Source organism: Marmota monax, unplaced genomic scaffold (assembly GCF_021218885.2).
Source record: "Marmota monax isolate L192 unplaced genomic scaffold, Marmota_monax_Labrador192_F-V1.1 WCK01_AAM20220418_F8-fsc00077, whole genome shotgun sequence".
Lineage (NCBI taxonomy): Eukaryota > Metazoa > Chordata > Mammalia > Rodentia > Sciuridae > Marmota > Marmota monax.
The window spans coordinates 3,422,791-3,699,900 of NW_026694610.1; the positions used below are offsets into that span (position 1 = coordinate 3,422,791).

The following is a 277,110-nucleotide window of genomic DNA, read 5'->3' on the forward strand; positions in this document are numbered from 1 at the left end:
AAGACATACATAGGCTGAAGGTGAAAGGTTGGGAAAAATCATATCACTCATATGGACTTCGGAAACAAGCAGGAGTATCCATACTCATATCAAATAAAATAGATTTCAAGCCAAAGTTAATCAAAAGGGATAAAGAGGGACACTACATACTGCTCAAGGGAACCATACACCAACAAGACATAACAATCATAAATATATATGCCCCAAACAATGGTGCAGCTATGTTCATCAAACAAACTCTTCTCAAGTTCAAGAGTCTAATAGACCACCATACAATAATCATGGGAGACTTCAACACACCTCTATCACCACTGGACAGATCTTCCAAACAAAAGTTGAATAAGGAAACTATAGAACTCAATAACACAATTAATAACCTAGACTTAATTGACATATATAGAATATACCACCCAACATCAAGCAGTTACACTTTTTTCTCAGCAGCACATGGATCCTTCTCAAAAATAGATCATATATTATGTCACAGGGAAACTCTTAGACAATATAAGGGAGTAGAGATAATACCATGCATCCTATCTGATCATAATGGAATGGAACTGAAAATCAACGATAAAAGAAGGAAGGGAAAAGAATACATCACTTGGAGAATGAACAATAGGTTACTGAATGATCAATGGGTTATAGAAGACATCAAGGAAGAAATTAAAAAATTCTTAGAGATTAATGAAAACACAGACACAACATATCGGAATCTATGGGACACATTGAAAGCAGTTCTAAGAGGAAAATTCATTGCTTGGAGTTCATTCCTTAAAAAAAGAAAACACCAACAAATAAATGATCTCATACTTCATCTCAAAATCCTAGAAAAAGAAGAGCAAAACAACAGCAAAAGAAGTAGAAGGCAAGAAATAATTAAAATCAGAGCTGAAATTAATGAAATCGAAACAAAAGAAACAATTGAAAAAATTGACAAAACTAAAAGTTGGTTCTTTGAAAAAATAAACAAAATCGACAGACCCTTAGCCATGCTAGCGAAGAGAAGAAGAGAGAGAACTCAAATTACTAACATACGGGATGAAAGAGGCAATATCACAACAGACACTTCAGAAATACAGAAGATAATCAAAAATTATTTTGAATCCTTATACTCCAATAAATTAGAAGATAGTGAAGGCATAGATAAATTTCTTAAGTCATATGATCTGCCCAGATTGAGTCAGGAGGATATAGACATCCTAAACAGACCAATATCAATTGAGGAAATAGAAGAAACCATCAAAAGACTACCAACTAAGAAAAGCCCAGGACCGGATGGGTATACAGCAGAGTTTTACAAAACCTTTAAAGAGGAACTAATACCAATACTTTTCAAGCTACTTCGGGAAATAGAAAAAGAGGGAGAACTTCCAAATTCATTCTACGAGGCCAACATCACCCTGATACCTAAACCAGACAAAGACACTTCAAAGAAAGAAAACTACAGACCAATATCTCTAATGAACCTAGATGCAAAAATCCTCAATAAAATTCTGGCCACTCGGATACAAAAACTTATCAAAAAAATTGTGCACCATGATCAAGTAGGATTCATCCCTGGGATGCAAGGCTGGTTCAATATACAGAAATCAATAAATGTTATTCACCACATCAATAGACTTAAAAATAAGAATCGTATGATCATCTCGATAGATGCGGAAAAAAGCATTTGACAAAGTACAGCATCCCTTTATGTTCAAAACTCTAGAAAAACTAGGGATAACAGGAACATACCTCAATATTGTAAAAGCAATCTATGCTAAGCCTCAGGCTAGCATCATTCTGAATGGAGAAAAACTGAAGGCATTCCCTCTAAAATCTGGAACAAGACAGGGATGCCCTCTCTCACCACTTCTGTTCAACATAGTTCTCGAAACACTGGCCAGAGCAATTAGACAGACGAAAGAAATTAAAGGCATAAAAATAGGAAAAGAAGAACTTAAATTATCACTATTTGCAGATGACATGATTCTATACCTAGCAGACCCAAAAGGGTCTACAAAGAAACTATTAGAGCTAATAAATGAATTCAGCAAAGTGGCAGGATATAAAATCAACACGCATAAATCAAAGGCATTCCTGTATATCAGCGACAAATCCTCTGAAATGGAAATGAGGACAACCACTCCATTCACAATATCTTCAAAAAAAATAAAATACTTGGGAATCAACCTAACAAAAGAGGTGAAAGACTTATACAATGAAAACTACAGAACCCTAAAGAGAGAAATAGAAGAAGATCTTAGAAGATGGAAAAATAGACCCTGTTCATGGATAGGCAGAACTAACATCATCAAAATGGCGATATTACCAAAAGTTCTCTATAGGTTTAATGCAATGCCAATCAAAATCCCAACGGCATTTCTTGTAGAAATAGAGAAAGCAATCATGAAATTAATATGGAAAAACAAAAGACCCAGAATAGCAAAAACAATGCTAAGCAGGAAGTGTGAATCAGGCGGTATAGCGATACCAGACTTCAAACTATACTACAGAGCAATAGTAACAAAAACAGCATGGTACTGGTACCAAAACAGGCGGGTGGACCAATGGTACAGAATAGAGGACACAGAAACCAATCCACAAAACTACAACTACCTTATATTTGATAAAGGGGCTAAAAGCATGCAATGGAGGAAGGATAGCATCTTCAACAAATGGTGCTGGGAAAACTGGAAATCCATATGCAACAAAATGAAACTGAATCCCTTTCTCTCGCCATGCACAAAAGTGAATTCAAAATGGATCAAGGAGCTTGATATCAAATCAGAGACACGCCGTCTGATAGAAGAAAAAGTTGGCTACGATCTACATACTGTGGGGTCGGGCTCCAAATTCCTCAATAGGACACCCATAGCACAAAAGTTAATAACTAGAATCAACAAATGGGACTTACTCAAACTAAAAAGTTTTTTCTCAGCAAAAGATACAATAAGAGAGGTAAATAGAGAGCCTACATCCTGGGAACAAATCTTTACCCCTCACACTTCAGATAGAGCCCTAATATCCAGAGTATACAAAGAACTCAAAAAATTAGACAATAAGAGAACAAACAACCCAATCAACAAATGGGCCAAGGACCTGAACAGACACTTCTCAGAGGAGGACATACAATCAATCAACAAGTACATGAAAAAATGCTCACCATCTCTAGCAGTCAGAGAAATGCAAATCAAAACCACCCTAAGATACCATCTCACTCCAGTTAGATTGGCAGCCATTATGAAGTCAAACAACAACAAGTGCTGGCGAGGATGTGGGGAAAACGGTACACTTGTACATTGCTGGTGGGACTGCAAATTGGTGCAGCCAATTTGGAAAGCAGTATGGAGATTTCTTGGAAAGCTGGGAATGGAGCCACCATTTGACCCAGCTATTCCCCTTCTCGGTCTATTCCCTAAAGACCTAAAAAGAGCATGCTACAGGGACACTGCTACATCGATGTTCATAGCAGCACAATTCACAATAGCTAGACTGTGGAACCAACCTAGATGCCCTTCAATGGATGAATGGATAAAAAAAAATGTGGCATTTATACACAATGGAGTATTACTCTGCATTAAAAAATGACAAAATCATAGAATTTACAGGGAAATGGATGGCATTAGAGCAGATTATGCTAAGTGAAGCTAGCCAATCCCTAAAAAACAAATGCCAAATGTCTTCTTTGATATAAGGAGAGTAACTAAGAACAGAGAAGGGACGAAGAGCATGAGAAGAAGATTAACATTAAACAGGGATGAGAGGTGGGAGGGAAAGGGAGAGAGAAGGGAAAATGCATGGAAATGGAAGGAGACCCTCAGAGTTATACAAAAGTACATACAAGAGGAAGTGTGGGGAAGGGGAAAAATAATATAAGGGGGACAAACGAATGTCAGTAGAGGGAGCAGAGAGAGAAGAGGGGAGGGGAGGGGAGGGGAGGGGAGGGGGGATAGTAGAGGATAGGAAAGGCAGCAGAATACAACAGACACTAGTACGGCAATATGTAAATCAATGGATGTGTAACTGATGTGATTCTGCAATCTGTATATGGGGTAAAAATGGGAGCTCATAACCCACTTGAATCAAATTGTGAAATATGATATCTCAAGAACTATGTAATGTTTTGAACAGCCAACAATAAAAAATTTAAAAAAAAAAAAAGATCAGTTCATTCATAGGGACAAATGTACCACACTAATGTAAAGTCTTAATAGTAGGAGACAATAGATATGGAGTATATGGGAGCGCTTTGTAGTATCTTCACATTTTTCTGTAAATCGAAAACTAAAAGTTTATTTTAAAAAAGATAAAGCATTATATTCAAGAAAGAAAATACAGTAATAAATGCTACTTAAAATTAAAAAAAAATAAAAAAAATAAAGTTCCAATTAGATGGTTTTTGATAAATCAAGTTTTAAAATATAGATTTCTTCTGAATGTTGGAATAATATTTTAATACAAATAAGGAGGCTAACATGCAGTAGAAAAACAAAGTGGTGCTTTTGTAAATATAACCCTTTCTATGTATAGTTTTTTAAAATTTAAATTTCATAAATCTCATCTACTTTAAGTGAAGCTTATCAGAATAACTATCTTAATAAGAGGAGTGCCCTACTAAAAATAAAAATCATCACAGTAGTAAGAGACTGAGGTCCATGTTTAAGGCTGATTTGTTTTTAAAAAGCTTGGATTTTGACAAAAGTGTCATATTTCTTACTTCTCATTTTAAATTTGTTGACCATACCCAATATGTCTGTGAGAATCAATTAAGGTCTCTTCCAAACATGAACCCATAGATGTCTTAACAACCAAACCATTCTGATAAATGGCAGTAACAATATTTCCAGTGTGCTTTTAAGTTCCAACTTCATTAAATCTGGAAGATCAGAACCAATTTAAGTGAAATAGTATTCCATTTATTTTTAAAAGCCAAGATGCAATTCTAGGGTTCAGACATCAATGGATCCGTCACATTTTCCTCAGTTCAGGTTACACCTATTTCTGTAGTCACTTGAACTACTTCTCAAGAAACACAGAGTAAAGGACAAAGACCAATAAAGTTTATAAGGCCAGGTACACATCTGTAATTCCAGTAACTAGGGAGGCTGAGGCAGGGAGATCCCAAGTTTGTTCCCAGACTCAGCAACTCAGCAAGGCCTTATCTCAAAATAAAATATAAAATGAGCTGGGGATATAGCTCAGTGGTAAAGCTCCACTGGGTTCAATCTTCAGTATCAAAATAAATAAGTAAATGAATAAATAAAACTCATGAGCATACTTCTAAATGTGCCTGCACACGTGCATGCAGACATACACGTACACATACACACACAAATTCATCTCGTACTATTGAGAAACACAGGAATTTCTGGATTGTGGATTTAGGAAGAAATTAGCTGCTTAAATATTATTTCTCTAACACAAAGATATAATAGAGTACTTAGTAATGCTATAATTAAAAAAAGAAGAGTTGCTTCATTCTAGAATGCGAGTTGAATAAAGATTTAACTAGCTTTTCCCATTGTTTATGCTAACAAATCTATTATACACAGATTGACAGGGCAAGTACCATGAAGTCTGCTGAAAATTCCACAGCTTCCTATTTGGATAGAAACTGAGATTAATTTATAGAGGCACAATGTCCAAACTACTGAGCAAGACTGGGCATGTTGGACTATTATCCTCAATTCTTGGATGGTCAGAAAAAATCTACAAGACTTGCACCAGAAAGCAGTCATCCTTTAAAGTTGAACCCCCACCCCCACCAATATTGACATGCGTGGTGTGAGAGCTGAACTGTTCTAGTGGTAGGGCTCATGGTAGAATCCAGTGGAATGGGCTCTTCCTTGCATGGATAGTGTGTGACGGAGAACTTGGAAAAGGATTTCTAGAACCTCTCCAAGGAGGATTCTTTGAAAGTATCGCCTGAGTTTTCTTCACATCCAGAAACTTTGCAGGTTTAATAATTTAAATTAATAGCCAATTAACTAATTAAGAGCTAGTATATTGTTTAAAAAAGAGGATGTGTATTTGGCTTAATTGTAGACAAACCTGCTTCTCCCATTAGCAAGCCCATTGGTTAACAAGATGGGAATTTACTTTAATACTTGTCTCATTTCACAGAGGTTCTTTAAGACTCACAAGTACTGTTGACTTATTTCTTCTTGTGATGTCTTTTGTTTAGTTTTGTGCACTTCAGATAAATACTATCCATAGCTCCTTTACAGTTAATTAAAATTTTAAATAACTCTGTCTTCTACTGAGAAACATATATAATCAAGATTATTTTGTGTAAATCTAAGATTCTTGCTTTTATTTTTAATAACTATGGTCTTGAACAGATTTTTGCATACACATCTTTATGATTTCATCTCCTTCATCATGCAGTCGGCATTTAACAAAAAACAAAACATTCTCTTATTATTTACATTCTTTCTACTTCCTTCCTAAGAATCTAAGTTACTCTGTGTATACTAATTAAAAATTTTTTTATGATAGTTAGGATTCTGTCTTTCATCTTCCTATTACTTAGAACCTGCCATAAAAAAATAAATAAATGACTGTTAGCACAGGAATTCAAAAGACATAAATAAACATTTGACTGAAAAGAATCTATTATATTACATTATACTGTATTAGTTACATATTTTTCCAACCTTTCTAGATTCACTTTTATGTCCTCCACAACTCACAAATTCCAGCAAATTATAATTTCAATAAATGAATGACCAAGTACAAAATGATTAGCAAACTGGGTATGCACTGAAGCAGAAGTTTACCCAAGTTCAATGACCTCATCTCTGTTTCTCCAACTCATTTCTCCTTGTAACATTTCTTCCAAAATATGATTCTGCTTTGCTCCTTCTTGAATTCATGAGATCCACTTACCAGAGAGCAAAGCAACAGTGTCAGCTACTAATCTAGAGTTGGGGGAGAAGGGCAGAGCTTGGTGAAAGGAGTACAGAATCATGAGGATTGTCTATCCAGCAGACATACAGTGTGTGCAGTGTGTGCTGTGCATCTTGAGAAAAGAAGTGCAGATACTTCAACAATAGCCAAAATATGCTATTAAAATATGATTTCATACTCTTTCAAAAATGATCGTAGCTAACTATGTCTGCTCTTTTTTTAAAAAAGGTATTTAAAAATCACCGTGGCTGTCTCTGTATAATAGGAATATTTTTCTACTTCTTTCCACTGTTTATTAAATTATTTAATGTAATCATGGATGCTAACGTTCTTACGTTGAATAGGCTAAATTTTTTATCTTTGCAAAAATGAAGGGAAAAATAATTCTTCCTCTCACTTGCCAAGTTCCAATTTCTACATGGTTTATAACTATAAAAAGTAGAAGAAAACTCCAGATTCTAATATGAATTGAAACACATCTGTGCATCCACAACCAGAAGAAAAGTCCTAAATCTCTAAATTGATACTCTAATTGGCTTTTGCTGGGACCTGAATTCCTTCATATATGGCCAGCTGTTGTGCATACATTAATGGAAGGGAAATTGAAAACTGAATGTTTTATTATGTGTGAGTCAATATATTTCTAAGACTAGATGAGTAAAGATCTCAAAAATCTTAACACCAAAAAACCACAGATAATCCAATCAATAAGTGGCCAAAGGAATTGAACAGGCACTTCACAGAAGAAGAAATATAAATGATCAACAAATGTATTTTAACATATTCAACATCTCTAGCAATTACAGAAATGCAAAGTAAAGCTACACTTCGATTCTATCTCACTCCAGTCAGAATGGCAATTGTCAAGAATACAAGTAATGATAAATGTTGGTGAGGACATAAGGAAAAGGGTACACTCATACTTTGCTGGTGGGACTGCAAATTGGTGCAACCACTATGGAAAGCAGTATGGAGATTCCATAGAAAACTTGGAACAAAACCATCATTAGACCTTCGGCTTATACCCAAAGGACTTAAAATCATCATTCTAGGGTGAGACAGTCACATCAATATTTATAGCAGCTCATTTCATAATAGCTAAGCTATGGAACCAAACTAGGTGCCCTTCAACAGATGAATGAATAAAGAAAATATGATATATATACACAATGGAATAAATCTATAAAAGAATATATATAAAGAAAATATATAAAGAATATATATAAAGAAGAATGACTTTATGACATTTGCTGGAAAATGGATGATTAGAGATTATCATCATTATTATCATGCCAAGTGAAATGACCCAATCCCATAAAACCAAAGGTTGAATGGTCTCTTTGATATGTGGTTGCTAACACACAACAAGGGGGGTGCAGAGGGAAGAATAAAAGTTCAATGGGGTAGACAAAGGGGTAGGGGATAGGAAAGACAGTCAAATTAACTGGTCATCTTTCCTATATAACATAGGAATACACCACCAGTAAAACTCAGCATTATGTAAAACCACAAGAATGGGATTCTAATTAGAATAAGTTATACTCCAATATGTATAGTTTTTCAAAATTCACTCTACTGTCCTGTATATCTGAAAGAACAAATTTTAAAACATTAGAAAAATTTTTAAAAATACTAGAAAGACTTTTTAAAAAATATTTGTTTAGTTATACATGGGCACAATATCTTTATTTTGTTTGTTTATTTTAATGTGGTGCTGAGGATTGAACCCAGGGTCTCACATGGGCAAGGCGAGCACTCTACCGCTAAGCCACAACCCCAGCCCCTAGAAAAACTTTTAATGGGAATCTCACCAGGAAAGATGGGGAAAATTTGTTGTTTCTAACGTTCAAAAACCTAAATAGGAGACTGAACAAATATAATCAAATTTACCATGTCAGCTTCATCACTGAAAGCATTCATGTGAACCTTTCAGTTCTTGATGTGACCAAATTAAAGTCTTTTCTACATTTTAAAGTAAAATGAAACTTTACCTATTTGTGTATATTATATTCAGGAGATATAAAATGGTTAATATGTGAGCCCATGAGTTCTCCAAGCAATACTTGCTATACTTACCTATTATTATTTCTTATCCATTAAAGAGGGTAAAAAACAAGAGCAAACTATTTGATGGAAGGGTAGTCACACAACCTAAATTAAGCAAGCCTCATGCCACAGTACTCTGACAGGGGGGGAAGAGAAACTCAACATAAGCCTAAAATGGGCCCTGTTCAGAGTTTTGAGTGAGAAGCATGAGAAAATGTCTGTGAGACTCTTTTGCTAATCAAAGCATGGGAGGGCTCCTTCCCTTGATGCAGTTTCTTACACCTGCTCCATCCGAAGTGAAGAGGGGACTTCTGTCCATGAATACTCACTCATCACCTTCTAAAACTGACTGGGTTGGCTTGGGGAATCCCTGTCATTCAGTAAACAGTAACAACAAAGACAACACATTTGCCTGTCTTGTCCAATATTTTATCTATCTCCATTAGCTATTATATGCACTAATATTTATTGAATAGTGAAAAAGCATGGCACTAATAATAAAATGGTTCCCACTTATTGAGAATTTATTAAGCACTTGAGACTGTGCCAAGCACTGTATGTGTAATTCCTTAATTACTCCTTGTGTATTTTGATGGGGCAATAGTCTCCTAGAGTTCATTTCTTTTTTTACTTCCTCTTTCCCTCCCTCTGTTCTCCTTCCTCCATTCTACTGATCTTCCTTTTGTTTATTTATATTTTTAATTAGTGCTTTGGCAATATACATAAGGTGAAATTCACTGTGGTATAATCATGTATATATTTAACATAGTTTTGATCATTTTATATTGACCATAGCCTTTCTGAAGAGTGGTAGTCAGAATACTGTATTGTAACACCCAATGAATTAAAATTTAATACTTGTTTCCACATTGAAAAAGAATTTCTTTATAATCATGAAAAGCAAAAGCTACACGTTTTAAAAAATCTTTGTGCAAATTTTTGAAATTCTTTCTTCACAGGATGGTAGACAAAGGACATTTGGGATCACCTGGTCAAAATCCTTGATTTTACAAAGGAAGAAAAATGAGGCAGAGATTAGTAGACCCAATGTCATGCCCTTAATCTGTGACAGAGATGGGTATGAACCCCTCAGATGTGCAGGCTCCAGTGACTTATTTTGTGAAATTCTCTAATACTCCAATCACTATTCTTAGAATTGATAATTATCTAATTATTAGATCTATGGAATAAAAAGAACTTCAGTTATTACACCACTGAAACATTGTTTAGTAAGCAACTTAAGAAGGTGACTGTGACCCAGATCAGTGGGAAGAGTGATAAATGTAATAGCTACACTATACCTCAGATGTCCCAGGAAAGTGTCTCTGTGTTACTTTTAATTTAAAAAAAAATTAAACCACAAGTGTTCATGAGAGATTGTCTTGTGGGTAACTTTCTTCCCAGCCGTTAGTTTGGTCTCAGAAAAAGGTCTGAGATCTGTTTTGTGTCCTCATATGTGTTAGTCAACTTTTCATTGCTATAACAAAAATACCTGCCAAGAACAACTTAGAGGAGGAAAAGTTTATTTGGGGCTCATGGTTTCAGAGATCTCAGTCCATGGTTAGCCGACTCCATTGCTCTGGACCTGAAGTAAGGCAGAATGTCACGACAGAAGGGTTTGATGGAGGAAAGTTGTTGAGACAGTGGAGAGCCAAGAAGCAAAGAAAGCAAGAGTGAGGAGCTAGGGACAAGACATAGACCTCAGTATCCCCAAATGCAAGCCCCAGGGACCTTCATCTTTCAGCCATGCTTACCTGCCTATAACTGCCACTCAGTAGGGCATTTAAATTTTGAACCCATCAAATCCATTAATCCACTTGAGGTTACAGCCTTTGTCACTTCCTAAAGCCCCAACTGTGAACCTTGCTGCAAAGAGGACCATGTTTTCAAAATATGAGCTTTCAGAGGGAGAGTCAATTACAGATCCAAACCATAAAACCAGAAAATATATTCTCTCTGGCCAATTATTTCTTTTCTTTGCTCTCTTTTGTTTGTTTGTTTTTGGTAACAGGGATTGAACCCAGGGGCACTCAACTACTAAGCCACATCCCCAGCCCTTTTTCTGAATATATATTTTATTTAAAGACTGCATCTTGCTAAGTTGATTAGGGCCTCACTAATTTGCTGAGGCTGGCTTTGAACTTGAGATCCTCCTGCCTCAGTCTCCTGAGCAACTGGGATTACAGGTGTGCACTGCCATGCCCAGCTTCTCTCTGGCCGATTTTTTCTACAGTGAGAAGGAAGTCATGGTTGGAGGTCAATGTCAGAAGTCACTTAATGCTAGGGGGATGACACAAGCAATGCTCTACTAAGTGAAGTTCTTCCATGTGTGAATAGATGCATGCTCCAGAATGCCCTGTCACCCAAGGCTACAGGACCAGTTACATAACATCTGCATAATATGCTCACTGAATGGCCATAGTTTGGTTATCTAGTCATAGGAACTATTACTTAGATCTTTAACATCCCCCAAAGGCCCATGTAATAAAGACTTGGTTCTCAGATTGCACTATTGGAAGATGGTGGAACTTTTGGAACGTGGGGCCTGGCAAAGGTGTTTATGTCATTGGTGGTAAGCCTTGAAGGGGATCATGGGATCTCAGCTCCTCCTTACTGGCTTTTGCTTCCAGACCCCAAGATGAGCACTTTTGCTCTACCATACACTACCCCTATGATGTGCTGCCTTGCCATAGGCCCAAAACAACAGGGCCAAGAGACATGGACTGAAACCCCCAAGATTATTAGCCAAAATAAATCTTGCCTCTTTATAAGCTAATTATCTCAGATGTCTCATTATAGTAACAGAAACTGTGCTGACTAGCACAGAAACTTTAGGTGACCCAGAACATAATGGGAAGATGGCAATTTCTTCTTAGAAAGGGAAAATCCACAAGGATGATGACATATTCTTTTAAATGTAGTAAGGCCGGTCATTTTTCACATGATCATCATGAAGCCACATTCTGAAAGCAGTTTTTAATATTTCCTTCTACCTCCAGAAAGGATTATATGGTAGCTGTGTTAGTCAACTTTTTGTCACTGCAAACAAAATACCTAACATAAACAACTTAGAGGAAGAAAGACTTGTTTTGGCCCATTTTAGAGGTTCGGTCCATAGTCGACTGGCTCCATTACTTTGGGCCTGAAGTAAGGCAGAACATCATGGCAGAAGCTGCTCAGCTCATGGCAGCCAGGAAGTAGACAAGAAATGTCTGGGAACAAGATCAACCCTTCCAGGGCATACCTATAGTGATCTACTTCTTTCCACAACGTCCTACCTCCCAATAATTCATTCAAATTATTGATTCATCCAGCATATTAATCTGCTAATGAAGGTAGAGCCCTATGATCCAATCATTTCATAAATACCTCACTGCTGAATATTGCTGCCTTGGGGATCATGAGCCTTTGAGGGTACATTCCAGATCCAAAAATTAAGATTCTCTTAATGAGAATCCACTCTGAATTTTTAAACAAAATGCATGAAGTCCAAATTTATGAATTTCTCAATATTTAGCTCATCCACATCAAGACATTTTTTTCCACATTCAACTCCACTCTCCAGAAGAGAAGCATATGCTGTTTTATGGTTTAGATCTTAAATGTCCCTTGAAGGCCATGTAGCAAAGACTTGGGTAACAACCAGTGGCATTATTTGGAGTTGGTTCAACCTTTATAAGGTTGGGCCTTGGGCTGATGATTTAGCTCAGTTGGTAGAGTGCTTGCCTCGAAAACACAAGGCCATGGGTTTAATCCCCAGCACCACAAACAAGCAAAAAACTCAAAACCTTTATAAGGTGGGAACTTGTGGAAGAAATTTAGGTCACTGAGGTGTGACATTGAACAGGACACTGAGACCTCAGCCCTTTCTCCTCTTCCTCTTGATCTCCTGGACCCCATGAAGAGAGCAGCTTTGCTCCAACATGATGTTCTGCCTTAATACAGGTCTCAAAGCTGTGAGGCCAGCTGACCCTGGACTGAGATCTCTGAAACTGTGAGCCAAAACAAATCTTTCCTCCTTTTAAGTTGATTTCCTCAGGTATTTGTCACAGTGACAGAAATCTGACTAACACAGCTTGAAAGAAGAATTTGAAAATCAAAGAACTACTGACTCACATCCACAGCACTTTTTATTTATTTTTATTTTTATTTTGAGAGGCGGTCTCGGTCTCACTAAGGTGCCCTGCTAAGTTGTTGAGACTGGCTTTAAATTTGTGACCCTCTGCCTCAGCCTCCCAAAATGCTGGGATTACGGGCATGCACAGCTATGCGATCCCATATCTACATTGCTTTTGTAGAAACACAACATTAAGAGAATATCAAGTAATTCCACATTTAAATGGTTGATTCTTTTAACAAGATGAATTTGAGAATGGCTGAGATAGCTCTAAAACATCCCCCTTAAAGGAATATGGAGACACAGTTTTTATCTTTGGCTCTGGTGGAGAAGTCTTCATGTCAGAAGTATTAATGATTCTGACCTCTTGGTTTCTCTTTCTTAAGGCCATAGGGTATTAACCTAGCCTGATGATATAGTGTAAACAGGATGACCCAGACCTGATTCTAGCTTTATTGCTTTTTTTTCCCCCTTACATCAGATAATGTCAGCTTCTTCTATTTTTTAACCCTCACATCAGGTAGGGATTTTAGCAAACAAAATCCAGGCTTACCCAATAGAAAATTCCATGCATTTCCTAAGTTCTGCATCAGGAAGATTTTGTTCGGCACCTTGCTCTTTATTTTGATTTGGACACTCATGGCCAAAGTTTTCCCTGGAGTTGGTCTCATCACTAGTTCATAAGTTTTTAATACACACTTATTGGACCAGAGCTGGGCTAGCTTCAATGTTTCACTAAAGATTTTCTCTTTCCTCTCTCATTAAGTAGCTCTAGAATATCAAAACAAGAGACATTTGGCAGCCAATTTTAGTCAAGCCCACATAAGGGGTTACATAGGGACTCATAAATCTTTAAGAAAGGGAAGTTTTCCTTGTAGTAGTGACTGGATTGTACAATAACAGAACTCACAGGGAGATGGTCTTCATACCAAGGAAGGACCAAGGAAGGGTGGCAACAGGATAAGATGACATAAGATTAGAGGGTGAGCTAAAGAAGATAACAGAAAACTGGCTATCAGTTTGAATCTATTTCCTTTTTTGCTACTGTAATCAGATTACTGTTCAAATATGCTAACCTCAGCTGAAGAACAAATAAAAAAAACAGGTTGAATTCTCTCAAATGCTTCAAAATAGCCATTGTTTTTTTTAAGCTAAATGACTGGTTCTTGCTAGAATTAGCCTTACCTATTGATTTTTACAATCTTCATTTGCTAATTCATTCACTGAGTATTTATATAAATACCAAAATATAAAGTTGGGCATGGTAGGGAAGGCCTGTCATCTCAGCAACTCAGGAGACTGAGGCAGGAGGATCACAATTTCAAAGTCAGTCTCAACAATTTAGTGAAGCCCTTAAGCAATTTAGCAAGATCCTGCCTCAAAATAAAAATAAATAAATAGGGCTGGGGATATTGCTCAGTGGTTAAGCACCTCTGGGTTCAAACCTTTGTAGCAAAAATGTGAAAAATAAAAACCACAAAATATGTCTGACAGTGGACTAGGCGTAATGAAGAAGATCTCTAAAAGACTTTCCAAAAAGAAACTTCAAAAGAGCCCCTATGAACATTTAGAGAGAAATATGGTAACCTTTAAAACAAGTTCACATTTATGTCCCCACCCCTCAGCACATTGCCTAGGTCCTGACAGGTTAGGTGTCAAATTAATTAACACAGAAAAGAGGAGGAGGAGGAGGAGGAGGAGGAGGAGGAGGAGGAGGAGGAGGAGGAGGAGGAGGAGGAGGAGAAGGAAGAGGAGGAGGAGGAGGAAGAGGAGGAGGAGGAGAAGGAGGAGGAGGAGGAAGAGGAGGAGGAGGAGGAGGAGGAGGAGGAGGAGGAGAAAGAGAGGAAAAGATATACATTTTGTGAGTATATTTTGGAAATCAATGCAGAAAATTTGAAATAATTGATGAATGGGTTTTATGTTGAATCTGGACGATACTAAGGGAGAGAATGTTGAGTCTGGGAGAAATGGAGGGGACAAAGGCATGACATCCACACTTGAGAAATGTCCAAGTGTGTCTGGGTTTGGTAAGTGGACAGGTAGAGGATGACAGGGCCCAAAACTGAGACAGATCACAGATGCTTTTACGTGTTTTTTTGAACTTTAAAGTCACTGGCACATCAGGGAATGGAAGCCTTGTCTAGGAAGCAGAATTCGGAAGGAACACCTAAACTGACTTACAGCAGGTAAAGAAAAGAAAAAAAAAATATGTCCATAAAATTTTTGGCATTCCTTCCATCAAAAGACAAAGCCTAATTTCCTCCCTTGAAGATGGGCCAAATTAAATGATTCATTTCTAACAAATAAAATATGGCAGAAGGGTTGGTGTGTGGCTCACGAGGCTAGGTTATGAAAGCATAGAATCTGCCCAGCTGTCTCTCTTGGATCCTTCACATTGGGGGAAAGCTGGCCCCTTCATGTGTGGACACTGAAGCTGCCAATGAAGAGGCTGTGTGAGGAGCAGAATGCACCCTCACCAACAAGCAGAAGCAACCCGCCAGCCACACGAAGGAGCCACCTTGGCAGCACGTCCTCCAGCCTGGGGAGCCTTCAGATGCCTGTGTCCCTGGAGATATCTTCACTCTGCTTTATGGGCAAGCTCCTGAGCCAGAGCCCCATAGTGAACTGACGTCTGTGTCTCTGACGCGCAGAAGCCGTGAGGATCATCAGTTGTGGAGTGATTTGTTATGCAGCATTAGATGATGAGTGCAGATGGTAAGGTCAATTAAAAGGTGGTTGTCACAACCTAGATCCTAAAATACAGTCTTGGCCACGTGAATGGTAAGGAATAAATAAATAAAATATTGTAAGGCACAGTGTTTAGTAATTTGTTGAACAAAGAAGTTGAGAAAAAGAAATAAAGCAGGATGGATACAAGAAAGCGTGAGAATATTCCCCTGGTAGAAATATCAACAGGGAGTGGATAGGAGAAATGGCTTTAGGGGAAAACGTATTTTAATCTCTGCACTGTATAGAACTAGACTATGAAAGAGGTTACAGTGAGAGTGACAGAGCACTGAATTTAGAAGACTGCAAAGCAGTTGGTTCGTTCAGTTACCCATTTAACCAATAAAGCCAAGACAGTCACATAAGGACCTGTGTCCAAAAGGGCTCTGCACTTGGTTTAATGTTCTGCTCTCTTGCCTTTTTGAAACTCTTAGTCGTTCAACAAGAGGCCCTCTCATTTTCATTTTTCACTTGATCCACAGATGGAGTAGCTAATCTGGAGTACACTCTGTCCTCTCCCCATTGATTCTGGAAGAATTTCTTGATGAATGTGGGATTATTGGTTCCTCACATGATTCTAAGATCAGGGAAGGGACCTTGAAGAACAGAATGACTCAGCTATTACCACACTGCATTGTCACTAAATTTAGTGTGTTTCATTATCTGTAACCATTTCTGAGGGGATGAATCACCACAATGACAGTCAGTTTGGCACATAGATTGCCTTTAAATTGCTGAAGAGTGGCATGCCCCAGTCTCGAATGTGGTTCTGCTTTAAGAAGATGGGGGATCCTGTGGTAAAGATGCTGTCACACTCATGAATTTCTGAAGCTAACTGTAATATTGCATAATATCATGTGGTATGTCTTAAATTATACATGTTTACTGAGACTGATACCATCTCGGGCAAATATTGAAGAAATGCCACATTCTCAGTGAGTTCTAGTTCATGACAATAAACTGGATATATTTTTTTTTCTAGAACTTGATGTTAATGAGCAAGAATAAACTATTATGCCACAAAGATAGTTCTTTTATTAGGAGGCAAAGCTTGTGGGAAATAGAATGTAGATATTTAGTTTATTCCAATATTAATCTTTAAGAATCTCTTAATTTTATCATCCACTTACTTCATTCTTTTATTGTCAATGATTATTAGGTAAAGATGTTGAAACCCTATAAATTTATATAGTATAGCACATCTGTAACCATGTTTTATTTCTAGAATACTGCAATTTAATTATTTAATACCTGTAGTTTCAGTTACTGAGCAATTGGAAGAAAACACATAAATACAGGTAGAAGAAAAATAGTAGCAAACAAGCCTCTTTAAGCAGAACTACAAACATTGCTCTTAATAGTATTGTTTTGAGCAGAACCACAACACATGAAATTAAACATTCAGTAGCAAAGAATAATGAAAGGAAATGGGACATTTCAGGGGGATGCTTCTATGTTTGAATAATCAGTTTTTCCAACTAACTAATTGGGACGGCAAAGGGGTTTTTCTCCTGGTTACCAAGTATTATGAATTGCTTCCTAATCTGTTAGAAAGAAAGAACGATTCTATTTTTCTCAAAAAGCTTTCAATGTTGCAATTTCACATAGAACAGGGCATCTTAACCTTGGTCTGGCTTTCCAGAGGTCTGTGGACGGTAAGATTGATAATCTCCCCTGAAGTTAGACACAAAACGTGGTGTGGGTGTGGGTACATGGAGAATAGGTGGTGTTTCTCAGCCTGGAGTGCAGGCCTTCCTTCCTATCTGTCTCATCCCAACCTAGTCCTGAAGGCCCAACTCAAACCTTGCCGCCTCCTAGAAATGTGCCCACTGCACTGCAGTCCCCCCCAAGCCCTGTCCTGGGAAGTCTCCTACATTGTCCAGATGACTATGTCTATATCTGGGGAGGTCCTGAAAGGCTAGTGCCAACAGAACACTACGGCAGGAAGCCTTTGGTGAGTACTCCATGATACTGTTCCTGTTGAGAATGTCTCAGTTTAGTAGAACACTGCCCCTAGAACATTCCACAGATTCCAAAAAACTGTCCTGAATATCTGCCCCCTTCACCTTGCTCTCACCTTCACGTCGACCTCATTAGATTCCATTTCAAGGCCACTCATATTTAATTGGATGTCTCACATTTCTTCAATCCCACTTAAATTCTGCATTTATCTCATCTGCGTTGATAAGGAGTATTCAGATCTGGGTTTGGATAGCAGTATTTTTAGATTCTCATAATATTGTGTGATAAAATTTTTTCCGGGGTTTAAAATATTTCTTGTGACAATGAATAATAATTATTGAATATGCCTTTTACTCCCCAAAGAAGTGGGTATTCACTAGGAGAACATGCTTCACTCTCTTTCAGTTAATTTGTGATTTATAAAGTACTGCAGCTAAATAACGTAAATTAACAGGACTTTCTTTAGAAACCTACAGTCACTGTAGTGCAGGTGTATATGTGTCTGTGTGTCTGTGTATGTGTGTGCACATGAGCATTCTTGGCACCTGTATTTTTGTATTTTGTAAGATATTATATTTTGTAACAGGTTATAGCACTTTTCAGAATCTGCTTTGTATTGGAACTGTTTGCACAATTATTTGTCCTCATCCTTTAAATTGAAGAATCCTGGAGGATGAAGGTTAGAGCTCATTTTTTCTTAGAGTCTAGTACACACCATGTTTTACATATGAAAAGTTCATGATACATTTTAGCTTAATTTGAAAGGGGACATTCATAGTGGGAGAAATGTTAAGAGGTTCCCACTCAAGCACTGCAGGTTTGAGCAAGAAAGCAACGTTGGCACATGCTTCCTTAAACCACCACTTCCAAATGGATAGTGAGTAACAGAGAGGTTGAAGTTGCCCTTCAGCACAACCAGCATTTCTTCCCACTTGGGAAACTTTGCCTTATCTGGCCCACATGGACAGTTTTGAAGCAGAGGAGATTCAGGGTGCTAAAGAGCTGGAGTTTGCTTTCCCTAACCAATGCACAAGCAAGCCTTCCCAAGGGACTCCCTAAAAGAGTATGTCTCTAAACAGTTATGGGCAGACCGTTCTTGGGTAAGGCCAAGAACTGCCTTCTGATCCAGCTTTGCCCTTTGGCTGGTTTCACTACACGAGGGCAGCCTCTCCTCTGCCCAGTGTTCTGCAGGTGCAAGCAACATCTGTGAATCAGTTAAAACCCTGGGTGGGGTAGTTTCATTTTCTTTCAAGCACCTCAGAAACCAGTGTCCCAAAGCAAAGAGGATTAGAGAGTACCTATGACTGGCAAACCTCTGACTGAAGTGCTTCAAGGTGAGGTCTTGGGCCCCCATTCTCCACCCCCACCTCCATAGCACGTGTTCACTATATTATTGGAGGAGTAAATTAAATTTGCTGAAACTTTTAAGAGTCTGTTCTGGTTGTATGGAATTTTCCTCCAAGTGAAAAATGAAGTTCAAGTCTATCTTTTTATTCAAATTGTCTCTGGCAAAGACTCAGGTATTGAACATGTAGTGCCATCTTTTTCTCTGATTTCAAAGGTCATTAATCTCAAAGCACCTTACCAAATATAAAGAATAAAAGTCTAGCCATTTTCAGACTAAAGACAGTAGCCAGTCACTGTGGAATAACCTTTTCTATTCTTACATCTTTTATAAGGCAAATCTATATTATTTAAAGGCTTTATTTTCCTTTTGGAAAAAGACAGTTTTAAAAAATCTACAAGGTTCAAATATCATCTCCTCCTTTTCAGATTCTACCCTGTCCCATTCATATACAGTTGCACAAGTTGTCTCCACGAGTACTGGCTGGTCAGGTAAGTTGTGGGAGTATTGGTTTTTCAGGTTCACATACATAAATGAAATCCTCTCACTGTGTGCTTCCTTATCTCCCATAGATCCATGTGAGCTATTCTATAATTTTAAAGTACTTGACAAATTTCTATCCATTTAGCATCCAGCTAAATTATATTTTGCTCAAGTTTACTGTAAAGATTAACAAAATAACACATCAGCTTAGAATAACTCCTTAGAGGAATTAAGTTGTGGGTGTCTCTTAACATATGCTTAGCTGGAAGAAAAACAAACAAACAAAAAAAGACATCTCAAAACTCTTAGAAACTACCAGGAGATGAAAATTGAAATATATACACTTGGCTCCTCAAGCGCATTCAACAAGGGGGCCCTTGACAAAACTCTGCCAGGAGCTGAGTAGAGTGGGCATTTGTTTGGGGTAGCGGTGGTCGAAGAGAGAGTGGCAACCTCAGCTCTTCTACTGTGTTTTGTCTCTCAATCACCAGGGCATCTCATGCCTCATTTATGTTGCAAATGCCAATATTTAACTGAATGCTTTCCAATTGATAAAGGAGTCAATGCTGTAACAGTCCTTTATTTCACTGTAGGATGAAAGGTGATCTTTCTTACAGAAGAATGTCAAGCACTGGATAACTGGTAAGGAAAAGACGTTTTTCTGGAGATGAGACATTGCTCTACAGAAACTAGGTACTTCTTTGCCCAGATTCCTGGAAATTCCTTGCAGAGTTCAGAGGTGTGTGTCCATGTGGATGTAGTCTTTCCCAAGTCAGTACAAGGAGTGGGCCATAACTGACTTTAAATTCTCTCATAATATATTTCTCTGGGCCTGGCCTTAACTTAGATTGGCTCCTGTACTCAAGAAGGGAGAATGAGAGGAAGAGAAGGAAAAGCAAGATGTAAAGAGGAAAGGAATTTTAAAGGGGAAGGAGGGAGGGACGAAGGGAAGGCGGAAAGCCTGAACTGAGAGAAGTCTTTTTGCTTCAGGCACTGTTAAATGCTTTCTCACAAAAAGAAAAAATTAAGATGCAACCCTATTGGATTATTTCCCGGTGCCTCATTCCCAGTAGGGGGCGGGGCTGGCTCCCTCCCCTCCGTGGCTCCTGTTCCTCCCACAACCCTATGCCACACTGCCTCTCCTCAAAATGCCTGCCAGCTTTTAATTAATGGTGATGGAATAAAACAACTCCCACAAATAAAAGTACAAGTTCAAATGCTTACCTATGATCTGAAGATTGTTCTTTTAAAAATGAATAACAATGTAGAGTGATCTGGCTAATGATAAAGTTTTTAAATGTGCTAGGGTTATCATAAAGAATATTACTGTTGTTCAGCAATTTTATTTAATGTTGGTAACATAATGAGTGTCATTTTTTTTGTTTATTCTAAGGTTTAAAGGGCTTTCTGGTGCCAGAAAAAGGAGATGGGAGTTTTACAAATATGTCTCTGAGATAGTTATTACTATCCCCATTTAACAGATGAGGTAATGACAGCTCAGAGAGATAAGCAATTGCTCAAATAGCTTGGGTCACCAACTTGGGTGGCAAATCAAGATGTTTTTACTTCCCAGTTCACAAAATTAACCTCTACTTAATCTATTAGCTAGTGTTGTGTTTATATATTGTGTTTATACATTAGCGCAATTATTAGCCTGTATTATAATTGTGCCATATAATGTTGAAACCCAGACCATTAAACACAGCAATTAGACATTACATAATTTTACCTTGTGAAGAATTCAGTATACGTCATTTTAATGATAATTATTCCAAATTAAGACTAAATTGTGTTCAAGTCATTTGTAACTAGAGTATCAGAAACCATACACCTCTTCTTCTTCCTGCCACAACATTGGAGTGTATTCTCTTACAATAATAACAAAAACATGGCTAACCATTCATACGTGCTTGATATCATTCTGAACATTCATTTACTGTAGTCTTATTGCTTAGAAGAAGTAGAGGCACCGAGAGTTTAAATAACTTATTAAAGATCCCAAAGCTAGTAATGGACTTGGGATCCCAACCAGAGGCATCTGATTTCAGTGTCTGAGCTTTTAATGAGAACTGCCTATTAGAACAAGCAAAGAACCTACACCTGAACATGCACATGCACACACAGACACACACACACAGGCACACACACACAGGAAAATAAAGGAATATGCAAGGCCACTACTACAACCTAATTTTAAAAAACAGTGTAATGTAAGGCAGGGTGATTGTTCTAGAGTAAAAATTAGGAGACAATAGTATTCAAGTGCAGAACATGATCCTTAAACAAATTCTGGTCTAGGAAAATCACACATATGCTCAGCTCTAAAGGACATTTGGGGACCATTTTAGGAACTTTAAGAAATACTGTATATTGGATCATACTTTTATCTTGATGCTAAATTTCTTGACTGTTATCATGCTGTCATGGTGTTATAATAGCATGCCTGTGTTCTTAGTGCTGTATGCTAATGTATTTAAGGTTGTACTCTTGTAGTGTCTACAACTTTCTATCCAATAATTCAGAAAGAATACACATGCAGAATGAGAGTTAAAGCAACTATGGCAAATATTAAATGGCTGTGTGTGTGTGTGTGTGTGTGTGTGAGAGAGAGAGAGAGAGAGAAGATTTCTTTCTCTCTAAATCTATAAAGCAACCCCTTCTTAGATGTTTTCTTCTTAGGATTTCCCTGGCCCATATTTCCCTTACATGCCAACTTGGATATGATTTTGTGCAAATAACTTGTATTTTAAATCCTAAACAGGCTAATTTCTTCCCTTAGGTTCTAAACTCCTTCCTTCCCTGACCCCGTAGGTCCACAGTTCATTGTCTTACAGTTTATCACCTAAAAACTGTATTTTTCCCATGGCTCATGCTGGGTGAGTCACACCATTTTGACATAGAACAAGCCTGCCAATTGATGCGTTTTGCTCACTAAGGTGCTATGTTCGGAGGTGATGGTAAGAAGGGATAATACATCCCCAGAGACTCACCGTAGGGATGGTCTGCAGTATAATCAGGATTTATGAAATATTTTTGGAGTCCTCATAGATATTGAGGAGACATTTAGTGTAAGATGGACCTGTCTTTGATATCATTATATCGAGGTCCCAGTCGTCCATCTTCTATTGGTTTTTAAGCAACAAGAAAAAAAACAGAAACAAAAACCAAAAAAAATCTCTGAATTTGATATGCCCTGGCTTTATTTGGAACTGCCTCTGCTTCCAAGTACTTCCAGAAAAACCCTGATGAGATTTTGTAAAAATGAAGGGTATTCAGGATCATCTTCTTGGGTATCTGATTAGAGTTCTTTTGTTCTTCAGGCAGAAAAATAATGCCAACTGCAAACTATATTCATGGGTGATGTCGTTTATGAGAACTGATAGAGATTTTTCAACACATAGACACTTTGCTTCTCTAACCAATCAGCAGTAATCAAAAACATAAAAATAAAAAAAATAAAATTTCCTGTTATCTCTAAATTGTAATTTGTGTTTCACTGATAACCACAGTCAATTCTGATTCCTATGTTTAATCACTGGTCTCTTATTTTCTTTGTGTTACTATAAAAGCAATGAAGGAGGAGAGTGGAGGTAATACAGAGGATGAGCCACAGCGAGTGAGCTGGGCTTTCAGAACGTGTGAAGAGGGTGTTGGAAGTGGGATAAACCAGGGGTGGTGTTTGGAAATGCACAGAGCAGCCATAAGGCAGCATGAAGCAGGAAAGCAAGACCAACTATAAAAACCACTCCTCTCTCTGGCAATTACAATCTCCATATGTTCCCCTGGAAACATGGAGCTCTGTCAGTTTAGCTTTTGTTTTTCCATTTGTAATAGTGACTGGGGCACAGAGAGGAAAAAAAAAATATTTTTCTAGCCTAACAAGAGAACAATGCAAGTGAAATAAGAAATGGCAACTGACCAGTGTCTTCAGGATTGACAAAAAAAGAAAACCTCTTCCTTATTCTCAGGAGGAGAATAAGGTGAACTGGAAGATACAGGTGCCACTTAACAGGGAAGTCGAAACTCACCACAAGCAGTTGACAGGTGGGAATGGGAACCCAATGGGGACGGTTACGGTATGGTTTGGAACACCATTTCCCAAAATTCATATGTTGAAACCTAAAACTCAATGTGATGCTATTAAGAGGTAAAACCTTTAGGAAAGTCAATGAGTGATCTACCCTCATGGGTATGATTTATGCCCTTATAAAAGAGGCTCAAGGGAGCTCTCTTGTGCTCTTTGCCACATGAAGAAATAATGTGCCATGCATGGGAAAACCTAACCAGGTGCTGAATCTGTTGTCAACTTGATCCTGGACTCCTCAGTCTCCAAAACAGTGAGAAATAGATTTCTGATGCTTATAATTTACACAGTCTAAGGTATTTTATTATAGCAGCCTAAAGACAAAGACAGGAATAGATAATGTTTTTCAAGAAAAGCTACAAAATCCATTTTAAAATCTCGGCTCAAAATCTTTGAGGCCAAAGAAAGAACTCTATGAGCGACATTTAACTTCCATTCTATCATGGCCTATGTGTCCTGTTTTATAGATAATAGAAGCTATTATATCAGTCGTTGAAACCTGAACTATGGGATTATCTTAAATTGCAATAGAAGCATTAGAAATTTAGCCTTATGGAAAGTATTATTTCCTGGAAGATTTGTGAGGTTGATCAAGATAGTTGTACTCTCAAGAAAGGTGCTTATGAGAAGGGTAAAGAGTCTCATTTCACTAGATGAGACCAGCCAGACTTCACAATAGCAATGTAAAATTCCATGCTAATCAAGTGCCTGTGGCTTTCTGAATTCAGGAAGAAGATAAGCCATCGACTCAGGCAAAGAAGTAATTTTTACTTGGCCTCATAGCATTCAACAGCTTAAGCCAGTTTCAGTGTCGCATGACAGAATGCAGATTGTACAAATCCAGGAAAACAAATCACTTCATCTCAAGTACGGTTGGAGATGGGTCCCCTGAGTCTCCACGGATAGCTCTAAGTTCTGTCTTATCACATAAACAATGGGCAATGCTGTTTGTCTTTCAGTCTGAATACAGCATGATATGTTTCCCTTGGCAGCCATGTCCTCCCTGTTAAAGAAGGCCTGGCACACAGGATTTCTGTGAATCACCTGATCTGCCCTTGCATTATTAGTCAATAGGAGACACCAGATAAGGTAAGGAGGCCAAGAGGGAAGTCACCCCTCCATCCAAGAGATGATCCATTTCTCTAACTGGAAACGCTGGGGTAGACGTCATCTGGGTTCACCCTGTTTCCACCATATGGAGAAAAAGTGAGTCTCATTATTTCTGGCAACAAAGGAAACCTTCAGGGTGGGAGAGGACCCAGGAAGGGCCAGGAGAAGCCACTGGCCATAGGCTGCTTTGACAGGAACCGGTGGAGCACGCTGTGGCTCAGCTACTCTCAGCCCTGACTTCTCTTTCGCCACCAGGGAGCAGTTTGTTAGGTCCACCATATGTTGGACGGAGACAATCTACCTTCCCATTAGTGTTTTTAAAAATTAAAGGAAAAACACAGTGGATAAAATGAGGATTTCTCGGTTTTTGTCTCTCATTTTTCAGTTTTTAAGTCATCAGTGATGGCTTCTTTAGAATGAGAGTGACAAAGATTCAGTGCTTCTCAAGGTACCTCTCTGTCCATCACCTGTCTCCTGTGGCAGAGCACCCCCAAGGACATACCTCACGTCCAGGAAGCCAGTAGACGGATGGCTAAAGTAAAAATAGGCAGGATCCAAAGTACATGTATGTGGCCAAGTGAATCCGTGTTCCCAACTTGAAGAAAGCCAACCGGCTGAAGAGAGCAACAAGCTAACAGTTAGGTAAGGAAAATACATTTGTTCCTCCTCTTTCCTCCTCCCCTCCCCTTCTCTCTCTTCCACTTCTTCCCTCCCTCTTCTCTCTCCTTTGCTTATTCTCTCCACTGAGGAATCATGAACCTGATCTTTGAAGATTAACATATTTAGAATCCCTGGAAGAAAACTGCATCTCGGGAATGTGTTTTTGCTTCCCAGATGGGACATTCTGACCCTCTGATCCCTGTGAACTGGGTTTGTTGTTGTTGTTGTTGTTGTTGTTTTGCTTTCCTACACCTTGTGATGCTGCTGATATGCTCCACTGTGCCTCTGGTCCTGGCTACAAGTGTTTTCCATAACCTCCCCACCCCCAAAGCTTCCTTGCAACATGAGGGTAAAGAAGAAGAGCAGTGAATGAACACTGAAGGAACTTCACACTTTCCTCTCCATACAGCAATGCTTGCTTTGGTTTGGGAAATGACTGCAGGTGAAGGAAGGAGCCTTCATTATATCTTCTAGATTCAGTCATTGAAATTGGCTCACTTAGAAGCATGGACCTAAAGCCCTATTCTCATTGTTCGTGTAGTAAATTTAAGACAAGAAGAGAGTAAATAACAAGCAAGGTAGGGAGGCAGGCTCTTAGCATGTTCTTGCTTCCAATATGGGGGTGGGGGAAGGAGTTAAGCAATAATGAAAACAACGGTCAAGAAAATCTTTTAACAAGATCTCTTAGTGTTAATTTTTTCCTTTTTTTTAGAACTGTGTTGAGACTGGCACAGGCCAGACAAGCCTTAGGAAGCCTGTGTTTCATGCTGAAATGCAGAAATCAAAACAAGCTAAGCTCTGATGCCCAGAATGTGGGTAAGCTGGCAAGTTGATGCTTTGCTGAAGCCGTTTTGTACCAGGCCAGTATCCACCACTTGCAGAACTCCAGATCTTCACGGGTTGGCCACCTGGCTTTTCAGATGTATACAGAAGATTTGGATTCCTTTTGCTCAGAGAGAGGCCTGGCTGGAGGCCTCAGTCTCATAAACCAAATTGCTGATGTCTGACAGCTGTTAGCCTTGCAGAGGAGCCCATGATGTCATGGGCCTGCCTAGCTTAGCCTAGTTTTGTTCCCTGGGGACAGCCTGGGCCTTGATCTTCTAGATTCTAAAATGGATAAATAAATTGATCAGTGATTATCAAGTATCACAACCTGGAGTGAAAAATACATTTTACTTCAGGATCCAGCATAGATATAATTTACGTATTTTAATTTTACTTAAAAATGACAACAGGTATATTAAAAAACTGAAGTGAAATATTTTTAAAACACTATTTACCCTTACCATCTGTAATACAATACACACTGATACCTTTTCTTCTTCTCTCTCTTTAATGCTGATGAGAAGCCGTGAAATTAATTTCAGGACCTGTTATGTAGGTGACAGGCCACAGCTGAAATTCTGTGATCTGGAGCACTAGTTCAGTTAATAATTTAGTAAGGGCTGGGGATGTGGCTCAAGCGGTAGAGCGCTCTCCTGGCATGCGTGCGGCCCGGGTTGGATCCTCAGCACCACATACCAACAAAGATGTTGTGTCCGCCGAGAACTAAAAAATAAATATAGGAAAAAAAAACATAAAAAAAATAATAATAATTTAGTAAACATCAACTTGTGCCAGGCTGTCATGGATTCTTCTAAGTTCAGTGGTAAATTGAACAACAAGTACACGTGCCCTCATGAAGCTTACAAATACGTAAGTAATGAACTAGAGAGTATGTCAGGTGATCATCAGATGTGGATGCCCCACCCATGTTCCTCCTCCCCTGGTGTTTCAGAGTCCAGCATCTGCATCTCTTTGCTTTGGGACTTTTTCCAAAGTCACAGAAGCCTTCTCTGACCACCTTCAGGAGAAGTGTCAGGAGTTCACATTTTACTCCTAAGCAGCCCCCAACCAAAGATGAATGGAAGTCAACGTGTATTTACCCCAGATCCTTCTCCTCTTAGATGGGATAACTGCACAACATCTCCCCAATAACACAAATACCCAAATTCTTAACACAAGGTCTATATCTGTGTTACTCAAACTGTGAAATAAGGTAAGTAGTGCTTGGTGTTCAATAAATAGCAAGAGAGGATAGAGAAGTCATTTTACATAATGAGGTCAGAAAAGACCTCAAAGATAGAAAACAGTGGTATTTGAGGAAAGATCTCAAGGACTATGACCAAAAACCTAATAAGACGAGGAAAACTTTATTTGGGGACTTGTGTTTCAGAGATCCTAGTCTATAGATGACCAGCTCCATAGCTCTGGGCCCAATTTGAGGCAGAACATCGTGGTGGAAGAGTACGGCAGAGGACATTATACCAGGACATTACACCAGGAAGCAGAGAGAGAGCTCCAGTCTCTAAGGACAAAATATATAACCCCAAACGACATCTAGTAACACACTTCCTCCAGCCACACGCTACTTGCCCACAGTTACACCCAGGTAATCCTATCAGGGGATTAATGCTCTGATTAGGTTAAGGTTCTCGTGATCCAATCATTTCACTCTGAACTTTCTTGTGTTGTCTCACATATGAGCTTTTCTGGGATACCTCATATCTAAACCATAACAGGAAGAAAGATCTGTGAATACAGGTGGGTGAGGCAGGTGTCCCAGGCCAAGGAAATATTCAGTGCAAAGGCTCAGAGGTGAGAGTAAGCTAATCAATGCTGATAGACTGAGATTTTTTTTTTTTTGTCCCATCAAATTCATGTATTAAAGTCCTAATCACAAACAGTATGGTATTTGGATGTTAGACCTTTGGGAAGTAATTAAGTGCAAAAGGTGTTATGAAAGTGGAATCCCCATGGTGGCCGGGGGGCGGGGGAGGCAGGGGGAGGTGGAATAAAGGAGATTCTACCTCTCTCCTTCATGTGTGAGCCATCCGACCCCACAGAGAGCCCTCACTTAGAGGCTGTCAGGCTGGCACCCTAACCTCAGACTTCCGGCCTCCAGAATTATGAGAGTGTTTGTTGGTAAAGCTGCCCAGTCTGTGGTATTCTGTAATAGCAGCTAAACTGACTAAGGAAAACCACTGATACAAGCAGGGAACACAGTAGTGGGAGGGGAGATCAGAGCTATCATGATCATGTTTAAGTAGACACTTTAAACTCTTAACATTTTATTTTATGACTAGATGATGATTGAGGGTTACAACACCTGGAAACCTGATTCAAAAATACACCTCATCATTTAAAGCCAGGAAATGTGGTAACAGCAGGCAGAAAATGATGGAGGTACAGTATACACTGTATGAGAACATCGCAGTACCTCTCCCAGCATGCCCCTGTGGTTTTGTTAAGCTAAGCTTTCTGGCGTGGTTTTTCCATTATTAACTAACTCTGATTGTCAGGCTTCAGGAGACCCTGGGACCTTTCATGTTTCCAGTCATCAACTGATCTCAGCCTTTTAGCTGGTGCAGTGCAACAGGGTTTGGGCATTCGTTTCTTTGTATAAAAGATGACTCCACCAGCTCTGAACACCACTGACCCATTCTTAGTCATTTGGGAAAAAACACAGCCATTTCCTTTGGTGGAGTATAAAGCAGCAAAAGCATGAAAGGGGATGAAAAGCATCCTTTAGGTTGTCAAGGACAAAAGAGGAACTACCTTACATTCATTCCTAGGGTCACATTTTAGAGAAGGGAAGTCTTTCTGTGATGCTCTAAACAGAGACCATCTCCACTTGAACTCTTTCACTGATGAAGACTCTTTGCTTTGTCACATGGGAATTTCAGTTCTCAAGCTCCATTGATTAGATTACAACCTTTCCATTATGTTTTGTCTCCTTTGATTTCATTCACCAATGTTTTTCAGTTAAGAGCATACATTTCGTTCACCTCTTTGTTTAAAATTATTCCACTTACTTGTATGCTATTACCAATAGGATGGTTTCCTTGCATTTTCAGAGTATAAAAACATTTCTAGGGGCTGGGGCTGGGGCTCAGAGGGACCTGCCTGGCATGCTTTAGGCACTGGGTTTGATCCTTAGCACCATACAAAATTAAATAAATAAAATAAAGATATTGTGTTCATCTACAACTAAAAAAAAATTAAAAAATCTACCTAGCAATTCTTTAAAAAAAAAAAAAACTTCTAATTTTTCTCATTATTTTAAATCAAGTTCCAAAGAACTTTCCAAGAAACCCAGGAGAAAAATCTCTTCCATATGATAATTCTTTATACAACTGAGCAAAATCAACCTACTTTTATCTTTCCTGAGTCCAGTCATCATCAGGTCAATAGGATATTATATATTTCTAGCACTTGGACATAACTTAGAGGATTCACTTGTCAATGATTGTACTGACCTTAATGATCACTGCATGCCCAATGTTGTTCCAAGCACATTAATGTCAATAACCTCATTTTAAGGACAACATGAAACAGTTTAATAATTTTCCCAAGACATGTAACTGTTAAGTACTGGAAATTATCACCCAGACTGGCTATTCCGACTCAAGAGCCATTATTATTTAAAACTGCTCCACTCTGTCACCTCTCCACCAACAAACCCATGGCTAGTTACTAGAGTCCAAACAAGACTCAGATCTCTGGATCCCAGTCCAGTGCTCTTTCCTCCACATCCTGAGTGTAGATATAATGACCTTGGGAGGAAAGAGAGGAAGGAAAAAATAGGATAGAGAATTCCTAAATCTAGACCCAGTAGAATTGTTGAGCTTTTGCTTCTGTTAGCAAAAGTAAATTTGTCTGTTGTAAATTTAGTCCAAAAAAAAAAAAAAATCAACATTGGCAATGACATAAAGGAAGCCTTGCTCCAGAAAGACTCTGGAACTCTGGCTAATTCCCACACTCTAGGCACCTGTGAAAACAAAGCTCAGCAAAGTCTTCTTGAACCCGGAGGGAAGTGATAGCCTCCAGGCATGGGTCCTCTTCACCTGAGGCTGTTGAGATGGTGAAAATTCACGGGTGAAAGCTTCCTTTGTATAATGTTTTCCTTCTCCCTCAAGGAATTGAGGGGTGGAGTAAGAAGAAAAGGATGGCCTCAGTTCACAGAGCTGATCCTGAAGATTCCATCAAGAATGTGATCTTTCAAGAAGAGCTTAAGAGGCAAAAAATCTCACAGAAAGGAATCAGGATGGAGACAGAGGTGACAGGTGTTAGTAGTGTTGTTCCATAGGAGCAGCCAGACTGATCCGTTCTAAATGCAGGTCTGTTTGTTCATGCCACTCTGCACAATCCTGCAGGGACTTCCCTCTCTTCTTGTAGGACGCTCCCATTCCAGAAAGATGCTGCACAGCTGTTGTTGTTTAGATCTTGAATTTCCCCCCAAAAGGTCCATGCATTGAAGTGTTGGTCTCCAGTTCACAGTAATATTGGAAAGTGGAATCTTGGGTAACTGGGGACTAACAGAGGAAGTTAGGTCGCTGGAGAAATGCCCTTGAAGGGAATATTAGGATCTTAACCCCTTCTTGTTTCTTTCTTTGCTTCCCAGTAACCACTAGGTGAACAAGCCACAGCCACACTCTCACCAGGACATACTGTGCGGCCGCAGGCTCATAGGAACAGAGCCAATCATAATCCATGAAATCTCTGTTACCACGGACCAAAATAAATCTCTGTTCCTCAAAGTGGGTTATCTCAGGTATTTTGTCGGAGTGGAAAGTTGACTAACACAATAATTCTGAGTCAGGGTTCTGCACAAGTTATATCATTACAGAGGCCCATCCTGACCCTCTGGACTTAACTTATACTCTCTTATCCCTTTTCTCTGTTTCACTTCTTAGCACATATAACCACCTGGTATATGGATCATTTTTGTTTGTTTGTTAATAATGTGTCTTTCCACCACTGGAATATAATACTTTGGATGACATCTCAGATTGAGTCTCATTTTTTGTCCTGTGGCAACCCAGCTCCAGGGAACCTGACATTTGCTGATGAATGAAAGACTGAAAAATAAATAAATGAACAAAACTGAGAGGAGAAAAAGAAGAGATGGATAAAGAAGATGGCAATTGATATTCTCCAGCTCTATCCATTTACAGGCAAATGCCATAATTTCATTCTTCTATATGGCTGTGTAATGTTCCATTGTGTATATATAGTAAATTTTCTTTATCCATTCATCTGTTAAAGAGCACCTAGTTTGGTTCCATAGTTTAGCTATTGTGAATTGAGCTGTTATAAACACTGATTACATGACTAGTGTAATTCTACATCATGTACAACCAGAAGAATGAGAAGTTATATTCCATTTATGTATAATGTGTCAAAATGCATTCTATTATCATGTATAGCTAAATAGAAGAAATAGAAAAAAAGAAGATGGCAAACGGATGAATGTTCCTAACCAGTAAGAAAACTTGAAATGAAGTGCGTAATCTGAATATGAATAGGAAGATGAGGCAAGGTGAGAAGAACTGGTAAGTCTTAGGGTTTCAAAAATAGGAACACTAATCTGCAAACTAGTAGGAAAGTATTTTAAAAGCCCTTTCGCTGGTCTTCCCAAACAAGGGATTTCAATAGCATCTACTTATTGAGCCAGACATCTGATCTGCATTAGCTTTAGTACTTGTGATGCCCACATAAGTGATGATTTATTATCTCCACTTTGCCAATGAAGACAGTGGGGGTACAATGTTAAGCCACTTGTTCACAATAGCCAAAAGTTGGACATGACCCAAGTGGCCATTAGTGGATAAATGGACAAACAAAGTGTGGCATATTTATACAATAAAATACTCTTCAGTCTTAAAAAGGAGTAATGATATAATATAATGATATAAAAAAGGAGTAATGATATAACATACTGTGTATATAAACCTTGAGAACAATGTGCTTCGTGATAGAAATCAGACAAAGAAAGTCATGTACTGTATGGTTCCATTTATATGAAAAAACAGAATGAGTAAAACTATAGAAATGGAAGGCAAATTAGTGGTTTTCAGAGTCTGGGGAGAAAAAAGGGAAGTCACTTCTTAATTTTTACAAACAGGGATATTTTTCAAACATCCACTTTAGGAATGATGAAAATGTTTTGGAACTATAGAGCAGGGACAGTTGTACAATACTGTTAATATATTAAATGCCTCTGCATTGTATACTTATAAATGGTTAAATGTTATTTGAATTTTACTTCAATTAAATTAAAAAGCTAAAAAATTTGCTCAGGATCATAGAACTAGTAACTATTAGTGAGAATTTCCTGGGTAGCTCATAAATCCTTGCTTTGATTACTCTGCCCCAGTGTTTTTAAACTTAAAACAAATTCTGAAGTTGACATCCAACTAGGCCCATCTACTAAAGTTCCTAGCACAGCCTAATAGCCCAGTAAATTACGCATTCTGCAATAGACTTATCCACTGATGAGATCAGAGCCCTCATGATCCAGTCATGGCCCATAGGCTCCAACTCTGACTGCTGCTGTCACAGGAACCAAATGTTCAACACAGAAGTTGTTGGGAGACACTTCAGATTCAAACCATGATGACTAGCTACACAAATTCAGCTGCATATTAAAAGATTCATACTCTATCACCAAGTGTGGTTTATCTTTGGGATGCAAGGATGATTGAACATACACAAATGAGACACCACATTAACAGGCTGGAGGATGAAAATCACACAATCAGCTCAACAGTTGCAGAAAAAAAAAGTATTTGAAAAAATTCCACTCCTTTTCATGATTGGAGGAAAAAAAAAAACAGCTCAGTGGGGTACAGCACTTATCCAGCATTTCTGAAACCCTGAGTTCAATTCCCAGCACCAAAAAAAAAAAATTCTTTTAATTTTAATTTTAAAAATGACAGTTAACAAATAAATAATACAAGGAAAGTACCTTTCATTCATAGTTGACTGTAGAAATGTGATGCGTCCAACTTTGCCCTTTTTCCTTAGGACTGCTTAGCTAATCTGGGGCTTTTATTACTCCACATGAACATTAGGATAGTAATTTTTTTATTAATGCAAAAACTGACTTTGGGGTTCTTGATAGGCATAGCATTAAATTGGTGAGGATATAGACAATCTGGGACCCTGTACACAGTTTATAGGTATGCAAAATGATGCACCCTCTATGGAAAACAATGTGGAGATTCCTCAAAAATATCAAAAGTGAAACTACCATATAATCCAGAAATCCCACTAGGAAGTATATTTACAAAAGAAATAAAATCAATATCTCAAAGAGATATTGAAATTTCTTTGTTCATCAGTATTATTCATGATAGCTAAGGTACATAAATAATCTGAATTGCCCTTGACAGACGAATAAAGAAAATGTAGCATATACACAAACATTGGAATACTGTTCAGTCCTTAAAAGGAAGAAAATACTATCACAGGAATGACAACATGGTTGAAACTGGAGGACCTTGTGATAAATTAAATATGCCAGAAACAGGAAGACAAATATTTCCATCTACGTGGAGTTTTCTAAAATAGACTCACAAAAGCAGAAAGCATAAGAACGGTGGTTGCCAAAGGCTGAATGGAGAAGGTAATTTGGGGGAATTTTGTCCAGCAAATATAATGTTTTAATTACGCAAGATGAACAAATTGTAGAAATATGCTGTACAACGCTGTGCTGTATTTAACAATACGGTATTGTATACTTAAAATTTTATTAAGAATGTAGATTGTTAGGTGTTCTCTTTTAAATGTTTTTATTTATTTTAATTAGCTAAACATCACAGTACAATGCATTTATGTACTTTGATATATTATGCATAAATGGGGTATAATTTCTCATTTTTCTGATTGTACATGTTATAGAATTACATCAGTCATGCAGTAATATATGTACGCAAAGTGATAGTATCTGTTTCATTCTGTTATCCTTCCTATCCTTATATCCCCTCCCCTCCCTTTACTCCCCTCTAAGGTAACCAACTCTATTCTTCCCTAATCACCCCATCCCCTACTGCTTCTCCCTTATCACAGGGACACTCCTGGCACAAGACAGAGATGGAGAAAGCAGGTAAGTGTGAGCCAGTTTTCCCCAGGTGCCAATGGGGACTTCAGGAAGAATACTCACTTTATGGTCACCTGGGGTTTACAAACCCTAGCTAAAACAGCACCTCTCAAACTTCTGTGTTCATGTGAATCAACTGGGGATCTTGGCAAAATCCGCTTCTAAGCCAGTAGTTTTGGTGTAGTGTGAGGAGATCTCATTTCTATCATACCCTCAGGCGATGAAGTAGTTTCTGAAACAAATTTTGATTAACAAAAAATGCTCAACCTCTGATCTTGGAACATTGTGTCTGCCAAGGGCTTGGCTAGCTGCTTCAGAGTCTTCTGGGGAAATAGTACATTCAATTCCCCAGGGTCTTCTTCTTTGGTAACACAGATTGAAGGGGCCTGGAGTAGGGCTTGGAATCTGTGTTTTAATGGCTATTCTGTGTGATCCTGATGCATGGTTATGTTTGAGAATCACAGCGTGAAAAAAGAAAATAATATAAATTATTTTTTCCCAAGAAAGAAAGGAATGAAGCTTTACTGATATATAGCATTTGGGATTTACAGTGGTGCCTTCACTCAATTCTTGAATTAGCTCAACACAAGTCCCAAAAGCTACTTGAAGTATCTCCAGAATAGGAGGGAGTCCATCAAACAGATGGTCAATGTCAGGGAGTTCCCACTTGCTGGTTTGCTATTTATGCACCACAGGCCTTCATTGGTGTATTTTATTTTATAAAAGCAAGACTTTTAGAAGATGAAACTTAAAAACATGTTGTAATAAAATAGGGAGTGAGTATGAGAACATTGGCTACCACACAGAAGTTTCCTGTCTACCTCATGGCAAGTAGTAAAAACAGTTGTTGGATTTAAATGTGTTGTCTGTTTTCTTTTACCAAGACATTTTTTCCAGCAGAGCTTGGTAGCACATACTAGTTATCCCATATACTTGGGAAACTGGGGCAGGGGGATCACAAGGTGAAGTGAAGCCTGGGCAAATTAGTAAGACCCTGTCTCAAATTAAAAAGAAAAAAAAAGTTTTTAAAGGGCTGAAGATGCAGCTCAACGGCACAGTACTTGCCTGGCTTATGCAAGGTCATTTGCTTAATTCTCACTACTATAAAAATAAAATTAAATTTTACTTTACATTTTAAAATTGTATCTAATTTTTAAAAATTTTCTACTTTCCTTAATTTGCAGTGCCATAGTTACATATACAACTATAAATAAAAAGATATTTGCATATTTGGGAAGAAATACTCAAAAATAATTTTATTGCTGGAACAATGAGCAAAAAAAAAAAAAACATGGAGATCACTTTTCTAGAATATAACTTTTCAAACTTGAATGTACACATGAACCACTTCTTGTTAAACTACAAAATCTGAGTCTGATTCTGAATTTCTAACAAGCTTCCCTTTGATGACAATTGTAGTAGGTCCAAGGACTACACTTTGAATAGAGAGACTCACAGTACAATCTCCTAAAGAAACCCATGTAGCTATTATAACAATCATTGCATTTTATTCAGCTTGCACAGTTCTTTCTCCCTGGGTTTAGGAGATAGGAGTCCTTATTAGTAAGCCACCCAACTCTGTTGGCACCTTCCCATGCACATCCCCAGGAAAAAATTATTCCCATTTCAATGCCAATAAAGGTTGGATGTCCTTAGCCTCATTGCTTATCTACCAGCATGGGCTTCCTTGGGAAGAAGGAAACACTATCTACTAAGAGTAGTGCCATATATTTACACATTTTATAATTTACCGAATTCATTCACACATGTCAACTGACATCAGCCCCATGATAATCCTTGGAGGAAGAACAGAGTGGGTGTATTATAAACCCACTTAGAAATACTATATGGCAGAAGCAAGCTGAGCAGTTTCAGAATTGGTGTGATCAGGAACAGCTTTAAGAACAAAGCACTATGGAGTCTGGAGATCAAGAATGCACAGTTTCAATAGATAAGGACTGAGGAAAGTATCATTCTAAGAAGGAAAGGTATAGATATTTATTGAGCTATTGCTCAGAAGTCCAATAAAATCATCAGGAGAAAAGATGTTTCAACTTTATTCTGTGGAAAGTAGGTACCATTAAAAATCTTAATTCGGTAACTGAAGTAGATAAATTCACCTAGAAGCATTTGAGTTTGATGCAGACATATCTGGTGAAAGTGAGTCTATTCAGGAATATATTTAAGAGGAAAGAATAAAAATGATGAAGGAATGAACTGAGGCAATAAGAAGTAGAAGGGGAAAAAGTATTTACAGGTCTTTTTTCCTGACTGGATGTAGAATATGACACAGAAAATACTGACAGTTGAAGCCAGAAAAAAAAAAAAAAAGATAAGCTTTTATATCTCAAGGCCTATAAAACTGTGCATGCCCTTTGATCTAACTATGCTTCACCTGCAATTTGATCTAAGCAAATAAATTCTCCAAAGGCAAAGTTCCATTCCACTTTCCAGACCTGTGTTCATTTTCCCATTATGTATAAAAATGTGAAAACCACCTACATGTTCCTAATATGGTATAAGTAAGTAAATTATCTGTGTAATAAGATTATAAAGACATTAAAAGATTAAGGGAAAATTTGAAGAATAAAAAGAACCATGCAGGAAGAACTAATCCCTTAGCAACATCAATTCTTCTAAATTAATAAGTTAAATGTAACATAATGTCAAATAACTATTTTAGTTGGAAAAATTAATTATTAAATTTTATTAAAATAAATACATCACCTTCACCAAGAAAATTTTAAAAGGAAAAAGTGGTTGTGCCAATGTCCTAACCAAAACAGTGCATTTACATAGGCATCTACACTGGCGTCTATATAAGCATCTCAAAGAAACAGAGTGGTGGTGTGCACAACACTTAAGAAGATGGAAATGTAAAGCATGATATGTGACACAAAAAATTATAGATTTTTTTTCAGTGGGGTAACAAGTAATTGATTATGCTCAGAATAAAATTCAACTTCCTACTTTTGTATTTGAAAATAAGTCATAATATAATTAAAGATCTATTATAATAAGAAAAAATACATTGATCAGTATTACATACAAAGAAGCAAGGCAGAAAACCAAGAAGGCTTCATTGAATATAGTGGACAGGTTTGATTAGGAAAAATTAAAACCTTTCCCAGTGAGACAGTCTAACAAAATCAAAGGAAATATGACACACAGAAAAATGCTTGCAATGTACTTAACTCTATCTAATAAATGACCCTAAAATTTTATTTAAACAAACAAATACCCCAGAAGAAAGACAGGCATTGCATTGAATAGCTACAGCATAAGCATGTTTACAGCATGTAAACTTAACCTCAAAAGAAATCTCAGGACTTGGAATTACTATAACAGATGTTGTATTTACTTATCAAACTGGCAAGATAAGATTGATAAAATTCGGTGTTTGTGAACATGGGAGAAAACATGCTTGCTAGGAGTGTATATTAATACACATTTGGGAATAGAAGTAGGAGGTATATATGAAAATTTAAAACATTCCTACCCTATGTCTCAATAATCTCACTTTTAGAACTTTCTCCAAGGGTGTTTTTGGAGTAATTCAGTAGCTATCTATCAAAAATTTAATGGTCACTTCCTTTGATTCAGCAATACCTGTTTAAGCTTCTACCTTAAGGAACATGGAAAGATAATCATAACAGCATTTCTGATGCTAAAATGTCAGAATAATCAAAGATCTAACAAGAGAAGAATGGAAGAATAAATTACTAACAATGAAGCCACTGAAAAGAATGAAGTATATCTCTAGATAGTAAACTAGAATATATATTTGCATTGTTTTAAAAAGACAAGTTTTAAAAGTCATTGCAATTTTAGTTTAAAAATATTTGCACATGCTCATAGAGACATAAGTATATAGACACATGAAAAAGAACAGGTACATACGCTATGTGAATGTTGGTTTCTTCTGGAAATGGGATTGAATTAAAGATGCCTGATTTAGAAGGATTGGTGTTTATGACTATAGATGAAGATGTTTTTTTTTTTTTTTTTTTTCTTAGCAGTGTGAAGATTGTGAGTAATTTTTGGCTCTTTTGGTATTTTTAGCAGTTTTCTATTTTGTTAAAGAAAGAAAAGTCGTCTTCAAAGAAGAAAAATGAAGGACCAAGACAAAACTTTCCCCTTTCAAGCAGGAGGAGAAAGAAGAGAGGATGTGGAAAAAACCATCAGAGAAATGCCACAGAGAGACAGAGAGAAACCCAGGGAGTACCGAGGTCTGAAAGCCAAGGAAGGAGAACTTCCTGAGGAAGGAGTGAAGGGGAGCAGAGTGCTAGGGGAAGGGCCCAGGACGACCTACCCCCAAGATGAGTAGCAGTTTCCAAAGACAGGGCATTAAAGGATTCAAGGGAGCTAACTGTGCTCTTTGTAGAAAGAGAAATCAGCACCCGACCCTGAACCTTTTGGATTAGAAACACTGCAACTGATACTCAGACAAGGCATGTTTTGAACACCCTCAGATAGTGCTGGTGTACTGACTGAAAACCATTAATTAAGGCTTCAAGAGGGAAATAAGTAAGAAAAGCCAATGAGTGTGGAATATTCTCTCACTAAGTTTGACAGATGGAGGAAGGGGTGAATTAAATTGTAAAGCCAACCAAAAGGCCAGCAGGGTTAGTGAAGATGTGAGGAAGTTGTAGACTGAGATGAAAAAGCCCATCAGACAAAAAAAGATAAAATATCAAGGCAGGTAGAGGAAAAGGGAAGGGGGAAAAAGGAACTTAAAGTTTCTAGACTTTCTGTTATATTATTCGCATTTTTATATATGCTGTCACCATTATTATTACTTACTGGATTTTTGAGCCATTTGTTACTATGTTTGACTTACAGTGATTAAGTGAAACCCAGAGAAGACAAATGAATAGCTGAGACTCAAACCAATGCCAATGTTTGGGTTCTTTCCTTGCTTGAGCCATTCAACCAGGCCTTGGAGGCAAGGAGCAGATATGAGATCCAGGGTGAGACTGGAGGAGTCATCTTGGAAACAGGGAGGAACTCAACCACTGAGACAGATGCCGAGATGAGCCAGAAAAGAACACAAGAGGGGGGCTAAGCTTGCCAGTGTGCAGGGAGGGGGGGAATGACAAAACAAGAGTGGGGCCAGAGGAAACAGGATGAGGCTCACAGCTGCCTTCATCTCAGTAACAGGAGACAAGTTAATGCACGTGAGGACAGTGAATGCCATGGCTTAGGAACACTGCCTGTAGGATGCACAACACAGCTGAAAGCCACCCTTGACCTTCTCTCCCAGGGGGATGAGGATTAGTCAACAACTAGCCTGTCACCTGCTGTGAACCACATGTACAGGTACATTGAGTTGACTGCTATGGTGTAGGGACCACAGGGGAAGAACAAGGTCCCTGCCTCTTGATGGCTGACAATCCAGAGTTGTCTAAAGTGATTTTTTTCACTATCTTTTGAAATACTCTGATTATTAAAAAAAAAAAAAAAAAAAAAAAAAACTTATGGTAGGACTGATGATCCTGGGCTTTGCAAAGGTCATATTGAATTAAAGACAGTCCCCAAAGTATGATGACTTTTTTGAGCTTTTTACTTTTTAATGATGCAAAAGCATCTCTGTATAAGTATTCTGTTAAAAGAGGCTTTGTGTTAGGTAATTTTGCCTACTTTGCTAATGTTCTGTGCATGTCTAAGGTCAGCAATACAAAGTTATAATGTTAGGTAGGTTAGGTGTATTAAATGCATTTTTGATACAAGATATTTTCATTTTAGCAATTTGTGGGATAGATTAGTGGGACATGACCTCATCATTCATCCCTAAGCATCTGTATTCTGCCATTGACAATACTGCCCATTGGTTTTGAAAACATGTAGAAGTCATATATCTTCACAGATACTCATGGAAAAGAAAATATACCTCAATCATCAAAGGAAGCAAGTGCAGGTTGTATAAGAGGAAACCAGATGGATTCTATGGTTTAACTTGTACGAGGACAAGTTATTGAACAGGAAACACTAGATTATTATGCTTACACAGGTGCCTCTGGGCTTCCAATCCAAAAGGATCACCAAAGCATCATGGGATTTTTGGTGGCTTCTGAGCCTTGGCAGGTGGCAACTACTGGATGCAATTTGCCAATTATTACAAATTCTCCTCCTCCTCTTCGTTTTCTTCTTCTTCTGAAACTCTATAACTGTTGTTTAAAATATATCCTTAGTAGCCTTCTAAGTTGTGTAACAATCAAATTTCAATATTAATTAATGGCTTCAGCACTAGCTATTTACTCAGGGAAACCTACTTGATTCAGGCAACTGTTATTGTTTGTTTCAGTACTAAGAGGCAAGAGAAAAGTGGCAATGTTTTGCAAAAGAAAAAGTGGAGGTTGCATGTGGCTTTGTTGGTCCCCAAAATAAAATAAAATTCAGAACATACAACCCTATTAGAAACAGAAATTTCTGGCACACAAAGGTGGATTATTTAGACACCCTGATATTCCTGTGTTATTTTGATACAACCGAACATAAACCCAGCACCTTGGAAATTTTGGCTGTGGGTATTAAAGAAAGAAAGAAAGAAAGAAAGCAAAATCTCTTTTAGTCAATGACTTTTTCTTTTGCCCCTTTTCTGGACTCCTTCTTAGGGGAGATGTGATTCAAATCCCTAGAGCCCCAATCAAGTATGGTCAAGCTGCTTCTCTATGTAGCTCAGAAACAAGGAAAGAAATTTGACACCAAGATCTTGGCTGCCAGAGAAACATCATCTTCGAGGTCATTCCACTTATGAAGACATTTATTTTATTTTTTTATTTTTTTTTCTTTCTTTCTGTTTTCCGGGACAGTCTCAATGAAAGATGTGTGGCACTGATCATGCAAAACCGATCTGGGGAGAATCCGTGATTTCTTCTCCACATCTTCTCTGCATTCCGGCTGGCTCCCCCAACTACCTCTGTCACCTTGCAAAATTGGCAATCTCTGGACATTTCGCTTGCTGAAGAAAATCACTGTTTTGCCTCCAGCAAGGAAAATAAATGTTGCAACCTTGACTCCTCCTCTAATGAAGAAAGAGTGAACAAGTGCACTGAGGAGTTGAGCTTCTTCTCACAGAGCCACCCGGCTGGGGACGCTGGAGCCGAGGCTGCAATCCCCAGACGCCCCGTCTTCTGGGCTGGGCTTTCCCCGCCTTCCTTTTCTGTCTTACTCGCTCCTCTCCCGCTTTCTGGATTTTACCCGCTGTCGGTGAAACAGCTGTACACACGATGGATCTCCACGTCTTTGTGCAAGAAGTGCTCCCGGCCTGATAGGACAGACTTCGCTCCCGTGTAAAAGTGAGTAACCAGAAAGGGCTAAGCCAATGCAGGCGGGCGGGAGGGCAGGCGCTGTCCCCGGCCACCGGTGCGAGGCCGCGTGCGGGAGGGAGCGAGCGTGGCGGTAGACGCGGCTGCTAGCAGTGTGCCTGCGAGCTGCCAGAGCCCGCAGCCGCCGGGGAATCCCGAGCTGTGACCGCAGCCAGCCTTGATGTCCCTTCTCAGGGGAACTAAAACACCCTGAGGTGGTTTGCCACCCCACCCCAGCTTTCACAACTGCGCTCGGCACCCTTTAATGTTTTGAAAAAGCACCTGCACCTACAGCCTTGACAGTGAGTCTCGGCGAGGTTGTGGGATTCTCCGAATGTAGATTATTTACGTCAAAGTGAAAAGGGGAAAACAATAAAAATCAAAAATGTTAAAAAAAAAAAAATTAGCTGGAATTAGCAAGGGGCTCAGACCGTGAACTTGAGGAGTCTCCCACCACTGGCCATAATCGCAGCAGCCTCCTGGGTATCTGGTGGGGAAAGTTTAATGTTAACCAGCGCTGACCCAAAGGTGCGGCTGTCCCGCAAAGCTTAGGGGGTAGTGGCAGGTGAGCAGCCCCCAGGCTGTAACCCGGAGGAAGACAGAGGTGAATGTATCCAAGCAGAGGAATTCAAACTTGAGAGGAAGCTGGAAGGACAACCAGCTGGAGGAGAGGGCAGGGAGGAGGGGAGTCAGGCAAACTCAGGTAACCAAGAGCCAGAGTGTTGTGGAAGGAAAAAACAGGAGCTGGAGTTCTGGCTCTGTGAGTAGGAAAACATCCTTTTAGTGACCTCTACCTGCATCCTGGGGAAGCAACCCATCTTTCCCTAATAACAAGCAATTTGGAATTTCCTATGATTGGACTTGAAAATGCTTGCAAAACATTATTGTTAATCTGGAGGGAGCCTTTGGTCTTCATTCATTGAGTTGACTGGCAAATTCCCACCGAGTCTCTTGACCAATGGAGTGTTGCTAGTCCTAGCCCAGCCCTTTGTGCAACCTTGGACAGGGCAGTTACCCTCTGAGTCTGTTTTCTCTGCAAAATCTAGGGAAACTAATCAGTATTTGATTCTATGTATAAATGGGGTAGAAGGGCAGAAGAGTGCAAGAAAGAAGTAGATGAAAATTTTAATTTCAGTGTTTTTTGTTTTTTGTTTTTTTTAAGTGAGGGTCATGGGTCCTATTCTGGGGCTGGGGATAGGGGGCTATTTATTCTATGTGGAATGCATATAGAATTTCACATGCAATTCCTAAGGGTTTGTGGATACCTCTGGACCATGCCGGAAACCCAAGTGAAAAATCCCTTGTCTTTAAGGACCTGCAAAAAGACCACCTGGCTAAGCTCCTGCTGGTAGCTGGGCCCATTTCGGGAGTAACCTGCAGCCTTCTCAGGGGTGTGGAATAGGCCACACTGATGAAAGAGACATCCCTCCTTCCCCATCAGCTTTCTAGACAGTCTGTCAATGACTACTCCAGTTTTTGCTTTTGGGGGACAACTCCTTACAAGTCTTCAAATGACTTTCTTAAGGTGATGGTCCTTATCCCTAGAGCTTTCCTGCCTACAGACAGCACTGGAGAGCCACCTGAAAAGGGTCACTATCCAAGTGTAAGAGCGTTCTTCAGGCCACCTGTCTGGATGACCTGGCTGCATGACAGTGTGGCCAAGGCTTTGTTTGGAAACAAAGTGCAATCCGTTTTCCAATGCATAGAATGACTAGGTAACGATGTTTCTTTGGACTTCTGTATTTTGTCTTAAATGGACTGAGGTATCATCCTGTGGGGACCTCATCTTCTACTGGCAGTGCAGCAAGTTATCACAGAAAGCACACAGTGCTTTGGAGTCTCAAGACTGTGCTTCAAATTGTGGCTCCCACACTTTGGCAAGTCACTAAATTCTGAGTCCACTTTTCCTGTCTGAAAAATGGGGAACAGTACCAGTTTCCTTGTATGTTTATTGGAGAATGGAAATCTATTTGTCAAGCCTGATCCATATTATTATAAACTCCTATTCTTAATATTAACTTGGGGCTATAAGTATGTGTCCACCGGTCCCGTGCTTCTTTAGATCAGCTTACTCTTTCTGCTATGGGGCTGACATTAGCAGAACTCAAAAATGAGTGGAGGGTTCAGACACAGGATCAGCTTTACTGTTTTGACTATACTGTGTCAAGCAGAGCACTATATATTGCCAGCAAATAAAATATGCCCAGACTGGCATGCATCCTCAGCCCTTCTCTAAGTTTTGGCCCATGATCTTGAATACATAACTGAGCCTATAGCTACAAATAGCTAGGCATGGAAACAAGAGAAGTCCTGTGGCCGAATCCATCTCTAAACACACCAGAAACCGTCTCTGTAGAGAGAGAAATGTCTTGATTGTTATTTTTTACTGCTTGGCATTGAGTTAGCTTGAAACTCAGCTCATTCCTCCCCCCCCCCCCCCCGCTTCTCTCCCCACCTCCCTCCTGACTCCTTACCTCTCTCTCTCTCTCTCTGTCTCTCTCTCTTTCTCTCTCTCTCTCTTTCTTTCTCTCTCTCTCTCTCTCTCTCTCTCTCTCTCTCCCCCTCCCTCCCTCCCTCCCTCTCCCCCATCTCCCTCATCCTAATCTTTCAGTAACAAGTGATCAGATGATTAAGAAATGTGGGAAAGGACTATCAGCACCCATAAATTGGCTAAAGCACACAGTGGACAGGCATTTCTGTATGAAAAAAAAAAGACAATATTGATGCCTACTATTCATTGAGCCTTCAAGGTATACTAAGCACTTCCATACATTACCTCCATTAATTCTCATTAGCAACACTTTAGAGTTTGAGCTATGTTGTAAAGCTTTACAGATAAGGAAACTGAGGATCAGAGACACTTACATAATTTTCCCAGTCTGTGTAGATCTGGATCCAAGCCCAGGTCTGTCTGACTTTAACAACCACTCTTTTTCCACTCCCCAGTGCTGCCAAGCTCCCCTGTATCAAAAAGTTGAATCATACCAGGTAGATTTGGATTCTTTTCAAGGTCAAGAATAACCAAATGTGATTTTAAGTTGTATGATTATGTACCTTGCTTGTAGTACTATTAAACAAGTATCAATGACAAAATTATCTGTGGGAAAATAATTTTCTTGACCTTTTCCAAACCCAGCTGGTAGGTTCCAGATAAGCAATACCCAACCTCAGCAGATGATTCTGGTTTTCCTTCCCTGACATTCTGGGCAATTCTGGTAGGTTAAAAAGAGCTCAGGAGTTTTCATTCTTCACCACCTTTAGTATTAGGATACTATTTCCATTTACTTCCTTATTGATTTATTTGACAAATACTTGCCAAGTTCTGTTTTGTGCTGGGCATTTGATGGTACAATGAAAAATAAGAAAGACAGGATCCCAGCTCTTATGGAGTTTCTTTGTAAGAGGAAATGACAAATAACAGGCCACAGAAAGATCATTTTAGATATGTATAGATGTTCTGAAGAAAATGGAAATTGGGTGCTAAAGAGTAAATTGCTTGGGACGACTTTAAATAGGCAGTCTGAGGAGAATTTCATAAGACGTTCACCCTTAAACATGAATTAGAAAAGAAGAAGAGGCTTGCCCTGTGACATTCTTGGGAAAGAGTTGCCTAGCAGAAGAAATCTCAGAAAGACCCTGAAGTGGAGTAAATGAAGCAGTGGAGCCTCAAATCTGAAGATGGGACGTTTAAAAATCAAATTGGGTTTGACACAGAGAGAATTATTGTTTGATCCTTGGCTGTGCTGTACAGTTTATGCCTATTTGCTTTAATCTTCCCAACAATCTGGTGAGTTAGCTTATTTTTGTCTTGATTTTATAGCCAAAGAAACCAAGTCAAATGGAGGTAGATTCACTAGCTCAGGGTTAAAAGGCTGATATTTGAATTGCTTAGTTCATTTTGCTCCAAAGCCCAAAACTTTTTGCCAACACACATGTGGCCTTTAGATAATCCCTTCTGGGAGATAGTGAAAGAGCCAGGAGAAGGAAAATATCAAAATATATTAGATAGTTAAAGGTTGACAATAATTTCTATCTGACGTTTCGAATTCTTGCCGGTGTATCTAAACCTGCACTCTCCAATACAATAGCCACCTGCCCCATGTGGCTACTGAATCCGTGAGATGTGTCTAATTCAAGTTGAGGTGTGCTGTGAGTATAAAATACACCATAGATATTAAAGACCTAGCAAGTACCCCTCCCACAAAACAGTAAACTATCTCTTAATTTTTATTTTTATTTTATGTCAAAACAATAATATTTTAGATATGCTGGTTTAGATAAAATTTATTAAATTAACTTCACTTATTTCCTTTTAATCTGCTTTAACATGGTTCATAAAAATTTTGAGTTATATGTATGACTCATAATGTATTTTCATTGAATAGCACTGGTTTAGACCAATAAGTTGACAAAGATGTGATAAGAATTTTCCTCCTTCTTCCAAACATAGCATTTTCCTTTATTCTTGGTAGACTCTTCAAGCCCGTCCCCAAACTCATTATTTGTTATAATAAGAAAGTAGAAGTTCATTGTCTCCCTTTCCCAATCCTGTCCTGCTGGTGAGCACATGATAATTTGATCCCACTATATCATGTCACAATTATATTTGATGAAAGACACTCTGGTTTCATTTGTTACTAGCTTTACATTAGAATTACCCGGGAAGCTTTAAATCTGTTCCCTCACTCAAGAAAATATTAAGAGACTTTCATGTGTCTTATGACCAAAAGGTCATTGAAAAGCTAGATTAAAAGTTCTACTTTTAAATCACTTCCTAATGCATTATCTTTGTAGTTTTGGGCACTTTGTGAAATCAGACAAAGGGACAACCAAGGTTTCACGATTTCATGCAAAGCTTGTTAAATAAGTTGTCCTGTGTGATGATGGGTGTTTCTCTCTCTCTGTCTTCTTGATTGAAACAGCTTGTACAAGAATCGGTCCCAATTCCAGAAAGGCTGCTAAAGGGGCATCACAGAAGGATTCTTTGGTTTCTTTTATTCACTAACTAACGTGGCCCTCAAATTTGACAATGAGGCAAAGATGTAATTTTGCTTCTCCTGAGTCATTTATTCCAAAGAGACAATAAGTGAAATTCTGGTATTGATGGAAGAGGCCTCTGACCTGGGAGGTCAGAGACCTGGATTCTGTTTTCGTCTTGTAATTTGCATATTACCACCCTCCTTCCCCTAAGGATCCTGCAGCACATTTACAGTTGATGGGATAATGCTACATAAAATGCTAATGGAGAAATGTGCTATAAAATTTAGTCAGGGTTGTTATTGATAACATGAACACTGAACTTCTGTAGATATTTGCCTACAGGGAGGCTTTTCCTCTATGTAGCTAGAGTAAAACACTATGGAAGATGCTCTTTGAGATACACATGGGTATAACATCTGTCCATTTCCACTTCAAATCTAAATCTTTATATCTACATCAACAGCAATGCATATTTTTCAGTGTCCTATAAGCCAAGAAGTCTGTGCCAGACTGCAAGGGGAAATGGAAGAGCAAAGCAAGGTTCTTGCTCTAAATAAAGGGAGCAAGGTGGAAAGTTAGACATAAACATAATATATGTAAGAGAACATTCCTCAGTGTTGTGTGAGTGATACAATTGGAGTTTGGGGAAATGTAGGAAATGAGCTTGTAGTATTTGGTGATGTGCAAAAGAAAGTTGGGCTAGTTCAGGGCTTTAGAGCCTAGCTTTACATTAGAATTACCCGGGAAGCTTTAAATCTACTGATGCCTCAGTCTCATCTCTAGAATTAAAACAGTCCAAGCTGTGTTTTGTTTATCAGTTTGTTTTTGGTTGTTGTTTTTGTTTTAAGTCCCCAGAATATTTTAATATGAAGCCAGAGTTGAAAATCAATGAGCAAAAACTCAGGTTCTCATATCCTAATCATGGGAAATGAGCTTACAGAAGTATTTCTTTAAAAGGGATTAAAATTGACAACAGTGGAATGTAGTCTTTTTGGAAATTATACCTACACATGTATTTATATGTATCCTTTTAAATTCACAGATAATTGCAGGTAGTGATTCTATCTACTTGGTTAATGTGGCCAAAAGTCCTTTTGTAACCAGTCCATTCTGTCCCCTGGGTCCTTTGGGGTTCCATATAGTGAATACCTGTGAAGTGTAGGGCAATTGCTATTTCCCACTTACTTATAGCTACAAGGCTTTGTGTAATCATTATACAGAGCTTTATTATCATGCCCATTAGTGCCCACAGTAGCTATTTCATTACAATCTGTAAATTTCTCTTACCTCTCTAGTTTTGCAAATTGGGAAATAGAGTTTAATTACTTGCTTCCTGGGGCTAGCAGCTAACAGAGGTGAAACAAGAAATCTGAGTTGCTGAATCCCCCTTAACTTATTAGACTCCCAAATTGAGTCTGCCTTGTCTTTTGTTGGAGTCAGAATACATCATCCTATAAACATTATTTCTTACATGAATGAATTTGTGCTTCAGGTCAGTAGATGAGAACAAGTAGTCTATCTAAACTGCCAGGGCTGTGGTCATATTAGCAGCCCAAAGGCAGCCACAGCAATCCCAGGAGCCCCATCACTGCTACATTGAGGCCTTCACTCAAGACAGGTTTGGTCATGCTGACCTGTGCTTCATCGGCTCTCATCTGTAGGAAATGAGCACTCTAGCTGGGTACCTGCTGCTCCCTAGTCCCAGGGCTTGACAGCTATCCTGATTTCTCTTGTCTGAAGTTCCTGCTCTCTGAAAGGAGATTGATTTCTTGTTACACACATGAAAAGAGAGAAGAAAACCTAGGATTTTTTAGTAGCTGCATTTTTTAAAGAATTCTTTCTGGGTTCATTGTGAATGGTGAGACCAGGGGAAGGGGAGTCCTTCTGAAGGATGGTAAAAGAAAGCTAAACTAGCTAAAGAGGTGCTGCAGCCTCTGCAGGACAAGAAGGTAGACCAATTTGTGCCATCTTGGTTTTCTTTTCCTCTGTCTCCAAATCCATTACTGATTGAAGAACAACTTCTAAATGCTTTTCTTAGCTATAGCAAAAAGCAAGACTGGTCCTCAACACTGATTGCACATGATAATCCCTTGAGAGCTTTAAAGTTCATCCACAGACCCACTGAATAAAGATTCTAGGAAATGGGCCTAAGAATTTGTATTTACACTACAGTCCTCTGGGAGATTATGATATACTGTGAAGGAGAAGAACTGCTGCCCTGTTATGATCCAAATCTTACTTACATCCGTTTCTTCTTTGGCCTTGTTTTAGATCACATGACTCAGAGAAGCATCCTCATCATATTTTTTTTTAAGTAGTACTTGATCATGCTATTCTAGAGGAAGCATTATTTTGAGATTTTATACACAGGCTCCATCCTCAGAGTTGCCCTTAATAGACTCATGACTAAAAGTTCTTTTGTGCAATTTGGAAATCAAGTTGCCAGAAGCTCAATAAATATGAGATTGAAAGATAAAAGTTAAGCTTGCCTTCCACTCATTTATTAAATTTCCCAATTGCTATGTTGATTTTTTTTAGTTAATCAAGACTTACTTTCTTGTCTCAGACATTGTAAGGTCAATTAAATCTATTCCTATTCACACCCTATTGAAAATATAATGATAGCAGTAGTCTGGAAACTGTCATTGGGTAGACTTATCAATGTGGGTTGGCCAAGAACTAATTAGGTTGTGTAATACCCTCTCACACCCAGATAATCACTTGGGTTACAGAGGCTGAGCTAAGTGGGTAATAAATTTGGGTTTGAAAAGAGCCAATTCCAAGTTACTCTACATATGGAAAAACTTAGGGTGTGGAGAATGATTCTAGAATCAATAACTCAGGGTCCAGTTAAGTTCCATACTCCAACTCAGAAAGTTATATTAATACCAAAATAGAACAAGGTTTTCATATTAAATATGACAGGAAAATGAGGAGATGAAGAATAATATGCCATTTTTACTTTTCTGGCTTTCTGGGATTGTAGGATTAAGAGAAAATATAGACATTTTTAAGGAGATCACAGGGAGACAGATGACAAAGACCTGCTATTGACCAAGCATCGTGAGCATCAGGATTTTTTTATTTACTCAGCTACTATTTATAAAGGTCCTACTATGTTCCAGGTAACCATTATAAGAGCTGGAGATTTGATAAAGTTTTTGCTTTTTATGGATTTTATATTTCCATGTGAAAATAAAAACAGATGTGCACATTAAAAAACACAAATAAATTCAATTAAATAAGTTAGTGATGAGAAGAAAAATACAACTAAATAGAACAGAGTCTGTTGAGAGCTACTTTAAATAGACTCGAATGAGCTTTCCTGTTAGATGTAACTCTAACACTAACACACAGAGAAAAAGAAGGCATGAGGCAGAGATTGGAAAAGATTTGGCATGTTGAGGAAACAAAAAGGGAGAGCGGTGTGGCTGGACGGTAGAAGGGACATGTGAGACAGGCAGGATAAGACCACGGAAAGCCTGAGGTCATGAGATGGAGTAAAGATCACTGGGAGATTTGGAACAGGGAAGGAACATGTTTTACACTGCATTTTAGAAATCTCACAGGCTTCTGTGTGAAGAATGGGTTGTACACTGGAAGCAGAGGAAGCAGAAGAGGCTGATCAGAGGGACAGGCAGCAGGAGGGAGGATTATGCTAAGGTGACAGTGGTGGATGGAAGAAGCATCGAATTCAGGATAGAATTAGGAGGTAGGGCCAGCGTGGTTTTCAGATGGACAGGGCTGCAAGAAGCAGTAGCAAGTCTAGTCCTATCTGAGATAATTGCTCCCACCCTATCTCTACTTGGACCACTGGTTTTGAACCAAAATGGAACAACATCTACTGCTATTCAGAAACATTAAGAATTTTGGCCTTAACTTTATCTCAGCAGAAGTAAACAAATTCCCATCCAAGGAGAAATTTCTGTTTTCTACTTTTTAGCATAAAAATGTCATCCTATGTCAAGACGGTTCAGATGCGGCTTCTTGTTTTTGATTACTGACTTTCATAAGTGCTAGAACGGTCACATTCACGTTGCTAGTTTCTTTCTTTTCTGAGTATTTTGATACTGACAGATTTACCAAGTTTTTCCTGCTGTCAAACATTTACTGCTTTTTGCAGTCAGTTTTTCCATATAAATCTTAACATCATAATAGCAAGCATTTAATGAGTCCTAACCATATGCAAGAATGTTTTAAGAATTTTATGTTTTAACGTATTCAGTCTTTCCACCACCCTTTATAATAAGTGGGTACTCTTATTATCATTTTATAGATGAGGAAATGAGGGAGGGAGGGAGAGAGAGAGAGAGAGAGAGAGAGAGAGAGAGAGAGAGAGAGAGAGAGAGAGAGAGAGAGAAAGGTTAAGTCATTTGGCCAAGATTACAATGACAAAGCCAGGTTTTGAATTGAATCTGGCTGCAGAGCTCTGGGTTTTTAGCAATAGGTATGCCCCCTCTGATCTAACTCTTTTTTCAACCTTTCCTTTATAAGTGAAGTATAACCTTTATAACCTTAAAGTAGACATCTTTCTCCTGCAAAACCCCTCAAAGTGCCACAAGAAGGCATTTCATCTGGGCATACATGAAACTGGTAAGGAAGATAACATAATTCAGAGGTTGAACAGTTATGGTTTGGATCTTCAAGGTCCTCTGAAAAGCTCATGCGTTAATGAAGGAAATGTCAGAGGTGAAATGACTAGATTATAAGAACAGTAAATGCATCAGTGGATTAATCCATTTGGTAGATTAACCACGTGAAAGGACTACTGTACTGGGTAGTAACTGTAGGCAGGTGGCGTGTGCTGGAGGAAGTGGGTCACTGGGGACATGGTCTGGATTATATTCCCTTCCTTTCTCTTTCTCTCTTATTCTGCTTCCTGGCTGCTATGAGCCAACAGCTTTCCTCTACCACCCTCTTCAACCATGATGCTCTGCCTCAGCCAATGGGGCCAGTTAACCATGGATTGAGACTTTTGAAACTGGGAACACCCCAAAATACACTTTCCCACGTCTAAGTTGTTTTTGTCACGTATCATAGACAGGAAAATCCCACTAACAATGATCCATCCCTTCTCCAGGAGGGTTTCACATTTGATACACTTGCCAACTTCCAAGATGGGAAGATAAACCCCTACCTGGGGAGCTGAGTGGACACATTTGCCAATGCCAGAGAATCTGATACACAGCCTTTTCTACTCCTCATGCCCTTTCTGCCCACTACTCATATTTCCTGTGTTGTCAAACCTATCTGCCCCTTCTCATGGGCCTGAAGAAATTGGTTATCATTCAGCATATTCTAACTCACAAGGCGATCTAAAGCTAGCTTCCAGAAAATTAAAAATCAGAAAGTCGTTGATTTATTTGTTACCACATTATTTTCTTTCAAAACATTGAAGATGTCTCTCCAGAGTTTTATTAATAGACTTGAAATAAACCTCGGGGACACAGTGATTTACTCTGTCTTCTCTGCCTTCCATGGTGTATCTACTTCCAGAAAATTCTTCTGTCAAGTCACTTGGTTTCCCAATCATCAGCATGAAAGTAACAGACCTCCTAGTGATGCTAACAACAATGGATTTAGCAGAATTGAATTTTATACAAAGAAAAACATTAAGATTTTCTTTAACACATTAAGATTTTCTTTAACCTAAATAATGAACTCATCAGTCATGATTGTAAAGGCAGTAATTGTGATGATTCATCTTCTATGCTGTAAGTTTCAGCTTGATAAATATTTTAATTAAATTAGAATACAACATTTTTGTTGCAATAGCTATAGGGTAATTTTCAATTGAGACTGACATGCATTATTGGAAGTGTTGAATTTTATAATCAAATCTTCCATCTCTTCATTCAGCTGTTTGATTTTCAATCAAAGTGTTATTTTAAAATATTATACAATATATGTATATATTTCTCGTGGTTATATTAACTTTCAAATTTGAAACTGCAAAGGAAAAAAATGAACTGTAGATATAATTGCATTAAACTATTCTTTTTTTTTTTTTTTTTTTTTTTTTTTTATATTTATTTTTTTTTTTAGTTCTCGGCAGACACAACATCTTTGTTGGTATGTGGTGCTGGGGATCGAACCCGGGCCGCACGCATGCCAGGCGAGCGCACTACCGCTTGAGCCACATCCCCAGCCCCTAAACTATTCTTTTAATTAAGTTTTGAAAATTGCAGAGGCAACACCAAATGATTAAAGCTTAAGAGCCATTTCACATCCTTCTTCAAATAGCTTCAGAATTCTACAAAGAGTTTAATTTTCAAAAATTCAACTTCAAACCAATAGTGTAAATTCCTTATTTTCTGTTGATTTTTTAACCAACATAAAAAGTAAAATAAGGGTGAGTATATATCAAAAGTAAGTGTATGCTTAGCTAAAACCAAGTCATTCAAAGATCAGAGCAAGGTGATGGCAGTTATGTGATCATAAGAGGGGACTCTATCACCTTATACAGGTTTGACTCAAGTAAGTTTTATTCTTCTTTTAGGAACTTTTCTGATTTTAGTTTTTAAAAGACATCATTTAAATCACAACACTATTTCTATCTGTGGTTTTAAAATTTTTTGTTTACTTTTTACACATGGCTTAAAATTCAATGGGACAAAAATGAAATCATGAAAGAGGCCTCTCACTTTTACAAAAATACATCATGTATATGAACATGGGTCAGATGTCTTCTCACTAATGGAATGTTAGACTCTGTGAAGACAGAGCCTACTGGCCATTGCCAACCACCACACTACTACTAGCATGGACTCTTTTTTAAAAAAAATATTCTTTTAAGTTGTAGTTGGACACAATACCTTTATTTATTCATTTATTTATTTTTATGTGATGCTGAGGATAGAACCCAGCTCGACAGCTCAGTAACCACCTCAGCCCCTAGCATGGACTCTTCATTGATCCCTTTCTTTCTAAACTCCAGTGTGTTATTCAGAGTGACTATTGGAGGATGAGCAGAGATATTTTCAGAGATGGATTTATGTGTCAAGTACAAAGAGGGAGATGAAATTACATGAGATGCCCACATCTGGGTATTAGTGGGGATGTGCTCTCAGTGGTGATACCACAAAAAAATCAGATGCAGTTGTTAAACATCTCATTAAGAATTCTGGGATCTAAGTGCTCACCCTCAATCTTTTTTCAGGGACTTGGGAAGCTTGGCATTCACTAAGGCATCCCAAACTGGCAATGCATGCCCACTTCTAAGAGGCTAGAGGAGTTGAGTTCCTTTGTGCTTTCAGAGTTTCAGGTCATTGAAGATCTTGGAAACCTCCCAGCAGAATAGGATGCATTGATTGGATATTCAGAAGGGTGGGTGGAGTTGAAAATCAGTCTAATAGAGCTAGCTATTGTAAGATTTGGAAAGAGAATGAAAGAAGGCAAACCCTGTGACCTGAAGAAGAATTTTAGGATGTACTCATCCCATCCATGGCATTACCCCATCATCTTTATCTATCAACTATGTCATATGCTTCTTTTTTTTTTTTTTTTTTTTTTTTAATTTTTTATTGTGGGTTATTCAAAACATTACAAATTTCTTGACATATCATATTCCACACTTTGATTCTAGTGGGTTATGAACTCCCACCTTCACCCCATACACAGATTGCAGATTCACATCAGTTACACATCCATTGATTTACATATTGCCATACTAGTGTCTGTTGTGCTCCGCTGCCTTTCCCATCATCCACCCTCCCCCCTCCCCACCTCTCCCCTCCCCTCCCCTCCCCTCCTCTCTCTCTACCCCCTCCACTGTATAACCCTGAGGGTCTCCTTCCATTACCATGCAATTTACCTTCTCTCTCCCTTTCCCTCCCACCTCTCATCCCTGTTAAATGTTAATCTTCTTCTCCTGTTCTTCGTCCCTACTCTGTTCTTAGTTACTTTCCTTATATCAAAGAAGACATTTGGCATTTGTTTTTTAGGGATTGGCTAGCTTCACTTAGCATAATCTGCTCTAATGCCATCCATTTCCCTGTAAATTCTATGATTTTGTCATTTTTTAATGCAGAGTAATACTCCATTGTGTATAAATGCCACATTTTTTTTATCCATTCGTCTATTGAAGGGCATCTAGGTTGGTTCCACAGTCTTGCTATTGTGAACTGTGCTGCTATGAACATCGATGTAGCAGTGTCCCTGTAGCATGCTCTTTTTAGGTCTTTAGGGAATAGACCAAGAAGGGGAATAGCTGGGTCAAATGGTGGCTCCATTCCCAGCTTTCCAAGAACTCTCCATACTGCTTTCCAAATTGGCTGCACCAATCTGCAGTCCCACCAGCAATGTACAAGTGTACCCTTTTCCCCACATCCTCGCCAGCACTTGTTGTTGTTTGACTTCCTAATGGCTGCCAATCTTACTGGAGTGAGATGGTATCTTAGGGTGGTTTTGATTTGCATTTCTCTGACAGCTAGAGATGTTGAGCATTTTTTCATGTACTTGTTGATTGACTGTATGTCCTCCTCTGTGAAGTGTCTGTTCAGGTCCTTGGCCCATTTGTTGATTGGGTTGTTTGTTCTCTTATTGTCTAATTTTTTGAGTTCTTTGTATACTCTGGATATTAGGGCTCTATCTGAAGTGTGAGGAGTAAAGATTTGTTCCCAGGATGTAGGCTCCCTATTTACCTCTCTTATTGTTTCTTTTGCTGAGAAAAAACTTCTTAGTTTGAGTAAGTCCCATTTGTTGATTCTAGTTATTAACTTTTGTGCTATGGGTGTCCTATTGAGGAATTTGGAGCCCGACCCCACTGACTGTAGATCGTAGCCAACTTTTTCTTCTATCAGACGGCGCGTCTCTGATTTGATATCAAGTTCCTTGATCCATTTTGAATTCACTTTTGTGCATGGCGAGAGAAAGGGATTCAGTTTCATTTTGTTGCATATGGATTTCCAGTTTTCCCAGCACCATTTGTTGAAGATGCTATCCTTCCTCCATTGCATGCTTTTAGCCCCTTTATCAAATATAAGATAGTTGTAGTTTTGTGGATTGGTTTCTGTGTCCTCTATTCTGTACCATTGGTCCACACGCCTGTTTTGGTACCAGTACCATGCTGTTTTTGTTACTATTGCTCTGTAGTATAGTTTGAAGTCTGGTATCGCTATACCGCCTGATTCACACTTCTTGCTTAGCATTGTTTTTGCTATTCTGGGTCTTTTATTTTTCCATATGAATTTCATGATTGCTTTCTCTATTTCTACAAGAAATGCCATTGGGATTTTGATTGGCATTGCATTAAACCTATAGAGAACTTTTGGTAATATCGCCATTTTGATGATGTTAGTTCTGCCTATCCATGAACAGGGTATATTTTTCCATCTTCTAAGATCTTCTTCTATTTCTCTCTTTAGGGTTCTGTAGTTTTCATTGTATAAGTCTTTCACCTCTTTTGTTAGGTTGATTCCCAAGTATTTTATTTTTTTTGAAGATATTTTGAATGGAGTGGTTGCCCTCATTTCCATTTCAGAGGATTTGTCGCTGATATACAGGAATGCCTTTGATTTATGCGTGTTGATTTTAAATCCTGCCACTTTGCTGAATTCATTTATTAGCTCTAATAGTTTCTTTGTAGAGCCTTTTGGGTCTGCTAGATATAGAATCATATCATCTGCAAATAGTGATAATTTAATTTCTTCTTTTCCTATTTTTATGCCTTTAATTTCTTTCGTCTGTCTAATTGCTCTGGCCAGTGTTTCGAGAACTATGTTGAAGAGAAGTGGAGAGAGAGGGCATCCCTGTCTTGTTCCAGATTTTAGAGGGAATGCCTTCAGTTTTTCTCCATTCAGAATAATGCTAGCCTGAGGCTTAGCATAGATTGCTTTTACAATATTGAGGTATGTTCCTGTTATCCCTAGTTTTTCTAGAGTTTTGAACATAAAGGGATGCTGTACTTTGTCAAATGCTTTTTCCGCATCTATCGAGATGATCATATGGTTCTTATTTTTAAGTCTATTGATGTGGTGAATAACATTTATTGATTTCCGTATATTGAACCAGCCTTGCATCCCAGGGATGAATCCTACTTGATCATGGTGTACAATTTTTTTGATATGTTTTTGTATCCGATTCGCCAGAATTTTATTGAGGATTTTTGCATCTAGGTTCATTAGAGATATTGGTCTGTAGTTTTCTTTCTTTGAAGTGTCTTTGTCTGGTTTAGGTATCAGGGTGATGTTGGCCTCATAGAATGAATTTGGAAGTTCTCCCTCCTTTTCTATTTCCTGAAGTAGTCATATGCTTCTTGGTCAGCACCACTACAACATTAGCAATCTGGGGCAGGATTGTGACCAATTCTCCTCTGTAAACCAACACCAGAACCTAGAAGTGTCTTTCAAATTTTAATATTCAATAAATGGGTTAAACTTAATGAAAATTTCAAGTCATCACAAATTACAGATGGTTAAAAAACAAATCTTTTTCAACCCAACGAAGTTTGAAACCAACCAGCAATTCATGTAACCTAAAGAAATAGGATTGGTAATTACCTGTTTAGTTCTGGACTCAAAGACTGCAAGGCAGGAAGTTGACTTTTTTGTTGATCTATGCCACAGGCTGCCCAAGGTCATCACACACAATGACCATTATATGTATGTCTCCTCCTCTGAACTGAATGTTCCTAAGAATGTGCCCAAAAAACTGATAAACCATTGAGGCCACTCTAGTTCAAGAAATAATCACCTCTAGCATTTTCACAGCTGTGGTTCCACCTAAAGTAGAGCTGATGAAGCTTATTAGCAATTAAGTGGGGGACACATTTTGAGAGCAAGAGAAGACCTCCGGTTACACCTTGCATGAGCTTCGTCTGGTACCTCTGTGTGATACTACAGTTGTGAAAAGCCTTATTGGTATCTAGCTGAGTTAAAAGTAAGTGTTCCAATTATCAAGAATACAAATAATAATAAATACTGATGAGGATGTGGGGGGAAAAATGCTTATGCACTGTCAGCGGGATCGTAAATTTGTACAAGCACTATGGAATAAGCATGGAGGGTACTCAAAAAACTAGGAATGGAACCACCATATGACCCAGCTCTACCACTCTTTGGTATTTATCAAAAGAATTAAAGCCAGTATACCATAGTGATATATGCATACCCGTGTTCATAGTGCCATTATTAACAATAGCCAAGTCATAGAATCAGCTGACCTGTATGTCACCAGATTAATGGACAAAGAAAATGTAGTATATTTACACAGTGATGTTTTACTCAGCCACAAAGAGGAATGAAACTCTGTCATTTGCAGGAAATTGGATGCAACTGGAGAACATCAGGTTAAGTAATATAAACCAAACTCAGAAAGTCAAAGGTCATATATTTTCTTTCTTATGTAGAAACTAGCATGACAAAAGAAGAAAATACAAGAGGGAAATTTATGAAACTAGGAGACCAGTAGATTGAGGAAAGGGAGCAGGGTGAAGGAGGAGGGAATGGACAGGGGAGGTACTAGGTAAAGAAGCTGACCAAAAACGTTATATGTATCTACAAATATATCATGATGAATCCCACTATTTTGCATGTGCCATTCTTTTAAAAGATAAAATATTAAGCCCTCAATGCAAGAGCCCTTACTATTCTTAAATATTAATGGATCAGTCTCTTCCATGGACCCAGAATTTGCCTTTAGGATGAGATTCTTTTGCATATTCTACAAATGAGAAGATTCACTGGAATCAGGCAGCATAAATCTCAGCTCCTAATTTTTCAGGGTGAAGTTGTGCAGCAAAGTTAGTTTCCTCTACCTGCCTTATTTTCTCATCTCTCCAATGAGATTACTTAACATACATTTTCCAAGGTTGCTGGGAGAATAAGATAAAATACATGGCAAAAAAAAAGAACTCAACGGGAGTCATTTTTATCACCCTCAGCATAGCCTTCATGACTTGGTGGAAGAGATCAACACATGTACAGTCAACCATGGGAACGGGTCAAGTCTGAGCTCAGCACAAATCAATGAACCTCGAAGTTCCTCAAAAACTCTTGACCTCTCAGTTCTGTTCTCCTTCCTTCTTGCATTTCACCAACAAAGAAACACTGCACTGTTTGGCAGTTCTTACCAAAGAATTTAGTTCACTGAACCCAACAACAATATATTTCTTCTTTCTGTTGAGTTTGTTTCAAGACTGTGCCATTAAACGACTGTAAGCCATGGCAAGTTTTCTGAATTTCTTTTGAAACTTAGGCTCCTTCTTTGTAAAAAAAAAAAAAAAAAAATTGGAGAAGTTAGTGTCTACATACTAGGACTTCTTTGAGGGTTGTCTGGGAAGTTCTTCATCTATTGTTGACCCTCAATGAGATTTTCCTTTCTCTTAGACCACATGGATACATCCAGATGACTTGAACAGAAAGGAAAGACCCTGGAATGATAACAAATAGTTTGTTTATTTGGTGCTATGTCCACTCAGTCCCAAATGGCACACTTTCGAGGTCATTGTTCTTGCCAAAAACTTTTCTGGAAAGCTAGACTATGAACCTTTGGAATCCAAATCTGATAAGTATTCAGGAAAACTCTTGAAGAGAGATGAGCTAGATTAACCACATATACCTTCATTTGTCCTACGTCGGATGCCAGCAGGCAAAGCAAAGCGGCTTGGGCAATAGTATCCAATTCCCAGAAATGGAGAGGATAGAAGCACCTGCTCTTCCTCTGGTAAAACCAAGGCAAATGGAAAAGCTCAGAAATACATCAGCACTATTGGCAAGAGGCACAGTAGGAAGGACTGGGAAAAATTATTGCAGGTGAAAGAATGACAGGGAAGAGAGCCTGTCAGACTGGCCTAGACTGGACAAAGGCCTGAGTGGCAAAGGGCTGGGCTGTACTAGCAGGAACTAAGCTCCAGGCACTGAGGATTGAAAACCAACCTAACAAAGCAGATCTGTTCTCATCTGTGACAGATGAAGTGATATGGGTTTTGTGACTCACCAAACCACCTGAAAGGCCCAACAATTACAAAAGAAAGGTGCCTGGCTGCCTTTGGCCACACGGAGGGGCCCTCACACTTGAGTATCTGTGAGCTAATTGCTTGGAGTGGCTGCATCAGCAGAACAGTAAGGTTTTGATGCTTGCTGCTGTTTTCTATTTAATTTTGGTTATGTCCATCTATTTCTAAACTGTGATTAGTGCTGTTAGAAGGAAACCTTCATTTGTGAAAAAAGTATGCAGCAAGAATCCAATAAGTAAAAACTTAGGGGCAACTGCAACAGTATTTCACTGTTAAGATGAGGATCAATAATGCACAGGGAATGTTTTGGAATCTAAGGCATAATCTATATATGATAACTAAGAAGGTTGTGCTCTTTTTTAAATAATAATTATATGTGACTTACAGAAGTCATCAACTGAAACATAAACAATGCTATGTATTCTTGCCAAGTTATCATCAAGACTGTAAACCTAAGGCCTTAGCAAATAAATGCATGTTTAAATGTGAAACATCTTCTTCCAACAATAGGATTTCATGGTGACTTCCTTTATAAAGTGGCCATTGACCGTGACCTTTTCATTGATATTCCTTTGGACACAATAAATTTCAGATAGAATAGGATTATTGTATAATGTGATAGTAACACTGATTATCCAAGCAGCTAGGGTATTATTCAGTTGCAAAGCATTAAGCTTCTTCAAAAATCTTTTCTCTGTGTAAGTAAGTAGGCAGCTGCTCTTGAGACTTCCTTGTTGCAAATGAATTTGTCCATTGAATCGCAACCATTCAATGGGAGCGGAGGAATGACTGTGTTGATAAAAATGAAATGTCTTAATGAATCTCATACTTGGACTTGGCTACAGAGTCAAAGCCCAATACTGGAAGAATTTAATCATGTCATTTCAAAATTTGTCTCATAAGTATTGACTTCTGTGGCCTTCTTTCTTCTTTTTAAAGTGCTGGGGATCAAACCCAAGGCCTTATGCATTCTAGGCAAGCACTCTATCACTGAACTATACCCCCAACTGTGATTTTTCCCCCTCAGTTTTGACAGAAAACTTAAATCTTCTTCTTTTTAGAAAACATGAGTAGATTTCAATAGTGCCAACCCCAAAAGACCAGCTCCCCTCCTAATTGATATCAACCTGCCAAATATTAAGTAGATGCAATTAAGAACTGTCTTCTCCCTTCTCCACCTTTAACAATGGTCTCTAAATTCTGAGCACTGCTATTAGAAGAGGATTTCAGGGATCTGTCTATGAGTGAAAGTTTTTATGGTTCATTATGCAAAGCAGGAACATAAAAGCCCAAATGATGGGATAGGTTCTTAACTCATTCTCTAATATAACTTTCCAGGCAATGTAACTCTTGTGCTCCCCAAAGTCATGTTATAGTATGCAGATAAAAATAGATTTTATTCTGGGAGACATCACTGAGAAAGAGAAAGTCCACCATTTCTGAGGACTGTCATTTAGTTTCTTTGTGGGTAAAGTGTTGCTAATATATTTGGGAGGCAGGAAAGTACAACATTTTTTATGTAAACATAAGAACTCCCAATCTTAATTCAAGCTAAACTTATGACTTCACTTTCTATTTCTGAGATTCATTTCCTAACAATTCCATGATTCTTAGTAGTTGGGGACCCCAGAATTGAAAGACATCAAATAAGAGATAAGTATAGTCAGTACCTGCTTAGTAACTTAGTACTTTGACTTTATTTTCAAACCTCCAAAGACATGATGATCAGACAACTGGTAAACTTGTGTATTTTCAAGTTCTTCATATGAGTATCAGAAATTTCTACTCTGGCCAAAATTGTACACCAAGGGGTGATATCTAGAGAATTTATTTTAAGCTTCTTAACATGGACCTCAAACACTAAGGATGTTCCTAATATGTTCTAGACTAGAGCCAGTACATTTTTCTATAGAGTCAGAGAGCAAATGATTGTTAAGTTTTGTGAGACAGTCAGCCTCTATCAGAGTTCCTCATCTCTGCCATTGTCACACAAAAGCAGTTATACACAATGCACAAATGAATGAGTGTGACTCTGTTCTAATAAAATTTTATTATGAAAAACAGCAGACCAGTTGATCCATGGGCTATTCTAGACTCTCTTAATCTGCTGTTATAGCCTAGATTAATTTATTCCACATTCTAAACTATGAATATGCTTTCAATATTATATTAATACCTGAATCTGAATGTGTTATCATATCATATATAAATTTATCTGAACATTTACTTAACCTATTAAAATTTAGCCAGTGTTAATTAATTGTATCATAAATCTGTTATCATGTGAATTTTTAAAAATTTTTGTTTGCTCTATCTTATTTATAGTCAGTAATGAACACACTTTGAGGTAGCAACTATTTTTAATTATCTATTGGATTATGTAACAGATCATCTCCTTTTTCTTAATTTGTTCTGATGCAAGGAATATTATGTAATTATATTGGGAAATAGTTATTTAGCCTACCCTTATCTATCTTGATATTAAGCATATCCCGTGATAGCTCTTATTTCTAATTTCTAATCTTCATGATGTATCTTTAAGCTCCTCTCACTCCCTCACCTCCTTGGTCATTTTATGTCTTCATCACTGAGATCCTTTAGGTTTCTTTGAATCCTTAAATTATAAAGAAACCAGAAAAGAACACACTGTTCCAGGTTGCTAACATCACCTCTTCCTAACGATGCCCAGATGTACCTTTTGATGAAAGTAAGCCATAAGAAAGAAAGTCAAAGTGTGAACGTGGGAGAGAAATTGAGAAAACCCAGACAATTTGCGAGAGAGCAAACTGAACTACATGAAAGGAAAATATTGACTCTTGCAAAATGTTCTGAGCTGGCTACAAAAGTGTTCCATAATTCTGTTAAGCCTTAGTTTTGACCATAATTAAGCTTTCTCAAGTGCTGAAAAGAGTAAAAACAAACCAACATCCTGCTTTGTGTACGCAGGATCTTGTAGTAATCAAGAGTCAAGATCTTTGGTAAGAGTTTGTCCCTGTTGAGTACCAACCATGCCAAGAGTTTATACAAACCATATTCTTTCTGTGGAATTAATAAATTTAATACATAATTTAATATATTGGATACATAACTCTGGACTGTACTCCATTTGCCCAGACAACTGGGAAGATCTACCTTTGCACTGAATGCTCTCCTCTGCCCTCCAAATCCAGTGGGAAAAGTTGCCCTGAATTTCCTAAAACTAGGTATAGAAAGAAGTGTGTTATCATTGAAAGTCCTGTGCAAAAGTTTAAATTAAAATTTATCAAAGTAAGTCCTCATTGGGAATGACCTATAAAATATGTAAAGCAATGTCTGTTAAACCCTTGACAATGTGCTGAGTCCTAAGATAGTGAGCTGACCTATCTGTGCCCACACAGTGCTTATAATAGAGTGAGGTAGCATATGTCAATCAAATTCAAGTACACGTTTAAATATGATGAAATCACAAAGAAGTGATATATTATTCTCTAAGAGAGCAAGCCTAAGAAAGTTATGACTGATCTAAAGTCAAATGGGAAGAAAAGAATTTCTCAGTAACAGGAAAAACACATGCAAAGTCACAGAGGCAGAGGGAGTCTGCCCAATACAGGGGACTAGAAGAAACAGTATGGCTGACCCAAGTTGAATAAAACATGAGAAGAAGCTAGACAGTGAGAGCTCAGGACACCCGGGAACTGGAGGAGCAATGGGAAGCCTTTAGTGAGTTTTAAGTAGAGGGATAGCATGATCTCACTGTTTTTTTTTTCTTTTTTATAAGAACCACTCAGGCTACTCTTTGAAGAATACTGTGTAAGGTGATATTACATGCCTATGAAATTACTAAGAGGCTAAGGCAGTTGGTAAGAAAGATGAGTAATGCTTTATAACAAACCTAGTATTATGTTTCCTTATAGACAGGAAGGTGTCCCAAGACCATATACCACTGTATAATTAAGATACTTCCTTTCAGGTGCCTGTGGAAACAAATGGTGTTGGATATCCCTTGACTGAATGCCCTATCAAGTTTTAGTACTCAGGAATCCCTGGCACATACTCCTGAGCTAAGGAAAGAGATTTAATTAAACTCTGTTTAGGAGCTCTGAAGACATGATTTGCCTTAATGTCTACTTGGCATTTTATCTCCATGAGTTATTCCCAGCAATAAGCCAAGGGTAGTTGATTAATCCTCCAGGACTAGTCAATTGTTATCAATGTCTCATTTGGTCTTTTGAGGGCTTGTTTTGTTTTTCAGTTATTGGTTTTGCCTACCTCTCTATTCATTTTGCCCCAAGGAAAGAATCTTTAATTTTTTATTGACCAATGAAGTCTAAGGATGTTTGATTTTATTTGGTACTCTAAGGAGATGGAAGAAAGTAATTTTACAGAATATCATGCCTGATGTCCAGCATATTATGGAGTAGATTCCTAAAGTAAGTGGACAGTTAGGAAAATTAATTTTTATGTATGCTCAATATGATATAACATTTTTATTTCATTATAGAAAGGCATAAAGAAATAATCCCATGAACCAGGAAAAAAAATCACTGTTTATGTAGGGCCAAATTTTTTTCTCTCTCCTTTAAAAAAAATTGGAAACATATTTTTCAAACACTTCCTATTAAACTTAATGTTATTTGATGCCAATACTAAATATATGGATATATTTATATAGCAATAAAAAATTGCTGAAAATTGTTTCTAAAGGTTATGTAACATTCCACCATATAAGTATACTGATTTTGCTTAATTTGATAAGTCTAATATTCATTTTCATTTCTTTGATTTCCAGGCACAATGAATCTTCTTACATATTTACCATCCTTTATATTTCTTCTTTTATGAATTTCTTTTTTTTCATGTTAATTACTACCAAGATTTACATTTGGCTCAAAGAGTAACTTTTTAAAAAAATAAACTACCTTTTCAGGATATCTATTCTCTGTAATTTGTATTATAAATATTTTCTCAATTTGATGTTTTTCTTTCAATTCTGCATAAAGTATTTTGTGACAATTAATACATTTTTGTGGCTTTCAGTCTGTTTTAAACTTTGTGATTACTTTTTAGTTATTGGTTAAACAAATGCTTATTGAGTGTCAGGCCCTAAGCAAGATACTAAGTGTGAAGCACAAGACAGTTGCCCTTGCCTGCTGAGAGCTTACTGTTTAATGAGGGAGGAATCAACCGAAATCAGACCATCATGGTATTACAAACTGCAAGAGGGTGTTCAGGGTGGTGTGAGAACCTGATCTAGATGCGGCAGGCAAGGGAAGGTCTCTGGAAGGAAGCGTCTTTCTAACTGAGAATGAGGAGACCCTAGCAATGTGAATTACAGGAAAGGAAACGGTGTGTACTAAGGTGGCTTTCTAGTGACCTAAATGTTAAATGTTGCCTGCATATAGAAGAGGGAGTGCGTGTGGAGGGAGCGGGATGGGAAGGGGCTGGAAGAGCAGTGGTCAACAGTGAACAAGAGGCCATTGGAGAGTCCACGGCAATACAGAAAAGAACAAAGGCTGAAGGGTCTGGAAAAAATGCTAAATAATGCATCCCTTTTCCATTGGCTAAGCAATGCTTCAGTGAATATTCAGTTCTTATTCATACCATATTGTCTAGTCCATAGTAATCTATTTACAATATTGATATACCAATTCTCAGGCCAACACCTCATCGGTTTTGAGTTTTATGAAACTTTCAAATGGGTAAGGCATATATCCTATCATCATTTTTAATTTTCTGCATTGATTTATCTACTAATGCCAATGGATTCTCACCATTACACTCTAGTATGATTTTGAAAAGTATGTATATGTGTGTATGAGTGTGTTGAATATATGTGAATACATATATACGTGAGTACATATTTGTATTTGTGTACATAAGTATATACATACACACAAACACAGAGATGTTTGTGTGTGACTTGCTTGGGAACAGGTTAACTCTACTTTAATCTCACATCAGCCCATCAAGAAGTATTAAACATCTCTCCATTTACCTTAACCTTCTTTTATATCTTTTAAAAATGTTAGAGATTTATTCATGTAGGTACTGTATATTATTAGGGCATACTTATATAGTTTAGAGTTTTTCATTATGAATGAATTTTTTTTCCATAGCTTCTTTCTGGTATTTCTGGATAAATAGTACTACTTATAAGTAGTAGTGTTTGTATATTTACTTTCTAGATAACTAACTTGTTATAATTAATTATGAAAGTTTGTATTTAACTACAGGAGTTTGAATCATGGTATCTATAAATAATGATAATTCTTCCCATTCTAATAATAGCATTTAATTTTAATTTGATGTCTTCCAGCCTTAATGCTAAATTGTAATATCAAATAGTAATAATAGTGAGCATCCTGTCTTAGTATCAATTTCAAGAAGAATATCTCTCACGCACCATTTTTGATGTTTTGTGGACACTAAAAAAATAAACTTTGGAAATGCTTCAAATGCAATCTTCTATCTCAGAAGCTGATCATTCATATTAATAGATAAGAATCTGGGATCTGCAATAAAGAAAAAAGTTCAGCTAACCTTAGCCCATCATTTCTGGAAAGTATTTGATTTCAGAAATATTTTTCTCTCATTTAGAAATTTACAACAGTTATGACAGTAAAAACTATTAATTTGATTTCATTTCTTTCCATTTTTTGAAAAAAATGTGTTTTCTTATCTTTTCTTTTTGATGGTCTTTTGCTATATGAACTATGATCTGGTTTTGTTTTAAATTTTCCTAATAATTTAAAAGGTAGTTATTCTCTCTCTCTCTCTCTCTCTCTCTCTCTCTCTCTCTCTCTCTCTCTCTCTCTCTCTCATTTCTACAAGTGTTTCAAAGCATTTCTCCCCATAGATTTTGTACTCTTCACAAAGTTTCTCTATACATTTCTCTAATCAACTTTGGAATGAATTGGTATCTTTGAATAACCCCATTAAAAATGAGAAATTTAATTCATTTCTTCTTCCTTCCGATCTTTTTCTCTGTATTCATAGGAATACTTAACTTTTCTTACTCATGTTACTATAAGCATATATTTTATTCTACATGACTTCTCTTTGGAGAACCATTTTGTCTGTTTAGTACTATTCTCATTTTATGATATGTTTCTAGGCAGTTTTATGGTTAGTTTCTGCATTTCTTTTTTACTTCTTAATTTATTCTTCTCTCAGGCAGCTGAAGGATAACTTCAAGAACTATCCTAAGTAGAACAAGGAGGTCATATATGTTTCAAATCCCTCAACATACTTGGAATGAATTTCTGTTGCCTTTACACATAAGAACAATTTGTCTGAATATAAATTTCCTGTTTCACCAACTTTCTTGGCTTTTGCATTGAGTCATACCATAGAAAACTCTGAGGATGCCCATAGCTGTGTTTCTTAGTAACCATTTTATCATAGTAACCTGTTTTTAAGTTTCACATAGACTCCATATTTCAAATATTTTGTCACAACATACGTATCTAGGTGTGAGCTCTTTTTACTGATTTTGCTTGGGACTTGCTGAATCATTTATTTCAGTTTGTAGGCTCAGATTTCCCATCACCATGACTGCTGGGACTTTTATTTAAATTTTTAAATAATTCTTCCATTACATTTCCTTTATTTAAAATATGTTTTTAAAATTTGAATGCCTTCTTCATATGGATATAATTTACATCCAATGAAATATAGAGAGTCTAGCTGTGCCATTTGATCAGTTTTGCCAAATGCATATTGTCTGCATAAGCCTCATCCCTACTAGGATACAGAATATTTCCATCACTCCAGAAAAATTTCTTCATGTCCCTTCAGAGGCAATCCCACTACCAGAAGCAACTTTCTATCTGCTTTCTATCACCTTAAATTAGTTTTGTATATTCTGAAAATTGTGTAAGTGATGCATACAATATTATGCATAAGAATTCTTCTACTTCTTTTCACTTCTTTTCCTTTTGTTTTGAGATTTGAACTTGTCATTTCTTGTATTTGTAGTTCATTTCACTTATTGTTGAGTAGTATTCCATTGTATGATTATATTAATAATTTGTTTCTTGAGTCTCCTGTTTGTGACACCTGGAATATTTCCAGTTTGGGGCTATTATGAATAAAGCTGTTATGAATATTTTTATCACGTTTATTTTGGATGCATTTTTTCATTTCTATATCCCACCTAGGGGTGGAACTTTGGAGTCCGAGGTTATGTTTAATTGTGAGAAAACTTCCAACAGTTTGTTTACTAATTCCAAATGCCTACCAGCCATTTCTGAGTTTTAGTGACTGCATTCTGGAAGCATGTGGTGGCATTGCTCTTTCTTTTCAGCTACCCTAGTAGGGGAGTCATGTTAGCTCGTCATCATCACTGGTCTTTTTTTCAAAATCAAAATTGGCACAAATTTAATTCTTCTCCCCATTTTATATATCTACCATATTTTATTCCACTTATTCCTTTCATGGAGTAGCATCTATATTTTGGTGAGTGCCTGATTCACTTCCCATAGTGTCAGTTATATCTCTCACTGTCTTCCACGAACGTATTAAAATGATTATTTTATTTTTGGCTACCCTGTGATTCCTCCTTATTTCATCCAGTACATCATGTTTCCTCCCATCTTTTTATCTCACCAGGCTTACCTGTCCTTTCCCACAGCATTTTCTACATCACCTGAGGATGAGAAACACTTCCTAAAATTGGCTTATGAGATGATGTTTTTAGCTCTCTTGTTCTGTGCATTTTCCACTGTCTGCTAAGTGTTTGTCATGCTTCATCATGCAGGAATGAAAAAATGATCTACTTAGATCCAAAATTTGTGAATACATAGCATGTACAATGTGTTCTTGAACCTAATCCATATGTACAAGGACATAAGTTCTCCAGTTCACAGCTAGAGGACAGAATGACTTGTCCTCATTCAATGTTGGCTTCTAACACAAATGCCCACAGTACAACTTTCTACATTCATATATAATTTTCTCTGCCTCCACTGCCATTTCTCCAGCACACAAAGTAGAGAACTCAAACATTTACTGTCTTTGGGATTCTCTTCTTTGAGGACTCTTCCTTCCTCCCCACCTCTCACCCTTACAGTCTGTACTTTCTAGGTGTGTGCTCCAGGACTCAACCCACCACAGCTCAGTCTTCTAAAATCCAGGCTCATCGTTTCTAAGGATTGAAATTTTTATAAGATATGGAAAGGATTCTCTGGGTTAAAGATGCCTCTGTTACACTGAGGGATAGCTGAACAGTTCAAAACAGGAATGAGCTATCTCCTAACTTCCTTTGAAGAAGCATTTATTTGTGTATTTGTTGTTTGTTTTTTTTCAACAGCAAATGAATTGTTCACTAATAGTTCTGATTCTCAGTTCATTGCCATAGCAATGTTAGTTGTGGCATATCTTCAACATTTCTGGCCACAAACTGACCAATAGGTCTTAGGTTTTGGCATTGTCTGGAGTTTTCCTTCTCTCTCTTCCCACACCCTGTGTCTTCTAAGATAGTAAAAAAAAAAAAAAAAAAAAAAAAGACTTCATTCCAGAAACCTCATAAATGTCTTTTTAGTTCCTTTCCAATTTTAATATTTTTATTATTCAACATATTTTTCTCATGAATGTTGTCTAAATTCGTCATTTAACCAAGTCCACATTTGTATGCACAATTAACCTGTGCTCTACTTTACATACTTAAAGAAATTTGAAAATTTAATGAACACTCTAGCGATGTTTAATATTTTGGTGTGTTATCTTACTTAGGAAACCCTCTTGCATATTATGGGGAAGAAGGGGGCTGGGAATTTAGTAAATCATATTTTTGTTACTTTCATCAAAGGGTGATAACTGTGTGTCTCCAAAAAAATGTGATTCTGTCATCTCTGAGCATCACTTACATTCAAGTCACCTAATCTTTATTGAGGGCCTAGGACATATCAGGCAATGCACTAGAAATTAGAGTGGATAAGGCATGACATTTTGCTAGAATCATTTAAAGTCCTTCTAACTCTACTTTTGTCAGTGAAACTGGTAAGTCCTGTCTTTGGAATTTATTGTTCTAAAAACAGTGCTTTTTTCTTTATTTTTCTTTCTTTCTTTCTTTCTTTCTTTCTTTCTTTCTTTCTTTCTTTTTCTACTTAGTTGTACATGACAGAAGAATGCATTTCAATTCATTGTACACAAATGGAGCACAACATTTCAATTCTCTGGTTGGACACAGTGTAGAGATGCACCATTCATGCAATCATACATGTACCTAGATATGATGTCAATCTCATTCCACCACATTTCCTACCCTTAAAATCCTTCCCCACCCTCCCCTTTGCCCAATCCAAAGTTTCTCCATTCTTTCTATGCCCCTCCCCCATCATAGATCAGCATCCACTAATTAGAGAAAACATTCAGCCATTAGTTTTGGGGGATTGGCTTACTTCTCTTAGAATGATATTTTCCTACTCCACCCATTTACCTGCAATGCCATAATTTTATTCTCTTTTAATGCTGAGTGATATTCCATTGTGTATAAATACCACAGTTTCTTTATCCATTCATCTATTGATGGGCATCTAGGTTGGTTCCACAGTTTAGCTATTATGAACTCAGCTGCTATGTCACTGTAATACGCTGATTCTAAGTCCTCTGGATATAAACTGAGGAGTGGGATAACTGGGTCAAATGGTGGTTCCATTCCAAGTTTTCTAAGGAATCTCCACACTGCTTTCCAAAGTGGTTGCACCAATTTTGACTCTCATACAAATGTATTTTGGTCTCTATCTCTTAGATGTATGTCCTTTATGACTGTTGGGAAAACTGACTCTGAAAGTAGATTGTATTGTTCTATATGGGTAATAAGATTGATTCAGTAAGATCTTTCAATAAACATTCCTTTTAGTGTCATTCCAGATACTAGGGCTAAGTCTTCAGGACAGATCTTAAAACAGTTTATAAGTGCATTCTGTGCTTATGGGAAATCCCAAAGGCCGTTCCCTAAAAGAGAGGACCGCCCCTTTGAGAAGATTAGAAACCTAACTGAATATCTCATCTTCTGACCTGTGTTATAAACTCTTGGTCCAGGATGCTTTACAACCCAGGAGTAAGATGAGAAAGTTAAATTATGATCTTCTTCTAAGCAAAATATTTCACACCATTGTTCTTTGAAATACACATTATCTAAGGACCCTGAAAATATTACCCTATAAAACAAAGATTCTAAAAAATGTCCCTCCCCCTGATAATTTTCCTTAGCACTAATAATAAATATTAGAGCTGTGCCGTTCTCTTTGTTGACAACTATGACCCTCAAAAAAAAAAAAAAAGTCAATTTAACTCTCTCAACCTTGACTTTCAACACCACGGATACAAAACCAAGATTTGAAGGCAGAAAGCTAAACTACCTGCCCAAAACATTTAATGTAGCAGTACTGTGTGTGTTAGTCAGCTTTTCAGTGTTGTGACCAAAATACCCAATAAGAACAACTTAGAGTAGGAAAAGTTTATTTTGGCTCACAGTTTCATAGATTCCTTACATAATCAGTTGGTCCAAGGGTGGAAACATCATTGCAAAAGGTGATGGTAGAAGAAAGCTGCTCATGGTAGCCACAAAGTACAGCAGGGGCACAGGGAAATGTTAAATCCTCCCAGAACACACCCCCAGTTACCCACTTCCTTCAGCAAGATCCCTCCTACCAGTAGCTCATTCAGCTATCAGTGAGGTCAGAGCCCCTGTGATCCCATCATTGCCTAAAAGCCCCCTCTGAATCTTGCTGCATTTGGGACTATGCTTTCAACACAGGAGATTTGGGGGACATTCCAGATACAAACCAAATCCTGTGTTGTGGTAAATCCTTAAAATTCCCATGCTCTTCCACTAGATGAAAAAGTGGAGCTTTGTTATTAGGAAATATACTCACAAAGTTAATTCCACAAACACTTGGCTCAGTTACAGGAATTATTGCTCTATTATTGCTATCTCTGCTTGTATGTCAGGCGAGTTACCAGTAAAGCTGTGTTAGACTAGCACAGAACCTATATCAATGACTCTAGTCATCCATCTTCCATTCTGTAGGTTTCTGCTCCCCTGTACCTTAGTCCACAGATGGACAGGATGGTGATGAGTCCAAAATTCTGGCACAATAAGAGGATGTCTCTATAAGATATGATTTCAGACACAGCATAATGATTCCAACTATCTTTTTCTGACTATGGCAGAGAGCTCAAGAAATCTTGGTTCCCTGTTTCTATTTTTTTTTCTTCTATCTGATAGGTCTTGCTAATTACACACTCAACAAAATGTCCTACTGAGCAAGACACCTGCTGTAGCTGCTATCACCTCTGACATAACAAGATATTGATGGTAACTAAAGAATTTGTTTTAACTGTACTTTGCTAAGATCACAAGTTCTATAACATGAAAATTTGTTCAGTTCTATTTCGCCTCTACAAAAAGATAGCTTGGTCTCCTGAAAGGATCATTCTGAAACATGGAAGCATCTGAGGCAGTATGTCAGCATGGTGGCCCAATAATTGGTGTTCCTTCCAGAGCTGGCTCAGACCCCCTCCTTTCCCTGGTGCCTTTTGGAAGTAGTACCTCTTCAGGACGCTGTTGACCATGAGAAGCCATCAAGGATTTATAATGTGTGTAAGAACATGCTCCATTTTATTGTCAGAGACAGATGCTTCATTAACAAAGGAATTTATATTGACATTTTCAGGGACACATAAAATAATTGCCACTTGAATGTTTTTTCAGGCCTTCAAAGGAGTATAGTGATGTTCTAAGACAGCTTTTGTGATTGCAGTGAGGGTCTCATTGTTAATTTATGCTGTATTATTACTTCATTTTCAGAAGAATGCCCTCGAATGTTTTTCTAAAGTAAAAGGAGACATAATCACCTTTCTTAAGAGGCTTAACAAAGACATATTCATTCAATCTATCAATCATTTGTAAACAGCCATTTCCTACCCAATGCATATGGGCACTGAACTGGGCACAAACATGAAAAAGGTGGCTGTTCTGTACCCTAAGTACACAGCCCAGAAGAGGAATAGGTGTAATATAGTTAGGGAGACTTGTTTTGAATGAGTAGGAAGAGAACAAAGGGGGGATTCTGTGAGAGGAAATAGCCCACAGAAACTTACAGCAGTTTGCAGGTCCCTGACATTTTGGGCAGTTCACATAGTCCACTAGTCAGAACACATAGAGAAGTATGGAAGTGATGACAAGTTAGCTGAAAATGCAGCTTGGGTTCAGATTGTAATGGTCCTGGAACACTGTGCTAAGTGGTCTCATCTGAGACTGGGGGAGTCACTGGTAGTAGAGGACTTGAACTTAGGTCTCCTGATCCAAAGGCCATGGTTTTCTCTGCTATATTGCACTAATCCCTCCAAATGCAGTGTCTACCACACTGAATTTTACCAAATATCTCTTGGCGGGAATGTTTAAATTACCTGTAATAGCAATCTGTAGGTCCTCTTGTTATCATCTCCATTTTAAGGATGAGGAAACTGAACCATAAAGAAGTTAAGGAACTTGGCCAAGATCACACAACTAGCCACATGATCTTAGGCAGTCTGCCCACAGAGTCTGTAGTCCTACCTACAGCACTTTACCCCATATTGACCTAGAGGACTTCATGCATTTTTGTGTATTCTACTAATGCTAGTATTAGTGAAGAAGGTTGCCTTCCAGAATAGATATGCTAAATGACCAAGTTTGAAAAGATGAATATCTATGATGATACAGATTTACTTGTTCATGGCTATTTGATAGCATACATCTGTAACCAAGCAGCTTCACTCCATTAGAGCAAAATGTCCTAGAAAGATCATCCAAGAATATTGATGGATTTGACAAAAAACTTTGAGATGCTCCAAACACTGCATCTGTAGTTACAAGTCAAGACATTGAAGGCTAAAGGCTATGTATCTAAAAGAATATGTGCCTGCGAAATACTGGTTGGTTGATTTTCTATTATGCAGGAAGTGAAGAAGACATTGGAAGATAGGCTCCAGTCAAAAAAGGACAAACAGGTCTTACAAGTGTTTCTTTATATGTGTTGCTATTAGCAACCTCCAAATAGGCCTTAGGTCTAACTTCTTACTTTCCATTTACCAAAGGAGTAAGGTATAATTTTCCTTGGAAGGAAGGGCAAATGTTAAATATACTCAAATATTCTGAGTTCACAAATGTCCTATTGTGTTTTAATGATCTATAGTGTTCACATCCTTTATTAGGAATCAATATTTATTGAAAAGTTCAGTATCAAAAATTGCTTACTAGCACAGAGGAATTATTTGTATTTAAAAATACAAAGAAAAACTTTGGATTACTAGTACTTTGATATAGTGCAACTACTGGGCAAAGCACTGATCTCCATTTTCCCCAGAATAGTTGGAGCAGAAATTGAATAAGTACTAGAGGGTAGTGCTAAATATGGAATAAGAGCATAGTGTCTCTGAGACTGAATCAGAGTGGCCCTGAAGATTCTTCTAGCTCTAAAGTATTATGAAATAATATACAAGCACTGGTCTACACAAAGCTCTTAGTGTATCATAGTCTCTCATTTGGGGGGATGTAGCTCAGCAGTACAGCTCTTGCCTAGCATGGGGTCCTGGGTTCAATCCTCAGTACCACAAAAACAAACAAAAAATAAAAACAACAAAAATGTTTGCATGGTCTCTCATAGGGAAAGGAATATTCAACTTACTTTTAGGAAGTAGTTGTTATCTTCATGCTCATTTGTATGCCTTTGCAATTTTAAAATATGCTGAATATTAAGAAGATGTTGAATCAAACAACTTTTATCATTTTTTATTCATCCTCCTACCATCCTTACAAAGTAGAACAAGTATGCTTATGTTGTAGATAAAAAAACTGGGGCCCAGTGTCTTCCCACATACTTTCTATCGTTGATGCTTTTTGGTAATGGATCTTCTGAGAGTCTTTATTTTATATGTGAATAATTTGTTCCACCTTAATTAGAATGAAATTACCATATGGAAAGAGGCCATGAACCTGCAAATAACCTTCTAAAGAGTAACTTCATCTCTTGCTACCTCAGAATTCATTTCCTTTTTCCAAGAGCCCCCTTCCACACGCGTAGCTCACATTCAAGAAGCATGTGTTAAAATGAGTAGTCAGTCACATTAGGACTTTCTTGGGTCACAGAAAAATGAGAATGCACACTTTACATCTGATAAAGCAACTACCAGTCAAAGTGTCACAATAACAGAGCAAATTTCAGACAATGTGATTCTACTAGTAGAAACATGATAGAAGTAACCAGATAAATGAGCATGGATGATGAGGCTTACCTTCTCTCCATAAATCATAAATTATCTGGGTCAAATGATAATTTCTCAGAAGCATTTGCAAAACTGGGTCCAGCTCTTATTGACGTACAAAGGCATATAAAGCAGACATTGCTGCTGGATTGAAAGGAAAATAGATTCATTTTACTTTGCACTGTCAAGAAGCAGTGATAATGGTGTGCCTGGATCCTGCTAGAAAGCCTAAAAGAAGATTCTAAGACCTCTACTTGGAAATAAATTTAATTGAGAAATCAACGTTTTTTGTGCTTTGGCTTTGTTTATATAAGAAATCTCACTCAAGGGTCAACTACATATTTTTCAGACTTGTGGTTTTGCAAGAGACAGGGACATGTTCTCCCAAGTCAATGATTTCCTTAAGAACTGAGTGTCTTCCTAGGATTGCAAATGTTCCCAAGGCATCTTGGTACACACTAAATCAAGTCAGCCTATTCACTAGGACCTGTCTGTACTCCAAGCAAGCACTGGCTTTACCTCTTCCCATAAAGACTTGTTTGCACGTACTCATCAGTCATTCTTCAGACCATGAACTTAGTTAGGCAAGCTCACATCAGTGCCAGCTACCCTAAGCCCCTTCGCTTTCACTACGGAGATGCACCAACATAGTTGCCCATATTAACTCTTTTTAGGAATTCCACCTTTGCTCCTTATCCAGAAATTAGCACTTCCTCCCTTTCACATTACTCCCTTGCTGCAAAGCAATGCTTGGTCTGCTTATGCTACTTGCATTACAGATTCTCAAGATGGCACCATGAAAATGAGCAGTTTACCTTCTATGGTTGTGCTTTATGCAGTTCCCTGAATCATAAAAGATGAATACAATTTTTGGCCACTCTTGGGAGCTAGAAACTTCTTCAGAAAAATACTTTATTATCAAAGAACAGAAGTAGAACAGATTTCCAGTGGATGGATTTTGCCTGAACCTGTATAGTGCCTTTCCTTTGTGGTATACTTGCAGTAAACTTTTTTGTTTTTTATTCCACACTTACAGTATCTCCAGAAGATAAATATTATTAGCTTCATTTTGTAGAGACTAAGAGACTACAGTAAAACAGTAAAATGACTTATGTATGGACACATGGTTGAGAAGCAGCCAGATCAGGATGATCTGACAGATGCTATGACCAATGCCTTTTCTTCTACTCCATAGCAGTCTTCCCCGTTCCATGGGAATTTAAGTCTGGAAGTAATTCAAATTGAAATAACAGCAATAATAATAAAGTTAATAATTTTGTAGTTTTGCTGTGTTCTAGACACCATGCTAATAAAATCATATGCATTATTGGTTTTAATCTGCATAATTTTGAACACTATCATTATTTTCTCCATTTAATAAAGAACACAGAGCTCAGAGAGCTTAAGTAACTTGCCCAAAGTTACACAACTTTGTAGAGACAGAAATCATGTCCATACCTGTGGGTAAAGCTATAAAATCTGCTAGTGCCAAACAGATAAAACTTGGGAGGAAAAGGCAGGACTCTGTGAAGGAATACTGGGCAAGAAAGATGTAAGATCTGAAGATAAAATACTCTGCACGCCAAAGCTTTAAGTTTTAATCTAATTCTCTTTCCATTCATCTGTGTGGCCCTAGCCCCTGTCTGTTTGCTTCTTATAAAATTGGTCTGCTTCTTTTTGACCTGATATCCCATAGATGAGGATACAGCCATTCTAGGCATTCCCAGGATCTCTCTAGCGTCAAGATCACTCTAAAAAGGCAAGGTACCATTTTTATTTACCATTTTCAGATTGGAAATACAACCCTAGTGTCTTGACACCTATATCAGTTCCTACATACTCTGGGCTCTTATTTAGGTACCACAATCTTTTCTCAGCTGCCAGGCTAGCATACTTAAGAAAAGCTTTATTCTTGGGTAAGATGTGTACACAATTATATTCATTTCCTTGCAGTATAAAACCTCATTATGTGAAATTAGGCTGCCCTTTACAGAGTATATTTTTGAGAACCCATTTACTTATTGCTGGGCAAAGAAATGTCAGTCTTTAAACCAGGTAGATAGAATCTCTGCCCTAAAGGCATTTCTATTCTGAGAAAAACTAGAAATTTACCTCACCCTAGAGCAAACAGAGCTTTCAAAGGGCAGGATCACCTTGTGATCAATATGTAATTGACTTTTTTTTTTTTGGTACCAGGGATTGAACTCAGTGTCACTCACCCACTGAGTCACATCCCCAGCCCTATTTTGTATTTTATTTACAGACAAGATTTCACTGAGCTACTTATGCCTCGCTTTTGCTGAAGGTGTCTTTGAACTCAAGATCCTCCTGCCTCGGTCTCTGAAGCCACTGGGATTACAGGCGTGTGCCACAGCGCTGGGCCATTGATTTGCTTTTGTGTCCAAGCTCATGGCTACCATGAAAGCTACAATTTACTAAGTGCCTCCTTGGTACTTGATGCATGGTACAGCTGTCTTAAATACATGATTTCTAAACCTTGTCGTAGCCTGTGAGGTATTTCTTATCCCTATTTTACAGTGGAAGAAAGTGAGGCTCTGGGAGACATGGCCTGGACCTCAGAGCTAATAGGTTTCCCACTGGTCTTCCTGCCATTCCATGCATCCCTGTTGCCTAAAGAACAAGTCAGTTTCAAACCAATTTCACCCCTATTCCAGTGACACCACTTTTTCCTGGTCAGTCATTGGAGCTGTCCAAGACTTGAAGGGCCATGCTGGCAGGAAAAACACCTTGTATTTTCTAAAACTTACACCCAAACTTTGGCTGGGGCTGTTGTCAACCCCAGTCCCTACTGTTTTTGACAATTCATCAAAGCCTTTGTTCCTCTTACGTTCATTCAGTCCTGAGTTTCTAGTTGGTTATGATGATAGATATAATATTTGGGGAATGTTTGAAGTCTTAGGGTACAAATTTGTACTCAATGGGCAGATAAGGTAGCAACCAAATATTGTGAAAGTTGAAATATATAAGGCATTTATACACATTTATAATTATTTTATTTGTGACTATCAAGATAAGTTATGTGTTTTTTCTATTATTTATTTTATTTAGAGAACTATAAAGGATAAAAGTAAAGCAAAAGAATATATTTCAGATAAATTGAGGTTTTTAATTTTTCTGGTTTTTAAAGCAAAGTTTTATTTAAAACTTTTTAAAAATTTCCCCTAAATTTCACCCCCTTTAAGGTTAATTTATAGCTATAAAATTGTACCTTGAAAACTTTTCTGTCATAACCACAGGAAATAAAAATTTTTATTCCTAGCCTTACACTACCACAAATCAGATCACAGCTGTTCCTTTAAGAAAATGACATTCATCTTTCAACCAGGTATATTGTCTATCTCACAATCATAACCACTTTCCTATCTAAGGTTTCTTAAATTGAAAATATCCACAAAATTACACAGCCACACTCAGGGTTGCAGGAGGAAGCAGATTCTGCATCAAGTCCTGTCTGTTGTTCTGTTGGCAGATCTTGCATTTCTTTATGTTTAAAAAAAGGCCATTAATCTAGAACCTGGATGAGCCTCTGTAACCTTTTGCAAAGTTTGGGGGAAGGTCCACGTTTCTATGCGTTCTTCCTTGTATTCCCTTGTTCCAACACAAGAGCTTCCTGTTAATGGCCCCTTCCTTCCCTGTGGCCCACTTGGAAGAGCCTGAAACCTGGGCTGGGAAGAGAACCAAGAGCACAGGCAGAGGGCACTTGTTCAGCTCTTTTGAGCGTGGCTGTTGGTATTCTGCTAGCAGTTGTCAGAAGCAAATGCTTCATGAAGGGCAGATCAGCTAGCTGTGGGGAGATTTTTGGCTTCTCACTGCAAGCAGATCGTCAGAGTTGTTAAACTTACCTAGAGGGTGTGTGAGAATGTGTGTCTGAGACATCATCAGAGGTGCCCTGAGTACAGTTCAAGGGCCCGATTTTATGGCCCAAACCAAGTAGGTGTTCCATACTGTTTATTGACACAGAAGAGACAGGGAGGGGAAGAAAGAGAGAACAAAGACCAACTGGTGAAATCAAGTAATAAAAACAGAGCAGAAAACTAAAATAAATTGTTCTTTCAGCAACCAAGATATTTTTTTGTTTAGAGGACTAATTCCTCCTACTTATCCCCCCCGCCCCCCCGCCACACACTCACACACACACAAAAGTGCAAGAAATAAAATTAGATTAGGTGACCAATTTACTAAATAGCAGGGACAAGGGAATTTGGGTGAGGAATTCATAGTCTTATGTCTGAGGAAAGTACAGAGAAGATGTTGGAGGTGAGACTCCATAAACTTCCTACAGAAGTACACTTTTGTCCCATGCCAGGGAAACCCACTACAGTTTTCAGCTTCACAGTTTCACTTGGAACTGAGAAATGCTCCATCAAGTCAAGGGCACATTATAATAAAATGTTCTGTTTGTTTATTTTGGCAAGCATAAGATGATTTTACTAAGCGATACTCTGATAGGGCCCTGGGCCAACGCCGTTGGAGCTGGAAAAGCAAGTCTTCCCAGTACAAAGCTTCTCCATCTTCCTGCTATCAGCACTGCATTCAGGGGGCCCTGAGTATCTACAGAAGAATAAACTTTGTCAGCAGCATTGGCAAATCGCTGACATGGAGCTGGGCTGCCCAGAATGCCACTCTGACATTGGGGGGATGAGAAGGGAAGCCGAAGGACGCTGTAGCAGAGAAGGGCTGGATGGAGAGGTGATCCCATCAGCTTCTGCCCTGTACAGCACTCCCTGCTCTATCTTTGGCAGGGCAGGTATCAGAGGCAGGTTTTCCCTCTAAACAGAATGGGTGTGGCCCTTCGGCTTGCTAGTCTCAGTCCTCCCCATGCCACTGCACCCCCTAGGAGTACCCTCAGGGGCGCTGCGGATCCAAGATGGCAAACCCAAGTGGGATGGAAACCCTGAACCTTCCCTTCACAGTACCGTACTCCAGTCTAGCAGATTTACCAGGTGCATCCCCTAACTTCCTAGAGGGAGCCCTAGGAGTTCTCAGCTTCATGCCTCAGTGATTTTAGGGGATGGGATCAGGCTACTGAGTTGGTTAATCTCCAGTTTCCTCATGAAATTTAGGTCTTTGGGTCCTTTTTTCTAGCCTTAACAACTAAACAGGTGGAAAGAGGCAACTGGCGTGAGTGACAGAAGTTGAGTTAATGAGCGGTGGCCCCTATGCAAACCTAATGAGAGTGATATTTGGTTGAATCATTTGATCATTCACCTAAACGAGGAGTCACTCCCAGAGCACAGCAATGCAGAAACACTCCCTTGGGGAAGCCCAGCATATGGGCAGGCTATAAGAGCAGACAAAAAAGGATGAGTTAATCTTATGCTTGATTAATGTTCAAAGACAGAAAAAGATCATAGTTTCCAACATTCCCAGTGAGTCTGTGAGTTCCCTTTCCCATTGCCAATCTACATGGATTGGGCCAGCCTCACGCTCCCATATATGATTTTGGATTCCTCATCATGCTTGATATACTGAGGAAACAAATTCACCTTAGATTAGAAATAAATGTTGGGGTCAGGATAAAGCGGTGCCCAAGGACCTATACTTCCCACCCCTGAAATGGATTAATGTTGTATCTCCCTGAAATTTGTGTCAAAATCCTAATCTGTGGTATAATAAAGACTTTGGGAGGTGATTAAGTCACGTGGACCAGGGCCTCCTAAATGGGATTAGTGTCTTTAAAAAAAGGACCCCTGGAGTTCTCTCATCTCTTTCTGCCATGTGAGGACACAAGAAGAAGTCAACTATCTGCAACTCAGAAGAGTACCCTCTCTAACGCCCTGATTTCAGATGTTCAGCCTCCAGAATTGTGAGAAATAAATTTTGGTTGTTTATATATAAAGTCACCCAGTTTACAGTGCTTTATTATAGAAGACTGAACTCACTGAGGCACCCCCAAGACTACTTCCCTCCAAGGTCTTGATTGGCCTTTAACTCACCAGCTGTAAACACATTACCACGTCTTACTCATGGCTTTGGGCCACTGCCCAGTCCTCAGGCAGGAGCTGCAGGCTTCCCTGCTACACAGTAATACTCATGTGAGAGCCTAGAAGACGGAGGAAAAGGATTTCAGCAGGAACCATATGCCTGAGGAGGCAGAGTCCCCACAGCTAGGGGTTGCTTCTGCTAGAGACTGGTTTCGTGTTCTGCTCTGGTTATGGAGGCCCTAGCCTGCTCCCTGCCCTACATTCATTTGCCTTCTAGTTCCCTGGTGAATGCTGATGCTTTCTCCCAAGCAAGATTCCACCGCCATTGGGCAAAAGAGGCCAGGGCAAAACCAGTTTCGTATTTCAGAATAATTTTGAAAGAGCTTCCAACTAGGCCGGCCATGGGCAACTTCCTTAAAGGAACAACAGGATTTCTCCCAACTGCCATTACAATAGCCTCTTTTGGGGGCCAAATCTATAGAGAACAATTTGGACACTTCTACTCTAAGGAGTGACTTAATCACCTCCCAAAGTCTTTATCATACCACGGATTAGGATTTTGACACAAATTTCAGGGAGATACAAACTGTTGACTTCTATAACTATAGCACACAAAACTATCATGTCTTCTTTGGAAAGCTTGGAGCCCTTCTCTTAGGACTGTGACAGTTTGCCATGCCCTGGGCATGCTCTCATGCTGGGGAGGAGGCCGAAGAGAAAGCTCTGCCTCTCACACTGCCACCTCCACATGCTGCCTTTCTCAGGCAGGATAAACTTCAGGAGGACCAGGGGAGAAGGGACGGGTGACCTCAAAGAAGTGAGCAGCTGGAACAAGTCATTCAAAGATGTGCTGCCATGCATTTACCCAGCATTTACTGAATACCTAACACGTGCTAGGTTTTACTCTGGGTTCTTGTGATATGGAGGTGAATAATGCTGCTGTACAAAGCCTGGGGTGGTGAAAGTTTAGGGCCAGACCCTCAGCTGGGGAATATTCTCTGCTCAGAGCAGATGCAGCCCACTTAGTCCCCACTGAGTGACAAGGGGAGGGGCTGCTCCCCTTGATGGCTTCTCCTGGTGGGGAGAAGAGTTGAGGCATAAGAAGTGAAGGTGCAGGGAGGTTCTTCTCAAAGCAGCCAGGTTTGATAGAATTCCTTCAGGAGTCCCAATTGGCCTCAAAGACCCCAAGATGTGTTTGCTTTTAGAGAAGTCACCTTCCTCTATGAGTGTCCAGATTCTGAGCAGGCAGATGACACAACCAGGAGAATCTTAAAGATAAAAACGGGACTATTTTTCATTACCTTTGCTTTTTCTCCTATTTCCCCCATTTCACTCCCTTTCCTTTCATCACCTCCCTGCCTAGAAAACCAAGTGGTTCCTCACTGGCTGCAGGACTGAGCCTACACTTCTCTGCTTGGGTTTTCCAAGAGTGTGGTTCACTGAAGTCCTGTTGAATATGGTATCAGAATGAATCATTCTCTTGGTCTGTATTTTTTAGAGCCTATAATTTATGTTAATGTACTGTTTTTCCTAGAAACTTGAGATTAGTATTTTCCTTCAAATTTAGTTTTCACCTTTTAAATTGGAGCCTGTTAAACACTAAAGTCCTCTCCCACCCTCTCTACCCCTAGCCAAACCCAGTGGGTACATGTGAGCAAGCATTCCCTGCATCCCAACCTCCATCCCCTGGGACCACCTGAAACCAAAATCCTTTGCATTTTTCAGCAAGGGATAGGATTTCCCTATCCCATAAGTGAGTACTAAAAATCCTTCATTCTTCAATATGCAGGTTAATCATTAACAATGGGCTGTACCTTTCACCAGGTCATAAAGGATGACTGGTTAGAGCGGCAACATTTTCATTGTCATTATACGAAATGCTGGAGAGAATGTTACCTCAGCCCACTTGCCTCCAAGATTCCTAACCAAGATATGGCAGGCTATAGTCAACCATGTAGGTGAGGTGGCAGACAGCAGGAGGACCACAGGTGAGAGAAGTGGGCCACCTTTCCCTTTTCTCTGTCCATTCTGATTCTCTTCTTTTATCTTTTTAATCTGGATACCAACGGATATTTTAATAGCCATTAATTTACCAATGGTAGGCAAATGAGTCTATGGGCTGTTCGGTTTAAACAAGGAATGGGCAGGGGAACAACATGTTAATTTATAAGGCCAATGTGTAGGCTCCTTTAAGACACAGGGAGTTCCAAGGAGAAAGCAAGGGTCAGGCATAGAACCAAAGATCATTGTAATGACGCATTGGTCACATGGCAGACCAGTCCTTCTGGGGAATAAAAGATGCTGGGAGACCATGAGGCCTCATTGGTATGGAGCGAAGAACATCTCCAAATCTTACTAGGAGAGGCTCCAAAGAGCTGCTGGAATCTATGCCAGAGTGAGGTGTGGGTGATTTGGCCTAAATTTTCAAAACAGTTTTGCAGTGGTCTTGAATTTACAGAACAATTAGGCAAGAAGTACAGAAAGCTCACAAAAACCCCACTCTCCCTCCCCTAGTTTCCTTTATTATTAACATGATGGATTCATGCAGTATACTTACGATAATGAACCAATGCTGACATTATTATTAACTTAAGTCTGTGTTTACTTTGGGGTTTAGTCTTTATGTTGTATGGTTCTATGGGTTTTAAAAATGCCTGATGACACATATCCATCATTACAGTCTCACCCTGAATAATTTCATTGTCCTAAAAATCCCATATTTCACCTGTTCCTTCTTGCTTTCCTTCCTCCAAATCCCTAATATCCATGGTCGTTTTACTGTGTATGGTTTTGCCTTTTTATGGAACACCATATAATTGGAATCATACTGAATGTAGCTTTTGCAGATTGACTTCTTTCATTTGGCAATACGCTTTTAAGTTTTCCTCCACATCTTTTTTGTGGCTTGATAGCTTATCCTTTTTAATACTAAGTAATATTTCATTGTATGGATGTACCCTAGTCTGTTTACCCTTTGGGATAGACTTTTCATTTGATTAAGGAGTGTGGCTTGAGAAATGGAAAAACAAAGATGCCTAAACTAGCAGAAGGCAGGGTTCTTGTGGTCAATGCTCAGGGACAGAGTCCAGCCCTTCACCAACTCTTCCAGCCCTTCACCGACTCTTCCAGCCCATCATATCACAGGTAAGCGTCCAGTAATTTTTGGGCCAATTAATCCTCCAAAACCTTCTCTAAAGAGCCAGTTCTTCTAGACACCAGAAGACCCCTATGCCATCTTGGAAGGGGTAGAGCTGCTTGGTTGGCCCTTCCATGCCATAGAAGCTTCCCTGGGGAATACTCTGTTGCTACCCTCTGGTCCTACAGGTAAGATGCTCTGTGGACAGAACCAAAACACTCATCTCTCAATCTAATCACAAGGGAGTAGAATTAATCCAAACAACTCTATGGAACAGAGAGAGCCAGTAGTATTGTTGGGTGCTAAGTGGAAGCTGTGAGGGGATGATAAGCCAACTGTACCTTCTGGATGTTCACATTTGGAAGGAGAGAATATCTGCACAACAACAGCAGTAACCCACATGCAGTGATGTGCGATCCCAGCCTGAGGGTGCAGCTAAGGATCTGGGTGGAAGGGAAGAGCTCTTCAGGGAAATCAATAAGTCACCTAGAAATTGCAGGGCCAATTGAAATAGAATTTATGGGCTGGGGATATAGCTCAGTTAGGAGAGTGCTTGCCTTGCATGCACAATGCCCTGGGTTCACTCCCCAGCACCACCAAAAAAAAAAAAAAAAGAAAAAAGAAAGAATGAAAAGAAAAGAAATAAAATTTACTATGTCAGTGACGCTCCTGCCCCCATGCAAAAGAACTTATCACCCAGACCTGAGTCTTTGTTTAAGGTCACTGCTCAAAATCAGGTTCTCTCCCAGGGCGTGGTGCTGGTCCCTTGATAATCAGATCCCTTTCTCTCCATGTGACAAAAGGGTGAGTCCAATACAATGATAGAACAATTTGCTTTATATCTGTTCACATCTTACAAATGTTTGTGCTCACATGACTTACATAGTCAATGCAAGGGTAGAAAGCACTTGAGAATTTCTTACCTAAGAGAAAGAAGTTGGGGGCTACTTTGCCCCAAAGCCTATTTTATAAGATGGGTCTCATCCAGAGACACTTGTCTTATTCTTTGTCCCTATTTCTGTTTATATAACTAGAGGGGTTGAGGGCCACCACAGATGGTTAATTAGACACAAGGGACAGAGATGGGGGCCATGGGTTGGTCAAGGAGTAGCTGCCTCCTACCTGGAGGCCTCCTGAATAGAAATCTCTACAGAAGGAGGACACGCCTATGGGAAGGAGGATGCGTGGTGATGGTATGTGCTCCAAATGTGCTGGTCTAGAGTTTTTCAAATCACAGGACAGCAGAAATAGCCCAAATGGCTTCCATGGAACCAGATATGCAAGTAGAAGAGAATCAGAACCAGATTCAAGCATAGCATTAGCCTTGGGGACAACTGGTCCCTCCTAATCATCAGTATCTGGCCACTTCTTTGGTACCTGGCCATTCTCTGGGGCATTTCTCATACATATGGGTCACCCAGAGAAGAGAAAAAAAAAAAGAAAAGAGATCTTACTATTAAGTTCCTTGTATCTGGGCTGGAATATAGCTTGGTGGTATAGTCCTTACCTAGCACACAGGAAGTCTTGTGTTTGATCCCCAGCACTGTGTGACTTAGGTGGGGAGAGTCTTTGCGTCTAAAAAATGTCTACTAGAAAAATACAGTGTTTGTGTTTCACAGGAATCTGTTTTCAGGAAGCATCTGCTATTTGGGTGCTAATCAGGGGATGATTTTTATCTCCTTTTCTTGCTTATTTGTTTGCCTTTCTTCATGGGAGAGACTTGTCATGAAAGTTCACGGCAAAGCCCAACATTCAGTAATAGGAGAAAAAGAGAAGAAGGAGCTCTGGGATGTGTTACTCTGTCCTGGGTTGTGACTCATTCACTATGCAAATTCTCTTTCTCCTCCCCTTCACAATTTTTCCTCCCTGACTTTCAGAACCCTCTCTAGACTTAGCTCCTTTTATCTTATTCTATGCACTTTCTTTCCACTCCACCCTGTATTTCTCAGTCATAGACACTGCAGCACATTTAAATATCCACCCATAATGAAAGCAAAACCTGTGCATCGTGTGGGGGTCCTCAGGAAATCAGGAAGTTGGGGAGAAAGAGGGGAATAGCTGAGGATGGCTTTCTGAGACTGACACCACCTCTTTATAAGGAGCTCTGTATCTCTAGGGACATTAAAGGACAAGGATTCATAACAGAGCCCAAAGCTGTGCTCTTACTGTTTAAAATCTTAAACTGTAAGTCATGCAGCCATTCATACATTCTCACCATGTGCGTTGATTGAGCACCAATTACATAACAGAGTAGACCTACACAAAGATGATTGAAATGTAGTCCTTCTTCCCAAGAAGCTGGTAGGAGAGACAGGCCATGGGACCATAATAGTGATAACAAGTGTGATGAAGTCTATGATCCTGAGAGACTGTAGGGCCAGGACCTTCAGAGAGGTCCTGGAACCCAACTGTGCAGATCTGGGAAGAATTCCTCAGGACTAAACATGAAGGTGAAGTTGAGAAGAGGAAGCCTCTGGCTTGGGTGGTCCTGGCAAGAGTCCACTGCAAGAACAAAAACATAGTGTTGATTTGGAAAACTGGCTGGAACTTTAAAATTTGGCGTAGGAAGAAATGAGACATAGGGCAGAAAGGCTGAGCCAGCTTGGGATGGTCTTTGAGGCTGGATAAGAAGGCTGAGACTAAGGAAGATTATGGGACAACTAAAGTCAAGAGAAATATATAATCAGAATTGCACTTGCAGAAGGAAAATTCCAGTTGAGATATGGAGAATTGTTTGGAAGGGATGGGACAGAAGACATGGAGATGCTTGGGAAGATGTTACAATAAAATAGGCTGGAAATGATGCTCCTCAGAAGTCTCCTTCTCCATATCTGGCCACCTTCCTGATGGAGGCTTTCTTGAAACAACTCATTTGCTAATTGAGTCATTTCTGTGCCATCGGTGACTATAATGGTTTCGTTTTATAGCTACTACCATGTAAAATCACCATTGTGTAAATATTTCCTCCTGATAAAAGCTAGCTTCTCACAGTATTTGTCCATCAACAGGCTCAGAGACCCAACTGCCTCATATTTCCTCACAGCCTCTGTTAAGAAGAAGTTTGGTTGTAAGTAGATACAAAATTGTTAAGACACTTGTCCCAGCACAAGAAGTTAGAATGTGATAGGCCCACTAGGGAAAGATCATTGACCATGAAACAGATAAGATGGGGCTCATTCAGAGACACTTGTCTTATTCTTTGTCCCTATTTCTGTTTATATAACTAGAGGGGTGGAGGGCCACCACAGAAGGTTAATTAGACACAAGTGACAGAGATGGGGGCTATGGGTTATATATTTATTTTTTTTGTTTATTTATTTATTTCAGGATTCTGCTCAAATTAACCTGCATTTCAAAGGAAAAGCATTTGGTTGTTTGGGCCCAAGCAGAATTATTTTTAAATATTTAAGAGGGAAAGATGAGACAGCAAACTTCCCGATATGTTAGCTGTGTGATAGTGGGGAAGTAATTGCCCTGTGACTCAGTTTCCACAATTAAAATGGTATAATTACTTTGCCCATCTGTACTATCTGTGGCTACCATAACAAAGTGGTTTTGTCATAAGAAAACCACTATGAACTGAGTGGTTTAAACATAGAAATGCGTTATAGACGTGGAGGCTGCAAAGCTGAAATCCAGGGGTTGGTTCTCTCCTTGGAGCTGTGAGGAAGAATCTGTTCCATGTTTTTCTGGTGGTTGCTGACAATCTTTGGCCTGTTGAAGCATTACCCTTACCTCTACCTTCATTCTCACCTGTTGTTCTTGGTAGTGTGTATCCAAATACAAGTCATAATGGATTAGGATTCACTCTAATGACCTTATCTTGACAATACCTGCAATGACCTTGTTTCTAAATAACCTCTCATTCTGAGATGCTGGCTGTTAAGACTTCAAGTATGAATTTGGGGGCCAGGGGCAAGGAGGCACAATTTAATATAAACACCACCTAATAGACTTCTCAACAAGAATTAAATGAATTAACTCCTATAAATTCCTTAAAATAGTGCCTGGCACTTTAAAAAAATGTTGACTTTTTGTGTGTGGGTTATGATAGATTAGAATGAAAAGCAGCAGCATTGCAATTCAACTGGTGTGTACCAAGGTAGGTTTCAGAGTCATTTAAGACTCATTGGTTTTTGTTTGTTTGTTTGTTTGTTTTTGGATTGTTCAGAGCTTATGCAATACCAAAATAGTATTTTGAATAATCTCTTTGCTAAAAGGTGCAGAGTAAGAATGGGCAGACACATTGAGATCTGAGTTTTCTTCCCTGTTCTCCAAGCTTGTGTACTATACAATGCAACTAGCCCAGGAGTAGTTGGAGTACTGTTATTTGTTTTAGAGGGGAAACCAATACAGGCTCTGTCTTTTTCATGCACCCATAAAAAAAATAGCTTCTCAGTTTCTGTGGCTCTCCCATGGGGGCTGGAACAGGGCTACCACACGGAGCTGGAGACACAGCTTTACTAGAGTGCTTTTTCGATGGGCTGACCCCAGGCAACCTGGAGGAGCCACTGACATGTGTCAGTGTTTGCTTACCTCAGATCACCTTAGAGTCAGCTCTTGTAAAAATAAACCAGCAATGTTGACTTTTTGTGTGTGGATGATTAAACAAATCAGGTGACCCCAAATGAATTCTAGATAGAGAGGACTAATTGGAAATTTCAGCAAACTGATGAAATTGGCAAGAACTGAGCCTGAAGAGCATTCCAGGTACAGCAATCTCTTTTCAAGGAGCCCCTTACAGCCTTTGATGTTTCTGCCAAAGGGCTGCAGTGCAGGAGATGACAAAGACAACGCCTGCTTCTCAAAGGAGGTAGCTGACATAATGGCCAAAGTCAGACCAAGCTGCTCAGGAAAAATGATTGTGGATATAGTTTCAGGTAAGGAATATGCGAGAAAGGGTTACTGTCCACAAAGAGGTTTTGATGGGCCGACTTTACTGCCAACTGACTCCCATCAGAAGTGTGCACTCGCTGACCTCCAAGGCCAGAGCAGTGGAGCGTTCTCCCTCTTCCTTCTGCTGCTGGGATTCCTGTGTCTCCTTTCCCTGGTAAACATGGAGGCTTCTATGTACCTGTAGGAAAACCCTGGGTTGGGAGGCAGGATGTCTGCTACCTCACAGTTGAGGGACCTTGAACTAGTGACTTAAACTTCCTTGTCTGTTTCTTCTATTTCCTCTATTATTCAAGGGGCCTGGCACCATGAAAATCATGGACTTTCCTCCATGAAAGTAGTCTTGGGGATCTAGTTCAATCTACTTTATCAATAAGGAACCTAAGACCCATTCCATTAGTAATAATGACTGCTCAACTCATCTGAAGCAGACATTCTTATACCCATTTTATAGATAAGCAAACTGGCTTGTCCAAGGTCCCCCAGCTGCTGAAATGGAAGATTCAGGACTTCTCTAGTTCAGTACTCTTTCTTCTGCACATTATCTGCCTCCAGTTACTGTCAGATAATTCTGGCCTCATGCCATTATGAGTGTCCTGTTTTAGGCTGGTACTAACCATAGCAGGAGCAAGAATCTTATTCTTAAGGGAAGGAATGTTCCTCATAGGGGTAGGGACCGATGAACAACCCTTATTCCATGCAGCTGCAGAAAGTAACATTCTCCTTCCCAGTGTGAAGTTGGGAATGTGTCAAATGTATCAAAGAGATTTTGAAGCAAGAATATTGTATACATCTGATACTACAAATTAACTGTTTAATCAGGGCTGGAGCAGAATGAGGTTGTGAGGGGTGCCCTTGTGCAGGTTAGGAGGTAACTGCCTCAATATTCCTCAGTGAGGTGTTAGTACTGCTTCCCCCACCCTCTTCCTCTCCATATCATCCTTGACTTAAAAGAACAGGGCATCAGAACACCAATAGAACCAGCACCTCTCAAAGCCTTAGGGAAAAGTTGTTTCTTCTGAGTAAACTGAGGCCTCAATAAGGCATTGATGCCTCCTCTGGGCAAAGAAGAGACACCCTCCAATATCTCTCCATGGTGAGTTCTAGATGGTTTGGCAGCACTGGCCAGTATGAAAGCAAACTTCAAAGAACATTCAGTCCTTAGTATACTGGCAGAGAGCCATGATGTGAGACTACTGGTCCCTGTCACCAGCACCACCAAAGAGAAATGTGAGCCTCAAATCTAACTTTGAATTTTCTAGCCAAAAAACAGTAAAAAAGAAACAGGTGCAATTAATTTTAACGATATATTATATTCATTCCGATACAATCCAAATGTCATTTCAGTGTGTAATAATATAGTTATGGATGAGTTACTCCATGTTTCTTTTTTCACACTGTCTTTGAAATCCAGCATGTATTTCATACTGAAAGCACACCTCAGTGAGGATTGGCCTCATTTCAAATGCTCAGAGCCACATGTGACTCTGGGCTACTGTGAGGGATAGTGCAATGGAATAGATGAGCACACCAAGGCCACATGCATGTTTTAAACTTAGTGGCCTCTGAGGTTCCTTTCAACTTGGCAATTGAAGAGTATGGGAACACTAATGTGGTTGGAAGCTCATTCATCCTGCTCTAGGTCTTCTGAATAGAAACAGATGCAACAAAATATTCCTGACTCTCCTCTCCCCACAAACTTTCAGCAGGCTGGTCTTAAATAGTCCTGGCCAGACTTGAATAACTGTCTACCATCCAGCTGTGCTAGTGCAGTGGTCTAGATTGCCAAGAGACCAAGAAAGACACTCAGAGACAAGATATAAAACTTACTAATAAATGTTCATGGGAAAGAGACTAAGAAAGGTACCAGAGATAGGTTATAAGATATAAAACTTATTGATAAATGTTTATGGGACAGATAGAGTGGCAATGGTCAGACAGATGCTTCACCAGAGGCCCAGTAGTGACAGGATGGAGTGGTGTACCTCTATTTCACAACAGTGCCTCTGCTACCTCACCAGAAACAGCACCTCCTATCCCTCTTCGTACTTTGTCTGGGGGTAGAGGACAGGCTGCTTGGATGAGGAATTCCTTCCCATTGTGCTCTGGTCCACACAAGTCACCACAGGGAGAGAGGTTTCATAAATTAGGTTATAGCATTAGTGGCATCATCAACATTAGCTTGCTTTGGTCCTTGAATTACCAGAATTCCAGAGAACTGTGGGTCTGGAGCAGATATGTATCAGCTTTATACAGTTAACACTAACTTTCCCTAATTCCCAGCATTCATGAGAGAAAGTCAGTGTCTTTCAATATAATATATATCTGGACATCCTGGGCCAAACTTGTTTCCCTAACTTGGCTAGGTTTTGGGAAAGAAGAAGGGGAACTTCTGGGCATAGTATTCTATCGGCCTCCTTTACTTTAAGGATGACACAAGCCACCTCCAGCTCTTAGAAGTGGGTATATAAATTAGAACCTGCCTTCTCCTAGTGCCATGATCTGCCCCTACTCAGAGTTCCAGAGTTAATTATTAACAACGAACAAATTCACTGAGGGATGGAGGTAGGACTTGCCTTAAGGTTCCTGAGTTTCCTAGAAGCACGTGTCTTTGAGGACTTTGTCCCCCCTGGATCCAGGACAGAGTGACACACAAATACTGGGCCTGTAATTTTATTACAAAGGCAAAAGTCTGCAGGAAACCCATCCAGAAGAATTTTCTAGGAAAGTGAACTCTGCTATTGGACATCTCAACCAAACAGATGTTTTGGGAGAATACAATCACGCTGCCTTTGACAAAATTGGAGTAGGCTGACCTGACTTAAAGAGAATTTAATTCATTGTATAAAAATAACTCCAAAGGAGAGTGAAATCTTTGGAGTTATTTACTAGTACCTAGACCTCCAGGAAATTAACCCGCCCTGGCATTGGGAAAGGATGTGGGAATTATTCCTGTCCCTTCTCAGTATATGGATGAGGCATCTGAAATAAGGAAAAGGCCAAGTCTAGCAAGAAAGGCAAATGACCCTAAGAGAGTTGGCTTCCTTGCCAGGGAGAACTGAAAGGGAACAGATGCTTCTCAATGTCCAAGAGTCATTTCTCTAAAGTTCTATTAGTAGATCCTTAAGATTTTATTTATGCAAAACATAACTTTCCATTGTTGATATAATGCAGAGATAAACCTTGCTCTAATTCAGGTCAAAATATCATTTTAAACTAATGATACTTGCTAAGTATTTGCTATTTGTATGGCACTGTGATAAACTGAGGTAAATACTCCATTTTCTCAAGTGTAACAGTTAGATGAGGTGCCTCATGTTTTCTTGTATTATTTGGAAGATTAAGTAAAAAACTGTAAAGTGCTTAGGTTTCCATCAGTCCATGTCACCTACAGCCTCAAGGAGTTACTACTTTGGCCAAGTAGAATCATGACCTATGAGGAAGAGAAGGGGTTAACATACAGGGTTGTTCTGACAGGTGGACACAATAGGTGAGGGTCACAGTAGATACCATTGTACCACACCTAATTCAATCCTTATAGGCCACCAAGACTTCTTGTTTGCTTGTGTGTTTGGTTTTTTACCTTGAAAGTTTAAGGGTTCCTTAGTTGATGAAATTATTTCCTGAGGGATAAGTTTTTAATGAGCCAACTATTGCAAAAATTTATTTATCTCTTTACAGTCATTTAAGAAAAGCAAGGTCTTAGAGATAAGGGCACAAGAGAAAGACCAATCTTCTGATGCCTTAGAATTCAGACCATAAAGTAGAGAAGGACATTTTTCCATCTAGTCTTGTGCATTTTAGAGTGGGTTTTCTATATAAACTAAAATCAAGTATCTTGGAGTTGCTTTATCTCATTTGGGGAAAATACTGTGAAAACCTTTAGGCTCTGAGTGGGCGACTTGGCAAAAGAAAATGGTGAGGTCCTTCAAGGGCCATGTTCCTGGTATTCTCTCAGAATGATCATCCCATAACCCCAAGTCTTTGAAACTCCACTAATTCTTTCTAAACTGAAACCACCAAATGCCCACGCATATGTCTACAGCCCACTCAGGTGAGCTAACACAGGGCCAGAATTCCATCTAAGCTCTCTAACCCTTCACCTGAGTGAAATGAAGGGAAAACACAGAAAACCCTGGGATTCTCCATTTTTTTGTGTCCCAAAGATCCTTGGTTTTGATTAAATGAAATAAAGCGTAAGTGTACCCTTCTTGAGAAAGAGACCCAGGCCCTGGGATCAGGACATACTGGCCCCAGGAGTCATGCGTGGATCTATGTGCCAGATTGGAGGATCCAAGTCTCAAGACCAGGACCTATTAAGTGCCCTCTACCCACTTCTGTGATGTACTTTGAACAAGGGACATTGGCCACTCACAGTGTGTCCAGTGGAGGGCAATAAGGAAACAGACTCATGAGACCTGAGATGTTGAGAATGATTTGGGATATTGCTTCCCCAGACTAAAGCACTGGCTGTTTACCCTTTAAAAATTTTATATGGAGGAAAGAGAAGGAGGAGTCTTCTTTGCTTCAGATGTCAAAAGCAGAAGCAGTGAAAGGACATTAGAGGGAGGTCAGTTTTTCTAGCAATTAGAGCTGTCTTTAGGCAACAGGCCCCCTACAGTGTGGTACCTTTCTTGGCAACTGACATGGTCACAGGTGGCTGAGAAAAAGGTGCCCAGGGCTTGACAAGGATGGTTTTATGATATTTTTAAAGAGAGTGAACAATAAAGGTGAATTTGAGGTCTCTGTTCCATAAATTCTAATTTTACACATTAACCACTTCATGTACAGAAAACCTGAGAAATGGAAAAGCTATGAGTTTGCAATGCATTGTAAAAATTCTTTCAGAGAAGCTAACAAATGACAAAAGGTAGTCAGTGTCCATGGTGTGCCTGAGAGCACAGGCTGTGGAGGCTTAGCCCAGAGGGGTTCAAAGCCTGCCTCTGACCTTATTAGGCTCTGTGAACTCAGACAGGTTACCTAACTTATCTTGACTTCACTTTTGTGATTGGCGATAGATACAACCCCAGTCTGAAATCACTTAGTGCACCTGAAATGTTTGATCTAACCCTGACACATACTGATGATTGTTATGGCAAGAGAATCAGTATTAATTCTTAATACCATGAGAGAATTTAAACAACTCGACATCAGCTTGCACCAAGACGCACATATTTCTTTTGATTGGTTATCAAATGAAAGGGAACAGTTAAATATGGCTTCTTTTCTTGGTAATAATGGACACTTTTTTAAGGATCAATTCAGAAATGATAAATCCTATCTGTGGAGTAAATGACAGCTATTGACATAAAGTGTAAGATAAATTAAGTTCAGTGGGGTGTTTTTGTTTTGTTTCATTCTTGCATTTTCGTAGTGAAGCTCAAAAACAAGGTCCTTGGGATTTTCAGTATTTACTGTGCTATGTCTTGGCTTCTTCATTCCCCAAGAAAAAAAGCAACAACAACAACAAAAAAAAAAATCAAAGAGAGCATTGCTGTCCAATATTGACAACACAGACACATCTGGCTGACAACCTAATTATCCCCTTCCTAAATGTTTTTCTCATCCTAAGTAGCACCTACAGGACAAGGAGAAAAAAGGTGAAAAAGATGTAGGAGGACCACATTTCTCATCCTGGGCACTGCCTATTGGCATTGAGGGACTCAGAGCCATTTGTCCCTCCTTTGGTTCTTTGAATTTCCCAGGCTCTGGACTCCAGGCTCTTTAATAAGCTGGCAGCTAATCAAAAGAAGGAGAGAAAGATACCAAATGTCCCTCTTAGGACATATTATGCAGCTCTTGAGATCCTGCCTGCTTCTTTGTACAAATGAAATAGATCACTGGGGAAACAGCAGAGGCCTCCTGCTGTCCTGCAAAATGTTTTCCAGTCCTGGAGTGACACCACTTTGTGTCTATGTGAAATAAGGAAGCTCTGCCCTAACGCTAAATGATCAATTGCACGTGACACAGGAGCTTATTTTTCACACTCTGAGTCAATGCAGTGAGACCACAGACAACCCCAGATGGTCTCTTTGGAAATTGGATGGTGCCAAGAATGAGAAGCTAAATTGATTCCTTTCATTTGGGATTGTCTATAAAAAACAATATTATTTAAAAACACTCAGAACTGTGTTTCATTAGTGTGCTCCAGGGCATGATTCAGCACTTGAGAAATATGTGCTAATCATCCATATATCCATCACATAGAGCTCTCCCAACTGGTGTATGGATTCTGATCCTCAGATTTTGAATGGGAATGAAATATGAGGTAGAAACTCCAAGCGTGCAATAAAAGTTATTTCTTTTAGTTGCCTTTTTCTGTGTTGCTTCTTTCTCTGTTGTTCTTTTATTATTTCACTGTTTGACACTGGAAGTTAAATCTATTTGCATGGAAATCTATCTGCTATGTAGAAAATTGCATAACTTACTTTACAGAGGAGAAAATGATGCTTAACTTGGCAATAACACTTAGCTTGGAGAGGCATTATTTGGCCAACTAACTATGGGCCTCAGTTTCAGGTCAACAATTGTGAGCTGATCTTTATTTGACCTAGTTCATATAGAGGTAGTGTTTAAACTCAGCAAAATTCTCTTCATAAAAATTACATTTGTCTGGAAGATTTTACATGCTGATCTGTATGAAATTCCACAACAGCCTCTTGGCATGATATCATAGGCCTGCATGTCAGTCTTTCAAGGCTTTAAAATAGCTTTAAGTGCTGTTGAAATAATATCTCCAGAAGAACCTAGATAAACCTGTAAATTCATGTGGACCAAGGAAGGGAGCAACACAGACAACTTCTGCTCAAACCCATAGAGCCTATGTGGTTGCCATAGGTCTCCTTTCTTCCTGAGAGCTTTTCCTGCATAACCAAGATTTAGGCTCTAGTTCTCTTAGAAAAAAAAAAATTATTGTATTGAATTATTTTATCCTCCTCTTCCCTCCTTCTAAAACAAAGAATTGCACTTATCTAGAAATGAGTTCTGATGTTATGAGAACTGGATACCTCAATTTAGTGTAATTAAGTCTATTAGAAGATGAGGGAGGACTCAGAAGAATAACAGTCCAAGTGGCAGTTCTGACTTCATCGGCATTTGCCGAGAAATGTTTCTGAACTCAATGGTTACATTAAAAACCATTCACATAGCACCCAGCACCCCACCCTATAACCTTACTAAAATTAAGAGTGCCAAATCATTCTCTCATTATTCCTTCACCTGATGGAAGATGTGGCTCACCCTTCTATTAGATGAAACTAGAGCCAACCTCTAATACCTAATTAATGTAAAACAATGCTATAATTATTAAGCATGATGTTGATAAGTTTTACCCACTGAGATCATCTTTGTTTAAATAAATGAATTTGTTAGTGGAGTTTCAATACAAAATTTCAATATAAAATTGTCAGCAGATGTTAACTGTTGCTAGATATTTAACTACATGTACCAATAATCTATTAGGGCAAGTTTTTATTCCCACAGAGACGCAACAGGCCATTTTGGGACTTCAGGAAATGTGCTATTTATTCGTCTTTATCAAGGACATAGTAATTTTAACAAAATAAAATTTTTAAGTATCTGCTATGTTTAACTTTCATCAAAAACAGTTTTAATATTGAATTGAGGAGGTAGGGATGCATACCTTTATGAAAACAATTATGTAAATTTATCGAATGGTACATAATAACTGGCAAATGCCATATTTGTGAGAAGTATAAAGGAACTGTGGTATGAAATCACTGTGTGACACCTCCTAGCTAATGTGGTATTCCTTAAGTACTTGAAGTAATGGAAAGATGGTACTATATCTAATTTTCATTGTCCCACTATGCTGAATTGGAAGCTTCATGAGGGAAAAACCCATATCTCATCTACTACTATATCTATTTTATTCATTTAGCCTATAACAAGCAATCAATGTTAACTATGCACATTTAATGGAAGGCTGGACAGCTATTATCAAAACAAGAATTAAAATTAACCTGGAAAATGTATCTTTTCATTTGCTCAACAAATTTCTTAGTCCATTTTCTGTTGTCTTAACAAAATACCTGAGGTGGGGTAATGTGTAAAGAAAGATGTTTACTTAACTCACAGTTTTGGTGACTGAAAGTCTAGGTCTGGACAACCCAGTCAGTTCAGCCTCTGGTGAGGGCTTTCTAGCTGCATCACAACATGGTAGACAGCATCATGGTGGGAGCATGTGCAAGAAGGAGAGCTCACATGATCTTACAGGAAGCAAGAGATTTAGGGGCCAACCTCGCTTGTTTTGTAACATCCTGCTCTCTCCAGGAGAGCACTGGTCCCATAGAACTGTAATAAACCCTTCCAGTGAAGGTATCCCAATGACTAATTACTTCCCACTAGGACCATATGTTAAAAGCTCCATTTCCTCCCAATACCAGCACACTGGAAACCCAGCCTCTAGCACTTGAACTTTTAAGAGACACACTCAAATCTTATACAAACCGTAGCAGCAAACATTTGTAGTTACCACACCATGTGCCAGACACTGTAGACAGTAAGGTACAGAGGTGAAGAAAACCAATTTCTCTGGTGGGTTGGTGTTTTCTCTCTTAAAATTGGAGGTTTTGAGGTCAAGCTAGGCAGACTTGGGTTCGGTGGGGAATGGTTGAGAACAGAAATGACTGGGGGTAGTGAGCAGGGAAGGGTAGAGCTCATTATGTGAGGGAAGCCTTGAGACCTGTGTTTTGAGGGCAGTGAAAATCAGCAAAAGAATTCAAGTTAAGCAAGATTAAAAAGTCACAGAAGAGGTTCCAGAAACTTCAATGACGTCATTATTAAGAGATAGTTCATTACTGATAAAAACTTCAGTCAGGTTGCACACATCAAATTGCAAGGATTTTCAGTCTCAGATCCTTAAGAGAGCTGAGACATATAGTTGTCACAAAGACCTGGATTATATTCATATATTCATGTTTAAATTTTTACTTAATAAGTATATTATCAATAGTGTTTTTAAGTTTTCATAAATGTAATGTTTTCCTTTAAATATGGTATTTCTAAAAAAAAAATTGGCTGCATTGCTAAAATGTGGTTTTGATAAACGCATAGAAAAAAATCTTTCCTAGCAGACTACACTTCCATTTCATAATTTAATGGGATAATGGGATGACTTAGTCATATCAAATTCACCATAGAGCAAACTTTGCCTGTGTTCATCTATTCCATTACATTTTATATAAACTCACACAATGTAATAATTAACACCATTATCTAAACCATCTCTTCCCTCTAATGTTTCCTATGGAACACAGAATGAACTTTTGTATTTCTGTATATGCAGCCAGATTTACTGATGTGTACTCTGGCTACGAGTTAGTTCTTTTATAGGTCATGAACCTTCTTCAGTACCTGTGAACCATGCAAACTACACTTTTCCATCTCTTAATATGAGTTGCTTATGGCACAGAAGAGCCAGGCATATTCAGTCCTAAGGGCAAGTGGGAAGACAAGGTCTCCTGAGTGTCAAAATACCCCCAAATATCATCTTTGCTGAATGCCTAAAGTGCATTTGAATGGTAAAAATTTGATTTCAAAAAGTTAGACTGGTAACAATAAAAAATAACCCAAGTTAGAAATAAGCAAAGGATTTAAATAGACATTTCTCCAAAAAAAAATACAGAAATGCTCAATAAGCACAAGAAAATATGCTCCACAACATTATTATTAGGTAAATGCAAATGAAAACCACCGTGAATCATCTCCACACATTCACTAAGATGTTTTTTAATAAAACAGACAAGACATAATAACCATTGGCAAGTACCTGGAGGAATTATTACCTTTTTACCTTTCTGATATAAATGTAAAATGGAGCAACCATTTAGGAAAACAGTCTGGCAGTTCCTCAAAAAGTTGAACATAAAGACCTAGTAATTTCATTATTAGCTATATACCTCTCCAAATTGATAATAGATATGTTCACATGAATATTTGTAACAGCACTGTTCACACTATCTAAAATGAAAACAACCCAAGTGTGCATCAATGGATAGAGAAACAAAATGTAGAAAGTTATTAGAAAAGAATGAAATATGGAAATGTACTAAAATATAGATGAACCTCAAAAACACTAGGATAAGTTGCCCCGTCCATAGCCCAGTGTGGTAGTGCAATAGGTTGCCAAAAGACCAAAGAAGCCTCTCAGAGATGGAATGTGCCATATAAGATTTATTCAGAAATGCTTACAAGGAAGATTCAGTGGTTACAGGTAGGACAAGTGCTTCACCAGAAAGTCCAGTGGCAGTCCAGCAGCAATGGGCTGGACAGATGCACCTCCCTTTCACACGGTGTCTGATTCTCACAACCCTTTGTCCAGTTGTAGCGGGCTAGCCAAGTACATCCCTCTCCACAATGCTCTGATCTGTACCATTTCCTGCAAGGGGGGTTTAAAATTGTTAAGTTTGGATTTAATGGTGATTTTTGTGAAACAGATTTGTAAGTAATGAAGTGAGTCACTAGGAAATGTAATTGGGAGAAGATTTATAGGTTAAATTGCAGAAGCAACATCAGCTTGACTTGCTTTGTCCCATCCTATGACCAGCACTTTAAGGAACATGTTTGGCAAGCAAGAAAGCCACTCTCTACAGATAATACGAATTTGCCCTAACTCCTAGCATATATGAGAGAAAGCTAGAGTCCTTCAAGTTAATATTTATTTGGGATTGAGAATGTAGCTCAATTATCAGGGAGTTTGAACCCAGCAATCCCCAGCACTACAAAAAGAAAAAATAAAATAAAATAAAAGATAATGTTTATCTGGACATTCTGTCCTAGGCTCACATTGTTCCCTTAACTTGGCTAGGCTGTGGGGAGCAGAGGGGGCACCTCAGGGACCTGGCATTTAACCATTCTTATTTTCTCCAAGGAGGACACATACGTAAGTGAAAGGAACCAATCACAAAGACTGCATATTTCATTAGTGCATTTATATATGTCCAGAAGAGAAACAAACAGAGACAAAGAAGATTAGTGTTTTCCAGGGGCTGAGGGAGAAAGGAATCAAATGGGAGTGATGTTTTCCAGCAAATGAGGGTTTCCTATGGTGGTAGTAACAATGTAACCACATTGATTGTGGTTAATAGATACAGACCTTGTGATACCAAAATGGACTGAATTTTATAACTTTAAAAAGGTGAATTTGGTGGTATATAAATACTCTCTTAATTTAAAAAATAAACAAGGAAAGTTTAAAATGTTTAAGTTTAGATTTAATGGTGATATTTATGAAACAGATTTGTAAGTATTGAAATAAGTCACTGGTTTGGAGAAAAACCAAGGGGGGAAAATGTAATTGGGAGAAGTTATAAGCAAGGAGATGGATGAGTCACAGAAAATTAGAAAGAAATTAGATGATAACAAGAAACAGTGCTGACAGACTGAAGTGAGATTTATTAAAACAGGAAGGTACACTGATGCATTTATGTATCTGTATAGTAATATCATGTATAATGTTATGCATGAAATATTAGTGTATATAATAAATACATATATTTATCATGTATATAATATATATACATATTCACCTTGGAAAAATTCTTGATGAATACACCAGCAAATATTAACAGTACTTGTCCTCATTTCGTGGAATTTCATATGACTTCATTTCTCAATATTTTCTGTGTGCGATGATTATCTCATAGTTGAACAAAAAAGAAGAAAAACCAGTGTGGAAGACTGAGGTTTAGGGATGTGTACCCGATGGTGGGACTGGGAAAGTAAGGGCAGTTTTTAAAGTCTTCTTAATGAGGAAACTCCTAATTAAGAAAGTCAATCTTCACACCGGGGCAGAGTCACATAGACCAAGGGGAGCATCTTTGGCAAAACAGTTTGTCATGACACCAGCTCTAAAATGCCAAGGCTTAGAAAGACTCGCTCTTAGAACTCTGAAGACAAAGGATACAACTGCTTTACCTTTGTTCAACAGGTTCTCCTGAAGACTGAAGCATCTATATCCACACTACATAATTCTCTAGGCACTGGACCTAGATCTACCTACTTCTTACCTATCTATCATCTATCTATTTATTTTCAATTGGGATATGTCTGCAAGGCAGTTGACTCCTAAAAGTAATGAAAGTTAATTTGCAAAGACACAAAATAACTTTAAAACCACCAAGACAGGTTATGAAAACAAAGGCCTGGTCATAAAACTGGAGTTCAGCCCAGACAGATGGTTTTGGGAATGGAGCAGGGGGCAGAGGTTCACTAAAGAACAAAGTGGAAGACAGGGAGTAATGGTGGATGGTACAAGACAGACATGTGTACATTTATGTCTAATATCAGGCTAGAGGATGGTCACAGTACCATTATTTGAAAAAGAACAATATGGAAACACTTCATTGTTTGTCAACAGATATATACAATTTAATTTTGGTGTTTCACCGGAGAAAATTGATAAACCAGAGCCCTATGTGACAACATAGAAAGTAATTTTCTTTAAAAACCTTTTAAAGGAATGCAAATTACTATAATTTCTGTCCTTCACATTTATTTCACAACTTGTTTACAGTAACATCAGTTGGAATGTCTTTGAATTGGATATGACATGCTGTTTTGAAGAGCTAGGAGACAGAGAAGGTTTAGTTGCCAAAAGAGAAACTGGAAAGAATTCAACTTCTGATCTGGAAGGCCACTCTTACTAGAGACCTTGGGGGAGAGAAAGCTTCTGCCTTTTGTTTCTCATTTTTTCTTTAAATAAACTGAGCTCTGGAACTGACTCCCTCTGGAGAATGAGATCAGGACTGAGGATGGAAGAAAAGCAGGTGATCAATGGAAGATAGGCTTGTCTTTACCGGACAGGGGCCCTGCAGAAATCAGGACCCTGTGAGAAGAGCTTGAGGGTGAAATTCCTTAGAAGGTGTGAGTGGAGTGGTCAGATTACAGGAGAATTTAGTATCAGGACAACACATACAGGGTCCTCGGACCCCCATGTGCCTGAAGGGGAAGAGGCAGGAACACTGGCAACAACCCCAGAAGGGAGAGTTCTGTAAAAAGAACCATCACAGGGAAGCAGTGACCTTCTCAGCCTAGGGTGACCTCCAGAAGGCAGTGAGGAGATGAAAACCCCACCTCCCTCCTCCCTCTACTCTCTGGCCAAGGCTCCCCACAAGTAGAGTTTATCATGGAAACCTGAAAGTAAGAGAGCCCACGCCTGCAGTACACACAGTTCAGAGCAGGAAGCAGGGTAGGGGAATGTGAGGAAGGAGAGTAGATGGAGCACATTTAGCTCAGCAGGTTTCCTAACTCCTCAAAGCCCTGTCACAATTACAATCATTGTAGTATAAACTCAGTGTTCACCATGTCTTGCTTTGAGCATTTAAGATTCCTCTGAGATTCAGAGCTCATCTTGAGTCTCAGAGCATGTACGCACTCTGAGACCATATGGCTCATAGCAAACTTCCAGATCGCTAATCAAAGCTGCCAAACATACTCGTGTTAAACAATCTGACTACTGTGGCTGGATAAATCAATCAAAAAAAAAAAAAAAGCAAAATAGCTTGCTTTCAATATTGACATAATTTATTGAATATGTAGTACAGTTTTGGTCTGGTTTGAGAAGCTCTGATACTTCAAAATTCACACTTAAATAAGATCATTTGCATCACAAAAAAAATAATTCCTTACTTGTAAAATAATGAAAGTTCTATAAGAGATAGATCTTTGATCAATTAAAGTCTACTTACAAAAATAAATAGTGGTCCCTTAGATAGGTATTGTAAAGGACTTACAGATCCCAAACCACATCTTTGTCCTACAACCAATCTGACATTGAGCAGGTGTGTGGCACCATGGCCATATCTTAAATTTGTCAAAATATTTCCTGTTCCTGTTGGGAAATATCCATTGTCCTCAAGCTACTAAATTTTCCCCAGTGCTGACTTAGCACCTTCTTCCTAAATTGCCCATCTACCCTGGACCCCATTATCCAACTATGGGAGGATCACTTTCTTCCCATGTGGAATGGACAGATGTATCTGTCGCGAGTGGTCAGTGCTCAGGTCATAGCAATGGCTCAAGTGTTTGAACATCACCTGCGAAGGATTCACTTAGGCGTGGAGAAAAAAAAATAGGCTACTTTTCTAGGAGCTATCAGTTCACATCCTGTATTGGGCATCAGGTGTGCTCCCTCTCTAGATTACGCCTCCTGCATTGTTAGTACTCTACATGTTGAGCAACATCTCTCTGCCCAAGATACAATGAACATTTTTGTAAATTTATCTAGAATATTTCTGAATGCTTCTCTGGAAATGAGTACTGGTACTTTCAAGTTATGCCAGTGTTGCTATCATTATCACTTTTTTTTTTTAATTCTTAGATTCGCTCATGTGATTTTTTGTTGGTTTGTTTGAGATCTTGGAGTTTTCTGCTGTGGTAAATATGTCAAGATTTCTCCAGAGTGTTTTTAGCATCATTTCAAGAATTATTGTTCATCAACTATTAGTTCCATCACTCAACATGTTCTGAGGATAAAAGTGAGATCTTATTTAAATGCAAAACAAGGAAAAGCAATCAGCAAACAAAAACGATCTTCCCTGCCACTAAATTGTAAACCTTCACTAGAGCAGGGACTTTGTGTATTCAATTCTTTTTTATTAATTTCTACAACAGTGCCTGTCACTCAGTATATGTTTAGTTAACGAATTGATTAGATAAGTTAGGCTCAAGCTCTGAACCCATGCTAAATTTGTGCTTACAATAGCTGTTGTAGGGCATGTTAAATTTTGAGGTCATTTTATGTATTTCTGGGTAAAAGGACTTTTATTTCTATTTTTAAGCAAACAAAATGATGCTGCTAAATAAAAATTTCCCAGGAAGAAATGTCCTCTGCTCATGACTGTCCCCATGACCAGATCTGGACCTCACAGCCGCTCTCTTCATTTAAGACATGTGGTTAACCCTTAGTAATGCTGGGAGTTTGGTCTCACCAACACAAACAGTTATTTTTCTCCAATTCAAGTTTTTTGAGTGGCAGGTGCAGTGTAAATCCTGCTGCTTGTGTTGCCTCAGAGAGCACCCATCCTATCATTTCAAATCAGGCGATTTCTTAAATGATGAATTGTGGTATAACAATTATGTCTTCTTGCTAGAACCTCTTTATCAGCCAAAATTTACATTTTTATAAACCTTCATGAAAATACTAATAAGAGTCTATAATGCCATGCCATAGGAAATTAAGTGGCAGCTTTTAAAAGAAATACTACTCCCATCAAAGATACTGAGCCTCATACCAAAAACAGCAAGCAATACACAGGAAACACATGCTGTGGATGAACGTGGAGAGGTGTCTCAGGCTGTTTGCACTTAGGGATGGTAAATGCAGGCTGTGCAAGTAAATCAGCCACTCTGACAGATCATGATATATAGGAGTGGAGGACCTTCCACATCATCTGGCAATTTTGGTTATTCAGTGAATAGTAAGTGGTGTCTAAGAGTCACATAATTTTGAAAGTCTAAGGTAAGAAACAAGGCAGAAGCCAATTCTAGTGGGTGGGATAAATCAATACTAGATTAGATATCTTCCACAATATTTCTTCCTTAAGACCATTACTAAAATTATAGTAACCACACAAATGCCCAAGCCTGCAATAGTCAAAAAAGACACTGTTGGAGTCCCAGGGTCTGTGAAATATGGTGTCTGGGTGTTCAGGAATTTGGTTGGGATCCAGTTCAGACTCTCATAAACGTATGTGTTCAATTTTAATTTACATTATTAGGATAACTGGTGTTCTGTAAGCATTTTATTGAGATTTTTCTGACCCAATCTCAGAAAACAGAAGGAGGTATATATAAATTTATGATATTTTATATTGATCCAACTACTGCACCAAGATACTTATAACATTGAAATTAGTGTATTTTCCATTATTAATAAAGAATGCCGGAATACCCACAAATATCTTTAAAACCAAGGTCCTTCAACAAAGTGCACATGCCTAGATTATGGATAGTAGAGCTAAATTTCAGGTAGAGACTCCAACAAACTATCCATCTGTTTGTTTGCTTGTTTTGGTGATGGGGATTGAACCCAGGGGTACTTAATCAATGAGCCACATCTGTAGCACTTTTTTTACTGTTTTATTTTGAGAAAGAGCCTCACTAAGTTGCTGAGGGTGGCTTTGAATTCATAATTCTCCTGTCTCAGCCTCCTGAGCCACTGGTTTTACAGGCATGAGCCACTGTGCCCTGCTCAATCTATGTTTGACAAACACCAACATCTTGCCTTGAATCATCAATTGCTGTTTGTTCTTGATGGGAAAAAAAGTCTACACAAAACTTATCATAAATCACAGTAATATGAAAATAATGAGCTACAATGCTACTAGAGGAAAGCAATCAGTCATCATTTAATTGAAGAGTTCTTGGTTATGCACTTGGGAAAAAGAATTTGCTCTTTCCTTGTAATCATCTAGAACTTCATGAAGATCCTGATTTTCAGGATTTGAACTGTGAGATCCTGATTCACTTCTTGCTCAGTTAGAATCTGAACAGAGGATGAATTTATATAGGATTAACTTTGAAGTCCTATATCAATATTATCTGTCAACTGAATAAAGGAAAAACCATCACTAGAACTTGTAGTATTATTTCATCAATTTTGTGGTATGTGTAATCCATGATACAGCCACACTGTAAATAAAACAAGACCTTCAACACTCCAAGGACTACTTATTTCTATCATATTTTTCTTTCATGAAGGACAAGGATTGCTTAGCCTTTTCAAAGGTCACTGCTCCTTGTAGAATAAAATATTTTCATTATCATCCAATTCAAAATGTTTTCTAATTTTTATTTTGGTTTCTTCATAGACTTGTGGGTTTATTAAAAGAAGATTGCTTAATTTACAAGCATTTGGGGATTTTCTAGTTTATTTTCTGATACTAATTCCTAATTCAATTCCACTGTAGTCAGAAAGCATATTCAGTTTCAACTCTTTGAAATTTGTTGAAACACATTTTGTGATCTACATGTCACTCTATATCCAATAATATTTCTTGCATTGTTTTACTTTTCTGATATTAGATATAACTATATCAGCTTTCATTTGGCTAGTGTTTGGATAGTGTTATCCTTTTACATATCTTTATTCTCAACTTTGTGGGATCTTTATCATCTTGCAATTGGATATTTAATGCAGTTATATTTAATGTAATTTAAATCCCTTCTTTTAAAATTTTTAATAAATGACAATTTTTAATTATTATACTTTCCTTTTATTACCTTGTTATTTAGGCCTTTGCTACAATTCTCACAGTAGTTACTCAAGTATTATAGCATCATCTTTGCCTTATTACTGTCTAAGCTAATAATTTGATTCCTTCCTGAATAAATCAAGTAGCTGCAATAACTTATTACCATCTCTAATTCCCTGTCATTTATATTATTGCTATGCATTTTAATTCTACATATACAGTTAAAAATCACAAGACATTATAATTACTGTTGTTATTGTTTTAAATTTATCAAGCATTCAACCTTTCTGGTGATCTTTATTCCTTCCCCCATTATCATACTTTTTTTCTGCCTATAGAAGCTCTACTAGTATTTCTTCTAGCTCAGAGCTGCTGGCCATGTATTTTCTCAGTTTTAGTCTAGCACTTCTCTGTGGTTTTCTTATCCCATGGTTATTGCTGTTCCAGACCCAGTCACGTTGGCAGCCCTAGCCCAATATGATTGCCTCAAATCCCAACTGTATTTATTTAATTTCATGTCTGTCCCTGCTCCAAAAATTGTCTCAAGGAGAAAAGAGCAGAGGCCAATACAAGAATCACCTTGTTCCATTTCCCTTTTCTGTGGGCTATTAGATCCCTCCAGTTGCCTTTAAAGAATTGAGAGAGAAGAGCAGTCAGTCTTAAGAGCGGTGTTGTGTGAATAGTGTGCAACAAGTGCTCCATCTTGGCTAGAAGTGGGATTTGTATTTGTAAAGAAAAAGATTTTATAGCGCTGAATTTATCATCATAAGACAACCTTGAATGTTAGGCCATGTAGACTGCCTAGACTTTCTAATTTGCACAAAAGACAGAAAACCCCATTTTTTATCCTATGGTTTGGATTGGAAATATCTCCTAAAGGCCCTGTACTAAAGGCTTGGTCCCCAGCTGATGGTGATATTGGAAGGTGGGGGTGGGACTTAGTTTCGGAAAGTAGGTCCAAAGGAATATGCTTCTAAAGGATTTATTTTGTACCTTCCCCACCCCATTTCTCTCTCTCTCTCTCTCTCTCTCTCTCTCTCTCTCTCTCTCTCTCTCTCTGTGTGTGTGTGTGTGTGTGTGTGTGTCTTTCCTTCTCTGGTTTTTTCTCTTTCTCTGTTTCTTTCTCTCACTTTCTCTGTTTCTTTCTGTCTCTCTCTGTTTCTCTCTCTCTCTCTTTCTCTCTCTGTTTTTTCCTGTTTCTTTCTCTCCCACACTGTTTCTTTCTCTCTCATCCTTTTTTCTTTCACTGTCTCTGTTTCTCTCTTTCTCTCTAGCTATTTCTCTCTCTCTCTCTCTCTCTAGCTATCTCTCTCTCTCTCTCTCTCTCTCTCTCTCTCTCTCTCTCTCTCTCTCTCTCTCTCTCTCTCTCCACATCCCCCTTGCCCCCATCCCTGTTCCTTTCCCTCCCCCTGTCCCTCTCGCTCTCTCCCTTCTGGCTACCACAAGGTGAGCAGCTTAGGTTCACCATGTCCTTCTGCCATGACGCTAATTCACCCCAGGCCCAGAAACAATGGAGCCAACAACCATGAACTGAAACCTCTTAAACTGTGAACCAAAATAAATCTTTCCTCCTTCAAGTTGATTTTCTCAGGCATTTTGTCATAACTGGCCTTAACATATATTTAACAGTATATATTAGGAGCCAAGTTTAGCCACAAACCTCCAGGTAATGCTTAGATTCCTATGACTCTTATTTAAAAACAATGTAATCCACAGATGGAAACAACATAGTCAATTGATAATGAAGTTTTGTTCCAACTGTGAGGATAGTACGAGTTCTACCATACAGCTGTTAACTTTGTGCTTCGCAACTAGTATTCATTACAGGCCTCTTTTAAGAGTCTCTAATTATAAGTCTATCCCCATTTATTATGCCTGCTCATATAAAATATCAAGGCTTTGTCTCATATTTCTCTTCAAGATTAAAAGGAGAATATTGAATGCTAATATTACAAATATCTGCAATCACCATCCAAATGCTCCTACTATGAACATCTGCATTTTCAGGGTTTTGGCAAAATCAAACCAAAGTTTCACCCATTCAATCTGGATAAATCACCTAATTAATTCTTTGGGCCCCAAAATCTAAATGGATGTAACAAAGGAAGAAAGTTAAGATAAATCAAGATTATGTAATTGAGAAAAAAATCAAAGTATTCCCAGGTAAATGTCATGAATTATTTTCCCCAAGAGTATCATTACAGGATCCATTTGTCATATTATACAGGCCATCTTAGCAAAAGTAGAACTGATCGTGGCTGAGCATTTATCCCAATATCACAGAAACTCAAGACAACTATAACACATGCAGACAATGTAGATTTAGCACAGTGAAGCCTGACTATGACACCTTGGACGATAATGCACATTTATTTTGAAGAACTATTCTAAGGCACAAAGGAACCATTGTGGAGGGTTCCATCTTAGTGTCTCAAAAAATCATTTATCCTACCTCAAACCTAGCCTTAGCAATAAGAGCTCTAGATAATTATTAATAATACATGAGAGCTAAAAGATAGCTTTCTAACTATAGATCTATTTGCCTTTAGGGAATATGTGGATATAAACCCTAAAAACAAGCAAATGGTCATGTTGGATGTATTTAAAATATTTATCTGGTAGAACTTGTTCAAGAAGCCTGGCCATTAATACATTCCAGGTTTCTCCTCTCCCAGAATATAATTCCATCTTCATCAGTAGGATGCAGTTCTGCCAAAAGAGTCATGGAGCAGCACTGGCTTAGCCTTCTCCCACCATATTCATAAAGGTTTATAAGGCAAGAAGATGACATTCTACATCACATTCTTCAGCATTTACTCTTACATATTTTGCCATAAGAATTAGCCTCTTCAACAAACCCTGGAGCAAGGTGAGATAACTGAGCCTGACTCATACTAGTTCCAAGGGTCAATGGCTTAACTAGGCATTACATGTTTATGACCTAAGAATATGATCCCATAGGAACAAAGTGCCCAGAATAAGCCCATCAGAAACCCCATCAACAAATACCCAAATTGAAATATGTGCTTCCAGTTTCTAAGAACTAGGAAGAATCTCAACGTAAAATTATTTCCAGAATCATTATTTCCAGAAAAGAGAAACTGCTTGAATGGAGTAACTTGGTTTCTCCTTGACTATACAATGGAAATACAAACCTATTAAAAGGTGGGCATTTGGTAAAGGAAACTGTTAATTAATCAGAGAGAATCCATATTACACAGCTGTGTGGGATACAGGTATTTTTATACTTTTCGAGCTCTCAAGATTTTAGATCCTCTGATGGGGTGCTGAAGTGGTTTGGGCGGGGCAAGCTGATGATTGAAGGAAGAAAGAATGCATGGGAAAGTTAATCAGAGAGTTTTTTGTCCCATTAAAAGACTGTGGTGGAATTCTGCATGAATCGCTTAAGTTTTCACTCTATAAAATTGACTAAGTAGAAAAAAAAATTCAGGAAATGTGGAATTTATAAAAGTTGTATATCCATCCCTTAACTGACATGTGAACATAAGTAAACAAAGGAAACCCCTTAATTTTCTTTTCTAGTAAGTAGTCCACGCACAATCCAGAGACCTACACCAGAAATGTCATCCTTAATTATTCATTTTCTTACTCCTTATATTCATTCCATTAGCAAATACTATTGTTTTTATCTCTAAAATAAATCCCAAATCCCAGCTCTTATGACCAGCTGTGCTGTCACTAATCAAGCCATCATCTCTGAACTGGGATCAGACCTTCAACAGCCTTCTCTGGCAGCTGGATCCCCTGATTTCACCCTTTTTTCCATCCTCTCTCTCTAATACACCTTACATACAGTTGCAAAAATGATCTTCAAAAAAAAAAAAAAAAGACGTATCACTAATTAAAACCTGAGAACTTCTCAATGTACTTTGAGTAAAATCCAAACTTAAGCACCTGACGTCTTCAACCCCTGCCTGATTCCCCAGTCTCATCCCAGCTTCTTTGCTCGTAAACTCTAGCAGTGCTCACCTCTGGGGCACCTCAGCAATCCACGTGCTTTTTTGGTTCAGTATCTTTTGCACTTGCTATTTACTCTTCCTGGAAAGTTTTTCTCCCAGAATCCCAAACAGCTGATTCCTGTCCAGTTATTAGGTATCAGCTTAGGTAGTTAATATTCACAGACTCCTTCCCCATTAAACTGTCCTTGGCTTCACTGGGTATGACAATACCACATTTACTTCCTCTACGGAACTTACCACCATCTATTATGGTCATCTGCAGATGTACTTGTTTCTTGTCTTTGACCCCCACTAGAAAGCATGCTTCACATATCCACAAACTGGTTGTGTAAGTTTTCACTTTGTAATTTATATATTCTTTGAGGAGTAATAGCATACTTGGTACATGAACTTAGGTAGCCAAGAAGGCTTGCACAGTTATTCATATCCCTCTTGAAAAATTATTCCAAGGCAAAAATGCCCTGACTGACAGCTTAAATAGTTCAAAATATATCTAGACCCATCTCTAATCTAAGCTTTAATAAGCAGACTTTCAGCCAGATATTTGAAGCATATAGATTGTCAGAGCCTCCTGCCAAGTGGTCATGGAGTGTGCCTCAATTTACAAGAGCTGCATTTTAAAATGACCAAATCTGTCTATTCATCACAGTATCTCTAGCAGAATTCCTCTACCTAGTAAGCAACCAATAAGTATTCAGTGCATGCATGAATAAATGAATGAATTTCTCAGGAATATTAAGGCCAGAGAAACTTGAAATGTAAAAAGTTAGAAAACCTTACCACTTGAGAAGCATTAGGAAATTAAGATAAGCTGACATTGATATTTTTATGAAAACCTATGACTCAATTTACATATATCATTTCAGGAATACATATGCTTCATTTAGTCAAATACACATTCAGGTGGCATTTAACATCTTTCTGACCTTTTTGCCTTACAAATTTCACTCCAGTAATGCCAACATTGGACAGAACTTGATGAAGGCACAACCCTTGCTCCTTTCTCTCATGTCCTCATACAAGTCCTTCTTTTAAGTAGCCTAGACACATAGTTCATTTCATTGTTATCTCTCATCCCCATCACTCCTCAGTTACTAGTGTTCATCTGGATATGCTGAGTTCTACTGTTCAGAAAAAGCAAATTCCACAACATTCTGGCAGACTTTCCAGAAGGCATTGCTGCCTGGGTGGTGCAAATAACACCAAGCGAGCTCTAATAACAAAGGAAAATCTGGTCCAGTGAGGCCACTAATAGAAAATGTAGGAATGCAAGCTTATTCCAGGTGTCCAGAATATATCAGTCACTGACCTAGTACTCACATGGCAATGACTAAGTTTGATCAAATTATATTATGAGTATGTATGAATATGGCATAATGAATCCCACTATTATATAGAATTGTAATTCACTAATAAAAGATTTTAAATATAGTTAACCATTTCAATTACAAAGTGTCACAGTGGAGCTGTGGCAGAGAAAACACTCAGTACACTTGACACAGGGACACGTAGTCCTACGGCCAGCAGGCTTCTCACTTAGGCAGGTCACTCCCCTGCTGGACCTCCCATTTTTCAGCTGGGGTATGAAATGAACAGGAAAGGCTCATCTCAGATTTCTGCCAAAGCTGACCCTCTTTGGTTTGAAAAATATTGAATTCTGAGATGGCATTGCCAAGCAGACCTCTCACAAGAATTTGGGGTTTTACTAAGAATACTTAGTATTCTCACAAAGTTCCATAAGATGGGAATCAAGTGAATTTCATTTTTATGCTGCTTTTGTATTTCTGCTCATTTTGAAAGGGAAAATTCTTATATAAGCTTCCTCCAAATATGGATGAAAAGTATAAAAATGTATCCTAAAGTCCAGCAAGCTGCTTTGACTAGAAGTGAGGTTGAGTCCTATTAATTTGAGCTACTCAAACTTTGTGAATTGTGGAGCAAATCTTGATTTAAGATAGTTTGTGGTCTAGCAAAAAGATGAAATGAGGTGGAAGCTTACAAAATAGTGAGGCTAAGATAGGTCATATTTTATTCTGTGTCACAGTTAATATTGGAACCAGACTTTCTTTCATGATAATTGTTGACAAACCTTTTGTTACTGGGGAAGATTAAAGGTTGGCAAGACTTGTGACAAATGTTAGAATTAAATGCCCAGGGTTTTTCTTATGTGCAAGACTCACAGAGTAAGTCACTTATATTGGATGACTCAGTGGGTCATTTATTTTGACTGTGCCTCCCATCCACAAAAGAATGGGATTAGGTGATAAATTCAAGCAGCTCAATTTTTTTGTTAAAGCCTTGGAAATGAGTTTAAAAAGAATCGCCTGGCAATTGTCACGTTTTTTTCTTCCTCACAAGACTTTTGGAACAGGATTGGGGTCAACAGTGTTTTCAGTCTCACAAGGAAAAGAATCTATCTCTTGCAAAATTTTCTTCTGTGCAAGTTGGATTTTCCAACATGGATCTGAATTGCCAAGCATGCTGGCCATAGCCAGACTTCATTAGCCAAGTCAGATGTTTATTAGATAATCCATGCCAGTGCTATCCCCTCCAAAAATGGAAAGGAAGTTTATCTAAGGAAGCAAAGAGCCTCCCTGACTAGATCAGATTAAAGCATCCCCTGAGACTGATTCCACAATCAGGTATTCTCAAGAGAAAATACTTGGCAAGCTGGATGCCATTCAGCCAGTTCCTCTGATTTCTTACTTCACTTCGCTTCCGTGGTTATGACCACAGTTTTGGAAAACAAAGACATGTGGTTGGTTTGAGGGATCAGAATGTTTCTTGAGAAGATAACACTGTATTTTTTATACAGAATGATGACCCTTCCCTAGCATTAACCAGTGGGCCCATTTGTAAGCATACCTTTGCTGGAACAAATGATTTCAGAGTTGGGATAAAATTACCAATTCCATAATACAAATAAGGGGAGGAATGTAAGGCCCTGGTGGAGTAACATTGCTCTCTAGGTCACACAGATAGCTAGGCATGAAGCCGAGTAAGAACTAAGGCTGCTCCTTCAGCATATCAACACAATTCTCTGATATCTGGCAAGGAATAGCAATATAATCTATATACAAAAAAACTGGTGCACAAGTTAGTAAATACTTTTAGTTTTGCAAGCTACATGATCTCTCTTATAGCCACCCAGCTCTGTCATTGTAACATAGAAAGCAGCTATAGAAAATATATAAAGAAACAGGCATGGCTATGTCCCAGTAAAATTGAACAATAAAATGTAAATTTCATACAATTTTAATTTCTCACAAAATATTATTCCATTTGGATTCTTTCCAGCTATTTTCAAAACTATGAAAACCATTCTTAGCTCCTGGTAGATGGGACTTGTCCCAGGGCCATAGTTTACCTGCCCCTGGTAGAGAGTGACATGGTTCAGCCATAGAGAACTGATTGTGTGCCCTGGGTAATGCCCAGTCTCTCTGGCCTCATGGAAGCCCCTGCAACCTCACATCTCTCTTTTCCTCTGCCAGGGGGGCTGTCACCTTAGACTGTGAAATTGGTCATGTTGTATTTCATGTCTAAAGTGAGTCATTTAATAAAAGTCACACTAAATATGAATAAAATCCCAAAACTCACTTAGAAAAGTGCTGAGGGAAGATTCCTTCTAACAAATGCAGAACCTACTATAAATGCCAGTGGTTTAGTTCGTGAGCATCAATGGCTTGGATCGCACCTAAAAACAGACAGCAAAAGACACTGGAAATGTTGCTTGTGAGCATGGCTTTATTGGAACACAGAAAATGCCCAAACTCCTTGTTAAGATCCCTGACTGCTTGGATTTGCCTATCAACAAAGGTCTCAAGGAATTTGCCACATTCCTGGAGTCAGTGGGAGCTCTGGCTGTCCATTCCTTGCACAGATCTGGTTTCTTTGCTTATGTCACATAGCAGCCAAGATTCCCTTGAAATTCAAGGGCCTTGTCTCCTGCTGCCACTGTTTATTTGTCAGGAGGATGGAGGTCCCTCTTTTGATGCTAGTTTTTTCCTGAGTCAAGAATAAGCAGATACAGGTCTGTGATTTTTCTGACTTGGATAGGGACAATAGGCCTCAACCAAGGGAAAAACGATTGTGTTTTTGTTCTGCTATGGTTTGAATGTCCCCTCTACAACTCAAGTTAAAATTTGATTGCGACTGTGATGGTACTGGTGAATGGGACCTTTAAGAGGTGACTAGGTCCTAAGGACTCCACCCACATGAATGGATTGAGGCACTTTGGGTAGGAGTAGCTTAGTTATAAAAGCAAACTCTCTCACAAGCCTCTTTTCTTGCCCCTACACTTTGTGGTTCACACATGTCTCTTGCTCTCCCGCCATGTATGAAACAGTGCCTGAGGCCAGCAGCATGCATTTGAACTTCTCACCCCCCACAATTGTTAGTCCAATAAACTTCTTTTCTTCATAAATTCCCCAACCTGTGGTATTCTATTATAGCTGAGAAAATGGACAAAGACATTCTCTTTTTTTTTTATTTTTTCACTGTAAAGACAGCCATGGAGTTTCTTAGGAAGCCAGGAGAAGGTAGAAGGATATCAAAGCCATTAGTTGCTGTAATAGTGACTTTTGGCTAGAGTCACTGTAGAATGAAGAACTACAAATGGGTCAGAGAACTATAATTCAGATCCTTTCCATGAGGTAAAAAGTCCCTGAGTGTCACTAGCTCATATTTCTCTTGCCATGCTCTGGAATATGACTCCTCCTAATTACAATGTCACAGTGTCCCCTATTACAATAGTTAGACTTATCAAGACGTTTTGGTTGCAAGTGACAGCAGCACAACTCAACCTGACCTATGAAGAAATAAACACCTAAGTAAATTAGAACCATTAACAGAAAAGTCTGACGTCTCCAAGAAGTATTATCTCTCTTCCCTTTCCTCTCTCTTATCTCTGCTTTTCTCTGAGTTTACTTCATGCTCTGATAAACCTTGTCCATGCAGAAGGACAGACAGGTTCCAGCCTACCCAGGTTCATAGAGTCCTTGCAGCTCAAAACCTCAAAAAGGAAGAGATTCTTCCTCAGCATCTATCTCAGTAAAAAGAACATAGCTGTCCCTGCCTCAGTCATATGCTCACTCTTGGACTTCTCAGAGAGGCCAGAGGGACAGGATACCCTGACTGACCAGCATGGGTCACATATTATCCCCTTGGAGGTGAGGTAAGTCCTTAGATTGACATTCTCACTAGATCATGTGGAGTGAGCAAGAGGAAGAATGTGGAACAGAGACACACTAAGAGCTATGCACTATACAAGTAAGTTATCTTTTGTGTTTAATAAGAACGTGGCTTTCACAAACAGCAAAACAAATCAGAAGCCACCCTGTGAATCATCAGTTACCTCCAGACACTCCTTTATTCCTTCTTTCTTCCTTTCACTGGGGTATGAGCTGAAGTAATACAAATAAAATAGATCCTATTCTGCTTTCGATACACTCATGATCCAGTTCAGGGGGATAATGCAACATGAATAGAATAAATTGCAGTAGCAGTCACTATGGTCTGGAGGGCCCCCTAAAGTTCATGTGTTAGAAATCCAGTCCCCAATAGCACACTGTTGAGAGGTAAGACCTTTAAGAGATTATTAGAATTCTCATAAATGGGTAAATGCTGATTTCATGAGAGTGGGCTTGTTATAAAACCAAGGTCATCCTCCTCTTACTCTCTTGCGTTTCTGCCTTTGTCTTCACCATAAAGTGACACAGCAAGGAGGCCTTTTCCAGAAGTGGGTCCCTTGGCCTTGTGGTTTCCAGCCTCCAGAACCGTAAGAAATAAAGCTCTGTTCTTTATAAATTACCCCGTCTCAGACAGTCTGTTACAGCAGCACAAAACCAAGACAAGTGTGATATGAGCTCAGAATGCTGGCGATTCATTCTTCCATTGGTTAGTGAGGACAGACATAAGAGAATTCATCCTCCTATGCCCTTGTGATAATTTACAGAGTGCAAAGACTTTAATGCCAGCACTGACTTCACAGTCTCACAAAAAGATGCCGTAGCTCAGACAAAAGAACCATCATCTTCAGCACAGTCACTGGTTCTCTGAATGCAGGAACCTTGTAAATAGTTGGCTTGTACAGGTTTTTCATACAATGATGAAAACAGAGCAAGAAAGGAATGAATTTTTAATTAGTGTGTTAATGGAAAATTAATATCTTCTTCATCTGGAAGAAAGTATTAGATAGAACATATTAAAAAGTATGTTTTTTTTTCTTTTTTCATATTTTTATCAGCGTATTATAATTATACATAACAGTGGGATTTGATGTTGTCTGTTTATAAAAACACCCACAATATAGTTTGGTCAATATCATTCCCCAATATCTCCCCTTCCCCTTCCCTCCTCCCTTCCCCTGGTCCCTCACCTCTATTCTACTGGTCTCCCTTCTATTTTTATGAGATTCCCCCCATTAAGGTGACTGTTAAAAACTACCAAAAATGACCCAAAGCAGTATTGAAATATGAACAGAGGTCTTTTTGAAAAAGCAAACTAATTCTTAAGAAAATAGGGAATAAAATCATCAAGATTTCTCCCCTGGGTTCTTCCTTCAATGTTTCCAGGTTTTTCTGTGGTTTTAAAAGGGAGAAAATACTGTGCGTATTGAGAGTCCAGGCCTGGGGGTCTTGGAACTTCAGGTTTCCATGAGTAAAATGAAGTATTGGATAAGTCCTGTCCAGTGAGAACTTGCTGTGATCCTGTGTGTACCTTGCTGACCCATACTTTGGGCTTACAATGGATGTGGCCTGTGGAAGCCCTAAAAGCTCTAGAGCTCTACTCTGTTAAGGAAAGAGAGCAATAAGTCCACCCTGAGAGCTGTCGCATCAACCAAGAAATAGTTGTCCAGGCTGGATGTGGTGGCCTCTGCACCTCAATTCCCATAGAGTGTCCCGAGGTCCCCACAAGTGCATAGAAAGATGAAAGAAATAATGTGTTTGACATAATGAGAAAGGCTGAGCCTAAGACATCTCCATTATTACTTCTTTTACAACAAAAACTTCAAGCGATGTATCATTGTCACTGGATAAGAGTTGCGTTGTTTTTGCAAATTGAGTATGTCTGTCAACACTGTGAATATGGAGACTACATTTTAGTTTAGATTTTTCTCTCCAGCCAGAGCACATAGCAGTTTCTCAATATGTACATGTAGAATGGGTGAATGAATGAATGCTATCCCCAGAACACAGACAGGAAAATAAAGATTTAGAAAATGGCAAGGAATGTTGATTCTGCTATCTCACATAATAATCAAATCTGAGATGGAAGGACTGGTTCACCTATGAAATAAACTAATGCCCCTTCCAGAGAAGATTTGTGATTTTAAACAAGTTAAAGTTTAGTGCAAAAGAATGTGATTAAAAAGGAAAATTTTGAAGGAGATTCACAGCTTGGTGTTGATATATTCAGGGACAGAACCAGCAGGCAGGGTGTTTATTGAACTAGTTCTTGGAACCTAAGATTGACTTTGAATTAGGACCCAGTGAAGGGCAATGAAACATCCTGAAAGAAAGAGGATCATCAGCCTACTTGAGGATGATTTGATGAGAAATAGTTCTGCATAGGCTAGGATATTTGAAGAAAGAGTATTGTAGATAGCAAGAATAGCAAGTACAAAAGCCCTGTGGTAGAGATATGTCTAATATATTCCAGAAGCATCCAGGAGAAGAGCCACTGGAGTGGCAAAAGTGTGTGTAGCAGGAGTCAGGTGATTTTGCAGATTCTGGCAGGTAGAGTCAAGAGTCTTATAGTTCATTATAATAACTTTTTTAAAAAAGTTTAGTTGTAAATAGACACAATGAAATTTATTTATTTATTTATTTATTTATTTATTTATTTATTTATGTGGTGCTGAGGATTGAACTCAGGGCCTCACACATGTTAGGCAAGCATTCTACCACTGAGCCACAACCCCAGCCCTTCATTTGAATAACTTTGACTTTTACTTTGAATGAAATGAGAAGTCATTGGCAAATCTTTTTTTTTTTTTTTTAGTTTTCAAATTTATTTTTAGTTGACACAAAAAATACCATGTATTTATTGTATATATGAATTGCAAAATAACTAACTAGTAAACATACATATTACCTCACGTTTATCAGTTTTACTGTGAGAATACTTTAAATCTATTTTTTACCATCTTTCAAGAATAAAGTATATTTACTATAGTTACCATGTTGTATGAAAGATTGCTTAAAAGTGTTCCACCTACATAAATGAAACCTTTTAACCTTTGATAAACATCTGCCCAACCACCCCAGCCCCTGGTACCCACTACTCTATTCTGTACTTTTATAAGATGAAATTTTTAAATTCCACCTAAGAATGATATTATGGAAGAATTGGTCTCTTTGTACTTGTTCATTTCCCATAACATAACAGAATACCCTCCAGATTCATTCATGTTATCACATATGACAGGATTTCCTTATTTTATGGCTGAATAATATTCTATTGTGTGTGTGTATGTGTTGGGGTGTGTGTGTATATATATATTTTTTTTTCCTTTCATCCATGGATGGACACTTAGGTTGATTCTGCTTTTTGGCTATTATAAATAATGTTGCAATAAACATAGGAGTTCCATTATCCATCTCCTATAATAATTTGAGATCCTTTGGATATATATTTCGTAGTTGAATTGCTGGATCATATGGTAGTTCTAGTTTTAAAAAATTTTAAATGTGTTTAGTTGTAGATGGACACAATACCTTTATTTTATTTATCTGTTTTTATGTGGTGCTGAGGATTGAATTCAGTGTCTCACACATGCTAGGCAAGTGCTCTACCACTGAGCTACAACCCCAGCTCCTATTTTTAATTTTTTTAAGGACCCCCTACACTGTTTTCCATTATGGCTCTACTAACTTATATTTTCACCAGTGATGTGCAGATGTCCCCTTTCCCCATATTCTTGGCAACACTTGTTAATCTTTTCTCTTTTTAGTAATAACTTTTCTAACGTGTGAGGCAACCTCTGGTTGTGGTTTAAATTTGAATTTCCCTGATAATAGTGATGTTGAGCATATTTTCATATGCCTGTTAGCCATTTGTATGTCTTCTTTTAAGAAATGTATATTCAGATCATTTGTCCATTTTTCAGTTGAGTTACTTCCTTTGTTTCTGCTCCTTATATATTTTGGATATTAATACCTTTTCAGATGTTTGGTTTGCATATATTTTCTCCCATTCTTTAGGTTGATTCTTCAATCTATTGGTTGTTTCCTTTGCATGTAGAAATTTAATTTGATATAATACTATTTCTCTAATTCTGCTTTTGTTCACTGTCAGGTTTTGAACAGAAATGTGATATGCTCTAACTTGTGTTTTAAACGAATCATACTGACTGTTACCTTGGAAATACTTAGACAGCACCTGGCAAAAGAGAGACAGGGAAAACAAGAAGCTAATGCAGTCATCCAGATAATGATAATCCCTTAGACCAGTTAAGGAAGCAAGAGAAAGTTGCATTTTTTATCTCATTTAAAGTTAACAGGATTTACTAGTGGGTTAGACATGGAATGGGGAGGCAGGTCAAGGATGATTACAAGGCATTTTGTCCTGGGCTACCAGAGAGATGAGGCAACATTTTTATTTTACTTTGATCTTCAATAACTTAGAAGTGAACCTAATTATAAACTGCATTATAAGCTACAGTCAAAATGAGCACCTGAATGATAGCAAAAGAAGATGTTACTAAATGAGAAACACAAACTTTGATTTTTCTGCCCATATAAGCAACATGCAAAGATGTATGTATGCTTATATTATTCAGTATCATGATATTTGCAACTGGAAAGAACTATTTGCAAAATCATGAATTTGTTCATTTGAATTTCATTTTACTAATGAATTCGAAGGATATTTGCAAGCCATGTCTTTGTTCAAAAGATCAGCACCTAAAATTCTTGAGGTACAGTAGATAATCCCTGGTCCTGGATTCAAGTCCTGGGAATGGCCCTTCCTAGTTTCAGAATCTCCAGCAACTCTTAGGTTTTTTTGAGCCATTCTTCCTCCATCTTAAAATGAGGACAATGGTGACTCATTTCATCAATTCTGAGAGCATCTAAATCCCAGGTACAAGAACCAGTGGCCTTCATTTGAAATGGGAGTTTAGTTTAAAAATTGTTTGGTCTTACCTGCATTATAATTCATACCTTGTTCATGTTCTTCCTGACTATGAGTAGGTGATTTTATATTTTTAGCTGTGGCTTATGTGAGTGAAAGGTGAAACCAGTTAACTCAATTGGTTGTTTTCTGAAATTAATGAGGTGGGTGCTCTTGTTATGTGCATGCACAAATTAGTTTTGCTCTGTTTCCTGGCCACATGCTCACCTCAGTGTCACAAATGAGTGAAACTGGTTACAACATGAATCAGGCAAGAGGATGCAAATCTATTACTGTGCCTGAGAAAACAGCATCCCTGCTGGCATCCAGTAATAATTTTAATATATAAAGGACATGACTTCAGATCATTTATGATCAAGGCAAAGAATAAGTAAGTAAGTAAAAAATAAGAAAGGCTGGGAGACTAAACAACTACAGGTAATGAAATAGTTGAGAGATCTTTTTTATAGCCTCTAAGAGTTTCTATACCTTACATTATTTGAGCTTCCAGTGCAAAGTCTCAGAGTCTTTGCTTCCTCAAATGTAAATATTTGGTGGAAGAAGTCTTTCAGTTTCAGAGTTCTATAATTCTATGAGTCTTTTACCTGGGAACTGTTCCTTCCATTTAGTGTAGGAAATATATCCACATATATTTTATTTAATCCTAAATTTTGGAATTCAACTTTGGTGGTTTGTTAATATTTAAGGATGCCAACATATTCTCTGGGATATGAGAAAATTGTTACCAAACCAATTATAGGAATCATCTAGTCTGTGTGATTGATTATGAAATTTGTCAGGTGAGCACTTTGGAAGTGAGGAACCTCAGTATCAACAGGATTTTCCACACATAAAGCAAGCTAGGATGACAGGTGAGATTTGGATACTGCTTCAGTTTGAGAATCATCCTTGTCCTAGAGGACAGCCCTGGGACAAGACAACTGACTTTCTATAGTTTTGCAAAAACAATGTGTGTGAGTGTATGTGTGTTACACATTCACACATGTGCATTCACATGCTCCCCACATTTGGGGAGCAGCTGGCAGAGATGGACAAGAAAGGGGAAAGCCAATCACAAAACAGCAAACATATCTGAGCAAATCAATGAATTTTTTTGAATGCAACACTATCTCAGTGTGTGAATAATTGGCTTGAAAATCACCTCTTTCATTTTCTTGTTATATAATAGCAATCATTTCAGTGTCAAGACCAAAAGTCCAGAAGGAAATTCTTTCTCATTGGCCAATTTTGAATATGTCTTCTTGTGTGGAATAAATCTTTAAAGATGAGGGGAAAAACCTCTGGCCCACAGGCCTGTACTGGCAGATTTGAGACTAAAAATTACGTACCTTTGGGAAAAGGCTTCCAGACTCACGGGCAAGATGAAAGGGCAAGCAAAAGGACATTTTAAAGATGTTATCTAAAATACAAATCATAGTTCTCTCAGCACATTATCAAGAAGGGAATTGAATTCCAGAATTTATAATCCAAGGGTTGCTTAACCTGTGAAGCTTTGTGATGGGTATTATTATCCCCATATTAAAGTGAAGGAAACTGTGACATGGAGGTGCTAACAGAGTAGTTGCAATTTAATTCCAGGTCTTACCAATATTAAGTCCTGTGCCTTCTCCAGTATTCCAGCTTGCCTCTGTTAGCAAATGTGCACATCGGCCTCTTGGGGGCGCTCTGACCCATTTCTCAACCTTGTTATCTTCTTTCATGAGATAGGAATAGCATTGTCTTCAGAGTAGGGTTGGTCCCTTGCTCTGGATGGGTTCTCTCGTTTGTTGAAGTATGTATTTTGGCCTTTCTGCATACTAACAGTATGCATGCTATACTTTCTCTCAGGCACATATCGCCTAACACATTATGAAGAATGAAAACTGGTCTACAAAGTCTAATTAAGAAGCTGTGAACCAGACTTCTCAAACAATACTTGTACTAATGTTAATTCATGGTGTCCGTTTGTGCCAGAAGAACCTTAAAATTAAGCTAATTAACTATTATTGGCACAGGCAACATTGACAGTTTCTTCTGTGCTTCTATTCCTAGTATCCTTGCTTCTAAATGAGCTGTACTATGAACTGGTGGCTTTGTTAAAAAAATTTGTACAAATACTTTTGGCTGGGAGCAGCATTTACTAAGAAGTCTCCATGGAACACAGATATGATGGCTAGGAACAATCAATCATCTCACAATATGAGTCTCCCTGTTTTCTTCATTATATTTTATCATATATAATAATTTTAGTCTACTGAATGTTTTCTTGAGGCACAGCACTATATTTATTTGAAGAATAAATCTTGTCTGTATGACATAATAAAAATTGCTGTGCCCCAGTAAATTCAGTTTATAAAAGCTTGCATGAAGAATGAGATGCTGGGATTGTTGTTTATATTTAAGAAGAATGAATCACTCAGATTAAACCTGTAAGACCTTCCCACCATGGTGGTATCAAATAGGGTATTGACACCAAGAAACTAAAAATATTATTTTTCATCTTTCTGTTAAGACAAGCTAAATTGAGATGTGGCAGCAAAGCAGTTCCACCAGTGTCTTCCAGTTACCAGCTGCTTTACATCAAACCACCCCAAATATTGAGGCAATGATGGTTTTGTCATGCCCACAGATTGTGTGGATCAGGGAATGAGACACAGTACTGTGATGATGTATCTGTTGTGCAATATCTGGGGTCTCAGCTGTGAACACTCAAAAGTCATGGGGGCTGAAATCAACTAGAGGCTTCTTCACACATTTTGGTGCCTGAATTGACTCAGATCAGCCTGAACTCTTGACAAGAGCTGCTACATGTGAACTCTCTAAAGTGCTTGGGCTCCATGGTGGCTGGATTCTGAGAGGAAATACAAAGACAGCAAAAGTTACAAAACAGTAGACTCTTCAGGAGAAGTGTCCTGGCTTTTTCTTTTTTCTTTTTTTTTGGGGGGGAGGGAGTGGGGGGTACCAGGGATTAAACTCAGGGGAACTTGACCACAGAGCCACATCCCCAGCCCTATTTTGTATTTTATTTAGAAATTCGGTCTCACTGAGTTGCTTAACACCTCACTTTTGGTGAGGCTGGCTTTGAACTCGCCGTCCTCCTGTCTCAGCCTCTCAAGCCACTGGAATTATAGGTATGTGTCACAGCTCCTGACTGTTCTGGCCTTCTCTGATCTGGTCTTGGCATTCATGAACTATCACTTTCACCACCTGGATGGGGCAGGGACTTCACTCCTCCTCTGGATGGGACAGCAGCAAATTCATACAGAAGAAGAGCATGTTGGACGAGAGAGATTGTTGGCCATGTAGACCATGTTTGGAACATACCATCTGCCATGCACTGACTTACAACAACAAGGGCTTATTTCTTTTTCAAACAAAAATCCAGGCAATTCTCAGAGCAACTGTTCTCCTCTCAGCTTAGTAGTTGAAGCTGCTTCTCCCTTGTTGTGGCTTTTCTGTGTCGATTCATAATTCCTCAACTGCTGCTGTGGAGAAAGACAGAGTAGAACATCACACATGAACTCTTAGATCATACCACCTGGAGCAGACTTACACCATTTCTGTATGCATTTTTTGGCTCACATAGCCGTGCCTAAATTCAGAAAAGCAAGCAATTGTGGCCCTCCTTTGTGCCCAGAAAGAAAGGAAAGGGATGAGTGCTGGTAAATGTCGATAATGTTGACCATACCCTAGGAATATTGCCTGGGTGGTGAAACCTTGTAATTGCCTTAAGTGCTGATTTTTATACTTTATCAAATCAGCTCATTTATTCCTTCATCCATCCAACAAATATACTTTAATATGCTTTCTGTACACAACACGTCAGTAACTGGTTTCTAGAGGGAATGCAGCTGCTCCCAAAAGAAATAAAACTTATCCCAGAAAATCAACTGAAATGTCAGTTGCTTTGTAATTGATGAATGCAGGGGGACATTTCTCTCTTATCCCCTTCAAAGCATATGAAACAAGACTTCTTTTGATCCTTACCTCCTATGGTCATTGATTGCAAAGTTTTCATATACTACTGTTAGTCCAAACTCTCCATTTGATATTCATATTTTTCCCCTTGGGGGCCTTAGTTTTATGATCCACTGTGAAGGATGCAGGATGCAGTTATAGTTCCAGAAACTACAGGTGGTTACTATTAATCGAACACTGTCATGGCAATTAACTTTACTATAAATCAAATCATTTTGATCCATCTTAGAGGTACCATGTATTATTAATCTAACAGCATGATTTCATTTGTTGTTTTTTTTTAAAAAAAAAATAGATATCAAGGCTGCAAACATAGCCAGAAGTCTTTTTTTCCAAAATGAAAGCCTATAGCTACATTTCAACAACAAAAAGCAAAGATCAACAGAAGTTCTGTTTTAGGCCAGTTCATGTTTCAGTCTCCAATTTGAAAATTGCATTTCTGGTAGAAAGCCACAGAACAATCTTCATTCCCTGGTGATAGCGAATGAAGAAGAACGGGCATCTATGATAGATGAAAGCAATGATACCACGCACTTGGCTGGGTGGCTTTCTTTATGGATGACTTCAGCTAGATAGAAAATCACTTCTACACTTGGTAAATCCATGCCCTAAATTGGGTTGTGAATATCTTACTGAAAAGTTCTACATTACTAATAATCTGGGACAAGTTCTTATTTAAAGACAACTAATATGAAATACAAACAAGGGAATTCAATGGAAGCACACACTAGAAATACAATAGTATCTTCAAGATGTGCCTAAATAAACCTGTATATGGTTAAAACTGTAAATTGAGATCAGTATGTCTTTTTTGGCAGAGACCCCCCTACCTTAAGAAGCACACCCAAAATGGCAAGAACACTTATTGAAATTGTATAACTTTAGTTCTCTGGAAATCTATTTCAGGATTACATGTGTAAGCTGATTGAAAACTGAATATTTATAAGATTATCATCAAAAGTTTTAGTTTGCTCAAACTATACAACTTCCTCTGGTCTTCCAAACTAGGTCAAACAGCCCTTAGATCTGGAGTAATGTATGTAACTTAGCCAGAAGAAATAAACAGGAGATACTATCAAAAACCACAAGCAAAACTGCTAATAGGTATTCAGATGATAACTTCACTTACCACAATAATGAAATTTTAGATCTTTTAAAGTCAGTCAGATGTAAACTAAAGTAGATGCTGATTATACCAAAAGAGAAAGTTGCTAGGCAACTAACATTTTGACTTCCAAGAATTTTGGTAACATCATGGTAGATAACGTTTACTCACTTCAATTATTTGGTGCCTTGGAGTCCAAAGTACTGTTTTACAGCCTAAAGCTTTAATTTTCAAGACCATATGTCTTCTTGTATTCTTCAAGAACTTTGAGGGCTAATCCATTCTCAAAAATGAAGGAAACTCTGTATGTGTGTATAATGTGATATATATATATATATATATATATATATATATATATATATATATATAGTGTATATATATATATATATATATATATTCATAAATCAGAAATGAATAAAGTTTCAACCACTAACATAAAAATGAGACAAAGCTCAAATTCAGTATATATGTGTGTGTGTGTGTGTGTGTGTGTATATATATATATTGTGTGTGTATATTTTGAGTACTAAAACTCTCCATGTACAGCCTTTAAACATTAATGTATGGTCTTTTTTTAGAGCTTTAGAATATATTTTCCAGGCATAAACCAAGACTTCTTTTCTGAAAGTCTGTGGTACTTGACATTTCTTCTATATTCTAATTCTTTGAAATTGTTTTAAGTTTAACTCTCCTGATTTTGGATTATCTTTTTTTTTTATCACTGAACTACATCTCCAGCCCTTTTTATTTATTTATTTATTTTTTAAATTTTGAGACAAGTCTCACTAAGTTGTTGAGGGCCTTGTTAAGTTGGTAAGACTGGTTCCAACCTGCTATCCTCCTGCCTCAGTCTTCCCAGTCACAGGGCTTACAGGCATGCACCACTGTGCCTGCCCAATAAATTATCTTTATTTGGGGGCCCTGATTTTCACAAAATATTTTTCTCAACTAAATCCTGAGTACATCAAACAATCACAGCTTTAAGTTATCATTATCGTCCGACCTCCAGTCTAGCTCTGCCTCTTGAGATGTAAATTATCTGATTGTGAATATCAACTTGAATGAAAAATGGTTGGACTTTCTCTGCAGTTCACTGCAACATAGGCAAGAAATCCTCTTTTGCAAACTATAGTTTTATGATTCTTGAAATGAGAAGGACCGCATACTCCCATGAACCTGCGAAGGCATTACATGCTTCTAGAAATGAGAAGTCTGCAATAGGTCACCCAGGCACAATTGAGGGAAGTGCTCTAAATCTCACTGAGAATTGAGTCGAGTCATCAAGGAACTGGCCTCAGAAAAGTGGGAGCAGACAGTTGCAAACCTGACCAATCATTTTCCCGGCTATACACTACTGCATTTAATTGTTACTGTCCTTTCTAACTGGATTGATGTAAGAAATTGTGAAATGGAAACTTCTATGGATCATTACCCCATGGTGAGACAAACGAGGCTGACTTGAATTGCCTGGCAGATGGACAATGTTGGCAAGCAAAGATGGGACGTCCTTCAGCATCCTGCTGTTCTCCCCTGCGACCTTCCCATTCTGGGCACCAAGCTTTAGGGATAGCAGTAGGGGTTTTGTGGGTATGATGAGGGTTGGAGTGGGAGGTTCTTTTCTGCCCCCAGGCCAGTTTTATATCTCTACTCCCCTCTCTCATTCCTCTTCTCCAGCTTCTTTCCAAAGGAGCAAAGTCTTGCTTCAGGGAGACTAAATGAAAGCATAAGTTTTCTGCAAGCCGATTGCCCTGGTTAACTACACACTTGCTCTTAAGAAGCACTAGTCTCCAATCAGCCCTGGTGCTGCCTTTGAACCCTCAGCCTACACATCATAAGGCCTCTGCACAGAGAGGAATTAAACGTCCACATTTCTAACTTGTCAGCAGCCTGCATGCCCCATTGTGTTCCTGACTTCACACTTTCAGGAGTTATAATGATGACACACATGGTAAAGACATGGAGGTGTTCCCCAACCTCAATTATGAAATGAGGTTGCACCTGCATACTAAAATTGTGCTTAAGAAAGGACTCTATTAAAATGTGTATCTTCTTAGGAACATAAAGGCCTTTATAGGAATAACATAATTTCTAATGTAATAAAACAACGTGATGTATGACACAGAAAATAACCTGGGCTGGCCGGAGTGGTGCAAGCCTCTAATCCCAGCAGCTCTAAGGCTGAGACAGGAGGATCTAAAGTTCAAAGCTAGCATTAGCAAAGGCGACATGCTAAGCAGCTCATTGAGCCCCTGGGGACTGGGGATGTGACTCAGTGGCTGAGTGCCCCAGAGTTCAATCCCCAGTACTCCTCCCGCAAATAAAAAAGAAAAGAACTTGGCTCAAAAATCGACTTCAAAACCTGTATTGCAATTGATTTGTTGCATACCTATTTCCCACTATACTGTGAGGCTCTTTAAGGACAAGCACCACATTTATTTCATCTATACATGTTCCTATTGTATCCTTCACTGTGGTAGCTAACATAGTCCCTTCTGAGTACTCAGTACTGCATGGTTCAGATTTCATGCATATTTTCACTAATTAGTCTCCTTCTAGAACCACATTGGTGGTGATTTTACAGCTTTGTAAGACTTCTATCATCCTAGATCCAAAGATTATGGTACTAAGATTTATGGAAGATCTTTGTCAATCAGCACAGCACCAACGGCTTAAGGAAATTTTATGTGGTCTCTTGTGAACAGTCGTACTTAAAGCAATTAGAAAAGACCTAATTAACATGGGGGAAAACTCTCTTTCTACTCAATGCATTCACATATCAACTACATTAGTCATATTTTGAAACTATTTCCATGGAACTCGACCCTTCTAACTCCCTCTGAGCATACTGGGTTTTTCATGACTCTTCTTCCTTCTTTAAGCTTCTTGTTCTGATTTTTATTATCTTAAGGTGCTTATTCAATATGTGTGGTATTTAGGACTAACTATAACTGGGAAAGTACACAATCGTGTTAACAAGCCCGGGACAGTGACCGTTTCCATCTCCATTTTAAATGCTTTGATAAATTTCCTAGTCACTCAGGGTCAGCTGACTCCAAAGTGGTTTAGAACTCACCTGCAGCTTTAGCTTCTAAACTGTCCCTCAGAGTGGTAACTGAGGTCCCTGAGCCCTCCAGCTCCCTCAATGATGGTCAGTCTACGTGAGGCACTGAGTATGACCAAAACTGCTTGCAGATTGAAATGTCTTTAAAGCTGGGAAACTACAAACTGTATGCTTGCTAATGCTTTTTCTCTTAAGTTCATGAATCAGAAATGAATAAAGCTTCAATCACTAACATAAAAATGAGAGAAAGCTCAAATTCAGTATGTCACTGGCCCAGGAAGAGCAGCAAGCTGCAAGCAACCTAATCTTACCAGGCTTTCATTGAATGTACACTTTCAGGACATGGTTTTACTTTTGGCACATAAAAGTCCACATAGTCAGCAAGTATGCTACAATGAAGGTGCAACTATTTATCTCTTTATCTCAACTCCAATTGTCTTAGTTATAGATAAATAGATGATACATAGATAGATAGATAGGCTATTTCTCCTTTCTCATTTTTATACAGTATTGTAAAGAAGTTCCTAACCAAAGAAAAACAGATCACGTTCTAAAGTATTAAGCTTTTACTTATTTTTTCACTCAATCTGAAAACATTTGTTGAGGGCCAGGCAAAATTTTGAAGATACAAAATGAAAACCAGTAGTGATGGTGCATGCCCATAATCCCAGCCACTCGGGAGGCTGAGGGAGGCGAATCACAAGTTCAAGGTCAACCTCAGCAATTTAGCAGGATTCTCATCTCAGAAAACAAAGCAAGAACAAAGATCCAGGAATGTAACTTGTGGTAGAACACCCCTGGGTTTAATTCCCAGAACCATGAACACCAAAACAAGACCCCTGTCCTCATGATGCTTATTACAGGCAAAACATGCACATTTTTCTAAGTTGCAGAAATGCAACAACTGTGTTGTATACAAAGAAGAATGGAGGCCTAGAGAGAGGAATGGAAATGCTCAAGAAGTGTTCTAGTGTGTGAAATTCCACAAAAAGGATCTTAAACTATACATTTGGTAGGAGTAGGCAACCTCCTATCTTACCCTTCTAAGATCTTTGCAGAGTGGGAGCTATTCCCTGAACAGGGAAGGAGGCTGTTGCTCCATGTGCAGTTGACATAAATTGGTGCTATCCATCTGCTTCTCACCGTGAGTCTATCAGAAGAGCAGAGGCTAAAGAGAAACATTCCTCTTTTTGTCTTTATTTTATTCTTCTTTCATTAAATCACCCTCAGGACAACTGAATGCTCCAGTAATAGGTGTCAGCAAAAAGCAACAGATAGATATTTCTGTGCACTCAGAAACCACTGTGCTCTGTCACCAGCATGAAGCATTTATGAAGTCAATTTTTTATACCTGCCAGATCTGGCCGATGTGAGAACCAGCTTTCCACAGCTCATCCTCATCATTCCTGGGTTTGACAGGACGGATCCTTTATCAGAAATACAAAGGGAATAAGCACTAGTCTCCTAATATATTCATGACTTGCCTTTGAGCCTGTAAACAATATGCATATGGTAATTTCAGAGACACAGTGTTCCCACTGCTCTTTTTTCTTTTTTTTTTTTTTAATTCTTGAACTTTGGCTGTCTTTTGCAAATGTTGCAAAAATCAAGGGCAAAATTACCTCAAAATATGATTTTATTTTCCTCCTATTCTCGCTTTTTTGTACCCATACAAAATATATTTCATATTGTCTGTTTCAACCTATTTTTAGACAGCAAGACCCCTTCTGCTTGCACTCTTATTGTAGAATTTTCTTGAAAGACGAAGTGGAGTCTTATATTTGTTCATGAAACATGGAAGAAACATGGAAGTATCCAACTCAGGATGACTGTGTCTTTCAAACTTTTCAGAGACTCAGGGACTGTGTCTTTCAAACTTTTCCAACATCTATGGCATCAGAGTAAGACAAAAGAGACCATAAAATGGTCTCAAATAGAAACAGATTAATAATGAATGAGGAGCTGAGAGAATGTGAACAATCTGTAGAGCACATGATTTCAATTAACAGAGTAGACTCATGACAATGAGGCCTGTGGATTTCGAAAAGAGTGCTTTTATGAACTGGACATTAAAAACAGAAGCACAGATCTTTTTTTTTTTTACATTTGAGTAAGATGGGTATGATTTCTCATTTTTCTGAGTGTACAGTGCAGAATCACATTGGTCATACAGTCACGTACAGACATACAGCAATAATAATGTCTATTTTATTCTGCTGTCCTTCCCATTTTTTAAAGAAATAAATGAATATATTAAAATGTTTTACTGAGGATAGGCCTTAATTTATGTGGATTAAATTATCAGAAGTTATCAGAATATATTAGTGGCCAGTGTGTGTGGCCAGTGATTTTATCACCTATGTATTCAACATGTATTTGTTGACCTGCTACATTGTCACAAGCAGTGACACAAGTCATTGTCACAAGCAGTGGGAATTAAGGGTCGAGTCCTTCCAGAGTTTAAATTCAGGTGAAGAGGACAATGAACACAAGGGAGTGGACACATGTACCAGATAATTTTTTTTGTGTGCCAGATAATTAGACATTGTACTATGTACTATTAAGAGAGCAAACAGGACTTGATTACCAATTCTCAGGAGGTGTTTTACACACAGTAGTCAGGGAACCAACCATGTCCATGGGTGAGGAGAAGAATCTCAAGCAGAATACAGAATATTTACCTATTGCTTCCAGAAGACACCTCTGCCTGGACAATAGCAGTATGCAATCATCTAAATCAGAGTTGGTGAACCACACCCAGCAGACAAAATCTCACCCATCGTGCTTTTATGAAGATTTACACCTGACTTTGTAAGAGTGTTTTGGGAACCAGCCATGCTTGTTTTTTTTACATAGTGTAGTGACTCTTTTCATACTATGATGATGAGTTTTATAGTTTCAACAAACACCCTATGAGCAGCAAATCTGATAATATTTACCATCTGAGTCTTTCTAGAAAGTTTTCTGACCCTGGATCTAAATCAGCCATGTGCATAATCATTTATTTGTTATCTTTTTTTTTCCTTAAGAAGTGGTGTCTTGCTCTGTCATATGTTTGGAGGCCCCAAACTCCTATCTCAGCCATCTGACTAGCTGGGACAGATGGATGCTACCACACCCAGCTGTTTTCATTTTCTTCTGTTGTTTTCAGCTCTCTAAGTTTACACCAACAGTTCATAGAAACTCTATTAAAAGTACCCTGTGATGATGCTGACAAAATTTATTGAGTCGAATAATGTCCCAGGCATTTTTAAGTACTTTCCATAAATGGCCTTTCATTTAATGATCAGAACAGTCCTATGTGCTGTTAACACTCTAGTTTATAGATGAAGAAACACAGAGGACACAGAGAAATTAAGTAGCTTACTTGATGTCACACAGCAAGTAAGTGGTGAGTCAAGATTTAAAACCAAACACTCTGGATGTAAGCAGGTTCTAAACTGTCTTTGTGATTTAATATTCTGCAGTCCCTCCACTATAATAGATCCAGCTCTTTGAAATTACCTATCTATTCTAAATTTCCCACGAATAAACAATTATCTTGTGCCAAAGAATTTATAACTTGTTTCAGAGCCAAAGTTTACTGTTTATTCTTTGCTTAGCATTCAGAACGTAAAGATTTCCAATTTCCTCTCAAACTTCATTGAGAAGCATTCAGTATGTAATTGGGGCTTTTAAGAATGTCCCTGTCCATTCTGCAAATTTGACTTTCTTTAATTATCCAGAAGTGCTCACTGTTCCATTTACTGCCATTCTGCAGTTCCCTCCCTCACTGTGGCTCTAAGATGTGCCATTAGAGGAAATGCTGCCTTTCCCATTCCCCTCCTTCCCTAAGGGTCCAAGATAACCTCAGCACCCCACCCAGGTTGTCCAGGCAGTTTTCACCAAAATCCAAGATAGATTTGGTACAAACATGAGCAGAGTGACGCCAAAGCCCCAATTCTGGATGTTCAGTTCAACCCAAGCACCACCACGTAAGTTCTATCACTGACACAGTATGTCCTCATCTCCATGAGAGATGTCTGTTTAGCTAGATTTTTTTTCCCCAGACTGTTTGCTTTTCTAGAGATTTGCAATAGGCTTCCGAAAAGCTTCCACATAAGCTTCCAAAAATCAGTGTACTTAAATGTTCACAAACACAAGGACATGACTAGACACTTTGCAGTGGCCATTTTTCTTCCCAAGATTGAGTGTGGGCTGATCATACCCAGTTACACAGGTAGACATGATCCTCACCCTCCTAGAAGGAAGGGGCAGGGATCTCAAGTGACCCAAAAGCCCCAATTCTGGATGTTCAGTTCAACCCAAAATGGCCACACACTCTGCAGTTTTGCAGATTCAATGACATTTTAAGATGCTAAGAGCTTCACTTTACCAGTAACCAGCTCTGCACTATGGGAGAAATAACTTTGAATATTAAGATAGCATTTCTATTAGATTTATATCATGCCATGCGTCACGCCAAACCTGACTAACCAGGAACAAGCAAAATAGGGAAAAGTAGAAACTTTTCTCAGGTATTAAGGAGTACAGAGGAAGGTGATCCTTAGATGATGAAGTAGTCAAGAAGTCTATCAGGGACCCACCCTCCCTTCATCTTTCTTCTTAACCATCCTGGATCCCCAAATACTTTCTCCATCTCCAGCTTCTAGTCTCTGTTCCAGGCAACGAAAGAGAGAGAAAAAAGGGCTAAATCAAGGTAACTTGACTCAGCTTTCATTGAAAAGAACCTTCCCAGAAGTTCATAGCAGCATTTGCTTAAATATTATTGGTCAGAACTGTGCCACATGACCATCTCTAAGTGTAGAAGAGACCTGGAGATGCTCTTTTATCCAGTTAGGCACCTTGATCCACCAAAAAAAATAATAATAATAATAATAATAAATAAGGTTCTTATTGGTAAGAAAGCAAAAGAGAAGGGATATTGGAGAGATAATTAGCATCATTATTCAGATGTAATATTCAAAATATTTAAATCCAGGTCTAGCACAGGTACTGATCAATCAGAACAGGTGCCAGCCAGCACAGCATAGCAGTAGATAGCAGCTGGAGGGTAGCCCTGGGGTTTTTCTGCTTTGCATTGTAGTCATCATGTATAGTTCCTCCCTCTTCCTCCTCTAGAATAAAGCCAAAATCCATCAAGGACAAGATCCTGTTTTGCATGAATCCTTTCCAATTCTGAAGAAAGAGGCATGCGTTGAGAGTGTTTGATTTTGCTAAAGGGAATGAATCATTGAGGTTTTCATTTATAATCTATGGATAAGGCAACCAGGCAAGGAAGCGCTCACAGTATTATATATTCTATTTCCTCTGGAATGAATGACTCCTCTGAATGGCAGCTGTATCAGCCAAAATGCCACACAATGATTGATTATAAAGCTGGCAGATGGATACAAACTTTGAAGGTTGTTTGAAACTCTTACAGCTACTCAATAGAATTATTATAGACTTGAAAAGAAAGAGGAAAGAGAGTTGCCTGAAGTGAAAGGCTTCCAGAATTACCGAGGGTCAGAAGCCGCTTCCCTTCATTTAGTAAGCTGAATAGAACTAATAAGAAGCCATCCGTCTCTGCAAAGAATCAAAGTCGGTTGCTTAATGAATTGCATCTGGTTCTTCCAGGCTGCAATGAATCCAGTAGTGTTCATTTCTTTTTGCTCAAGTCTTGAATAACCATAATGCTGAGGTTAGAATGCAGTATTTTAGTTAATTACTTTTATAAACTCGAGGTTAACTCCAAAATTCATGGGTCAATACTTACTCTCTCAAAAAAAAAAAAAAATAGAGGAGGGGGTATTTTTTATCTTTTATTTTTTTGGGGGAAAGGAGTTTTTCTTTTTTAATGTATATGGAGTTTAGAGTGAACAAGCCATAGTTAGTTGACAGCTCCAGAATTGTGAGGTTCATTCTGTTTGTTGGATCCACCAATTTCAACTATGCATTTCTGTATCCAGGGCCACAGTGGCTCTTACACCCTAGTCATCACTTCTGATTCTAACCAGGAAGAAGAAGGTAAGGGTGAAATATGGGTCTCACACTCCTTTTCTAGAGATCTCTGAAAATTGCACGTTTCCTGCTAAATCCTATTTGCCAGAATTTGCTTTGTGTGTCCACACTTATCAACAGAGGAGGTTGGCTAATGTTACATTTATTTTTAGCAAACAAGTGCTTTATTGAGTATCAGGAAAATTAATATTAGAAAGAAAAATAGGAGCAAATAATAGGAATTGATTAGTTTCTGTCACATTTGGAACTCTGTTATTCCCATTGTTTGGAAACTCATCACCTGTGTTCTCTCTGTTGTGGACTCATTTACTTTTTAGAAATGCTGAGCTGTATTACACATTGGTGGGTAAAGTACATCAGAATCAAATGCTTCCATGCAGACAGCTTATGAATATCAGCTCTGAAATTCAAACCAAAATGATACTAAAGACTTTGAAAAGGGAGAAATGGAGAATGAAGTTTAAGACAACAATCCATATGATCAGGAAAGGTCAAGACTTCCTTAGGCGCAAGAATGGCTTCCAACACAGGAAGGCCGCTGTTGCTCACCCAGAATCTGTGCTCCTCCGATTCTTTACCTTAGGCAAGTTACTTAACCTCTCTAAAAGGTTTTATTTTTAATGTTCATGGCTTAATTTTCAACAGTTTCATTATTAGTATCTCCATGTATTTCTTGAAATGCAGTACTAGCATTTCTTGAAATACTGAACTTTTTAGATAATTGATAATGGGCTACCAAGAAAAAAACTATGCAAAATCCAATATTCAAATAGTTTGTTTTGGTAAGACCTGTCTTTGAGCCATCATTTCCATTAAAATGCCTCTTAACTTCAAATTGTTCTATGCTGTCAAAAGGTTAGAATACTTTGTTCCCTGACCTAATTTTTAACCTTTCACTTTGCCTACGTTTTATATTTGAGGCATATATTTACATCTGTGGCCATCATTTGTAGGGTCTTCCCTGACTAGCTTTGTTCATATAGTGGAATAGATTGCCTTCTTTCTACCATGAACTGTTTTTTTCCCCCTTTTTTGTGATTGCAAAATGGAATCCATTTTATTAGTAGCACTTGTTGAAAATTGCAGGGCTACTGAGCTTATCCAACCTTCTTAGAACTCAACTCCCTTCAAAATCTTTTAACTGCATGAAAAATATCCTCCACATCAAAAATTAAGTTCATCAGAACTGTATTTGTGTATTTTCTTTTCTGTGTGTGTGTGTTTATGTGTGTGTGTATGTGTACCCTTTGTGTGTGTGTATGTATATGTGTACCCTTTTTCCCATGGTAAGAATTTTTTTAATAGATTTCATTATCTTAAAATTTTTGGCATGCCATAGTTTATTTGGAAGATTTTATTGGTACTAAATAATGGTAACAAAACAACTAATAGCTCCATATGCACTGAAATGAAGTCATCTCCAACAGTGACAGTATACTTTTACAAAGTTCTGATTGACCCAAGAAGCTTCTCTGAACCATAGAATTGCTTCTGACTGGTACCCTGTTATATTATAACCAAAATTTAGTTTAAGTATTTCAAAATAGGAAATAAGACAGGACTCATGCATTGATAACTCTTTCTTTTGATTCTGTATAAAGAATTTTTTCTCAACCACAATTTTTTAATCTCTGACTTGTGCCTTTTGTATAACTAATCAAAATATATATCCATTTTAAAGCCTGACCTACTTTCTATATTTTCCTAGTTCTCTTTCCATTTATCCTAAAACATAAAACAATCAACAAACGAGGAATTCCATGTCTGACCATCTACTAATATGTATGGTTTTACCATGTTGTCTACTTTACCATGTCTACTAGTATGTGTGGCTTTACCATGTTGTCTTTTGTTTATTGTGGTAATACACATGTAATACAGAACTTACTTAACCATTTATAATGGTACAATTCAATAATGTCAAATACATTTGCTCAACTGTGCATCCAATCTCCAATCTTTTAATCTTGCAAAACTAAAATTACCATGACATCTTTGAAAAGGCAATTGTTAAACTGAAGAGACATAGATTTCTTGCATGGAATTGAAGTAGCTCATCCCCACTACATATCATCTACACTAGTTTTGTCAGAACATTTTCAAATAATTCAAGTTCAAGCATGAGGTTAGACTAGCCCAGCCTAGACAACACCGTTAAACTTTTGAACTATTTTCCAAACTATACACTCTTTAAATCTGTGCATATAAGTATAAATGTCTATTTTTAGTCTATAAATTAATCATTTCAATGTTTTATCATTTTAATATCTCAATATGTTTCCCATTGTTCGGCTCCCACTAGAATGTAAGTGTCTTTCCCTAAAGGAGCTAACAAATTATAGCCATTATTTCCATGTCTCTTGTCTTGTCTTGTTAACCGAACGATGCTTCTTTGAAGTCAAAGAACAGCCCTTCATGATATGCACTCCAATGCATGAATGAGTTGTGTAACTCTATCCTTACAGAAGGAGATCCTGTGAAATGTAGGGACCAGTAGAAAAACAGAATTGTACAAGACACCAGCTTTCTTGATGGATGTTTCGCCTCCAGAGTGACAGAAACAGGGCAGCCCTTGTGGATGAGGCTGGATCATGCCCTTCTGTATCCCCTTGGCCCTCCTCTTATCTCTTACATTTTGGGATCCAACATAGAGTTTTCATAAAGAAATGAAAGATATGCTTCACTTGAAAAGAAGCTCCTGGGGACTCTTAAACAGATCTAGGTTCAAATTACAGCCCAGACACTGAAATCCTGTGTGGTCCTTAGACCAATCACAAACCTTTGCCAAACCTCTTTTGGATGTTTGGCCCTAGAGGGTCCAATAAATTGCCAAAAGTGCTTGCAAAATACTGTCTTTGGATATGTATAGATATAGACATAGACATAGACAGATGGAGATATATTGTGAAGGTGAGCAGGGTTTAGAAAGGGAGCTGTGTGTGGCTTTCAACAAACTCTCAAAGGCTGTATTGTATGTTAATTCCATGTATGGTTTCTCCACCTCATAGTTTCTGCTCATTCACCACTTTGATCTGGTAGTGGTTTCAGCCCACTCTAGAATGATGGCTACTGCTGCTTATTTCTTTCTCAACTTCTAACTACCTCTTACTGCAATTTTCGTTTTGTTTTTCTGTCATATGTCCAAATTCCCAGTATAAGGAATCGCCCCTATTGGGGCAAAGTCTTCAAGCCAGACAGATTCACAGGCCCCTCCATGACCATCCTTTGCAGGAGCTGCCCTGGGTCCTGGTCACACCCAGCACAGGAAGGGAATCACATCACCTGGTACAAAGCACAGCTGCCCCAAGTGGGCTGCCTCAGAAGGGCACTGGCTGGGGAAAGCACCGGGATCAGAGAATCCTGGGGTTGAGTGAGTTCTGTCTAGAAAAGCCCAAGGAAGTCTACAAAAGTAGGAAGGGAATGGAGTGCATCTGAAACAGGGTGAGGTACGGAGACCAGATTGTGTCCAATGGAAAAAATAATGCAGAAACAAGGAAAGAGGGTCAAGGCTCCAGCAGGAAATAAAATCATGACAAAACAGACACAAAAGCAGAAGCAGGAAAGGATCAATACAGTCCAACTGCTCACAAAGGCGAGGTGGTATGATCTCTCTGGTAGCTTTTATTCTTCTCCCTTCTCTTTGGAAGCCAACACACACAACAGCTGGGTCAGGAGGCTTGGAGGACAAGACAGTGAAGTGCTGCATGTGCTGGGGAAGGCACGCACAGGGCTGGAAGCAGCTGAGACAGCCCACTTGCCTTTGGGCTGCCCGTTCTCCATGTGTCTTCCCCTCTCACTGGCCCTCTCCGCATCTCCTCCTTGCACTGTCCCTTTGCTGAATTCACTAGGACGGAATTATTTTATTTTCCTGACTGAATGGTAAAGGAATATTCATTTCCTAAGGCTTTGTTTTAAAAGCAATAGAATAGAACTCTCTAAAAAAACACACACACAAAAATGTCAATCACATTAAATTACATTTTTATTTATGTAGCCTGAGATGGCTTGTTTTTCTTTGGGCCAGGAGATTTAAAGGCAAAAAAAAAAAAAAACCTTTCCTCAACTCAGTGGGGTGTAGGTAACTATTCAGCATCATTCAACCCCAGGAAATATCTTAGAGCAGCAGTTCCCAAATTACTGCACACCAGCACTCAGCAGCACCCTCCACCATACAATCGGGAAGTCTGGGTGGGAGCCAAACATCAACACTTTTAAAATTTCTCAAATGGTTCCAGTATGCAACAAATTTTGGGAACCAGCATCTTTAAAAGTTTGTTAATAAATTCTGTTACTGCCTTGCTGTCTTGACACTTTAGTTTCTGCCAACAAATGGAATGTGACAACAACAAAGAAAAAACAAAATCACATTTTTTTTCAATTAATTGAATGAATTCCCAGTTGTTGACATTGTGCTCTCATATCTTACCAGAATGGGACTAGGCAAGTACTTGCTTACTTCAGCCAAAATAGCAGTCAAGCCAGCATTTGGCATGCTGTCCCCAAAACAGTGAGTAGAGGTGAGTAGTTGAATCTTCAGCGTTAGAGCTCATAGTTTTGATTTATCCAGATGTAGCTTTAGCCCTAGAGTGAGTAGAGAACAATGTGGTCTCCACAGTCCCAGACTCTCGTGGATAATCGGAGGAGAAAGTACATCAAACCCCTCAAGCAACATTTTGCCAGCTCAGTAAATATATCAAAACTCACCCAATTTCAACTCTGGGCTTCCTGGATTCTTTTTCCTCTTCATGTGTGAAGGGTTTTGTTGTTTTTTAATAAACATAGTTGAAAAAGCCAAACTACAGTAGCTCAATGGGGCCTATTTCTGAGTATTATCTACTTTGCCAGCATGTTCTTACAAATACTTGGCATAAATAAGAGCATGACTTTTCTTTGCTCCCAGCAACTGTGTTATTTCGGTAGCCCATAGATAAGTCATTTGTCCACAGTCCTGAAGGAGAGAAAAAAATCCCGTGAGGAAGGGATTGTATTAAAGGATTCCCAATCTGGTAGGAAAAGCCTAACGTACAACTTGATGATCTCTGAAAGCACAAGAAATTAGTAGAAAGAAAATACGGGCTATTTTTGGTCTCTATTTCCACAGAGGAAATCATCCCAGAGTGCAGTTAACTGGCCGTAGAGGAAGCCAGGGATAATAACCGCAGAATTACATAATAGATTTGGCCACTAAGAAAGCCTGTGGCATCCTAAACAGGCTGCTTGGGACTGGAACTCAAAGAAATGGGTGGGTTACAATTCCACACAGGTCAAATGACTTTTCACACCTATGTTAGTCGAGGTACTCCCAAGAAGCAGAACCAACAGGATGTACTGTATACACAATGAGATACTTTATAAGAGTTGGCTCAGGTGATTATGGAGACCAACAAGTTCTATGATCTGTTACCTGCAAGCTTGGAGTCCCAGGAAAGCCACTGGTATAATACATTGCAGCTCCACAGGCCTGAGAACCAAGGGAAATAATATGACTCATTACTCCAAGACCAAAAACCCAAGGATCAGAGACTGAGACCCAGAGTCTTAAAACCTGAGAAACAGGAGCTCTGATGTCCAAGGGCAAATGAATGCCCCAGTTGAAGGAGAAAAAGAGAATTTTAGCCTTCTCCAATGGTTTTGTTCTATTCTAGCCAAAAATGAATTGAATGATGTTCACCACGTTAATGGGGCAGACCTTTTTCATTCTCTCTTCTGATTCAAATGTTTATCTATTCTGGTGTGTCACCCTCCAAGACACACCAGAAATAACGTTTTATCAGCCATCAGGCATACCTTGACTTAGTCATGTTGACAGAACTTCAGTGTCCCCACCTGTCAGGAGAGAAGTTGACCTCTGGGTGATCTCCAAGGTCCTCCACACTAATGCTCTACAATATTTAAAAATAAGACATGTCTCCTTCTGCCTGGAGCAGTTTAGGTACTAACAGAAATTGTTTATATGAGATCCCTTCAATCTCAACAACTTACATAGTAACCAACTTGTTTCCTATTTTAAATGGCAAAAATATACCATATTAGATGATACCAAAGGATTATTATTAATTCTGTTAGATATGAAAATAATGTTATCATTATATAAGAATATGGTTGGGGCTGGGGATGTGGCTCAAGCGGTAGCGTGCTCGCCTGGCATGCGCAGAGCTCTGGGTTCGATCCTTAGCACCACATAAAAATAAAATAAAGATGTTGTGTTCACTGAAAACTAAAAAATAAATATTAAAAAATTCTCTCTCTCTCTCTCTCTCTCTCTCAAAAAAAAAGAATAATGTCATAGTTGCTAGAGAGGTATACTGAAATAAGTAGGGATAAAATAGTGTCTGGGAGTTGCTTTTTAAAAATAATAAAATAATATATATCTGGATTCCATAAGTTACCTTTGGGTTGGTAACTTTTCCAAATATAGATTTTGTGTTCTGGAAAGAGGATTCAGAGGCCTAGAGGGGGCAGATGGAGAACCAGAATCTGGAATGTAGAGCTTGAATTTATCTTTCCTTCTTCCATGTTATAGAGATATGTTGGTAAGCTAAAATTAATTTCTTATAAAGAAAATGGAAGCCCTGCAAGATTTAAGTGATTTTGCTGGGGATGCATACTAAAAACATCAAAGCCAGAAAGAGGATTGACAGGTGAGGCACTGTGACTACCTCCTTTACACTCCTGATAGGAAAGTACCCAAAGTTTGGGTATCTTTTGGCACTATTTGTCCTGTGGGATGTGTCTGTCCACTATCTTGTTAACCATTCCTAAAGTTTCTTCTAGTAGTTAGAGGTCATCCTTAAATAAAAATTAGCAAGGGCTGGGGATGTGGCTCAAGCGGTAGTGCGCTCGACTGGCATGTGTGCGGCCCGGGTTCGATCCTCAGCACCACATACAAACAAAGATGTTGTGTCTGCCAAAAACTAAAAAATAAATATTAAAATTCTCTCTCTCTCTCTCTCTCTCTCTCTCTCTCTCTCTCTCTCTCTCTCTCTCAAATAAATAAATAAATAAATATTAGCAAGACATCATTGCAGTGAACTCAGAATACTACCACTGACTTCTTACAGGAAATTAGCAACTTTCCCCGCTGGAGTAAGCATACATGTGACCCTCAAAGAGGATATGTGTTATGTTCAAAGTGTTCAGGTCTACCTTGCAACTATTCATTTTTAATTGGTTCGTATAAGACATAAGCATTGGCTACAGAAAGGGGATTTGTAACCATACCCACCCCACACAGACACAAATCATATGTGCATTAGTTCTTAGGGTTCCCGCAGCCAGGTACCACAACCAGGGGGCTTACAACAACAGAAACTTACTTTCTCACAGTTATTCTGGAGGCTAACTGGAATCCTAGTTTCAGCAGTGCCATGTTCCTTCTGAAACGCTAAGTAGAATCTTCCCAGACCTCTTCCCAGCTTCTGCTGAGGCCTAACAATTCTTGGCATTCCTTGTCTTGCAGACATATCACTCCAATTTCTGTTATCACATGGTGGCCTCCCTGTGTGTCTCTTCTCTACTTCTTAGAAGGACAACAACCATGTTGGATGAAGAGCTCACCCTATTCTAGTACAACTTCATCTTAACTACAACTCCAATGACCCTACTTCCAAATAAGGTCATATCATGAGGCACTAGAGAACTTCAATATTCTCTGGAGGAAGCAATTCAACTTACACCACCATCCAAACAAATTACTTTGTGTGAAGGTTTCCATTTGCCTCCTCTACAGTGGCTAGGCCCTTACCTTACAGAATTTTAGGTTTAAAAATTCCCTTTCTGCCTGGAAAGTGATTTTTGACAAGAAGGATTGAGGGGACAGCCAAAGCTCCACAGCCAACAGCAGTCTCTCATAAACACACGTTCCATGCTGTGTTCCATGCTCATAACCCAAGTGAGCAGATTTTGCCAGTACAGTGAAGACCGAGTAGACTTGAGCTTCCAGTGAAGAGCTTCATGACTCACCCCCTGGAGCTTCCCCTCGATCCTCTCACCCCCAACTCTCCCAACTCTTCACCCTCTGTCTGGCTCATTTGTCTGCTTTGCTGAAACCATAGCTACTTTGAATCTAGCCATTTTGATTCTGTTGCAGGTGTGCTGTGAACCAAATCAAGCCAAACCAAACAAATCCAACCCCGTCATAAGCAAGTTATCCAATTTTTTTTTCAATGAGGGAGGGACAGTAAGGGCCTTGTATATCCCAAGGCAAATATTAATCTGCCTAAAGAGTCAGCACACCAATGGGTAATCAGCAAACAGGTTGGTGCTCATTAGAGCTGTGCAGGCTGGTCATTGAGGATGTTCAGAGCCAAGAAGAAATCCTAGCAAACAGGCACCTTGAGTAAATCTGGAAAATTCTGTGCTTTTACCTTCTGCTTTGTGAAGCGAGCATCCAGATTTTGACTGGCTTATGACTTGTCCAGGGTAAGTCACTGACCTTTTTGAATTCTGGCTCATTTTCTTGTGCCACAAACCCTATTCCTTCTCTCTTCCTAGCTTCTTCTGGTGGCCAGCAATTCTTGGCACTATGTGGCTTGTAGCTGCATCTCTCCAGATGGTTAAGGGTAAAGATTTAAGTCCTAGGTCACCACTCCCACCCCTGCTTGGCTCTGTGAATGCCCTCTGTAGGTCAAAAAAAAGGGGGAGTCAAATTACTCTATCATTGGCAGAGGATCTATTATAAAGAGAAGAAGAAAATAGAAGAAAGGACAAATCAAAATAGAATGACAAAAAAGCCACAGGACACAGAAATTACAAAATTATCATTATAGGATATCTTAATGCCTTTGAATAACAGAGGAGGTGGATTTGGTCAAGCTTCTAGAATCTTTTCAAATTTCAGGACCTCCTCCTGTCTTGAAATCAACTGAGTCCCAGCTGCACACTTGCAAGGTTAATCCCTTAACCTTTGTGTGAAACTTCCCTAACCTTGTTCGGCCAGAGATAAGGAATATAAGGTGAGAGTTCTTCCAGGGTTGTACAATTCCAGGGTGATTCTTCTCCTGGCAGCTAATTTGTTAATGTAGAAGAGTTGAGAATAGAACACTCTCAATAGTTAGAAACAGGATTTATGTCCTAGTCCGTTTTCTGTTTCTATCACAGAATACCATAGACTGGGAAACTTAGAAAGACAATCCCTTTATTTCTTACAATTCTGGAGGCTTGTAAGTACAGAGTCCGGGGGCAGCATCTGGTGAGAGTCTGTTTGCTAGTGGGTACTGCAGAATCCCAAGGCAGCATAGGGCATGGCAGAACCAACTTGATAATTTGGATCTCTCTTCCTCTTCTTATAAAGCCACTAATGCAATCAAAAGGACCCTATTCCTATGACCTTATCTGATCCTAATTGCCTCTCAAAGACCCCATCTCTAAATACCATTAACACATGACTTGGGAATTAAGTTTGAACATGAATTTTAAGGCAATAAACACGCAGAACATAACAACTGGCCTCTCCGTCCAAAGGATACAATTTACCACTATCTTGATTGTTTGTATAGTAAGTTGAGCAAGTCAAAAATACTAATAAGAGAACATTTTTTTTTTCTGCTGCCTAAATTACCACCAACAGCAGAAAGGAAAAATATGAGACTATTTTTGTTTTATCACCAGTTTTGACTTTCTATTCATTAACAAATGGCTCTAGTTCCCTTTGCCATAAGAAGTCACACAGGTAGAAGCATACCTGCCCTCTGGTTTGGAATACTGGATCCTTACCATCTAAGATGTAGAAGGAAATGAAAGACAATAAAGGGAAGGGTCAGAAATGGAGACACACTTGAAGGCCGGGCCTGAGAGTTGTGCTTAGTAAATAGAGAGCCAATTATCTCTAGGATTCCAACTTCTCACCTGTCAATGAACAATCTAAAAAGTAAGACAGGAATGACAAGATTAATTACCAAGGCTTTGGGAGGAGGTAGATAAAATACCTCCATTTTCATCACCCTTCATTCAGAAAGGGCTGCTGAGCACACCACAAATGTGTGTCTGTGTGTTTGTGTATGTGTGTGTGTGTGTGTGTGTGTATATATATATATATATATATACATGCATATATATGTGTTTTATCATTTTTACAAGTAGGAGAAATAACAAACCAGTGTATTTAAAATATCTTTATTGTGATATAATTTATATCTCATAAACTCAACTGTTTGCAGTATACAATTTGGTAAATTCCAGTCAATTTGCAATTAGGCAACCCTCACCACACCATAATCTTATTTTAGAACATATTACCAATGGGTTGGTACATTAGAAGTCAAACTGATCATTCTCTGCTCCCTCCTCACACCCCCTTTTCCACCACTCCTAGTCCCTGACAATTGTTAATCTACTTTTTATCTCTGTAAATGTGCCTTTCTGAACATTCCACATAAATTGAATCATACTATATATAATCTTTTGTGTCTGACTTCTATCACTTAGGATAATGTTGTTAAGATTTCTTCATGTTGAAGCATGTATGAGTTCTTCAATCTTTTTTGCCAAATGATATTCCATCATAGAGATATATGACATTTTGTCTTTCCATTATCAGTTAATGGACAATACAGTGTATTTTAATTAAAAGTCCAAATTCCTATGATCTGTATATCTGAATTGTACACCTTTAGATTTTGCTATGCATGTGACTTAGTACAATAGTTCCTGACTTTGATATTTTACATTTAAGGGTTATCAGTATTGATAGCAAAATGTTTTCTCTTTCAGATTGTCCTGAGTGGATGTTTGTGGGTGACCTAATAATACTAGCATAATAAGGTCATAATATTTATATTTTGTGTTTTTAAATCTTACTAGAGTGGTCTGTATTGAAGGCTTTTTACACTTCCCCTCTAATAAAATAATTTTAGGATATCTGAAGTTCTTTTTAATGTCATGCATAGGGATATAGCACCTGTCTCTGTGTGCTCAGTTGACAAGTTCCCAACTTATTTTGAGGCCAGGTTCCATAGCTGATCTGTCAGGGATCTACTGGTCACAATGCTCCTATCTGTGTGTCAGTTTCACCTTCTCATTGCTTCTTGCTCTTTATGATTGGGGGAGGCATGGAAAAGAGGAGGTATAGGGAGCAAAGAGCATTCTACGGGTCTTAGAATTTGCCCTGGGATAGAAATGCAGGGAGTTCTTATTCAAGGTGGCGAAACCTTCCATACCCACCATTGGTACATAGAAAGTAGTGGCAAGCTACTGAAGGCTCTGGAATTCTGGCATGGCCACTTCATATCACTGGGCCTTTAAACAAGTACTTAACCCCTTGCCCATGTCCTGTGCAGGTGATGGAAATAGGGTTCTCCTCAGTGGTATGGGCTGGCTGCAAAATAAAAGCTAAGAAAAATAGAACAACAACAACAAAAAAAAACACAGAGGACACAGAAAATATTTTCATAAAGCAGGGAAGGTATGGGCTAACCAATCACATGAATCAAGCTTCTACACTAAAAAGGCAAAATGGAGGTCCCACTTGCTTTGTTTATATTGGGGAACATCAAAGTCCTACCAAAGAATGTTCTTCACCAAAAAAGGCTATAGGTGGGCTGTCCGGTTCCCAGTGGGTTACACCCATCTCCCTGAGCTACCATGAGGGATCTTCCTAGAACAACCAAGATAAAGGTATGTGCCTTGGGCAATCTATTGCCTGGGAGAGCCACAGATAGTTCCCAAGGTTAAACCTAAAATCTCCCTGAATGCCATACTGAGAGAAGACCCTCAAATAATTTGTGGGTGGCTTCCTGCACTTAACCTGTCTCTTTTTTGTTCTCATCAGCAAATGAAAATAAGTACTTAACCTCTCATCCATGATTCTAATACCCTAGAGGTGCCTTAAGGATCCCCATAATTGCTAACACATAACAAAGATGCAATCATTATTAGCTATAATATCAATGGCATGTATTGGTTACTTGCTATTTCCTAGGTACTGTTCATCAAAGCTCACAACAGTACTGTGAAGTATCTATATGTATTCCTACTTTACAGGTGAGGAAACTGAGACTCGAGGAACTTTATATCTTACTCAGGATCTTGTGGCCAGATAGTGGTACAAATTATATCACTTTCAGTCTGATTCAAAGTCCTATAGAGGTCCACTAGACTATGCAACCTATATGTAATAAACCAGACCAGTCAACATTTTGTACACTAGGATAACAAGTACAATAACATGTACAAAGAAAGAATAAAACTTCTAATTTTTGTCTTAGTAAAAAATGATTGTTTGGTGCAATTGGACCACTTTGAGAAATGATATCACCAATACCCATAAGATGGAAACAGACATGAGAACCTGAGAACAAATTTGGGGCTCAAAAAATTCCTTGGAGTTATGCAAACTATCTGGTCCAATGCTTCATCTTCCCAGTTCTATGGAGACAGACCCCTGGTTTACAGGAACTAAAAGAAACTGCATATGGCACTCACAGGCTAAAACCGTACAGTACCTTAATTCATTTCCATTAGCTGAGGAATAGTCTGTGGTGTTCATGTTGATATTTCAATTCTCAACTTAATGGTTTTAGATGTTCCCATTACCACTACCATTCACCTACCAACAGTACTTTTAAATAAGCCTTGAAAACAAAAGAGTAAACAGTAGCACAATTGATCATACTGCCAAGTTCAACTACCACTTATAAAAGCAACATCAAATAGTGAAACAACCAGGCTGAAACACAGAAGTCAGCATTGACCACATGCTACTAATTTGCTACTCCTTGAAGGTCATTAGCTCTGTTGCCCCAAGAGGGAGGAAATGATGCAATGGCCTGAGACAAATAGCATTTAGACGGTCCCCAATGGGGCCTAAATAACAGGGAAATGAAAACAGATCTTCTTACTAACATTCCCCTCTAACACAATCTCCCTGATTAGACAGTGTAAGGTATGAACTCTTTGGGCTACCAATTCTAATTAATTCTGAATCTTGGATGTTAAGACCAGGAAATATTTATTCTCTTATACTTCTAGGTAAAAAGATGTTCTCAATTCAGCTCACCACGAACATAACAATCTTCTATTTTAATTAAAAGAGAGTGTTCTTTCCCCCACTTACAGTATTAGTGGCTTCCAATGCTTAAAAAACTTGTAATAAATCTCCTCATGGGGACTTAGAGATCAGGACAAAGTTAACATGTTAATAATGTTCTTATTATTGCAATCAACTGGGGATTATTTTTTTCAAAATCAGATTTTTTTTTCTGATCCTGGGGATTGAACCCAAGGCCTTACATATGCTAAGCATGTGCTCTACCACTGAACTACACCCTGAGCCTCTGGAGATTATATTTTTAAACCAGTTCCTTGATCTTTCTAAACAATGTCTTTTCACCATTTGGAGGTTGGTTGGTTGGTTTGTTTATTTGTCAGTTCCCATCTACTTTAAATTAGCAGTGTAGGGGGAGGAGGATGTAGCTCAGTGGTAGAGTGCTTGTCAAAAATGCACAAGGTCCTGAGTTTAATACTCAGCACTAAAGAAAAGTAAATAAATAAATTAAATCTATTATAGTATAACTCTAGCTTGTAAATGCCCCTCAGAGTCTCTGGGAAGATCAAGTTTCACTCTGAGCTATAGTAAGCAGAAAGCCTTTTGTTCAGGTCCACTGCTGGTAGCCACCACATCTTATCCCCAAGCCATGCTCATCCTGGTCAAGATTACCATTGTCCAATTTCTGCAGAACTGCATTCATTCCACATTCACTGAACTGGAACGACCACCCTGCTTTATAAGTGATCCTGATTTGGGGCTCTGGTGCTTGTAGAATCCAGTTCCAAACTCTTAACATTTCCTGATGGACAATCAAGGAATCTGGACTTTAGCTTTTTTAAATTATCAGAAGTACTCCTCATTTACTTTGTACTGATTCCCAAAAGGATTTGAAGTAACCCTATTCAGATAGGACTCTGCGAATAACCAATGTTGTGACCTTGGGCAAGCTATAACAATAGTAAAACTTCTAACTTTTCAGTTTTTCGCTGTTAGAATACATTTTCCTACACCTTCTCTAGTTAAAGTTTGACCCTCAGAGAATACCAGTTGGCCAATATGCTTCTGATAAAGCTAGCAGATGGAAAACATTTGGGGAGATGAGGAGATTGAATAAATGCAAATGCAATGCTGCTGATCCATTGGCTCGTAGCACTTGAGTTTCATTGCGATCGTCCAACTTTGATTTCAACTGACTTCCCGAAAAGTTCCCATCCTGGATGTTTGTCAGGAATGGGATTTCAGAAAAGCCCAAAGCGGGAGGTCAGGGTAGGTAATCTGTAAAGCATCCATACAAAGAACCTCTTGGAAAGAAATGGATTGAGGAATTTGGCCTGGATGTCAGTAGCTACAAAAAGGCCTTGAATTTTCCCCCAGCAGATTACTGTAGGAATATCTAAATTCTGGAGCAGATGTTATAAACTACAGATCAAATTGCAAACCTCCAGCCTCCTAGAATCATAGCATTTCAGAACTGAAATCCCCATACTTGTTTTGAAACCCAAATCAAGTTGATAACCCCTATAGGACTTTATATGACCTCTGCTTAGGCATCCACCATGGCAAGGAACATATTTTCTATCAGAGTGGTCGTTCCTCCTTAGCCATAGTAATTAAGAAGTGATTCTGCCTTATAACATGGCCCCTTTTGTTCTAGCTCTGCCAGCTAATGAGAATTGGAATGTCCAATGTGACATTCCATTACCATTTTATTGAACCCAAATCTGCCTCTATGTAATTTCCACCATCTAAAATATACTATGGTTTGAATGAGTCCCTTTGAAAGTGCATGTACTGGAGATATTTATTCCCAAAGCAACACTGTTGGGAGTGGAGATGGACCTAATAAGAGGTCTTGAGGGATCTTCCCTCCTGAACCTAGTAATGCCATGATCACCAGAGTGGTTGAGTTTGTTATAAAACCCCCTTTCTCTCTTTCTCTCTATCATAGCTCATGCCCTCTCTTGACTTTTCTCATCCTCTTTTGCACTTTTACCTTTCAAAAAGGAATGACAGGTGTGGGCTACTTTACCTTGGACTTTCAAGCCTCCAAGACAGTAAGAAATATATTAATTTTTAAATAATTATGCAGGTTATGATATTATATTACAGCAACACAAAACAAACAGGTGAGCTCTCTTCTTGCGCCTTTGGATATATTTTCATTGTGGTAAGGACAGCACTCGAAGCTTCTGAAAGGCAAACCCTGTCCTTCACACTCTACCTCTCCTTGCCTTCCATGTCATCTGCTGTCATTTGCATCCAGATAGTTCTTCTAGAAGAAGCAATAGAATTCAGTGAAAAGAAATGGAATTTGGTTCAAGCCCTGACAAGTTTCTACCTCTAATGCTTCATAAATATGATCATTTACCTGATGGGGTGGGCATAATTGCAGGTGAACATTTGCCATAAAATGCAATGTACTATATAAAGATACTGAATTAACATTCAGTTTTAAAAGACCTCAAGCAGCCAGGCATGGAGGTGCACACCCATAGTCCCAGTGGCTCAGAAGGTTGAGGCAGGAGGATCACAAGTTCCAGACCAGACCAGCCTTAGCAACTTAAGCAAACCTCTAAGCAACTTAGTGAGACCTTGTCTCAAAATAAAATAAAATGAAATAAAAGGGCTGGAGATGTAGCTCAGTGGGAAGTGCCTCTGTGTTCAATCCAAACTAAACACATAGATAGATAGATAGATAGATAGCCTCAAGTTCCTTGTTTGACCTTAGAAGATAGAATAAAAGAGAATAAAAAATAAAAGAATTGTTCAAGGAACACAGGACCAATTAGAGACAGAGCTAGAAACAGAATCCAGATTTTTCCAATCCCTTCCTCCTTCCACTGCCCCTGTTAGACAATGAAGTCAATACAATCATGTATGCAAAGCCCCTAGCATAGTGCCAAACATGCACTAGGTGCTCAATAACTATTGGCTGAATAAATATGTGAGTGAACAGATGAATGAGTGAAGGACTAGGATTCATTTTTGATGATGACTTTTTACAGGTTTCCTCCAAATGTCACTTATGTTTTTAATCATTTTTTAATTAGCTCTTTATTAAGAAGCTTAGTTCTTAAAGTGTACTTAAGAAGATTAGATGAACTCATGTGCTAAAGTACTTAGAAACAGTTTCTGGAAGTCAATAAATGTTAACTAATTATTTTCTTTCTGTTTTCTAGTCATTATTTTAAATAAGATTGTGCTGATGCTGTCAGAACTCACTAATCTAGAAATCACTTTATAATCCGCTAATGAAAGGAATAGGAATTCTGGAATTGCATAAGTATTACCACTAATTGCCATCTCCTATCCTGTGCCTATCCTGGGTCACTCACACCCAACCCTTGTAGTTGGTAACCAGCAAGACACAAACAGAATCCTGGGTTCTCTTTGTTTCTTCTTTGGGCTTGAGTTTACTCAGCCCCTGATGTTTGGGCCCTGTCTCCCACTCCCAGCCCACATTTACCTGTTGGACCTGACAACTGAGTTGACTTTATTCATTTGACCCTTAAGGCTCTTGCTCTCTTTTTTCCAAAACCAACCTCAATCAAGAGTTTGAAAGTTCCATTTTGTTCTTTCCATTCCCAGCCACCCTGGATGCTCCACTCTTAACCAAGGTCCATTCCCTTGACTAAGATCAGTGCGGTTGCATCTGCCTTTTAAGGGTCAGACACTCATTATAACCTTAGTAGTCATTACAAACATTGAGCTTTGATACTCTAGACAGGGAGATAGAACTGTATTCCAGGAAAAGGAATAATGGAATTTCACTAGAAATTATTCTTTTTTTCTACTTGAGTTGTTGTGTTAACTGAACTGGCTTTCCACACTCCTCCTTCCCATCTGCTGCCTATGGTCTCCTCAGTCTGATGCTGCTCAGATTCAGCCTGCCCACCAAGAATGTCTCCCAAATGCCTTGTTGGATGCACTTGTTTTTTGTTGTTGTTGTTGTTGTTGTTGTTGTTGTTTTTTCTTTAAGGGCTTCACGTGCATGTTGACAAATTGCCATATGTGATCTAGATTAGTCACCAGAATACTTAAAGTTTTTTTCTGATTTTCTGCATATATCTGAAGATTTGTCAAGCCCAAAGACGATGCTTGAGCAAATGTCAGTAAACAAGAAAAAGCTTTGATAAATTCATCAATTATAGTTATACTGACAGTTCTAGTGTGAACACAAAATACTTATTATTTTTTTAATCTCTTTGTCTTGTGGTAGATTTCCATTTATTATCTTTTCATCTGTTAATTTTATAGCAAAACTCCACTTTATCCCACCCAGAATATGAGTTTCTTTAGAACATGGACTTAGTCTGTTAATATTCCCAGCTCTATCCTCAACACACAAAACAGCACGTAGTAAATAACAGGCACCCATTAGTGTTTGTTGGGTACTGAATGAATGAATGAATGAATGATAGCAGATGGAGTTGTCCCATCAAAGAGATATTAGTTCAAGTTTGAGTGCCACTTCCCAGCTATGAGAATGCCCTGAATTCCAGCTTCTTAGCTAGGAAAATGGCAATAATAACAGTGCCTACCTCATAGGTTTTGAGGAAAGAGTTAGAGAATAATACATACAAGGTTCTTAGAACCATAGAACATAAGGACCTTAGCACAGTATCTAGCATCTCTTCAGAACATAGTAAATGTTGACTGGGGCCCAGGGATATAGTTGGACCCATGGAAGAGGAGTTGCCCAACTAGAGATGTGGTAGGAGAGACCCAACCACTGGTAGACTCAAGCCATAAGGAAACAGGCAGAGAGTGAAAGAGATATGTGACATGCTTGTCTCCCACCCTCAGACTACTGAGTAGAGCCCCATCTGAAGCTGAAGGGAAGGGAGCCATAGGAGCAGACCTACAGGACACACAGCAGGTATGGGGCACGTGTGGAAGCCTGGGCAGAGAACAACCAGAGCTAAAATAGGGTGCCAGGCATTTCATACAAATGAATGAATAATAGATGAGTAAATGATGTGAGCGCAAGGTCTAGCACTCAAACTGCAGAAACCATGATCTCTTTGGCTTCCTGCCCCAAAGCCCTCATTACTGCTGTTCAGTGTTCCAGATTTTCCACCCCTATATACTCCCACTCTCTCTTTGTCCTTCCCTAACCTCTGCTAACCTCAGGGTTTCCATCAAAAATTTAAATTTTTTTTTTTTAAAAAAGCATGGATTTTATTTAGGAAGTAACACAAAGGAACAGGAGTTGTTCTGAACAGAGCCAAGACACTATCAAAAAGAAAGCTGTAATAATTCCCAGAATCTAAAATGCACACTAGAATATTCAGAGTTTTTAAAATGAAAATTTCAGTGTCACTGTGCCCTATGAAGAAAAATGGATAGTTTCTGAGAAGCCTGCTCCAGACATCTGTGTCACAGGCTCTGGATTCACAAACACCTCATTACCAAATGCCTTGGGACTGGATGTCCTATGCTCAAATGACTCTTGTCACATCCTAGGTTTTGGTTCAAAATACGTATCTGGGGGATCCTGATTCATGATGCCAATGGCAGCAGCAATGTTGAGAAAGTGGTGAGTGTGTGAGAGAGATGCTCAAGGGTATGAAGCCACTTGTAGCCATCCACAGATTCCTGCCAGTCTCTTCCTCCTTTGCCAATAGAGTTGCTGACTTCCTCCAGGGGTAATGCTTAAGATCCTGGATTTTAAGGACTTAGAAATGATTTGAAAGCCTTGTTTGGTTTGCTACTCTAGTTAGATTGTTTGCTTTTTCATGGAATGTACAAGACAAAAATGGGCACTAAATTAGGCATTGCTGACCACATAGGAAAGCTAATTTTAAAAGTAGCTGCAGACATATATGGGCCTATTTTGTATTCAAGTTCTGAAATTATTTTTTCCTAACTCAGATCTACATCGCTAGCAGTCCTCCTGTCATGCCCCATAGGCCAAGCCAGCCAGTCCCCAGAGTTTAAGCATTCATTCATACACAAAAACCAGAGTCAGAAATGCTAGCAGAAATAGGACGGGAACCACAGTTCCTGGTGAGTACAGCCCAACCTATATAAGCCTGAACCCCACAGCCCAGTGCACAACCCTTTTCTCACCAAAAGTTACTAAAGATTCAAAAAGCCTTCCCCTAACAATGCACATTATAAGCCAAACTAGAGCTTCAGGTTATACTGGCCACAGTCCCAATTTAGCTGTGGCTGTGTCAGGATTTATCAACAAATTCCATTCAAGATCTCCAAGGTCAAATTTCAGAAAATCTAATCTCAATTGGGTTGACTGGCAAAATCTGAATAAGAGGTATAGATTGGACAATAATATTGGATCACTGTTAATTTTTTTTATTCTAATCATTGTGCTTTGTTTATGTAAAAGACTGTCCTATTCTTAGGAAAACAAACTGAAATATTTAGGGACAAAAGAAACATCACGTCTGTGACTTATTCTCAGAGGATTTAGGGGGAAAAAAAACATAATTTTTGTACGCAGAAGAGAAAGGATGATAAATCAAAAGTTGCAAAATAGTAACAATTAGGGTATCTGGATAAAGGGCACTTTTTAAATTTTATTTTATTTTACCATTTTTGCATCTTTTGTAAGATTTAAATAACTTCATAATAAAGTTGGTAAAAAGCTACTTCCACAAAATAAGAGCCATCATGTGCCTTTCACTGAACTGACATCGTTAAGCACAGTAAGTGCTGCACAGGAAGCCAGAAACAACATCTCCTGCTTTGTCATGTTGGAGCTAAAATGAGTCATTTCCTCTTTCAGCTGAAGATGCCTTCCCCTATTCATGGAGGTGAGCACTAAAGATGCTTTGCACATGAACACTGACGGTAAGAGGTCTTGATCCTGTGCCCTCTGTCACACCGCCCTGTTGTCCCTTTCATCCAGCCAAGGGCATAGACTCAAGGTATCGTTCACACAGATCAATTCAAACCCATCAATGTTCTCCAACAGATCATTCTGTTATCCTCAAAGGCCTATTCAACCTCCCACCCTGCCTGGCTTAGAAAACCTGACGTTCATCTCCTTTTTAATTTTTCTCAAAGAAAAACAGAGTTTATTAATAGTTGACATCTCCTAGTGGTGCAATTAGGGAATTCTTATAGTTTTCTGTGCTTTAGAGGTTTTCGAAAATGGCTGTGTCTCCCCACACCCCATTGGTATGTTGAAACTCATATGTAACAGGTTCCTAATTGTCCCCACCTATCACTGGCAAGGAAACTCTAGGATGCCAAGACCAGCTAGTAAATAGATTGTGAAGTAATATGACTCCATTTCTTCTGATGGAGAAAACAAGCCCCATGGCTTGCCTTTGTATTCTACAGTCAAATGGAATCTATAGGTTGGACATGTGTAACCCTGAGGCTGCATGTGCTCTTTCAAATGTCTTGAAGAACTCCTGAAGATAGAAATCCAACTAGATTATTGGTTGAAGAAACTTCTAGGCAAAAATTTCCTGGAATTTCTTAGAGCTACTACATGGTGTTTACTAGCCTTCCAAACATGAAAAAGTGATAGCCCTTTGAGAGACATCTTCTCCTTCAGTGTCAACCAAATCTGAACCTTTCCCTCTGGGCCAGACTTTCTGAAACACTGTTGACATTCTAGGTCAAGTGATTTTTTGTCCAGTGACTGTTCTGTGCATTCTAGGATACTTAGCAGTATTCCCATCTCTTCCCACCAAATACCAGTAGGACACAATCCTAACCACATCTTTCACAAAAAGCAATATCTTCAGACACAATCTCAGGTTCTGGGAAAGACAAAATTTCCCTCAGAAATGAGAGTAATGTTTCCAGACATTGCCAATCATCCCTGGTTGGGGCAAAATCCCCCTTTTCAAGAACTACCACTGTAAGTTACCTCAGCCCAGCATGAGCTTCTGCCTTTTGTGCAAATGGACTGAAATTTTATAGTGTTTAGGGTAACATTAGCAAATACATAGAGGAAGGGTGCTATGAGTCATCAAAAAATGCTTTAGATACAATAGGACCCTGTGGAATAATAACCTTACCTGGGAGTATCAAACTGATGAATCAATCAGTCAGACTTCTGCAAGTTTCTTTCTCCTTTCTGGGCTCTGTCCCTTACTGCCAAATGCCCCATGCTACTTACTAGAAGGACAGGCAAGTGAGGGAGAACAATGTCATATTGAACATTGTGGGAGTCCTTTCCTTTAGGAAATCCAAGAGGTCTGGTAACCACTGTACAGTTTGAACTGCTGGCAAAGCACTGAGGTGTTCAGCTGCAATTTTAAAATTTCCATATATATTTGTTTATTGGCCACATATTTGCACAAAATATTTGAAATGGAGTTTTCAGTTTACTTTATGCAGTTTTCTAGGTTTTTAAACAAATAGGCACACATTATGGACAGTGCCTTAACTAAAAATCCTATTTCCACTCCCAAAGTAGTGTGGAGCAGGTAAGGGGTGGTAGCAGATTTACTTGTGCTAGCAATTGGGAAAGTGAGGCCCTGAGATTAAATCCGAATTGCCAGCATTGGTGTGCATTCATTCTGCTCACCTCCAAGTACCCCTCAAGGTCGTTTCATTCCTTGGTTGACCTCCTTTAATGGCATCTACTCCCCTTTATCCTCCACCTTTTAACTAACCTGGTATTTGGTTTGCAAAGGAGCTTCCAATGCCAGTGGGTATCTGTGAAAGCACAGGCAGGAACTTGAAAGCAATTATAAGATCAGCCAAGAGAAACAGAAACACAACTCAGTTTCAGGATGAAAAAAAAAAGACATCCAAAAAGCAACATTCATAAGAAGAATGCAAGGAGGGTTTAGAACTCAGTAGAATCGTAATTTCTGCCCAACACTCAGCCAAAAATACCATAGTCCGTGGTGTGGCCTTTAATCTGGTTTCTGGTCTAGGACTTAACTGCTAACTTTACAATTGTGTCCCAGTGGTGAGGATCACAACCTACCAATCACTCCTTGGCACTTCATCTCCAGTGTGGAGCAATCTGCCTGGCACCCCAGATTCTTCCTGGCACCCCAGATTCTTTTGCAACAGTTCTGGCATCCTTTAGGCACTGCACATTTCAATTCTCCTACCTCCAGCCCTGTTCCAGGTACCCATCACACTTCGCTCCTTAATTCTCCAAAGATTATAAGAGACTGGAAGAATTTAGAAGCAATCCAGGGCACTAGGATGTGCCCATCCATCCAGTGTGTTTTGAAGTGTATCTAAAACTCGGTCCACCTGATCTTTTCAACCACCACTTACCTGCCAAAGCCCTCAAATTCCTATTATTTAAGCTGCTGCTTTAAGTAAAGTATAGCATTGCTCAAAACCTGCTCACTTACCTAAGAGGGAGAAGACCCTAGTTTTTCAATAGCAATTTGTTTATGAGACTTGCTGGTGTTTCTCTAAAAAGAGGGTCTGGGATTAGAACTAAGGTCAGATGAGTTCTAGTTGCAACAGAAAGACTGAAACGACTGTCTGATCCACAAGCTACTAGCCACATCTGGAAAATGTAAATATAAATAATTTTAATAACATTAAAAATTTAATTCTTTGGTCATACTGGGTTAATTTCAAACTTTCAATAGCTACATGTGGCTAATGGCTACCATATTGAGCAGGGAAGATCCAGAACAATTCCATGATCCCCTAAAGTCCTATTGCACAGAAGTTCTCTAGATTGAACTGATTCTGCCAGGGGGAAGTTCTGGAAAGGAGAGACAGTCCACCATCACAAGCTCCACTGAGGAGGATGGAGAAGAACAGGAGATAGAACAGAATTCCAAAGACAAGATGATAGGGGACCAGACAAAAAAAAATTGTGTGCTTTGCCAAGTGCCCATCCCTGAGCAAACATGCATGAGCCTTGCCACAAAGCTCTTGAAAATAAGGAAGTGAATGGGGTTGGCTTTGAGGCCCATTTTCTCCATTGTCTGATCCTGGGCTTCTGTAAGCTTCTTGTGAAACAAGAGATCTCCTAGTCCCTGAGGCTTTGCTCACACACAGGTACCTGTGGGCTCCCAGCCAAAGGAAAATCACCAGGCAGTTTGGCAGTATCCAAGAGTCCACTCAGAGCTGGGAGCCTCTAAATCAAAAGCACCTGGGAGTAAGAAATCATCTTCTCCACCTGAGATTAGATGTCAACAGAGTCTGAGGAACATGAATGGTTTTTAATGCAATTTCACCCTTTCTGAAGACAGTGAAGGAGCAACCGTCACCCTTTACCAATGTCAGTGGCTCCTATTTGCATAGCACTTTGCAGACATGTGGAACACTTTCACAATAATCTTTTATCTTATTCTCAAAATAATTGACTGAGGGAAGTAGAGCAGATGTGACCCTCTCCACTTTATATTAGAAGAAATTCATGCTCAGAAAGAAGAGAGGTGTTGAAGTCAACATGGCTGGAAATAGCAGAACTAGCCTTAGAAACCTTCCACCTCTTCTGTTTGGAGCTCACATCACCTTTCTCAAGTGATATACGGGTTATTTAGAACCTGTTGAAGTCCCCAAGTATGTCATCCTAGGGTATATGACCATGGATTATGCTGTAAACTCAGTTCATGCCCATCCCCAAGCCAATGGCCAGGGAGCTCTTCTTCACAAAATGACTTATGTGAGCTCATAGAGAGGGAAGAAGGCCTCCTGGCTAGAAATATGGTATGACTTCTCCCAGCAGAAACAATGTTGATGTTCTGATAATGGCAAGGGGAAAAGAGTGTTCATGGCTCTGTTTCATTCAGTAGCACCAGGTCTACTGAATCTGTTTTACCATGCAAAAGGCACAAGGAAGGTAATGCTTTCCTTGCTCCAAAATAGTCTGCAGTGAGAGACCCTTGAACAGTCCAGTGGGTTTTGATTTCTAGAATGCCTGTCCATTTATAAGATTTTCAGTAGTCTGTGGCTAAATATATATGACTTATTTTCAAATTTGAGAGAACTTCTTGCTCATAATGTACATGAGCCACTTACATACTTGGCTATATAATAGATCCCAATTCTATATTTTCTTTTGACAGCATGCATATAAATAAATAGATATGCAGAATAATTATTGAACTTTCCTTCTAATGAGCTCTAATACTAAATCAGCTACTGTCAAGAAAAATCTTAAAAATTCATAGGATAAATAAATAGACAAAGCAATATTGAGGACAGTTGATAAAAACCAAATTATCACTTTTAATATGCCCAATAAAATAATAACCCTAGCAACACATGCCTTTCCTTTCCTTTATAGCAACATTCCAATACTTCTCCATTAAGATCCAAATTTTTCTCTACCTCTAAGCCACTAGATTTGAAAATTAGACCACTGAGCTTTCTGTGCCAAACTGGTGAAATCTTCCCAAGGCAAATGGGCCATGCTGGGCTACTTTGTGATGGGGCCTCTACTTCCTCCCAAGGCTGAATTAGTAGAGATTCCAACTTCCCTCCTGCATCCTCCTGTGGCCCAAGACCCAGTTAGGATGCTTTGATCAACAAGCAATAGCATGCCTGGCTAAAAGTGGATTAAACACTGGATGTATAACACTCACCATGTCCTGAGAAAACCATTTGCAGGTTTGACTTAGCAGCTCATGACATTTACAAAGAGCCACCCTTTCAATTTAGGGAGGCTTCTTTCTCCCAACCCCTCTTTTTTTTCCACGGAGGAAAGATTTCCCCAGCAACCCCCAGAAAGCTTCTGCTATGTCTCAGTGGCTAGAACTAGATGGGATGACCACTCTTAAACCAACATAGACTTTAGGCAAATGAGATGACCATGATCAGCTTAGAATGATACATGCTCATGCCCTGAGGCTGGATACCTGATTCCTGACAAAACAACTCTGTGCAAAAACAACAGGAGTGGTTGTTGGAGAAGCAACCAGCAGTGTCTGCCAGACCCAGTTAAACACAAGGTTGTGACAGAGAAGGAAGAGAGGCCCTCTACTCCTTGTCTCCTAAGCAGCCTCCCCAGGGAAGTCCCCCTCAACTCTGACCAGTTCAAATCTGCCCACTATTAGCTCTCTTGGAAACAGAAGAGCTCATTCTTAGCACTTAGTTTCATTTATATTTAAATGTTTTACTAGTTTCTCTCTTCTCCAGACTGAAAGCATGAGGAGGGTTATTTTAGCACAATATTGTATTCTCAGGGCCTACCTTGCCTGTTGCATCAAAGTCTGGATGGATGGATGGATAGATGGATGCATGGATGGATGGATAAATGGATGGACTAATGAACATTACAGCAACTAAACAGGTCAACCCTATGATTTTTTTGAAAATGCACTAAAAATGCCTGAATTTTTGTCTTCTCCCCTCCTCACCATTCTCACTCATTGATATTGTACTGGGAGTAGCTCCTGAGCCGCTTCCAGACCCAGTCTAACTCAGGTCTCTGGCCATTACCTCTCTGGACAGGTGTGCTTTTCTATTAAGAGAAGAATTCTGGAGACTGAGTAAAATGAAGGAAAAGAAGAAGAAGAAGGGGCTGGGATTGTGGCTTAATAGCAGAGCACTTGCCTCTCCCCTATGAGGCCCTGGGTTCAATCTTCAGCACTACATAAAAATAAATAAGTAAAATAAAGATATTGTGTTAATCTACAACTAAAATATTTTTAAAAGAAGAAGAAGAAGAAAGTGAATATAAACCAGTAAGAGAGACAAGCAATTATCTTGCTAGATAAGTAGCCCAGATGTTTTAAATGACAAAACAAGTTTGAAAGAACATCTTGTACATGAGTCGTAAATCAGGTAGAGACAGAATGTTCTTGTACAAGATGAAGCAAAGTGAGAGGAGAGAGAAGGACTTTGAGACTGGTGGTGGAAGAAGTGCTCAGACTTTTACCTTCTTGGCTTTTAATTCACCCTGCCCCTTTCTACCAATGTATAATTGTCTTTGTGTAACAAGGCCCAACGGAAGCTGAGAGGCCAGAGTAACCCTACTGAATTTATTAAACTCCTCTCATAAGATGGCCCAACCCTTCCTTCTCTGAGGCCCTAGAAAAAGAGATTCCCTGCAAAATTGCCTTTCACCCACTTGTCAAAAAACTGAATGAAATAAAAGTTGGTCACCTCAGGGTATTTTAAATAACCCTCAGACAGATGTAGTGAGGAAATTCAGAGAAGTGGAAGCAATTCTTAAAAGTAAGTGAGCAGACTGTGGGATGTCAAAAACTGTTGAAATGCTCACTGTAGTCCAGAAGACCCGTACATGCTGTCACCCACTAATGGTCATTTTGCCACAAACATAGGAGTGATTTTTATTTTCTACCCCAGTGGGAACCATTTCCATGTATTTGTACCACTAAATGCCAGCTTTTCATTAGGGAATTATTTTTGCGGCATTAACATTTTAATTGGGATTTTTCTCCTCAATTATAAAAGTAGTAACTTTTAGTTTTATTTAGGTAATTTAGTAACGGTTTATTTGATTTTATTATAAAAGTCATCATTTTTTATTTTAGAATCATCCTCCCAGAGATTCTCACTGCCTATATATTGGTGTGTATGTGTCTCCAGTGTCTCTCCTGTGCACATGTGCAGAGGCCTATGTTAGAACCGGGATCGAACACATCTACTTCCTGCACCCAGTTCTTTTTGTTTTCTACATGTTTCTATTATTGAAAACTTTATTACATTAATTTAAGGGTAAAACAATATATTGTTGTATGCTTATGTCCTGATCTAGTCAAACAGTCCTTTGTAATTTGGTTTAGATGTTTTCCCAATATTCTGTTTATAAACAATGTCATGGGGAATCTCTTCATTCTGAATTGGTGTTTTTTACATCTCTGTTTATTTGGATAAATATCTGGAAATGTAATTTTCTAATTCAAAGTATAACCAACAATGTTAAATTCTTAATATATACTGTGAAAAAGGATACATCAACTTACATTCAAAAGGACAAGATGCTGGGCCCACCCTACTATCTCACAGTCACAGTTTGTCTATAAACTCAATATCATTCTGAAATTGTCCATGTTGGGAAAAGAATAAAATAAAATATCTTTTATGAAAATACTTTTAAAATTTAAGATTTGGTTAAAACATTTTTTTTATTATTATCAATTTTTAAACTACCCAAGATAAAGAAAACATTACCTCTCTCCACCAAATATTCCAATGATTATAGACCTTTAAGAGAACAAAATCTTTACCAATTTCCCCCTCTAAATGTAGTTGACAATAACATTTCATTTATTCAGAACCATTTAGTGAGTACCTACTCTATATGGAGTTTTGTATTTAGTATAAGGAATTTGAAACACACACAGCTAGGAGTGGAGGTATTCAGTGGTTGAGGCAGAGAAACATAAGTCTGATTCATTATCAATGCTACTATGATAAGGTCATGTTCAGGGTGTTCTATGGGCTGGGAACCCTCCAGCCTTGGGAAACCAAAAGAAGCCCCTGCCTGAGGGAGAGGAGACTAAAACAGGATGAGGAGATAGCTGGGCTTTTTACCAGATAACCACAGGCCAATCTTTATTGCTTCTGAAACAATAGAGAAAAATCAATTTTCTAGCAGCTATATTCCTGCACAGAAAGAGAGTCATTTTGAGGGGATAGGGAAGGGGGTGTGTGACAGACACAACTTTAAATGAGCCACATGACAGAAATGCTAGGACCCCCATGGGGTACACTGGTTATCATTTTCCCACAATCAGCCTGGCATTTTAGTAAATGAGCTATGCAAGCTGAGGCTGATTACTAAATTGCTTAGAACTACAGAGGGGATTTTAGAGAACTGTGAGGGAAGACACAGAGGCAAGATAGAACAACTGTCAAGGGAGGAAACTTGAAGAGGAAGACAGAGGTGCCTAAAAAGGAATTTTGTCAAGTGTCTCTCATGTAATATGCTATAGAACACAAAATCCTTGCTCTTGAAAATCCATAAAGTGACAAAGGGCTCAGTATGGCCTCCATCAGGGTGGAAGGTAAGAACAAAGACCACCTATTGGAGGCTGCCATGCCTGGTTATTCATCCTGCATTCTGCAAACATTTTTAAGTGCTTTGTGTGCTCAGAACACTCAAGCCCGAAATCCTCCATCTAAACCACGTGGGCTATGGAAGTGAACGTGCCCTGCTGCTCTTTCCATAATGAACCAATGAGCCTACTGGGGCTCCAAGTGTCTGAGCATATGCACCTACAGAGGTTTAAAATAAAAGTGAGGATTATATATTCCAAAGTATATTCCAGAAACCGAGGTGTGGGTCAGCCTCTCTACACAGATACACCTATGGAAAGCATCCCAAATCATTAAATTTTGATTTGCAAATAAATTGACAATTGACAAAACCAAGAGTATCAAAGTAGCAAAACACCAAACTTTCTGTTCTCATAATATTAGATTATATTGCTCTCATAATATTAAAATTAATTTCCATCTCTAAAGCTGGGTCTAGAAGCATGGGAATGGAACAATAGGATGTCTGCCAGGCCAAGGATAAAAAATTATTATAGATAAACTACCAAGAAAGTGTTTACCCAGATAAGGAAGTTGACTAATCTTTTGAATAGTGACTTCCCAATCTTTTTCCCTCCATTTCATTGTTTCTCAGAAGGGTGTTTGAAAGACACACCATCGATCATATGCTATCCAAACAAGAGGTGGTGTTATTGTAAAGCAGTGAATCAACAATGATTTAATGGGATGTGCCTGGCCAATGTCAGGGTGGCCACATGTTCAGACATCTGAATTGGCCCACTCTGCTTCCATTGGCCCAGGAAGCCTAGCAGCCAGTTGGGAGTTAGGCCTACTCATGCACTAGTGTCATGGTGGACTTATTAAGAAGTACACTAAGAGATCCTTTTATAATTAACAATAGTACTTGCTTTTTGCCGCAGTCTGGCTGGGCACAATTCACCAGCCACCTGTCAAGCAGAAACGAACTTTATTTTTAGAACACACATGCTGCACCACAGGAGCTCTTCAGGAATTCCCTCAGAGCCCAACTGCCACCACCAGCTTCCCACAAGCCTCTCAACCACCCCACTCCTCCTGTTCTTGAGGCCGATTGGCTGGGTCGCATGGGCGGAGCCAAAAAAGTCCCCCAATGAGCAGCTCCGTGGTCTGAAAGGGCGGGGAAACAGCCCAATGAGCATCACCCCAGAGAAGCCAATCAGCTGGCAGCTGGAAGTTTGCTGGGCCCCCTTTGGCTGTGGCTCTCAATAGCCTTTTAAGATATTGAGCATACTGTGTCATATTTTTCTAAGTACAGTTGTCTAACTTTGTGATACAGGAACGCACCACTATTTAAATCTCATTAATCCAGCAACCTTAACTCTGGAATATATATGAAATCCAGGAAGCAAACCAAATAGGCTTTTGGGCAAAATAGAACAAAAATCCATTTCCCTACAGGACTAATAGGAAACTCCTTTAGCCCTCACTAAAAGCTTCATTATTCTCATGTTAAATTGCTTAAATTTTCTAAAATTTGTTTATCAGCTTTCTGAATTCATAGGCCATAAAAGGTAGAGTGTAAGGGGGTGTTGAGACTCCTAGAAAAGAGTTTACTAACAAAAGTGAAAACTATTAGCTATCAAATTGAATGTAAGGGAAAAAAGGCAAAAGAATGTAAACAGAGAGAGAAGGGGTGGGGTGGGGGGATAGCAAAAGAAGATTCAGAGGCTGAAAATACTCAAGTCCTAGACATTTGATTTAGCAAAGGGTCCTTGGTCTGCAAGACCTTGGTCTGTATTCATTCTCTGTAGGGTAGCCTATATCCACCACATCACACCATAGTCAATACTCCATGGAAAGTTTCAATTAAAAAGGCAGGGAAGTGAATAATTTTAGAAATTTGTATCCAATTAATTAAAATAAAGTTTTTGTTTCCCAAATGGTATATTTTTGTATTTAAACACGTGTTAAGCCCCCCAAAATGTGTTTTTGTTGAAAAATGCACAAAAATAAAAGAAAGAATGGGCTGAGGATTATTATTTCCTTGCCAGTTGGAGCTTGCCCAATTGAGGTTTTGCCTGTTCTTAACAACCCTCTCATTTCCTTCATTTCCGGTGTTGAAATCTGAATCAGCTTCAGTTACAGCCACCTACTGTACAACCACATTTCGGTGGCCTTTGTCCTCCACCTGTCCTTACATTCAAATTAATGTGCTTGAAAAGATTATTAAAAGAATCAAGAAAAGTCTCAGAACATATCCATTAGTAATTTAGAGACCATAGGGATTAATGAGAAGAAAGACTTGCACAGTTTGTGGATTCTAATTGAAGTGATGGGGGAAAGCAGGAATCAGAGAGGAATGAAAGTACTTTCAGTGGATCTGTGGATGAGAAATAGTATACTCTACTTGGCCTTATAAAAACAATCGCTCACTCAGCAAGTGTTGCTGACCTACTTTAAACAGGTATAAAGGAGAGAGTGGGGGTGCTGGATATGTACATGGTGAGTCTGAGATTACTCTGTGACTTTGATGATGGAGTTCAAGCAGGGACAGTGGCAATAGGCCAGTCACCAAGGGTTTTCATTTACCCAGAGCTCTTATACTTGATTAAATACAATAGTTACCATCTAAACTAGGCTGTGCAGATTGTCTCTGGATTGTCTGTGAATTAGCCAGGCTAAGAGAGACTATCCATTTATAATACCCAGAGCTTGACAGCCAAAGGTTTCTTTCTCACCCATTACAAAATCCAGTGGGGGTCAGAGTGGAACTCAAGGGCCTCCCATTTCTTGATTATACTGAGCTTTTACCATCTTAAAGTCCTCAATTATGTCTCCCTCTGACCAGTGATGGGAAAGAGACAAAGAATGAATATGTAAAACGTTGAAGGCCAGGACTAGAATAGGAATATATTACTCCTGGCCACTTTCAGAGGCCACAGCTCAAACACTTGATGCCATCTAACTACATGAGTGGCAAGGGAGTGGGCTTGAACCATGTGGACAGACAGGAGAGGAGAATCAAATTCTGATGGACACTAGAAGCCTTTGCTACTCCCATGAATATATTCCCAGGGTTCTAACTGAAGTAGGAATTAGAGGGGAACAAAGTCTTTTAACACGTTCTTGAGGATTCCTCATTGAACTTGTTGGCTTTCTCAACAGTGCATGCATCCCATCCTTAATACTCCAAAGATTCTCCCATTAGGACAATATTACAGATGAGGACACCAGGGCCCAGACAAGATGCACAGATTGTCCAAGGTCACATAGCTACTGAATGGCATATGGAGTGAAAGGGTCTTGGCCTCAGTTTCCCCATATATTAAAGTGTGAGGTCAGATCCTAATATCTTTCAAGCCTTTTGGTTCCTTTCAGATCCAAAATTTCAGTATTCTGTAACTACTGACATTCATTTCCTCCTAAGTCAACTAAGCAGACAGCCAGTAACCAGTAATTTATCTTTTCTTATTAATTCTAAATTTCGTCCTCACATCCCAAGCCCAAGTTTTCAGAAATTAAAATGTACTCAGTAGACAAGGTTACTAATACAATAGAGATTCATTTTATAGCAAAGTAGGTTTGTGTTTAACTGAACAGCACATGCGCACACACACACGCACATACACACACACGCGCGCACACACACACGCGCGCGCGCGCACACACACAACCTTGGTTGAGCAATCTTGCAAAACATATGTCCTCCTCCTACCACTCTTGTCCCATATTTGTCAGCTTTGCCATAGTAACCAACAGTGAGATATCAGTGGCTTACAACAATATTCACTATTTATTCCCTTTACCTAAGGGCATTGGATCAGCATCAGGTTGGCTGTGGCACTGCTAGGATTGGCTGAACTCTGCTCAGCTTATCTGGCTTTCTCTGTCTTCTCATTTTGGAATCCTGACTGAGAGTATAACCACTATCTGCAGTATCCCAAGGGCATTTGGAGACTCAAAACAAGAATACCTGAGCCAAACTATGCAATTATATTTAAGGCTTCTGTTTGGATTCAGCAAAAACGATCATAACTATTCACATCCCATTGTCTAAAGCTTTTCCCATGGCCAAGTTTAAAGCTATTGAGTTGAGATGTTCAGCCTTCCCACAGGATGCACATAAGCATGTTCTATGACAATAGATGGGAATGTGTAACCCTATAACTGGGAAGAAGGAAATAGTGGGGAAACTGCCTCCATTGAAGTTCTAAATGCAGCTTTTCCTGTGGAGAGATTGCCATTCCCACCTCCACAGCCCCTTTCTTTCCATCTCCTTTCAGCTGAAGCTGGGGCTCTCAAATTTCAGCTTCAATTTCATCACTTAAGTGCTCATTAAAAATTTCCTTGCTAAGCCCCACCTTCCAAATATTTTGACCCAGTAAGCCTAAGGTGGCAATGGTGCCCAGAACAGTGTCTAGGAACAGTGCCCCAGGAACACTCATTACTCTTGAAGGGCCACAGGTGGATTCCCATTACATGTGGCTTTAGAGACACTTTGGACAGTGGGGTATGCTGAGCTAGCCTGGTATCAGAAGAAAGGGGTGCCTTGTAGAATTCAGAACCTCCTGTCAGTGGGCCTCCTAGAGCAGGCATTACGAATGTTAGGTGACATCGTGATAGTCAGTGGTTCTCAGCCCTGACTACACATAGAATCATCTACACCTTTTTTAAATCCCCATGTCCCACTGGGCCTAACTCTGCAGGCATCCCTCAGTATCCACAGAAGACAGGGTTCAGAAACTCTGTGGATAACAAAGTCTGTGGATGCTCAAGTCCCTTATGTAAAATGGTGTAGCATCCTATGTACATACTTTTCTATATACTTTAAATCATCTCTATCTTACTTATATTACTTAATACAATATAAATATAGGTAAATAATAAATATTCCCCCAAATTATCACAGTATAGTGACAGTACAGATGCAATGTTTTTTTTTTTCAAATATTTCACCCCAGGGTTGATGAATTCACAGATGTAAAACCTGTAGATACAGAGGGCCGACTGTCATCAGAATCTCCATGGACAAGGCAGAGGGATGGGGACTTTAAAGAAGTCCCCTTACTCATAATGTGAATGCTAGATTGAAAACCCTGGTGTCTGTTGAACAGCTTTGTCAACTGCAAAACATAATGTACAATTTCTGGATGAATTTTAATTGTAACTAATTGACCAATGATCTCATGAGGGACTAGTTCCTCTAGAAATCAGGCCAATTTGGATTTTCCACCATCTGTCCAGAGTGTGCACTGGCCAGGGAGCACTGAAACTGACCCAATTCTTATTCTTGCCCTTGAGCCAAAAAAGATTGAGCAAAAACAAACCTCCCTCAGATTAAAAAAAAAAACACACACACACACACAATGTTGCTGGGATCCTGTGGTGAGGGAATGAAGCTGGTGTAATTGGAAGCGATGCCTCCAGCCATGGGTAAGCATGCAGCATTTGATTTACTAAATGACTCCAGTACAAAGGAGCATACATTATAGTGTGGAATTAGCCCAATTAGGTTGGAAGCCAGTAGATCTTTCTGTGGAAGTTTCCCCACAGCACCAACCCTCAGTGAGGTCCCAGTTTGCCAATGCTCCTTCTGCTGATCATCTGCTTCTTACAGAGTGCAGCCATCATCATGCATAGCACAGGTCTCCTCTTCGGTGCATCTTCACGGAGCATAGAGTTCCCTTTCAGGAACCCTGGGGCTTATGAGAGAGTAAGGAGGGATATGTTTGAAATCAGAGGTGAATGTTAGAAAGCAGTTTCTACCCTATTTCTAATAACTTTAACGCAGTCCTGATTTTCTGACTAACCTGCCAGATTCTAATGTGATAAACATTTTACATAGAAATAATTCCCTTGTGGAAAGTTCCAGATGTTTCCCACCGAGGGATAGCACCAAACAGGGAATAGGATAGAAACACATTCAAAAAACAACAAAATGTAAACTTCATAGTAACAGCCATAAAAAATAATAGTCATGGATGACCTCTTGAACAAGGGTCTTCTGTGAATATTCACTAATGTGTACGTGTACCACTTGGGCTATGGACAGGTGACCATTCATTGCTGTGGCCACATGTTTGCACAAAGCTAATTATTGGTGGAGCATGAAGAGCTAAAACTTTCATCTGCCACTAGGCCAAAATTCTCTTGGCACCGAATCTCCAATTTCCAGCATCTCCATGAAAGATCAGTTACCATATTCTAAAACCTCTACAAATTCTCCTCTCAACAATGGCAGATCACACTGCTTCTAAGTCTAGCATTTATCATACTCATACTCAGGTAAGACCACAGTTTCTCCATGCAGGAGATGTTCTGTTACAAATCTTAGAGTCTTGTTCACCTTTGAGGCTTCATTTTATTCTCTTATTCATTCTATTCATTCTTATTCATTCAAAGTCATTGACTTTGTACAGAACTTGTGTAACAGTCTTAACTTTTAGCCTGGTATGAAATGGCTAAATCCCTCCTGTTTCTCTCTCCACCCTGAGCAGATTATGTCCTTTGTTTTCCAAATTAAATTCTGGCCTTCTGTATTGGAAAGAAAAGCCAGATTCTTGGAAATCAAGAGCACTTGGGGGTTCTCACACTGTGCTTCAACCTCAGGCTGTCTAATACTGGGTGGGGAAGGGCAGATAAGAAAACCCACTGGGCAGAGGGGCCCAAAGGAAGTGCCTAACACAATGCCTAACACTTTAACCAGTGAAGGCATGTATTCAAAATGTGTTCTCAGGAAATGAGACTGTTATTTTTATTTTTTTTTAGGACAAGAAATGCAGTAGAAATGTAATTGAGGCTAATTATCAGAAGGTATGACAGGAAGCACACTCACCTTGTATAATACAGAGCTACAAGGGTTATGGGGCATACGGTGTTTGCCCACCATTCCAGGCTGGCTCAGTCTTAGCAAAACCCAATGTGCCAAAAATGGAAATAACACAAACATTCACCAACATTGGAATGAATAAATAAGTTATGATACTTCATTCAGTGAAATACGAATGAGTTGAAATGAAAATGAATTATGTAAAACTACATGTAATGACAGGAATGAATCACACAGTAATGTGGGATGATGAAAGAAGCCAGACGCACATACATTCTCTTTAAATGCATGCGTATGATTCTATTTATATAAAATTCAGAAGTAGGGGCTGCGGTTGTGGCTCAGTGGTAGAGTGCTCGCTTCCCATGTGCAAGACCCTGGGTTTGATCCTCAGCACCACATAAAAATAAATAAGTGAAATAAAGGTGTTATTTATAACTACAACTAAAAAAATAAAATATTTTAAAAATTCAGAAGTAAGTAAATTTCATCTGTAGTGTTAGAAGTCAGGAGAGTGGCTCCTACTTGGGTAGTGTGGATAGATAATAGAAGGAGGCACAAGTTGGATTTCTGGGGTGCTGTTAGTGTTCTGTTTCTTAACCTGGGTGATACAATGGACATATTCCCTTGGTGGTAAATTATTGCAGAATACTTAATGATTCATATATGTAAACCACATGTATAGCAGTATTTAAAGAAAGACTTAGATGAGGCCTTGCTTATCCATCTGACAATTGGGCTTGAAAGAGCTGAAGAATCCTCAGAATCCCTGCCTAGCATGTTAGGTCAATTTCTACAGTTAGGGAAACTAACTGTAACAATGACAGATCACAATGGTTCTAAGTCTAGCATTTATCATACTCATACTCAGATAAAACCATAGTTCCTCCATGCAGGAGATGTCCTGTTCCAAATCTTAGAGTCTTGTTCACCTTTGAGGCTTCATTGATTCTCTTATTCATTCTACTGTCATTGACTTTGTACAGAACTTGTGTAACAGTCTTAACTTTTAGGCTGGTATGAAATGGCAGCCAGAGTAGAGACCACACTCAGTATTGACTCACTTAATGCCTGATCTTGGGAACAAGTGATACAAAATTGGAGAACCAAGATTGCTGGCATCCTGGGCTGATTTGCTCAGGGGCTCGGTGAGCCAGAACAGGCAGATTAAGTCTAACCAACACAGGCTTTAGAGTTGATAGTGGAGAGTGGTGTGTTGAATCTTGGATTTGTATTTTTAATTCTCAGGAGCCACTTGGCCTCCTCTGCTAGTTCATGTCCTCCCTAATGGGAGTAGTGGAATCAGCACAGGCTGTGGTACCATGGCCCTGATTTTCAATCTAGTTTCTCAAAAGGGCAAGGTTCCAGGCCATGTTTTGATGGACCTCTTTCTCAACTGTTGGCCTCTGTGGAAGAGACTTGGCTTAATGAATAAGGTAATGAAGGGAGGCTTTTGGAAAGAGCCTAAATAGGATCTAAAAAGGTCTAAACAGGATTGGTGTTGACATAGAGGAGCCCAAGAGAGAAGGGGGTTTTCTTGGCGTCCATACCACAGCAGCAGGAGCAGGGTAGGAAGATGCACTGGATAATATGATAGGAAGAAACGTTAGGATAGGAGAGCCTTGAGGACTCAGAAGGCAGAAAGCCAAGTCAGGTAGTCACAGACAAGGTGTGGGGGGTCACAAACTTGCTACCAACCTGCTCTTCAGATGCAAGTTTTGTATTTTTAAAGCACAGTCAGTCACACTCACAGAGATAGTGAGGAAAGAAGCCTGCAGTGATTGACCTGGGACCCAATATGCAAGGCTGACTTTCTGCTAACTGGACTCCAAATATTTCAAGCCTTTTGCTGCTATAACATCATGAAAAGCAGACTGTTGACTCCATTGGATGTTCCAGCCTGAGTTGAGGTAGTACATAAGGAGGGTTGGCTTACCCTTGCTCAGGATCCTTTTGGAGAGTTGAGATCAAAATCCAATGGAGAGTTGACTCAGAGAGATAAAAAAAACAACTCCATCCCTAATCTAATGTTTGCCAGCCATAAAAACTGGTCAATGAGCAATACAGGTATGATTAATGCTGGGACTCACCCTGGGTCTGATGGGAGTTAACATTTAGCGCAGCCCCCTGGGGGTGGGGGGAAAGCTGCCATTATCTTTTACTCTAAAGACTTACTGAGCCTATTTTGTTTCTTCTGCTGAGGTGTAAGATGCAGAATAAGTTGAGAAATCATTATGAAACACTACATTGATTCCTCTATGAATTTGTCTAACTCCCTGGCACAGGGGTTTCAGGCATTAGAAAATACATAGTAGTTGGGGCTGGGGTTGTGGCTCAGCGGTAGAGTGCTCGCCTGGCACATGCAAGGCCCTGGGTCTGATCCTCAGCACCACATAAAAATAAATAAATAAAGATATTGTGTCCAACTAAAAAAATAAATAAACAAATATTTTTTTATTTATTTTTTTTTAATAAGTAAAATTTTTATTGGTTGTTCAAAACATTATAAAGCTCTTGACATATCATATTTCATACATTAGATTCAAGTTGGTTATGAACTCCCAATTTTACCCCAAATACAGATTGCAGAATCACATCGGTTACACATCCACATTTTTACATAATGCCCTATTAGTAACTGTTGTATTCTGCTACCTTTCCTATCCTCTACCATCCCCCCTCCCTCCCCTCCCATCTTCTCTCTCTACCCCATCCACTGTAATTCATATCTCTCTTTGTTTATTTTCCCATTCCCCTCACAACCTCTTATATGTAATTTTGTATAACAATGAGGGTCTCCCTCCATTACCATGCAATTTCCCTTTTCTCTCCCTTTCCATCCCACCTCATGTATCTGTTTAATGTTAATCTTTTCTTCCTGCTCTTCCTCCCTGCTCTGTTCTTAGTTGCTCTCATTATATCAAAGATGACATTTGGTATTTGTTTTTTAGGGATTGGCTAGCTTCACTAAGCATAATCTGCTCTAGTGCCATCCATTTCCCTGCAAATTCTATGATTTTGTCATTTTTTAGTGCTGCGTAATACTCCATGGTGTATAAATGCCACATTTTTTTTATCCATTCATCTATTGAAGGGCATCTGGGTTGGTTCCACAGTCTAGCAATTGTGAATTGTGCTGCTATGAACATCGATGTAGCAGTATCCCTGTAGTACGCTCTTTTAAGGTCTTCAGGGAAAAGTCCAAGAAGGGCAATAGCTGGGTCAAATGGTGGTTCCATTCCCAGCTTTCCCAGGAATCTCCATACTGCTTTCCAGATTGGCCGCACCAGTTTGCAGTCCCACCAGCAATGTACAAGAGTACCCTTTTCCCCACATCCTCTCCAGCACTTGTTGTTGTTTGACTTCATAATGGCTGCCAATCTTACTGGAGTGAGATGGTATCTTAGGGTGGTTTTGATTTGCATTTCTCTGACTGCTAGAGATGGTGAGCATTTTTTCATGTACTTGTTGATTGATTGTATGTCCTCCTCTGAGAAGTGTCTGTTCAGGTCTTTGGCCCATTTGTTGATTGGGTTATTTGTTTTCTTATTGTTTAATTTTTTGAGTTCTTTGTATACTCTGGATATTAGGGCTCTATCTGAAGTGTGAGGAGTAAAAATTTGTTCCCATGATGTAGGCTCCCTATTTACCTCTTTTATTGTTTCTCTTGCTGAGAGAAAACTTTTCAGTTTAAGTAAGTCCCATTTGTTGATTTTTGTTATTAACTTTTGTGCTATGGGTGTCCTATTAAGGAATTTGGAGCCCGACCCTTTTAAAAAAAAGAAAATATACAGTAGTAATCAGAGACCAGGCTATGTCTCAGGAAATCCCAGAGAATAGTTGTTCTTCCTTTTAGTCCATAAAATGCTTCCTGAAAGTTATAGGAAAAAAAAAACTTTTATTGGGAGTGTTTCTTTGATCCTGCATCAGTTTATGAGCAAGTATGAGCAGATGACAAAATCTACTTCTGCTGAACCTACCCTGTATCCCCACCCTAGCATTTCTATAGTAAAACACTTGGAACCTTGCTTTGGAAGATCTGCCTAGATAGCACCTGACCTCACCAAAAAGGTGTGATTTATGGCATGCTGAGTCCAAGCATTTTAATACAATGCCCCCCACCCGAAGCAGAGAAGCTTCAATAAAGGGATGTTATTTTTAAAATAATAATAAAGTCTTGACCAGTGGGCAGAAGAATCCAGAATCCTATTTCCAACCTAAGATGAGATAACCAGATTACCAGGACAAAGACCTCTTTCTGGGCTATCTGTACCTGGTTAAGCTGGATTAGGGAGATCAACAGAATCTGAGACCAGCAGGTATAAGCAGGGCAGAAGCCAACATGGCCTCTCAGCCCTGGCTCTCCTTTTCTGCTCAGGACTACACATCCACTTGTTGGGTCTGTTGGGTCTGTTGTTTTAATCGCCACTGTCTTTCCAACAGAAGGGGGAATAATTGTTCCATCTATCATAGACTTTCTGCAAATCAGGATGATTTATCAGATGCTCTCAGATTTGCCCAATTGCTCTGTCCCTATGGGTAGATGCCTGTCAGCTTACTAAACCTCTCCATACTTCACTTTCTCATCTGTTAAAGGGGATGGTAATAATCTGTAACTGCTCATGGTGCCATTGTGAGAACAAAATAAAATTCAAATGATTAAAGTACTTTGCCCTGTGCCTGTCCCATCACAGATGCTCCAGAAGAGTCACATAGACATTATTTAAAACCCTTTCAGGGACTTTGCCCTCTTGATGTAAGTTAGATGACCCCTAGGGATTAGATGGTGCAGATGGTTGAGAATGTACAACCCAGGAGGGCATCTGGAAGGAATCTGGACCTTCAAAGAACAACATGCTGGCTACCTGACAGGACCCATTAGAGGACCAGGATCCATTATTAAAACAGCTGCCTCAGTGTAAGGGAGCTACCTGATAGTTAGTGCCCTTGTGCCCTATACCTTTGCTATCACTGAGCTTTTTATTTCTGAGTATGTCTTGCAGGAGGAAGTGTCGGGTGGAGAAAGCCTTCAAAAAACTGCCCATTAAGTGACTGTCAGGAGGAGACTCACACTCTGGTCAGGAGGAATGGGCGAAGATCTTTTAGAGGCTCATCAGACAACACAGCTTTGCCCCCGATGCTCTCCCCTTCATTTAAAAACCAAAACAAACTAACTAAAAAAGAAAAGAAATAAAATAAAATTTAAAGAGAAATTAAAGCCATGTGTTTCTGAGAATTTACACTCGGTTCATCAAATCTATTGTTTTCTGAGTGTCGTTTAAAGTCTAATAAAACTAATGAGCCTTCTTTTTTTAAAAAAAGTTTTTAAAATCCTTTTTCTTAGAAGGACATTGAGAGGCTTTGAAAGCTGTTCTAAGGGTAAAAATAATAATATTAATAATAAATTGCTCAAAACTCTCAACCCCTGCAGGTTCAAAATTTGCTTAATACTCTGAGCTCAAGGGATTTGAATTATTACTGGAGTTTATTATATTTTATAATGAGACTTCACAAAAGGGAGAAAGAAATCACGTGAAGGTTCACTAGAGTTCATTGTAAAGTTTGCTTCACAACAATGCTCATAGCCCAGGCTTCCAGGACCCTCTCACTCTGAACCTTCAAAGAAAGCACCCCCTACTTGGCAGGATCTGTGGGGCTAGATAAAGTCAGAAACTGAGAAACTGACTTTTCAGCCAGGATTATTTGGGGCTGGAGATTTAAAGCCAAAGCCCTCCTAGAATGGTTCCCTTGTAGGGCATACAATCTATGTCACATAAAATGCATGATAGTCAGATGACTGTGGAATGAAAAGAGAACATCCCCCCCCCCCCTTGGGATATGTGCAAAGGAGTGGACTACTGTGATCCCCTTGAACTTTCTATGTTATCATCTGATGACCTCTGGCGGTGGAATTTTTCCCAGCAAGTGCAAATCGAGGCTTCTGAGCCAAGCCATCCCATGTTACATTTTCCTACATTCCCTTCCTTCTGTTTTGTCATTCACATTAAGCAAGGAGCAAGAAACAGTTGTAAACACCCAGAATAAATTGGTGCATATGCCTGACCAGGCTGTCATTTCAAAAAAGTTGCCTGCTGCCTCTCTTTCAGGCAATCTTTGATACATTTCCTGTAAGAAGAAAAGGGAGCCAACATGAAGGATAATGTGGCATCCACAGTTGTTTTCATGCTGCTGCTTTTTCTCAACATCAGACTCCTGAATGGTGAGTAAGAGATTGTCCTGCTCTCTTTTATTGCTGGGGTGTTTATCAAGAAGGTGAAGAGATCATCACAGCTTTCTTGCAATGCAGTTGTGAGAAATAAAAATGCTATGTCATGTGCTGCTAATAAATTATTTGCAACCCTTTTTGCATTAAAATTAATGCAGAAAAATTAATGCAAACTTGTCATTATGCTCTCTGCCTTCTATCCTCATTGAGGAGGGTCATGAAACACTTCTGAGGACCTGAGTTCTAGTCCAGATTCTGCCAGTTGCTGGCTGTGTGACCTTGAGCCAATTGCCCAATCTCTTTGGCTTTCCAAATTCTTAAAGTGAGGACAGTGACATTTCCTCCACCACAGATGAAATAACAAATGTGAAAAATCTTGGAAAAACCATGAAGAGATGTAAAAGACTGCTATTGCATGGTGAGAAACAGATACAGCCAACTCTGTTATCTGCTGATTTGGGAAATAATATCCACAGCTAAATTAGGAGTGTGCCTGTACATTATCCACAGCTAAATTAAGTGTGTCTGTGTACATTTCTGAGTGTCAACCCCTATACATTTCTGAGTGTGAATACTTATGAGCGTACCTATGTGCATATTAACTTTTTATACTGCCTGATTGCAAATGCTCCTCTGTGAGTACCTGTGTTGGTATAAATCTGTGTGTGGGTTTATGCCTGTGTGTGTACCTATGAGAATGTCTGTATGTGTACTCTGTGTGTACATGTATGTGAAATAATATGTACTGTTGTAAGTGTGACCCTGTGTGTATTTCTCTGTGCATGTATGTGGGGTGTGTGTGTGTGTGTGTGTACTTGGGATGTGGGATCTATGTGGACATCTGCCTAACACCTGCATGTGTGATTCCTGTGTGATTGTCCCTGTGTGTCTGTGTGTTAAGACAGTCCGTTACATGTGACTGTCTCTAAAGAGGATAAAGGCACACATTGTGATGTCACAACTTTACCTTCCTCTCTGAGTTTCCTAAAAATACTATTGGTGACCAGTAAAATGTGAAAGAGAAGTTTTTGTGAAAGAGAGAGAAAAGGGAAAGCAGAGGCCAGAATCATTCATGAGGGAAATTCTAAGTACTCCAATCATGAACAGTAGCCCCGAGTGTCTTCAACTGTATTACTTAACCATAGACTTTGGGGTTTTTAAATAAACTTTTCTTCCTATGTCACATACTCCTCCTCACTCATAACAAAAACAAACAAAAGGAACCTTTTGTGTTTGCCATGATTCCCAAATACATCATCCTGAAGAAATTTCCCCTAGAAGATGAGCAATGACAAATATTGGCAGAGCTGCCCTAGGCTGACATGGACTGCTTTCACGGGGCCTATAAACTGGCATGTTGCTCAGCTCCCACTGGCATGATTAGCCTGGTATCCTGGGTCCGTCCTGTGCACCATGTTGTGCCATCCCATTCAGTTCTCCTTTCTGGCCAGGTTACCCAGAGAACCCCTTCTTAGGCATGTCCCCCTCACAGGGTCTCCTGCAGACTTGCTCTTCCTAGTCTGATGCTCAACTAGGAGTTCCGGCCTAGGATCCTGCCTGAGGGATGGAGAGAAGTACGGGAGGAAACAGTGAGAACCCTCTGAGCTGCTGAGGCCTAACTCAGAGCTCCTCTCTCTCGGCTCCTCATTTATTAAACTGAACACTGGGGCTTTAAACTTGACAGGAAGAAGGAGCAAATGGGAGTTATATAGATGGTTAGTTGGCCTCCCCAGCCCAGCTGCACTGGGGCAAACTCCTAGGATAGCTCAGTTTCTCTTTGGAGCTAACAGTAGCCAAGCCAGAGAAATGGGAACCAGCTTGCCAAGAGCTTTGGGGATTAGGCAACTAAAAAAAAAAAATCCCTCCTCCTTGACACTGTATTTTCCATATCACCTTAAGCAGACCTTCCAGCTTCCAGCCTGAGACTGAATGCAGCTCATGGTAGCTCACAGCTCAGAGAGGACCTGCCCAGTATCCTACCTCTTACCATACTCCTTCCCCAAAATGGTCCATAGAATTGCAAGACAGCCCTTTGCCATCTCACCACAAAAAAAAACCAAAGAGGGAGAAAATATAAGCAGAAAGAAGGACTAAAAACCAAGACTCAGAGATGGTAACAGGGAGGATGGGGAGATCCACTAGGCCATTAGGCCAAGGCCAAGGAAAAGTGACAGGAAAGGGGAAGAAGAAGATAAGAGGAGAGAGGGAGGAACTGCTGAGGAACACTCAGACAAAGGGGGCATCAATGATAGATGACAAACTAAAGATGGAGACAGTTGGAGTTAGTGGTGTGAGGATGGAGGAAGACAGAAACCCAGAAGCAGAGATGTGCCAGGGAGCAATGTGTGGGCAAAGGAGGCACAGGCTGCTTGTGCCAGAGAAGAAGTCACCTTATATTGTAGCATTACGTTAGCTCTTTAGACTCCATGGGAGGAAGGCCTCACACTCTCCAAGCCAAACCCATCCTTCTTGCTCCCCAGGCTCACTCCTCACTGAAATGTTACAGTTGGTCACTGCCCCACGTGAACTGCTGGTACCTCCATCTCAAAACACAACACTCACACATTTACCCAGGCACACACCACAACCACCACCAAGCTCTCTCTCCAAGAACACTGTCTGCCCTAGGATAGCACCCAAAGGGTGTTCCTGGGTGCTGAGCCTGTAAGTCTGCTCATCTGAGCCTCTCTCTGCTCTGGGTATCTTCACTGTGCTGTCACCAGCAGAAGAGTTGAGTGGTTGAGTGGATCTCAATATTAACCCCAATGGCTTGTGACTTATTTTTAGGAGAGTCACCTCCTGGAAAACCTACTATCTTTAAATGTCGTTCTCCTGAGAAGGAAACATTCACCTGCTGGTGGAGTCCTGGGACAGACGGAGGACTGCCTACCAATTACACACTGACTTACCACAAGGAAGGGTAAAATGTTATCTTCTCTCCTATCAAGCCCCACAAGACTGTTCACACATCCAGGCCAAAGTAGAGATGGTTCTGAGTCAGAATTTTCTGGGTGTATACCACAAAGGCTCAAACCCCTGGAGAAAAGGAGTGTCTGTCCACCTTCTCTTGTTAAGGTCCTTTACAAGCTTTCTCAATCTAGGCAAGCTGATCCACCACATTGGCAACAAAATATTAGCAATGTTTCCATTTACCTGTCACAAGCTTAGGCTGCAGCCCAAGTCTCCATAGAAGTATTTCCTTATAATAATCTTAGACGACCATACGTAAACCCTGTGCCATTTGTAATTTTGCCTAAGTAAACATGTTACTTTTGTAACACGATAGGATTATATAAATCAGCACCATATAATCCTTGAAAAATGTGGCACATTAGGTTTTCAAATTTGTTTCACATCCAAGAAAATAAAGAAGTGTATGAGGAAAAGAAGGTCAGTGTTTTTCTTTTATCAAATTGCTGATCCAGAACTGGAGATCTCCTGGAAGGCATGTTTGGATATAATGTTGCCATAAGGACTAAACAAAACATCCCTGGGTGAGAATTGTGCTAAATTCACAATGAGATTCTCCTGGAAATCCTGGAGAATTGGATATATTACTAGTAAAGACAGCTGGTTCACTTTCCAGTAACTGCTCCTGGTTGTACACAAAGCTGTCCTTCCATCTGGGACCCAAAGGGGTGTCATGTAAGCAGATTTTATGAACTCAAACTGGCAACCAAAATCAAATAAACCTCCATCCCTCTGTGGTGTGACTGGATTTGTATCTCCTCATATGAGCAGCCTAATAAGCCACTCCGGGTTAAAATATCTCTTTTCAAAGTCACTTCACTCTGTTACTGATTTGGTTATCTAAAGTATATTGATGCCAGTTTTTATCCTCTTGAAATCTTTTTTTTTCCCAAATGTAATTCAACATGTAAGTACAATAAATGCTGCATTGTAGATGGCCACACTATGTGTGTATGCAGGTGAAAGTCCCGGTTCCCTGAGGTGATATAATGTTACTGCCTGGGTATGGCAGTGCCTTGGCCATACCCATATCCTTGCAGCTCAGGATTTATTATCAGACAATGCATATCTCAAAGCTCGCAAAAGCACTATACAGAGGGAAGGGTTTCCGAGAAGCAGAATAGCTGAGACCCTAAAACATCCTTTCCAGCCCTTTCTCTCTCTGCCCAGCTGATATGCACTTAAAATGTCAAATCTCCAAAAGCCAGTGGTGTTAGAGTTGTTATCACTTTCTTATTTCCTCCTAATATGTTACTCATTGCAGAGAGACCATCACCCATGAATGTCCAGACTACAAAACCAGTGGCCCCAACTCCTGTTACTTTAGCAAAAAGCACACCTCTATATGGACAATATACATCATGACAGTAAATGCCACCAACAAGATGGGAAGCAGTACCTCGGATCCACGCTATGTGGATGTGACTTATATAGGTAAGGGGAAGGAGAGGGGTGAAGAATTTGTTACTCCATTATGTATTTACCAATAGTTAAATTCAATTGAGTCTTCTTTGCTTATGGGCCGATCCCTGACCAAAAAAAAAAAAAAAAAAGATGAGAAAATTCACAATATCCTTGTCAACTGAGCATTTCAAATTACTTTTGTGGATTCATTCATTCAGTAAGTTTGGCACTTGGGATCCTTATGTGCTTTCCTTTGAACTCAGGGGCACTCGACCACTGAGCCATGTCCCCAGCCCTATTTTGTATTTTATTTAGAGACAGAGTCTCACTGGGTTGCTTAGCTCCTCACTTTTGCTGAGGCTGGCTTTTGAACTCACAGTCCTCCTGCCTCAGCCTCCTGAGCCACTAGGATTACAGACATGCGCCCCATGCTTGGCAACAATGCTTGTTTTATGTATGCTCTCCTTGTTAATGTTTCTCTCCTGCACTGACCATATAATCAATGTCCCTTTCTACCTTGATAAGCTGGGATTTATTTCTTTTATTCTCTCCATGGAAGACAAAGTTATTCCCTGTAGAGCAGCAGTTAGAAGAGATTCATCTGATTCTGCATCCATAGAAATTGCTGCAATTACTTTACTCCCACCATGAATTCTCAAAATACATATATTTCTTAACAATCCAAGCTATTATTTTACAAATACAGAATTGGCTTGATGCTTGAGCATCAAGCTGAAAACCAAGATCACAAGTACAATATATGGAGAAGTCATTAGCAAAGTAGAAAAAAATCAACCTGGAAGATATTCCTTGATTTGCATGATCATCTTTAAGCTGCAGGGCAAGTGGGCATAACTTCAATGGCCCTTATGGTTCAGTGAGGGAGAAAAAGAAATCATAGAATAAAAAATGGCTGGGTTCATTACATATGTTGAGTATTAATCTATGAAGTTGCTAACTAGATTCAAGGTCTCTTGAGTCTCCTGATATACACAATACTATCCAACAAGGAAGATCAGGCTGGGACCCTCCACTATTCAACTGCATATAATTCCATTGACATATTGTCAGTGGTTGATCCTTAAAAACTAGAAAAGCTTGCAATACCAATTGACACACACTTGAATATTTTTCCCTTACAAAAATTATTGGAGTAAGCATTGGGGTAGAATTTGAATTTGATCTTAGTTTAAGAAAATCAGAAATGTAATCCTACTGACAAGTAGAAATAAAATAAATTCTGATCATATAAATTCCCTTGAAATATGAAGCCTTTAAGATGCTAAATGACAGATAATTACATTTTGTGGGCTCTTTCTTTAATTGCCTAGTCCTCAAAAGTTATAATATTTGAGAACAAAACAACAAAAAACAAGAAAAACTTTGGAATAAACAAATGCTGTAATGAAATGATCCACAAAACAAAGTATTCATTAAAGAAAAGCTGTATATTTTTAAAATGAAATCAACAAGTTCATATTGAATTTGCCTTGACTCTGGAAAACTAATTCTCTGATGAAAGAATGTGCATTGGACTATATTTTTCCAAGTAATAAAAGAAGTGTTTGTGGAACTCATATAACCCTGCAGCATGCTGTATTGGTGGCAGGCCAAGAGAGTTCACTTAAAAATCTGTTTCCACCATGGTACATTTTTCTACCAGCTTGACTCTCATCCAGTGATAACTTGTGATACAGGTTATCCCTATAAAGCATTGGCCACTAGTTGCTCAGAAATCAATTTCTTTGGGTTCATATTGCTGGGTAATATTTAGCTATGTTGGAGACTCTGGAAAATAGCAGTTCCCAACTGGGGGCTATTTGCATTTCACAGGATGTCTGGCAATGTCTAGAGATGTTTTTGAATGTTGAGACTTGAGGAGGGGCAGGATATTACTGACATCTGTGTGATAGAAGAGAAGCCAATGCTAAGCATCCTTCCGTGTGTAGGATAGCCCCCCAGGGCAAAGGACTATCTAGTCCAAATGGTGAAGGAATTTTGCTTTTGTACACGCATGTTTTTTAATCACAGATATTGCTCAGTATGTGCTTAACTTAATGCTTCTTTTAATTAATTGATATTTATTTAGTAAGTACATATAGAATAATCTTTCTTAGGAGTTCATATGCATTAGGATTTATGGAAGCTTTTCTAAAGCTCATTTTTTAGATAAATGTAAGTCACAATGCCAAGTGTGCTGTTCTTACACACACTCTCTTTCCCACCTGGTATAGAGACTGATTTCTGGAGGCAATAAATAAAAGGAGAAAATGTTACTGACCAGCAGGAGTGAGACTAGGGTAAGACAAATTGCACCCTAGGCAGTTCAGTTTTAGGGAGGTGTTCTCAGGACCCTGCACTTTCAGGAATTGAGAATGATGCCTCCATCATTTTATTATTGTGGTAGAATACATGTAACAACAGTTACCATTGAAAGTGTGCCATTAGTTCATTGTCAATGTTATGCAACATTTATCTAGTTCTAGCTCCCAGCCTAGGGAAACAAGTGACTTACCATTGTTTCCCTAAAGTCACATCATCGTGAATGGAAATGTCATACCTCCTACACGCTCATTCCCTATTTCTCCCTCTCCCAGTCTTTTGTGACCCTCATCTTCCTTCTGTCTCCATTTGCCCAGCCTGAATATTGTACATTTATGGGATCATACAATAGATGACTACACCACATTTGATCCATTCATTGGTGGGTGGACATTTGTGTTTTTCCACCTTTTGGCTATTATGAATAGTGCTGCCGTGAATATTCATGTACAAGTTTTTGCCTGAACATATTTTCTTCAATTCCTGGGGGCATGTATCTAGGAATAAAATTGATGAGCAATATGGTATTTCTATATTTTGCTTTTTGAGGAACTTTCAGAGTATTTTCCATAGCAGTTTATATTCGTACCAGAAGGTTCCAACTTCTCTACATCCTTGCCAACATTTATTTTACACTTTTTTGAATTCTAGGCTTTCTGGTAGTTGTAAAATGGTATGTCACTATGGTTATGACTTGTATTTCCCAGAAGACTAATGGCATTGAGCATTTTTTATGTGCCAAGATTTTTGCAACTTTTGCACCTCATTTGCCTCAACTGGATCCCAAGCCCACTCTCCAGCCCCTGGCATCACACAGAGCTGCTCACAGCCATGGCAGAGTAAAATGGTAGAAAAAGTTGATTCTAGACCACATAGATCAGGATTCAAATGTCACTTTTACTGTAATTTCCCCTCCTCTAAGCCTGTTTTCTCCTCTGTAGAATGGGTACAGTAATAGCACGGTATGGAGTTAGTTGGAGACATTGAATGATATGATGCAGGGAGAGAGTTTTATGCAGCAACTGGCATGTAGCAAGCACCCAAAGACTGTTTGTGATCATTTTGCTGAAAACATTTGCAGAATGAAGGAATGGAACAACAAGTTGTTATGAGGTCACCAAAGAGATCATTGCCAAAAAGTCCAACTTTTAGGCACATTGTGATAACTAGTATCTGAAAGAATGAATTCCATTCACCATCAGGGCTAACGTGTATTGGATGTGAAATGTAAATGAGGAAGCAAAGGTAGAATCTGTAAACTTATTACCTAAGTCATAAATATGAATAGATGGTTCACAAAACATGTGTGCCATCAAAGAGAATCTTGCTCCTAGCTGAGAAAAAATAAGTTTTCAAGTCCCCTCCCAATAATCTTTCATCCTAACTCCATTTGCAAATTCCAGCTTAACTTGTATCACCTGGTCTCTGCCATCATGAAAATAATTTGCGTATATATTTGACCTTGGTTGCTGGAAAGTGAAGAACACATCAAAAACAAAAATTCAGCTGCTTGCTAGTCTGACCATACTAAACTCAAATTTAAGTACAGATAGGATTGGTCACATACTAAGAGGCAGACAGCATAACTCCTGTCTTCTAAGGGATTATAATGTGTTGGGGAAAGAAGGCTGGTAAATTGAAAATGCCATCCATGATAGAAAACTGTAGTGGCAAATAAAAGTTGTGAACACTTAGTGCAACTGGAATTTCTTTTCTATGTACAGTTGAACCAGACCCTCCTGAGAACCTGACATTGGAAGTGAAACAGCCAGAAGACAGAAAACCATATCTGTGGATAAAGTGGTTCCCACCCAGCCTGGTTGACGTAAGATCTGGTTGGCTCACACTACAGTATGAAATTCGATTAAAACCTGAGAAAGCAGCTGAGTGGGAGGTGAGTCAAACAGAATGTTTTTGAAGAATCCATATTCGTTAGCAAGGATGAACCCCTCACGGCTATCAACAGATCATTTCTTCAACTAGTGGGCCACCATGTTGGCCTACCCAGGCAGATGTAACCCACCCAGATGTGGGAAGGCCTTCTTTCCTCTCTTGGAATTGAATGGAGTCCATCTTCATGGCTCTCCCAGAAATAGTTTCTTGCACTTTACAGCCTTCTCCCCCAGGCTCCCCACCTGCCTTTCTAAGTATACCTTAGATCTAGACACCTATGAAAGTATGTAAATTACACTGGGGCAGGAGGTAGGGAGAATCTTACTGTAATTTATCCATAGGCAATTTCTGTATTTGTAAGGAAATACTTTCAAATACTTGAATGTAAAAAAAGAAATAATGCAGTAAATTGCAGGCATTATGATATTCTACCCTCAAATACATTAGTATGTGGGTCTTTTTTACAAAGAGCATTTCCAAATATATGCCAAATAATAGAATCACATATAGAAAAATTAAATTCCTGAATAACATGTAGTATCCAGTCCATCTTTTAATCCCTCCCTCAGTGTTTCAGGAATTTCTTTAATGGTGGCTTGTCCAAACCAAAATCCACTTCAAGACCACACATAGTGCCTGGTTGTTAAATCTCTTTAGTATTAATGCACTCGGGAGGCTGGGCCACTTGTCCCATAGAATATTTCATCTTCTTCATTTATCTGATTAATTCTCTGTAATGTCAGTTAATTTCTCTTTCCCCAAATTTTCTGGAGATTGGAGCAGATTCAGATTGCACAATTTGGGCCCAGCATACTTCAGAGGTGATATTACATGCTTCATAATGCATCATCAGCACCATCATCACCAGACACAGCCATCTGGTTGACCAACCATTAATGATGCTTAAATTGACGCCTGTGTTGGGGAGATGAAAATCCGGTCCCTTATTTATAAACTCATGTTTCATTTGATTTTTACAAATATCACAATTTCACAGCAATTTTACAGTTGCTTCAACATACATGAAGACCTTGTTCTCTTCCAATTTATGATTTTAATACCAATTAATAATCCTTAAATCAGTTACTTCTCTGGAGTTTATAAACTATTTTCCAATTTTATTGTCCCTTATACATTTATAAAGTTGATTTATTAACATTTATCATGTCTTCCATGCAGCAGAGTTGGAGGGGTATGACATATTTGTCATTGTGAAACAAAGTTACAAGTGGAGAGAGAGAAAACCTTTGAAATTTTAATTCTTGCTCCACAGAAGTCTTATTAAGGAAGTTGGGGCCTAATCCCACATGATGGAGATTAGGGCCTACATTTTCTTCTATTAGACACAGGGTCTCTGGTTGTATTCCTAAGTCCTTGATCCATTTTGAGTTGAGTTTTGTGCATGGTGAGAGAGAGGAGTTTAATTTCATTTTGTTGAATATGGATTTCCAGTTTTCCCAGCACCATTTGTTGAAGAGGCTATCTTTTCTCCAGTGCATGTTTTGGCATCTTTGTCTAATATAAGATAATTGTAGTTTTGTGGGTTAGTCTCTGTGTCCTCTATTCTGTACCATTGGTCTACCAGTCTGTTTTGGAGCCAATACCATGCTGTTTTTGTTACTGTTGCTTTGTAGTATAGTTTAAGGTCCGGTATAGAGATGCCACCAGCTTCACTCTTCCTGCTAAGGATTGCTTTAGCTATTCTGGGTCTCTTATTTTTCCAGATGAATTTCATGATTGCTTTTTTTCATTTCTATGAGGTATGTCATTGGATTTTTTAAAGGAGGGATGGATCTGAAAGGGTAGCACAGAATGGTGAAAGCAGAGTATCCTGTAGGTATCATCATCTGGCCTGATGTTTCCAATGGTTTATTATTTAGTGGCAAAGTCCCTTTCCTCAAAACAAAAGCCAGAAGTGACTTCTGTTTTCCTTGTTCTTCTTTAGACCCATTTTGCAGGGCAACAGACACAATTTAAGATTCTCAGTTTATATCCAGGACAGAAATACCTTGTCCAGGTTCGCTGCAAACCAGATCATGGATTCTGGAGTAAGTGGAGTCAAGAGAGCTCCATTCAGATACCCAGTGGTGAGTGCCTGGACTGCCTTTGCTTATATTCCTAAGTATTTTTAGATGGTTAATTTGCATGTATTAACTACTAATAGAGAGACTGTTTGAGCCTTATCCAGAATAATAAATAGAGGTGGGTTTTTAATTTCTTTATCCAACACAAAGACATTGAGCAGGGTTGCATTTCTCCCTGAATGACTGTCAGTGAGGACCAGTTTCCAGGTAATGTACAGATGTGGACTTTAAATGTCTCAGAGAGTCAAATGGTCAATCATTATGCCCTTTCCATATGCCTCATCCCTAGCATTTAGAGGGTCCAGTCAGTACCATCATCTAGTTCTTCCTGAGTTTGTAGGGTATTATCCCATCTCAAAGTCACAAACTCATGTTTAATCTCTGATGAGAATTATATGTTGTTCTATTATTCATGGGCACAGTACATGAGAGGCCCTCAGATCTAACAAAGTGCCATTAAATATAGTGGCTTATATTCCACAAAGGGAAAGAGCCATTTTGCATTCCTAAAGTACTTTATAGTTTCCAGTATCTTTATCCCATTTGGTGCTCCCAACCCTCTCATGTATTTGGAGAGAATATAATTACCATTAGGAATTAAAAGTGAGAAAACGAAATTCAGTGAAGTTAGGTCTGTAAACTTGCCTGGCCAAAGTATCAGGGCTTCATTGGCTTGGCATGCTGGGAAGAACACTGAACTGTGAGTCAGTACATACATCTAGACTGGTACTAGCTCATACTAAAAAAAAAATCAGAGGGCCTAGAGGCAGGAGGCCTGGGTTCAAATCCCAGATTGCAACTCTATTCTGACATGTCCTTGGGTAAGTCACTCTTTGATTCTCAGTTTCCTCATCTATAAAACAAGGCAATGTGGGTAGAGAGCTTAATGTGATTGATGGTTTTTAGTAAGAACTTTTTTTAGTGTTAACTTTTATTATTATTACTGCAACTTACCATGGATTTCTTCTTTAAGAATCAAATAAAAGAATATGTGAATGGACTTGAAATTTTATATTGTAAAATATGTGCAACATATTAAAATATTAGTAATATTGGAAAATATAAGTTGGGTTGCTCTTAAATCAAAAGTGATAAAGCTAGAAGAAAATCATGTGTTCAAAAGTTTCACACATTAGTTTGGCTGCTTTGTTTTTAATGATACTATATGTGATCAAAGCTTTCTGGCTGTTTGTTTTTTTAGACTTCACCATGAAAGACACAACGGTTTGGATCTTTGTGGCTGTTCTTTCTGCTGTCATCTGTTTGATTATGGTCTGGGCAGTGGCTTTGAAGGGCTATAGGTACTTCATTATCTCTAAGCCCTTCTCTCAATCATGATTGTCAGGAATAACAGCAAAAAAGATAATGTGAAGATAATGGAAACCTACAGATAATCCAAGGCCTAATTTTAACCATTAGTTGCAGTGTGCTTGCCAATTTTTTTTAAAAAAATCATTTTATCAGTGCTTTCTTTAAAAAAAAAAAAGTAGGAGAATGAACTCACTTGAAGCAGGTGTTCACAGCTGTGAAATAGTAAAAATCTGGAAAGAACAGCTGAAATTAAGAGAAGCAAATTGTCCAAATAATTCATGAGTTTCAAAATCAGTCTTCTAAATTAGAGAAAATTTTGAGAGGTCTCTGTAATTATTATCTTCATCGCTTATTATTAGTTTAATGTAGTCCCAATACTCTTTTTTATAGTTCCCATAGCAGCTATTTGAAGATAAAAATAATTTTTCAAAAATCACAAAGCAAAAAGATGAGTAATTTATTCAATCTCCCATATTATTTTATAGCATGATGACCTGCATCTTTCCACCGGTTCCCGGGCCAAAAATAAAAGGATTTGATACTCATCTGTTGGAGGTAAGTGCCAGAGGCAGAGAATGAAATGTGACTCACTACTTTGTAATAATTAACTTCACAAATGCACACACAATCCCATCAATCCAGCCAGGCTGTCTCCTTATTGGCATATGTTAACAGAGAGAGGTGTGAGGGATAAGAGTGCTCACTATCAGATATGGAAAGTCCAAGGGCAAGGAAAGAAAACATACAAACACATGTTGATGCTGTACACTGACCCAGGGCTGCTCAGAAGCACAGCTATTATGATTTTGTACAAATAATTTGGAAAGAAGGTGAATGTTTTGATTAATACAAAACAGGAACCCACCTTCACTTCCATCATATGGGACAAGCTTCCCTTTGAATTTTCTTTATATAAGTCCAAAGTAATAGAATGGTCTATTTTCCCTATTGCTCAGTTTGAGCATTCGCTTGAGACTAGGTTAGTAAAATAGTAGTGTTGTTTACCAAAGCGTATTTAGACTGTTTTTAATGAAAAGAGAGATTAGAACTTTTTTTATTTCTTTTTAAGTTGAAATAGATAATTTCAATTCGACAGAAACCTTAACAGTGACATATGTTAAATCTATTCCCTGTAGATGAAAGCAAATATCACTTGATCTGGTTATATTATGATTGATAGTGCAAGAAATTGAAAAGTGACTCACAGAGAATTTGGCTTGTCTGTATTTTCTTTGTTTGCAAATATCAGAGCAGTGATAAGAGCCCAGGAGTTTGGCTCCTAAACCAGTGTTCTTACCCCACCATTCAGTCCAGCTTTGACTTTTACAGAGCCAGCATGAATGCCTTTGCTAACTAAAGTAACCACTGACTAGCTCACAAGTCAACTGACTAAATCAATCACTAGCAATTCATCTAACTAAATTTACTGACTAGCTCACAATTCAACCTCCTGGCCACAGAGACAGCATAGCCACTTGAGGGTTAGGAATATTAATATCCTTCTTTCCATTATCTATCTCTACTCCTCCAAAGAACCCTCTCAGATAGGTCGTATTATTCTTATTATTAAAATGAAGAAGATGAAGTTATGGGAGCAGCTTGTCCAAAGTCATATATACCCTATATGTAATCAAGCCAAGAACGAAACGAGGCAGTAGTACCTGACCTAAGAGCACTGGAAAGAAAAGGGGAAGTTAGAGGAAGAAGAGGCAGAAAAGAAGAAGGAGGAGGGAACAGGAGAGAGGGAAATATGGAATAGAAAGAAGAGGTGGGGAAAGAGGAGAAGGAGGAATGAGATGTGGGGGAAACGGAATAGAAGGAGCAGAAAAGGTGGGATTGGAAAAGGGAGAAAGGAAAGAGAAACAGGAAAAGGAGGAGGCAGAGAATAGCAGGAGAAAGGAAAGAATCAACCTATTATCACTCTAGAAAGTGGTGGAGCAGGTGAGGAGGCCAGCGATGACATCTCGGAGCCACTCCACCAATGAGTACCAGAGTCAGCTTCTCGCCTCAGCATTGTGGTTTCAGATGTTCCACAAGCTTCTTTTATTGAGTAATTTTATGTTTATTGTATTGTTCATACTACTTTCCCATTAAACCGATGATCATTATTGTTTAGACTGAGTAAGTTAAAAATCACGAGTTGACTTAAAAATATTTGATGAGTAACACCCAGAATGTGATTATAGATGGCCTGGCACACGATGCCTGGAGTTTGGAAAATTCCACACAGCTCTTACCACACTTCACCTGATCAAGGTGCTGAACAGATGCCATGTTGCCAACTATGATGCCAACTGGGCATGTGATGAAGCTAATAGCCATCTTTCCTTGTGTCTGTGTTTCATAGAAGGGCAAGTCTGAAGAACTCCTGAGTGCCTTGGGATGCCAAGACTTTCCCCCCACTTCTGACTGTGAGGACTTGCTGGTGGAGTTTTTAGAAGTAGATGACAGTGAGGACCAGCAGCTAATGCCAGCACATTCGAAAGAACACCCAGGTCAAGGTGTGAAGCCCTCACACCTAGATCCTGACAATGATTCTGGCCGGGGAAGCTGTGACAGCCCTTCCCTTTTGTCGGAAAAGTGTGAGGAACCCCGGGCCAACCCCGCAACTTTCCACACTCCTAAGGTCATTGAGCAGCCTGAGAATCCCAAAACAAATATTCCCTTCACCTGTGACCCCCACAGCATAAGTATGGAAGGCAAAATCCACTACTATCATGCTGGTGGATCCAAATCTTCAACCTGGCCTTTACCACAGGCTGCGCAGCACAACCCCAAGTCTCCTTACCACAGCATTGATGATATGTGTAAACTGGCTGTGGACCCTGCAGGTGCACTGGCCATGTTGTTGGACAAAGCAGGCAAAGATGCTTTACGATCCTCTAAAACCATTGAGACTGGAGGGGAGGAAAAGGAAGACAAGCAGAAGGAGATGGAAAAGTTCCATTCCAAGACTGAGCAAGGCACAGCCTGGCTGCTGCCCCAGGAAAAAGCCCACTTTATCTCTGCTAAACCCCTGGATTATGTGGAGATTCACAAGGTCAACAAAGATGGAGCTCTGTCATTGCTGCCAAAACAGAAAGAGAACAGTGACCAGACAGAGAAGCCCGGGGCTCTTGAAACCAGTAAGGAGTATGCCAAAGTTTCCAGGGTTATGGATAACAACATCCTGGTGTTAGTGCCAGACCCACATGCTCAAAGTGTGGCTTTGTTTGAAGCATCGGTCAAGGAAGCTCCGCCATCATATCAACAGAATCAAGCTGAGAAAGACCTGGCCTGCTTCACAGCAACACCAAGCAACTGCAGACACCCCCAGGGTGGGCTGGATTACCTGGATCCTGCATGCTTCACACACTCCTTTCATTGAGAGTTGACTAATGGAAGGTTTGGGTAAAATGTGATTTTTCTTCAGGTAACACTACAAAGTTACAAAATGCCATCTGCGAGCTGATGCTCGAGAATGTGGGTAGAATGACACTACTTTGTTCTTTTTCATGCTCCGTGTCTGACCACTTGCCTCTTTTTCCAACTGCTGATTTCCAGAACAAGTCGTTTTGTGTCCTGTGATTTGTAGATTTACTTTTTTGCTATTAGTTATAAAAATTGTATTCAATGAAATAAAAGCACATAGCTTAGTATTCTTGAGGGATAGTACGATTTAGGTACATCCTCTGGAAAAGGCTTTCATGGTTCAGTAGGTGACAGAAGGAAATGAAATGGTCAAAATGGTAGCACGGGAAGGTGACAGATAGGTGGGAAATGCCATGAAAACCACTTCTGAAAAACAGTTCTTTAATCTTGACACTCTTCTTTCTTTAGGATTACCCAAATATGACCCATGGAAAGAACACATGCATTCCAGCATACCTGACGAGTTGTTTACACCTGTTCCTATACCTTGACACATTGCCAAGATGCAAGTAAAATGATGCCTCCGATTTTTTCTTAAGATACTTTGAATATGTTAAGCATAGATTTCACACCCCTAAATTTTACTTCATTCCAAAGCCTCTAAAGAATATAGTTTTGGAAAGTAAAATTTTATTATATAAGAGGCAAATGAATTTCATGTGGCAAATTCTTTTAGAATGTTTTCCTGCAGCAGGAAAAAAAAATTATTATATTCCCTAGTCTTTCCTTAGTGAAAAAAAAAATCCCAAAAGATGAACTCTAATCTAAAAGATAATCACAGCAGGATGCTAATAGAACTACTGCCTTACTGTACATACGAATTCTACTTTAATACAAACCCATAAGTTTAGCAATGTATTTTTGAAGACTATTTTTCTATTGCTGAGGTAAAATAAAAGACTATTTTCTATTTTCCCAGTATAGCTCTTTATGTATTCAGTGGGTACAGTATTTTCTGCTACAAGGTTATAATTGAGCATTTACAGTGCATAAAAGTGTATGCAGTCCCTGTTTGTAGAGTAAAATGTCATACCAACCCAAAGCCCACTGAGAAATATGAAGTGGATTACAAAATCCAGTTTCCATTACAATGGAGTATAGTTTCTCTGATTCTTTTTCTCTCCAAGATACTTTAAGCAACAACGAACAACAACAACTTGGGTTCAAAGAATTCTCCACAGATCAGAAATTATTTCTCCTGTGAGTTTAGGGCAACTCTGAGGCTTCTGCCCATCTATGGTTGAATCTTCATAAAGCTACCATGAAAAAGGACAGTGGTGATTTTAACATGCTGTTTCAGAGACAGAGGCTTGGTCTTGTTTTGTTTTTCTGAGCAATCTTGGGCAGCAAAAGAATTTTAAGCAAAACCAGGAGTTAGTATCTCTCCTAAATAGATCCATTTGCAAAATCTTGGTAGAGATGGAGACAGCACTTACATGGGCAGTGTCCAAAAACGCTCTAGAAAGCCAGGCATTTGTAGAGTAATAGGAAAAGCTCCAAAGGTCAGGTATGGTAATGAGAATCTGTAGATCAGTTAGTTAGTTAGCTAGTTTGTTAGTTTGCTTGTTTGTTGTTTGTTTTTGACCCCCTGAGAGTGGTCAAAAGCTGGGATCACCATTTTAAGAGGAACATCTATGAATCATTGACTTTACAAACAGCTTCCCTCTATTTTTTATTTCACCTGAGGACAAATCCACTTTCCAGCCACTCACTAATGACATAAAAGACTTGAGCTCACCCTGGTGAGTCAAGTATTCCACCCCAACAAGTCCATATTGATAAGAACTGGATCCAGCTTCCCGGATGATTAAAAGTGAACACACTGCCAGTGCTCTATTTTCCCAATACATAGACAACTCTTATGATTTGAGGAAGCATTTGGGAGAGTTGTCCAAGCTCATTAATCCTCTAGATCCTCAATACTCAGTGTCTGAGAATCAAATGTGTCAGTATCAACTGGACACTGTATGAAAATAATGTTTGCAAAATCTTGGACCCCCAGCCCAGCCCTACAGAAATGGAATCTGCATTTAACGAAGATCCCCAGATGATTCACATGCTCATGGAAGTTTAAGAAACATTGCCCTAGATTAATATTTCCACTAAAGGTTATTTTAGTGCATGGAAACAATCCTCTCATGGAACGTATAGGTCAAGTTACATTTAACTCTCAATGAACAGTGCTATATATAAGAATAAGGCAAAAAAAGAAACCTATTAGTGGTTTAAGATGCACATAATGGAGAATCTGAGAATGACCTGCAAAAGCACATAAAATTTCCATTAGGGCCAGAGAATACAGTCCACTTAAAAGATGTTGATCATAGACAATGACCTTCAAGACAATTTAAACTATACTTTTCCCAAGTAGACCATTCTTCTCCAACATATGTATATATAGGTTTTTATTTATAAAATTATGACCATAGCAAAGACAAAAACTTGTTTGTGTGTGTGTAATTGTGTAGATCTTATAGTTTGAAGTTTTTTAAACAATCTTCTTTTGACATATAATTTTATGTATATAAAAAAAGGTTATTGCCGGCTAACAACAACCCAAATCCCAAAGACACAAATTAGCACTCATTAGTCAAAATTATGGTTCTGTAATCATTTAGCACTCTTTCGATTGTTTTCATGATATAGCATATTTTCTTTGATGGAAACAGCTGATTGAATGGAAGAACGCATACTCTGGGTTCTTCTCCTGTTTTGCCTTGGAGAGATGGAGAACTTCTTAAGGTCTCATTTTTTTTTCTGAAGATGTTAGACCAAATAATTTCTAAAGGCTTTTAAACTGTGATTCCTTGATTCCATGACTCACTGAATATTTTCCTACAAAGATCATTCAAACAAATGCCTTGTATCTTAATATGGCATCAAATAATTGCTTTTCATTATATGAATACCAGGTAATCTTCAGTGATCTGCTCATCATACTTTACTTTTTAAATCATCAGCCCCAAATGATCTTAATGTATTGCAAATTCATTTTCTAAGTAATATAAATACAGAATCATATTCTTAAATTATGTACAAATATGCATACAGAGAATAGGCATAAGATAGAAAAGAGACACTAATCTGTAGAAAAATTATCTTTTAGTGAATCAAGCCATGCTCATTTCTGGCTGAGTCCAGCAGCCCCAAATCTCTTTTCTTTTATCTATTGATTTTTTTCCACTTATGATAGCTTGTAAACAACCATTGCCCAACTGACTTAAGGTCATACTTTGATAAACAAGTACCTAAATATTCACGTTACAAAGCTTGTGAAACTTATGGTTGATTTATGGACACTTACGACCAAAGTAACAAAATGTTCTATTTAAGTTTTAATTTAATGTATATAAGACACCCTAACATGAGCACAAGTTATTATCAGCTGCCATTGATATTTAGCAGACTCGACATTTTCCTAAGTGCCTAAGACCATCTCTGGTAGTCAGTTATGAACTGAATACTCACTTTAACTGGTTTGGTCTGAGGAATCAATCTCCAGCTGCTTGTGTAAGATCAAAGCATTTTGACTCCTTGCCCTGTGGTGACTGAAATGAATAAACAGGCAAACCTTGAGTTAATGAGTGACCTGAGGCTGAGTTCCAGGGAGCAGTTTGTCTCTGGAAGAAATCTGGCTCTCGCTTTTTTGAGCTGCCCTCTGCTGCCCATCATTTGCATTTGCAGAAAGACTTGGGCCTGCCTTGCCAACTTCCCTATCTCCTTAGAGAATAAAGAAACAGATTTGTATGTTTTATAAAAGTGCCTTTCTTTATTTTCTAAAAAAAAAAAAAAAAAAAGAGTTGTCACTTTGCAAGAAATTTGTCAGAAAGTAAAACTGACCTTAAGTAGATTTTGTTTTTATGCAAATGTTGCATAAAAAAAATGAAGAAATGGAAAGAGAAGTCAGAAAGAATGACAAAATGGCCTAAGAATTAACCAGCAAAATGTTCAGTAGATTTTTGTGTATTGTTCCAATGAACCATCACAGAGCATATGTTAATAGTGTGACTTACTTTGCCTGACAAGAAATTGAGTCTGGCTATGATGTGGGGATAAACCTGCCACCCACTCAAGACAATCCATTTTAAAGCATATTGTTGTGCTTTTAAATGTCACTGAATTGCATGCCAGAGCCTCAAAAGAACAATGTGTGCACTTTGAAACTTTGCACACAGATGGAAAAATACTAATGACTCTGAGTTATCACCCCCAGTGTTGTTAAAAATAGATAAGCCATTGATGAAAGCCTTGTGTGTACTTCAGTGAATGAATGTCCTTTCCTGTCTTTTTTGCTCAAGCACAATATTGTCATTGCTGGGATAGTGACTTGGCGTTCAATGTCCAGGTCTAGCTCCTATCACTGCCACTGAATAAACTATATGGACCTTTAAATTCTGGCCACCAATTTTCTCACTGGGTTGGCCAAAAATATTTCTAGGATTTCTCCTAGCTCTGTCTTTGATTCTCATAATCTAAGTAAAATCCAAGAGTTCATGTCCAAGTCCAGGTATCCCACAGGAACACATTGCTGACCTGCCCTTGACCTGCCCAGTGAACTCTGAAGACAGTGTGTCTATAAAAATGCTTAAGAGACAAAGTCAGCTCCATTCCTTCAACCCAGTTGAATTTAATCCTCCCCCCTCCTCTTCCTTCCTGGTGTTATGTACTTCTAGGCTTTTTATTCCTTCTCCCCAGGGCCTGTTATTTCTCCCAAGTGTTAATCATACCTAGTAGCAAGAAACAAAATTATTTTTAAAAAATGAACTTTAATTATGCAAAGAACTAGTCAAATGTTAAATCAGGCACAGATATCCAAACCCAAGTTGAGGATCACAAGTACACCCCACTGAGAGATTTGCATGCTTAAAGATTTAAGCCCATATTCACTCTTTAATTAATTTGGTGGCCATCTATATGTTCAAGCTATCTTTATTACTAGGCACCAGAGGTCTTAAGGAGAAACTTAAAAACACAGAATTATTTCTTCAGAACTTATGATCCAATAAAAAGTGAGCTTTGTATGATTGACAGCTTTGTCATCTGCAAATCAAACAGGATTTCTCTGCCTAGACTTTTGCTTTTTAGGAAGGTGATTTTTGGTCTGGGACCCCCATGGTATCTATTTCAATTAAAGGGAAAAGATAGATAAATAGAAAATAGGATGTTTCCAAAGGTTTGGGCATTTGAGAATTCCACAAAATGCCAAGAATAGCCACTAAACCTAAATTTTAGTGAAAATAATAAAACTATAATGTATTCAGTAGTCTGATATTATGGCTCTGAGATGTATATAATTCATGATACAATAGGCTGGCAGCTCTTTTATCCACATCAATTTATTTGGTTTACTCTCTGATTTCAATTAACAAAGCATTGAAAAATGTAAATTGGAAAGGCATGCCCTGTTGATATGGTGTAATCAATGAACAGAGGGACTCTCAGATAATCAAGGCATATTAGTTAATTAACATTTTACCTGCTGCTGTTTAAAAATAAACCTCTAAAAACTTTGGCAACTGAAGGAGTAATATCAAACATAAACTTAAATAGTTGTGGTCAAATTATGCTCACCTGGATAAATTTCTGAGCTTTTCTGTACACATTTTGCATTCTGGTGGGAGGGGATCTTTTTATCATGTTATCTAAAATTGAAAAACTATATGGCAAGAATACCTCTGAAAAATGATTTGTTTTATAAATTCTTGGGAAAAATGAATTTTGAAATTAATTTTAGAAATAACTACCTCCCCTTCATGTCCTAATAACCTTCCTTCAAAGCTGCTTGTAGTTTAGAAATGAAACATCTCATGCTTTGACTGTTTTTGGTGGCATATTGGATGTATTTGTCATAAGTCATTTCTGACTTTAAAGTAATCATTGTATTATTTTATACTATATTGCCGTATGTGGTTCAAAAACAGTATATGCCACACTGAAATATATAATCCTCATGTTATAAAACTCATTATGTAATAGAAATGAAAATTATTTAATGACTTAGAATCTATCTATGTGTAATTTCAAGATGATTATGTTTATGACTGTAAAATAAGACTAAAAAATGTAATCACATATTTCTGTTGAAACTGTGAATGTACTAATTTTTCCTTAATCTTTGAAGTAGTATCATATGCCACTGTACAGCTGCTCTGGGGTGTTCTGTGTTTAAAGTACAATCCAACAACTATTTAAACATCAACTTCAACCCCTCGGCTTTGCTTCATGTGACCACTGAGTCTTGAGTGTTATCTGCATAATGAGGCTTAGTTTTGTGCTTCATCATCCATTTTGAACAATGTACAAGTCTCATGTGGAAACCAAAGCGATCTAGACCCAACCCATTGCAAGATCGTGTCTTCTGCAAAGCCATACTGAAGTGAAGCCTTCACCATAATGGAAGGTTCCATATTTTCAAAGCTATCACTACCTCTGCTTGTCTTCTCTCCCTAGAAAATGCCAAGTAAAATCTTTCAACATTAAGAGGCAAATTAGAAGTGATTGTTAAATACATTGATGACGTTGTTTGCTTCTTCACATGAGAATGCAACTTCTAATTCACCACCTTGCAGGCTTATGCTAGGTTTTCTGAATAACCCTTTTTACATTTTTATATTTTATAAAAACCGGCTGATGAGTAAACTTCAGAAAGAATACATAGTCATCAGATAAAAAAAAAAAAAAAAACAATAACAGAGTGTAGAGTTTTTTCCTAACTATTAAGTCACCTTAAGGTGGTTTCCCAAAGCCATGATAATATATGTCATTATTGAAAATACCCAGTTCAGTGCCTGGCTTAACAAATGTTTATTTCCTTTGCCTGCCTTTAATCTATATTTTTTTAATGGAGAAGAGCAGAATTACATGTATACAGCTGAAGCAATTTTCTTAAAGACTTTTTGCTGTTAAAGGATCCATAATCAGGAAATTTACAATATAATTCCCCTAAAACTCCTAGAAATAAATTTTTTCTTTACTTAATGTTAGCTATCAAATATATTATGATATGGGAAAAGTCAGTCATTTATCAGAAATAATCTTGTTTTGATTTTAAAAACTTATTTTCTTTATGCCATCATTGTAATATCTATTTTTTTCCTGTTTAGCCTTTAAGAATTATAGATTATACACATCTGATTTGTTATCTTGCACTTTTCATTCTATAAATCTTTGGTTATTGCATACCATGCTTCCCGTTTTCCATAGATTTATTCCTTTATCTCCTTCCATTTTCTGGGGACTACACGGATGGTCAAATCTTTGTCAATAGTATGGGAAATTATGCTAACTACTATTCTCATACCTTCATTTTTACTGCATGCCAAAAACAATGCTTGCCAAACAAAATCTTAGACATCCTAGCACATTATGGTCATTATATTTCTATTCATGTCATTATAAAAATACCCAGCCTAGTGTCCAGCTCAATAAATATGTATTTCCCTTTTTCCCTTGCCTATCCTTCTTTATTTTTTTAAACTTGAAATGGGGATGTGCAGAATAACATATGTTGGGCTAAAGCAATTATCTGAAAAACTTTTTGTTGCTGACAGATGTATAATCAGGAAATTGTTTCTTTAATGGGACCAAAATAAATTTCTTCATATACCTTCATCCTGCCATAAATTACCAGACAAGATTCCCTTCCTTTACCTCATCCCTGTCATATGAGAAGCTGCAAAAAATAAAGTGACATGGCACTGGGCACAGTGGGAATGAGTAAGAGAATATCACTTAAATATTGTTAAATAAAGGAAAGACCAAATCATCAAGAAAAAAGTAACCCCTTTTCAAGACTATAATTCATTGATATTACCAATATATTTTTTGCAAAATCCATCAGATGAAGTGTGAATGGATAACCTCTTACTCTGAAAAAGATCTAGATCTAAAAAATCAACTACAGTTCATGCTTCTGTTGAATTATGAGACAACATGGAGGTTTGCTTTACAAACTCTTCTCTGCCACATCCTAATTCACTAATGCCGTATCTTATTGAAGAATTATAAATTTCTTCCCTACATGAATACTGGGATCTAAAAGTTGGCTTTAGGCAAAGAAACTTTGACTCTCTTGTTCTCTTGGAACCATTTGCCTTTAATTCTTGGGCCCATTTGTATTTTTAAGCTACAAAATGTGCACTGTCAGCCATCAGACACAGGCTCTCTACAATTAGTGATGAGCTAGGGAAGTAGTAGGGAGCTACTTTTCCAAAGTTAACTGCATGAGCTTTCCTCAATGAAAATGGAAATTCTGTACTGCCACATCTTGCCAGAATCCCATATGAAACTTTCACCCACTTAGACCTCTTACATCCTACTGACCAAGTTTCACACATACCAAGTCTCCCCCATTTTTTAGAACCGGAGAGATGCAATTTTCATCTTGGGGTGATGGAGCAAGATGGGAGTGAAGAGGAGTGAAAGAAAGTGTCATTGAAAAGCCCCCAAAAGGGACCTTCCTGGACATGGGAAGAAAAAGTCCTGATGATTTTGAAAATCCCTCCAAAGCCTGCAGAGGAAATCAAACCCATTGTTAGTGCTGTAAAATGTGTTCTGCTTTGGAAATCTTGACACCTAAAGTTAAAATTCTTTTATCAATAACCTCCTACACCCACACTGTCCATCAACTCCTGCTTCCCATACAAATGTTAAGCATTTTTCTCTTGTTGTGATCAGGTTCACATTAAAATGTGTGCTTATAAACTGACTTGAAGCACAGATATTTTTATGAATGCTATAAAATATTTTTTAAAGAAAAAGCTAGAGGATGTCAGTCAAATAAAACACCACATGGATGTGTGTTGGCAAACACTGGCATAAGAAAACAGAGCTCAGGAATTTTTATTACTGTATTTATAAATGTATTTGAAAGAATTTGTAAATGCCACAGGTACATTTGTAAGGTGACACATTTGCTCCTTATAAAACATTAAAAATTACAAGGCAAGCTTAAATGACATTTGCCAGTAGTTTTACTTTACAAGATGAATATTGATATTGTTGCTGAACTATGTAACTATGATGCATTTTTCAATCCTTTTTCAGAGCAAATGCTTTTGCAATGGTAACAATGCCTACTTTAAGTTGACTTAATAAATTATTTCTTGAGCAATGGCTTTTGGAGGGTCTTTTATACATATATGTATGAAACTTGGATTATATGAAAAATAGAATTTGAGACATGTTTTTTCTTTGATTCAGCAAAACATCTTGGGACACATTTTTTTAAAAGAAAGGGGGAAATGACATTCTAAACCTCTCTGGTAATAAAACATGCAGACACATGCTAAAACATTTATCTTAGGACACTCATCCTTGGCATTTTGTTGTTTTTGTTTGTTTGTTTTTCCGGGCACAAATTTCTTTGCTCATATTTCAACACCTTCTCTGATTTTCTATTCCTACTAATTCTAAGTCAAAACCAAACCTTGCTTCCAACTTAGCTAACTTCTACATCTTCTCTCTGTACTGCCCTCGTGTTTCCCTTGTCTTTATTCATTTGCCAGACCTGAGCTTTGAAAGTGCAAACAGGCTTGGAAGCACCCAGAAATTCCTTGGATCTTCTCCTGGGAGTAACCGAGAACAATCAAAAGGAAAGTTTCCAAAACCAAGTTACAGTCAACTTCCCTAAATAAAGCTGTAGCCCCAAATCTCAGTGCTAAAGACTGACTTTTTTGGTTGTTGTTCACTTCTTTCTACCTAGAATTACTCTGCATCTTCACTTCAAACTCCAACTGTGATTTAATCCTCTTTTATGATCTTTCATCTGTTGCCTAGACTATTTCATAAACACTTGAAAATTACACTAAAAACATAGCAAAGATCTATTTATGAACATCAAGTTTCATAAATATTAATATTTTCCTTATCTGTTCCATATCTTTTTAACAAATGAAACATCATGGGTATGTAATTTATATCGGTCAACAAATTCTATTTTCCTTGATGTATAGCCTTCCTGTCTACTTTTAAAATGCATTCACCTCCTAACTATAACTCTGTATCCATACATAATATATATAATTAATTATACGGATTGTTTATGAATTTTACTATTGTACTTATTATTATGATTTATTTCCATGCAGCATTAGGTTTATGAGGCACAAATAACTTCACTTTGTTCTTTCTATCTGCTGGGTGTATGGATACGTGTACACAATTGATTTATTAATGTTCTATGAATCAACTTTTTATTTCCACTATTTTAAATGCTTGTAATGAGCCTTCCTATGAAGATTTCATTTCTCCAAGATATAAACCCAGAGGTAGTATTGTTGGGTTGTATAATAACATACCTTAGCCATTCCTAAACATTGACTAATCGCTCTCTCTCCAAGGTAGTTGTACAATTGGACACCCCTGCCATGAGTGTATATTTTCCATTTCTCCCCATCTTTGTCATTACTTGGCGCTGTCTAGATCTTTTTATTTTTGACAATTTGATGAACATAAAATGATACGCTGTTTTTATTTTAATTTTCATTTCTTGTATTTGAGTATCTCACCCTTTATCTGCTTACCTTTTGAGAACTTTCTGGGATTCCACATATGTGGAATAAGCCCCATATTCCACATATGGGGCTTCTTTTTCTGGTTCATTTGTCTGTCTATCCCTGCTCTTGTACTCCACTATTTTATTATCATATCTTATGCAAGGACTTGCTACCTGGTAGATTAATTCCCATATCATCATACCCTTCCTCAAAATTATTCTGTTGTTACCTGCTTACTCATCATGTGCATTTTGAGACAAGCTGATACAGTTTCTTTAAAACTTGTGCTGGAAACTAGATTGTCGGGTATTAAATTTATGTATTAATCTCAAGAGAAGTTACATCTTTATAACATTATGTCTTTCTAGTCATGAACATGGTATATCAATCACATTATTTACATTGGTCTTCAATAAAAATTTGTGTTACTCTTCATCAATGTTTCTATGTGTTGTACTAGATTCATTCCTAGGTACTATGTAATTTTTGTTGCTATTGTAAATGCCATCTTTTCAAAAACTGTCTTATTCAGTTGTTGCTGATCTGTAAAAACATCCACTGGTTTTTTAATATTAATTTTTCATGCTGCAACTTTATTGAACCCCAATAATCAGTTCTTATAATTTGTATAATTTCTTAGGTTTGTCCATATTTACAATTATGTTATCAGAAAGTGCCGCAGTCCGGCTGCAGCAAAATAACTGGGGGGGGTGATGAATAACTTGTGTACGAATAACTTGTGTACGTTGATACAGCAGGAGAGGGAGCCGTTTATTGTAGGACAGGAGCGGTATTTATACATTCCACACAGCTTATCTAATTAGCATAAACTAGATACATCAGTCAACCAATCAGGAATCTCCACACTTAATGGCTCGCTTTTGTTACTTCTCAAACCACTCCCTCTGGCATTTTGCCAGGCACCATCCAGACTTGTTTACCCCTGGCAAAATGCCAGGTGTTATTTTGACTTGTTTACAGACTCTAACAAGAAAGTAACAACTTAGATATTTTTTGTTTATCATTCTTCTCTTTCTTCATCTATTTCTTAGGATAGCCCATTGAGAATAGTGTTGAATAGAAGCAGAGTAACAGAAGAGTCATTCTTTCTTGCTCTTGACTTTAAAGAGAATGCTGCTAAATGTTCACTATTAAGTGTAATGCATCATGTAGGTGTTTACGCATACCCTTACTTATATTAAGGAAATGCCTTAATATAAGTTCCTTGTTTGCTAATAGTTTCTTCTAATGAATTGGTGTTAAAAGTTCCTATAATTTTTTCTACATCTATCGAAATGATCACATGGCTTTTCACTGTTAATTAATTAATGTGTTAATTTAATTATACAGAATTACTTTAGAGAATATTTTTAAGGTTAAATTGCAATCTTGAAAAAAACCTCACTTGTTCATGATGTACTTTTGCAATTTGCTAAAATTTTCTTTAGAATTTTTGCATTTATGATATTCCTTTTTTTGCTGCTTGAGATAGAATTTCCTCAGATGATTTAGGCAAGTTAAAATCTTCTAGGATTGTGGAAATTCCTGTTTCTTACAATTCTATCAGTTTTGTTTTATATACTTTGTGAATATATTGTTAGATAAATATGGACTTAGATATTGAACACTCTTAATGAATCATTTTTTCATTGTTAAATATAATTGTTTCTGTCCTTAATGATTCTGTTTGTCACAAAATTCACTTTTTTCTGATACTAACATTGTTAATGCAGTTTCTTTGGGGTGGGAAATCTCTGTTCCGTTACTTTCAGTTGTTCTATGTCATCATATTTTAGGTGTGCTTATGAACTGCATGTAGCTAGATGGTTTTCTCTTTCTAGTTAAGAATGTTATCCTTTGGGTGATTAGACAGTTCTCCTTTCCTGATATGATGCACCCTTCCTTTATTTTTCTTCTTTAATCTGAATTTTTTTTTAAAGAGTGAGAGGGAGAGAGAGAAAGAATTTTAATACTTATTTTTTAGTATTTGGCGGACACAACATCTTTGTATGTGATGCTGAGGATCGAACCCGGGCCGCACGCATGCCAGGCGAGTGCGCTACCGCTTGAGCCACATCCCCAGCCCCCTTTAATCTGAATTTTTAAGTCAGCCAATTCTTTTTAAATTTTGACTTGTTATACATGACAACAGAATGCATTACAATTCATATAACACATATAGAGCACAATTTTTCATATCTCTGGTTGTACATAGAGTCACATCGTTCGTGTCTTCTTACATGTACTTAGGGTAATGATGACCATCGCATTCCACCATCTTTCCTACCCCTATGTCCCCTCCCTATCCATGACCCTCCCCTTTTTCCCTTTGTCCTATCTAGAATTCATTTAATCCTCCCATTCTCCGCCCCCCCCAGCATATTATAGATCAGAATCCTTAAATCAGAGAAATCACTCAGCATTTGGTTTTTGGGGATTGGCTAATTTCACTTAGCATTCTGTTCTCCAGCTTCATCCATTTACCTGCAAATGCCATGATTTTATTCTCTTTCAATGCTAAATAATATTACATTGTGAATATGCCACATTTTCTTTATCTATTCATCTATTGAAGGGCATCTAAGTGCAAATCAGAACTACTGTAAGATTTCATCTCACTCCAGTCAGAATGGCAGCTATTATGAATACAAACAACAATAAGTGTTGGTGAAGATGTGGGGGAAAAGGTAACTCATACATGGCTGGTGGTACTGCAAATTGGTGCAGTCAATATGGAAAGCAGAACGGAGAATCCTTGGAAAACTGGGAATGAAAACACCATTTGACCCAGCTATCCTACTCCTTAGTCTATACCCAAAGGACACAGCCACATCAATGTTTATGGCAGCACAATTCACAACAGCCAATTTTTTAATAAGAACTGGAAACAACTAAAGATCCTTGTCAGATGACTCACTGTACCTGAGGGCCACAAGTGTAAGGGAAGCTCTTTCCTCATGGAGATAACCCCAGTCATAGCCAAATTCTAAGAAATCCCATCCTGCTATGATTGGAAGAATTAATTGTGCATTGGTTGTAAAGTTCAAAATATGAACCACTGGAGAATTTAGCTGTTCAATTGCTAAGATGGGCTTAGCTTCAAAAAAAATTTCTGCCATATATTCTATCCAAGAGAAAATCATTTGGATTTGTCACATTTCCCTTCTAAATACAAATCTTCCTCAATAACAATTTTCATCAGGCGTCTGCCATAGGCATTATTGAACAAAACTTAAGCATTGTGTGTTAAACACTGTGTGAGAATATAGCAAGCAATATGGATGCACTCTAAGCCCTTCTGGGAACTAAAATCCAGTGGGAAAGCTAAGGAAATCCACGTAGCCCTAAGTGTCCCAGATGGCTTTTTACAAGGTAACAAGTCCAGGAATTCTCACGAGACTTTTATTCAGTCATAATGAATAAATGAGAGGACTTGGATTTTGCACCATGTTTCAATAAAATGAGTGTTGCATGAACCTTAATAGGTACAGTTTCTGAATCACATCTCCACTTGGTTATTCTCTTCTTACACACCTGTCAATCTCAATCTGAATGCCCCATGCACACCATTCTTCATAGTCCATTTTGAAATGGAATAACTATAATGAGGTTTCATGTAAATTACATTTTACCTGAAATTCTTTTTTGCCGCAGTCTGGCTGGGCACACAATCACGAGCCACCACACAGCTTGTAGATTCAAACAGCAACTCTTTATTCCCGAACTCACACCAGCCGTCTACCATCACGTTCTGGGGAAATCCACGTTCTCTGCCCAAATCCACCTCCACTGGGCTTCTGTCTCCAAAATATATTGTCTGAATCCCGTGAGAACTCAAGGGGAACTCAGGCAGCAGGATACGCCCTATTCCCAGCAGGAATAATCTTAAACCTTAAACCTGGAACCTAAACTGGGAACGCCCTAAACACGATTATCTTAAAACCGGGAACACCCTAATCTGCCTTGGTCCTTGAGCAAGGTCACGTACATTCAATGTCACTGCAACATGTCAGCAACATGGGGTACGCTGGCAAGGAAATTGTCATACCTACTTGGCTAATGGCTCCCAGCACTTTTTTTTCTTTTTTTTAATCCTTTCCTTCAATTCTACAACTCCTAAATGAATTAGAAGATGAACAATTTGAAAAGACAGTTGTTTACCCTTCGAAAGTCTTAACTGAATCCTGCACTTTTATGGGCAGAAGGCCTACAGGCAAAAAAGCAAAGTTCAGTTATGTTCAGGACTCAACTAATAAACCACTGATTAACCTGTATGTAAAAATTCTCCCCTTCAATTATTAACATAACAATGCTTTCCCAGTTGAAAATATTTTTTAAAGGACAAACCCCAATATTTTCCTGAGTGAAGAAATATATTCTGAGCCTTCAAAGTTATTCAATCTCTGAGAAACAGAGAACTTCAAGGGATTGAAAACTCTGTTCCTCTTATTTACCATTTGTGTAAACTGAGATAGTTCCTCATCTCTGATAGTATATGAAAAGGAGCAAATTATATACTTGATCAGCCCAAGGAAGAAACAAGTGAAGAGATTCAGTCTCTTATATTTCCTTATAACTCAAGAGATAATTGGAATTTTACTGTGAACCTTGGGTAAGACTTGGAACTGATATTCCAAGTAGGCTGAGAATTAAGATCTAGATGAAATTTAAATTTTCTCCTCATCCCAATTTTCAGATTCAGTGCATATCATATAATTCTATATATGTCAAAAGAATGAACATCTTGGAAAACAGTTTTTTTATAATATTAGTTGAACTATAAATTGATGCCATCTTACTAGGGTGCATTTAAAATGTTTACAAATTTTGACCTAAGGATGCTTCTTGAAAGAACTTATTCAAAGAAAAAATAATTAGTCAGGTACACACAATTCTATGTCCTAGGATGTTAGAGAAAATCTAGCTACCCATGAATAGGGACTTGGTAAATAAAATATAGAGAGTCTTCCAGTTTCAATTTCAACATGAAAAGAGCTTGAAATTCATCACTCCCATTCTTGCAATAAGAAGAAGATGGATAAATTAAAATTAATGACTTTTCTTGGAGCCACCAGAAAAGTGAAGTTTCAAAATGAATTATGACTCTGAAATCTAGAGACAGGCAAATGCTAAGTTGCAGACAAGATCTGCTTACCAGAAGGGGAAGCCACCGAGGCCATAAATAGTAAGAGCACTTAAATAGTAACTTAAGACAAATTACTAGCATGAAAATAAGAAGAACTCTCTAGTTGCCAAGGTCAGGGGACCCCAAAACCTTTATGGAACATCACCAGATTGTGAAGATGAAGATATCTTCTTCACTCTGGCCAAAAAAAAAAGAGAGAGAGAGAGTAATCACCATTATGCAACATGCTCAGAGCCTTCACTTTAGCAAGGATCTATTCTGCAAGGGAAATGTCTTTGCCCTATGTTGGGAAGGGCATTCTTCCTGCACTAGGCCCTTCTAATCTGATTTCTCACCCAAGGTAGAAAATCCAAGGTATTCAAAGAAATACCTTGATACCAGGAAGGAAGGAAGAAACAGGAATATTTTGCTTTATATTGTTTTGTTTTTAAGTTGTACTACCAGACAAACATTTCTGAAGGTCACAGTCCAGAGACACAGACCCACTAAACACTGAGACCAGTCCCATTTTAGGTCTTTAGTTATAATAATGGTGGTTTATAGCTAAAAGAACTACTGACTCCATTTTTAAAAGTTTTTTAATTAATATTTTATTTATATATGACAGTGGAATACATTACAATTCTTATTACACATATAGAGCACAATTTTTCATATCTCTGGTTCTATACAAATTCGTGTCTTCATACATATACTTTGGATAATAATGTCCATCACATTCCACCATCATTTCTAACCCCTTGCCCCCTCCTTTCCCCCTACCATTCTTCTGCCCTATCTAGAGTTCATCTATTCCTCCCATGCTCCCCCTCCTTATCCCACTATGAATCAGACTCCTTATATCAGAGATAACATTTGGCATTTGGTTTTTTGGGATTGGCTAACTTCACTTAGCATTATCTTCTCTAATTCCATCCATTTACTTGAAAATGCCATGATTTTATTCTCTTTTATTGCTGAGTAATATATATGCCACATTTTTAATCCATTCATCTATTGAAGGGAGTCTAGATTAGTTCCACAGATTAGCTATTATGAACTGTGCTACTGTAAACATTGATGTGGTTGTGTAGTATGCTGTTTTTAAGTCATTTGGATTTAGACAGAGGAGAAGAATAGCTGGGTCAAATGGTGGTTTCAGTCCCAATTTTCCAAGAAATCTCCATCCTGCTTTCCATATTGGCTGCACCAATTTGCAGTCCCACCAGTAATGTATGAGCGTACCACATCCTCGCCAACATTATTGTTGTTTGTCTTCATAATAGTTGCCATTCTGACTGGAGTGAGATAGTATCTTAGAGTAGTTTTGATTTGCATCTCTCTAATTGCTAGAGATGATGAACATTTTTTCATATATTTGTTGATTGATTGTATATCATCTTCTGAGAAGTGTCTGTTCAGGTCCTTGGCCTGTTTATTGATTGAATTATTTGCTTTTTTGGTGCTTAGCTTTTTGAGTTCTTTATATACCTTAGAAATTAGTGCTCTATCTGATGTGTGAGGGGTAAAGATTTGCTCCCAAGATGTAGGCTCTCTATTCACCTCACAGATTGTTTCTTTTGCTGAGAAGAGACTTTTTATTTTGGATCCATCCCATGTATTGATTCTTGATTTTAATTCTTGAGCCAAAGGAGTCTTATTAAGGAAGTTGGGGCCTAATCCCACATGATGGAGATTAGGGCCTATGTTTTTTTCTATTAGAAGGAGGGTCTCTGGTTTAATTCCTAGGTCCTTGATCCATTTTGAGTTGAGTTTTGTACATGGTGAGAGGAGTTTAATTTCATTTTGTTGCATATGGATTTCCAGTTTTCCCAGCACCATTTGTTGAAGAGGCTATCTTTTCTCCAGTGCATGTTTTTGTCTAATATGATATAATTGTAATTTTGTGGATTAGTCTCTGTGTCTTCTATTCTGTACCATTGGTCTACCAGTCGGTTTTAGAGCCAATACCATGCTGTTTTTGTTACTATTGCTCTGTAGTATAGTTTAAGGTCTGGGGTAGTGATGCCACCTGCTTCATTCTTCTTGCTAAGGGTTGCTTTAGCTATTCTGGGTCTCTTATTTTCCCAGATAAATTCCATGATTGCTTTTTCTATTTCTATGAGTAATGTCATTGTAATTTTGATCAGAATTGCATTAAATCTGTATAGTGCTTTTGGTAGTATGGTCATTTTTATAATATTAATTCTGCCTATCCAAGAGCAAGGAAGATCTTTTCATCTTCTGAGGTCTTCTTTGATTTCTTTCTTTAGCATTCTTTAGTTTTCATTACATAGATCGTTCACCTCTTCCATTAATTCCTGAGTTTTGTTTGTTTGTTTGTTTGTTTTGAGGCTATTGTAAATGGGGTTGTTTTTCTCATTTCCCTTTCTGAGGATTTGTCACTGATACACAGAAATGCATTTGATTTATAGGTGTTGATTTTATATCCTGCTTCTTTGCTGAATTCATTTACTAATCCTAGAAGTTTTCGGTGGAACTTTTAGGGTCTTCTAGTTATAGAATCATATCATCAGCAAATAGTGCCATTTTGAGTTCTTCTTTTCCTATGTGTATCCCTTTAATTTCTTTCATCTGTCTAATTGCACTGGCCAGTGTTTCAAGAACTATGTTAAATGGAGAAAGAGGGTATCCCTGTCTGATGGCATCTTCTATTTCGCCACTTAAAATTTATATGTTTAAATTGTGTATATCATCCTGATTCACTTTGGGCAAATTATATGACTTTAGAAATTTGTTGATGCCAGTTTTTAGAGGGAATGCCTTCAATTTTTCTTTAGAATGATGTTGGCCTGGGGCTTAGCATAGATAACCTTTATGATGTTGAGATAAGTTCCTGTTATCCCTAATCTTTCTAGTGTTTTGAACATGAAGGGGTGCTGTATTTTGTCAAATGATTTTTCTGCATCTATTGAGATGATCATATGCTTCTTATCTTTAAGTCTATTGATGAATTACATTTATTGATTTCCATATGTTGAACCAACCTTGCATCCCTGGGATGAATCCCACTTGATCGTGGTGCACGATCTTTTTGATATGTTTTTTATTCAATTTGCCAGAATTTTATTGAGAATTTTTGCATCTATGTTCATTAGAAATATTGGTCTGAAGTTTTCTGTTTGTTTGTTTTTGATGTGTCTTTGCCTGGTTTTGGAATTAGGGTGATATTGGCCTCATAGAATGAGTTTGGAAGTGCTCCCTCTTTTTCTATTTCCTTAAATAAATTGGAGAGTATTGGTATTAGTTCTTCTTCAAAGGTCTTATAGAACTCAGCTGTGTATCCGTCCAGACCTGGGCTTTTCTTGGTTGGTAGACTTCTTTCTGATGGTATCTTCTGTTTTGCCACTTGCAATTTATATGTTTAAATTGTGTACATCATCCTGATTCACTTTGGGTAAATTATATGACTTTAGAAATTTGTTGATGCCTTCAATATTTCTATTTTATTGGAGTACAAGTTTTCAAAATGATTTCTAATTATCTTCTGTATTTCTGTAGTGTCTGTCATGATATTTCCTTTTTCATCATGTATGTCAGCAATTTGAGTTTTCTCTCTCCTTTTCTTTGTTAACATGGCTAAGGGTCTGTCAATTTTATTTATTTTTTTCAAAGAATCAACTTTTTGTTTTGTCAATCTTTTCAATTGTTTCAATTTCATTGATTTCAGCTCTGATTTTAATTATTTTCTCTCTTCTGCTTTTGGTGTAGATTTCTCTTTTTTTAATTTTTTATTGTTGGTTGTTCAAAACATTACATAGTTCTTGATATATCATATTTCACACTTTGATTCAAGTGGGTTATGAACTCCCATTTTTACCCCGTATACAGATTGCAGAATCACATCAGTTACACTAGATTTCTTCTTTTTCTAGGGCTTTGAGATATGATAATATTAAGTCATTTGTTGACTTCTTCTTCTTTTAGGAATGAACTCCATGCAATAAACTTTCCTCTTAGAACTACCTTCATAGTGTCCCAGAGATTTTGATATGTTGTATCTATGTTCTCATTAACCTCCAAAATTTTTAAAATCTCCTCCTTGATGTCTTCTGCAACCCATTGTTCATTCAGTAGCATATTATTTAGTTTCCAGGTGTCAGAGTAGTTTTTATTTTTTATATTATCATTGATTTCTAATTTCATTCCATTATGACCCCAATTCTTTTTAAGGAGGAAGTTATAGGGAAACTCAAAGACAACAGGGGGTACAAAAGCAAAGAAACTAGAAGTTAAATCCTGCGGCACCTACAGTTGGAGCAAACACTAAATTTAGCCTGATTCCTAACCAGATTAACATAAAATCTCACCCAAAAGGTTTATTTGCCTTAGATGCTATTATCAAATACAACATGATCAGCTTTTATCAAACAATTACAAGGGATGATAAAATGTTAGGGGAAAAAAAGACAGTCTGAAGAGAAAAAATAAGCACCAGCTGCAGACTCAGATATGACACAGGTATTGCAATTATCAATATAGAATAAGTATGATTACTAAGTTAAAAGCTCCCATGGAAAAAAAATACACAATGTTATACAGATGAGCAATATAAGCAGAAAGATAGACATTCCAAGAAAGAACCTACAGTACATGCAAGAAATCATAAATTCTGTAACAGGAAGAATACCTTTGATGGGCTCATCAGAAGATGATGTGGCTGAGGAAAGATTTGTTAAGTTTAAAAAAACTCGCAGAAACTTCCCAAGAAGAAATGCATGAGAGAAAAAAAGAGGAGACAATAAAACCCTCATAATAGAACCTCAAAGAACTGTGAGATGATTTCACAAGGGGTAATATACGTGTGATTGAATTATCAGAAGGAAAAGAAAGAAGAGAGCAGGAGAAATCTTTGAATAGTGCCTACTATGATCTGAATGTATATATCCCCCTAAATTTACATGTTGAAATCCTAACCTTGGAAGTGATGGTACTGAGGGGTTCTTGGGGGAGGATGGCATTCTCATCCATGAGATTCTTACCCTTACCTAGAGGCCCTAGCAAACCTGCTTGCTCCATCTGTTATGTGAGGACATGCGAAAGTGACCTCCATGAGAAACAGGCCGTCACCAAACACCAAAGCCCAGGAGAGCTCAACAGCTCACACCAGACTTCAGGAACTCAACTTCTGCTCCCCACAGTCTAACAGCCTGACAGACTGTGCTTCCCAGAGAGAGGCTATGTCCCTTGGCCTCACTGACCTGGGTCACTCCTGCAGGAGTTGACCAGCCTGATCACACAACCCCCAAAGCAGAATGGGCTGGGAGCAGGAAGTCCAGGCAAAGGGAGACAATTCACGTTGAATTTAAAATGCTCTCTGTGCTTACCTACTGCCCCCATCTTCTGTGGGCACTTGGGGTAAAAAGTTTGTTTCCCAGGTGTTGGTAAAGAATATAACCAAGTCAATTGTTCTTTCTGCAAGATCAACAGGGTCTATCCCTCCCCACTTCCTTGTCCCCTCTAGATCCAATTACCTTGTCACTATCCCCCTTAAGTGTTCCAGGCAAAATGAATTGACTCTCATTTTTTGAAATAATTGGAAACCTCAGAGAGATGAACTCATAGCAACCTGGTTACATCTTAAAAACATGGCTCTGAGTTGGGTAGGGAGGAAAGGACAAAGATGATATATTGCATAAATTGAAAATGCATTCACTCCAAACAATACACATTTTCCAAGAATAGATGCCAACAAAAAGATATAAATCCACTATATAGTTGCCTATGGAGATTGGAGTTAGAAAGAGGCCAGAGTGATGAATGGTAAATTAAAACACTAAAAATATCATAGAAATAAAACACACTAACTCCCCAGTTCTCAACCCCTTGCCTCATTCAGGCAATTAAGAGGATCCATATATACCAGGTCCTTACCAGGCTATTCGGTACCCTGTCCTCTGTCCCTTTGAATGCTTCCTTCCCCATTACTCTTTTCTCTTTTCTCTAAGACCCCCAAACCAATTTTCATTCACTTTCTAGAGACCCTCTTCCTGGCACTCTTATTGACCTCCCTGATTTCTCAATTTCTAGACCCTTCAAATTCATACTGATCTTCATCCAGCACCCATCACCAGCCTCCTGCAGAGAGAAGCTTGACCTAATGAGAACCAGCTGGAATATAGGACAAACAAAACAAGTCCAAACAACCTTTGCTTTGTTGAACCACCTGGCCTAGCCTCCTCTCTCTTCCATCTCCCTCCTCCCCTCCCTCCCTTCCCCTTTCCTCCCTCTCTCACTCTCCCCCTCCTCCCTTCCCTCCCTCTCTCACTCTCCCCCTCCTCCCCTCCCTCCCTTCCCCTTTCCTTCCTCTCTCACTCTCCCCCTCCTCCCTCTACCTCCCCCACCACTTTCCCTATTTCTCCTCTCTTGAGGCACTACTGCAGGCGATGGCAAGCCCTGGAGCTAACCCAAGGCCATTGGCAGTCACCAGCCCAGGACTCCCCTTCTAGAGCCTCCTCCCCCTCCTAATCTCAAAGTCCAGCTGGTCAGTGTGCAGTTGGAGCCCATTCTCCCACTGACCTGCTTCTACAGGAGTTTGCTTCCTGCCTGGGAGAAATGACTTCAGCCTGGAGACATTTGCGGAGAGCCTTGTGCCTAGAGACCTCCTCTCCTAGGACCTCCAAGTTGTGTCCCTCGCTGAGCCGTGAGTGGAAACCAGGGGGACATGGGTCAGCAGAGGGTCAGCAAGAAGGGAAGGCACAAACTCTGGAGTCTGTTGTCTGGGAATTGGGAATGTAAGAGCTGGATGGGGTCTTAGAAACTGAGCATGTAACAGTGATTTCCCATCCTGTCTTATGCCGTGTCCCCTTTCCATAGACAATATTTTCTAATGCCCCCTCTGTTCTGAAATGAAATCCATGGATAATAAAACCTGACTATACACAATGTCAAAATGAGAATGGCATGCTATCTTAGATGTATTATAAAGAAGTAATCAAGGGAAAGCAATTCAAACTAAAGCATTAAATTCAATATGTAGATGCCCAGGGATGACCATTTTAAAGACATATCCTCACAAATTTTTACCTTGCCCCTAGGAGGTGCCCTCACCCCACACCCACCCTATTACTGACAAGGAGACTCAGAAATGCAGTAAATTTGCCCAGACTCACCCAGGCACACCAGGACCAGACCCCAGGCTCTCCCCTTCTGCTCAGACTCTCTTTTTTCTGCAGCAGAAACAGTTAATGTGAGAAGACCTGGGGCAGCCAAACATTGGTGGAATTCTATCCTACGGGCTGGTGATTTTCACATGGATCTTGATTCCTTAGAGCCCCACTACATCCTAACCACTTGCTTCCTGCCATCACAAGCTTAAGCAGCTGTCCGTATGTTTCTATGCCAGAGTAGCATCTTGTGCCCCACAGGCCCCAAACAGTCAAAGGGGACCATTTTCCATTCTCCCTCGTGGTCAATTTTGTCTTCATTTTTCCCTCGTCTTTCCTGTTTCTCTTTCCTTGCTTTCTCTCCTTTTTCACGCCCCCACCCCACAATTGCAATTTTATGAATACCTGCCTGATGCTTTCAACATATTATTTTTTTCACCTTCACAAAATCTGGTTAGTAAATACCATAACCCCATTCCACAGATGAGGAGACAGAAGAACAAAAAAAAATAAGAAGAATTGTGGTCAAAAGCAAAAGCGTGGAAGTGACAATTTGAGATTAAAAACCAGATCTGTCTGACTCCAAATGAAAGTGATCCCACCATGCCCAATTTTACCCACACTCTTCCTTTTGAGTTAGAATTCTCTTTTCCCTAATTCATAAGGTTTTTCCAGGACATCATTTAACCCCGTTTTCTCAGAAGGAGTTAGAATTATACCAGAGTTTTATGCTCAGTAAGGGGAAAATTATGCTGAAAGTACCAGTAATTCACAAAGTGAGCGATAATGCTCTCTTCAATTGGCCCTTTCCCCTTTTCTACCCCAGTCTCTGAGCTGGGCTAATGGTAGCAGCCAGTGACTTAGAAATGGCAAGTGAGGCTTGGTAACTAGAGAGGGTTTTTATTTTGGTTTTGTGTTGTTGTTGTTCTGTTTTTTTAATCTGTAATTTTATTTTTTGTTGATACAACAGTCATACATATTCACACATATAATTCCACTCATATATACATTCTAGAGTGATCAGATCAAAACAATTGTCATTTCCAGCTCCTTGTCATCTCTTTCTGTTTGGAGCCTGTTAACTCTTCTCTCCTAGCTCTTCATGACATTTAGGCTGTGGTGGACTATGTTCATCCCACTGTGCTGTAGGACACCAGAAGTCATTCCTCCTGTCTGTTTTTTGATACCCTTTCCCCAATCTCCCTTCTTTCTCCTTACCACTTTCCCAGCCTCTAGTAATCACTGTTCTACTCTCTTCTTCTTTGATATCAGTATTTTTGGCTTGCAGTTTGGGGAAATAATGTGCAGTATTTGTCTGTATCTAACTTATTTTATTATTTCACTTAATTCAATGTCCTTTAGTCCCAATCATTGTGCAGCAAATGACAGGATTTCATTCTTTTTATAGTTAAATGATATTCATTTGTATATACACCACCTTCTTTTAATCTATTCATCTGCCAGTAGTCATTTCAGTTGATTCTATAGCTTGGCTAGTGTGAAGAGTACCTCAATAAACATGGGTATGCAAGTATCTCTTTAACATGCTGATAACATTTCCTTTGTGGTTGTACCCACAAGTATGACAACTAGATCATATAGTAGTTCTATTTTTAGTTTTTTGAGAAACCTCCATACTGTTCTCCACAATGGCTATACTCGTTCACATTCCCACCAACAGTGGATAAGAATTCCCTTTTCTTTACATCCTCTCCAGTATTTATTATTTTTTGCTGTTTTAAAAACTAGTCATTCTAACTGGGGTGAGGTGACACCTCATGGTGGTTTGATTTGCAACTTTCCAATGAGTAGTGGTGTTATGCATTTTTCATGTACTTTTTGGTGCCTAGAGATCTGATCAACTCATTGGGAACTGCTAGATGCAGTTCTACCAAGCATACTACAGAGAAGTAATCTGTTAAACTTGTGCCACATAGACATGAATGCCACATTCTTCACATAGTCTTTCAAAAAGTTTTGGGGCCTTTGTGTCTACTTGCTTGTCTACTATACCTATAAATATTTCTGCTTGTGTTTGTTCATTCAAACGCACACTCATAATACATACACTTGGACTTGCACAGAACACTAGCACTTGCAATAAATGCATACTTCTTGAGCACCTACCATGTGCAAAATGTACATTCAAATTACTTGAGCATCTATTATGCACACTGTTGCAGACATGGCCACAATGAACAAGACAAAATCCATTTTCTTGTGTATACCAGAGGTGAGACAGGAATACCAAGATAAACAAATATATATATATATATATATATATATATCCAATATAAAGATACATACTATAAGTAAAAACAAGTCAAGCTAAGAGAACAGAAAAATAGAATGAAGGATTGAAGCAGATAAGACCTCCACGTGTTAAGTGTTGTCAAATGCAGAAATAAATAAGCCATAATTTTGTAATAGCCACATATCTACTAAATGATATTGATATACACAAAATATTCAGCCTTGCCTATCTTGATAGGCACAACCACTTTGTGCTAAAGATGTTTACAAAGTTATAAAAGCAATTTGCCTTCAGTATAAAGAATGGAAAAAATTCTTGGTGTGCTGTTTAAAATTGCTAAGGCTGCAAAATTTATATAGTTTCTCGGTAGGTGGGGAATGTGCTCCAGTGTGCTGTTTTCCTATCATAGGTCCTCTCTCACACAAACAAGGGGTTCACAGGAGAGTGCATGCATGGTAAATAATGACCATTTCCATAAGAAAAAAAAAATAAAATTAGCCCCAAAGGGAGGCTTCCTGCTTGTACCCCTTACTGATCTCAGAAAAGGCTCACTTCCCAAAGTGGGGAAAGGAAGACCCACCAGTCCAGAATCAGGCAGCTCTCTCTTGCTTGTGAACAACTATAACTCCAGCAAAAGGGCATGTGTCAGGAAGACAAGAAGGAGCAGAAAGAGGGAGAAGGGGCTGAAATCACCCACAGGAGTTTGAGGAGGTAGACAGGGCTGGGCATGAAGAGGGGTCAAGGAGGGCCAGGCAGGAGTAGCCATAATATCTGGAAGAAATAGCTTGATAAGGGTTTCACTGGTGGGAGGCATTTACCTGGTGTTTTGCTCTGAGTAATAAAATGGGGCAGAGAAATAAGAGTGTTATAGAATTTGTCAGGGACTGGATGATACAGAGCAGCAACAGAGAGTATCCCCTGCAACTGAGAGACAGTTTATGAAGGGGAAAGGATCTGGAAGCTCCAGTGCAGGAGAAGGGTGTGAGAAAAAATAATTCTCCTCTAACCAGTCACTGTACCTCACTCTGGACCCCAGCAGTTTCAACAACCCTCCATGGAAGGTAGGTAGCTCAGATTCTCAACAGTGTGAAGGTCCCAAAAACAGGCAAGGCCTCACATTTAATGTCATTGTCTCAGCTCCAAGACGGGTAGATGGTAAAAATATGCCTTTCCTAACTCATTGGCTATCCTAAGTATCAAATAAGATACCATATGAGACAAGTGCGTTGTAGTTACCTAAGATGCTGGCAGAAATCAGATATAATTAGCATTTTAATAAAGCACATTGCATGCATTGTGTGTTTTTCAAGCATTTTGTAAACTTATTTTTTGTGTGTGTGAGGGTGAGGAAGCCCTTGGTAAATACTCTCAGTTGAAAACTGATTGTAGATGTTATAAAAATCTTTACCATTACAAAGGCCCACAAAAAAAATTGATTTCTCTCATTTATCTTGCCCAACAGTTTTACCATTTTGATGTGATTTCAGGAAAAGAAAGCAAAATTAAAGCAATGTGGTCTGCTGTGAATTCTCTGTGAGAATTAAGCAACTGAGAAATTAAACCCAATTAACCTTTGTTATACTAGAGAGATATTATTCCCTGAATTGAATTCTCTTTTAATGTCTTGAGCTATATGTGTGAGCTGAAGTAGAAATTGTTAAATTGGATGAAAATCAGCAGTTGTCATTTGTTTTTATTCTAAAAACGCAATATCAGATCAGTAAAAACAATAAAAAGAGACATAAAAATACCTATTTAGAAATAGACCCGGAATTCAACTGGATTAACCCAAATCTCAATTATCCCTTCCCAAACCCAACCCCTTCCACACCCATACCTACTTGAACATAGGCACATGCACAATTTCCAAGAATATGAGAAAAAGCTTTTTTAACCCTCAGTTCTTATCCTGGAAACACAGGCTATTTTGAATAAAGACTGCATATACTTATCTAGATATTTAGATTTTAAAAATTTTTTTGGAAAATAATAAAAACTAAAGCATTTTCATTTTTAAGCCATTAATTATCATTATCATTACAATGATTTTTGAGTTTTTATTTATTAAGTGGATGGTATGACAGGAAAGAGATTTTCGGGTATTTTATAGATTTATTTTACTTATTGACTAATTTTTTTTCCTTGATTGTTTGTTTTCTGCTCTCTTCCTTCATCCTTTCTTTCATTCTTTCTTCCTTTCTTTCTTTCCTCCATTTCTTCAGGCACAGTTTTATGTATTTTATTTATAACCTTCATGGCACCATCGTATGCTTATCTCCTTGGTACATGAATGAATGAATGAATGAATGAAAATTTTAAATTCTTGCTCTCTTTATCAAGTCTTTCTCTCCAACTGTCTTCCTCCACCCAGCCTACGCTCATAAATCCTATAACCTTGGAGTCAAGAGAACATATAACTTCTTCAATGGGCAACTCCAATTTTACAGATAGGAAAATGAGATAAAGTAAAGGGATTTTGAATTCTCAGAAAGACTCAAAAAGTTTTTTTCCATCTCAGAAGAGTAACTAATGCAGAGAGGCACAATAAAAAGCTTTTCAAAAGGTGAAATTCTCAGAAATCCTAAGCTATTCTTTTGTCATCTCTATGCACAGATAACTAAAAGCCACTTGCTTTAAAGTAAGAGCAAATTAATGACATTAGTGATTATTTAGAACTGAAAAGTGAGTGGGATCTCTTTGAAAGAAAATACAGAAGTGCTCCTTTCCAGCTTCATTGAAAAACACAATTGTTCACTTCATTGAAAAACACAATTGTTTTTAAATCCAAATGTGTTTCTCAGGACCGTGACTTCACAGTTGGTCACGCAAAACACGGGCATGTCATCCAGGCACACAGACCTTCACACTGCTTAAGAACCATGGCTTCCTCAGCAATTTCTACCTGCAAAATTATCTTGATATTGACCTTGGATCTTCACAATTAGGAGCATTCTTCTCCAAGAGCACTTACAAGCTCTCCAGACATCTCTTCCTGCTGTGATTGTCTCTGATTCCATTATCCCATCCCACTGCTACAGAGAAGTCAGAGTCTGCGCTGGCAGGAAAGTAGGAATGTGGCCAACCAGTGAAAGGTGGCCAACCAGTGGCAAGGAACAGCCAGCAGTAGGCTGGGAGCCAGAGCTTGCAATTCCATTCTCATTCTTCAGCGAACTAGCGTGGTGACCTTAAGGAAATTAACTTACCACCTTAGGCTCATCTATAAAAATTCTAAGCTTCCTCCTTGCTGCACACATTTAATGTTCAACTTTTCTCCCTTTGTCACAGCAGTTTTTCAGCCTTTTGCTTGGGAGGTTTTGTCTTCCAGATCTATCTGCAGGTATTTGTTGACACTGCATTGCTTAACACCTATTTCCCTATAAGAAGAGCCAACAGCCATTAATTTCACACTTATCAGGAGCCACTGTGCTCTGGGACTCTGGCAGTAGGCTTTTCAGAGCCTGGAAACTCCTTTATTGACAAAGTGGACCAACTCTGGGGGCACACAGCATTAGCAGAGGTCTTGCCAACTAAAGAGAGGACCATAGTCCACGTGGGTGGGAGCCACTAGGGGGAGTTTGACTTGGGCTTCCCAAGACTGTGAGGGTTGCAGTGGGAGAAACCGTGACTTTCCCCAGTACCCTTGCGGCCTTTCTGAACTAGACATGAGAGGAAATATCTACCCATGCCCCAGAAGATTTATTATTGAGATATCTTAGTTTTTAAATCCAAATTAAAGCCTGATTCAAATGATTTTTTTTAAAACTGGAAACATACAAGGGGGAGAAATGAATGACAGTAGAGGGGGTAGAGAGAGAAGAGGGGAGGGGAGGGGAGGGGGGATAGTAGAGGATAGGAAAGGCAGCAGAATACAACAGACACTAGTATGGCAATATGTAAATCAATGGATGTGTAACTGATGTGATTCTGCAATTTGTATACGGGGTAAAAATGGGAGTTCATAACCCACTTGAATCAAAGTGTGAAATATGATATATCAAGAACTATGTAATGTTTTGAACAACCAACAATAAAAACTTAAAAATAAATAAATAACTAAATAAAACTAAAAACAAAATTGCCTAAGGACCTTGATTCAGGTAGCTATAGGTGATTGTCACAAACAGACCTCTGTCGTGTTTAGTTGAGTACCTAACTCACTTCACTTTCAGCAGATGCTTCCTGGATATCTGGAACCAAGCTTGGTCTTCATTCAAAACCCAAAATGCCACCATGCGACTTCCTGCCTGAAAAATACCAGGTAAGACTCAGTGCTTTGGGAAAATCCAAAGAGGTGGTTCCCCTTGGAAGATCTCAGTTGTTTCTTCAAAAAGGACACACACACAAATGGCCCTGCCTGCCACTCAGCAGCCCCACCCCAGGTAGTCTATCCTTTTATTCACTGGGAGCATCCAAACCTTCTTACATCATTTAGTACTAGTGTATGAACTGATGCGCATGCACTAGTGTCAAAAAGTACAAGTAAGAAATCATGTGTGACAATATACATATTGCAGGGACACACACATATCACAAACATGACGACATGCATTTGCTTTAAAAACTCATTTCTTTTCTAACTCATAAAGCAATGAATAATCTGACCTTCTTTAGTCCTTCACCAAAAATTATACAGCTATCTTGTCAGACTAATAACTAGTGAGTTCTCTCTCTCTCTCTCTCTCTCTCTCTCTCACACACACACACACACACACACAGAGAACAATCCCTTTAGTCTACATAATAATTATAGATCAGAAATTATGGAATCAACAGTCAGGGTGAATCTACAAAGAGGAGAAACAAGGGAGAAAAGTTTTATAATTAAAACACTAACACTAACAGTACTCCATTCATTTGTTGTTGTTGTTAAAAAAAAAAAAGGACTAATGCAACAGAAATGACATTGATTTACTTCCAAAGCGCCCCCCTTTTCCATAATCAAAATCAAATCAAAACTAAGCTTTCCCATTGAGAGGTAGAAATTCTAGTCCCTTTCTCCTGGTTTGCTCTACAAAGGGGTCAAAAGACCACAGAGAATCATTTCTGCTACTTAAGAGGACTCGTTTCTTGCAAGAAGGGGAATAGGTAAATACAGCCAGGTGTGAGCCCCTGTAGGGCAGCTGTGTTTGGTTCCCTAGAGAACTGCAAGAGAGAAGAGGCATCAGCATATTGACCTGTTGTTCCTCTTGTAAGAACTGCAGGGGAAAAAGGAAAAGAGGGATTTTAGTCTCCTCTCCCTACAGTCTCTTGCCTACAACCATATCCTGGAGATCCACAAGAAGCATCTTTCTCCTGTGGCAACAGCATTTTTCCAGAAGCCCTTGCTCCTGCACCAGGGACACATGGAATGGCTATTTGACTCTGAAGGCAACAGATACCTGGATTTCTTTTCTGGGATTGTCACTGTCAGTGTTGGTCACTGCCACCCGTAAGTATCCTTAAAATCCTGGGGTTTTAACTCCAGAAGAATATATGAAAAACAATCATGTTAGTGACTTAGAACTCTTGATTTGCTCACTCTGGTTACAAAATTATATATATATATATCTATCACGTAGATTGTGGCTGACATACTCCCACACTTTCCTGAGTTAAAAAAAAAAATCTTGACGCTGCACATTTCTTGACAATACAAGTTTTTGTCATTCTTACTACACATGCAGTGAGGCCGTACCATGTGATTAGTACATTTCTGTGTGTGTTTCTCATTAGTCACAGTTTTGAAAGAGAGGAGTGCATTGAGGAAAGGGCAGAAAGAAAGAGAGGGGTAGGTGGGGTCTCAGAGCAACAGGGAGACAGGTGTGTGGGATGAGGGATGATGAGAGGCGAAAAATAATTTCTATCCTGAGGATCTTCATGGACACTGAGAGACAGATAAGGGGAAAAAGGATAATAAGAGACAGATGCAAACCTTGCTGCATATATGGAGCAGTTAGTCTTGAGCTTGTCTGAAGTCTTGATCATCAACTCACCCACACACATGCCCTCGGCAGGTTCCTGTGTAGCATCTCATTTCAGGTCTGTTCTCCCTTGCCCTTAACAATCTGGCCAATAAAACTAGTATGAAGTGAAAAAGAAAAAGGCAGCAGGCCTAAAATAAACTGAATATGTTGAAGCCCTTCCATCAAATCAGGAGTCCAGGGTTCTCCTCCTCCAGCACCTGTCAGGAGGTGACGAGTGAGTGCTGCCACCAGACCCAGGCCTCATCCTCTCCATTGCCTTCTCGCTCCTCTTTTGTATTCAGGAGGCACCAGTCCCATATGACATCCCAAGGAGCATCCAAATATTTTTCAGATGCAACTTAAAACAGTACGAACATGCATGAAAGAAGTAGAGAAAAATGCAGTCGAGAACAATTTTAAACCCTATTTCCGAATCCTCCCAATAATGTTGACGTTGTCCCTTGTGGTCCTAATCCTTGCCGGCTTTCATGACCTCTGTATACTTCCGATCTCCATCTGACCCTTCCCTGCTTATTTATTTACCACATTTCCAGTAACCTTACAGAGCCTCTACCCTTCACCCTTTGTCCCTCTCGGAGTTACAATATGTCTATGAGCCCAGAGCAGACAACAAGATGTCCCCATATTTTCCATGATCATCTAGGGTATCTTTCATCTCATGATAACCCACCAGCAGCTCAAATTCAACATTTCCAAGACTAATCCATCATCTACATGAAGCTATTTCTATTTATTTTTTTAAGGAGCCCCTATGAATAGCAGCTGTATTTCTCAACTGTTCCTGGGGTTTGCCCAGTATTAAAAGCAAGGATATTGAAGTTATCTTTGACCCTTTCCTGCCTTTCATTCTTTATAGCCAACCCGACCCCATAGACCAATTTTTCTTCCACTGAAATGCCTCTCCTACTGGGCTGGCCCCTCTCACTGGTTCTCACAAAGCCTGTTCTAGGAGTTCTTCCTTTCCTGCAGTGGGAGGCCACCATGCCACCTGGCTATCCTCCACACTGCCAGTAACCCCCTTCATGTGGCTCTTAAACATGTTTTTCTAAACAGTGTTGAGGCCAAGTTTCTCTTCTGAAGAGCTTACTGACACTCCATAGCTTTTGAAAGTGAGATTTATGGAACACCGATCAGAGGAGTGGTTCTGGCAAAAAGGATCCCATGAGAAAATAGGCTTAAAAACATTTCAGACTCTCTCTTCTCTGGAGAAAACCATTGTACATTAGCCTATTAAGGGTATTAACATATCCCATGGAAAATAAATCCATTTAGACTGTTATGTCTCAAAATTACTGAGCCACTAAACTGATTTGTGTGTGTGTGTGTGTGTGTACAATAGATATTAACAAACAGAATTGATGTGAAACAAACTTTAGCAATTGTTGTCCTTTAGATTAAATTGAAAAAACTTGGGCTGCCTTTCAAAGGCCTTCCAAGAGGAGCTTCACATGTCTGCTAGTTCCTACTGTCCACCAGTAGGAACCTTCTGACTCTAAGATTAGCCTGGACTTCAGAGAATGTGTTTTAATCATTAAAAATGTTCATCAAGGGCTAGGATTATGGCTCAGTGGCAGAGTACTTGCCTAACACATATGAGGCACTGGGTTCGATCCTCAGCACCACATAAAAATTAAATAAGTAAAATAAAGGCATTGTGTCCATCTACAACTAAAAAAGTATTTTTAAAAAAGATTCATCAACACTGACCACTGCTCAGACACTGGTGCCGGAATCTCCTTTGAAGGACAAAGTGTCTATCTTGAATATTGTGCTTAATAGATCCATAACTCTTTATGAAAACAAAATGGGAAGACACCAGTCAGCTCTATTTTCCAACCTGTTCAAAGGAAGGTTAATGAGAAAACACAGAAGAAATTCTAAGCCTGAACTCCCTCCTAAACTAGGAATTTATTTCCTAAAATCCATAACAGACAATCATGGAATCTCCCCTAACACTTATCTCAGGAAGGAGTTCATTACCTACTGAGGCGACACATCTCCTATCAGACAGCTCTAGTGGTTAAACATTTTTCTTGTGTGTGGATGAAATCTGCCTCTTGAAATTCCCAGAACAGCCATCAGTCTGGGTTCAGTGGCCATTATGTGCTGGAAGGACACGCCTGGTGACAGCATGGGTAACTCTGCTCTCCTGTGATTCTAGGAAGGTGAATGCTGCTGCACAAAAGCAGCTCAGCTGCCTGTGGCACACGAGTTCTGTCTTCTTTCACCCTCCAATGCACACATACGCAGAGAAGCTTTCTGCACTTCTTCCTGAGCCTCTTAAGGTATGGTGCTCCCATCTTAAAGGGCTAGGAGTCTTGAAATCCCAAAGGATCTGTTCCAGGAAGCCAGAACATGAGCAGGGAATGTGTTCTGTGCATTAATTATCTGTCACGGTGAGCTGATAGCCATATCTGAAAGCAATCAAATAGAAGAGATCTCCAATAGAACTATCAGAGGCTACACAGTCTTTAGCAACTTTGAATGAATTGAACAATAGGGAGCTAAATTAAAGCATGAGGTCATGTGTCTTCCTTTCCCCTCCAGGTCATTTTCTTGGTGAACAGTGGCTCAGAGGCCAATGACTTGGCCATGCTGATGGCGAGGGCACACTCCAACAACACAGACATCATTTCTTTCAGGTAATCATACCTCAGAATATTTAATTTTAGAAACGTTGACTTACCCCAATACTAAATCTGTCTCTAAATTGTTGCATGGAAACAGGAGAGGGCTTTTTCTAGGGGTGACTTTCCAGTGTTAAATTTGAGGGGAAGACTTGAGGAGTGTGTTAGCATTAAAATAATAGAAAAATAAGATTTATTAAAATAACAGAAAACTAATATTTTTGTTTACAATGTCCTGCCTTAGAACATTTAAACAGACTCAAAAGGTTGACATAACACATGGGAATACTTCACAGTAAAAAGTTGATGGAATGAAGAAATAGTCCCATTTTAACCTGTGTGTCCAAATTCAAAGAAGACTTTATATGTCCTTTATATGTGTAGTATTGCACATGCAATACTACAAATACCATAGAAAACTCACATGTAGCTATCACAAGCAAAATGAAATGTTTGTTGTCAAAGCAATATGGCACTAAAGAACTGTGATGTTTTACCAAAATAACAGTCAAGATATACATATCTAAATAAATATGATCTATTTGAAGAAGTCATGGTGCTACCACGGTTTAGTACAAACTTTGTCTCCTCTTTGAAGTATGTGACCATTCTCGCCAGTAGTCTTAAAACTTTATTTAAGGGTGATTTTGACTTCAGAAATTGTCAAAATATATTAGAATGATTTATACTAAATATGACCAGGTCAGGCTCAAAAGGCACAAAACCTGTGTTTTTTATATGCCACGAAGGCTGGTTATAAGTCACTTAGAGGATTCCCCAAAGATAGAAAGCCATCCTTTCATCATGGAAACAAATATTTGTCTTCCCAAGATGACTATCCCTTGTTGAACATAGAATTTCTGGCATGTTGCTAAAAGCCACGTTTCATTCCTTTAGCATAATAGAGTGGGGAAGGTCCTAGAGTTAGGGTTCTTGAACAGATGGTCTTCAAAATTCCTTCCACAAGTCCAAATCCATGACACCAGTCAAATAGATAAATAAATTCCTTCACCTGACATGGGCTTAAAAGAATAGGAGTCATCAGATTTGAATGCTTGTGTTGTTCTTGTTTATCTCTGTTACCCTCATAGATTTTTTTCTTTTGTTCTGTCTAGGCTAGCAACCAAAGAGAAGGGAACTTGATCCCATTCTCCCCTTGTATTTTACAGAGGAGCCTACCATGGATGCAGTCCTTACACCCTTGGTATGACAAACGTAGTGGCTTACAAGACAGGACTCTCCAGTGGGATGGGTTGTCGATCGGTGAGTCCCGAAATTTTTAATTTGTTCCTGTAAGGATTGATGTGGATAATTGATCATATTTTTTTCCTGATCTTCATATTAAACTAATAAAAAGTCAGTCATTAATCAGAGGCTCAATTTGCCTTAACTGAATTGAAGACAATTTGGGGAAAATTTTAAAAGGGCTTCAGAGTCTGAGTAATAATTAATGACAGAGTTTTTAAAATTTATGTAGCTTGTAAGTACAATCAAGTAAATTCAAAGCCCAGAGAACCTTTAATACACAAAATTTCTGTCATTGTCACTGTTCTAACCCTCTTTTCTCACATGCTGTACCTGTCTTTCCAGCATCATAATCAGATACCTAATTATCCTTATTCTTTGTGATGCCCTTATCCACCAAACCCTTGAGAAAGTTGTTTCTAGACTGACATTGTAATCAGTTTTCCTTGTAGAGTGCCCGCATAAGTGATTTCCAAGAAAAAAAAAAAAATCTCTTCAAAGCATAATATTAGATTTTCATCCTTAGTAAGGAAGAAGTGAGGAAGAAATTTCAATATCAAATTAAGAAGCCCTCTTGCCTTCAATGCAACCATCTGCTCCTCCAAATTGGCTGTCTTGTGTTCATGTTTTACCAAAATCCTTCTTTTGTCATTTACAGACAATGTGCCCAGATGTTTTCCGTGGTCCTTGGGGAGGAAGCCACTGTCGAGATTCTCCAGCACAAACAATTAGGAAATGCAGCTGTGTACCAGGTCCATTTGGGCGGGAAGGAAGGGATGGAGTAGAGGGACAGGAGGGACAAGGAGCTTGGAGAAGGGCAAAACAGTCCCTGAGTGAGCAATCAAGTTTAGAGAAATGGGAATGGGAAAGGAAAAAGCAAAGGAAACAAAACTAAAAAGTAACCAGTGACACCTTGTTGAATGCATGCTTCTCATGCCTACCACGACCTTACCATCTGGAAAATGTAGGAAAAGCATCTCATGCTATCAGAGCTACACTTTAAAGTAGATTACCACCTGGCACTTAATTAAACTTAATTAAAAGTTACCTCTGTTAGCAATAACTCTGGTATCAATTTTAAAAGAAAACAAGGCAGCAGGATTATTTACCAACTTTTAATGGAAAAAGGAGGAGGGAAAAGTATACTTTGGGTAATCTCAAAACTCCAGTCAAGTTCTCCAGGGACCCAGAATGCCAGCCAAAGTGAGAGCATCTGTCAAAACATGAGGCAATCCCTGAAGACTGCAGATGCCTCTTGCAAAAGTTTTAAAGGCATCCTCACAAGGAAAACATTGAGTTACTAATCACATTTATATTTTTATTCTTTACTTATGGTTAATCTGAAGAGAGGACACATGGAAGCATCACCTGCTCTTTGCTGGTCAGCAAACCCTGACTCAGATTTATCACTGGTATATTTCCAATAGCTGCTTCTAAGTAGTGCTAAGGGGAAAAATTAATTACTCCAGCTAAATGATCTTCAGTGGAATGGTATGAGTCACTGGGTTGAGAGGAAGAATGCAAGGTGGAAGTCTTCAAGAAAGAAGTTTCCCAGTCACCTTAGAATTCCTTTGGGATAATGGCAAAAGGGAAGAAGAAGGATGAAAGAATGAGCACTGGAACAAGATAAGATGTTGTGATCACAGAGTTTAAAACCACAAGGAAGTTTAAAGCTACCACCCAAACTCACCATTTTAAAGATGAGGAAACCAAGATCCACAGGTAGGAAGTAGGAAAGCTAGGATTTAAAAGGATAGGCTAGGTCAGCTCTTCTGATCCCAAAGGCCAGTGCTCCCAACCCCTATGACCACACGCATTCACTCTAATGTACCAGCAAGGTGAACCTAAGCTGAAAAACATTTCCTGTTCCAACCATAATTGAGGAGAAGTATTAAGGAGATGCACTGAATTAAGAGTCATAGATTCCACTCCCAATACTGCCATGTCCAGCTATGAGCAAAATCTTCATCTTTTGCATCAGTTTTCTCTTTCTTTGCAATACCTTCTCCCTCTGCTCCAAACACAGCACTTCATGAGATTGAGGCATATAAAGTTTTCTATAAAGGAAGGTGATGAATAGCAACTTAAATTTAAAATTTACTTGCTTTAACAAGTAAAGCCAGGCATGTATATAGCATCTGTATGGCACAAAGAAATGAAATCAGTTTGATGCAATGCACAGACCTAGGTCTGTTTGCACAGCCACCTGCAGAGTCCAGTAGACAGAGCCTCAAGAGCCAACCACTTCCCTCCTTCTGTACCTTACCTTCCTTATCTCTCTCCTTCCCTGCATCCTCCCTTTTTGAGCATTTCTGCTCTACCCTAAACCAGCTTGAAAATGCCAGGCCACCATAGTCATCTCTTTGGTGGCATTTAGAGACTAAATTATAGTGACAGATGTACATTTTTGCTTCTCTGAGCTGTTTTTGGTGTATCTGAAGTCAGTTTTTCTTTTTTAACTCATCTTCAAGGGACAAGACAGATCACATATATTCAAACAGGATTGAAATACAAAATGCCCTCTTCTAGGGCCTTTAGAACCCAAGAAGTTTTGGTCTTTGTTGTCAAACTGGTGTATTCACAGATGCATCCCAACATATAAGTGCTCTGAGTACAAATGGTTCCAATTCTCAGTTTCTCTTTGTTCACTGGATGCATACAGGAGCCAGCTATGGTAGAGACTTACCCCTGCTATGTTTAAATCATCAATTCCCAACTTATAAGGGGCCATTCCATGAACCTAATGTAGATTTTATGTGATAGATTTCGTTCTCTTACTCTTTCTCCCCAGGATTTTTTTTTTTCTCTCCAGAGGTTTATTCCAAAGCCCCAACTTTCAGATGTAACCCAGATGAAATTCATCTCTCATCACACACTGCCCCCCTCAATGTCCTGAACCTGATATTAATCATTTTATTCTCCTTTTGGAAGGAAACCTTCCTTTTCCTTAAAAATTGTTGTTCTTTCTTGGTTTCTGACTCTGCTTAACTCCTTCTGTACCACCAACTAAAATAGACTCTCCCACAGCCACTCTGCTGTATCCAGCAGAGCAGCCACATCTCCTTGATGTTGTCATGGAGACACCAATGCACCAAGTCTCTCCAGAGGTGGCCTGACCTAGAGCTACAGCAATGAACCAATGAAGCAAGTGTGAAATAAAGAGATGAACACAGTAGATGACCCCTTTCATCACTGAATGTGTGGGTGGATCATGAAATGTCTAGCATAAGTTCAAGCAAAACTTTCCCTTGTATGAGTTTCCCCAAATTTAAGCTTTTGGAGTTGATTTTGCTAATTTCTCTGGGCTTGTTAAATCTCCCAATTATGTATTTTGAATATATGTCTGATCCATTCTTTAGGGTCACCCAAAACACCCAAAGGAAAACCCTGTTTTCCTTTCCTAAAGAAAAAAAAAGGAATTTCAGCATAGATTTATTTGTCCCCTTCTCTCATCAAAATGACATAAGTAGGGCTGAAAATCTATTTTTTAGATTTGATATCCTTTTCTCCTTCCTCACATCCCCAACCCCCAACCTCCATCAACCAAAGATATCAGGTAGCTCTCTTAGTCAACCTTTCCCAAATAGCACATGTACCCTAAAAAAGATATCTGAGGTCAGGTAGTGTTTTCCCACTTTTTAATGAAGAGCTAAAGGATACAATGTATTCATGGTTTCATTTGATGAGGATTGTTGGCAGTTTTCCTTCCATATCTCTAGCCATCAGGAGACAGGCTGCAAGTTGTAAATGGTAGGTGGTGATGTCCCTGTACACACTCAGTCTGCTTTCTCTGACAAGGGTCTGAGGCTCCCACCCCATCCACATCTCCCTCTGCATTCCTCCTGCTGACCACAGAGATGCTGTGGTGCTGTCTAAGACAAAACTAAAAGTATGGATAAAAATTCTGAATGTTCAGTCACATATAGATGCAATTGAGCTGGGACCTTAGTATTCCAGAGTAGAAGGCTTCCTCTCTCGCCTTACCGGTTCCCTTAGTTGTCCCCACCTTCTGGGACGACATACTGATGGTGGCTTCCAAAGCTTGGGCAACCCTCCTAGACAGTCTTCTCCCTCCTCAAGTTCTCTCCTACCCACAGGATTTCATGCCTATCTATGTGGTAAAATTTACAGCTAGTGAAGCATCTGTCATGCCCATCAGGAATATGTTGAGCATCTTTAAGCATGGTGGAAATGTAAATATGATTACTTTTTAGACATTTAGGTTAGGTAGAAAACCACTGCTGGTAGCAATATGATAGCCTGAGTTAGCTCCAGGTAAAATCAAATGAAAATCCAGGATAAATTATGAAAACACTCCCTCTGTAAAAGCATGATTCAAAAAAGTAAGAATTCTCAGAAGTCTCTGAAAATCAAATATTACTTGATTAATACAAGTAAAATACTTCATATAATATTCTAAACTCACCTATGACAGTCAATGTTCCTATTTATACAAAAACCTATTTAATTTTATACAACTAAACTCAAGTACATTACTTTTAAACCTATTTAAACATAAGCCAAGAAATAAATATTCCACTAGCCAAAGTACACCTGTAATTAAACTAAAACTAGCAAAACTGGGAACTCAGAGACTACTCTTTTCTATACTTTTTGGTGGGGGTGGGGGTGGGGAAATCACATCAAGACCAAGTTCTTACTTGGAGAAAGGAAAATTCTTTATTTAGGAGAGCTTATTTTCTCTTCTATCAAGGTTATTTTTAAAACAACAAAAATGAAAGATAAAATGAGTCTGAAGAATGATAAAAATGTTCCCACCTACCTGTATAATATACTTCATGAGACATTCTTTTTTTAATATATATTTTTTAGTTGTTGATAGACCTTTATTTTATTTGTTTATTTTTGGTGTTGAGAACTGCCCAGTGCCTCACACATGCCAGGTAAGTGTGCTACCACTGAGCCCCAGCCCCAGCCCCAGCCCCAGCCCATCCATGAGAGATTCTTGGGCTAAAGTATTCTTACAATTCACAACTTGTTCTACTAGACCTGTCAAAACGATCTAAAGGGGGTAAAATGTGGTTAAAGGTCATTTTCAAAATCCTAAAGTACTCCACTAGTAACACATTGAACTACTAAGTTAAAATCATATTTTAGATTTTTCTTACCCATACCTCATTTCTAAACTTTGAGAATGTCTTTTAATTTCTATTAGTTCTTTTTAGTTATATATGATAGTAGAATTTGTTTTGTCTTTGAAATTTTACAGGTGTCTTAAATTTTATTTTATTTTTTTATTGGTTGTTCAAAACATTACAAAGCTCATGATATATCATCTTTCATACTCAATTGGGTTATGAACTCCCATTTTTACCCCAAATACAAATTGCAGAATCACATCAGTTACACACTCACGTTTTTACATAATGGCAATATTAGTGACTGTTGTATTCTGCTACCTTTCCAATCCCCTACTATCCCCCCTCCCCTCCCCTCCCATCTTCCCTCTCTACCTCATCTGCTGTTGTTCAATTCTCTCCCTTGTTTCCCCCCCCTTCCCCCTCACAACCTCTTATATGTAATTTTGTGATTTCTAAAAAAAAGAAAAAAAATCAAACAAAAAATTTCTCAAAAACCCAAAATGATCATCAGGGTACTGCAGCCAGCTTTTGCCGAGGGAGTACTATACTTTTGCCTAGGGGGTACTATACTTTTGCCTAGGGGACCCTATACTTCAGTGTTCATAGCTCTGTGAAGTGCAGGGCAGAGATGACAAAGTCCAGAGCCCAGACAAAGGAAGGGATTGGATAGGGAAAGCTCTCCAGCCACAGAGCTGGAATTCCTAAGAGGCCACATCCTTGTAGGTCAACTAGAAGTAAATGCACCAACAACTCCTCACATGCAAAAAGATCTTCAAGGATTCTCATCCTCATGTTTAATGGAAGTGAAGAGGACCTGGTAGTAATCATCACTGAAAATTGAACTACTGGCTGATCATCATGATTGATGATGATGATGATGATGGTGGTGGTGGTGGTGAATGAGAATGACACATGACATATACACAGGTTTTTTATATATGTCACTACCTCAAGCTGATAATTGAGAGGACTCTTAGGCTGGGAATACCTGTGTGCCCAAGAACTGCAAACGCAAATATGCTCTGGAGAAATCTAACCCATTCTAGGCTGCACAGAATTCTCACGAATGAAATCTGGAGGAAAGTAAAATACCCATAGTCAAAAACAACTAACGTACAAGGAAACAAAACTTCACAATCAAGAAAAAGACCCATGAATATTTCAACACTACTGTCAGACAGACAATAAGATGAATATGTTTGATGTATTTAGAGAAAATCAAATATACTGTGGGTAGGGAATAAGTAATTATAAGGAATGAAAATGCAAGTTTTGAAAACTAATATATCTTCTAGTAATAAAAAAGAAAAACTAGCATTTAAAACTCAGTGGGTGGGTTTATCCACAGATGAATCCAGCCAAAAAGAAAATTAATGAGTTAAGGACTTAGAGGATACTTTATTCCCTAGAAGAAAGACTTTCATGTGAAATTGCTCAATGTCTCATACCAATCACAATTTCTACCATTTATTTCCCTATTAATTCATTAAAAATTTACTAAGCAACTACAGTATACCAGACACATTTTTGTTTGGACACAGATTCTAAAAATTAATAAGGCACAGTTCCTTTCCTCAGTTAAAGAAAAAAAGGTGTGTACACAACAGCACAGGATCCAGTGTCCATGACTACAGCAGATACCGAGTTATCTGGTTCTAGCACATTCTCCATAGCCTGAATTCCAATTGTTTTACAGAGATATTAACTAACTCTGAAGACAGAAACATTTTGTACTTTAAAACTGTACATCATATTAAGTCGTAATAAAAAGTAAATGAGTTATTTTCAAATAAATAGTCCAATTACATTGGAATTAAATGCATTCATTAGAGAGGATGGATAACCTTAGGTAAAATAGCTAGCTATACCAGACTCATTGAGAAATGAGGCATTTCTTCCCCAGATGGAAATTGTTTAAGTGGTTTGTTCATGTCTCTATGGCTGTTCTAATCAGTATAATTGGTTCACACAGAAACAAATGTCCTCATATCCTAGTTTACCATTTTATGAGGATCTCTAACCAATTTGCTCACCCTGTTTCTGCTTCTTTTCTGTTTTTCCCCATTTTTCTGGATGCCTTCTTCAAATCTTCAAATGCTGTGGTTTGTGTGTTTATTTGTTGCAGACTGCTGCCAAGCTAAAGAGCAATATATTGAACAGTTCAAAGATACTCTGAACACCTCTGTGGCCAAGTCAATTGCTGGATTTTTTGCAGAGCCAATTCAGGTGGGTATAAGAACCGTACACATTAGTTGATCAGTGTCCCATTATCAGAGAATTTTAACTCATACTTGCTCAACAATTTCAAATTAATTAAATGCCCATTGCTGTATCTCTCTTCAGATTCAATTCATTGTCTTGGTCCCTTTAAAAAAAAAGAAAATTAAATTAAAAAATAATGTTCTGGTTTTCTGTTAACTTTTTTAAAGATCCATCTCCTCCATTCCCACACTGAACAGATACATAAAGCTACTGAATTGCAACAATTCTCAGGAATAAGGAAACCCCAGTGATTTTTATGTGCTTAACACCCAACATTTTCAGGGGGAGTTTTCTTAAATTTCACCAAATCCCCTTATTCTACTTTCTTGTACTCTAACAAAAGAATAAAGTTTTTTTCCTTTCCCCAAAAAGCATGACATAATAGTAATGGCTCCTTTTCTCACCCATAGTTTGAACAGTTCTGCAGGCTGTTTAAAACACTGCTAACATTTGCAGGTAAATGGATGGAGTTGGAGAATATCATGCTAAGCAAAGTAAACCAATCCCCAAAAGCCAAAGGCTGAACATTCTCTCAAAGGCTGAACAGTGGGAGGGGGCATGAGAAAAATGGAGGAACTTTAGATTGGGCAAAGGAGAGGGGGTGAAGGGAGGGAGCATGGGGGTAGATAAGATGGTGTAATGAGATGGACTTCATTACCCTAGGTACATGTATGATTGCACAAATAGTGCAACTCTGCATTGTGTACAACCAGAGAAATGAAAAGTTGTGCTCCATTTGTGTACAATGAAATGAAATGTATTCTGCTGTCATGCATAACTAATTAGAAAAAAAATTTTTTTAAATGTTTAAAAAAATAAAACACTGCTAGCATTACTATCATGTTAATAGTGATAATGATTCATCTTCTTTTTTCTAAAACTGTGAAAGTTCTTTATGCTGATGTTACAGGTCTTCTTTGTTTGGTCTTTTGCAGGGTGTGAATGGCATTGTCCAGTACCCAAAGGGGTTTCTCAAGGAAGCCTTCAAGCTGGTGCGAGAAAGGGGAGGTGTGTGCATTGCCGATGAAGTGAGTAGCAATCCGAGGGTGTAACTTGGTGCAATGGGAACAAGACAGTCACAGAGAGAAAACTCTTCAAATCCTCCTTGGAATTCCAGGAGGAAAGCAGCAAGTGCACAAACTTGGGAGCGTGACCATAAATGAAGGAAGCTTCTTTCCAGTTGGCTGGCTGGTTTGTTAGTAGATTAGTTGGTTGGTTTAACAAGTACAATAGAACATCAACATCCAAGGTGATGTCTATCAAATAAGTTACTAACAGGCATAGATTATGCTACCATTACTATATGTGTTTTTTTTTCTTTAATTCTTTTTTGGGGATTGCTACAAGAACACTAGAAAATCATATAAGAAATTTTATCTCATAACCAAATTTTCATCTTAATTTTTACCAAATTAATATTATTTTTACCAAAATAATATTAACCAATCTGGCAGCATATACTTTTTTGACTGAACTTGCCTGGAAAGGATAGTTTTATAAATTATAATCCAGTCAAGTGCCTCTATTGCTGACATTTAGAAAATAGTTCTTGAAAAATTGCAAACTAGTTGAGTGGAGATAGCACTGTTGTATTAAGCACACAGTATGCCCAACAGAACTACTTTGAAGACAATAAAACTTATGGGCTGTATGAGTTCTAGCTCATGTTTTTAAAAGGATGGATCTACTGAGATTATACCTCATATTACAGCATATCAAATAAAACAGACTTTTGTCATCTGAGAATAGCCAGGAGATAAACAGCCAAAGAATGGCCACCAGGCATGGATGTCCTCCCAGCTCACTGCAATAATGATTGCACTAATACCTAGCTAGACCCACCAAGGACAGGTGGAGAACTTGTGTTTCATGCCTGTTTCAGTTCCACCATCTGTGCATGAACAGTTTTCTTTGAGTAAAAATTCAACGGATGTTGCACTGTCCCTTGGCAGAGATTTTGTAAATGCCTGTTCTTTACGTGTACCAGGTGTCTGTTATGCCCCCAGAGTCCTGCTGCCCTAGTGTACTAGCATGACTTGGGCCAGGATCCTCCTGCAGTGCTCATCCTCCCTTCTCCAACCTGCCGGTAAACTAAGCCAGGACCTACCTGAATAAAGTTCACCCGCTATTCACAAAAGAAAACTAAAGTCAATCATTTTGAAATTAGCTACACCAGGGAAGTGGATGAACTTTGGCCTCTGAATCAGCACATAGTGAGCTGCCATGGTGGGACCAACTAGAGAGAAGGTGGGAGGAATTCAAAGAAAATAAGAATTTCAGAATTTTTCAAGAGATGTGGTTTCCTGTCTTTCAAGAATATAATTGGATGCTGCTCTCACATAGGGTAACCTTAAGGCCTGTCCTAAAGGCTGTCCTAATGAATTTGAAATTAACTGCTTTTAGGCAGATTGCACATTCAGAGTCCCACCTTATCTCTGTTATAGACCCAGCTGCTCCACTTCCAGGAAGGCACTTGAGGTTATTCGCCTGGGAGTGATCCATCTCTGTCTTAATATTGATTCTTCCTAAGTGACTAATCATGGTTTACTGCTCTGCACAATTTTGTTCATTGTTCAAGTAATTTAATATTTCACCATTTACACCATCTACTTATGGCTCCTAGATAAAGTGAAAGAGGAAGACAGGCAGAAAGACAAAATGTATAGGCTTCATTGCAGTATCTCATTTGGGCCAATTAATCAGCTTTCCCAAAGGCCCATGGCTAGGAAGTAAAAGACTCAGGATTCTGCCCAGATCTTTCTGACTCCTATATGTAAGCCCTTCTCCTACACTGGTTAGTATCATCTAAGAATAACCCCAGGAATCTGCCTTTGTTGCAGTGACCAGGAGAGAGTAGGGAAAACAAGAAGGGAGCCTGAGAAAGAAACTTGCTCTTTTAATTGCATATTAGAATGAGCTTCTTCTATACCTAATCCCCACTTGCAGTGCTCATCCTCTTTCTCCAACCTGCCGGTAAACTAAGCCAGGACCTACCTGAACAAAGTTCATGTGTATACATGTGTGGAGACAGACAGAGACAGTCAGAAAGAGATCAAGTTTACCTTCACCAGAAAAGCCCTGTCAGAAAATTTTCATGGAGATATTTGTCAGGCTTTATTCAATTAAGCATTTCTGCCACCCCTTCATTCGTTCTACTAATATTAAGTGTCTTTTTTGTATCAAGCACTGTGCTAGACATTGTGCATAGGGGAGGAATAAGGCAAGGTCCCTGCTATTGGACATGTGCAGTGGAGATGAAAGTCCACAGTGAGAGGTCCTGATGGCATGTACCTGGAGTGGGAGCTCAGGAAAAGCTTACTAGACCAGATAATGAGTAAGCCTGGTTTTGATAGACATGAAGTTAGTGAAATGAAGAAGCAGGAAAGGGATCTTCCAGAGAGAGAGAGGACATGACACATAAAAAACTAAGGTCAACTTTCAGTCCAAACCACTGCAATTTCTAGATAACAGAAGTTCAACTTCTGAATTAACTGGATGAGCTGGGCAGAGAAGGAGGGAGAAGGGCAGGGAGAAGAAAAGGAAAAAAAAAAAATAAAGACTCAGATTTTTTTAAAATCCTTAAAAGTTTTCCAATGATTTTGCATCTGTTTTCATCAGGTACAGACAGGATTTGGAAGGTTGGGCTCTCACTTCTGGGGCTTCCAAACCCATGATGTGATGCCTGACATTGTCACCATGGCAAAAGGGATTGGGAATGGCTTTCCCATGGCAGCAGTTGTGACTACTCCAGGTAGGACCCCAAAAGTTTGTTCTTGCTCCTGGCCCTCCCGCATTGGCAATGGTATCAGGCATACAGGTAGAAACTTATGTGGGTTGGAGGCAGTCACAGAACTACATGATGCATTTAACAAGCAAATGAAAGAGAAACAGTCTGTCTGCCAGACTGTGGGGCAGATGGGGAAAAGCCAGCCCTTTTGCTTTAGGGAAGACTAATTCTCCCTTCCCCACAATTGAATGCAGGGTCCCACCACACTGACAAAGGATAGGAAAATGTGCTGCAAAATCAAAACAAACCCAACTCTGGAACTTCTAAGAGTCATAGTCTTCAAAAAGATTCTTATGTGATTACTTGTGATTCAAGGTTGGAGAGACAGATTTCTCCATTCAAATGTCCAATGAACAAAACAGTCAAGTACAAGTAAAATCTCACTTACCCAGAACATTCTATGAAATGAATGTTAGAATACATATTCCATGGAACTAGGCTTTGCTATGTGTCATTTTTTATAAACCATTGATTATTGAAGCTCTTAAAATCATTGTATTGATATTTCCCACCAATAGTAAGCACATTTGTAAACCACTAATTAGGTGCCCCTGTGATATTTCACTGTGTTTATTGAATGAGTACATGTCCAAAAATATGGTCATCGAAGGTAAAGTACAATGAATATGACCAACTCTGAAACAATTGGAATCACGTTACTAGATTTTGATGTGAGTTTTTTTTTCTTGATACTTTATCTCAAGTAGAACTCAGGGAAAAAATACAGGTTTAGCTAATTTAAGGTTCTATACAAAATTCCCAATATGTCCAAAATTTCAAGGTACTTTCCCACCCAAACAACACATTATAAATTTTGTTATTAAACTTCTCATTGAGCAAGGAAGCTCTTTCTCTTTATCCCCTGTATTAGCTCAAGCTGATAAGACAAAATGCCACACTGGGTCTCTTAAACAACAGACACTGATTTTCTCACAGATTTGAAGACTAGAAGTCCAAGATCAAAGTGCCAACAGGGTTGGTTTGTGTTGGGACTTCTCTTCCTGGCTTGCAAATGGCCACCTTCTTGTTATATCTTCACATAGCCTTTACAATAGGTGCCTTCTCAAAGGCACAATCTCCAAACAGTCACAATTGAGGTTAGGTTAGGGTTCATAACATCCTATTAGATGAATAATGAATGAATGAGCCCTGATGCCATTTCCCAAGTAAACATAACCACAGTGGTGTGCTAGGAGGTGACAGGTAGGAATGTGTCACTCTATCCACTTTTTATTTTCTACCCCTAGAAATTGCCAGATCTTTGGCTAAACGCCTGCTTCACTTCAATACCTTTGGAGGGAACCCCTTGGCCTGTACCATTGGATCTGCTGTGCTTGAGGTTTGTTCCAGCACTCACATCAACATTGCACATTTCACAGAATATCTATTTGAAAACCACCCAATGTCAGAACTCACATGTTGCTTGAAGTGAAGAGCTAATTAAATATTCATCAACTTCAGTTAGGTTTCCAACTGTTACTCTGCCTCCTCCCTTTTTTAAGTTCTACTTTGGGTGCTTAAAGTATATTAGATAAGAAATAATACATAATAAACCCCACATACGTGGGAAGTATAAGAATTTGCCTCGCCAGGTGGCAATGTTATCTATATAGTGTCTTATGGATAGTTGCTAACTTCTATCCATCTTTTTATCTTAATTTTTAGCCTTGTATTGTATGTTTTTCTTCCTTTCTTTTGTTTCACTATTATAAATAATGAAAAACTAAGTTTTATGTGGTTACAACTAGGTAATTCAGGTACTATTAACAACTGTTCATCCCTATACCATTGATTTAGCCTTGTATTAGCATATTTTCCTCTTGAAAATGTCCTTTTAGAAAAAGTCCTTTAAAAAATACATAATAACATTTGCTTAAATAAGTATAATGTATTTCTGGAAAAATGTCTAAGAAGTTCCTAAATTTGTAGGAATGGAAACTGACTGGGGTGAATCATTCTACCATCTACCCATTTACACTCTAAAATTTTTGAAACATGAATATGATTTACCTATTTGAAAAATTGAATTTAAAAGTACTTTGAAATAAAAATAAGTAAGTTAAAACTATTTTGCTAACTTAAGATTTATCTTCAAAGATGATTAAGTTACAAGATGAGAAAATGTGGGTAGAAATGTGTCATTTATTTTATTTTTTCTACACTGCTAACTCTTTTTGTTTTTTGTTTTTTTTTTAGTGCTGTGTCATCTCAACCAATTTAGAAAGCAGAGAGGGTTTAAGTGAACCAATAGGTCTTTAAAAATGTCAAGATTTGCCTGGAATCATGCAATTACTATCATCTAAATGTAGAAGTAGTATATTTCATGTGTCTTGTCAAGAATCATAGGTGTCTGCTATGGGGTAGAACTTAGTTGAAAATCCTTTAATATCTTCAGGTGCCCTGGCTCTGGGTAAACACAGGGCTCAGCTCAGCTAAAGAAGGCAGGGTCCCAAGGTGGGGCACTTAGGCTATGAGAGCTTGGGTCAGGCTGAAGGATGCAGGACAAAGGTCACTAACCCTCAGCAGAGAAAGCACCTGTGAAATTTCTTTCCTCAGAACATTTATATTTTTTATCACTGCACCCTAGTTCAGCAAAGCCTGGACATAATGAAATTCTGGATTATGGAATCTATGTTACTGACACACTGACACATGCCTTATATTCTCTCCTAAATTTCTCTTACTCACCCCTGAAAGTGGGAGTGTTTGGGAGAAGCATCCCTTTCACTGAGACCTTTTAATTGCTTACTGCAAATCTTTTTGTGTTATCCATGGTGTGTCCACACTGGACATTCTGGGTTTGGTGTGTCTGGTTACTGTAAGAGGGTCATAGACATTTATCTCTCTGTGCTTCTCAGTCAATCTTGAAACTTTGGCCACATAAGCTCATTTGGGGCTTTTTCTCAACAGGTGATTGAAGAAGAAAAACTACAAGAAAACTGTCAAGAAGTTGGTACCTACATGTTACTGAAGCTTGCTAAGCTGCGGGATGAGTTTGACATTGTTGGAGATGTCCGAGGCAAGGGCCTCATGATAGGGATAGAAATGGTGCAGGACAAGGTAGGTTCTGATCTGCTGTGCTCTTGGTGGCTACTCAGTGCCAGCAGGAGGTAGAAAGCACCAGCTAAAAACACACTCTTTTTTCACTCTCGGGAGAAGGAGAGGGTGACATAGATAGCAAGACTCAGTGAAGCCCTTCAGAGATAGGGAGGTAGTATTGACTATGAACAAAATGCTAGCAGATCATGCAGATCTCATCGACACTAGAGTCCATGCCACTAGGAAATTGTGATTTTTCTCCCTAAAACAAGAATGGGATGCTGTATGGAGAGAAGAGGCGGGGAATCTTGACAGGGCAAGGAGTTCCCAGAACAATCTCATAGCCCTAACTTTTGTCCACAATATAGAAAGTGGGCAACTGATTCCTTGTTATTTGGTCTTAACCATACCCTTCTACTTTAAAAGTACTGATTCTCAATTCACACCATAGACATAAGACTCTTCATTAATAGTCAGTAGAAAGCTGGGATAGTTAAATAGAGTTGAAATAAAGTAACCTGAGGCAGAGCCCTCTGGTTCATGAGCCACATCGTACTTATTATCTTCAGCTGGTCACCCAGTACCAGATTGTTTTGAGTCCACCCTAGTTCTCACCCCATGAACTCCATGCAAGATATCTAAATTCAAGTCTAGACTCAAGAGAGGTAAACCCAACAAAAGAAGAGGTGTGTCATTATGCCAAACCCAATTTCTGTGTGCTCATAGTCACATGAACAAAGATGTTCATGACAACTTTCACAGTAAAACATCAGAATCTTCTCAAATGGCCACTGATACAAAAGAGATACATTGTGGCACATCCCTAATACCAATGGCATAGATACATGTTTTGATGTGGAAATATGTTCAAACCCTTGTGTGGGAAAAATGAAACCACTCCCTAAACAGTGTCTTTAAAATGAAATCCTTTTCTCCTCCCTCTGCCATATATCAGTTTTAAGCACAGGCTCCACCCAGATTAGAATCCCAGCTCCTCCTTTCCCTAGTTCTACTCTCTGTCCCCTGAATGCCATTCACTATCCTACACACAAATGTCACCTCTCCTCTCTGCCTCTTCCGTGGAAGTCCTGGTCTTCTACAAGGTCCAGTTTCATATCTTCTCCCTCATCTATTGGCTCCATCCTTCAGAGAATTCCTCAAGTACTCCCTGACAAAGGAGCTCCTTTGGAAAGACCTTCTGCACCATCTTGGACAGCTCTGACAGTGTTCCATAAACTAAGTGTCTTATGGACAACAAAAATTCATTTTTCAAAGTCCTAGAGGCTGAAAAGTCCAAGATAAAGATGACAGCAGATCAATATTAGGTTATGGTTCACTTCTTGGTTCATAGATGGCCACCTTCTTTCTGAAACCTCATGTGGCAGAAGGGGCAAGGGAACTCTCTTGACCTTTCATAAGGGAACTAATTTCACTCATAAGGGTTCCACCTTCATGACCTAATCACCTCCTGAAGGCCCATCTGCTAATACTATTACACTGGGAATTAGGTTTCAACATATGAACTGGGGTTTGGTGGCAGAAACATTTCAATCTATGGCATAAACCATGTATGAACTTAGTTTTTATTGTTTAAATATCTTATTTTCTTTAATAATTTTGCGGCCAGGAAACAAAACATGTGGTAGGTGCTTTGTGGATTGATTTTAGCCTCCCGCAATGCCTCTGACCACATTCGTGTAATTATAACTCTGCTATAGTGCTAGCCAGCATAATCCAGGATGATATTCCCACCTCTCATACACTTGGTTAGAATGTAAATTGGTGCAGTTCTTTGGACAGCAATTTGTTTGTAACTATCAAAATTTTAAATGTTTAGACTTTTGGTCTTGCAATTCTACTTCCAAAAATGTGTCCTAAAAATACAAAAATATATAAAGATGTATTTGAATATGGATGTTTGCTGCATTGTTTATAATCATGAAAAATTAGAAACAACCTAAATGCCCAATAATAGGAGATTGGACATATAACTGGCAAACAGTGAAATACTAGGTAAGTTTTAAGACTATGTCCAAATATACTTACATGGAAAGATGTCCAAAATATATTATAATTATTAAAATAAAATTGCATAATTTTTTTTATGTCCTTAGGCATAGAATAGAGGGAGAGAAAAATTTTCAGTATTGCTTCCTGCACTTTTACCATGGAATTTTTTTAAAAAATCATGTATTATTCTTATAATTGTTTCAGTACAGATTTGTCAAAAAAAAAAAGTAAAAACCCAAAGAGATAAAAACGGATGCCTAAAGCTACATTCTGCATCCAACAAGAAGTTGAATTACTTATGTGCCTACTTTGTTTTCAAGCAATTGAGACACAAGCATGAACATGAAGGCCTGAGCAGGCTGCCCTGTCACTTGCAGTTTCTGGCCCTGCCTGTCCTTGTGGAATGCAGACAAGATTTTCAATTAGTCATAGCTGTCAAGGTTGGGGTGGGGTAAGATGGAAAGGAAATAAGGAGGTCTGGTCCAGACCAATGTTGGGGTGAGGCCAGACAAACTCCATCTTTACAGATCCATAAAGTTGAGCAAGGCCTCCACCAACCCAAGCCTTTCCAATAATGCTGGCCCCTCTGATCTCTGTTCCTTCAAATCTCACTTAACTTTTCTCCAGTTCTCGCAATTTAACACTCAATTATCTTAGTCTTCCCTCTCCAATAAATGAAAACCTCAGGGGCAAGCAAGAATGCATTGTGAAATTTGGAATTCGAAGAGAAGATCTTAGTCTTTTCTCCCATCCCAGATACTCCATTACCAATAATCTGAAAGTTGGAATGTTACTTTTCTTTTCATAAAACTTTAAGACAAATTTTAAAATATGCAAACAAAAGGGGCCCTTGGAAGTCAGACACATTGCATAGTAAGATACAGACCCCTGAGCTGGGGCTATAGCTCAGTGGTAGAGTACTTGCCACAAATGAGTGAGGCACTGGGTTTGATCCTCAGCACCACATAAAAATAAATGAATAAATATATTGAGTCCATCTACAACTTAAAAAAATGAAGAAAAAAAAAGATACACCTTACAAGGAATAGAGAATTTTCGGAAAGGGCTGTATCAAGAGGCAGTGGGGAGAAGAAAATAGACACCAAAGCACATAGGAGGGCAGATAGGAAGTGCTGAGAATGATAAAACTGACCATGGACGTGGAAGGAGCCCTTCTCTACCTGCAGGGGCTGTCAGGAGCAAGGATCATGTTTTATGTACCTAAAACCAGACAGCCAGGGCAGCAATGGAGGAGGAATGGAGCAGTTCCTTGCCCGGCCATCTGAGCAGCATCTGTTAAATACAAATCCTAAGCCCAGCCCAAATATTCTGATTTGGCCTAAGGTGAATCCCAAGTATTTGTACTGTGATAGGCTTTTATGTAAGAGACATAAAATCAGACTTAAAAATAAAACATAATTAGAGGGAGATATTTATGCTCACAGATGAAACAGAAGATACAGAGAAACAATGCAAGCTGAAGCTTGCTGTCACCAAAGGGAATTGACGCGTTGAGCCCCCACACAGGGGAGCAACAACATCAGTTACCTAGATATCTGACACAGCCTCTGGGGCCCTGAAGGGTGTACCTTTCCTCCCGCTGAAGATGAAGTCTTGTGGGTGGGGGTGGGGGGAAGCAAATTCCACAAGCAGGAAAGATGAGGACACAATGGTCCCACCCCAGCTTCCTGGCCATGCCAGGACCCGGGGGAGCACTTGGGCTGCTGGTGCCCTTGAGCAACTGTTGAGCCACTTCCTGGACTTTGAAATGCGCTCTTTGCATGGACAGAACACAGGGAAGAGTTGAGAAGGATTTCAACATAAATAAAACAGACTCCAAATTCAGTTATTGAGGAACCAGACTCCCAAGGTAGCCATTAGCAGAGCCAAGATTCGCTGGCTATCTGTATGGAATTTCATCTTGTTCTTGGGAATTTGGGATGAAGTGGAATAAAGACAAATATTTTTAATAATACCCTCCAAAAATCTGGTTCAGCGAATTAACAGCTTTATTTAATTACAGGCTCATTCATTGCTTTCCTTTTGTTTTGTTTTCTCCCTGTTGGGAAATAGTTCTTCTAACCATGCAAACACCAATTAGGAAACTTTTAAAAATGTTTTCACAGATGAGCCGCCAGCCCCTTCCTCCTCAAGAAGTAAGTCAAATCCATGAGGACTGCAAAAACATGGGTCTCATAGTGGGAAGAGGCGGCATTTTTTCTCAGGTAAGAGAAAGGCTGATGTTTAACTGTCCTTTTAGGTAGGTATATCCCTGAGATGCCATTGCAGGTGGCTTTTCTTCAGGACTGTAGGCTCAAAGGAGACTGCTCAGGCATTCTCAAAAGGGGCAGTTACTCCTCCCTGTGGCCACGAGAGGGCGCTGTAGTGAAATGGTTTGGTTATCGCGGTTCTGCAGGAAGAAGATACTGGCAAGCTTAAGATGTACAGCCAGCCCACATAATTAACGGTATGGAGAATGGTAGAGATCTAACAGTCATGCAATATACAGCTTGTCTCACTTATGAGTTAGTTTTAACTCCTGTTAAATAAATCCTAGCCAACATTGACTCAGCCCTGAGTTCTGACTTTATGAACTTGCTCACAAAGCAAGTGACCATTGTGGCAGGGAGCCACCTAACAGCCTTGGAAGTCCCAACTGATCCCTGCAGAAGAGGTGGGGGACCTACTGGGCATGGTCCCTAGTGCGGTACTCAAGACCAGATACGGCCAGTGCCCTCAAACTCTGGCTGGGAAAATCAGAAATGGAGCTCTTTCCCCTCTCTCTTCCTGGAAAAGCCAAATCTCAGCTTCACAGTCAGGACCTGCCCCCTGAGCTGCTCATTGAGATACTGCTACTATGAGCTACATGATCTGTCCCTAAATCCCTCACACTGACAGGTCCCACACCAAGGATGGCCACCAGGCAAAGATTTAAGAGTAAGAGTAATGTCCAGCTCCCCTAATTTGTTCTTGTGCTCTATCATCTTTCTTGCCCATTAAAAAAAAATATGTCACATAATAATTATACTTATTTGTGGGGTACTATCTGATATTTCAGTATCTATATACATTGTGTAATGTCCAAACAAGGGTAAGCATATATATCACCTCATTTATCTTTTTTTGTGTGTGTGGTGCTGGGGATTGAACCCAGGACCTTGTACATGTGAGACAAGTACTCTACCAACTGAGCTATATCCCCAGCCCCATTTATCATTTCTTTGTGGTGAGAATATTCAAAATTCTTTCTTGCAGCTTTTTAAAATATGCAATGAATTATTGTCTATAGTTGACCAATTGCACAATAGGACACCAGAACTTCTTGTTCCTATCTAATTGGAGCTCAGTGTCTCTGACAATTTCAAACATTTCTCATTTCTGCCAGTTTCCCTGGTCCATTCCTGCCTCCTACTGACATATCCATTTCTTGCCTCATACTTTCCAGAGAAAATTCAAGCTATCAGTCAAGACCTCTAAATAAACTCTAAATATTTGTTTTGTATAAATTAGATAACAAAACTTAATTATTAAAATTCTCAGCTATGTGAGTTATAAAGACATGAAACAATTGTTCACTTACTTAGCTATTCCTTCATTACTTGGCCAACATTTATTAAGCCCTAAGCAGCAGGTGATATGCTGAAAACTGAAGATATAATGATAAGTAAGGCTGGTCCCTCCTTCATGAAGTTGATAGGAGAGAAAAACATATAAACAGAAAATTGCAATGCAATCTGGTGAACTCAACTTCAAATATAAAAAGAAGTGTTTAGAGGAAGACAACGGTTAGCCTTTTGGACTAGCAGACTGTTTACCAATGACCAGGGGCTGTTTTCAACATTTTCCCTGTATGAACTCATGAAATGACCTCAAAAAGCCTAGGAAATAATACTAATATTATCCTTGTTGTACAGATAAATAAAAAGAGGCATGGAGAGGTTAATTGCCCAAGTCATATAGCTAGTAAGTGGAAGAATGAAGATTCAGAGCCTGGCAGTCTGATTTCTGAATCTCTCCTCTGATAGGAATAAACCTAAGGTGATAAAACTGGACTCAGGGAGTGTGGAATACAGGGGGTGTGGCTTAGGATGCTGTTTGAACTTGAGCAGTGGTTGAAAGGACAGAGGAGACATTCGAAGGATAATTTTGGAATTCTGACTTGGTTCAGGTGGACCTGAATGAATTCATCCTTGAACATGCTCCATTTGCAGTAGCTTGTGAACATCTGGCTATAGTCAAGTCTGCAGGGCTAAAATGAAGACCACAGCTGAGAATTTCAGCATCTAAGTGGTGAGAGAGGATCAGGACATCATACAGGAAGCCAGTGTCTAGGTGATAGGCACAGTGAGGTGTGGTAAAACCACCATTTGACGGCAAAAGGGGAAGGTGCCCAGACAGAGACAGAAAGGGGCAGACAGCATGAAGAAGGTTAGAAGAGAGTGGAAGCAAGAGAGTAGAGAGGTTCAGGAAAAAGGAAGGTCCAAAACATGAAGTGGACAGGAAGGATAAGAGCAAGAAATGCCCAATGGATTCTCCAGTTGATTTTAGTCCAGTGATGTCAGAAAGTTACAGGAACAGAAAGCAAACTAACGTGGACTGGGATGTGGATGGGATTGGAATTGGGATGTGAAGTGAAAACTAATGCCCAATAGGCATCAACCCATCTTTCTAATATGTTTGAATAAAAGGAGGAGGACAATACCTATACTGTAGCTAGAGGGGACCAGGAATCACCTCAGATGGTTATTTGTTGTGATTTGGATTTGGATTGTGAGAGAGAGCTTTAAGCCTACTAGTTTAGAAGCTGAGGGAAAGTTGAAGTTGAAAAGAAATGATAGATGCAAGAGAACCCAGGAGTGTTTCTGGAGTGGTAGTTATGGGAGTGTCCAAGGTCCAGGGCACAGACAGATGATTTGGAGTCAAACAGTAAGGACATCTCCTTCTCTGAACCTTTGGAAAAGGATATAGATGGCTGTCAGAGCAAACAAGTTTATAGAAAGGTCTTGCTTGGCAGCTTCAATTTTCTCCAAGAATTATGAGGCATGGTTGTCTATAAAATAAAATGAAAAGCATAGGAGTGGAGAAAGAAAATTAAGGATATTGGAGGTTTAGAATGAGAGAGAAAATTGGCGGAGGTCAATAAAAATCTCAGAGATGGGGAGACACTGGAGACCCTGGATATCTGGTGGTGTCATCAGGCATGCTCTGTGACTTCCTTAACACTTCTCAGTCATGTGAGTTGGAGGAAAGCAGTTCAGTTATAGCTTTAATCAGGCTGAGACTGGGCCATGTGGGTATTAGCAGCATAAAGGTGGAAATGCAAGCAAACTGAAAGGGCAGGTGAGAGCATACTTCAGTCAACTGTGTGCTCCAGGCTGGGTAGGAATGAAAGGAAGAGATCTGAGTGGGGAGAAGACCTGAAGATAATGAAGGGATGAGGAGACTGGGGCTCGGGGTGAAAAGGATAGGTATAAATGGGAATCCGAAATTGGGTTATTCTGGTGAAAAGAAGGCTCATGACATTGGTTTTGGGTGTGAGTGAATGCAGAGAAATGGAGATGAAAGTTCTGAGAGCTTGGTCCATCAGAAAAATGAAGCTAATTGGTTGGGTTCTATACACATAGAGGGAGGTCACCTTGGTGATGGCAGTAATTGAGTATAGAGAGGCACTCAAGATTTCAGGAAAGGTGGTAGACAGACAAGGAAGTGGACAGATGACAAAAAGAAAAACACTTTGAGATGGTTCTGGAAGAAGGAGAAGGAGATATGAGAGAAATGTAAGAAATGTCATAAAAACAATGTGGGAGTCTTAGTTTAGTGCATTTTCCTCAAAGCCATTTGATTCTCTGATGATTTGTTGCTCTATTTTCCTGTCTTCCCAGACCTTCCGCATCGCACCCCCAATGTGCATCACTAAGCCAGAAGTTGACTTTGCAGTGGAAGTATTTCGTTCTGCCTTAATTCAACACATGGAGAGAAGAGCAAAGTAGAAGTTTTAGAAATAAAAAAACTCAAGCCTTAGGAACTTCCCACTTCTATGCAAGAGTGAATCTGAGGAATTTTCAAAACCACTGGCATTGGGAGTAAACCTGCAGCTCTCTCGGTAGTTGTAAAAGACAACTGCCTCCTGACCATATTTATTAACAGAGCTCCTATTATTGAGAATTCCATCATAGAGAAAAGGATCTCTGTCTTTAGCGTAGAGAATCACTCATATTTAGTCTACAACCATTTGATTTTCCTTTGCATTAATTAGTTTTGGAATGAATATGTGGTACTTTTTTGGCCAATGAATCCTGAAGTAAAATCTTTTGGTGGCGGTGCCTTCAGGGAAAGCTTCTCTACTTTACTCTTCAGCTCAAGAAGAGATGTCTTCTTGTTGCACTGAAAACACCTTATGTTGAAATGGGATTCCTGGAACCACATCATCCGTCTTGGAGCCAATGGGAAAAGCCTGATTGCTGGGGTTGGAAGATAAATGGAAGCTGAGCATTTACTGATGCTAAGGAAGCTCTGATAACCAATTCTGGAGCCACCCTACCACAGGTCTTCTTGATATATGAAAGAATAAATTCATAGTATTGCATGAGTCCTTTTAAGTTTTCCATTATTGCAGCTAAAAGCATCCTAAGAAGTGGGAGAAGGTGGGCTGGGATTGTGGTTCAGTGGTAGAGCACTTGCCTAGCATGTGTGAGGCACTGGGTTCAATTCCCAGCACCACATAAAAAAAATAAATAAATAAAATAAAGATATTGTGTCCATCTATAGCTTAAAATATTTTTTTAAAAAAAAAAGAATGTGACCTGAATTTTTTTTAAAGAGAGAGACAGAGAGAGAGAAATTTTTTTAATATTTATTTTTTAATTATTGGTGGACACAACATCTTCTGGTTTTTTTTTTGTATGTGGTGCTGAGGATCGAACCCGGGCTGAACTCATGCCAGGCGAGCGCGCTACCATTTGAGCCACATCCCCAGCCCTGACCTGAATTTAAAAAAAAAGTAAAGAAACGGGAGAAGGAATTTTCAGAGCTTTCTTTTCTTCTTCTCTATTCCCACTTCCATGATCCTAATCTGGTCTAAACCTTCATTACTCTTATTGCAAAAGTTTCCAAGTCCAGAATTTCTCAAACTTTAGACATGCATTAATGATATAGTTGGGCACAAACTTTAGACATGCACTCGTTTAGAATATGCATTCATGATCCCCTATGTGTGCGTGCTGCTTGTCTTAGAATTGACTGTAGTTTTTATTAATTTAACATTTTGTTTAGATACATTTTGTTTAGATATTAATTATAATTAATCAGAAATCAACATTTCTGGTCATAAGGAGAAAGTAAACAGAAAAACAGAGTGAACAATAAGCAATGCAATCCAGTTCTTTCTAGTGAGACACAGATGTTTGCAAATGTTCTTAGCCTGAAGAGAATTTTGTTCAAGAGTGATGTTAGAGAGTATTTGAGAGGTGTTAGAAACATATTGGCAAACTGAAACCTTCTCCTCAACTTACACAGAAGAGGTTCTGGAGAACTAAAAGGGACATAACTTTCTCAGCATGTGATTGGATATTTATTTAAAGCCGTGTCCTGATTTGAAGCCACATCCTGTCTACTCCACTGAAATGTCTGTTCGACTAACACATCCTACATGTCACTACCAGATTTGTTTCCATCAGACAGTGACTTAAACATAGCATCCCCTTAGCACAACACCTCCCAGTAGCTCTCTATTGTCCTCCTGTATCCAAATGGCACCAACACCTCAGAAACATTCAGTCTGGACACTATGGAAAGGTCTAAAGTTCCATATTTAGTTCTTGATTTGCTATAAGTGACCTTGATTAAGCCCTTTAAATTTCTTCTTAACTTCAGTTTGTGCCCAAGTGCATCAACACTTGCCCTCACTACCTCCTGGAGTTGTGCTGGGAATCAAGTGAGCCGGGGATACAGTAGTTCTTTTCAAATTGATAAACCACATGAAAAAGAAATTCAAGCTGCATTTCTGTTCTTCTCTTCGCTATAAAATTTTTCCCAAGGACAAGTTTTGGGCACCATTGATACTTATTTGCCTCCCATCCAAGCCCCAACCACTAGGATCTCATTCCTGCCTCTCAGTCCTTGGAAACTGCCCTCTCAGAAGGCCACTGGTGACTTCTTTATGCCCAAAACATGTTTCCTTTGAAAGTTTTTTTTTTTCTCTAAACAATGGCTCCTTCTTGAGTAATATACTGAGTAATATACTTGAGTAATATACCAGCTGCCAGCAATACTCCACTGGTGTCTGTACTGTGGACCTTCTACCTCAGATGGCTCTTTCCCAGCTCTTTCCTGGCAACCCCTCAACTATGACAGTCTGCCCTGGTCTGTCTATTCTTCCATGCTATGCTTTCCTTATGAGCAACTTATCCACTTCTGACATCTCATTTACTTTAATTATGTTGATTTTTCAAATATTTATCTTCAGTCCCAATCTTTTTTCTGAACTCCAACCTCAAAATTATAGTTCTTTGGACATTTGCATTTGGATGTCATAAGGACATTTCAGTTTTTATCTATTTATGTGTTTCCTTGTTTATTTTGGTATTGGGGATTGAACACATTAAGCTTGAGCTACATTCCCAGTACTTTTTTTTTTTTTTTCCGTCTTAGGCAATATCTTGCTAATTTTCTCAGGTTGACCTTGAACTTACAATCTTCCTGACTCAGCCTCCTTAGTCACTGGAATTACAGGCACTGGAGCCACCACACCTGGCTCACATGAATATTTCAAATTCAACAGATTTCACATAAGACCTACTAAGTCTTTCTCCTCCAATGGGATCCCTTATTTATTAATACCATGCTTTTTATCTCAGATTCATAATTCAGATCATTTTTCCTCCAAATTATTCTTTTGTTCTTCCTTTAACTAAGTTTTGTAAATACCTTCTTTAACATAACTTTTCTAATTTCACCCACTTATACCAAAACTGCCTCAATTTGGGCCATCACCTTTCCTAAACTATTTAAACTACCTCCTCACTGGTATCCTTCCCAATCCATCCTCTACCCTAATACCAAAGCCAAATACTTAAATCATAAATATCATTGTGTCTCTTATCCCTTCAAGCCTTTGGGAGCTCTCCACTGCTCATGAAACAAAGTCCAGACTCCAACATCATGGCATTCCAGAGCCTTCACAATTTGCTTCCCAGTCAACTTTTTGAGCCATCATTCTTTCCATATAATAAGCCTTGATTCTTGGTTTTCTAAAGTTCACTAGAATGTACTTCTAGTGAACTTTCCATGTTCAAGATGTTCCTCAGAGTGCCAGATATCTTCTCCTAGAAAAAAAGGGATAAGAGGTTTTAGTCTTTCAGATAAATTCGTATGACATATTCCTAGTTAATCTCCCACTTTCAGGGGATGCCTTAGTGTTAAAGTGTCTTTGCCTGTTTTCTGTCACTCAAACAGAATACCCAAGACTAAATAATTTATAAAGAATAAAAGGTGAGCCAGGTGCAGTGGTACATGCCTATAATCCCAGTGACTGAGAGGCTGAGACAGGAGGATCACAAATTCAAGGCCAGCCTTGGCAATTCAAAAAGACCCTGTCTCAAAATAAAAAAGAAAAAAAAATTGGAAATGTAGCTCAGTGACAGTGCCCCTGACATCAATCCCCAGTACCAATAAATAATTTTTTTTTTTTTTTGCTCATAGATCTGGAGGCTAGAAAGGTAAAGATCAGGTGGTCACAACTGATGAGGACTGTATGCTTCTCAATTCATGGTGGAAAGTTAAAGGGCAGGCAAGCACATGTGGAAGAAAGAGAACACAAGGAATGGACTTGCTTTATAACAGCCTGGTCTCACAGTAACTAATGCAGCCTGGCAAGAATGAGAACTCACAAGAGAATGGCATCAGTCCATTCACAAGGGCTCTGCCCAAACACCCCGACTTGGCCCCACCTCCCAACATGGCAGCACTGAGAACCAAGTCTCAACCTGAGTTTGGTGGAGACACAATGTATTCAAACCATAGCACAAAGCCCGGAGTGAAATCCCAAAAGGTAACCAAGACCTGGGTCTCGCTTTGACTCTTTGAAGGGTGCTTGGCTTTCCCCAAGCTCCTGTTGATCAGGATACACTGTAAACTCCTTCTTGAAGGGCAGTGGGGGAACTGAAGAGGAGCAAGCACCAGAGGCAAGGGAGCAGGAAGGGCAAATGCTGGGCGGCAGAGCACAGCCTGCCATTCAGTTCTCCCATTGGCTTATCAACGTGAAGGATTCCTCCTCCTTTCCGTTTGGAGTCGTGGGCAGGAGCTTAGCACCACCATTGTTCTCCCTTCAGATTTCTGCTCTACCACCAGAGGTGGGATATACGCCAGCTTACATAAGGCAAGGAGCCCACATGCTTGCCAAGCTCTTTTTTTATTTCCTTCCTTGTTAAAATAGTCTAAAGTGAAGATAATGAACACTTAGCTCCACTGAACTTTTTTCCACACAAGGAACATATTGTCAGTCACGTGATTAGAATGTAGAATTAAAAATGTTGGCAACTGTTTAAAAACAATTGAAATGTCAATCCAATCAAGAGGAAGTAATTTTTTTTTCAGTCACATGAAGCTTTGGTTATAGCATTAACAACAATACTGTTATTATAAAATAATACCTATAAATTCATAATATAATCATAAACTGCATTCTTATTTGTATTATAAAAACTTCATCTTGTATATCAATGTAATTATTAACTCTCTAGTATAGATGTCCTTCAGTGTCCTAGGCAATTGGCTCCAGGACCTTCTGCAGATACCAAAATTCGAATATTCTCCAGTCTGTTACATAAAGTAGCATAGGACTTACATATAGACGAGACACATCTCCTGTATACTTTAAATTATCTCCTGATAATATATAATATCCAATACAATGAAAATGCTAGTATTGTTTAGGAATCATGACAATTTAAAAAGTCTGTGTGTGTTCAGTACATATGTAATTTTTTAAAAATGCTTTTGATCCATAGTTGGTTGAATATATGGATAAGGAATCCATGGAGAATGAGGGACCACTGTAATTCAATTGTCCTCAAAAGATCTCTCCAAACCATGGGAGAATATAAATCCTCTTCCACCTTTCAATCCCACTCAAATCTCACTTTCCTGCAAGGAAAATAATAGAAAAAATCTCAACATTCATTCCTTCATCATCAGAATATTAACAGCAGAGCCTCATAGTCAGCATCTGGAAGTAGTGTTGAAAGGTTGCTGGGTCTTGCAGCAGAAGTTTGCTACTGGTTAATTAAGGCAGAAGGGTCACTTTCAACTGAGGCACAATAGTAAAAATGGTAATAGCATCTCAACAGAGACAGAAGGGCCACTGAATTAACTGATTGAAGTTAGGGAAACAAAATCTGGATTTTATCAATCCCTTTGGGTTTAGTAAAGATAAAGTTGGTAAAGTTAGGTCAGGTTGGAGGCCAATGTAGGAAATGTTTGGCAAATGTGAAGGTGTTGGGAGAGGAATCCCGGATGGAGAACAGCCACACGGGGTGTTATGGTTTGGATGTGAGGCGTACCCTGCAAAGCTCACATGTAATACAATAGAAGAAGGTTTGGAAGAGAAATGATTGGGCTATAGTCTTAACTTAATCAGTGAATTAATCCCTGATGAAACTAACTGAGTGGTAACTGGAGGCAGGTGGGGTGTGGCTGGAGGAGGTGGGGCATTAGGGGCATGGTTATTGGGTATATACTTTGTGTCTGCAGAGTGGAGTCTCTCTCTCTCTCTCTCTCTCTCTGCTTTCTGATCATCATGTGAGCTTCTTTCCTCTGCCACACTCTTTTGCCATGAGACTCAAGGAATGGAGGCTGCTGTCTATGGATTAAGACCTTTGAAACTGAGAGCACCCAAATAAACTTTACCTCCTTTAAAATTGTTCTGGTCACATCTTTTAGTCCCAGCAGCAAAAAAAAAAAAAAAAAAAAAAAAACAGAGATCTCCAGAACACAGTATAATCAAGAACAGAACAGCATGGAGGTGGGGGGATGAAGACAGGTTAGGGAGGATCACTGCAGACAGAACTACTAAAAAATGAAGCTTAATTAGATGGAACAACTTGACACGGATAGAGCCTGCACAATCTCTCCATGTGGTCTGTTCTGGGCAAGTGAACCTGGCTGAGCTGCAGCTTTCTCATACCTGAAGAGGACAGTGTCACCCATATAGCACTTGGGAGAATCTGAATGATCAAACACATGGCAGTGCTTTAATAATCTTAACTATCTATAAAACTCCCTGCCTCCCCATCAACTCTCCAGTGCTAGAGTTCGAACTCAGGGCCCAGTACTGTACCACCACTGACTACACCCCCAGCCTGGAGTCCCAGCCTTGTGACAGAACTTCCTTAACTGTCTTGGGCTGCTGCGTCTCGGGTACACATCTTTTCTCCTTTTGCTGGAATCTGCTGGTAGGATGTCAGCAGATTTAGTACCTAACACACTTCTCCTCACAGGGAAAAAAAAAAAAAAACTAATTCCTAAAGGTGCTATGTGCTTTTTATCCATGGGTTTACGACATTTTAAGGCAGCAATCAGCCCATATGAAATAAAGGCTGAGCCAACTGATAAAGCTTTTATGTATGCGTTTGTATAAGATACATATAAGATATATTTAGAAATGTGTGTAACATGTCATTAGAAACATACGTCATAAACATGTTGTCAGAAATATGTTTAGGGTCGGGCGTGGTAGTGTAAGCCTGTAATCCCAGTGACTCAGGAGGCCAATAAGCAGAAGGGTCAGGGTCACAGTCTGCAACTTCTGGGTTTAATCCTCAGAGAGGGAGAGAGAGAAAGAAGGTACTTAGACACATATTATTTATGTATTTAGAATTTTTGTAATTAAGTACAACATGCTATTTTAGAAAAAAAAAAAGAAGAAGAAGTCACTCTGAGGTGAATTGCAAGAAGGACATAATAAGCCAGGAAGAATCTAGAAACCTCCCGGAATCTCTTAGGTATTCTCCAAGGGGGCCTTGCATTCTCTTTAGGATCCCCAACTCACATCCCTGCCCTTACTCTCAGTAAATGACTTTGCATTTGATTTATCAGAAAAACAACACATCCAGCAAAACCTCTATCTCTCACCTGCCTAAAATCCTCTCCTGCCTTGCTGTCCTCTGCCTCTTGCTTGTTCAGATGACTTTCCCAGGCTTTTTCCCTTCCAGGCTGGTCCACCTCTTTCAGGGTTCTGCAGAAGTCACTCAGCCTGCAATAGTGCACCCCCCTCACCCCCCACCCAGGCTTCGGCAGCTAATGCTTCCTTCCTCCTTAACAGAGCATCTTCCCTCCTATGGCCAGGTTATTGTTCTACATAAACCTTCATCCTCCCCTGTATATTCTTCAAGATCTTGCTGTGCCAGTTATTTATTCTGTGCTGGATTTCCAACTTCTACAATCTTTGTGATTCTTCCTCTCAGCTTAGAAGCACACTTGTCTTTCCCATTTAAAACAAACAAACAAACAAACAAAAAATCCTTCCTTCCAACAAATACCCTTTTCCTAAAAGTGCTGCTCCTGGGAAAATGTGGAGGCTCTGCTCTGTCATTTCCTCCCCTCTCTCAGTCCTCTGCAGGCTGGCTCCATGAATCTCTTCTTGTGAAAGTGACCAATCACTCCCCAATTGCCAGATTCAACAGAAAACTGAAGCCCTCATGCTGCTTAGCATCTCTGTGCTATTTGAGACTGTTGGTCACACTCTTTCGGAAATTCTGTTCCCCTCTACTGTTTAAAAATGACTTTCACCACCTTCCATTCTTTTGCCTTTCTAGTCCTTTGCATTCTCCTACGTTGGTTGTTGTTTCATTGCTTCCCATTGCTGGATACCACAAGGATCTCGCCTTAACCTCTTTTTGTCCTTCTCTCACCCATTAGCCAGGATGGCTTTGCCATGCAGATGCCAAGGACACCAAGCACCAAACACATCTCCAAGGCAACCTCCTCTTGAGCTTGCAGATTCACAGTCAGCAACTGATGGCTTGAATACTTCAAGCTGAGTGCCTGCTGCATGTCATCCTCCCATGGGCACAGGCACACCTGACTGCCAGGGCACTGTTTGATCCTCTGCTTTCTGCCTTATGCGTGTGGTGTAAGTCACTCCTGCACCACCACTGCTCCATCCCACCCCGCCTCGGCCACTTAAGTAAACTTTTGATTCCATCTGCTCTCCCAGCCATCTCTTTGTGGCCCCATTATCTGCTGGTCATAGCTTTCTTGCCGCTTCTAAACTGCCCCAGACCTGGCTGAAAGGGCCTATGGGGAACCTCATTGCTGGCCCCTGGCAGGCATTAGACCTTTTGTGTCCCCCTCATTGCTCTGTTCCCTTCCTTGTCACAGTGCCCAGACTAACAGTCAACACTCATCCTCAGTCTTGCAAAAGCTAAGGATGTGGCTGTTCCTGTTATCTAAGTCCTCTTCTGCTCCAGCAAAAAGCCCCTGTTTGCAGGCCCTGTTGATTGCTACTTGAAGCAATTTTTTAAAAAGCAAGGAAGTAGGAGGTGAATGGAAATCATGCCAAAAATGAAGTATTTTTAGGATTCTTTTTTCTTCCTAAGATGGCACTGGGGAATGAGGAATGGCAAGTTAAGTAAACTTCAACAAGAGTGTTGTTAAAAACCACTGTCCCCATTGAGGTGATCTCCAGCTAGTTCCATTCAGCACCCCCACCCACCAGGACCTGGTGAAGGAGGGGCCTGATCCATGATTCTCTGGTGTCCTCTGCCAGTCCTGGGCAGAAAAGCTACTTTATTCTTGAGAACACCCAGGCGTCAAATCCTAGACCCTGGAAGCTATCTCCAATAATGCCCTCCTTTCTTTTTTGTAGCAATATCCCACCATTCATCTTATTTTTATTAGGGAGCTCCCTTCCTGGCCTTGATCTCTCCATCTCTTCTCTCATTTCTCCCAATAGAATCTTACACCCAGAATCAGCTCCTCCCTGACACTTCCAAGAAGGACTCTGCAGAGATGTAGGATTTGGGTAGAGAGAAGCAGGATGCACTTTCATTCAATCCCTTCTGTGTTAAAATTTTGAAAATTCAGATTTTGCCGCTCTTAAAAATATCTTTCATAAATACAGAATTGTGCTGTCTAGGTGCACCATTTTAAAAAAAAATTTTTTTGTTGTTCTAATTAGTTATACATGAAAGTAGACAGCATTCTGATGCATCTTATATAAATGGAGTATAACTTCTCATTCTTCTGGTTGTACATGATACAGGATCCCACCTGTCGTGTACTCTTATGCACATAGGGTATTAATGTCTGATTCATTCTACTATTTTTCCTACCCCTATACCCCCTCCCCTCCCTTTACTCCCTCTGCCTAATCCAACGTACCTCCATTCTTCCCTAGCCTCCCATCCCTTATTGGTGAATTAGCATTCACATATCAGATAAAACATTTGGCTTTGGGTTTGGGGGGATTGGCTTATTTCAGTTAGCATGATATTCTCCAACTCCATCATGCCACAATTTCATTCTTCTTTAAACTGAGTAATATTTCATTGTGTGTATACCACATTTTCTTTATCCATTCATCTGTTGAAGGGCATCTAGGTTAGATTCATAGTTGAGCTGCTATAAACATTGTTGTGGCTGCATCTTTGTATATGTTGATTTTAAGTCCTTTAAACCAAGGAGTGGGATTGCTGGGTAAAATGGTGTTTCCATTCCAAGTTTTCTGAAAAATTTCCACACTACTTTCCATTACCCAATCAATAAATGGGCTAAGGAACAGACACTTCACAGAAGAAGAAATACAATTGATCAATAAGTATATGAAAAAAATGTTTAACATCTCTAGCAGTTCAAGAAATGCCAATCAAAACTAATCAAAGATTTCATTTCATTCCAGCCATACTGGCAATTATCAAGAATATAATCAACAATGAACGTTGGTGAGGATGTGAGGAAAAAGGTAAACATTGCTGGTGGGACTGCAAATTGGTACAACTACTATGAAAAGCGGTATAGAGATTCCTAAAACTATATTTGTAAAAGATAAAAAGTTGAAAGACTCACATTCCTGATTACAAAACTTACTCCAGAGCTACAGCAATCAAAATGGTGTGATACTGGTCTAAGCCCAGACATATAGGCCAACAGAATAGGACAGACAGCCCAGAAATAAACCCACACATATATGTTCAATTGAGTTTTTTGTGTGTGGTGCTCAAAATTGAACCTGGGGCATTATGCATGTGAAACAAGCACTCTACCAACTGAGCTATATCCTCAGCCCTATGTTCAGTTGATTTTGACAGGGAAGAAAGAATTATACCCTTCCTTTATGATACATATAAAAATATAAAAATTAAACCCCAAATAAAAACTTACACATAAGAAGTAAAACTATTAAACTCTAAGAAGAAAACACAAGTGAAAATATTTATGGCATTAATTTAGCAAGTATTTCTTAGACATGACTCCAAAAACATAGTTAACAAAATAAAAATAGATAAAAATAGCCCATTCAAAATTTAAAACTTTTGAGCATTAAAGAAATCTATCAAGAGAGTGAGATAGAGTATGTAATGGGAGAAACTATTTGAAAATCACTATCTGATAATATCCAGATTATATATTGATACCCAGGATATATAAAGAACTCCCATAACTCCATATTAACAAACAACACAGAACTTTAAAAAATGGGCAGAGGGCTTGGTAGATGTTTGTTCAAAACAGGTATATAAATGGCCGGTAATTATATGAAAAGATTTTCAACATCCATAGTTATTAAGAAAATGCAAATCAAACCCACAATGATACTACTTCATATCCATTCAGATGGATATTATTTTAAAAAGAAAGAACAAACCAGCAAGCACTGAGAAGAATGAGGAGAAATTGGAAAACTTGCATGTTGGTAACAAGATATATGTTTTCTGCTATGGAAGAGTTTGGTGATTCCTAAAAGAGTTAAACCTAGAATTATTTGATAATCCAGCAATTCCACCACTGAATATAAACCCAAAAGATTGGAAGCAGAGACTCAACCGAGTATTTATACTCTCAAGTCCATAGCAGCATTATTCACAATAGCCAAAAGATGGAAAACAACTCAAACGTCCATCAATGAATGAATGGATAAACAAAATGCAGCATGTATATACAGTGGAATATTATTCAGTGTTTTTTAATTTTATATTTAGTTGTAGATGAACAAAATACCTTTATTTTATTTGTTTTTATGTGGTGCTGAGGATCAAACCAGTGCCTTGTGTGAGCTAGGCACACCCTCTACCACTAAGCTACACCCCCAGCCCTATTATTCAGTCTTAAAAAAGGAAATTCTGATGCATGCCATAACATACATAAGCCTTAAAACAAGATGCTAAGTGAAATAAACCAATCACAAAAGGACAAATATTGTGGTTCCACTTATGTGAGGTAGTCAGATATAATTAAATTCAGAGAGATAGAAAGCATAATGGAAATTTTCAGGGGCTATGGGGAAGAGGGAAGGTATGTCATTGACTAATGGATACAGAGCTTCTGTTTGGGATGCTTACGAGTTCTGAACAGATAGTGATAATAACTGTGCAACATGTGTGAATGTGCTTAATGGCACTGAATTCTCCATTTAAAAATGGATAAAATGATAGATTTTGTGATGTTTTTTAAACTTTAAAAAAAATTTTACAAAGACTATATTCATGACTGGAGAAAATTTCTTTCAATGAGAACAATGGGAATGATCAATATAGAGATTTAGGTTGTATGAATGAATAAAAAGGCAGAGAGATTTGGTTGTATTTGCAGATAGGCCCTGCTTCATATCTATGAGAAAAAAAAGTGTTCACTTGTCACGAAGAACACATCCCTCTTCTTCATGTATGAGTTTCTTGATATAAGACATTTGAACATAAGTCCTTCTTGGAACATAAAAGGTACCAACAAATATATAAATGAATGTAGATATGAGCAAAGATACCTGGTTTGTGATCACTGTTCACTAAGCACCTCACCAATGACGGTAGAAGATAAAGGATGTTTTCTCTAAAGTGAGTTCTCGCATCTGTAAAATCAGGTTGAACTAGATAGATAAACAAAGGTCCACTTTCTACTCTCTGAAATGTTAAAGCAGCCACAGTAAGAGGACCCTCCATATAGCCTTTCCTGAGAAAAGAGAAGTCATCAAGTTCCTGAAGGGTCTTGAGTGCTGTGACTTCAGGCCTTGCAGACTGGCATGGCACCAAGGTGCAAGTGGCTGTCAGGAAGCCACAGTGCTAATGACATGGGAAATTGGAAAGTGAGGCTCACAGGTCTAGGAATGGGGAAGATTTTCTATCCTCAAAGGCAGTAATCAATGTTTTATGTGTCTCTTGAGGCACCATAGCACCAGGTGTAGGCTGAGCCTCAACAGATCATGTGCAGTCTCGTCTTGCTACCTGGTCCACTTGCTACCAGCCGGTCTGTTCTTAGATTGTTTTTCACTCTGTGATGACATACTTATGGCTCAAAAGAAAAGTGCCAAGCACTAATGGCAAATGATTAAGATGAGAGGAAAATTTTGCTTAAAAAGTTTACTCTATAGATTTAAATGAAGTTTAAGATTTTAATGCTTCACCACGAGTAAAAAAAAAAAAAAAAAGATAATTATGAAATTCCAAAACAGACTGATTTAAAAGGCATAATGATATTTTAGGGGTATTCCCAAAAGGTTGATAATGTTATAGACATTACCTCATATCCCCCGAGGTGTCATTGGTTATGCTGATAGGATGACAAAGAGTTAAAATAGAGAAATAAACTATAGTTAAATGAGATTTTAAAGAAAATTCAGCTTGGGTCTAACAAGCTAAAGTTTCTATTTGAAAATGATAATGGAGTCAGACAATGGCCTTCATTAAGTATTGCTAACTTGCCCCTGCCCTCTAGTGCTAAGTGATTACAGCACTGATTCTGGGGTATCTCTGTCATGGGTGGCAGAGAGAACACTGTGGTGGGGAAATGACCATCCAAACTCAGACAGGGGGCTGCCAAGGCTCCAAGAAGAGGGCATGTGACAGGGGTGGGTGGGGATCATCTTCTATTTTTAGCTTTGTTTTTTGCTCTTCTTAAAATTAAGGTATGATTTATGTACAGTAAAATTGACTGTTTTAGTGAATAGTTGTTCAAGTTTCAACAAATGCATGATGCAGAACAGTTCCATAACCACCCAAATGCTCATGGATTCATTTGTAATGACCTTATCTTCCACCCCCATCCCTGGCAACCACTGAGCCATTTTCTTTTGCAGCAGCTTCACCTTGTCCAGCTTTCCTGATCTCTCCACTCTCAGCACCCCTCATTAATCCCACTCTGTTGTAATTTACTGTCCTACTATCTTCATTTCTCAATCAACTGTAATTTAAATTCTGCCTAATAACATCACTTCACTGATCCTTGTTCACAGACACATCTATGAATCTTTGCATTGCCCAGTCCAAGGCTATATGTCAATATTTCTCTACAGCCTTTGCCACAGTTAATTTTGTCTTCCTTTTTTAAATTCTCTCCTGCTTTGGTTTTCATGATTCCATTTTTCCTGATTCTTGGGCTATTATTCCCTGTTAGATGTTCCTGTGCCCCTTCTGCTTTCAGCATTGAATACCCATGTTAACTAGATAGCAGGCACTGGTGGTGGTCTACACAACAGCTTCGCTTTTCCTCCTGGACCCACTTTTGTTCAGATATTCATCCTAAGGGGAGGTGATCTCATCTCCAGACTCAAGGATGAATTCTTAACCATTATGGTGGTCTCTGGTATCCCTGGCCAATGAAATCTAAGGAAAGAGCTACTGGGGGTGGAGTGGGAAGTTTCTGGAAGATTCTCCACCTCCCTTCATACTTGATTCCTGTTTAAAAAAAGAAGAGAGAGAAATGACTAAAGTTATTATGATATTGTGATAAAATAAGAAACACATATTTGGTCCTCATCCTCTGTTCCTGCAATGGAGCTCCTAAAACTCTTCACAAGTGATAGAGATGCTAAGAGCATATTTTGTTCTATTATTTGGTTTTTCACTCCAGTTCCTGACACCCCAAGTTCCAGACTTTTGACTTAATGAAGCAACTCTTGGTTGGTTCCTGAATGGTTTCAGGATGGAGGTTATTCACTAGAAAGACCAAGCCATGATTAGAAGCTTGGAACTTAGAATCCCATCCTCTATGCTTTGGGAAGAGGAGCTGAATAATCTTCTTCCTAAAATTCATAATCTATCATGCCTACATGATGAAGCCTCTATAAAAATCCCTAACTGACAGTGTTTAGAGTGTTTCTGGGTTGGGCAACCCATTCTCATGCTGGAAGGGTGGCATACCTCCCCTTCTCTCATGAAAACAGAGGCTCCTGTGCTGGGGGCCCCTTCAGACCCTGCCCTATGTACCTCTTCATCAGCTGTTCATTTTATTCTTTATTATATCCTTTAAAATAAACCAGAAAAGATAAGTAAAGCCTTCCCCTGTGTTCTGTAAGTTATGATACTAAATTATCAAATCAGAGGAGAAGTTTATGAAAACCCTCAATTTGTAGCCAAGACATACAGAAGGGTGGGTAGCCTGGGGACGCATTACTTGCAATTTGCATCTGAAGTGGGGGACAGCCTTATGGAACTGAGTCCTTAATGTGTGGGGTCTGCATTAACTCCAGGTGAAGCAGTCAAGGACCACCATGGGGACAAAGGTAAGAAGTACTCCTGAGGTCCTAACTCATGACCCATTAAAATGATGGCATGTGTTCTTCCCTAATGACCTTCTCACATTTCCAAACAATCTTGTTGACCACAGAGACCAGGTGCGTCGCAAAAGCTAAGATGCCTTCGACACAAAATCTCCAGGAATAAGCTAGGTAAGAAAAATGAGACTGTTAGGGATCACTATGAAATGACAGAAGGCAAACAAATTTCTGGGGTCTTTAACCCATTACTTGTTTAAAAAAAATGGTATGTGTTTTCTTCCACACCCACCTATGTGCTCTCTCAGCAGCTACAACAACACAACCTTATCACAAGACTAAGAGATTTGCACAGAATGTCACAGCAGATTGAAGGAATATGGACATTTTTGGGGGATAAATTTACCACTGAAGGCCAGGATGTTTGCACAAAAACAAAACAAAAAATACCTTTTAAAACCATGCCCCCAGCCAATGAAAACTTAATAGACTTTAGCCCACCCCAGAATATCAATAAGAGCTTACATCTCCTTTTGTTTGTGAAGCAGCCTGGTCCCCCTTTCCATTGATGCTGTCCCCCTTCAACTGAAACCCCAGTTAAAGCCTTGGCATTTGTTCACTCTTGCTTGGCTCCTTGTGTTTCTATCCAGTCTCCAGTTGACAGGTATTTATCATCACAACTGAATTGTAACCAAGAGGAATGACAGAACCTCAAAAGGCAGAGCAACTATGTAAATGTTATTCTCTTGCAGCTACAAAAAAGTGAGTCAAGAGAGTCAATATATAGGGTTGCCCTCTGCATGACTGTGATAGACACTGAAGTGGTACACCCAGATTCTCCCTCAAAAAGGACTGTATTGCTATCCCTGTGGGCAGGGGTGTGTGTGGTCAGCAGACACCTCCAGTTGTCAGGTCCTTGTTCAAGCAGAGAGCAACCTTGCCCAAGTGCACATCCTTCCCAAGATGATCTACATCCGTTCAGGATCCAACATGATCCAGGCAGGGGAATAACGGTTCAGTCACTTGGCTTAACAAAGGGCAGTTCTGATGAGCCATGTAACCAGAGATGTCTTCGGGCCATCGTTGCTCCCTGACCTCTTTCTCTGCCCAGTCCTGCTTCCTTCCCCTCCTTTCCACAGGCTAGTCCCAAGAGGAATTTTTAGTAAGTATTCCACATGCTAATTCCTTTCAAGAGTTACCTTCTGGGAGAAGACAAAGTGCAAAACATCTTCTGGATGCTCTTCATAAACTTCAGCATGAGGAAACTGAACTCATTGTCTCAGATCCCACTCCCTTCCAGCAGTCGAGGAATAATTTTTATTCTTCCTTTTCCTTCATCCTCCAAATCTAAATGGTCTTAATGTACTTTCCATTTTATCCTCCTGATATCACTCAATCCTACTTTCATCTCTGTCTTTCCAATGCTCAAACCTCAGCTCACGACCTCATTCCCTCACCAGGATCAGAGCATCTGGTTTCTGTGCCTTTAATAGTATCCTTCTCCCACCCATTCACCACACAGCCATAGAAGGATCATTATAAACTGCAAATCTGATATATCTATACCTACCTGAAAACTGAATTCAGATTTCGTCAAAGTTTCGTCATGTGCTAGTTGAAGTATTTTGAACAGTGAGGGCAGAGCTTATAAAATCACCTCATAGAGAAGTTGAAGGACTTCACCTAAAAATAGGAGCAGCAACATAATTTGTAGAGCACAATGCCAAAAGATTTCACATGGCAACACAAACACTGAGTCAAGTTAAAGGCCCTTCTGAGTGGGGACCCTGTGTGACTGATTGCACAAGTCACATACCTAGTCCTATTGGGGCTGGTTGAAGGAAGAAATCTGGCCAGTTGTCTGAGAAACAAAGGCCAGGGGACCAGGCTCAGTTCTATATTCAATATTCCTTGTTCTTGAGGGCCCACTTGACCCATTTGTTACCATGGATACTGGCTTATCTCTTGCCTTCTTCTTTAAAGATTCTGAAATTATTCTCTCTTGACTCTCTTTTTTTTTTGTAGCTGCAAGAGAACAACATTTACACAATTGCTCTGCCTTTTGAGGTTCTGTCATTCCTCTTGGTCACTGAATAAAAGTTAACAGTCTTATTTTGAGAGGTCCAGATTATGGTCCAGAGGAAGGGTAAGGGAGGAGGAAAACTCATCCCTTCTCGATGTTGTGATGTTATCTGAAATTTTGCTCAGATACACAGTCTGACCCCATCACCAAGTCTAGTGGTGTTTCCTGGTTATTCAAGCCATAGTAATATCATCCCACTTGTAGACTAACACATTCCTGTGGTTACTAGGAACAATGGCTCTGTGGCTAAAATGGCCCAATTAGACTGAGAAGATGAGATCTCCATTTGGAGTGAGGAGGGCATTTTCTTTCTTTTTTTTTAATATTTATTTTTTTAATTATAACTGGGTACAATATCTTTATTTTATTATTATTTTATTTTTATGTGGTGCTGAGGTTCGAACCCAGTGCCTCACGCATACTAAGCGAGCACTCTACCACTGAGCCCCAGCCCCAGCCCAGAGGAGGGCATTTTCTTTGAGAGACAGAGAGAGAGAGAGAGAGAGAGAGAGGGAGGAGGGGTAAGTCTCCGTTGATTCTGCCATTCATTTGGGGACCATGAGGGGAAGGCAGCACAGGAAAAGGGAAGGAAAGATGAAAGAACAGAGAAACAGAACCCAAATCCTCATGGCATTGGCTCAGAGCCTGCCCCAATTTCTGCATTAACTGTTTTGGGAGATAATATATTGCCTTATTAACTAAGCTTGTTAGAAATTTTGTTTCTGACATCAAAAGTGTTATTTTGATATAGATGCAAGTGGCAGTCTGTCTAAATTTGACTTGCTGACACACTCTATGTGAACATTCACTCAGCATCTTTGTGGTAGGTGCTGTGCTATATCCACAGCAAACACAGGGATTAGATATGGCTGCTGTCTGTGGAGCTCTCAGTGTAATGTAGATGTCAAGGGAGTCAAGGCTGAAAAATATGGACAAACAAACCTTGCTAATTTATATCTTCCTACAATCAACTGCCCTGGCCCAAATCTCTTTTTCTTGTTATATTTTCACAATTTACTATGCTTCCTCCAACCTAGCATAAGAGTGTAATGTCTTAATTTCTTCTCTGAGTCTTCATGTTTTAGGAGGTGTCTAGACAGCTTTTTCACTGCTGTGAGTAAAAGAGCTGACCAGAACAATTTTATAAGAGGGGTAGTTTATTTGGGGGCTCACAGTTTGAGGTCTCAGTCCATAGAAGGCCAGCTCCATTTCTCAAGGTGAGGCTGAACATCATGGTGGAAGAATATGTCAGAGGGAAGCAGCTCACATAGTGATCAGAAAACAGAGAAAACATCCACCCTCCAGATACAAAATATATACTCCATAGCCACGCCCCCCAATGAACCACTTCCTCCAGCCACACCCCACCTTCCTCCAGTCACTACTCAGTTAATCCCATCAGGGATTAATTCACTGATTGGGTTAAGGCTATAACCTTTAAATCATTTCTCCTCCAAACCTTGCTTATTGTCTCACATGTGAGCTTTGGGGTGGGGGCACCACATTTAAACAGGAGGCTCCTGTGTACATGTAAAAATCACTAAAGAAAATTTACATGCTCTTCTGCTGTTAATCTGTTTTATGTCAGTTTGATCCTTAGGCTCAGTCAGAGTTGCTAAAACAATAGAAGGGATATGTAGCTCATCTGGTTCTCTGCTAAGGGCCTCAAAAGGCCTGGGCACTTATCTGCAGGTTACAGAGAAGGATCAGCTTCTAAGCTCATCCAAGGTTGTTGGCAGGATTCAGCCGCTAGTGGCTGGAGCACTGAGGTCTGAGGACTGAAGTCGTTTTCCCTTACTGGCTGTCAGTTGGACATCTCTTATCAACTCAAAGAACCCTCCATCCCCATCCCTGGTACATGGCCTCCATTTCACAATCCAGTAGGGCTCTAATCCTTCTCATTTAATAGAATCTCTCCACCTTACCCTTCTGTCACCAGACAGGGAACATTCTAGGTTGTTAACAGGATTTGTGTAATTAGATTAGACTCACCTAATCAACAATTCCTTATCACGTAACATTTCAGTAAGTGAGGGAGACCCTGTCTCAAAATAAAATTTAAAATGGGTGGGTATATAGCTTAATAGGCATAGTGCTCCTGGGTTCAATCCTCAATACTGGAGAAAAAAAAAGAAAGAAAAAGAAAAAAAAAAAAACAAGGAGTGACATTTTAATTGTATTTACAGGTTCTGGGGATTAGGGCAAGGAATCTTGGGTGGGGAATACATTTTGGGGCGGGGGGATGAAACTCAGGGGCACTTGACTGCTAAGCCATATCCCCAGCCACATTTTTCTTTTTAATTTAGAGACAGGGTTTCTGAGTTGCTTAGTGCCTCACTTTTACTGAGGCTGGCATTGAACTCGTGACACTCCTGCCTCAGCCTCCCAAGCCGCTGGGATTACAAACATGTGCCACCAAGCCAGGCTCTGGGAGATACATTTTTAAAATGCCACCTACCACAAGAATAACATTCTGGAAACAATCAGTATGTGCAACTGTTGTGAAAATCCATAAGTACAAAAAGGGATGCAGTATGAAAGGCCCCAGCCTTCACCTCTTCTCCCCATGGCCTGGTTCACTTCACCAGGGGTAGCCTGTGAGTGGCCCTTCAGCCACCATATAACACAAATGCATTATACTTTTTTAACTTTACATGTTTTGTGTGTGTATTGCAGATTGTCTTGTATCAAAATTCCTGAGTTATTTTCTTGGAACTGGGAATTGAATCCAAAGGTGCTTTACACTGAGCTATATTCCCAGAACTTTTTGTTTATTTCAAAAACAGGGTCTCATTAATTCTCTGAGGCTGGCCTTGAATTTAAGATCCTCCTGTCTCAGCCTCTAGAATAGCAAGGATTAAAAGTAAGCACCAAACTGCCTGGCCAATTCTTATTAGAAATTGGTGCACATTTAGGTATTTGAATATTTTGTTTTTACAAAAAAATGCTGAAATTAAAACCCTTCTACACAAGTGTGAATGCAACTGGAAGATACATTTTGGAGTTCAAGGTGTACACGCACTTGCAATTTTTATAGGTTGTCTGTTTTTTACACCTTCTCAACAGAGAATGTGTTCAAACTTCTCAAATTTTGCAGTTGAATAAGTGAAAAACAGTATCTTTTGCCAGTGTAATTTTGATTTTCCTTAGTTGAGTGAGGTTGAGTATCTTTATTAAAGGAGTAATAGGCATTTCTATGATGTCCTACAGCTAAGGCCTGTGGAGCTGCTGTTCCAGTCTTTGTTGCAGTTGGTCTTGTTTAAATAACCAAAATTTGTTTCTATTATTCACAGCAAAAATACTTAATTATTATAATTTATGATTATAAAAGTTATCCTTGGACTGCTGAGCCTGAGGGAGCCTGTGGATAGGATTCTTTTTCTCACCAAGTTTTGAACTAATTGAGAAAAGAGGATTAAAGTAGATGGACATTAAAATATCAGCTTTAATACCAAGGGGTCCAAGTTGTGTGGCAAAATGAATTCCTAATAGGAATCCCAGGGTGAGACCGAGCCCAACCAATCATAGCAGAACTGGCTGCACAGCCACGGCCCTCTGCCCATGCACCTGGATAGCGCCCCCTACAGGTGCAGAATCTGTATTGCTTTGTTCACCTCCCTGTAGTCGCTGGTCAGACCAGGGCTTCATGCTTCAGGCTTTACAGACAGACCAAGTCAAAGAAGGAGGGGTAGGGGGCTGAGCCATCTAGGACAGTTCCTCTCCCAAGTCCACCAATCTAACATTCACACATTCTCCTCTAGGGCAACAGGAGTCTAGTGGGTGGAGAGAGGCAAGACAGTTTTCCTAATCAATGAGCTTTCCATTGGAAGTAAAAAGTACGACCAGGAGATTATTGAATTGTTCTCTAGACTTACACTGTAGTATACTGTTTTGATTTTACCTCCTATAATGTATGGAGAGAGTTTGAGAAAAATATAGAAAACTGGTAAACTTCCTTTAAAAAATAATTGGATGCTTCCTGAACCCCCAAAGCTGCAGGATTTCACATTAAAAGGTCCATGTCAGTACTGATGGCAGAATTGGTTTCAAATCAGACTCTGACAGAGGATATCAGATAAGTACAAAGCACATGATTTGGGTTTTGGGGAATTTCTAATGGTTCACCTTCTCATCAGTGTGTATACAACAAGTCAAGTCTGTCTGTGTTGCAGAGAGCAGTGCCTGCTCACTAGAAGGCTTTGTGTTGTATCAACACAGCCAGGTTTTGGCTCTATTGCACGCAAGTGCCTTCGGAATTGTCCCATCAGCACAGCTGCAAGCAACGTCACAATAATGGATTGCTGTTGCCCATTTATTCTCCATAGAACACAACAATGAGTCGCCAGAGCCCTCTAATCATGTTCTGCTTCCTCTGTGTGTGCTCTGAATTCAGTATGGAATTCAGTTCAGGAAGTATTTCTTAAGCATTCACTGTACTATACTACAGAAGGAAAAGGAGCACAGGGCCTCTCTCTTCCCTCCAGCAGTTTGCAGTCTAGTGGTAGCTTAAGACCTGTGAATAGGCAGCTTGCCCCAGGCTGAGTGAGCACTCTGAGCCCCAGGTTTACCACTTCAGTCCTTGTGCGCCCTTTGAAAAGGCATCTACAGGGTGAGACAAATAATGCACCATCTGCCCCAAAGATGCCTATTCCCCTAATCCCTGAAAACTGTGATTAATTTCTTCACCTGGCAAAAGGGAGTTTGTAGAGCTAAGAATCTTGAGATGGAAAGATTACCCTGAATGATCCAGGTGGGTGCAGCGTCATTACCAGGATATTTATAAATGAAAGATCAGAGTCAGAGATGTGACAGAAAAAGCAACACCCAAGTCAAAATGTAAATCAATGCCATTCTTCTCACTAAACTTGTTTTGGAAAATAATGTTCTAGAACTGTTATGTAATATATATTATTATTTCCATATGATTTTCTAATTTTTAATTAGAGTACAATAGATATTAATATAGTCTGTTTTAGTCAGCTTTTTTACTGCTATGACTAAAAGACCTGACCAGCACAATTGTAGAGGAGGAAAAGTTTATTTGAGAGTTCATGGTTTCAGGGGTCTCAATACATAGACAGCAGACTCCATTCCTCAGGGCTCAGGGTGAGGCAGAACATCATGGTGGAAGAGTGTGGCAGAGGAACGTGGCTCACATGATGGTCAGGAAGCAGAGAGAGACTCCACTTGCCAGATAAAAATATATACCCAAAAGCCATGCCTCAATGCTCCACCTCCTCCAGCCACACCCCAGCTGCCTTCAATCACCACTCAATTAATCCCATCAGGTTTAATTCACCAATTGGATTAAGGCTCTCATAACCCAAATCATTTCCCCTCTGAACCCTCTCCATTGCCTCTCACACGAGAGCTTTTGGGGAACACCTCATATCCAAACCATTACATAACAATATAGTCCAAACACACACACACTCACACACACACACACACACACACACTCACACACACACCTTGAATTCTCAATTTTAAGTGTAAAAAGGTCTTGAAACCAAAAAGTCTAAGAACTGCTATTTTCTCACTGATTCTTTTGTTTTTCCAATGTGGAATGCTAACCTTGTCTGTTATGTGTCCTGTAAACATTTTCTGCAGTTGGCAGCTTATCTTTTTACTTATGTGCCTATTGTTCTACAGAAGTCTTAGGTATGGTGCAGTCCTCTTGCCTGTGTTGTGCTTTATTATTTTAAAAAAAATCTTTCTTTTTTGCAAATGCATGGAGATAGTCTTATAGATTCTTATCCAAATGTTTTGATTTTGGTATTTAGGTATTAATTCATGTCATTTATATTTTGGGGAGAGTGTTGGGTAGTATATACTGTTTTCTCTTCTTTTTCCACATTTTTAAGTGGTGCATTACAATCATATATAGTGATGGAATTTGCTATATATTTTTGTATCTACACAATATTATAATATGGCCAATATCACTCTCCAGCCCACTCCCTCCCTGCCTCCCACACCTTGGTCCATTTCCTCTACACATCTCCTTTTGGGTTTTAGGAGAACCACCTCCACCTTTTTTCCCTTTCCTTTTCTAGTTTCTGCATATGAAAGAAAACATGACCCTTAACTTTCTGAGTTTGACTTATTTCACTTAACATGGTGATCCCTAGTTCTGTTCTTTTCCTGAAAATGCAATTATTTTATTTTTCTTTATGGCTGAATAAAACCCAATTCTGTATATATTCCTCGTTTTCTTTACCCATTCATCTGTTGATGGACATTTAGGTTAGTTCCATAGTTTGGCTACTGTGAATTGTGCTGCTATAAATATGGGTATGCATGTATTACTGTAATAAGATGACTTTAATTCTTCAGGGTAAATACTGAGAAGTGGTATAGCTGGGTCAAATGGTGGCTTCATGCCTAGTCTTTTGAGGAGCCTTCATACCGATTTCCATAGTGATTGTAATAATTTACAGTCTCACCAACAGTGTAGAAGTGTTCCCTTACCTAATTTCTCTGGCTAGAATTTCTAGCACTATATTAAATAGGAGTTTTTTTTTTGTTTTTTTTTTTTTTTTTGAGAGTGGATATCCTTGTCTTGTCCCAGATTTTAAAGAAAACTTGTTCAGTTTTCCCCATTTCCTATGAGATTGGCTTTGGATTTTTCATATATAGCCTTTATGATGTTGAGGTATGTTCTAACTCTATTTTCTTCAGTGTTTTTGTCATTAATGAATGCTGAATTTTGTTGAATGCCTTCTGTTCATCTATTGAGATTACTAGGTGATATTTATCCTTAGTTCTGTTAATGTGATGAGTTACATTTATTGGTTTGCATATATTAAATCATCCTTGCATCTCTGGGATAAAATCAACTTGGTCATGGTGTACAGTCTTCTTAATATGTTCTTGAACACAATTTGCTAATACATTATTAACTACTTTTGCATCTAAGTTCATCAGGAATATTGGTCTGTAGTTTTCTTTCCTTGATATGTCCTTCGCTGGTTTTGGTATGAGTGTGATACTGGCTTCATAGAATGAAGTTGGAAGTGTTTTATCCCTTTCTATTTCATGGAATAATTTGAGGAATATTGGCATTAGTTCTTCTTTCAAGATTTCATAGAATTCAGCTGATAATCCATGTGGTCCTGGGCTTTTCTTTGTTGAAAGTCTTTTTATTACTGCTTATATCTCATTACAAATTATTGGTCTATTTGATTCAGTTTCAGCAGATCATATTTGCTTAGGAATATATACATGTCTTCTAGGTTTTCCAATTTATTGGAGTGTTAATTTTCAAAATAGTCCTTAACGATCTGCTGGATCTCTGAGATGTCTGTGGTCATTTCTCCTTTTTTATTTCTAATTTTATTACTTTGATTTTTTATCCTTTTTCTTTTGGTTAGTTTGTCTTTTCTGATAACCAAATTTTTGTTTATCAATCTTTTGTAGTTTTTTTTTTTTTTAATTCTCAGGTTCATTGATTGCCACTCTGATCTCATTCATTTCCTTTCTCCTACTGGTTTTGGGATTTGTTCATTCTTCTTCTTCAAGGGCCTTGAGATGCACAATTAGTTTTTTTATTAGGGATTTTCTGATTTTCTTATGTAAGCATTCATAGCTATAAACTTTTCTCTTAGAACTGCCTTTACAGTGTCCCAGAGGTTTTGGTATGTTGTGTGACTATTTTCATTTGAGTCTAAGAATTTTTGAATTCCTCCCTTGATTTCTTCTATCACCCATTGATCATTCAAAAGGGTTTTGTTATATCTCCATGTGTTTATATAGTTTCTATAGGGTTTGGTTGAATTGATTTCTAATTTTATTCCATTGTAATCTGATAAGGAATTATATATTTTTTATTTGCTAAGAATTGCTTTTTGGCCTAAAACATGGTCTATGTTGGAGAAAGTTCCATGAGCCACTGAGTAGAAAATGTATTCAGCTGTTGTTGGACAAAATAGTCTATAGATGTCCATTAGGTCCATTTGATTTATATTTTTCAGACCAAACAGTCTTTACTGAGTTTATGTCTAAATAATCTATATAATGGTGAGACAAGTGTGTTGAAATCATCCAGTATTATTGTACTGGGGTCTACCTGGAGCTTCAATTTGAGTAGCGTCTCTTTTATGTAACTAGTTGCACCCACATTTGGGGCATAGATCTTTATTAATGCTATACCTAATGTTGAATTGTTCCTTTTGCCTGTATGAAGTAAACTTCTTTGTCTCCTCTGAATAATTTTGGTGTGAAATCTGCTTTATCAGATATGAGAGTAGCTACTCTTGCTTGTTTTTAGGCTCCATTCACATGGTATATCAATTTTCTTCCTTTTACTTTCAGCCTATTGATATCTTTGCCTGTAAAGTGCATATCTTGCAAACAATTTATAGTTAGGTCTTGCTTTTTAATCAATTCCGCCAGCCTATGTTTTTAATTGGAGAGATGAGACCATTTACATTCAATGTTATCAAAGAGAGATGTTTATTAATTCCTGCCATTTTGATTTATTCATTATTTTAAATTTAGTTCTGGTTCTCATTTGCTTAGCTACATTTCAAGTGATATTTGTTCTATTGTCAGCTTTGAATTTTAAAAAATTTTTCCCTGTGAAATATATTTCTCCAAATAAGTTATTTAGTGTTAGTTTAGTAATAATGAATTCTTTTAGTGTCTGCTTATCTTTGAAGGTCTTTATTTCACCTTCAACTTTGAATGGTAGCTTTGTTGCATATAGCAGTCTTGGTTGACAGTTATTCTTTCAGGACTTGGAACACATCATTCCAAGCCCTCTGACTTGTAAAGTTTGTTCTGAGAAATCGGAAGTGATTCTGATTGGCTCCCTTATAAATGAACCTGACATTTTCTCCTGAGACTTTTAAAATTCTATCCTTGTTCTGTATGTTAGGTATTTTAATTATAATGTGTCATGGAAAGATTCTTTTTTAAATCTTGTTTACTTGGGGTTCTGAATGCCTATTATATATGGATATCCATCTCATTATGAAGGGTTGGAAGTTTTTCTGTTATTATTTCCCTTAGGTGTTTATCCATTCCACTACCCCACATCTCACAACTCTCCTCAATTCCAGTGATCCTTAAATTTGATCTATTCATGTTGTCCCAGAGTTCTTATATAGTCTGATCATGGTTATTTTTTCCCCTTAATGCTGTCTAAATAATCAAGGCTGGCCACTTTGTCTTCTAGCTCTGAGATTCTATCTTCAGCATGGTGTATTCTATCAGAGAGACTTTCAACTGAACATTTTTTAAAATTGTGTCCTTCATTTCCAAGATTTCTGTTTGGTTCTTTTTCAATATTTCTATCTTCTTATTGAATTTCTCATTCATATTCTGTATTGACTTCCTTAATTCATTCAGTTGTTTTCTGTGTTCTTTCAGAATTCATTGATCATTTTTATGATTGAGTTCCTTATCTGATATGTCACTATTTCAATATCTTTGGGATCTGTTTTGGTGAATTATGAACTTTAGGAGGTGTTGTGTTAGCCTGTTTTTTTTTTTTTTCATGTTTCTTGTATACCTGTGTTGGGTTTTGTTTATCTGTTGGAAGGGATTTCTCTTCCACTCTTATGTTTGGATCTTGGAAGGGCACAATCCTCACTTGCCAAAATGTCCTAGAGTGATCTGGACTGACACCTAGATGTGCTGTCACACAGATGTGCTGTCCACAGAATTTGTGTTATTTTTGTTTTGAGTTTTTTGTTGTTGTTGTTGTTTGCTTGTTTTGTTTTGTTCTTCTATAGAAAAGTATGTCTGTAGGCCAGATCTCCAGGCTGGCCTCTAACTGTTTCTACTTGGAGCATGATCATTAGTTTGGGAGTTTTCTCCTCTATTCTTTGTATCAAAGTATGGCTGAAGATTGAGTGTCATTAATTTGTGTGTGGAGCAAAGCGTGCTTTTGGTTGAGTTTAGTTCAGCAGCAGACTTTCTATTCTGTGAAATAGCAGTGCCCCGAGGTCCCCAGTGCCTCACAGAATAAGGGATAAAATAGCAACATCCAATGCAAAGAATATATAGAATTAAACTAAATACTTGGTTTCTACTATGATATCTACAGTTTTAATTGCCACACAAAACAGAAATGGTAGGGTCAGCAAAAAGCAAACACAATAAGTAACCATGAACTATATCTAGCATTAAGCAACTAACTACGTCATCCACAGCAGTAATAAAATGCAACAGCCTTAATGGTGGGGGCAGGAGTTACATAAATCAATTCATGCTAAAAGAGAGTAAGAATACAGTTAACTATGAGTAAAATCAATTCATGCTAAAAGAGCGTAAGAATACAGTTAACTGGGCTGGGGATGTGGCTCAAGCGGTAGCACGCTTGCCTGGCATGCGGGCGGCCCAGGTTCGATCCTCAGCACCACATAGAAACAAAGATGTTGTGTCCGCCGAAAACTAAAAAATAAATATTAAAAAAAAAAGAATACAGTTAACTATGAGAAAAGAAAATGTGATAGAAAGGTGGAAGAGAGTTCATAATTTCAAAAAATGAATAGAGAAGAGCTTGGGTTATGGCTCAGTGGTAGAGCACTTGCTTAGCACACGTGAGGCCCAAGCTCCATCCTCAGCACCACATAAAAATAAATAAATAAATAAATAAATAAATAAATAAATAAATACAGTAAAGGTATTGTGTTCAACTACAACTGAAAAATAAATTTAAAAACATGAACAGAGAGAGGGGCTGGGGTTATGGCTCAGTGGTAGCACCCTTGCCTAGCATGGTTCAAGTCTCAGCACCATGTACAAATAAATAAAATAAAGGTCCATCAACAACTAAAAAATATTTAAAATTTTTTTAAAAAATGAACAGAGAGAACACAGAAGCAATGTAGCAGATAATGGTTATACGGAAAGAGGAGAAAAAGAAAAAGAACCAAGGGGAGAGTGAAAGAATAATAGAATTTGGCTGTTGACAGAATAGAAAGAGAAAAGAAATAGACAAATGAAAAACAATACAAAACAAAACCAATATACTAATACAAAATTCTCTTAAAGACAAGTCAAGGAAAAATAACTACATTTAAAATACACTAAAAATGAGAAAAAAGAAACAAATATGTGTATGTACATATGTCCCTGAACCAATCAGAAGCAAAACACATACAAAAACAACAAACAAACAAACATGAAAAGATTCTTAATGAAAAATTAATGAATTGTTTTCACTGAGGTGATCAAAATAGTCAATGAGAATAGATGGTCGCTGTCTATGTCTGGGTGTTTATATATATATATATATATATATATATATATATATATATATGAAGACTTGAAGTCACATTAAGGCTTTCTCTGTGTGTGTGTGTGTGTCCTTTATTTTTATGCAGTTCTGAGGATGGATCCCAGTGCCTCACAAGTGTGATGCAAGTACTCAACCACAGAGCTATAGCCCCATCCCCTTAATGTCTTTCATTTTTTTTCCTGAGTTACATACTGAGAGCAACAACAAGGGATTAAAGTTAACCCCTTCCTCTCTTTCTGTCTTGCTCACCAAAATGACAGTTGGAATGGCCTAAGACTGAAGATGGTTCAAATTACTCCCAACTTCTCTTCTCCCCTGCAGGAGGTAAGATGAGATGAGAAGTACTGTCAGTTGAAGTTTTGTCCACACAGATCAGATTGATTTACTCCCAGGGTGGGTCCACTGCAGAGCATTGTGAGTGGAGTTCCAGTAGGTGGAGCTTAGGTCTAATCCCGCTTTAGGGGCTTTGTTGAGTTGTCTGCTATAGAGAGATTAGTTCTAGGGCCTGGCAGTTGCCAATCTCTGCTAGGAGTCTGGATCTCAGGAGCCTCCTGAGAATTCTACTCATGGGGCAGGAAGCCAATCTTTTACCCCCTCTTGTAGCCCAGGCTTCCCAGGCTTAGTCCCTGAGTATGATCTGAACAAAGATTCCCAACCTGCATCAGCTGGTCACTTGAGCTGCCAGACTCAAAGGGGGAAGTGAGTTGGGCTCCCCTTCACTTTTCTGACTTGAACCCCCCTGGGTATATTCTCTGTCTATTTCACTCCTGTTCTGCTAGGTACACCTTAGGCTACACAGAAGGACACTGTAGCCGTGTTTGCTCAGAACTCCTGGCTTCCACAGCAGCTGCTGCAACATGGTTGCTCAGATGACTCCTGCCTCAGTTCTGTGGCCAGTTGGTAAAGTAAACTTTTCAAGTACCAGTGTCCAGTGCAGCTTCTGGATCTGGTAAGGGTTAGTTGTTAGATCTCAGGTTTCTCCACACTAAATCTGTCCATTCTGTTCTCTCTCTGCTTTCCCTCCCTTTGTGCTGAACTACTGCTGCCACTGTAGTCCCAACCAGCTTGGCTCCAAAGTAGTCTCTCTTCTTCATTTAATGTACTCACTTTGATGCCCAGTATTGAGTTTTAGTGAACTTCCTCTTTCATCCACCTTGCAGAGAAGCATTACTCCTGCTTCTTGAATCTCAAAGTCATGGAGCAATTAGGAACGCAGCCTTCCTCTAGCTAGCCCATCATTTAGCATTCCCTTCACATAATATGGTTTCACACTAACTATAGCTTCCCACATCTTTAAATTTGACAAAAATCTAGTTCCCACACATGCATGAGCCTGCTTCTGGTCTCTGTGTTCTCATCAGGGATATGCTGATCTGTACTGGCACCGGTCACACATTGCATCATTGCCACTGCCAGTGCAGCTTCTGAAGATGCCAGGATGCCAAAGACATGGACTGCAGGCAGACCCCAGAAGCTGGAAAAGGCAAGAGGATGGATCC

At 38.8% G+C, this 277,110-nt stretch overlaps 2 protein-coding genes across 12 annotated transcripts; both read left to right on the plus strand.

Moving 5' to 3' along the window:
• The first annotated feature begins 41,137 nt into the window (after nucleotides 1-41,137).
• Nucleotides 41,138-201,473, plus strand: Prlr (prolactin receptor). 10 transcript variants are annotated; one of them, XM_046422278.2, is made up of 11 exons: nucleotides 41,138-41,646; nucleotides 153,985-154,049; nucleotides 168,861-168,946; nucleotides 175,026-175,141; nucleotides 177,935-178,067; nucleotides 179,382-179,551; nucleotides 183,568-183,737; nucleotides 185,682-185,823; nucleotides 187,022-187,121; nucleotides 187,617-187,686; nucleotides 189,479-201,473. In XM_046422278.2, exons 4-11 carry the CDS (start codon nucleotides 175,072-175,074, stop codon nucleotides 190,496-190,498), a joined length of 1,875 nt encoding a protein of 624 aa, XP_046278234.1. In that variant the 5' UTR covers nucleotides 41,138-41,646; nucleotides 153,985-154,049; nucleotides 168,861-168,946; nucleotides 175,026-175,071; the 3' UTR covers nucleotides 190,499-201,473. The 10 variants fall into 10 exon arrangements, with proteins under 10 accessions (XP_046278234.1, XP_046278235.1, XP_046278238.1 ...); XM_046422283.2 differs by lacking the exon at nucleotides 189,479-201,473 and adding an exon at nucleotides 189,318-189,467 and having other exon boundaries at nucleotides 41,139-41,646; XM_058572084.1 differs by lacking the exon at nucleotides 41,138-41,646 and adding an exon at nucleotides 80,202-82,754.
• Nucleotides 201,474-212,647: 11,174 nt separating this feature from the next.
• Nucleotides 212,648-248,168, plus strand: Agxt2 (alanine--glyoxylate aminotransferase 2). Of its 2 annotated transcripts, none has more exons than XM_046422300.2 (14): nucleotides 212,648-212,827; nucleotides 219,714-219,802; nucleotides 220,788-220,972; nucleotides 223,669-223,792; nucleotides 224,055-224,149; nucleotides 225,304-225,397; nucleotides 226,038-226,131; nucleotides 232,607-232,707; nucleotides 233,679-233,771; nucleotides 236,362-236,494; nucleotides 237,778-237,869; nucleotides 239,441-239,590; nucleotides 243,706-243,804; nucleotides 247,462-248,168. In XM_046422300.2, the coding sequence occupies exons 1-14, from the start codon at nucleotides 212,740-212,742 to the stop codon at nucleotides 247,567-247,569; spliced, it is 1,545 nt and encodes a 514-aa protein (XP_046278256.1). In that variant the 5' UTR covers nucleotides 212,648-212,739; the 3' UTR covers nucleotides 247,570-248,168. The 2 variants fall into 2 exon arrangements, with proteins under 2 accessions (XP_046278256.1, XP_046278257.1); XM_046422301.2 differs by having other exon boundaries at nucleotides 212,651-212,827; nucleotides 219,717-219,802.
• Nucleotides 248,169-277,110: the final 28,942 nt, after the last annotated feature.

Excerpts from the sequence above, each read along its gene's own strand:
- Prlr (XM_046422278.2), top strand. The coding sequence starts at position 175,072 with ATGAAGGATAATGTGGCATCCACAGTTGTTTTCATGCTGCTGCTTTTT. Across the intron at positions 183,738-185,681 it reads AGAAAGCAGCTGAGTGGGAG|ACCCATTTTGCAGGGCAACA; the intron begins GTGAGTCAAACA and ends GTTCTTCTTTAG. Across the intron at positions 185,824-187,021 it reads CTCCATTCAGATACCCAGTG|ACTTCACCATGAAAGACACA; the intron begins GTGAGTGCCTGG and ends TTGTTTTTTTAG.
- Agxt2 (XM_046422300.2), top strand. The coding sequence starts at position 212,740 with ATGACTTCAGCCTGGAGACATTTGCGGAGAGCCTTGTGCCTAGAGACC. Across the intron at positions 220,973-223,668 it reads AGTGTTGGTCACTGCCACCC|GAAGGTGAATGCTGCTGCAC; the intron begins GTAAGTATCCTT and ends CTGTGATTCTAG. Across the intron at positions 243,805-247,461 it reads GAGGCGGCATTTTTTCTCAG|ACCTTCCGCATCGCACCCCC; the intron begins GTAAGAGAAAGG and ends CTGTCTTCCCAG.